This window comes from Natator depressus, chromosome 5 (assembly GCF_965152275.1).
Source record: "Natator depressus isolate rNatDep1 chromosome 5, rNatDep2.hap1, whole genome shotgun sequence".
Classification (NCBI taxonomy): Eukaryota; Metazoa; Chordata; order Testudines; family Cheloniidae; genus Natator; species Natator depressus.
Window position 1 is genome coordinate 118921836 of NC_134238.1, and position 265746 is coordinate 119187581.

Genomic DNA, 265746 nt, shown 5'->3' on the forward strand with positions numbered 1-265746 from the left:
CCCCGTGCATCTAGACCCCGTCATGCCCAGATCCTCCCACAGAGCCTCATCCCACATGCACTTAGAACCCACCCTCATGAGCCCCACTTCCTCTGCACCTGGACCCCCCACTGAACCCCCCATACCCAGACCCCTGCCAAGCTTTATCCCCCCATACCCAGACATTCCCCCCGCTGAGCCCCAACCACTTTCATATTGATCCCCCTGCAGAGTCCCATTACCATTGCACCCAGAACACCCCAACAAGCCTCTGCACATCCAGATCTCCCCCACACCTGGATCCTCCACTGAGCTGCCCGCACCCAGCTTGCCCCACACAGAACCCCTCCACACTAGGATCCTGTCTTGCTGAGCCTGCCTGCTCACACCTGGTGCATGTGGCATGGAGGGGCAGGGCCCTGGGGTGTTTCTGGGGCAGGCCTGATCTTTGTGCTGTGTCAGGATTGGGTGCTGAGTCCATGTCCTGGGGTCGGGAACTGCATAGTGATCTCCCATCTTTGTGCAGCCAGTGGCCTGTGCTCCCCAATGCCATGCTGGAGCCTCCACATTTATTTGACAAATAAAATTTGCAGAATTTTAAAATATTTTGCCCAGAATTTTTAATTTTTTGGCGCAGAATGCCCACAGGAGTAGAAAATGCACCACTATCCACAAGCTGAGAATAAAAAGGTTCCCATGTCATTTTCAATTGCAGTTTGCCTCAGCCAGTAGCAACAGACTCCTGAAGTCTGTAATACTTTACATTTTAAAATAACCTCTTTTAGTGCTAAAAAACAGCACAACCAAAATTGGAGATAGTGTGACTAAACATAAAACAAGCTGCAAAGAGAGGCCAGAAACATATGAAAACAAACAAAAAGATTAATGTACACCCTGATACAGAGTACGGAAGCAAACATCAACCAAAAACAATCATAACTTGGAAAAACAAGACAACACAGGGCTAAAAACCAAGATCTTTTTATTTTACTAGTTAGCATGATTTTGCTATCATTCTGGAGTGACTACTGAACAGGAACTGAAGTAAAATCAAAAGTACTTGAAACTTTCTTATACAGGAAAAATTCACTAATCCTGAACGCATCACAGCAAATTGGCTAATTTTATCCATACCAGGTTATATTAACCAGATGTTACATTAAACAACATGTGATCTTCATGATTCTCCACAACTGTAAATTATGACAGAAGTATAGACATGAAATAAATTATAGCTGAAGACATGTAGCTCCTTATTTAAAAAAACCCCACAAACCATTAATGCTGCCCAGTTGATTAGCACACTGCACTTATGTCAATGTTTTATAGGTGCAATGTAGTATTTTGTAGGTTATTTGCAGTCATCCATAATACCTCCTGAACACATCTGTTTGGTAACACACATTTAAGTGCAATTATTCAACTCTAGAACACTTTAAAACTTTTTACTGAAGCTAAACTTACTTTTAATTGATTGAGCTTTCTATTTGGTCATGCAACAGCTGCTTTTTGGTTTTATCTTGTGGGGGATGGGGCTAGTGTTCTCTCACATTCTAAAACAGATTATGGACCTAATTCATTTTCAAATACCAATTTGCTCCTTGAGTAATCCCCCTGAAATCAATGGGACCATTCGTGGAGTAAAGTTTACTCATTGGAAGGGTATCAGAACACTGTCTGGCCTTAAAAGAATTTTGTTCTTTCATTTGAACTATATATTACTAATTACAACAACATACTCCAAGACCGCTGTTATACCAGGTACCCACATTTCTAGGAGGGTTAAAAGCCTTTGGCCTGTACCTAGAGGCTTGGAAATGTCCTTGTGTGTTTTTTCTGACATACACACCTTGGTGAAAGTCCTAAACTGCGCTAAAAGTAATGAAGAAAATCAAGGAATGTCTGAGCGTCTCACTTTCCACTTCAAACGCCAACTGTTCACGTAGTCGTTGGTGTAGGGTGTGCAGATACAGTAAATGGCAGCGCAGTATTGATGTAACAAACAGATTCTAGATTCTCTCTCCTTCTGTCTTCCAGGCAAATGGGGGATGACTGCATTACAGAAGAGAGACACTTTCAATCGCTAGGAAAGATGATGCAATCCCCACTCCGGCAGCATCCATGGTAGTCTCATAGGATACTCCTTTGGCCAGTGCAGCTGGAGGTACATGAACTGTGCCGTGGAGATAAGAACTGGTGAGGGAGAAAGGAAAAAAAAAATCTAGGTAAAGAAATATGCAAATAAGAATTCAAGCACAGAACTTACAGGAGAACTAGTTTCTATTTAGAAGATAAACAGGCAAGAAGGTTTCTATACAGCTCTGAAGATGGGAGGCACTATATAAATGCTAAACTTTCCTACTATTGTATAGTATTAGAAGGAGCGTACTCTAAGAGTGGAAATGTCCTGTAAAGAGTACGGCCCTAGTTTAGCCTTGGCACCGACAGAGCTCAGGTACAAACCCAGCTTACAGGAGTGCTGCAGTCTTGACACTGAACGTCTATGTCCATATGGGAAGCCCAATGTCAGGAGTGAGTAACAGATGGAGGTGAGGGAAGTACAGGAAATTCTATTAAGCAAATTTGGGCGAATGCATATTTTAAAGTTATTTTTGAAAAAATAAGGTATATATTCTCCATGGCTGTAAAACACCTCAGAGTTCAAGGTCTCTTCCTGAGCCAGATTCGGAAAGCACTTACTGCCACGGGTGAGAAGTTATTCAGATGAACAGCCCCAGTGAAGTCAATAAGCAGCTTTCAATATGAATTCAAAACCTGGTCCGCTGTCATTCGGTCATTCAGACACGCAAGCCACTCAGCACTTACATGATGATGCTGGCCTACATTAAAAGGGAGCTCTCTCTGGTGTTAGAAGCCACAGAAATAATAACCCAACTGGTGGGATTCCCTCTGACACCATTTCCAGAACCCCTTGTCCAGTTCTGGGAGAACACTTCAGTTCCACTCTGGATTTAGTCACTCAGGTTCCTTTATTTGGCATACAGCAAAGCTATGCTGAGTTGATCAGACTCAAGCATAGGGGATAGGTATACGGGGTACCACACATCCAAATTTACACAAACTCTTCCTTTATGTATATTTACACATCAAATTGCATTTGCAATTCTTTACACCTCACACATTTTTGGCTTGGCTTGGTTACTTGCAGCCTGTACAGCATGCTCTGTCCATGTGCTGTTCACATGTTACATTCTGTGTTTATCTTGCCCACAGTCCCTAGCATCCAGGTGTTGCTGCTTATTTTAGCTAGCACAGACATCCTCACTCCAGCATATTGTTTGTCAAGCCCCTGTTTACAACTTAACCTTCCATTCACCTTCTCAATTACGCCCACTAAGAAACGACGCGAGTTACTTATGTCAAGCCAGGCCTACACCAACACCAAATGAAGGCTAGCGACAGAAAAAAAATCACACAAAAGCTCATTTGCTATATGGAATTAGCCAGCCCTGGTATGCTTTCACTGCTTCTATTGCTGCACGGACAGCAAAATACAAGGGTTACAGCTGTGGCAGACTCTCTCTGCCTCAAGCTGACCTGCTAAGTCTTAGCAGAGAGGAAGGACCAAGCATTCGACGGCAATTGTTGAAAAAACGATTACCTGCCTTTCGTAACTGTTGCTCTTCGAGATGTGTTGCTCGTGTCCATTCCATTCTAGGTGTGTGCGCGGCCGTCGGAGATTTTTGCCTTAGTGGTCCCCGTAGGGCCAGCTGTGGTGCCCTCTAGCCTGCTGCATTCACACCGCGGTTTATCAGGCACCGCCGTCCCACGCCCTCTCAGTTCTTTCTTGCCGACAACTCCAAGACAGGGGCAGGAGGGTGGGTAATGGAATGGAGATGAGCCACACATCGTGAAGAACAGTTATGAAAGGTAGGTAACCGTTTTTCCTTCTTTGAGTGCTTGCTCATGTCGATTCCATTCGAGGTGGTTCGCCAGCCGTATCAATGGAGGCGGCCTCGGAGTTCACCGTCACACAGCTTGCAGCACAGCTCTGCCAAAGCCAGCGTCGTCTCCCGCCCGCTGGGTCGGCGCGTAGGGCGACGCGAACGTATGGACAGAGGACTAGGTGGCGGCCCGACAGATCTCTTGGATCGGCGCCTGCGCTAGGAAGGCCGCAGCCGCCGCCCGCGCTCTAGTGCAATGAGCCGTCATGATCACTGGCGGGGGCACTGTTGCCAGCTCGTAGCAGTGGCAGATGCACGCCGTGAGTCAAGACGAAATTCTCTGGGCAGACACCGCGCAGCCCTTCATCCTGTCCACGACAGCAACGAACGATTGCGTTGACTTACAGACGGCCATATTCTATCGACGTAGAAGGCCAGCGCCCGTCTGACGTCCAGCATATGCAGCCTGCACTCCTCATCTGATGCGTGAGGCTTTGGACAGAGGACCAGTAAGTAAATGTCCTGGTCCATGTGGAACTGGGAAACAACCTTGGGCAGAAAAGCCGGATGTGGGTGCATCTGGACCTTGTCCTTGTAGAAGACCATATAGGGTGGCTCTGACGTGAGTGCCCTGATCTCGGACACCTACTGGGCCGACGTTATAGCGACCGAGGAGGACACCTTCCAGGAAAGGAGCAGGAGGGAGCAGGAAGCTAGGGGTTCAAAAGGAGGGCCCATGAGCTTTGACAGCACCAGATTCAGGCCCTACGGGGGAACTGGGTCTCGGGTTGAGGCGCTCTAGCCTGTTCAGGAACCACACTGTCCTGGGATGGGCAAAGACTGACTTGCCCTGAAACGGAGGGTGGAACACAGAAATGGCAGCCAGGTGTACCTTGACTGAAGACAGCGACAAGCCCTGGAGCTTTAGATGCAGCAAATAGTCCAGGATGTCCTGCAGTGAGGCCTCCTCAGGAAGAACGCTCTTGTCCAAGGTCCAACATGCGAAGCGCTTCCACTTTGCCACCTAGGTGGCCCTGGTGGAAAACTTCCTGCTGCCCAGCAGGACCTGTTGGACTGCCGCGGAGCACTCCCGCTCATCCGTGCTTAGCCACGGAGCACCCACGCCGTCAGGTGCAGCAGATTGCTGTGGTTCTGGGATAGCAGATCCGGTCAGAGAGGTAACTGCAGTGGGTCGGCCACTGAAAGACTCAGCAGCATGCCGAACCAGTGCTGGCAAGGCCGCACCGGGGCTATGAAAATGACCAATGCTTTGTCCTGCTTCACCATTAGCAGGACTCTGTGGATAAGCGGCACCGGCGGGAAGGCGAACAGCAGCGTTCCCGACCACAGGATCAGGAAGTCGTCTGACAGGGAACCCTTGTCCCTGCTGTATGGGGAACAGAACATGCCTGGATGCAAACAGGTCCACCTGGGGGCCAGGCGCATCGCCTTGAGCTCTCTGACATTGATCTGAAGAGTTATGTCTTGCTGCATTCAATGACCTGGGGGGCTGAGCTCGCCCAGGTGGGCTCCCCAGCCCAGGTCAGACGCGTCCGAGACCAGGGTGAGCAACGGTGATGGGGACACAAAGGGAACTCCCCGCAGCACTGACTTGGGGTCTAGCCACCAGTTCAAGGATGAGAGGACGCGGTCCGGCACCGTGACCGTTCGGTTCAGGGGGTGCCTGCTGGGAAGGTAGACTGTTGCCAGAGACATTTGCAGGGGTCACAGATGAAGCCAGGCATGCCTGACCATGTATGTGCATGCTGCCATGTGGCCCATCAGGCGCAGGCAAGTGTGGGCTGTGGTGATTGGATGTCTCTTCATGTGAGCTCACATGGAATCAAGAACCACGCCAATAAACTCTATGCACTGGACCGGCGTTAACGTGGACTTTTCTGTGTTTATTAACAGGCCCAGATCATGCAGGTGCAGCGTACCAGATTGAGACTTCTCTGCACCTGTCCCAGAGACCTGCCCTTGATGAACCAGTCGTCGAGATATGGAAAGTTCTGGACCCCCGTGACATCTGAGGTAAGCAGCTACTGGCGCCACATATTCCGTGAACATCCTGGGGGCCGAGGACAGGCCAAAAGGTAGCGCCGTGAACTGGAAGCGGTGCCCTGCCACGATGAAACACAGGAACCGTCTGTGTCCTGGGAATATGTATACATGGAAGTAAGCATCCTTTAAGTCGAGAGCCGCGTACCAGTCCCCCGGATCCAGAGAGGGGATAATGGAGGCCGGGGAGGTCATTCGGAACTTCAACTTCTTGAGACACCTGTTGAGGCCACACAGGTCCAGGATGGATCTGAGGCCCCCCTTGGCCTTGGGGATTAGGAAGTATTGGGAGTAGAATCCTCTGCCTTTCATGTCCCGAGGAACTGCCTCTACAGCCCCCAACTGCAGGAGTTTGTCGACCTCCTGGACCAGGAGTTGCTCGTGAGAAGTGTCCCTGAAAAGGGACGGGGAAGCAGGGGGGCGGGAATGAGGGGTATCCAAAAACTGCAGTGTTTCGCCCCAAGCTACTATGTCCAGGACCCAGCGGTCCGAGGTAAGCCGCGACCAGGCTGAGCGGTACAGAGAAAAGGTGGTTGAGGAAAGGATGGGCAGGATCTGTCCGGATGACTGGGGCGTCGCTCTCGAACGCACCCTCAAAACAATCGCTTTTAGCCCCCAAGGTTCTTAGCAGGTCCGGGCTGGGCTGGCGAGTGAGAGGAGGAAGGGCGGCGATGGCTAAACCCAGCAGCGTCCCTTCTCCTTGCAGATCCCTGCTGGGCTTGCCAAGGCCGCGATGGGGGCGGAGGCCAGAATGGTTTTCTGGCAGACTGCAGGGTGTGCATGCCCAACAAGCGAAGGGTAGCCTGAATGTGCATCTCCTGGAAGAGGCCTGCTGTTTGGAGCCAAGAGCTGCATCACATAACCACTGCCGATGCGACCACCCTTGCTGCCGAGTCTGCCACATCCCATGCCATTTGCAGGGAGCATCTGGCTACAGCTGTACCTTCCTCTACCAGAGTGCCAAACCCCTGAGCCTGACCCTGAGGAAGGGAGTCCTGGACCTTCTGGATGCTCTCCCAGAGGTTAAAATTATAGCAGCCCAGCAGGGACTGATGGTTCGCCACCCGGAATTGTAAACTGGCTGTTGAATACATTTTTCTGCCAAATAAATCAAGTTTTTTGGCTTCTTTGTTCTTGGGGCAGAGGCGGTGGGGACCCGCTTGTCCTAATCGTTGGCCGCCAACACCACCAGCAAGCCTGGGGGAGAGTGGGTATACAGGTACTCAAAACCTCTGGCCGGCACAAAGTTTTCTCAGCCCATTTCAGGGTGGGCGGGATAGAGGATGGGGTCTGCCACAGATCCTTAGCAATCTTAAGGACCCCGTCATGTACAGATAGGGCAATCCGGGCAGGTGTGGAAGCAGAGACGACATTGAAAAGGGTGTCCTCCTGCTCCGCCATCTCCTGTACTTTCAGGCCCAAGTTCTCGGCCACCCGCCTGAGAAGGGCTTGATGTTCCTTAAAGTTACCCAGGGGGCTGGCCCTGGAAGGTCCTGCAACCGACTCGTCCAGGGAAGAGGCCGTGGCTGCTGGTGGAGGTACTGAGGGCTTGGCAGCCGCTGGAGAGGGAGGTTTGGGTGTGGGCACCGGATCCTCCACCCTGACCTCAGAGCGAGCTTCCAGTACTGGGCCCGCGGGGCCGTCGATCTCTGCTCCAATATGGCTACTGAAGCATGCTGCGAAGGGGGCATTGCCATCACCAGAATGCCCCATGCTCCCCAATACAGCCTCTGTGTTGGCCACTGGCCTTGCTGCCACTGCGGTACTGTGGACGGCAGAGAAGTTTCTGGTGCCCAATCCCGTTGTGGAGACTGAGGCGATGGGCTGAACTGGGCCTCCATGCCAGAGGAACCACCCTCCAGCAACCAGGCAGGAGCCGTCAACGTCTGGGTTTGCTTGCTGGTTGTGGCTACTGGCGAGCGCCAGGAAGTAAGTGGCCAGGAGTACGTGACCAGTGGCTATACTGAGGAGAATGTTCCCAGTGCCGGGGAGATCGGCGTCAGGGGGAATGATGCCACGGAGACCGGTAACACAAGGGGGAGGAGTCCCACAGCGCCGGCAACCCAGACTGACATCTAGACGCAGATCGGGAAGAGGGCGAATGATGTCAGTCATAATATGGGAAGCGTTGACCCCGCACTGGGGAATAACGTCTCAGTGGCTGGGGGAAGAGTTTGGGCAACTGATGACATGGTTGTGACCTGCCACAGGATTGCTTGTCCAGTGACTGACGGCTCTCCCCTGCCCCCGCAGGGATCTTAACGGCTGGCTTGCCCTCTCGGGGAGCCTTAGCCTGGTCCTGTGCACCGGAGACATCACTGGAGCAGGTGGAGACCTGTGCTCTCTCTGCGCCTGGGCTTGGGATGACGACGGTGTAGGCAGGATCGTGGGTCCCATACCGCTCACCAGAGCCAGTGACAGACCTTTAAGAGGGCTAATAGCCCCAGTTGCAGAGGCACGCTCGCGCTGCTCCAGAGAAAGCTGGCAGGCAGGCCCGGGTCCTCTACCAGATGACCCCTGGGCCTTCTTGCTCAGTGCCAGCGAGCGCTTCTTCACCTCCGGCGACAGGCTACGCACGGAGGCCAAAGTACTTGGTGCGGCCTGCGTAGAGGGCTCGGAAGCCGGGCACAGAGTGGACTACAACAGGAGGACCCTGAGGCGAATGTCCGTCTCCTTCTGGGTGCGAGGCCAAAAGTTCTTACAGATCCGGCAATGCGCCTTGATGTGTGACTCCCTCAAGCACTTAAGGCAGCTGTCGTGGGGGTCACTCACAGGCATAGGCCTGCCACAGACAGAGCAGGGCTTAAACCTGGGAGCTCGGGGCATGCCTCATTTGTGGCAAAGTCCTTGCTGGGACCTTAGCTATCAGTCAACTAGCATTTAACAACTACTTAACACTAACAACAATCAAACAGAGGCCCGAAGGCCCGAAGTCCAATGGAAGAAACCGCTAGCTCTTGCCAAGCAAGAGAGGCACTCTGACTGACCACCACAGGGGTAAGAAGGAACTGAGAGGGCATGTGCCGGCGGCATCTGATATACCGTGGCGTGAGCATGGCAGGCTGGAGGGCGCCACAGCTGGCCCTACGGGTACCTCTAAGGCAAAAATCTCTGACAGCCGCACACGTGGGCGCGCGCCCACCTAGAATGGAATCGACATGAGCAAGCACTCAAAGTAGAAACCTCGTTACTGTGCCCATTCCTCGTGTTTGATTTTCTTCCAGGAGATAGACAATGTAGTAGACAGATACTTAAAAAAGTAGGGATACTTGGTACCCATGAACATGGGGACTGTTATACCCAGAGATGGGGAGGGTATCCAGGACAGAGGGGATATGGGGTTTCCACTCTCTGTCCCTCTCAGACATTCCTTTGGGAAAGGGCCAGCCTCAACCTCTGCCAGGGGCCTCACGAAAACAGGCTGCTCAGGGAATGTCAGGGGATTCTCCAGCTCCCTTGACCTACTCTGGTCCACTGCCCCGGTGGAGAGACAACTGCTGACTCCTCGTTCTGCCACAACACTGCTTGGGTTGACTTTCTGCTGCAAGTGGCCCCGCTGTCAGAAGGCAGCACAGATCCTGGAAATGATTCTAGCCCAGTTTACCTGGAAGATTGGTTTAGGCCCAACACCCTTTTCCAAAAACATTAAAAAACCTGCAGTGAGGTTCATCATAATGCTTTGCTGCCAAGGGAACGTGGCTATCGCTTTCCTCCTGAAATACTGCCAAGAGCACAGCCAGGCTTTGGAACCTTTGCTGTGGAATTTAGATCACAAGAATCTAATTAAAACATAGCCAACCCCAAATAATCCCTCTCCCTTCTGCTCCCCATCTCTTTATGAAATGAAACTCTCTCTCATGCCATTCTATTTCTGAATGCCAAATAAGCAGCTTAATTGATCAGAGCGCTGTATCTCACCACACAGAAATCGCCGGCAACTGGCCTCTCATGTGATACATAAGTGAGAAGAATGGCAAATTCCAGAGAGAAAAAGGTTTGGGCAAAGACATATTTAGAGCTACAATTAAATTTTTATTAAGGAGCATTTTATCCATAAACCTCCCCCCGCACCATAGGATTACAGAACAAAATAATGTGTTTTGCCTTGGAAGAAGGGCAGTTTTAAAGCTACTGTACCTGCATGAAAGCCCATCTCCAGCCCATGTTCCAAGCAACCACTTTAACAATCTCCCCAAGATTTTACCATAATTTTTGTTCAACCTTTCATTACAGGCCCACCTCTAATAAGCAACTGAGTTTTACTATTCCTTTGGATGGTTCCTTACAACAAAATTAGGATGTTTTTAATGGTGACGGCCGTAGGTGTACCAATAGGTCATAGGTATGGAAAGGGCAGCGGAGTTTCCATGAAGCATGGCTACTTCATTCTCAGAACAGCACCATTTATCTATCCGCCATTCAGCTGACACCACTCTGATCTGAATCTTTGATCAGAACTGCTTTCCCATTCCCTCTTCTAGTTAGATGAACCCCCATTTTTGCTGATGCTCCCTGCAAAACTTTGAGGATAAACGGGCTTGGGCTTGTACTTTATCAGCTAGTCAGTTCAATGAAAGGATCTCTCACAGCACAGGGAAGGTGGGGAACTCCTCATGTAGCTTCTCACCCCCTGATAAGCCCTAAACAAAGGAGGCTGGTTGAGAAAGACTGGTTGATAAACAAAACATGTAACCCCTCCCTGCCAAGAGAGCTACAAATTTAAGTTAATAGTTAATGTAACATACCGTGCTGCCAAGAAGGACAAGAACAGTATAAAGCAGATAGCAGTGACTGACCCTAATCCAGCAAGAGTCATATGTTGCAGAGTGGATGATAAATCTGAAAAGAAAACATCAAACAGTTCAAGAAAACAAATACCAAAAATGTTACCATGGTGCAGCAGTGTCTTGTGATTCACTACCTAAATCAAAGTTAAACTCTTACTCTGGATTTATTGCTCCATCAAGCAGTAATTGAGCTGAACATCCAATGGCCAGCAGCCAACTGAAGAAATTAGATTAATGGTATATTTCTCAAAAGAGATTACATTTTCCTGTCTATTACTTTCCTGCTCTCCACCTCCCCCTTTTTTAAAGCTTTTGACAGTCAAAGTAAATCAAGATCCTTTTCCTCTAACATCATCATCTGTTTCAGTCAAAGTCATAAGACTAGGGTGGCTCCGGTGCTAATAACCAATCCGTCATCAAATGGCTCAACTCCTCTCTTCCAAATTCTTGCAATCTGGGTACTATTTCCTTTTTTAGGATGGTAACTACAGCAATATGAACACCTCGGAATCACACCTGGGGAGAACAGACTGCTGCAGCATATGAAGAAATCCCTCAAATATTTGTGTTCCTGAGAACTGGGAGAGGAGGGTAAACTAAAAATGGCATGTGTCTGAGGAGAAGAGGAATGAATAATCTGCATATAAATATATAAATGACTGGCCTGCAAAGTTTTCAGTCAGGATAAGAGTAAGCCATTTCCCCATCATGGTATTTCAGAAGAAAGAAGTGTGAAGGAGTGGTCATTTGTTACCAAACTTTTCAGGAGTCAACTCTATCCAAATGATGCAAATAACTCTTTGCTCTGACTGCATGAGCCACTTCTTATTTTCTAGACATGCATAAGAAACAACAATATGCACCTCATGAATTATGGCCCTGATGCTGAAAACACTTAAGTGTAGGAGTAATTTTATGCACGTGCGCAGTTCCATTTACTCACATGTGTGACTGCAAGGTCAGGGTCTGCAGTCATAGTGTTTACTTGTAGTCATGGAAAATAACTACCAGTGATAATTTCAGAATCAGGGTTTTAAGATCTTATGTGCAGTATTTGATCAGCCTCCATACATGTTCAATTTTGGTCAGAACTTAAGAAAATACATAAACCTTTACTTCATCACAAACCAGTTTTCATATATAAAAATCAAAAATCCATGGAACAGACTAACACGACAAAAAAAAAAATCTTTTCACCCCTTTGTATTACTATATTTTAGTTAAAATCACTACATTCTGATTTGATTCAGACCACTCTTAATTATAAGGCTGGAAGCCTATTTCCATCACTACTATAGCACTCTTTATTACAGCAATTTATCGGATGATAATCAAAGCCTCACTAGAAGGCCTCTGCCAGAGAGAAATCTGGTCTAAATAGCCGTGGTTTTATTGAATGTCTAGATCTTCCTCTGTTTTGCAAATGGAATGAAGAAGCACTCCTTAAAGAACTCAGCTTCTCAAAAATTCTCACAGCCTTTCAAGTTGTACAAGATCCAGTAAGGCCATGGAAGACTGACCTATCTAGGGGGAAGTGGAGTCAGAGTGGAAAGACAAGCCCCATTCCCACACCCATCTTCCAATTCTCCTTTGCCCCCTCCCAAAGAGAAAAATCTGCACGCCAGAGGGTTGTAGCAGTATTCTAGGCGTGGACAGAAGACAGAGATATGAGAAAGGGGTAGTTTTCTGTGGTTGCATAGGCATTTTTTAAGTATTTAGCAGGAACCAGATTTCCATGTCATGGGAAATTCCACAATTTCAAAAAACTGTCCCCATTGTGAAATAGGAGAAAACGAAGCCAGTTTGAAATTTCCCATGAAACAAAATTAAAAAAAAAAAAAAGTTTTGGTAGCAGCATTTTGTTTTGATCTTAACCTTTTAAAAACCAATACTTTAATGTAAAAATCTATTAATTTAATTTCAAAAAGTTTGTTTAGAAACAAAAAAATAGAAACATTCCAGTCAAAAACGGGACGTTTCAATGTTGCTGAAATGCTTCATTTTAGGTTTTTTCCCCTAAACAAAATGTTATCAAAACCAGATAGGTTTTTCTACACATTTTGATTAACACAGAATTTTTCATCAAAAAACCTTTTTGGTGCAAAAGTTTCTGCTACCTCTAGTTATTTTGCAGCTCTTACCAACAGGAAAAATACTCTTTAGAAAAACAGGCAGCCGCCACAGCTGCCATATCCCTGAAGCTGGCTGAGTTTCTGAGAGCCAGAGCTGCAGAGGCTATTGCTGGCCTGCAGAGGATCTTAAGTGTGGCAAGAAAGAATTCCTTCAAGAAGAGAAGGGAGAAAAGGTAAAAGTGTCCAAGACAAAAAACAAACAAACATGTGATGCCCCTGAAAATACAGTATTTTCAGAAATAGAATCATTGTGAAGGGGCCTGACTAAAAGGAAGAAAATGGAAATTTTATCCTGTCTAAAAATTGGGTTTTAGCAATGTCACTCCAGCAATGAGAGAAGAGCTCTGTGTAAGTTCAAAAGCTTGTCTCTCTCACCAGCAGAAGTCCAATAAAAGATATTACCTCACCCACTTTGTCTCTCTAATATCCGGGGACCAACATGGCTACAACAACTCTGCATTCTCCAGCAATAATTCTGTCTTAATAGGTACTGACAGACCAAAACCACCAGTCAGAATTTTTGGGATATTTCTGCCTCTTAGATTCTACTCTACACCAGGCATAAAAGCTTTCATACTTCACAAAATATAGTTTTCCCTGGACAAAGTACACCAGAGAAGAATGAGAATTCCAGAGCTTTAGCAACTCATTTAGTTAAATAATTTGTCTGCATTAAAATTCCTGATTAATCTTCTACCAAGAAGGCAAGTGAGGAACTCAAATTCTCCTCCCTCAATTTCAGAGCGAGAGAAGGAAGAAACAAGTTTGCTTTGCTTTTCTGAATTCCTTTTACCCAAAGAGATTTCTCGTTTGGAGAATCCAGAGACAAGTAAGTATTCTTTTATTTTCTTTGCTTTTCTCCTTATCAACACTGGCTGCTTGAGACGCAACAGACAAGAAACAGCCATATCATCAATTAGCTGGAGGAGGAGGCCTGAATCTCCTCAGGGCAGAGACTGCTTTTACAGGCACTCAAATAACAGGTGATGCCAGTCACCATCTCTCCGTAGCACTTGCTACTAGCCTGCCCTTTCATTCCTGGGAGATAGGACTATGAGGATAATTTCCTTGTTTCATACTTTAATGTAAACTGGAGAAACAGGCCAGTTCACCAGTAACTGTACTGGAGAAACATTAATTGAAGGGTTCAGACATTTTGAAGAGCAGAAAATACGCTATTTTATGTTTCTTGTTTGGTGTTTTCATTTTCACCAGTTTGTTCAATGCACCAATGTTGTCCAACATAGCCCACCTGTACAGCTGCTGAGAATTCCAGCAATGTTCTCCCCATCTATTGGCCTCAGTAGGAGGTCAGCAGGTTGGAGGAGTACAGCAGCTGGAGCAGGCCCATTTGTAAAATGTTTGTGGCCTGTCGCGACCCAGTAAATAGTCTGAGGGTGAAGGTCCTGGGGTGGTTTTGGTTGGGCCCAAGCTGGCTGGGCTTGGCTCTCTGCTTCAGGCGTTGCAGCCTCCGGATTGCAGTGCCACGCAGATTTGGCCCCGTCCCCCTGACTGGACCAAATTTGTGTGAGTGGAGTTGTGACCTGGCTCATGGGGTTGCATTGCCACTCACTCAAATTTGGCCTACCTGGACTCCCATCATCATCATGATGGCTGGGCCAAACCTGAGTGGTGCTAGGACCCCAGAGTTTGCAGTGCCTGGAGAAGGGAGGTGAGCCCAGCCAGCCCTGTGGGACAGGAGCTGCCACACGACCCTTTGAAACATTCTGGCAACCCAGTTTTGGGTCCTGACCCAGAAGTTGAGAAACCCTGATCTAACCTTTGTAATGCTCCACTGGACTTCATTGCTAGCAGGGAATTAAACAAAAGCCACAGAAATTGTTAGTTTTATGCCAAGATATAGCCAGGCAATGCAACGACAACTTCTGTTTTCTCATTAGATGAAAAACTGCCTTACCTTCAATTTGTGCCCAAACTGCACAAGATTGTGTCCTCACCTGGAAGGGAAAACATAACCAATGTCACTATTTTCCCAGGAGATGTATTTAATCAACAAGCCTACACCATCAGCAAAGGCATTCAGACAAGAAACATTTAAATGCATTACAGTGGGAATGGATTCCTATGGTTTTGCTAGATCACCAAGCTTTCCTGAGAAGGCTCCAGGCTATAAAGATAAGATTTAAGAGAAAGGTTTGAGGAAAGTCTAGCTCTCATCTTTTGGACAGAAAAGAATGGATACCTAAAAACCTTACAGGGCGAGGGCTATAAAGTTGCATGGTTAAGCTTTCAAAAAGTTGGGAAATATCAAAGTTAACGTTGCATGTGCAGTCTTAACTCTGCCCCTATTCGCATATACAGATTTCTATACAGTGTTTAATTACATGGTCACTCACTGTGTCTCGAATAATATAGTACACAGTGTTTTCTCCACCCTTGAATACACATTTAGCACCTTATAATTTTTAAAGAAACTTTAATACAGTACTTACACTAGTTTAATTTTCACAATGATCCAAACTATCATTATGGACAGACTTTCTATAAATTCTTGTTTAATCAGTTTTCCTCTCTTTTTTGATGTGTTCTCGTTTCTGTTTTCTTTTTCTGCATTTCACACCCTCAAACATACATATACATTTTAAGTATAGTACTGCTCTATGGTGTATACTTAATATGAAGTATGTTATACTGGCATGGTTTAACATGTACTTTACATATAAATGACTTACATGGACTTTGGTATTTACATATATTTTATTGAAGGTTTTAGACAAAAAAGTATACTATTGCAGTGGATAAATGGTATGTTATCATGTAATCAAAGACTAAGTCATGATGCATCTGCACAAAGGGACAATCTTCATTTAGGGCTTTATTTTGAGCTTCTATACAACCTCAATGATACTTAATATAGTCTTTGCTATGGGATTTTCTAGCTGTTTAAAAGGATAAAAGATAGGGTAAAGAATGAACAAAAACAGACCTGCAGGACTTCACTCTGTATGAGGCAACCTCCCCTAATATCATGCACCTAACAAGGTCCCCTGGGATTGAGCCAAGAGATCCTAATGGAGTCCTTGCTTCAGCCTACATACTGCCCTTTTCACTAGGTAGATAAGTTAGTCATGCACACATAGACAGTATAGCCTTCCACAGCTGTGCACTTTCCATGTTTAGGAGAGAAAACATAAGCAATGTACTGCACATGCGTGCACACCATGAATTTTTCAAGACCAGTTGTCAGAACAGTTAAAGGCATTTTCCCCTCAATTAGGGTTCCTTATATTCCAAATTTCAACTTTGTACCCCTAGCCATTTTGATGCCTGTACTACATACTACAAAATACTCTAACTGGAATACCAAATTTACCTCCCTCCCTCGCAGACTTACTGTGGCTTTATTACATATTCACTCCACAAATGCTGAATGATGAAAGTGGGGTTGTAGAAGGCTTTATTTATGCTAAAGAAATGAACCCCACATCATTTTAAGCTCCAAGCACTATTATTTTCGAAGTATCTTTCATTTTGGGCCTTGGCAGGTTGAGAGGTATGGAATCCATAAAGCAATCAGTGGAGACTGAAACAGGCACCAGATGGGTTGGAGCTAATTAAATAACACCACTCTCTCATTGAGGAGACATCCAGGGATGGACAATTTGTTCTGCTTAATGGAGGTTTTCATGATAGTGCCAGGCAATCTGCAGCTATTTCCCAAGACCCCTCTCTCTCCAGAATTCCCACTTCTCACCTGCCAAATTTATCATTAGGAAAAATGGTACTCATCCATTATCTCAGCTTTCCTAGCTCCTTCCCTGATGCTCTCCCAGCATTCCCTGTTGCGGATCAGGCGGCATGACATTTGGCTAGTGTAAGTGGATGTCTCTCACAGTTCCCTCAGTCTTTCGCATTTCACTCAGCTTGGACAGGTGCATACATTGCAATTTTATTAAAAGCCATTTTCATTTTTTGGTTCTCATTTGTACAATGCTATGGGGCTTGGGTTTCCAAAACTGTAGGAGAATATTTAAAGGTGACCTGCAAAAGGAAAAGAATGGGATTGTACCCTTTTTGGTTACTTTATGATGTATAAAGATGACGTGAAAGTTCTGTTTTGTGAAACTTCAGGTCATGTATTACCCGGAATACTCTATGGCCTGGTCTACACTAAAAAAATTACCCATTGCTGACATCCGTTGTCAGGAACGAGTAATTTGTCTAGTGTAGACCAGGTGTATGATGCTGAAATGATGACTCCACAAGAACAATAATGTGGAAGTTGAGCAATTTAGGAATTTAGTCACATTATTTAAAATTCTTTGGTCTGGTGTTTGCTAATAACTATTTAATATAAAGTGAGCGCTGTACTCTTTGTATTCTGTGTTGTAACTGAAATCAATATATTTGAAAATGTAGAAAAACATCCACAAATATTCATAATAAATGTCAATTGGTATTTTATTATTAACATTGCGATTAAAACTGCGATTAATCACAAATAATTTTTTTAATCTTGTGATTAATTTTTTAAATCGCTTGACAGCCCTATTTAACTACAATGACTAATAAATAAAGGCTTCCTTCTCCTCAAATGTTGAAAATTCAACAATCCTGCCCCTTCAATAAAGGTATGAGTGTCAATATACACCCTCTCAACAAGTCTTCCCGCAAAACCAGGGGTGCCCAGAGTTGACATCCCGTTATTTATAAGGCTAAAATGCAAGTAAAACAAAAAACTCCATTAAAGAAGGTCTGGTTATCTTGTAGTGTCACTTGGAAGAACAGAATACCTTAGAGTAAAAGCACTTGACTCAAAAGAAAGAATCATATGTTGATGTTGAGTGACTTTCAGATACTAACACTCCCTATGGCTAAATTATGGCCTCTGTAAATTATAGGCACCTGTAATTACCTATGAATCAGTGGGGTTTGTTCACCCATCCCTGAAGGCAGAAGTTGGCACTAAATCCCTAATCCTTTCCTTTGTTTATATTTCAGCATCCAGAATCGCTTCTGCATTACAATTACTGCAAGCAATTAAAATGTCTACTTCAGGACCTTTCAATTTATATCATCAACTTCTTGTCTCTGACAATATCATCAAAACAGAACAAAAAGCTAAAAATTTTCCCTGGTTTTCCAATCGAAACTTCTTTCATTCAACAAAGACTCAGAGAAAAGGTTTTTTTTTTTAAAAAAATACCCATTACCTTATTCCATTGGCTTATAATTCTCAGTACCACACAGTAATCTTTCCCCTGCTTTAAGGGAGCATTATAGAATGCCCCATAGTAATGTCGGTCTCCAAGAGAGATCAGCATGTTGTCAGCAACATCCTTGGCCAGGAATTCAGCTGCCACATAACCCTCAGTGGCATTGCTAAAGAAAGTCACAGCAGCCAGGGAATCACAAGTAAATGTGCTTTGCAAGGCCAAAGGAAGCACAATCACTTGATAAAAACTAGAATGAAACAGAAAAGCAACCATCAGCATTCATTTCCATGCACTAAACACCAGAGATAAATCATATTTGCATTTAGTTCTTTATATATTTTGGCCCTTTGTTCAATAGTTTTCAAATCATTAACATCCCGGGTGAACTCTTGCCATGTGTGGGTGAAATATTTCCCTTTATATATGTGCTATTTATTGCCCTCTGTATAAAACAGACTATATATGCCTATTATAAGGCTGATTTTCCAAATTGCGCACACAGATTTAACATGATTGGGCATGCTAATTTAGTATTTTCATATGAGAATTGCCAACTATGAATCTCTACAAACTGCCTGTTTGCTCAATTCATCCAACGCACAACTTTCTCCTTGAAGCCAAAGTGGAGCTGAAAGATATTATCAACCTATTAAAAACTATTTGTTCCTGATTTCCCAGAAAGATGCTGTTTCCAGTATCAAGAAAGTGATGAGAGCTCCCATCTATTGGACTTTAATTGGAAACTTGTCCCTTGAGTTCACTAAAAGTTCAGAGTGCGATGTCCTCCCATAAAAAAGAGCAACTCTCAGAGTACATGTACTGTACTGTTGTTACACTATCCTTTGGGTCCTGCACTAGGTTTTCGCTTCCAAATATTTCCTGCTTTACTGTAACGTGAGTTCCAGTAATTCGTCTCTCTCATTTCCCAGGCACTTACCACCAGACGTCAGCAGAGTTAAAACTCACTACTCCAAAGAGTATTTATCATTTTTGGTACCCATAAATTAATATGGTGTTGCTATTTATCAGGATTTGAAGAAAAGACCTTTTTCAACTTCCTCTTGGCTACTAGAGAATTTCCTGCTAGCTGTATAATGTGGTCTGCACATAAAAATTATAAACTGCTCTTAGTTACACCAATGAATATCTGGGGTAGCTCCACTGAGCCAATGAAGTTACACCAGCATAAATTCAGAGTAATTGAGGACAGAATTGTGGTCCAAAAAGGAGAGATTAAACTGAAGCAAAACTCCAGATCTGAACAATCACACACTACAGTGAAGATGGGACCTGGATTCAAACATTCTAGTTTGGTCCCAACTCTAATAAAATTATCTAATTGAATACAGTCTAAAATAAACAAACATCTAAATGATCAGTACTTTAAAAATATATTTTGAGAGAATCGGGAGCATGTCAGGAAGGAAAGAAAAAAAAAGAAAAAAAACAGACCTGATAGGTCCATTTCTATCTTCTGCTTTCCGTAGGCTGAGCGCTGGCACAGGACCGTGTACTGTTACAAACTCTATTTCTGGGAATGGAGGATCTAAAATGTAAACAGTATCAGTACTTTAGAAAAGTTTGAGGAATAATCCAAGTCTGAGGGTAGTAAGCGTTTTCTCACACAGCACAGTAACTAAAATGCTAACCCTAAAAGCTAGAGCTGTGCTTTAGATTCAAATCTGAACACAAGATACCTTAAAATGTACAGACGACGTTTTTGGTTAACAAATATTGGAGATGATTTTTATTTCGATCGAACTGCATATCAGCAGGCTCAACCTGAGAAAGCCAATATGTGCGATCTAAACCTTACTTTTTGTAGACCTTGAATACCTCCGTCAAATATTTTAAAGCTGTCATCGGAGACTTTCAGCAAGTGCTTCCCTGAACTTTCAAGAGCCCCCTCGACTCCTGGAGAACTCAGAGGGAGGAAAATAAATGCTGTTGCAGTGGCTTTCTTTGATTCCTATTTTGTACCCTCACCTTCCTCTGACATTCAGCACAGTCAAGAGAAGCTTTAATTCAGTTTTCTGCCTGGAGAAAATATTAAGGATTTTTCTATTTTTTTAATCCTAGTCAGAATGCACAAGGCCTAAAATGTCTAACCAATCTGTGCTTTGTATTAAATTTCAGATGGGCAGTGTAAAGGGAAAAACAGCTTTAGGGAACTTACCAGTACCTGCCAGGCCTAGCATGTGGCTTGAAGAGTTGCAAATCTGCAAGCCACAAGTGCCTTTAAAGTTGGCGTCTTTGCCACATTGGGCAACTGGTCAGACTGCCCTAATAAGACGTAAAGCCGCAACAATCCAAAAGTTAAAATTAGTTTCATTCTCACCCCAGGAAACAGGAGGACTTTATGATGAAGTTCTTCCATATGCAGTATTTGGCAGTCAGGACATTAAGAAAAATGCACGTTGCCAGAACATTAATGCGTGCCAAAAATAAGTCAACTACCATGCCTGCAGATCATCAAAATTTAACAATCCCTGTGGGAAAAATAAAGCCTTCAGACCACCTTCATAAAGTCGGCAACAATAGCAGCACCTAATGCAGGGCAGCCATTGTGTGGGAAAATTCCTGATCAAGAGTGAAAAGCTGCCGCCCCAAATTCAGCGGTTTGCCATTAACATCTATCCCTCTTGGTCTTCAGGTAAATTACTATAAAAACAAACATTCTCCCAGGATTACAGGCCACCAGTTTGAAGCAGTATCCTTCAAACTTCACAATGACACAAACCTAAAAGTGCCAGTATCTACCCCTGTCTTCAACTAAACCCCGCTCCAAATACCCCTCTCAGAATCAGTGCTGGGTAGGCCAGGAATTTGGCACTTTACCATGGGTTTCATTTTTATGGCAAGAATATTTGAGCTGGGTCACAGTGCTAGCTGGAAGGCAAAATATAGCAGACAGAACATTAATAGCATTGCAAGTGAAATAGGAAAACAGCACAGATGTTGAGGCTATACCTCCTGGAAATGACAAGATGGGACACTTGTTCACATCACGTTCAATGGTTTTGGAAGACTCCGCATTCGCACTGTGGCAAATCCTTGATTCCCCTTTTATGCATCAGGTGCACACATCTTCCATGTAATGTCCTAATATGGTTGATGGTCATCCACTGTCTTCGGCAGAGCAAGAAACCAGGTCGTTCAACGGTGCGATCATCTACAAGGTGCTTGTTGTTTATGTCAGAGCCTGACCATTGTATCCACCAGGGGTTTTCTGAGTTGAAGCTGGGTGACAGAAGAGCTTCTCCAATCACCCAGAACGGCCAGCAGGATTTAAGGTTTCAGAGTAACAGCCGTGTTAGTCTGTATTCGCAAAAAGAAAAGGAGTACTTTGTGTGTATAAAAAGATCTTCTACACTTTCCACAGTATGCATCCGATGAAGTGAGCTGTAGCTCACGAAAGCTTATGCTCAAATAAATTGGTTAGTCTCTAAGGCGCCACAAGTACTCCTTTTCTTTTTTCAGGATTTAAGGCAAGCGCAAGATGGGTGAACAAAGCTATCATGGAGTGGGAGTTTTGGATTAGCAAGAACTGTCTTGTACTAGTGCAACATAGCCATCTCTCAGCAGATAGTTGGAGAAAGTATGTTTGCGAGGACTGGAATCCAAGGCAGCGGCGTGGCCTTCAGGGTGCCACTTACAAGTCTCAGAGCCATATTTAGTTGGATGTCGTTGAGGTCTGTGTGCGAGCTTCTTCCCCAAACCGGTGCATAGCACTCGGCCATGGAATAAACTAAAGCCAGCGTTGCTGTCCATACCATTTGAGCACCACGGCCCCAGCTCAAACTTGCTAGCTTTTGGATGATATTGATGCGACTCACCTGTTTGTTCTCAAGCAGATATTTCACACAGGAATGGCCCGATTTTTTAAAAAACATTAAGATTCCTAATTTACTTGTCCCTGGTTTAAATCTCAGAGACCTCTGACTTTTTACAGACGCAGTTTACAACTGAAGCCTTAGGACTGCACAGACTAATCACTACACATGTGATGAACAGTGTCACTTTCAGTAGGAATCCTTAAGGTCTTTCTGATTAGCTGATCTTTTGCACTCCACCAATACTATATGACTAGGACAGCACTGTAATTTACTTTACTATACACACTACAGTCATAATGAGTCCATTTAAAAAGATATTATTTTCTTTGTGCCTCTTCTTAAATATGCCTCTATTTAAAATGAACATATGCATATGGCTAGTCAATCATTTAGCTTACCACCCCTTTAGAAATCCTTCATTTGGCGCACTAGAGCAGCCCTGTTTGAGTTTCTCTGCTTTTCTAGATGCCATTCTCTGCTGATGATAATGCTTTAAAAATAGTGATGCCCCTGAGCCACAAGGTTTGCATCCAGATGGTATCTTCCCTCAAGTTCAGGGAAGTCAAATCAAGAGTTCCAGTTCAGACAATTCTCTGCTGAAATAATGCCATTTTCCTAACTGACATCTCTTGCAAACACATTGTTCCAAGGATTTTACGGTTGTTTGGGGATTTTTATTCAAATAAAAAGCGTTTATTACATTTTCACATTTAAAATAAAGAAATGGAATAAGTACAAATGGTGTGAGCGAGGGACACGTAGCAGTGCCGATTAAATCGCACTGGTTATGAGGAGAGACTATAAGTACAACATATGTAACAACAGGCATGTTATGCTGAAGGGAAAAAAGTGGTTTTCTTCAGGTTAAAATTTACCACAGAATCTTCTGAGGAGATGACAAAAAAAGCCCACTGGAAGAGAGAAAAAATGAACTTAGAAAGGTCACTTAAGACAAATACATTGATTTTTAATAACAATATAATGGGGGGAGGACCCTTATCTGTGTTTTAAACACCACCTTGTGGAATGTTAATCTTTTTTGCGGGGTGAGGGGAGCGGTGTCATTAACTATATTCTGTTTGTTTCCTTTTTGCATTTCACTCAGTTGCATCAGGTTCCACTTTATTGTTATTACTTATTTGTATTGTAGCAGAGACCAGAGGCCAGGCCTCCATTGTTATGTCTGTACAATACCTGCCACACTGGCCCAAAGACCTTACAGTCTATACACGTGAAACAAGAGAGAAAAGGTGGATAGAGAGAGAGAGACAGATGAGGGAGCAGAAGTAACTGATGAGACATTACTGGTCAGCATGAAAAGCAGTGATCTCAGAGCACTAGCTGCCTAACCATTTACTTGTAGGCATCATGACAGGGAAGAGTTTAAATAGGGATTTGAAGGAGAACAACAAGGTGGCTTTGCAAATGTTTATCACAGAATCATAGAATATTAGGGTTGGAAGAGACCTCAGAATGTTAACTAGTCCAACCCCCTGCTCAAAGCAAGACCAACACCAACTAAATTATCCCAGCCAGGGCTTTGTCAAGCAGGCCTTAAAAACCTCTAAGGATGGAGATTCCACCACCTCCCTAGGTAACCCATTCCAGTGTTTCACCACCCTCCTAGGGAAATAGTGTTTCCTAATATCCAACCTAGACCTCCCCCGTTGCAACTTGAGACCATAGCTTCTTGAAACCATTGCCACCCCTTCAGGAGTTGAAGGCTGCTATCAAATCCCCCCTCACTCTTCTCTTCTGCAGACTAAACAAGCCAAGTTCCCTCAGCCTTTCCTCATAAGTCACGTGCCTCAGCCCCCTAATCGTTTTTGCTGCCCTCCTCTGGACTCTCTCCACTTTGTCCACAGCCGTTCTCTAGTTGAGGGACCAAAACTGGACACAATACTCCAGGTGTGGCCTCACCAGTGCTGAATAGAGGGGAATAATCACCTCCCTCGATCTGCTGGCAACATTCCTACTAATACAGTCCAATATGCCATTGGCCTTCTTGGCAACAAGGTCACACTGCTGACTCATACCCAGCTTCTTGTTCACTGTAATCCCCAGGTCCATTTCTGCAGAACTGCTGCTTAGCCAGTCAGTCCCCAGCCTGTAGTGGTGCATGGGATTCTTCCTTCCTAAGTGCAGGACTCTGCACTTGTCCTTGTTGAACCTCATCATATTTCTTTTGGCCCAATCCTCCTATTTGTTTAGGTCACTCTGGACCCTATCCCTACCCTCCAGCGTATCTACCTCTCCCCGCATCTTAGTGTCACCCGCAAACTTGCTGAGGGTGCAATCCATCCCATCATCCAGATCATTAATAAAGATGTTGTACAAAACCAGCCCCAGGACCGATCCCTGGGGTACTCCGCTTGATACCAGCTGCCAACTAGACATCGAGATGTTGATCACTACCTGTTGAGCCCGACAATCTAGCCAGCTTTCTATCCACCTTATAGTCCATTCAACCAATCCATACTTCTTTAACTTGCTAGCAAGAATACCGTGGGAGACTTTATCAACAGCTTTGCTAAAGTTAAGAAATATCACATCCACCGCTTTTCCCATATCCACAGAGCCAATTATCTCATCACAGAAGACAATCAGGTTGGTTAGACGTGACTTGTCCTTGGTGAATCCATGTTGACTGTTCCTGATCACCTTCCTCTCCTCCAAGTGTTTCAAAATGGAGAGCTTCTCCCACAAGTGAGGGGAAAAATCACAGAGGTTTGTTGCAAATTTTTTTAAAAATTGAAAATAAAGACCGGAAAATCATTTGCATAACAAATGCAGGGGTCCCATGCGTGAAACGCTGGGTAAGGCGGGGTTAGGCTGTGGAGGCCTTAAAAGTGAAGACAAGTAGTTTGCGTCTGATGCAGACAAGAGGTGAAGCCGGTGGAGAGGTGCAAAGAGGGAAGAGATGTAATCAAAGTCACAAGTCAGGAAAATGCTCCAGGCAGCAGAATTTGTCAAGGCCAGAGAGACCATTGAAGCAGTTGAGACATGAAAGATAAGGGCCTGGATGAGAGTTTTAGTTGTGCGGACAGAGAGGAAAGGTCATATCTTAAGAGATGTTATGCAGGAAGAAATGCAAAGATTTAGATGTGGCCTGGAAGTGGAGATCTAGAGAGGGCCAAGTCAAAGAAAATGCCCAGGCTATGGGCCCAGGCAAAAGGGAGGATGGTGATGGTGTCCTGGAGGACTGGAGAGAATGATTAAGAGTTCTGCTTTGGCCAGGTTGTGTTTAAGATGAAGGCTGGACATCCATGGGATGTCAGAAAAATAAACTGAGATTTTGGTTCGGCCAGGGGGAGACAGGTCAGGCGTGCAGAAGTAAATCTTCAAGTTATCAGCGTAATGGTGGCAGCTGGAGTTGTATTTGTGAATGTGACTGCCCAGAGACAGGATACAAAAGGAGAAATGGAAGGGGCCAAAACAGAGACCTGTAGAAACCCCAAAATGCACTGGAAGGAGATTAAGTTTATATATCGAGGAAGGATTTCACCTACAACCTCTCATAGACAATTGCATTGGGCTAGTTTATGGCGCCGATCCTGTCAACAGTTACCCTTGTGCTTAAATTTTATTCATGCAAGCAGTCCCATTATCTTCAAAGGGCTACTCACATATATAAAGTTAAATACATCACACATAAATATTTGCAAGATTGGAGACTAAATCCCTGTCACATAAAAACATACATTTATATTACCGGTTGTCATCAATCCCCCTGCCTGCTTCACTGAAACAGAAAATCATTTCTCTGTAATTCTTGTTGTAACTCATCACCCCCTGGGGGTCTGTCAGGATAGCAGAAATATCAGGGAATATCCACAGTAAATCCACATGTCTCCTACAGTCCCTTCCTCCCTCAGTGGAAGGCGGAAATTTTTAACATTTGAAAAAAGAAAAAGAAATGAAAGATCCCCCAACCACGAGGGGAGTTAGGTGAGTTAGCCTAACTTTATTCCTACTTGCACATGAACGGAACAATGGTAAGCTGTTTTATTTTCCCCTAAGGTTACGGAATTCCATTTGGGATGCAATATGTGGCAAAAACCCAGAATGAGAGGGGCAGCACAAAACTATTCATGGAGGAAACATAATGCTGTGGAATTCATTCCTTTAGGGCAAATAACTCTTTCTAGACCTTCAGTTTCATGATTATTCATTTCTGATGTAAATAATTTTTAATAAGAAGAGTGAGGGGTCACTACCTTTGTGCGCCAGAGGGACATCTGAGAGGTCTGAGGACTCAAAAACTCCTAACAATAAGCACAGTGTAAAGAAGGAACATACCTTGACTCACTGCCATTTTCTATTTTTTTTTAAAAGAGTTGCGAGGGGGGTGGGGGGGGGGAATATGGGAAGCAGATACAGAACCCAATATGCACGTTTTTATTGGAGGGGAAGTTAAATGTTCCCCTGTAGTAAGTCAGACACAATAACTCCACTTTCCTGTGACCAGGGATCTTCCTAACAAGCATTGTGTTCCAACACAGAGCGGTCCATTCCAAACCTTAGGAAATTGGCCAGAGTGTTAAACAACTGGTGGTTAGCTAGTGGCTTAAGTGTTAAAATTTCCTTTTTTAAATTGATCTCTTTCTGAAGAGTCTATCATTTCCTTCCCCCAAACAAGGGCTGCAGGAGGACTAACATCTCACCACTGTTCTTGGGTGACCCACCAGCCAGAGGTGCTGGGTTTCTTCATGATGACAGAAGCACACATACATATCATATTATCCCTGCACTCTGCCTTTTTGTTCCTCTTTAATGAACGGACAGGGTACTCAATTATACAAAAATCCTACTCGCTGAAGCCAAAACAACGGAGCAGACATGACATGTACACTCCTGCAAGTCAAAGTACAGCCAGAAGGTCTGGTTTTCAGGTCTAAAAACCTTGATGGTGCTCCTTAAAATTAACACTGGCTGCTCTCTGTTGATATGCCTGCTGTTTACCCCAACTTTACAAGAAAGATGCATTTATAAAGACATGCTTAGGACGTTACAAGAAAATAAATGTTATCCGAGAAAAACAATTTTTAAAAACAATTATAACTGAAGGTTTTGTTTATTTTGTACAGCACAAAGCCTGGGAGATAATGTGATGGCTGTAGCACAATGGGGGTGGAACAAACAATGAACACAATCATTTTCACACCTTCTTTCACACTGCTCCTACTGTATGTTGGGATTGCCTTCTTAATTACGGTCTCCAAATGTTCCCCATCTCTGTCTCTCAAATCTCTTCTCAAACACACTTGTTTTGCATAGCATTCCACTACTATTTCAAGGGCAACGCCTCCTCATTTCACCATCCTTGTGCTATTGTTGTTGCAAGAAACATACTGTCGCTCTTAAGCTTCTGTTCCAAAGTGCATTTGCCTTCTTTTTTTTTTATTATTTTCACAGAACTTACACTGTAAGCTCTGTAGGACAGGGACCATGTTAATTCTTTACATACCTGTACAGCTGTGGCACTTTAGAAAAATAAACATTACGTGAGATCACGCGCCGAGATTTCAAAAAGTAACTAGTGATATGGCGTGTCCAGTTTGAGACTAGTGAGGCTTGATTTTCAAACAGTGTACCTGAAAATCAGGTCTCTTTAACGTGTGTCAAGTTGAGCATCCAAAAACTGACATACTCAAAATCACTAAGTGCTTTTGAAAATTTTGGCCATGACTTCTAAGTGTAGCTATTCTGCAGGTACGGTACATTTTTTTAATCAGCCTGGCATGGAGAACGTTACAAAATATATTGATTTCCAAGTATCTTCTCTCCCTTCCTTATGCTTTTTCATGAGGCTCACAGACACAGATGTTTTACTGCATCTGCATTTTAAAATGTACTTTTCTAGATGGCAGGAACCTGTTGCATGTTCAGATTAATAATGTTTTTACAGGGCGGTTTGCACCGTCTTTATCAGAAGGAAGCATCTATTCACTCAGCCCAAACTCCCACCAACACTGTTCCCATGAGACGCAATACAGCAGGGCACAGACAATCCAGGAAGTTTTTGGAGAGTGTTGGGGACAACTTCCTGGTGCAAGTGCTGGAGGAACCAGCTAGGGTCCGTGCTCCTCTTGACTTGCTGCTCACAAACAGGGAAGAATTGGTAGGGGAAGTAAAAGTGGGTGGCAACTTGGACAACAGTGACCATGAGATGGTCGAGTTCGGGATGCTGGCAAAAGGAAGAAAGAATGCAGACCCAGCACTTCAGAAAAGCAGACTTTGACTCCCTCAGGGAATTGATGGGCAGGATCCCCTGGGAGGCTAATTGAGGGGGAAAGGAGTCCAGGAAAGGTAGCTGTATTTTAAAGAAGCCTTATTGAGGGCACAGGAACAAACCATCCTGATGTGCAGAAAGAATAGCAAATATGGCAGGCGACCAGCTTGGCTTAACAGAGAAATCTTTGGTGAGATTAAACACAAAAAGGAAGCTTACAAGAAGTGGAAACTTGGACAGATGACTAGGGAGGAGTATAAAAATATTGCTCGAGCATGCAGGGGTGTAATCAGAAAGGCCAAAGCACAACTGGAGTTGCAGCTACCAAGGGATGTGAAGGGTAATGAGAAGGGTTTCTACAGGTATGTTAGCAACAAGAAGGTGGTCAGGGAAAGTGTGGGACCCTTACTGAATGGGGGAGGCAACCTAGTGACAGATGGAAAAAGCTGAAGTATTCAATGCTTTTTTTGCCTCGGTCTTCACAGACAAGGTCAGCTCCCAGACTGCTGCGCTGGGCAGCACAATATGGGGGGAGGTGAGCAGCCCTCAGTGGTGAAAGAACAGGTTTAGGACTATTTAGAAAAGCTGGACATGCACAAGTCCATGGGGCCAGATGCAATGCATCCTAGGGTGCTAAGGGAGTTGGCTGATGTGATTGCAGAGCCATGGGGCTTATTTAGTCTGCAGAAGAGAAGAGTGTGGGGGGGGGGGGGATTTGATAGCAGCCTTCAATTACCTGAAGGGGGGTTCCAAAGAGGATGGAACTCGGCTGTTCTCAGTGGTGGCAGATGATAGAACAAGGAGCAGTGGTCTCAAGTTGCAATGGGGGAGGTCTCGGTTGGATATTAGGAAAAACTATTTCCCTAGGAGGGTGGGTAACCTGGAATGGGTTACCTAGGGAGGTGGTGGAATCTCCATCATTAGAGGTTTTTAAGGCCCGTTTTGACAAAGCCTGGGATGATTTAGTTGGAGTTAGTTCTGCTTTGAGCCGGGGTTGGACTAGATGACCTCCTGAGGTCTCTTCCAACCCTAATCTTCTATGATTCTGTGATGCATATCCTTGCTGTGGCTTATTCATTTAAGACTAGTATTTCTTAAATTCTTCCTAGCCATTTCTCAAATGCCAGTGAGTGTTTATTAAAAAAAAAAAAAAAAAAAAGAGACATTTCTTAAATTCAGAAATAGTCAGCGACAATGTTTTACCTAGGATATCTTCTTCACGAATGATCTATAAAAGAGAAGAACACATTTGGGACTACACACAATCAGTAACTCTGACAGAGAAATAAGAGACAGTACAACCTTAATAGCCCTTTTTGGGGAGGGGTAATGGAGGGGAGCAGGAGAAACAGTCACAAACTGTCCTTCTTGCCAAAACACAGAAAGCTCACATCACCAATCTTTTAATATTGATTGGGCAATGACTGCTCAACCATTTCTCATGACTCAAGCTCCTATCTTATGTGAGCACATGGTAAGAACTCTTATGCAAGCCGGGAGGGCAGAAAAGGCAGCCTAAGGAGGACACTGCTGGGAATATGAAAGGAACAGAATTTCAATGCTCTATGAACCACTCAATAGAGCATCTTTACTGGCCAGGAGACAAGAACAATCACATGCTCATCACAGAGTTATTTAAAAAGGAATCTGCTTGCCAGGCTGACTGTGGTAAGGAAAGTAGCAAGCTGCTGAATTCCAATTTTTGTGTAAACACACATCCCATTATGGGCATAATGAATCATCTCATTCAGGATATCTGAAGCCAGGGTAGGTTTCCTGACAGACATTTATCAACGCTGTAGATTCTCTCTCTTTTTTCTGTCTGAGCACAAAGCAACCTTTCATTAATAGGGAACTATACGGCACAGGTTCACACTAAATACGCTCTCTACCCTTATTAATTTCCTCCATAGAGGAACATGGTCACCATGGAATGATGTGCCTCTATAAGAGGGCATCTAGCATTACAGAATCTATGGGCCGGGTCCTCAACTGCAGTAAACTGGAGTAGCTCTATTGAAGTTAATGAGGTATGGGAATTTATACCAGCTGAAGTTGTGATCCTATGTTCTGAAATGTAAATCCATGACTCACCAGGAACATTTGTTAACTGTGGGTAAATTGAGGGCCATACCTTCTTAGCCCTGGTCTACACTAGGTCTTTAGGTCGAATTTAGCAGCGTTAAATCGATGTAAACCTGCACCCGTCCACACGATGAAGCCCTTTATTTCGACTTAAAGGGCTCTTAAAATCGATTTCCTTACTCCACCCCTGACAAGTGGATTAGCGCTTAAATCGGCCTTGCCGGGTCGAATTTGGGGTACTGTGGACACAATTCGACGGTATTGGCCTCTGAGAGCTATCCCAGAGTGCTCCATTGTGACCGTTCTGGACAGCACTCTCAACTCAGATGCCCTGGCCAGGTAGACAGGAAAAGAACTGCGAACTTTTGAATCTCATTTCCTGTTTGGCCAGCGTGGCAAGCTGCAAGTGACCATGCAGAGCTCATCAGCAGAGGTGACCATGATGGAGTCCCAGAATCGCAAAAGAGCTCCAGCATGGACTGAACGGGAGGTACGGGATCTGATCGCTGTATGGGGAGAGGAATCCGTGCTATCAGAACTCCGTTCCAGTTTTCGAAATGCCAAAAACTTTGTCAAAATCTCCCAGGGCATGAAGGACAGAGGCCATAACAGGGACCCGAAGCAGTGCCGCGTGAAACTTAAGGAGCTGAGGCAAGCCTACCAGAAAACCAGAGAGGCGAATGGCCGCTCCGGGTCAGAGCCCCAAACATGCCGCTTCTATGATGAGCTGCATGCCATTTTAGGGGGTTCAGCCACCACTACCCCAGCCATGTTGTTTGACTCCTTCAATGGAGATGGAGGCAACATGGAAGCAGGTTTTGGGGATGAAGAAGATGATGATGATGATGATGATGAGGTGGTTGTAGATAGCTCACAGCAAGCAAGCGGAGAAACTGCTTTTCCCGACAGCCAGGAACTGTTTCTCACCCTGGACCTGGAGGCAGTACCCCCCGAACCCACCCAAGGCTGCCTCCTGGATGCGGCAGGCGGAGAAGGGACCTCCGGTGAGTGTACCTTTTAAAATACTATACATGGTTTAAAAGAAGCATGTGAAAGGATTACTTTGCCCTGGCATTCGCGGCTCTCCTGGATGTACTCCCAAAGCCTTTGCAAAAGGTTTCTGGGGAGGGCAGCCTTATTGCGTCCTTCATGGTAGGACACTTTACCACTCCAGGCCAGTAACACGTACTCGGGAATCATTGTACAACAACGCATGGCAGTGTATGTTTGCTGGCGTTCAAACAACATCCGTTCTTTATCTCTCTGTGTTATCCTCAGGAGAGAGAGATATCATTCATGGTCACCTGGTTGAAATAGGGTGCTTTTCTTCAGGGGACACTCAGAGGAGCCCGTTCCCGCTGGGCTGTTTGCCTGTGGCTGAACAGAAATGTTCCCCGCTGTTAGCCACGGGGAGGGGGGAGGGTTGAGGGGGTAGCCATGCGGTGGGGGAGGCAAAATGCGACCTTGTAACGAAAGCACATGTGCTATGTATGTAATGTTAACAGCAAGGTTTACCCTGAAAGAGTGTAGCCACTGTTTTATAAAATGTGTCTTTTTAAATACCGCTGTCCCTTTTTTTTTCTCCACCAGCTGTATGTGTTTCAATGGTCACAGAATCTTCTCCTTCCCAGAGGCTAGTGAAGATTAGGAAGAAAAAAAAACGCACTCGTGATGAAATGTTCTCTGAGCTCATGCTGTCCTCCCACACTGGACAGAGCACAGACGAATGCATGGAGGCAAATAATGTCAGAGTGCAGGAAAGCACAAAATGACCGGGAGGAGAGGTGGCGGGCTGAAGAGAGTAAGTGGCGGGCTGAAGACAGGGCTGAAGCTCAAATGTGGCAGCAGCGTGATGAGAGGAGGCAGGATTCAATGCTGAGGCTGCTGGAGGACCAAACCAGTATGCTCCAGTGTATGGTTGAGCTGCAGCAAAGGCAGCTGGAGCACAGACTGTCGCTACAGCCCCTGTGTAACCAACCGCCCTCCTCCCCAAGTTCCATAGCCTCCACACCCAGACGCCCAAGAACGCGGTGGGGAGGCCACCGGCCAACCAGCCACTCCGCCACAGAGGATTGCCCAAAAAAAAGAAGGCTGTCATTCAATAAATTTTAAAGTTGTAAACTTTTAAAGTGCTGTGTGGCATTTTCCTTCCCTCCTCCACCACCCCTCCTGGGCTACCTTGGTAGTCATCCCCCTATTTGTGTGATGAATGAATAAAGAATGCATGAATGTGAAACAACAATGACTTTATTGCCTCTACAAGCAATGATCGAAGGGAGGAGGGGAGGCTGGTTAGCTTACAGGGAAGTAGAGTGAACCAAGGGGCGGGGGGTTTCATCAAGGAGAAACAAAGAGAACTTTCACACCGTAGCCTGGCCAGTCATGAAACTGGCTTTTCTCTGATGCGTACCGCGCCCTCCTGTGCTCTTCTAACCGCCCTGGTGTCTGGCTGCGCGTAACCAGCAGCCAGGCGATTTGCCTCAACCTCCCACCCCGCCATAAATGTCTCCCCCTTACTCTCACAGATATTGTGGAGCACACAGCAAGCAGTAATAACAGTGGGAATATTGGTTTCGCTTAGGTCTAAGCGAGTCAGTAAACTGCGCCAGCGCGCCTTTAAACGTCCAAATGCACATTCTACCACCATTCTGCACTTGCTCAGCCTGTAGTTGAACAGCTCCTGACTACTGTCCAGGCTGCCTGTGTACGGCTTCATGAGCCATGGCATTAAGGGGTAGGCTGGGTCCCCAAGGATACATATAGGCATTTCAACATCCCCAACAGTTATTTTCTGGTTTGGGAATAAAGTCCCTTCCTGCAGCTTTTGAAACAGACCAGAGTTCCTGAAGATGCGAGCGTCATGTACCTTTCCCGGCCATCCCACGTTGATGTTGGTGAAACGTCCCTTGTGATCCACCAGAGCTTGCAGCACTATTGAAAAGTACCCCTTGCGGTTTATGTACTCGCCGGCTTGGTGCTCCAGTGCCAAGATAGGGATATGGGTTCCGTCTATGGCCCCACCACAGTTAGGGAATCCCATTGCAACAAAGCCATCCACTATGACCTGCACATTTCCCAGGGTCACTACCCTTGATATCAGCAGATCTTTGATTGCGTGGGCTACTTGCATCACAGCAGCCCCCACAGTAGATTTGCCCACTCCAAATTGATTCCCAACTGACCGGTAGCTGTCTGGCGTTGCAAGCTTCCACAGGGCTATTGCCACTCGCTTCTCAACTGCGAGGGCTGCTCTCATCTTGGTATTCATGCGCTTCAGGGCAGGGGAAAGCAAATCACAAAGTTCCATGAAAGTGCCCTTACGCATGCAAAAGTTTCGCAGCCACTGAGAATCGTCCCAGACCTGCAACACTATGCGGTCCCACCAGTCTGTGCTTGTTTCCCGAGCCCAGAATTGGCGCTCCACAGCATGAACCTGCCCCATTAGCACCATGATGCATGCATTGGCAGGGCCCATGCTTTCAGAGAAATCTGTGTCCATGTCCTGATCACTCACGTGACCGCACTGATGTCGCCTCCTCGCCCGGTATCGCTCTGCCAGGTTCTGGTGCAGCATATACTGCTGGATAATGCGTATGGTGTTTAATGTGCTCCTAATTGCCAAAGTGAGCTGAGCGGCCTCCATGCTTGCCTTGGTATGGCGTCCGCACAGAAAAAAGGCGCGGAACGATTGTCTGCCGTTGCTCTGACGGAGGGAGGGGCAACTGACAACACGGCTTACAGGGTTGGCTTCAGGGAGCTAAAATCAACAAAGGGGGTGGCTTTACATCAAGGAGTATTTCAGGCAGGACTTCACGGAGGGTTCCAAAAAGAAATGGTGCACCTAAGTTATTGTTCTTATTGGAACAAGAAGGTTAGTCTGGCCTCTGATTGATACATGGCTAGATTTACCTCGCTGCACCTTCTCTGTGAGTGACTGCAGTGTGACCTAGAGGAATGAGTCCCCTAGACGGGGGACGGGGGGAAGCAAATGAGTACAAAACAAATCTGGTCTATTTCTTGTTTTGATCCACTCCATCTATCTTTTACATCTTTGGCTGGCAGCAGACGGTACAGAAGGACTGCATGCCATCCACATCTCATGGTTGCCCGGCAGAAGATGATGCAATAGGACTGCTAGCAATCCGTGTCGCCTGCCTGCTCACCATAAGACGGTTCAATAGGACTGACTGCAGGACTAAAGAGAATGACCTGGTCAAGTTTCAGAGTAACAGCTGTGTTAGTCTGTATTCGCAAAAAGAAAAGGAGTACTTGTGGCACCTTAGAGACTAATCAATTTATTTGAGCATAAGCTTTCGTGAGCTACAGCTCACTTCATCGGATGCATTGGGATCTCCACACAGAATTCCAATGGGCAGCACTTGGAAAGAATGTTAAAAATTCTGTGCGGATACAAATTTATATCTGCAACCACAGATATCCATTTGTATCCACGCAGGGCTCTACAGATACCTCACCCAGGACTATGCTGGTGCATTTATTCAGTACTAACTCAGCTCAAAGAGAAGCATGCCAGGTACCAAATCATCAACACCACCTCATGCAGCACCTGCTAGAAAGTATTCTGTACAGGTCTTCTGAACAAGTAATGAACTGCTCCACTCTTGCACAGCTTGTGAACTCTTACAGGGTGACAACGTAAAGTGGAATGCCTACAGGTTATAACTGTGGGTATTCAAAAGCATCTCAATCAATCAAATTCCAGGATATGCTTTGTTTTAACAAGACACATGAACAGATACAACAATTCACTACTTTTGAATGACAGCTAGGCAATTTCCAAGCAAAAAATGATCCAATAATTTCTGTACTTTGCTAAAGTGATTCAGAACACTGTGTGCCTTACACAAGAACTTTCGCACTCAAGGAAGAGATTTTTCCCCCCTTCTATGACGTCTTAAAAGCTAAGATTTACTACTAATAAAGTACTGATGTATTCATGATTTGGAAAATACCACATAAACAACTCCCTAGTTCTTCATTGGGCATCCAGCAGATAAACAGCTGCACCTAGTGGCTGAACATAGTTACAAAATTCAAAGAGCTTGCTAGGTTTCATCTGTCTTATCTGTCTGCTGCCAACACCAAAGCTAGTGTTTCACCGTGTTGTTGTTTTTCTTAATTCTAACCCAGAAGCTTTTCAGTATAGGAACAGTACAAAAATGTCCTAATTTAAACCAGTTTAACTGGAATCAAAATGAGCTCAAAAGCTGAACATTTTTATTAGTGCAGTTTTCTTTATGGAACACAAATTCTGGAAGCAAATGACAATTAAAATAAAAGCATAACATGCTCTTTCTCCTCCTCTGCCAACCAGGCCTTTTTTCTGGAATACCTTTTAATGTCACCATTGGTAGCACTAACTGTCTATGGTACTCATAGGGCCCCTGTTACCATAGTATGAATACCTCACAATCTTTCAACCCCTGTGAGGCAAGGCAGTGCCATTATCCCCATTGTACAGATAGGGAAGTGAGGCACACAGAGACTAAGTGACTTGCCCAAGGTCATACAGGAAGTCTATGGCAGAGCAGGGGATTGAACTAGGTCTCCAGAGTTCCAGGCTAGAGTCCCAATCACTGGCCCATCCTTCCTCTCCAGTTACCCTGTGATGCTGAAGTGACATTTAAAAACACGACAGCCATTATCCCCATGCTTTGGGATTTGCTGACTCAACAAGAAACAGCATGAAATCTGTAACAATTAGATTACAGTTTTTGAGCACAAGGCAGGAGTTTTTCAACAATCCACACTGAGACACTAAGTTCAAATCAGTTGTCAATATTGCCATTTAGGCGAAGCACTCACACTCAAGTGGTCATCTTGTTAAAAAAAAAACAAAACAGCAGGACGTACCAATAATTGGAGTTGTCATGGAAACTATCACAGAAAGATCCAAAGCTGCCATGGAAATATTCACAGTGTAATTGGTGCCTGGGTGCAAATCAAGACACACCTCTGGAGTCTGTCCGTAAATGGTGAGGTTAAAGGCCCTTTCATGAAAGAACTCCTTCTGATACCAACGTCGACCTTGTATGTGAAACTGTAATGAAACAATCACAGTGCTGAAAATGGAAGGCTTTGACACTTTGCATGGGTTCAATTTGTGGGATACTCTAACTAAACCATTTATCATAAACTTTATGAAGCAGTAATTGACCATATCCTTGTTGAAAATCTACATGTGCATACAAACATACTGTATTAAATCTGTTGAGCGTTACTATAATCAAAACATTTCCAGGTCTTATGAAGACACATCATGCTTGTGGCTAAACTTTAACAACGCTATAACAAAGCTAGTTCTTGCACTTCGTTTCTCTCCCCCCTCGTCCTCTTTTTTTTTTTTTTTTTTTTGGTAAAGGAAGCCCAGCCCCAAACCGGTTGTTTGCCAGCTAACAGAAACCAGCAGCCTACTCATGTATCTTCATTGCAGAAACAGAACATTTACAAAAGCGAACCCACGTGCATGCTGTGCAGTTATCACTTGATCCTGAAAGGTGTTCATTACTATCAAATCCTACTGAAGTCAACATAAGAACAGCCGTACTGGGTCAGACCAATGGTCCATCTAGCCCACTACCCTGTCTTCTGACAGTGGCCACTGCCAGGTGCTTCAGAGGGAATGAACAGAACAGGGCAATCATTGCGTGATCCATCCCATCATCCCCTCCCAGCTTCTGACAGTCAGAGGCTAGGGACACTCAGATCATGTGGTTGAACCGCTGACCACCTTGGCTAATAGCCATTGATTGACCTACCCTTGAAGAACTAATCTAATTTTCTTTTGAACTCTGTGCCTTCACAACATCCCCTGGCAACAAGTTCCACAGGGTGACTGTGCATTGCGAGAAGAAGTATTTCCTTTTGTTTGTTTTAAACCTGTTGCCTGTTAGTTTCATTGGACGACCCCTGGTTCTTGTGTTATGAGAAGGAGTAAATAACACTTCCTTATTCACTTTCTCAATACCAGTCAAGATTTTATAGATCTCTATGATATCCTAAGTGGAAAAGTCCCCCAGTCTTTTTAATCTCTCCTCATACGGAAGCTGTTCCATACCCTTAATCATTTTTCAGAGTAGCAGCCGTGTTAGTCTGTATTTGCAAAAAGAAAAGGAGTCCTTGTGGCACCTTAGAGACTAACCAATTTATTTGAGCATAAGCTTTCGTGAGCTACAGCTCACTTCATCGGATGCATAAAGTGGAATGTGTGTATATATAAAATCTGCTCACTGTACTTTCCACTTTATGCATCCAATGAAGTGAGCTGTAGCTCACGAAAGCTTATGCTCAAATAAATTGGTTAGTCTCTAAGGTGCCACAAGTACTCCTTTTCTTTTTTAATAATTTTTGTTGCCCTTCTCTGTACTTTTTCCAGTTCTAATATATCCTTTTTTAGATGGGGTGATCAGAACTCCATGCAGTATTCAAGGTATGGGTGAACCTGGATTTAAATAGAAGCATTATGACATTTTCTGTTTTATTATCTATCCCTTTCCTAATGGTTCCTAAAATGGTTAGCTTTTTTGACTGCTGGTGCACATTGAGAGGATTTTTTCAAAGAACTATCCACGATTGCAAGATCTCTTTCCTGAGTGGTAATAGCCAATTTGAACCCTCTTTTTTTGGATGCGTAGTTGGAATTATGTTTTCTAATTGGCACAACTCTGCATTTATCAACATTGAATTTCATCTGCAATTTTGTTGCCCAGTCACCCAGTTTTGCGAGATCCCTTTGTAATTCTTCGCAGTCTGCTTTGGACTGAACTATATTGAGTAATTTTGTATCGTCTGCAAATTTTGCCACTTCTCTCTTTTTCCAGATCATTTATGAATATGTTGAATAGCACTGGTCCCAGTACAGACCCCTGGGGGGACACCACTATTTACCTCTCTCTCCCCTGAAAATTGGCCATTTATTCCTACCCTTTGTTTCCTGTCTTTTAACCAGTTACTGATCCATGACAGGATCTTCCCCTTTTCCTTTGCGTGCTTAGTTTGCTTAAGAGCCATTGGTGAGGGACCTTGCCAAAGGCTCTCTGAAAGTCCAAGTATGCTACATCCACATGAAATGAGAATGCCCAGTCCCTCACAGAACCAAGTTATAGACAGCTGGGCTTGTATGTATGCTTGTAGTCATGCGTATTTTCCACTGCTCTGGTCTCAAATAGTCGTAATGTTAATAACTCCAAACAAACAATTTCACACCTATCAATTCTCAGTTATTTGAGTAAGAAAAAAACAGACTGCATGCTCTGTTTAAATCTCACAGGCCGTCCCTCAGCTAGAGGGATGCAATAAACTCTGGATAATCTCTAACTGCGGGAAACTTCAGATAAGAGCAGCCAGTCCCGGGCCCACCACAGACAGCTTCAGTGGAGGCTCCACAGAGGGGTGAGGGGATCATTGAGACTACATGGCAAGGAATATTGGCCTGTTTGAGTTTGTGTAAAGAATGAGGAATTGCTGAAGGTTGGAGAGGAACAGAGCAGTAGAAAGGAAGAAACAAACAACAAGCACGAAGCAGAGGTGAGCAAGAAACAACAAAAAGCATGGTTGTGTGTATTCTTTTTCAAACAATGATCCACTGGCCCTTTTAGTTTTCTTATGATGCTGCATGCTAGGTTCCCCTGTTACTGTGACTCAATGCCATGCAAGAAGAGTGGAGACCCGAAAAGCAACAATGCATGAAGACTCTGGTTTGCCAATATTTGATGGGTTTTAATTTTGTTTTTAAATAAAACATTCAAAATATGTATCACTTACTGAATAGATTTCTTTCCTATCAGCGCTCCTTATGCTTCGCCTCCATGTCAAACAGGTGTCGTTAAGTATCCGCATATTACTGAAGGCTTCCTTTACTGCAGAGAGAGTGAGACAGGGGGAAGCCTCATAACTAAAAACATTTTAAAAAATCTTCCTGTAACATTATTGATCATGACTGGTTTTAAATGATATGGTCTGAGTCTGTTTTTACTTTAGAGGATCCAGTGTTATTAGGAGGGAATGGAACCTCATTCCTTTTTGAGTGCCCAAATATTGTAAATCAAGTATAAAATTTTTAAATGAAATTACGGTTTTAAAAAACCAAACATAGTATTAAAGGGAATTTTAAAGCCTCCCCACAAATTAAGGTAAACTTCAGATGCCTAAGGTCCAGGAGAGGATGTGGTTTTAGAAGGGCGACTTGGCTCTCTCCTTTTACAATCAAAATAATAGCGGTAAGCAACAGCTTTGGGAAAACAGCGTTTTCCACTCGTCAAATATTTCTGTTTTAAAACCTGCTCCCTGCTACGTACAGGCCAAAAAGACACAGACAATAGGAGCAGTTCTCATCAAACCAGTAGGAGGGAAGGATGGGCACCTGGCTTCTTGTCAAATTACACCAGGGCTTTTGTGGCACTTCCAAAAGGAATCGCTATTGAGAGTGGTAAATTCTGTGTGTGTTACTGCAGAGCTGAAAGTGCCCATTGGCTGTTGCTGTGGTACCAGTGCATTGGTTGCTGGAGATACCTTCCCAGAGGAGCAATGCGGTAGGTACTGGAGTGCAATGGGTATTTTGCTTTCAGCTCATCTCAACTCTTTGCACCGCTAATGCAGATGACAAACATTATGAGCCAGATTTTCAAGACTGCTCATCACCCACAAGTGGGGTCATGTTTTCAAAAGTGCTCAGTACCCAGCTATGCCCAGTATTCCCACATCTTAAAAACCTGGCCACTTGTGCAAGTGCCTAAGTGAGAGCTGATGGGTGATGAGCAATTTTGAAAATCTGGCTTTACCCCCGTTTTTCATAAAATGTGGAGTTGGGGGCAGAGATTCCTCAAACTACTTATATTCCAAAAAAGCCTCTTCCTTTCCGTGAATAAACAAAATATTAAACATCAAACGTTTCAGGCTTTGATGAGCCAAAAACAACATACACAAGTTTTGTTTAGGAACTAAGACCTACCTTTCCACTGAAAGAACAGTACTATTCATATATGTTACATTCCTCAAAAACAGTATCTCAAGAACACTTAGCACATGGAGTATCAGCTTATCAGGAAGGTATTTTAAAATATTCATTACTTCACGGTCACACTCAAAAACACTTAGATTTCTGAGGGTACCATTTGGACAAACAAGGGCAAAGAAATTCCGATACAGTATCCTTAGTGTATACAGTTATGCTTAGCCATTGCAGCACATCCACAATGAAAAAAAATGGTGCACCGTTGCAATTCTTAAGCATAAAGATGTGCGTAAAGGGAACAACGCCAGTCGCAGTAGAACCTCAGAGTTACGAACACCTGGGGAATGTAGGTGGTTTGTAACTCTGAACAAAACGTTCTGGGGGTTCTTTCAAAAGTTTACAACTGAACATTGACTTAATACAGCTTTGAAATTTTACTATTGTGACACGGTCGGGCCGGATGGCTACAGGAGAGTGATAGAAGGCTGATATATTAGCCCCAGGTTAAGTAGGTCCCTGTTCCCTGGGTAAGGTAACAGTGAAGGTTCCAGAACAATCGGGAACTTTCTGGAAACAATTAAGACAGACAGGCTGATTAGAACACCTGCAGCCAATCAAGAAGCTGCTAGAATCAATTAAGGCAGGCTAATCAGGGCACCGGGGTTTAAAAAGGAGCTCACTTCAGTTTGAGGTGCGCGTGTGAGGAGCTGGGAGCAAGAGGCTCTAGGAGCTGAGAGTGAGAACGTGGACTGTTGGAGGACTGAGGAGTACAAGCATTATCAGACACCAGGAGGAAGGTCCTGTGGTGAGGGTAAAGAAGGTGTTGGGAGGAGGCCATGGGGAAGTAGCCCAGGGAGTTGTAGCTGTCGCACAGTTGTTCCAGGAGGCACTCTAGACAGCTGCATTCCACAGGGCCCTGGGCTGGAACACGGAGTAGAGGGCGGGCCCGGGTTCCCCCCAAACCTCCCAACTCCTGATCAGACACAGGAGGAGTCAACCTGGACTGTGAATTCAGAAAAACGGCCAAGCTGAGGGCTGCCGTGAATCTCCAAGGCAAGCAAACCCGCCAATAAGCGCAAGACCCACCAAGGTAGAGGAGGAACGTTGTCACACTATGCAGAAGAAAATAGCTGCTTTTAACCATTTTAATATAAATGAAACAAGCACAGAACCAGTTTCCTTACCTTGTCAAAAAAATTTTAAAACGTTCCCTTTATATTTTTGGTAGTCTATGCTTAACACAGTACTGTACTGTGTTTGCTTTTTTTCCCCCTTCTGCTGCTGCCTGATTGCAAACCTGCGGTTCCAAATGAGATGTGTGGTTGACTGGTCAGTTCATAACTCTGGTGTTCATAACTCTGAGGTCCTACTGTACCTCCCTTTTGATTACTTATGCCAGGCAGCTTAAAAATATGGCAACAATGTGTGGGTGTACACAAATTTATTGATGTTCAAGTACCACACAAGGTATTTTTGGCCATTCCTGCTACACCCTCAGAAGCTTCTGTTACATCTTTCAGCACACAGGTTAGCTGAATGGGACAAAGAACAATCTAATTCCACAGTGTCCCCAACTGCTGATAGAGAGAAGCCGTTGCATAACCACCTGTCCCAGACCTGAGAAAATGTGCAGGAGGGAAAACACATGAGGCTCTTCCCTCCACCCGGCTGCTAAAGATGGCTGAGTGTAACCTCCCTAGAAATAGAGCAGCAGACAAGCTAAATGTTTAATGAGGCCAAAGCATCACAAATTGGTTATCTGGCTTTAGAACACCACTCCCCCTCCACCCCATGACTGATGAACAGCTGCCAGAGAACAACTCATCCCTCATTAAATATAAGGATATTATCAGCAATGCTCATCTCACTACAGGACTGCATATGGTTGAGCAGCAAAGAGCACTTCCACAAGCAGGCAGATAATCAGTGCAGGGCATGGAAACCAATGAGCTCTCAGCCACAAATTGAAATTATATTAATTAAATCCCTATACCAGTCCTGCCTAAATCAGAGCCCAAACCTGAGGGGAAGCAGGTTTGCTGAGTCTTTCAGAAAGGCACTGGCACTTGCCACAGCTGTCAGTACACTCCTGAGTCCACCAAGGGCAGGTGAGAGCACAAGAGAACGTGCTCTCAGGAAAAAAGGGTGTCTTTTCCGAGTTCAGCATTACTCATAGGATGCTATATCTCAGGGGTGGCCAACCTGTGGCTCCGGAGCCACATGCGGCTCTTCAGAAGTTTATATGCGGCTCCTTGTATAGGCACCGACTATACCCTTCCCCTTCCCCCCCCCCCAGAGCCTCCTGCCACGAAACAGCTGATTGGGAGGTGCGGGGAGGGTGGGGGAGGCGCTGATTGGCGGGGCTGCAGGTGGCTGGGAGGCGGTGGGGGTGGGGAGCTGATGGGGGGCTGCTGACGTATTACTGTGGCTCTTTGGCAATGTACATTGGTAAATTCTGGCTCCTTCACAGGCTCAGGTTGGCCACCCCTGCTGTATCTGATAATTTCAAGGGGAAGGGGTCCTATTCTGACTAATTATTCCAAATAATTAACTCTTCTAGTTCTCTTGGAAATGCTAACGGATTTAACACAACCAGAAGACAAGTATACATATGTGGGCTTTCTAGGTGATTTTAGGTCTTACAAAAGTTGTAGGAGTTACTTGCAGGCCACATACCTCAAAACATGGTGCTAAAAAGCTAAAATCCAGTAGGAATTAGTCACTGTTCATTTTGTCAGTTCTCTCCTTTTCCAGACCAACCTCCCTACTAGAAACCATCACCCTAAAAGCCCCAGGGGGAAGGTCAGGTTATACAGTACCTCTCAGACTCAAACAGATAATCAGGAGAGAAAGGACAAAGGACTGAGTAGACATGGATTCTCTATTCCCAGCTTTGCCATTGTCTTGAGTCATTTATTTGCTCAGTGCCTCAGTTTCCCCCTCTGAAATTGAAAATAATGCTGCTCACCTTGCAGGCATTGTATTAGTTGGTTAATGTCTGCAAAGCACTTTGAGCTCCTCAGATGGAAAGCGCTATAAAACTCTTATCTAACGGATCCTGAATGTTATGAGAAGGTTCTGCCGCTCACCTAAAAGTGACAGCAAAGCAGTTTTCTGCCTGCCCCCACTGTATCCCAAGGGATTTGAGATGCTTGGCTTCTCCTTTGAGCCTGTATGGTATTAGGATATGGCCATACTCAAGGTTCACATGTAGCCTTTGAAACTTTCAGATTTGTGGGCAGGGTAATGGCTTATGATTAGGCTTTCTGCTGGGGGATGCGTCCCCATAGCTGAGTTCATGTGCCCACACCACCACATTTATACTGGGGCAGCCTTGACTTTTGGGAACTCATTTTTGTATCTGTACAACAGGACTTTCACCTTGGCATTTCAGGGCTAACTCTTCCCAGATGTCCAGTTGTACATGGATGCTTCTGGAGGCCTAGATTTCAGCACATATTTCATCAGTGTCTGGAACACTCAAGGGATGGCTTGTGCTCTGGATTGCACAGGGCTTCATTCAATGTATTATTTTTCTGGAATATTTTTCCCATTCCAGTGTCCATTTAATTATTTTTCCCCTTGAGACTGGAGGGGAGGAAATACCCAGGAGACTAAAAGGACGGTCTTTTAGAGGGCTAGACTATCATCCATACCATCAACCATGGAACAGCTCCCCCTACAGCATGATAAAGGTTTCATGGTCAAAAAGCCAATTAAGGGTATGTACACCCAGCACTCAGGAATGAACATCACCCTCTGCTTTTCACGCACTAGCCAGTATCATGGCTGCCTTTTACAAGGTAACAGGGTAATAAACTCTGCCACCAAGGACCTTCTTGGCTGCATGGATTCCTTTGCATCCTGCAGAGTTAGATAACTGTCCGCTGGGCCAACTCCCCACTTGCTTGTTGCCCTTGAAAGACCTCAGCCCCTGCCTAATGGTTTCCATTTGTACCTTTGTTTTTCAAAAACACGTCAGTGCATTCTGGGATCCCCTGGCATAAGGTGTCCAGTAACACATTCTGTCCAATTACTACTTTCAAAGATTACCACCCACAGTTCCCCTCAAGTGAAGGGTCTCTTGCCTCTCCATGTGGACACAACTCGAGTCACTCAATACCAGCACCTGGCTTTACTGTGCACTTCAGGATTAAATATTTCCATATTGGCGAGCTAAGTCTTCTACTCTTACTAGACTCCTGGATAGCAAGCTTCAGGCCTTGAGAAGATGGCAGCTTGCTTACTTTCAGATCCATGTTAAGCTTGAAAGGAAATCTGTGCTCCAATGCCCAATGCAAGCTTGTGTCCCCTCCTTACTGAGTTTTGCTTTAAATGCTCTTGTGTTTGCCTTCATCTCTCTTGTTCTTCCCCAACAATATGGTTCACAGGTATTTCAGTATCATCTGCACCCTTATATCTGGCTATATGGTTCCGGCACCATAACATTGCGCATACAAATATGCAGTTGGAAAAACCCATGGTTTTCAATTCCAACTACCATGGAACAAGACATGGCTCAACTGATCTAGGCATGAAAGATGATCATCTCATGTTCCTTGCTCACAGGCTTCACAGTCATTATGGTACATTTTGATATAAACATTGTGAAGATTGCAATCTGATCAGACACTGCAGCTGGACTGATCTGGTGAAAGGCAACTGGTCTGAATTCAGGCATTTATTCCTGCCATCAGGCTCATCTGGCCAACAGTGAGGATAAAGTTCAGGGCCATCACACATGGGTTTCTTGGCTTGTTGCATCCCAAAGGTTTGCACCTCTTGGACCTATTGACTGGGCTGGGATCTACTGGGTAGGAGTACCAGTTAAGCACAAAGTTAGTGGTATCTGTGGTGGTTGATCCTGGCTGCAGGATGAAGTACTTCCTTCCCATGCCGCTAAAAAGGTTTTTAATCAGTTGGAGAAGCAAGGCTGGGAACTTGTGGGTGTGACCCCATCTCATAGACCTGGCACCAATCCACCATCCCCATGCTGATAGGGGTCAGCCTATGGGAATCCCCATTCCCTCAGGGTGAGATAGGGCTACAGCTTTGCTTAGCAGCCTGTTGGGAGTGAAGGCCTGATCAGGAGATCCTATATGTGACTGGAATATTCATTATTGTGAACACAGAAATTCAGGGGAGGCCAGTAACCGCATTAAAGTATCTCTCCAAAAACAAGACTGGGGGTGGCGGCCTGATAACAGTCTTCCAATATGTTAAGGGCTGTTATAAAAAGAACTGTGATCAATTGTTCTCCATGACCAATGAATGTAGGGCACGAAGTAATGGGCTTATTCTTCAGCAAGGGAGACTTAAAAAGTTTTTCCTAATGTCTAACCTAACTATAAGGGTAGTTAAGCACTGGATAGGTTACCGAGGGAGGCTGTGGAATCCCCATCATTGGAGGTGTTTAGGAACAAGTTGGACAAACACCTGTTAGGGGACAGTCTAGGTATACTTGGTCCTGCCTCAGTGCAGTGGGCTGGATTTGATCACCTCATGGTCTCTTCCAGCCCTACATTTCTAGATTCCATGATTCCCCCACTTCCCTTTCAAGACAGATGCCTTGTACACCTTTCCTTTGGGGATTTATTTCATTTCATTTCATTGATGAAATTAAGGCCTTTTTCACCAATTTAAACACTAACACTCAAGTCTGTCCTCACGGACATCGGTCTCCAGCAGCAAGACAAAACATGATGTTCAAACAGCTATTTTTTAAAAGGCTTCAGCTCTCTCCAGAGCAGCTTCAAAAGGACTGCTGATGGGGAGAGAGTAAGATGTGAAATTCAGCTTAGAATAACAAAAAATGTTCAACATTTTACCCTGACTTCTTTTTTTGCACTCTTATTGGTATAGTCATATGATGGAGGCAGACATGGCAAACAAGTTCCAAGCTCTGAGCTACAAGGTCATGGCCAGAAAATTTTGGTACATCTACACAGGGATAAAAGACCCGTGGCACGGCCACAGCTGGCCCAGGTCAGCTGACTCAGGCTCATGAGCTCAGGTGGTGGGTCTAAAAATTGCTGTGTGGATATTCGGGCTTGGGATGGACCCTAAGCTTTGGGACCCTCCATCCTCACAACCCTAAGTCAGCTGACCCAGGCCAGCCATGGGGTTTTTATTGCATGGCCTTTTGCCGTGTAGGCATGGCCAGTTGGCAGGTTTCAATCTTTCCACCTTATTTTCTCTTTTCTAAAGATCAAGTGGGGGCACAAGGTATGTTTCTTTATGGGCTTGTCTATGTTGTGCATTAGACCACACCAGAGAGGTATAAATTCTCGTATGCACTAGCATATTCTGCACTAACTGGCCTGTGTATTTGTGCACACTAAAAAGTTCCCGAGTGTGCACTGATCTAGTCTGTAGAGAACTCTTAGTGCACACCAGCAGGGTCCACATGGGCCAGTTAGTGTGCAGCACATTGTGTGTGCTAGAATTTACTCTCCTCTGGTGTGGGTTATTGCATCATATAGACAAGCCCCACATCTGCAGAAAGTCTTGGAAGCTTACAAATACTAAAGCCTTCTGAGTTTGCACTGTCCCTCCCGCCACGACACAAATATTTCTCCAAGAGTTAGGTGTGTTAATGCAACAGGCTAAACTTTCCTGTTTCAGTCTCTTGGTGAAAAGGAATGATCCTGTGATTAAAACACAGAGCAAGGAGTAAGGAGATCTCTTCATTATTTTCCAAGTGTTTTGATGCCCCTGATTACACAGTGTTTTATAAGTGCCATGTATGTTCAATAGTAATTATTTACATCAGAAGCACAAGGTTGTAAAGAGTGTGATTTTTGTTCATGGATTTAATCTCATTTAATTTTAAGCTTCCTGGACCATTCACATTTCATTTTAATTTTAGTCTTTGTCCAACATTTGCACCTCACATTTGGGCCTCAAGAGGTTGAGAGGTACAACGTATGAGAAAGCAAGAGAAAATGTTTTCTGATCCACCTAGGCTCCAAAAAATGAAATGAGACTCGCACACTGACTTACTTCTATGAGTTATAAAGGTTCCAAAGCATCATACCTACCTTCTGTCTTAATTGCTATAGTAATTAGGGCTGAGGTCCCCTTAGAGGATGCTGTAGTAATGTTCACCATGTAGTTAGCACCGGAGTTCAGCTCTAAACACACCTCTGGAGTCTCTTCACCTGTTGTGAAGTTAAATATCATTTCACGAGAGAATTCCTTCTGGTACCATCTTCGTCCCAATATACGAAACTGTTGTGGGATTTTTTTAAAAAAATGAGATGATTAAATTAGCAGTGGAATTCCAAAATTTAGAATGCTGGTTCACTAAAGTCACGGCAGCCTACTTATCTCTGCTTTAATGGGACAGAAGTATGTGCTGAAGAGCTTTGCTGAACACAGATGGTTGACTCAGAGCCTTAATTTGTTCCCACCTACTGAAACGATTATTAAAATAATTAGCACTTGTCCTAGGCACTACCACAATACAAATCAGAATAAGCCACTCTCCACCAATGCTAACGCTACTATATCTGCTGTTAATTTTCCTGTACTTTTGCATATTTTTCTCTGTGGTCCACAAAAGCATCAACAGTTGGTGAACAACAGTGAACTGGAAGCTTCCATCTCATCTGACCTGGCTGGTGCAGTGAAATGAATGACCAGGGTTTGTTTGAGATTAGGGCATGGATGAGGGTGATCTGATGGAGACTCAACATAGACAAGACTGCAGACCCTGTTACACTTAACTATGCCTTTGTCACCTCCAGACTAAACTACTAAGAAGTGCTCTAAATGAAGCTGTTTGGAAGCTGAATTTAGTGCAAAATGGAACTGCTCAGTTACGTGCAGGAAGCACATTATCCCAGTGGTCTTTAGTTTGCACTCACTGCCTATTACCTGTTCAGTACAGGTTCAAGGAATTGGTTTGGACCTGTAAAACCCTGATTTCAGGCAAGACTACTTTGTACACTGCCTCTTCCCCACCTCAGCTGTGAGCAACAAATGCACTCAAGCTAATGGTTCTTGTGGTGTATAAGAGAGGAGGATAGTGGCAGGTCATTTTCCAGGAATGGTCCCCAACTTTGGGATTTATTCCCAGTCTGGTCTGCTAGAGCTGGGAATTTTTAACCACCTGAACATGCTGTAAAAGTCAACTTTTTCTCTGGGCTTTTCACTGGGATATCACCATTGCCTGAATGTGGGAATTATCAGCATCGAATTATTAGTTTAAATTATCCAGGTTGGGCAATTCATTTCTATGCCTTTATATTTCACATTTTATTCTTATTTTTGCATATTTAAATATTTACAGAAGTACCTAGAGCTAAAGACAGGCCCTTTCAAAAAGTCACATAAATAAAATGAATCACACTAAAACAAGTTCTTTAGATTAATCTAATGAACTGGATGAGAGGTTTCAGTATATTCCTTCATTGCTCAAAACAAAAGTTCCCAACATCCATGTGGGGCAGGAAATATGAGCTGGTGCTCAGAGCCATGGACTGGGAATTAGAAGACATGGGTTCTGTTCCTGGCTCTGCCACAAATTTGTTGTGTGACCTTAGACAAGCCACTTTGCCTCTCGGTGACTTCAATGGGACTTAAGCATGTGTCTACGTGCTCTGCTGAATATGGATAGTTTCATGAACCAGAGCCTTAATTTCTTCCCACTTACTAAAATGATTATAATTATTGTCATATGTTTGTACAGCTCCTAGCACAATGGGGCCCTGGTCCATGACTGGGTCCCCTAGGCACTTCTGCAACACAAAATATATAACAAACGACTCTCTCCCAACACTGTAGTATCTAACGGTACTATACCTGCTGTTAATTTCCCTGTAGCTTTTCATATTTCAACAGAGGTGTGCTCAAGCATTAGGGCCTCAGTCAAAGTCTGGTGAACCCTTTACCCAACCTGATGACGGGGATGTATTTTTTCCCCTCAATCATTTACCTAGCCTCACTGAAAGTGCTATATGGTTCTTACTAGAATGAAAGAGCAATTTACCCTTTATTCAACACTATAGCAGATCCAGCTAAACAAATCTTCAAAACTGTTCAGCTACCCAGATTAGTTCCAAAATTCCCCCTCACATGCACACACAGAAATTGTGTCTCACTTACTGTGTATGTTTCCTTTGTCCCAGCTCTTGTGACTTTTCTCTGCCACTTCACGCAGGTTTCATTAAATATGGACACATTGCTGAGCAATTCCTCTTCTGCATGCAGAAAAAGAAACACCGAAGGGAAATTTCTGCTGTTATCTTTACAATAAGCTCTAAGTACTATTCATCTCACCCTCTCTAATGTGCTCTGTGATGTGCCTCTTACAAGGGATAAAATAGGGCATGCAAAAATAGAAGGGATGTTTTAATTCCACTCTGTAGACTCCTGAAGTTATGAATATGAGATCAAAGTGAAGGAGCAAGTACAGCTCTAGAGATTATTTTGCTGAGTACCAATCTGGCACAGAATGCCATGAATAATGAAAACAAAAACAAAGCTAGTTAGGTTTTGGTTTTTAGTGTATGACAGTTTCACTTCCACTGGCTGGAAAGTCCTGAAAAAGGACATGAAAGTCTATTCGTATCACAAGAAGAAGACACTACTTCTATCTAGGCATTTACACCATGCTCATCTAAATGGTATCTTGTTTTACGATTCTCCATTCACACTTGATCCTTCTTATATTGGCGGCCATCCCAGTATGAACAGGCTTTGGGAAGCAGTCTAGTTCTGCCTTGAGCACTCCGGCTAGTGCAGTATGTATGCCATTTGCATACTATGCTGGAATGAGCAAGTGTTTCTATATTCAGGGTAATGCACTTCACTAATGTGTGGGTGTACATGTAACAACACTGTCCTCTAGAAGCTGGAAAGCAAGAACAAACGTGTCTGATCTATAACTACTGACACCCACCAGAGAGATGCTCTCTGAGCTCAAGCTGCAGAGTGACTATTTTTGGATCTCACAAGACTGACTGGTTCATAGATCTTTAAATTGGTGTATGAAGCAGCTCTACAATATGAGGACTGCATCAGTTAACACAAATTATATGGCAATAAAAAAGGGAAACTGGATTAGGAAATGGTGCATTCCCAACGAACATTTGCAAAAAGGGAAAAAAGAGGCCTATGAAACTTTAAAGAAAACAACTTTTACGAAATCTTTTACTTTAGGAAGGTTCACAGGATGATGTCTAGACTTGAAACAGTGCTTGCGGTCTGGGTTCATTCATTCTTTCATTCTTGTTTGTTTTTTAAAGCATCCTTTTTATCTTTCTTCCCACAAGGCTATATACTTAGTGATGCATTGTTATTAACAGTCACACTTCCACAGCATTGTAAATTCACAGGATATTTTGCATATCATGTAAAAAGATGTTTTATACCCCAAAGAAAATGCAAATCAAAAAGAACAAATCTTCCACGGCTGTCAATGGGCATTTTGCCAGAATACAGACCGTACGGTATTTATCCCTAATTTAGACAAGACAATTAGATATCCTCTTAATGCCCCTGCACATCTTCCAGTAACTCTGATGGGTTTGAGAAGGAGCAATAAGAGAGGAACTTACTCCCTTAATGTGAATATTTAAGACTGATTGCCTCGTAGATTTGCTCCTCTACGTGTCTTCTTCAAACCTCAAATGTCTCTCATTGGAATAGTCAGAATTCAAACCAAGTAAGCCTGTTATTATACACAGTCACGGCTCTAGAAACTTAACCTACTACTCTTATTATTATAATTTATTTGTATGATTATGGCACCTAGGAGCCCCAGGACCAGGACTCCATTGTGATCGGTGCTGTACAAACACAGAACAAAAGTCAGTCTCTGCCCCCAAAGAGTTTACAACTCAAGTAAAAGACAAGAAACACCTGATGCATACCCGACAGACGGAAGAGTACAAGGAAACGATGAGACAATGTTCAGGAGAACAGCACTTACCAGTTGCTGGGAGCATTATGGGGATTTGTAACACAAGCTTGGTAGATGCCTCAGTGATAGTCAGAGTATAGTTTACACCCAGGTGCAGAGGCAGGCACACCTCTGGGTTCTCTTCCTCTGTGGTGAAGTTAATCATCATTTCATGGGAGGACTTCAACAAGTATCCCTGTTGTTCCTGTATGTGAAACTATCACAGAAATAAACCAAACAAACTTTTAATAAGATCTTCAGAAAAACTCAGACCTTCACACAGCTGTTTAAAAATCAGGTCAAATTACTAACTTTTTTCACAGCAATTTTTTTTTTTTTTTTTTAGGATTATTAAAACTTCCACTAAAATCTTTCAGCCCAAACCTTACTTTTCTTTCCAGCTATTAATAAAAATTACATGTCTCACTCACGAGGTAGGTTTCCTTCACCCCAATTCTTCCAGAACGTCTCCTCCATTTCAAACAGGTATCGTTAAACACTGAAACATTGCCGAATCCTTCCTCTTCTACAGAACAGAAGAAAAGAAAAAGTCATAGGCTCTCAAAAAACATTGCCCTTACACCGAGGTACAATTCCTCCTTATTGCATTTAAAAGCTAAACTGATGTTCTTGTTGTTTATAATTGATTATTTGCAGTAGCAGTTAGAAGCTCCTCTGTGCTGTGCACGGTACTAACACACTATAGGAGGGCGCTCCTGCACTGAAGAGATGAGAATCCAAACACACAAGACAGATGAAGGGCCGGAGGGGAAAGTGAGGCACTAAGCAGCAAAGTAACAAGGTCACACAGCAGGTCAATGGCAGGGCTGGGTCCCAGACCTGTGCTCTCTCCAGTGGGTCACGTTGCCTCTATAGTGTCTAAATGTTCCCCTCAGACCTGTATGGTGGATTTCAACTCGGATACTCTGCTCTGGTTTTATGCACTTATGTCTCACTATTAACAATAGGAGAGCCAAGCACACACAGAGAGAACAATGTTGGACCCAAACTACACCTTGCTATTCTAAGTAATTTTTTTTCCCTTAAATGAATTGTATTTTATCTTGTTTTTTAAAATCTTTTTTAAAATATATGTTTACACCAGAAAATATTTTCCAGTAGTATCATCTTCTGCATTCGTATTTACATTCAATGTACAGTTACCAATACAAAAACACGGCAAGTTTCATTTAGGCAATAAAACACACCACAGACAATGTATTTCTGTACACCTCGGATGATGCCCAACAGTGGAAAACTGAAGTTCTGACCATATACCTCTTGGTCCCTCCCACACAGCTTCCCTCCAGCAACTAACTGGCCTGACCATATCTCATGGTCCTTCCTTTCAAGGCCTACTTGGCCTGACCATACTTTATAGTCCTTCTCTCCAGCAACCATGTCATCTAGATTCATCTAGAGCTTTGAATCCAGTAAATGCATTACTCCCCACATTGGCAATCCCTCACCCACTTGACTACAGCCAGAATGAATCAGCCACATGAGCATATTTACTTTGAGCTGCCTTCCCTTAATGCTAACAGCTAGGTAAATCAAACAGCATGCCACTTACCAACTGTCTTGATTGTTACAGAGACTGGTCTTGAGGGCTCAGGAGACACTACAGTGATGGTCACAGTGTAGTTCATGCCTGCCTGTAGGTCTAGACACAGCTCTGGAGTCTCTTCCTCTGCTGTGAAGTTAAACACTGCTTCATGAAAAAATGCCTCCTGATGCCGTCTTCGCCCTTGTATGTGAAACTTTTGAAGGAAAAGAAAGCCAAAATTTCAGTTCTATAGCACTTGTTGTGTATTTTATGAATGAGAGTATTGCAGTCAGCATGTGTGTTTTCAGTAACGCCATGCAACCACCAGCATATTCTCTCATTTTAGCATCTCTCGCCATCCTATCACCTTACCCTACGCAATGCAAATCTCTACTCCACCAGCAAGTCCCCTACTCTACTCATGGATTCGATTCTGTATTTGCAACTATATTCGTCTTGGCGTATTGATTGCTTTTTTACTATGTTAATCCATTTGTTCCTTATATTCTGCTGCATTAACCATTGTGCAACCCTGTTAACAGATTCTCTGCTATTGTCATTAAGTTGTTGCTCTATTCTCCATCATTTTCACACTGACGTGAACCTGCTGGCCTGTTACCAGACACTGTGTTGACACGCAGGGCAACATTCAGCCAGCAGGACTCTGGAGAAAGGGAGCCAGAGTCCATCTGGGAGCAAGAGCTAGAGGCAACAGCCTGGAGCTGACCGTGGAGAGAAGGCCAAGCAGTTTAGGGACTGGCGGGTTGACAGCTGATCTCAGAAGCAGCCTATCACTGGTAAGGGGGCCACCAGTGGTAGCCGTGGATGGTGGATAACCAGGAGTGGGCTGTGGGGATGGACCTGAGCAAGATTACAGGAGCTGGATAAAAGGACTGAACTCTGGCTGGGGGGGATCTGCAGGCTAGTGCATGATTATCTCTGGCACAGGGGCGACCTGGGGGGAGATTTCCTGAACTAGGCTTGAGGAGCACCAACTTGATGCTCCTGTGCTGCACTGCCCTTAGGGGCTTGACTGGGACCTGTTGTGTGTTACAAATAAAAAATGACAAATGTATCTTAAAGCCAGGAGTAACTGCACTGTTTATTTATGGCAAAAAAAATAAATAATAATAATAAAAAGCACATATAAGGCAAAAAATAAAGTCTGCAAGTGTTTACTGAAACCCACCAAAGGCTAATACCTGAAGCACTTGGCGCACCTATGGCTCTTGCACTGAGTGTGTGGTATACCCAGAACACTACCAAACACCTCAGGGACTGGTGTGTCGCAGCACTCAAAATGACTCCCTATGTTGGGGTCCATTACAGTGTGTTTGTTGCCATATTAATTCATTGGCTTCTGCTTCACAGGAGTCCTCCTGCTGCAAACATTTCAGTAAATTCACCAAATAATTACTGCCAGAACTCCCATCAAATAATTACGGACTTTGAAGGCCACACTTTCAAGGGGCCCTCTAACACTGGAGCCACTCGTTCTCTGCCTGTGGAGTTTCCGCCCATCTGATCTCCTTTCATCACTGCACTCAAAAGGACATTTTTTGGAAGGAGGAAATAGCGCAAACTGGGGACTACGTGGGAGGAAGTCAACAGAATGCAGTGTGGAAAATACCATTTTCAGCCAAACTGCCAATGTACCAAGGGACAGTCCTGTAATGGAGAAATCCCGATCATCCTGTCTTGCTTACCAAATATACTGTCTTCAAGTTGGTTTCTCTAGTGCTCCTTCTCCACTTCACACAGGTTTGATTAAATATAGACACATTCCCAATGGCTGCCTTCACTGTAGGGGGAAGAGGGAAAATGAAAGTCATGCTAGATAAACTGAAAAGATACAGAAATAACAAATAAGCAAAGTTAATATACACTACATTTGGAACCTCACCACATTAATTACCAGTGGTGTGTACTGAGGACATGGGAAACTAGCTCAGAAATACAAGCATTTGGGTAAAGAAAATCTCATCATCACAGGGAAAAAAGGCAGGTTAGAAAAAGATAAGTGAAATCAGTCTATAATAATCTACGTAGAGAACCAAGGTATAAAAAGAACCATTAATGCAATTCACATTAAACATGTATTTAGGGGTAATATGTTCTCCCATCCCTAGTGATGCATAGCCCTGAAACTGAGAGTTTAGGATGGGACCTTTTTCCTCCCTTAAATTCAGATTAGATCTTTGCATGGGGATGCTGTGAAGGCCAAAACTAGAACTGGGTTTAAAAAAAAAAAAAAAGTTCATGGAGACTGGATCACTCAAATTGCCCTGTTCTGTTCATTCTCTCTGAAACATCTGGAATCAGCCACTGTCGGAAGACAGGTCTCAGAGTAGCAGCCGTGTTAGTCTGTATCCGCAAAAAGAAAAGGAGGACTTGTGGCACCTTAGAGACTAACAAATAAATTTGTTAGTCTCTAAGGTGCCACAAGTCCTCCTTTTCTTTTTGTCAAAAGACAGGATACTGAGCTAGACAGACCACTGGTCTGACCCAGTATGGTCATTCTTATGTTATCATTGAGCCACACTTCGCTTAGATCATCCAGCACTGAGTTCCACAGGTTAGTTATTCACCGTGTAGTAAAGTGTTTCCTTTTAATTGTTTGCTGTCATTTCACAAAGAATAATTAATTATTCTATTTAAAAAACTGAAATTCCCTGTATTTTAAAGATGCTGGGATGACAGCCCAGGAAATAGTAGTCCTCTCTTTAAGCCACAGACTGGCCTGAGCATAGGACAGCATGAGCAGCAGTAATGCAAGTTTCCCCACCAGTATACTCTTCCCCCCCAATAACTCTATAACTAAGGGTATGTCTACACTACAAAATTAGGTCAATTTTATAGAAGTCGATTTATAGAATTTGATTTTACACAGTTGATTGCGTATGTCCACACTAAGAGCATTAAGTCAGTGGCGTGCATCCTCACTACTGTGGCTAGCATTGACTTACGGAGCGGTGCACTGTGGGTAGCTATCCCACAGTGCACAGTCCCGCAGTCTCCGCTGGCCATTGGAATTCTGGGTTAAGCTCCCAATGCCTGATGGGGAAAAACCCTTGTCGCGGGTGGTTTTGGGTACATGTCGTCAGTCACCCCTCCCTCCATGAAAACAATGGCAAACAATCATTTCGTGCCTTTTTTCCTGGGTTACCCATGCAGACACCATACCATGGCAAGCATAGAGCCCGCTCAGCTCACCGTCACCGCTGCTGTTGCAGCAGACAGTGCAATAGGACTGGTAGCCGTCCTCATCGGACATGTAGCTTGGCCGGGGTACTGGGAACATCTTCTCTGCCCAGCTCCTAGCAACTTCCAGGGCATGGTGTACGGCTCCACCACTTCTGCTGCAACTCTGCTCTCCTGCGAGCTGGAGGCTTCTGCCTCAGGCTGCTCTCCCAGCCAGCAGCACCGCGCGATCGCACCTACCCCTTGCTCCCATGGCTCATGAAGCCTGGACTGTTCAAGTATAGGCTGAGCAAGTGCAGAATGGTGGTAGAATGTGCATTTGGACATTTAAAAGCACGCTGGCGCTGTTAGTCAGACCTCAGTGCAACCAACATTCCCATTGTTATTGCTGCTTGCTGTGTGCTCCATAATATCTGTGAGAGTAAGGGGGAAAACGTTTATAGCGGGGTGGGAGGTTGAGACAAATCGCCTGGCATCCGATTTTGAGCAGCCAGACACCAGGGCAATTAGAAGAGCACAGCAAGGCCCGCTGCGCATCAGAGAGGCTTTGAAAACCAGTTTCATGACTGGCCAGGCTTCGGTGTGACAGTTGTTTGTATTTCTCCTTGATGCAAACCCGCCCCCTTTGTTGATTTTAATTCCCTGTAAGTCAACCACCCTCCCCCCCCTTCGAAATAAAGTAACTATTGTTTTGAACCCATGCATTCTTTCTTTATTAATTAAAAAAAATGAGATAACTGACAAGGTAGCCCGGGTGGGGTGGGGGAGGAGGGAAGGACAAGGCCACATTGCTTATTGTAGCCACACTAAAAATCAAACTGTTTGAGTGACAGCCTTCTGTTGCTTGGGCCATCCTCTGGAGTGGAGTGGCTGGGTGCCCGGAGCCCTCCCCACCCCACGTTCTTGGGCGTCTGGGTGAGGAGGCTATGGAACATGGGGAGGAGGGTTGGCGGTTATACAGGGGTCTGTGCTCTTGTTGGCTTTCCTACAGCTCCAACAGAACCTTCATCATGTCCATTTGCTCCCCCAACAGACACTTCATCATGTCCGTTTGCTACCCATTAGCCTCAGCATCACGTCCTGCCTCTGCTCTTCGTGCTCACTTAATTATTTCCTGGCCTCTGCCACTGAATGCCTCCATGCATTAAGCTGTGCCCTATCAGTGCGAGAGGACTGCATGAGCTCAGAAGACACGTCATCGCGAGTGCGTTTTTTTCGCCTTCTAATCTGCAATAACCTCAGGGACGGAGATGATAGGGGGAGCGCAGAAATATTCTACGCGCTACGATTCTGGGGGGACTGCATGGTCCACCTGTGCTGCTGAGTTTGCCACGCTGACCAAACAGGAAATTAAATTTGAAAGTTTCCGGGCTTTTCCTGTGTACCTGGCTCTGAACTCTGAACCATCAGAGTTCAAAGTGCTGTCCAGAGCAGTCACAATGGAGCACTCTGGGATAGCTCCCGGAGGCCAATACCGTCGATTTGCATCCACACTACCCCAAATTTGACCCAGCAAGGTCGATTTTAGCGCTACTCCGCTCGTCGGGCAGGAGTACAGAAGTCAATTTTAAGAACCATTTAGGTCGACAGAACGGGGTTGGTTGCGTGGACACAGTCATTTTTAAATCTACCTAACGTGGCTAAATTCGACCTAACCCCGTAGTGTAGACCAGGGCTAAGATGGAACAGCAATTTAGTCTCCATGCCTATTCAAGCTTTGGCCTCTTTGCTAAATTGCAGACAAATTTTTCATTCCATGCATTGCAAGGAGGATATCAATCCAAGCAGCAAATTTTGGTCACTACCAACCTCAGCCAGGCTCAAACCAGTGATTTAGAGCTGAAAGATTCTGCATCCCATTACTACAGATGGTCCAGAATTGGACCCACTTATCCGAACGTCCGTTGCCCAACTCCTAGCCCCAGATTTAGAGGTTCAGATAGACGGGTACTGAGATCCTAAGTCCATACCTGGTTTTTGTTTTGACCAAGTAGTTCCCTGAGCCGTGCAGTCCCCCCAATACATTATTTTATAATTTTGTACATCCCCTTGTTTCTCTCTTATGCAAGAGCTTAAACACAAGTGTCTGAATAGCCTTCATTATACCAATTTGTTATTTTTATATTCCTCTACTAAATCTCCTCATCCATTTCTTCTTTTCAGATTAAATAATCCCTTCTTTTAAAATCTCTCCTTGTATAGAAGTTACTGCTTTTGTCTGCTCTGAAAACACCCAACCCATTAGCCACGGTCATTTCCCTTTATTGAGCGTTTTCTATTTGTGATGTCTTTTTTAGATAAGGTGACTGAAATTCTCTGAAAAACTAACCAAACATTAGGCAGGAAACCTTTTTATGCAGCTGTATTCAAGTATAATTTTATCCAAAAGATCATAACAATCCATAGAAAATCCAAGCCCTATTCTAATTCAGCAATAAATAACCAAATTGTATATGCTTTCAAAAGACAGTATTTTTCATCTCTTTCTCTTGTATACTGCAGGTGCTCTCTTAATGGCCATCTTGTTTCTGTGCAACTATACAAGAACTGAGGTTTAATCAGTGTAAGAAATATACTATCCAGTACCATGCGATACTAAGACATCTACTCTCTTGTCTAATGTATACTATGTATGTACTGTGATTAATAAACATACCAGGCTGTAGCATGTAAGTAAGGACTGAACATGCTTAATATCCACTTCAACTCAAGACTTCCATATGAAATAGGAGAAGTTGAAAGGAATTATTTCCTTTAGTTTAAGAAAAGGAACTTGAACTTGTCCTTAATGTAGAAGGCCACTGGATGACACTGTTGTTCCATAAAATGCAAGTTCAAAAGCAAAGCTGGTACTGTAAACCTCTTAATATCTACTGCATCCAGCCCAACATCCACCTCAAGTGGAAGATTTCGGAAAACAGGAGGTAAAGGGATGGGGACACTGGAGGGAAGTGCTGGAGGAGTCAGCGGTCATGAGAGAATACAGGAAGAGGGAAAAGAGGGGAAGTGTCACAAAGGCTGGTAAAAGCCAGGGAAGGGAGCTGGTGGGAAGAGATAAGAGGGAGAAAAACAAAAGGAAAGAGAAAAATGACCTGAAGATGAAATTGGGAGCTGGAAGAAAAGAAATGGGGTGAGAACAAGAGAAACAAAGAAGGAAATGACTCTAAGGCTAGGATCTTATCTATTCATTTTCCAGCACTTTTTAAATTCTCTGGCAGAAAGCAGAGAGCTCACTTTAAACCAGCGCACAGGGAGGAACTTTCATACCAAATATGGTCAACCCAGGCATAGGTGCTGGAACTAGGAGTGCTGCCACACCCATGGGTGGTGGGTGGAGCTTCCAGCTCCGCCACTTTCACCCATGCCCTCCTCATGGCCGGAGCCACGAGACCCCCTGCCTCCCCTCTCACGGCCAGACCCCAAGCCTCCTGCCCCCACCGCCCAGAGGAGCCCCAGGCTAGACCAGCCGAAGCCCGAGCCGCCCCTGCCCGGAGAAGCCCGGGGCTGGCTGCAGCCGTGCCATGCCTCCCCTCCCTGGACCCAACCCACCCACTGTCCAGGGGAAAAGCATCTGTAGAAGACGTTTTGATATGCCCCAGGCAGGTTCTGGGATGGCTGAGGAGGCGGCATGTGCTACTCAGCCATCCTGGAACTTGCATGGGACATAATAAAGTAAAAACTTCACCGCCAAACCCCACAACTGGACCCAAACCCCGCTGAGCCTCCTCTGGCCTATTATACCTGCCACCCATGGCCGCATCCTCTGGCTTGAAGTGGTTTCCATCATACACAGGGTTTACAGTTTGGTTCAATGGCTCTCAGCACCCCCACTATACGAACTGTTCCAGCACCCCTGAACGCAGTGGAAAGGCTGAGTCTTCAGACAGATAAACGTCCACCCTGGGCACATCAGCATTCTCTCCACTCGCCTACTTTCAACTCAAACACTGCCTGCACCTACAGGGCAAGTATAGTGCCAGTGTAACCACCTCAGCTGCCACGCTCTAAGACAGGGGTTCTCAAACTGTGGGTCGGGACCCCAAAGTGGGTTGCAACCCCACCAGGGCTGGTGTTAGCCCTGGGCCCCAGGAAGTCTGAAGCCCATGCCCAAACCGTACCACCCACGGCTCCGGCCCCACAGCCTGGGGTGGCAGGGCTCAGGGGGGCTCAGTCTCAGTCCCCACTCCTGGAGTTGTGTAGTAATTTTTGTAGTCAGAAGGGGGTCATGGTGCAATGAAGTTTGAGAACCACTGCTCTAAGGGGACCACTTTTATAGCTGAGGGTAGTTCGGTTTCCCTGATCAATGCAATCCTTGAGTTCTCTGCCTGCTAAGACCATCAATGACACTGCCAACTAGTGCCATTTGTAGTGACTGATGGTTTTGTGATGCAGAGAACAGTCTACCAGGAACGTACCTAAGACCACCAGCTCCTTTCATATGTGTCACCAACTAGCCCTCAGATGGTAGCGACTTAGGGCCATGACTGACCTGAGCCAGATCAGAATCTGTGGCTTATCGGTAAAAGATTCTGTAGCCCACTGCAGTCAGAAACACCTGCACAAAACAAACTCCACTTCCATTACATTCCTTTCTAAAAAATAGCTAAAAGAACATCCATACACTCAATTCACGCATAAAGACAGCTTTCCCTCAGCCACTTCCACACATTCACAGGATTTAGGACAGAGAGGAAAAACAAATACTTTCTTCTCCTTTTCTTCTGTTTTGCTTTTTTCATTGCAGCAACATACGCAAATGATACACAACAGATGCTATCTGCTACTACCTTGTAGAACACACGTTCAGGGAAGATAATCAGAATTACAGAAAACAGTGTTTCAGTGATAGCATCTATCCAAGCTTTTCTAGTGCACCTATTACCATAGAACCTAGACACTTTCTTCTCCATAGTTCTCTCCTCTTTTATGGAGTGGGCGGTGTTTATGGACAGTATTTATTTGACAAGGATACAGCCTATATATTCTCCATAACTTTTTACAGTATATTATGAGAAGTGTTTATGAGCATTTTCATGTTTAATTAACTATTGCTTATAAAGTTTCAACAGAACCCTAACTATGAAGTTGCAAGGAGACTTCCACAATTCAGCTTAACTTCTCCCTCCACAAACTAAATGTGCAGATAGCTCACAGACAAATTGCAAAGTTATAGGCAGTCATGTAGGAAGGAACAGAGGGAGAGCTAATGATTTACTACTTCCTTCAGTCTAAAAACGTTACCAGAATACAACATGGGCAAAGTAATTCATAGGTTGGAGCAAAGTGACCAAAAACAGGAGTAGGAGATGCAATTGTGATCATGTTCACAATGGAAAGATATATTAATTATACAAAAAGTAATGGCGTCAGAATGGACTGGATTAGGTGGGCTGGAACTGCATGGCCTACCATGCCTGGCCTCCCCCCACCTGAAAGAGATTTCTGACATTAAGAATTGATATCTGCAGTCAGAAATTCTGTAATTATTAACTTGGTTTCAAATATAAAAAGCTAAAGTAGCCTGCTGAACAAAAAGATAAGACTGTTTTGTTTTTTGTTATAGCTGGATCCTATCTCTTTGATCTAAGAAACAATGGCTCCCATAAATGCAGATTCCACCTGTGATTTTTCCAGGCCACTAAAGGAGTTATCAGATTATCAACTGTCTGGATTTAATGTTTCACATTAGCCCTTTATGAGAACTTGGACCAATGAGATCCTTTTAATCTCTCACTATTATTATTCTAAGTGTTTGACAGGGGTCGGACTCCCAGAAAGCTGGGCGTGTCGAATCAGTGCCCTCAGGTCTGAGCGACACCTTTTCTAATTAGATTCCGTACTGATGAGGATGAATTATTTATACACAGCTGGGACTAAAAATTAGGTGTGCAGCAAGAGGCTCACAGAAGCATCTGAATAGGAATATGGAAAACTAACCCCTTCGTTGTGGGTTAGAAACCGCTGACAACAGCCTTGCGAAATTGTCATGAAAATAGACCACGTTTACACACCAGCCCTTTGCTATAATGATAGAGGCAAACATACAACTAGTGATATTTTACTCAGTCTTTAAAAGGTAACTCACCCTGTGACCAGGAATAGACATAGCAGATGTTTAAGGATTCTAGCAGTCAGGCAAACCCGCAGGTGAGAATGGGGAGAGTAGCTGGGCTGTTAGGGTGCAGCGGGGAGGCCGGGGGAGAGAACACCTACCTGCAGTTTAAGAGGGTGTAGGCTTACAGCTAGGACCAAAGACTTTGCCTGGCTACCAGGGAGCATGTGAGGCCATCAAAAGTGGGTACACAGGAGGAAACTGTCAGGGAAGGAAAGCCTGGTTCAGGGATCAAAGAGGATTCTGATGGCGTCCTATTGCGGGAAGTGACACAGTTAGTGAAGCTGTCTCTGTTGGAAGGGAAAATCCAAGGTAAAATGCTGATTATGTTTGACAGATTCCAAAATGGATGACTCACAGGTGATACACAGGAATGGCCACACCAACAGGACAATGCGCTTTTGTCAAATCATAGCAGCCCCTTGTTCTGGCAGGGACAAAGGTTTTTATTTAAGAAACAACCCATACAAATGAAATGCTTTGTCTCTCTGTTTGAATTCTCACTATTGATAACGCCGGTTAAAGTTTTCCCATTAAAAAAGAGGGTTTAGTAAAAATGTTCACAGGGAAATGTCATTTTTGTCAACATGTTTCAACTTCACATTGTGAAATTTCATAACAAAACAAAAATTTCTGTTCACTTTGAAATTTTTGTTTTAGTTTTCAAAAACTAAAACATTTTTGAAATTTCAAACATTTGTTTTTTCCCTTTCTCCCCCTTTTTTGCCACTGAATAGACTAGAAGGAATTATGTCTAGGATTGATTTTTATATGAACCTTTTCCTTTTATATCCTTTTCCCTTTTCTTACTTTGTAACTTTTCTAAACTTCCTCAAATCTGATCATGCTTTCTGCCCTCTACGTGAATACGAGTGTTTTTTCCCCGTGGCAATGTGTCCGTTCCCTTCCGGCACAGTGTTTTATCCTACGTACAATACAGATAGCATGAAGTATCTTTCCCTGAAAGGATCCATCAGACAACTACCCTCTCTCCTGCAAATCCTTCAAACATATTTTTGTTTCAATGCCTACAAGAAATGGCATTATTATGTGGCATTTGGTTGCAGCTCATATTTATTTATGTAATAAAAACACTTTAAAAAAGAAAAAATGTATTTGTTCATAATAATCCCTATATTCTGAGAAATATGCCCTTCTACTCCTCCCTTTGTATGTTGGCTTAGATTGCAAGTTCTCTGTGGCAAGGCCCAATTTCATCTCTGTGTTTGTGCAGTGCCTTGCACAACAGTCCTGAGGCAGGAGTGATATAGGTGATATATATATAGGGGTGATATACCAATATATATTTATCTCTCGTGTATCTGTTTAACTCCCATTCCTGTAATATCTGAGCTCCTCATAAGCTTTAGTGTATTCATCATCACTGCTTCCCTGTAAGGTAAGGAAGTGCTATGATCCCATTTTACAGATTGGAAACTGAGGCACAGAGAGGCTAAGTAATATGTCCAAGATCACAAAGGGAGTCTCTGGCCAAGCAAGGAATTGACCTCAGGTCTCTAAAGTTCCAGGCTAACACCCTAACCATTGGGCCATCCTTTATTTCAACATTCCAGACACAAAGGGCCTGTGCCCCGCTTACGGTCCTACGAGACTATGCCACTATTTTGAAAAGTTTTGTCACAAAGTTGCAGTGAAACAATCTGAGGTGCGCCTTAAAAGAGACCGTTAAAAGGACAGTCAGCTCAAAACTCACATCACTATTCTTACCATCAACATCCTAGAGCTCTAAAAATCACAAGAGCAAAGAACAAACTGTATTTCCTCTAGTTTTTCAGTTCACTGTCTGCACTCCGCAGCGCTTTGCATATGGCGATTTTCTCCTCTGTGTTACTAGTCAGATTTACTTCCTAGTAGCAGGACCTCAGCTTTTTTATGCACTGCTCTGGGAGCCCACACGCACACTTTCCCCTGTACAGGAACAATGAATGTAACAGTGCAGCCAGTGATTCATAGATTTTCATAGATTCTGTCTCAGAGGTTGCTTGCTTTACTGCCAACCAATTACTTCTCATTTTATATACAACTGTTTAATTTATGAATTTCTAAGTAATATAATATTAATCGTTGTAAAATGAAACGTCTAGCGTTTTGAGATCTACTGATGAAAAGCACCTATGTAAGGGCTATCAATCATCATTATTATTAAAATTCTGATAAGATCTTATTTTTAGTGGACACTTCACTTAGATTTTGTTTTCTCTGGATAAAGACAAGTAAATTGATTAAGATGGGAGGAATCCATAATTTTTGGATTTATCCAAATATCAAATAGTAATGATCAGTACCAATCTAAGTCCCCCCTAAGCTGCACCGCCGCAAAGCACACTATCAAGGGCCACACAGGCAGGGAGAGGCATCCCTCCCCTGGCCCAGCCCAGCCCAAACTGCCACAGCTGGGCAGAGGCACCCCTCCCTCGACCCGGCACAGCCCAGCCCTGCCACAGCTGTGGAGAGGTGGCCCTCCCCCAAGCTGCTGCGGCGAGAGAGAGCTGGAGGGAATCCACTCTCCCCACAGCAATGCTGGGGCAGCCTGCACCCCAAACCCCTCATCAGTACGTTCAGATGCACACGCACTTCAGTGCTTGTGTGCAGACCTGTTTTTTTATTGTGTGTATCTTCTAGACTAATACACAGCCTTACTTCAAAGGCAGCTTTGCATATACACAGACTAATGTATTACTGTCATACATGTATCTCATGTAACGTATTGTATTTTCCTAATAAAACAAGTTATATTTTTATATATTTGAATGATACCAAAATAGAGTGAAAATCAGAAAAAATAATATTTTTTGTAAAACCCGGGAATTTTTTGGTAAAAACGGTTTAAACTGAAAACAAAGGGGCTTATACATTTCATAGTGTCAATAACACTACTTGACATGCATTATTATACTGTACCATTTTCTTGTATGGTTCAAAGTAATGCATTTGAGATATGCAAGTATGGATCAATACACTTTCTGTCCTACCTTATAGCAGCTAGAGTGCAACAAAAGAATCTGTGGAACCCTCTCAACAAGAGGGAAACAGATTGGTGAGGGTGTTATTTCACTCTTTTCCACCTTATTAAAAATAAACCTTTGTAAGTCTTTCCAAACTACTGTGTGTCATATTCTGGGCCCACAAACAATAATTTAGATCTGATGAAGGGCAGAAGAGAGATTTTCACAGAATAAAGCTCAGGTTTGATACTTTCTTCTCCTTATTCTGCTACTAAATAAAAATAAAGTTTTGGTTCTTAGAGTAGCTCACACTCTACCTGTGCATGTTAAAGTGCTTTTTACCCAAACACCTTCTTCTGTGCAAACTGAAATATTGTTTCCACCAGCATATTCAAATCCCTTCTGACATGAATATTGCACCGCACTCCCAGGACTCGAACTGGGATTCGACATTAGCTCAGCATGTTGTATTGGTGGAGGAATGCCACAGTCTACTTCTGCAATGAAAAACAACAGGAAGTTAACATATTCATATTCCTTGGGAAAGAACCCATTTTCAAATAAGTCACTCTACACTAACTTGTGACAAATTTACATTTAATTAAGGGTGATGCTCTTTTCAAAAAGGAGACATAAGGTCCAAGCGCAACTGTATGCCTACATTTGCATATGTGGCGTGACATAATGCACATGCAAATGGCTGATTTGTCATCTGCTCTCTGTCAGTGGATTTGTGCATGTAGATAGAAGGACCAGAATGGGATGACTACACCCAGTGAAAAAGGAGACGGGCCAAAGGATCACACCTTTAGAGTCAACGTAAAGCCAGCTATCGGCAGAAGCTTATCGCTCTGGCCTAATTCTGAGAGATGCTCAGCACCAATGGCTCCCAATAATGTCAATTATAATTATTTTAACAGAGTTTTTGTATTTAATTACCTCTCTCATTCAATTTAAAAAAATTTGGTAACAGGGATTTCAACAGACTGACAATGCAAGTAAAGGAAGTGTCACTGCAATTGCAACAAGAAAAATGGGGGAAAGTGGTTATTTATCAAAGAGCATAGTCTCAAAGGGTATTTCTTAACCTCCCTCTCAGTTCTAATTAGGTTATTCATTCCATGAAGTCCACTTCCCCTTAAGGCAGTTGAAAATGGAAAGAAATAATAGAAATTTTGTAGCTGTGCATGGATTTTTCCTCATTTTAATGGGAATTATTAATTACATGGAACCTTAAGATCATATTCATCTGAAAGGCATCATTACTGAAACAGACATTTCATTTCCTCTGAAAGTCATCAGTAACCTCAAATGAGTGTTAAAATGCGTTTGTGAAATATCTTTAAGCTTTGCATTGTTTCTTTTTTTCTAGCTCAGCCAATGCTATCAGAGCTGTTTCTTTAAAAATTCCCCATTATTCTAATTATCCTTGTGCATTCCAGAGAAAGGCTTTTTTATTTTAAACTCTCTGGAACAACTACTAGGGTTAAATTCTCCCCTTTTGCCTCCCATTGAAAACTCCCACTGGCCAGCTTGCCTGAGGGTGGACTACAGATTCAGGTCCCTTCGCTGTGGATGATCACAGGTAAGATCTTGATCCTGCAAAGATGTATACACCTCATTAACTTTACACACCGTGAGTAGTTGTATTGACGTCAGTGCAACTACCCAAAGCGTGTGAAATTAAGCAAGTATGTACCTCTCTGCAGGATGGAGGCCTGTGAAGCTGTAGCAGTTCCAGGCACATTTCCAGTCTTTAGGGAAACCATGCTGACATTATAAGGTAGAAGAACATCATCATCTGCGACAGACAGTAAATAATGGTGCACAATCTTAGAGATGCTTTGTGACACCTCTTTCCCAATGGCACAAAAGAGTGCGATGTTCAATACAAAAGCTGAAGTCTAAAACATCTGTTAATCTTGCATTATATTACTACAAAGGTAGTCTCTCAATCTAGATGATGATGCTGATTATAAGCATCTCTTTTTGAGGCAATTCTTTGATAGAGAAAATCCCTCCAGGCTGGCACAAAGGGTCTAGAAGTCTGTTGTGGCTTTTAGTTACAAGTGTACAACACAGGTTGTGATTCTACTGCCCTTATTCTTCTGGGAGTAAAGGTGGCAGGATCAGGCCCATTCAAAAGGTTTCTTTCTGATCTTCTATATGCTAAAAAAAATTCCTTGGCTTTTAAAATTAAATTTTGCAGGTCATAAATTCATTGGGCAGACTCGGTAGTTTTGCCAATTTCTTTTTAAAATGAAAAATGAAACTAACACGAAGGTAAAAGAAGAATGTGGCCAAGACACCTTGCTGCAAGTTAGCCTGGTGCTTTACATTTTTTAGAACTGCCGTGTGTGCATCATGTAAGCCTGACATCCCAACCTGTGGTGGATTAACACCTACAAAGTAAACTAAAACAGGCTTTTTTTTGGCCTTCTACCTATCCTAGTTTCAGGACACAAGTTTTACTCCTGAGGGCATTCTGCACAAAAAAAAAAATTAAAATTCTGTGCACAATATTTTTAAATTCTGCAAAATGCTGCGAATTTTATTGGTCAAATAAATGTGGAGGCTCCAGCATGGCATTGGGGAGCACAGGCCACTGGCTACACAGAGGAGGGAGATCACTATGCAGCTCCCGTCCCCCCGCACCACAAGGCACGGATTCAGTGGTGAGGCTGAACCCAACCCTGACACAGTACAAGGACCGCGCCTGCCCCCAAAACACCCCAGAGCCATGCCACTCCATACTAGATGCACCAGGTATGGGCAGGCAGGCTCAGCAAGGCAGGATCCAAGTGTAGAGGGGATCCAGGTGTGGGTTACTTCTCTGTCGGCTGCCCTGGGCACTTGAAATATACTGCTGGGGGGAGAGTCACATGACCGCTCTTGTGGCTTCCCTTTGCTTCCCCGTCAGAAAGTCATTTTTCTGTAGTGAAGCAAAGAAATCTGCGGGGTACATAAATTCTGCGCAGGCACAGTGGTGCAGAATTCCCCCAGGAGTAAAGTTTGAAGCTGAATTTAAAACACATCTACAAATAAAAGGCAGAGGTTTTCATTACACTCCTACCTTTACATATTATAGCTGGAATTTCCCAGGATCCATTATAAATACAACGTGACGTATTCCTCCCATTTATGCTGCGGAATCCCTTCTTACATTGGTAGTGCACTGAACTCCCCAGCTTGGAAATGTTGTTCCAAATCATGTCTGTGTTGGGGATTGAAGGAGGTCTGCCACAGTCCGTTACTGAAAAAGATCAAAAACAATTTTCATGAAAAAATGTTTGCTAGTCAGTGTTAAGAAATTAGTTAATGTAGTCACTGAAAGTGAACCCTTAGGAGAATGTGAAATATAAAATCCATTAGGAAAGACAAAACCATACTGTAAAAATGACATTATGGGATTCTTCTCAATGACTCCTTTTAATCAAAAAACATCTTTTTACTTCTAAACCAAGCAACTGCTAGCCTTGCACATTCAACATTGGATCTGAAAGTCAACCTGGGTTCTTTCCTTCTAGTTCATAACCACAAACAGTACAGATTCTGCACGTCGCCTTCTGCCTTTGCAACAGGACCCTGCCATTGAAACCGCATGAACAAGTCTGTTGATATGTGAGCCAAAAAAGAATCCAGTTCCTTGTCCCACAGCTGTTTAGGTTCTGAAGTCATACTCAGATCAAAAAGTAGTAAAACAAAATCTTATTTTAGCTGTAATGTCAGCAGATACGGACTTGAGGATATTCAGGAGAAAGATCTATTTCGGAATAAAATTCAATTATTAGTAGGGTTGGAAGGATTAGATTTGTACTGGTATATGTCAGTAAACGTCAATTTCACTGTACACCCACAAACCAAAGAAAAATATTTCCATCAATAATAATTGACATTCAAAGATAGAAAAAGTAAGAAAAATGCCACTTGAGAACTTAGTAGAGTCAAAATCCAGGGATTCAGACTTTTGAATTAGGTTTACAAACAGACTAGAGCAGTGACTCTCAACCTCTCCAGATTACTGTACCCCTTTCAGGAGCCTAATCTGTCTTGTGTACCCCAAGTTTCACCTCACTTAAAAACTACTTGCTTACAAAATCAGATATAGAAATACAAAAAAGTGTTCACAGCACACTATTACTGAAAAATTGCTTACTTTCTCATTTTTATCATGTGAATTACAAAATAAATCAACTGGAATGTAAATATTGCACTTATTAGATCAGTACAAAGAAGTCACTGTCTGTATGAAATTTTAGTTTATACTGACTTTGCTAGTGCTTTTTATGTAGCCTGTTGTAAAACTAGGCAAATATCTAGATGAGTTGATGTACCCCTGGAAGACCTCTGCATACCCCCAGGGATACATGTACCACTAATTGAGAACCATTGGACTAGAGAATGAATAGTAAAAACAGGTATGATTTGTTGATTTGAGGATATTTACTTTGTATACTTTGACATGTGATATTAATAATTTGTGTTTTAACAGTGTACAAATCTTTAACTTTTTGAATCTCAACATCTGTCATTAAATAATTGTCTGGCCCTCCCATAACTTCCCAGAGTCATGAACATTTAAATCAATAAAAATCTAAAAAAAACCCAAAAACACTTAAAAAAAAAAAATCAACGTTGACATTATTGTCAAGATTAACTGAATTCTGCCAAGCCTAATTATTAGTCACTTTTCAGAATAAAATCATACTTTAAGAAACTCTTGTTTGAATTTGAGATGAAGGGTCTTTAAATCTGATGGAAAAGAACATAAACCTGCACTGAAACATATTTACCTTCACATGCACCAGTGATATTTTCCCATTTCTGAATTATTGTGCATTGTGAAAAATTCTTCTCTCCACTAAAATGAAACCCTTCATTACATTTATAGTACACCATGCTTCCTAGAGTTGTGGAGTTGTCCCAGATCATTTCTGCGTGTGGAATCCACAAAGGTCTGCCACAGTCTATTTCTGAGGGAAAAAAATAGAGAAGTAAAATTGACAATGGAAACAAGCCAAGACTAGTCACAGGGTTTAAAGAAGAGATACTTATTGTTATCATTATTATTAGGGCTATTGATTAATCGCAGTTAACTCACACGATCAACTCAAAAAAATTAATCACAGTTAATCACACTGTTAAACAATAGAATATCAGCTGAAACTTATTAAATATTTTTGGATGTTTTTCTACATTTTCAAATATATTGATTTCTTTTATAACACAGAATACAAAGTGTACAGTGCTGACTTTATATTATTTTTTTTTTACAAATATTTGCACTGTAAAAATTATAAACAAAAGAAATACCTTATACAAGTACTGTAGTGCAATCTCTTTATCTATTTAGATTTTTTTTTTATTACATAACTGCACTCAAAAACAAACCAATGTAAAACTTTAGAGCCTACAAGTCCATTCAGTCCCACTTCTTGTTCAGCCAATCGCTAAGACAAACAAGTTTGTTTACATTTATGAGAGATAATGCTGCCTGCTTCTTATTTACAACATCACCTGAAAGTGAGAAGAGACATTCATTCGCATGGCACTTTTGAAGCCAGCGTTGCAAGATATTTACGTACCAGATATGCTAAACATACATATGCCGTTTCATGCTTTGGCCACCATTCCAGAGGACATGCTTCCATGCTGATGATGCTCATTAAAAAAAGAACGTGTTAATTAAATTTGTGACTGAACTCCTTGGGAGAGAATTGTATGTCCCCTGCTCTGTTTTACCTGCATTTCATGTTATAGCAGTCGCAGATGATGACCCAGCACATGTTCGTTTTAAGAACATTTTCACAGCAGATTTGACAAAATGCAAAGAAGGTACCGATGTGAGATTACTAAAAATAGCTACAGCATTCAACCCAAGGTTTAAGAATCTGCAGTGTCGTCCAAAATCCGAGAGGGATGAGGCGTGGAGCGTGCTTTCAGAAGTCTTAAAAGAGCAACACTCAGATGCAAAAACTACAGAACCCAAACCACCAAAAAAGAAAATCAACCTTCTGCTCAGCGGTTTGAGCATTGGCCTGCTAAACCCAGGGTTGTGAATTCAATCCTTGAGGGGGCCATTTAGGAATCTAGGGCAAAAATTGGGGATTGGTCCTGCTTTGAGCAGGGGTTGGACTAGATGACCTTCTGAGGTCCCTTCCAACTCTGATATTCTATATTCTATGATTCTGTTGGTGACATCTGACTCAGATAATGAAAATGAACATGCGTCGGTCCACACTGCTTTGGATCGTTATTGCGCAGAACCAGTCATTGACATGAATGCATGTCCTTTGGAATGGTGGCTGAAGCATGAAGGGACATATGAATCTTTAGCGCATCTGGCACATAAATATCTTCCGACGGCGGCTACAACAATGCCATGTGAACGTCTGTTCTCGCTTTCAGGTGACATTGTAAACAAGAAGCGGGCAGCATTATCTCCTGCAAATTGTAACCAAAATTGTTTGTCTGAGTGACTGGCTGAACAAGAAGTAGGAATGAGTGGACTTGTAGGCTCTAGAGTTTTCCATTGTTTTATTTTTGCATGAAGTTATTTTTTGTACATAATTCTACATTTATATGTTCATCTTTCATGATAAAGAGATTATACTACAGTATTTGTATGAGGTGAACTAAAAATACTATTTCTTTTGTTTTTTTACAGTGCAAATATTTGTAATAAAAATAAATATAAAATGGACACTGTACACTTTGTATACTGTGTTGCAATTGAAATCAATATATTTGAAAATGTAGAAAACATCCAAAACATTTAAATAAATGGTATTCTATTTTTGTTTAACAGCGCAATTAACAGCAATTAATATTTTTAATCACTTGACAGCCCTAATTATCATTATTTCTTTGTATTACCACAGTGCTTAAGAGCCCCAGGACCAGGACCTCTCTGTGCTTGGTGCTGTACAGATACAGACAAACAACAGCATCAACATTTGGGATGCAGGAATGTAGTTTGTACAGTTCCCAGCACACTGGGCCCTGAGCCTCGATTAGGGCTCCTAGGTGCTACTGCAATACACATAATAAGTAGCAATACAGTACTCCACAGTGGACTAGAAATGACAGGACATAGGTGTTGTAATGATGCTCATTTTGTAAAATAACACCTGGTTAAAGAGAGAGAGCTGATGACTCTATTCCTGTATAATGTCTCTCTAAAGAAAAGCTCACTGTTGTAATCATGATTGTTTTGTTTCTGATATTTACCAAGGATTTGTAAACCTGTTGATTACTCTCTATTTATTTAGGAGGTAAGAAAAAAAAACCTATCCCATGATGGAATAACAGGGGAAGGTAAGTAGAACTGCTTTAGACCAGGACAAGAAGAAATCACGTAGGAAAATTTCTATGGGTTATTCAAGTCTCTATGGAGATGATTAGAAAATAAATGTGGTAATAACTTGAAATTGGTTCACTTACTCAGCAATTTTGTGGAGTTTCATAATAAAATTATGGAATTAAAATAATAAAAGAGAAAAGATCAAGTTAATGGAAGAATATAATTTGAAGCTAAAGTACAATGTGAAATCCAGAGTGAATCCAACACTACTATTCAGGATTACGCCTTTGTTAAAAAATGAACAATGGGACGCTATATCAAGAATTAAACCATATTTTTCCTAGGGCTCACAGATGGAGGCAAGGAGAAAGCTTGAATTATTAGTTGAAAAGTGGGCTTAAAGTAATTTTGAAGTTGTAGCCAGAAACAGATAAATAGAAAAATTTGACAAAGTTGAACAACTTACAGCATAAAACCTTTAAGTGAAAATTTTAAAAGAAATATGTAGCAATGGAAAACAATCCCACTGGGATAGTTATCTTTCTGCCTCTACCTTGGAAAGCATGTATATGCTGTGAAACGTTAGAATAAGCTTCTCTTCCAGAACTACTGAATTATAAGCAAATATTCAACATCAGAGCCTTCAGTTTGAGACTACCTTATTGAAGCAGAGTGATATGTGACACGGATTTTTTTTTAGAAGACTAAGTGAGGATTTGGACAGGAGGAACTATAAGCAAGCCTTCCCTCAAGCCATCCCCCCCCACTGTTATCCGCCATACCCAGCAAGACTGAAATGTAGAAGTGAGAGAGTGGTGTTTTCTGTCTATGTAATCAATCAAATGCTTTTTAGGCATCTGAACCCTGAATTAAAACAAAGATATTGGGGCAGATTCCAAAAATAGAGGCACTTTTAGACAGTAAGACTGAAATACTGGCTAAGCACATTCTATTTAGGCATAGACTAAACTTGATACCAAAGAACAGAAGAATTAGCCATGCAGAATCAGTTCCACAAGACATTAATCATGCAACTGTGCCAAGTTAAAGATGGAGTAAAGATGATAATTAAGCATAAGGGAATATCAGTTAATAAGAATTAATAAAGACCCTCTGAGTGGCTCTATACTGGAATTCTGTCAGATAACTTCTTTTTTGTTTACTCTTGTTTTTCACCTTAATATGAACTTGACAGGCCACATCCCTCCATTCATAAAAAACAAAGGGCTTTATGGTTTATGTCAAATAATGAATAATAAAATGCTCAAGTAGTTACTGTTAGCAGCTGACAACAGTCTAGACCTGTGACTTTTAAAAGGATCATAAGTGATAGTAATGCTTAAATTTCTAAACAGTATCAGCATCAGTGTCAGACTGGGCCAGAAGAGTGAGCAATAACCCCAGACTGGAGCTGCAACGCCTTCCAGGTGGCAGCCTACTTAGGAGGGCTGCTGTTGGTCAATCTTAGAGCCTCAAAGGATGTGTCTACGCAGCAATTAAACACCCACAGCTGGCCAGGATCAGCTGACTTGGGCTCCCTGGCCACAGGGCTGTAAAACTGCTGCATATACATGAGAGGAGGGCCCCGGAGCCCAGACTCTGGCCCAAGCCTGTACGTCTACATAGCAATTTTTAGCCTTTTATTCCAGTGCAGATGTACCCTAAGGCGACATCTTAAATGGCAAAGAGGTGTATTCTTACATTGAAGGACTCGTCTCAATGTAAAATTCTAGTGGTGACAAAGCAGAGTTTTATCTTGATGCAGCTACTCAAGTTCATGACCTCAGTTAGCTACATCAAGGTAAAACTATGTGCCTTGTCTACCTCCAGTAGGGTTTGACATTGAGATAGCTACTGAAAGGGGGGAGGGGGTGAGGGAAGAGGAGTTAACAGTGAAGACATAGTGGAAGAGGTGCCAGGATTGGCTAGAGAGAGGCAGGGCGCTGCCCATTAACAGAGTGATGGGTGGAGGTGATAGGATATCAAAGTAATTCCTGGTTTACAACCAGATCTTGCAAACGCTTAGGCATGAGCATAGCTTCACTCACATTGACAAACCTATGTAAGTCAATGGGACTACTCACGTGAGTAACTTTACTCACATACATAAGCAGTTACAAGATCTGGCTCTAAGCCACATCAGACCCTTAGTTTGTATTAAACCAGAGAAATATTTTCCTGCATCTTCCATTAAAACAGGGTTTATTTTAAATATTTAACTTCAGCAAATCCAAACAAAAACAACAACGTTTAGGTGCCAAAGAATCAAAAAGTGAAATAGACTAGCCTAGTTTCATTATCAAGCCGAACAAAATACAAAAAAAGGAAACAAAAAACAGCAGCAAAAGCAGATTTAGGCCCAGATTTTAATGGTATTTAGGCACTGCTGTGCTCAGCTTTGCAAAACTTAACTCATTTGGGAGCCTATATCTCATTTTCAAAAAGGACCTAGGCACTTAGGAATCTAAATTCCATTGATAGTAGGATTTAGACCCTTAAGTACCTAAATCCTTTTGATAATGAAATGTAGGCTCCTAATTCCATTAGCAGTTGTGACACTGAGCGCAGCGACACCTAAATAACTTTAAAAAAACTGGGCCGTAGTGCCAGATCCTAAAATGGTGTAAATCAGTGTAGATTTCTGGAGCTACAGAGATTTACACCAGTTGAGATATTGACACTTAGTTTTTAAAGTCGTTTAGTTTTTATATTTTATGGTCTTATAAACAACACATACAAGAAAACTATTTAACTTATGTCTTTTATGTTGTGAGTGTCCTGTAAATGCTGCTAGAGTCTACAGGTGGAATTCTCAACCAGGCAATGGGGAATTCTCATTGATCGTCTCTAAGGGTATGTCTTCACTACCCGCCCGATCGGGCGGGCAGCGATCGATCCAGCGGGGATCGATTTATCGCATCTAATCTAGACGCAATAAATCGATCCCCGAGCGCTCTCCCGTCGACTCCTGTACTCCAGCTCTGCGAGAGCTGCAGGCGGAGTCGACAAGGGAGCGGCAACTGTCAACTCCCCGCGGTGAAGACACCACGGTAAGTCAATCTAAGTATGTCGACTTCAGCCTTGTTATTCACACAGCTGAAGTTGCGTAACTCAGATCGATCCCCCCACTAGTGTAGACCAGGGCTTAGGTGGTGACTGCTACTGCTGGTTATTTCTGAAATAATTTCTATCCTCCAGAAATCTGTATGTATATTTTCTTTACCTTTGCACACCAGATCAGCACCTTCCCATTGTCCTTTGGCATTACAAACTGCAGTCTGGTTACCACTTTCCATAACATAACCATGTAGGCAAATATAAGCAACTTCACTTCCATAGGTGGTCCTCCTTAGAGGAGCTGAATGTGCATTCAAGACAGAAGGTGGGACCCCACAATCCACAGCTACAAGCAAAGATGGAAGGGGGGGGGGAGAAAAACCACATGAGGTCATTAGAAATGCGAGAACATAAGAGGTTCATGGCTACAGCATGAGGACTTTCCATTTAAAACAAGAATCTAAATGAGTTCACATTTATAGAAACATGCTCTGCTACACATTGTTTGAAGTGTAAAACAACTCCATTGTACTGAATCTGCATTACACAAAGGCATAAAATACAGCAGAAGATGGCACAGACGAGTCCATCTCTTTGATCCAATGCCCAGCACTTATTTGTTTTTAGTGTAAGCCTTAAAAAAAAAAAGGGGGGTGGGGTGGGGGGAGGGAAGGAGACCACCATATTTAGGTTTCCATCTATTAGAGAGTCCTCATTTCTTCCTAGACACTACCACCATGCACAAAAATGCCCCCTACCCTCACAGAACTATGCTGTAATTTGAAATCAATTCTGATCATTAACTCCAAAAGGAAGTTACAAGCTTCCAAGACAAATTACATCCTCATCCACATGTTTAAATCAGAAAAGAACAAAGGACCTGTGCCATTTAAAATATCCTGATGTGAAACTTGGTTCTGTGTTTGTACAGCACCTTGCACAATGGAGTATTGGTCTATTACTAGGGCTCCTAGACATTCCAGTAATACAAATAATTAGTAATACAATAATAGCAGAAGCAGCATGAGATCACGGCCCGGTGTGAGAACTGGCAAAGTTGAACTAACACGCACTGTAAAGTCGTCATATGAAAATACCGGTACTTTGAAATCTAGTTTTAGAATAAAATGTGTGTATTCTTGGTCTTCCTGAGCAGGAACAGACTGCAAACACTTGGGGAAATATTTCATACCTGAGATGGTAAGACCGTCACCTGTGGAGTTTTAAGAGCCTAAAGAATATTTTAAATGGCTCCATTACTAATAAGGAAGAAGCCAGGACTGCTATTCACAGACTTGCTGATTTGTCTAACAAAAAATTCTTCCTGGCAGTTCAGGAAGGGACAATTGCAATAAAAAAGGTGAAATAGTTCATCTTTTCAGATTTTGAACAGTTATGTCAGGAGAAGGCAGCTCTTGCTAGTGAAACTAGCTTTTATCAAGAAATGGACACCACACATTTGTATTCCATGGATAGTCTAAATGGAAAACAATTTATTTTGGGGAGGGCAGGAGACATGTCAGAAATGTACTGGATAAAATCATCTTCTGAGGAAGCGGGAAGGAGCTCAGCTGGGATATGTTAATAGGGGTAATAAGTACATTTTGCACAGAGTTACATGCCATTTATTGCTTTAGGCTCCAACCTGGCAATGAGCACTTTGTGGGTGGCAGGAGAACACCAGCACAGAGCTTCATTTCAGAATCAGGGCCTTAAAATGTATCCTGAAGATATTCAACTTTCTCTCTTATTCAGGTTCTCAGTGATTAGCTCTCAGTTGTTGTAATGCTAATCTTATTTCAATTGATCGTTAGGCATTAACCCCACCCTGAGCTGGTATTCTGCTAGACTCAAGAAACTGACAAAAAAAAGACTTGAGACTGAAAGCAAGATACAAGATGGGTCAAAAACGCAGTTCAACGGTGTTAAAAAAGCCAAATGCACTGGCATTTCACTAGAGCTGCCTCCACAAATGGGGATTTCTTTGAGTAGATTGTAATACAGGACCAGCGAATGCCATTTTCTTCTTTTTTGTTGAAGCTCACTCTTTACTTTGCTTTGAAAAAAAAATTCTGACCGTGATTAAAGATTTCCCATGTGATACCATTGCTCACTTTTTGTTACTTATAACAATCAAGACCAATTTTATCTTTAATTTCCTGTAGTTCTTTTTCCGTCCTATGAATTACCTTCAGTGTTTATACCTAACCTTTTCCAGCCACATTACTGTTAACATCTTTATTCTTAAGACGCCAACAAGTTGCCCCAGAAAACAAAACGCAGATCAGAAATTGAAACCTGCTCTTTTGAGGTAAAAATCTCACCTACATTAACTGACTTCTTAGAAACTGAGCCTTCTGCTTCCTCCTAGCCGCTGCCAATAAGCACTTCAAGTTTTACATACTCAATGAAAGGATGCCCAAGTTATCCCAGGAAATACAGAATTCTGCATTAGTAAGTAATGATATTTTAGTGTGAAATCTGATGGAGCTGGTTATTCTGTCACCAATGCCAAGTGGAAAAGTTACTGAGTTACATGAGATGCCATTTGTTAGCAGGATCTGATGACAGTCCAGTCCCAACAGAAATCTTTTGTAGGAGGTTGCTCATAGTCTTTTTCCATCCTGGAGATAGTGGAGCTATTGGGGGAGATCACAGATGGCCTGACACTCTATTAAGAGCTGCAGGGATGCTTAGAAGAAGCCCCCACATAGCTTAAGAAAAACTGATGGCTTTCCATTAAGTCAATGACACTTTCTCATTTGATAGGCTTTTCCACAGACAAGAACATTTGTGACGCATGTGTGCAAAATGCCACAGAAATCTTGAATACTTTCTGAGCTATAGACCACAGAAGCAGTTATATAGTCAATTAATTTATTTAAGTTATTCAGACAGGGTGCCAGTGAAGTCAATGAGATATGCACCTCTGAAAATTAGGTGACTTATTGAGGTGCCTAACTTGAAAAACTCAAGTAGGAAATTTTAGCCTACAAGTGTACACTTAACTGCCAAAGTGTTGCAATACTATGTAAATGAGAGCACTATGTAGTGGCAAGTTAGTTCTGTAATCACTAGCTGTTCACTTCACCTTGGATACATGTGTGCATGACAGTTATATTGAGGACTGCTAGTGTTGTGTGTGTCTCAGATATGGAGCTGCAATTTTAATTGATACTGGAGAAAAGAAGAAGAGGGAAGACAAAGTGGTATTTATTTCAAGTTCAGATTAATTTCTGTTTATGGCCAAAAAAACCTAAATAAACCCAGAGTAGTTTATTCTTGCATACAGCACAGTATGTTATCAAATGGCTAATTTATTATTTTATTCCTCTTTCCTAGGCTTATTTTATTCACTTGATCTTATTCACCAGCTATTAATCCAGCTCTTCCTTTCCCCTTGAGGCAATCTGACTATGCAAATAGGATGTGGCAAATTTCTTCTTTACTCAGAAACGAACTATGTCACCTTCCTGGCATTTCACTTCACTGACCTTGCACACTCAACCCACTGCTGAGAGCCTATAGTGATCTATAGCCATTGTCAACCTTATCATCCAAGCATTAATGAGACATGTTAAATTTGCAAAAACAAAAAGATAACACCTAGAGAAGGCTAAAACCCGGGAAACTCAGAACTGTAGGTCAGTGCAGGTACCATGATATGGCGATAGATCTGATTGTATCTGTTAGCATGAATAACATTCATAGGCTCTCACCTTTGCACAAAACAGTGTTCCCAGCTGGATGAAAAAATTCTGTTCCATTTTCTGGTCTATATCCTTCCATACAGTAGCAGCTGTAGCTTCCGATAGTGTTCACACATCGTCCCCCGACACCACACAGACCTGACACCTGGCACTCATCTATATCTAGAAACCCAGATCAAACAGTACAATCTTTTTAAGTGCTTTTATTTTTAGGGCCCAATCCTGCAATGTACCAAGTGTATCCTAGAAGATGTAAAACGCCCTCAACTCCTGCTAGCCTCACTGGGAGATGCAGGGGCTCATCAACTTCCAGGACATGCTCAGCACCATAGAAGACTGGGCCCTTACACACAAAAATCTATAACTTTACTATCAGTTTTAGTTACTACATGGCAAACAGACATTATCGTCTCCAGTCTATTTCATACTACTGACCAGGAAATACCCAGCAGTATCTGTATTTTTGATCAATTAAAACTGAACAGTCATTGTGCCATGGAAGTCCACACTTCAGCTGAAGGAGAATATTCCACAGTAAACAAAAAAATAATAAACTGACATGCAAGGAAAAATAGGGAAGCAGAAAGAAGGAATATCATCCTATTGTCTTAATTTCTGGTTTCATTTTGCCAGCAAGGCTTTTGTACAAACCAAGCTTTATATCAATAATTCATATTAACAGAACAAGAATGAGTGTAAGACAGCAGACCACGTAATGGGACTAACTCGCAATAATGAGAGCAAGATATGGTTGCAAGTGTTTGCAAGTTTGGGATGTACATTAGGTGCAGGTGTCCAATAACTGCTTTTATGTACTTTCAAAAATAAAATCTTAATGTGATTGCAAAGAAACAGCCATGTCTGTCACAGAAAATAGATTATGAAGTCCCAGATCCCTAGCATGTGAGCCTAGTTGTTGTATTTACCTGTACAATATGTGCCATCATTGGGAATAAATATCTTGTTGTTGTTAGAGGGATGGTATCCTTCAAGACAAATGCAGTAAAAACTTCCATGTGTATTGTGACATGATGTATGCTCGCCACAGATCTTGCTAGCTCCAATCTGGCATTCATCTTTATCTGTAGGTATATTCAAAACACGTCAGAGATTAAAAATCAAATCAAACCTGTCATTGTCAAGCAGTCAGACTTCTCCTTATGAGGTTTTTTTCTAATTTGTTAGCTCTGTAAATAATCACCCGTCAGCTACAGTACTTTGCAACTGTTGTTCTAATACAGGGTATTGTCATGGTCACTGGACGTCACCGGTTCACTTACTGCTCCATCCATGTGTGATGCACAATATTAAAAGGGAGCCAACGTGGGCGAGGTAATATCTTTTATTGGCCCAACTTCTGTTGTGGAGAGACACAAGCTTTCCAGCGGCACAGAGCTCTTCTTCAGGTCTGTACAGCTCAAAAGTTTGTCTCCTTCACCAACAGAAGTTGGTCCGATAAAAGATGGTATCCTACCAACCTTGTCTCTCTAATATCCAGGGACCAACACGGCTACAACAACCCTGCAAGTATTAAAGAGACTGTGCCAACTTAATAATTATATATTGGAAACAAACAACATATGTTATGAACACTACCTATGAATATGAGAACTGGAAGAATTTTAAAAATCATCATCCAAGATGAGAGAACTGGAAAAATCAGTAAAATCCAACTCAATTTTGTTTATAGTCAGTTTCATTTTCTGGTTCTCAGTAATGATTGGGATGCTAATGCTGAATGGGAGTATTTGTTTTTAAATTTCCACTGGAATTATTTTTTTTAAAAACAATCACGTAAACATTTATAATGTTTAAGGTTTTGTGGGGAAAAAAATTTTTTTTTTTTTCCAAAACAGATTTTGGATCAAGTTTAAGTGGACTGTCTCTGAGTCAAACGTCTTAGAATTTGAAAAAAACCCGAGGTAAACGCACTATCACCAGTATTTGTTTGGATAGTTTACCAGCTACAAATCATCACTTATTTGAAATGCAATTGATGAAATCCAGCCCAACATTCCCCACCCCTGCCACTGTTAACAGTTTTGAAAAAAGCATCTGTTGGCATTCTTGGTTTTGGAGCGACTGTGAGGTATGAACATAGGTCTCAGACTAAGAACTTTGTGCCATCATCCAAGACCAAATATTTTGGTAAGGGCTTGTCTGCACTGTTTGTTCATGTTTGGCAACCCAGAGTTTAAACCTACAGCGCTTTAGCCTGCTGCACATTCCCTGGCCTTGTCGACCATGCTGCCACACCCAGAAAGTTCCCCAGTGCACTTTGACTGCAGTGCCAAAGTGCACTGCAGAACATTTAGTGCCTTGTAGCAGAGTCCACCCAGGCACTCGGTGGGCGGCCGGCCAGAGCGTTGAAGATTCATACATCTGGCTTGCTGCGCAGCAACAGACCATATAGACAAGCCCTAAGATTGTTAGCAGTTGCACACATTCACAAATCATAGCCTACCTTGACAATGAGTCCTCCCATTACCCACAAATCCATAGTTACAGATGCAGACGTTTTTGCCTTCTTTTTGCTGACACGTGGCGTTAGCATGGCAAGTGGCACAGACATCTGGGACTGAACTATTTGTTGCAGCTTAAAGAAAATAAAGATAGTTTCAAAAAAATGCCAAAAATTTAGTTTGTGGATCAGCTCAGTGCACAGGGAAGGCAGCATTTAGAGTTTAATAAATAGATGAAACTTTAGATTGAATCCTTTGAATTGAAATCAAGTCCCATATCATACCCTGGTTTGAAGCAAAACTTTAGCCCATTATAAACAGCCCAGACTAAGGAAACTGGGAGAAATGAAAATGAACTGAACATCACAGCACAAGGAACATGGCATTATGTAGTCATTGCTAAATGAGACTAGTTAGCACAATCCAGTTAATAATGTTTATGAGTTTCAAATTTAAACCAAGTTGTGCAAACCAGTCGTGTTACACAATTAATCCACAGAGCTGTATTACTTTTTGTTTCAGAAGGTGGAAAAGTTAACCAGGGGCACAGTCATTTTAGACTTGATTCTGACTAACAAGGAAGGATTGGTTACCAATCTGAAGATTGACGGCAATTTGGGTGAAAGTGATAATAAAACGACAGATTTCATGAACTAAGGAAAGAAAGGAGTGAGAGCAGCAAAATAAGAACAAAGGACTTCAAAAAAACTGACTTTAATAAACTCAGAGAACTGGTAGGTAAGGTAGAAGTTCAAGAGAGCTGGCAGATCTCAGAGACAATATTAAAGGCACAACAGCAAACTATCCCGATGGGAAGGAAAGATAGTAAGAGGGCAATACGGATTCACCGGCAGCTCCTTAATAACCTGAAAAATCAAAAAGAAATCCTAAAAAAAAGTGCAAACAGAGAAATAGCTAAGGAGTGCAAAAAAATATTTCAAGCCTATAGGAACAAAATCAGAAAGACTAAGGTACAAAATGAGTTACGCCTAGTTGGGAACATAAAAGGCAATGAGAAGAGGTTTTATAAACAGATTAGGAGAAAGAGAAAGACAAAGGAAAATGCAAGTCGGTCTTTTACTTAGTCGGGAAGGAGAACTAATAATGGATGAACCCGAAGGCTAAGTTGTTTAACACCTATTTTACTTCCATCTTCACTAAAAAAGTAAATTGTGACCAGATACTTAACACAATATTAACAATAAGGGGGAAGAAATATACGCCAAAATAGGGAAAGAGCAGGTTAAAGAATATTTAAGTAAATTAGATGTATATAAGTCAGCAGGGTCCGATGAAATTTACCACAGGATACGTAAGAAAATAGCTGAAGCAATCTCGGAACGATTACATACCACCCACCATACTGGGTCAGACCAAAGGTCCTTCTAGCCCAGTATCCTGTCTTCCGACAGTGGCCACTGACAGGTGCCCCAGAGGGAATGAACAGAACAGGTAATCATCGAGTGATCTATCCCCTGTCGCCCATTCCCAGCTTCTGGCAAACAGAGACCAGGGACACCATCCCTGCCCTTCCTGGCTAATAGCCATTGATGGACCTGTCCTCCATGAATTTATCTAGTTCTTTTTTGAACCCTGTTATAGTCTTGGCCTTCACAATATCCTTTGGCAATAAGTTCCACAGGTTGACTGTGCATTGTGTGAAGAAATACTTCCTTTTGTTTGTTTTAAACCTGCTGCCTACTAATTTCATTTGGTGACCCCTCGTTCTTGTAGACCATGCGGTAAATAACACTTCCTTATTTATTTTCTCCACACCAGTCATCATTTTATAGACCTCAATCACATCCCCCCTTAGTCGTCTCTTTTCCAAGCTGAAAAGTCCCAGTCTTATTAATCTCTCCTCATATAGAAGCTGTTCCACACCCCTAATCATTTTTGTTTCCCTTTACTGAACCTTTCCCAATTCCAATAAATCTTTTTTGAGATGGGGTGACCACAGTGCACGCAATAGTCAAGATGTGGACACACCATGGATTTACAGAAAGGCAATATGATATTTTCTGTCTTATTATCTATCCCTTTCATAATGATTCCCAACATTCTGTTCGCTTTTTCGACTGCCGCTGCATACTGAGTGGATGTTTTCAGAGAACTATTCACAATTACTCCAAGATCTCTCTCTGTTGAGTGGTAACAGCCAATTTAGACCCCATCATTTTATATGTATAGTTGGGATTATGTTTTCCAATATGCATTACTTTGCATTTATCAACACTGAATTTCATCTGCCATTTAGTTGTCCGGTCACCTAGCTTGAGAGTTCCCTTTGTAGCTCTTCACAGTCTGATTTGGACTTCACTAACCTTTAACAGCTATTATCTTTGAGGATTCATGGAGGATGGGTGAGGTCCCAGAGAACTGGAGGAGGGCAAAAAAGGGAACAAAGCGGTCCTGGGGAATTACAGACCAGTCAGCCTAATTTCAGTGTCTGGAAAAAGGAGGTTACTTACCTGCACTGTAACTGATGTTCTTTGAGATGTGTACTCTCTATACATATTCCACAGTGCACATGCGAGAGAGAACTTTCTAGTCAGCTGTATTCCTCAGGGTGGCCCATTTGTCTCTTCCTCCCTCGCATAACCACGGAACCGCCCTGACGCACCTAGTTCCTTCACTACCACTCGTGACATCCAGACTCCGAAGTGGCAGGGATGGTGGGTGGATCTGACAGAAGCAGAGCCTTTCGGGCAGGGTAACAGAAGCAAATGCTGCCATGATACGCAGAGTGTTGAAGAGAGCCCTGAAGGGCAACACCTGGCATCAGTAGCGGCTGTGGTCTAACAGAATCCTCCAAAAGTGCCTGTGTACCAGGTGAATATCAGTGTGGAAGTACATATCCTTGGAGGTCAAGAGCAGCATACCAGGCTTTCTGATCCAAGGAGGGAAATGATGGACCCAAGGGAAACCGACTTGAACTTGAGCTTCTTGACAGATGTTCAGTCCTCAGAGGGGTCCAGTACTGGTTAAAGCCTCCTCCCGCACCCTCAAGCCAGTTTACTTAGGGCTAAGAAAGTAATGTGAATAGAACCCTCTTCACCTCTATGGAGAGGGAATGTTCTCTATAGCACTGAAAGTGAGGATGGTCTGCACCTCCTGTCAAAGCAAATTCTTGGGAAAAGTCCCTGAAGGGGATGTGGAGGAGGGATAGTTAGGGGGAAGGAAGAGAAACACAATGGTGTAAACTCTCTGGGCCACCTCCAGGGCCCAGTGGTCTGAGGTGAAACTAGACCAGGCCTGTTGGAAGGCGCCAGATGGTTGCTAAATAGAGGGGAGGTCTGGAATTGCAGGCACAGTGGTGTGCTGTCCACAGACACAATGTCAAACCTGCTGCCCGGTCAGCACCAATGCAGAGTGGTGCGACTGGGAAGTAGATCCTGTGGCGGGATTCCTCCCTGAGGTTCTCTGCCTGCAGCTGCATGGCTCAGGCTGTGTGAAATGTGAGAACGGCTGTTGGTGCTGCTGCTAAGAGTGGAACCTGAAGTGTGGCAAACATCCCCAATGATCTGAGGGTGGATGAAGAGTCTTGCAGGGACTTCATTACCTCACATCTCCTCTCGTGAAAGAGTGAGTAGCCCTCAACGGATAAGTCTTCAGTTGTTGCCTGCAGTTCTCTAGTGATGGCTGCTTGGTGATTGCTGTTGCCATTGCCCCGGAAGCCATATCTGTGGCATCCAGTGCTGCTGGTAGCACTGTTCTAGCTACCACGTGCCCCTCCACAAGAATCGTCTGCAACTGGAACTTGTCCCTGCAGTCCTGTGGTATCTTGTCAATAAATTATTACAACACATTTCAGTTGATGTAATCATAGTTTACTAGGACTGCCTGATAACTGGAGAGCCTTATCTGAAGGCTTACCGTAGAGTATGCCTTTTCGCTGAGCAAGACAAGGCATTTAATCTCCTTGCCCTTTGAAGTCAATTTCTGGTGGCCCTGGCGAGTTCTCTTGTTAGCCACCACCACCACCAGGGACCCCAGTGCTGGGTGGGAATAGAACTGTTCAGATCCAATCACTGGGATCTGGTCCCTCCTATCTGCTCATTTCAGTGTTGTTGCCACTGACGCTGAAGCCTGCTAGAGGACCCTTTTAGATTCCAAAAGGCCCTCACTGACTGAGATTGCAACATGCCCTGAAACTGACAAGAGTAAAGTGTCCAGGCATTTGTGCGGCATGTTTTGCAGCTCCTCTGTGGATATCTCCAAGGCTCCTGCCACCCACCTCATGAGGTCACGGAAAATCTTATAGTCCTTGGGTGTAGTAGTCGACCGGTCCGGTGCCAAGCTATTGGCCAGGACTTTGTCATCTCCGGACAGGATCACACTCTGGTCATCTTGAGTCAGCACAGTAGCTGCTGTCTCCTGGCTGCATGCACAAGTCCACAGCAGAGATGAATCCAGTGCCTGGTGCAGGGGCGACATTCTGCGCCTTGTGGGCTGGGCCAGGATAAAATTGCAGCCCCCATAGGGGCCACGTGCGCCACATGCTATAATCACAGGGTGCAGGGGTCCACAGCAATTGGAATCACTGGTATTAGCACTGGGTCAAATCTGTGCCATCCTGCATCCTCAGTCACGGGTAGGTACTCCAAGTCCCCTTTGGAGACCCTGAGAATGCCGAGTCCTGGGACCTGCCTGGGAAAGACTGACCGCTGCCCTGGAAAACGGATGATGAGAAGGCAGAGTTTTCTGATGGGGTGGTTCTCACTCAGTAAGTGTACAGAGGGCTTGATCAGAGAGCAGGAAGGAAGCCTCAGAGTGACGAAGGCTCTCACAGCCAAAAGAGTGCCAGTACTATGATCCAAAGAGGGGGAGCACATACCAGGTGATGCCACAGGGACTGTCTGGGCACTGGAGTCGGAGGTAATCAGGCAGCCAGTCCTGGAGTGAGGCTCCCACTGGTACCACTGTTATACCAATAAATTAAAAACCAGCAGGATCTTATTAAAGGGAAAAAGGCAAAATACCACATTTATTGTGAATACAGAAAGAATCATAGTAAGCAGTTAGTTATAGCTATAACATTCCATTCAATCTCATATTTCTTCACACATTCATTCATATACACACACACACACACACACAGGTTCTGCAAGGTTGTTATCATAGTTACCAGCCTTAGAGTTGCTCATGCCAAGCCACTGGCCAGGTGGCCTGGACATGAGGAGGGAGCAGGGCCTTGTCAGATGCTCATCTGATGCTCCTGGAAGTTGGTTTGCAGAATCAGACCCCAAAGTTCTCACTTTTTAAGAGTCTATTTTTATAGGAATTTCTTCCTATGCCAGTCTATGGGAATTGCTTCATCATGCTGTTGCTGAATCAATCAGCAGATAGCACATTCCTGACGGCTCCGTGCTGCTAGATGTTATCTTGTTCTTTGGTTCTCCCATTCTTGAGGCTGTTGGGTGGATTCCAGTCTGCCCTCCGGGGTCCTCTGGTTATTTCCACTTGACGCCTTCTTCAGCCGATGGACACTGGATTCTTAGGCTGGCACCTCCCTGATCATTCAGTTCTTATCCACACCAAGCATCCATCCACATCCATCCTCTATCTCTATTTTAATCACAGTTGTTAATACAACAAAAGGGCGGGGAGTCTCTGGGTGCTGTGTCTGTTGTTAGAGTATTGCTTTGAGTCTCTCTCTGTGAATTGCTTTGAGAACAGACTCTGTCTTAGAATGTACTAACGCAATTAGCAGCTTGCAAGTTTCACATACAGAGGGAGAGAAACAGTACCAAAAACCAAGAGACCTCTTAATTAGTAATACCCTGGAATTTAAACTATGGGGAATCAAACTCATTTGTGATTTTAATACAGAACTTCTTTAATATGATCCAACACCACCTCAGACAGTGACTGCTCCCTGCCACAATACCAAAAGGCTAACTTGGACACTGCTCTGATGTATGTGACCTCCCTTACGGTGGGGTCTGCTAGCCTGGTACCAGCTTCAGTGCTCAGGGAGCTTCTCTGAAGCTTTGGGGGCACCTTTAACGTTCAACAGGCTGGTAGTCCTCTGAAGCCTTGCAGCCAGGTCCCAGGAGGATTAGCTTCACCTCTTCTCTTTGGAGGCGCTGCACTCAGAGTCCAACTTGTCTTTATGCTTCCCAGAAAAGGAAGCTACTGGCATAAGCGACCGCTTAGCCACTGCAGACACCAGGGCTGTCCTTGATTGCTAGTGGTCTCCCAAGGGCCCTCACTCTTGGAAAGGGGGGTCAGAGTCCAGCCTCATGCCTGCTCCACCAGGAGTTCCAATAGTTCATGGGTTAGGGACCCAATCTTATGGGGTCCAGGGGCTTCTGTATAGATTATTTAGGTTAATCTTTCTATCTACCCAATGGGACTCAGTGCTCAGTCTAGAAGGTACCATCAGAGATGCTTAGTTTTGCAGTTCTCAAACTGTGGATTTGTGTCTCCAGAGATAACATGCTTGTTAGCAGCAAAAATGTTTTTAAATAAATAAATAATAAATATATAGAGGTGAGAAATAACAGACCTCAACCCTATTGTCCCTCTGCAAATTTGTGTGTACACAGAGCCAATCCCTTACCTCTCTCTAAAAGTGCAAAGTTTCAAAAAGTTCAATGACTAGAAGATTGTTGGGGCGGAATAGATCTGGCCAAGGAGAAGAAGTCTGGAGATAAATGTGATGTTTAAGAAAAGTTTTGTAAATGTCTGCCACTGGATGTTCACTAAACCTGTCATGTCACTATAGCAAGCTTCTCATGTCCACTACCTCCTAGTTAGCGGAGTTCATTTGCCTGAACATACAGACACTTCTTTGACCATAAATAGGGAAAAATATGAACTCAGAAAAATACTCCAAATAGTCCCTCTTAGCCCTCTCTAGCTGCATGGTGGCTTAAGCGTCTTCTGAAGATCCAGAGTGTTTTATTCATCTGTTATGTGTTGTGTGTATTACAGAAGCACCTCATAATATTACTGTTTAGACTGTCTGGTGTAAGTGGCTCGTATTCGAAAATTCTACGGGGCTACTTGCCCAGGACAAGTCATTTTCTTTTGACAGGTCAATAAACTATTTTCCCCCCACTATCATCATGGTACAGAACAGAGGTTAGTCAATTTCTGTTTCAGTTTTGCAAGGGTGAGCTAAATCATGGCATTTGTATTCTGTGTGATGTTCTGAACAATACCATAATGAAGACTTTTATACAGCTTCAGCATGAGTTTGACTTGCCTGAACATCAGACTGACAAAAGCTCCTTTACTACAGTAAAACAAAAATGTAAAACAGCTCCTGAAGATCATCCAGTCTGTTCTATACTAAATCAATTAGGCAAGATTCTTCATGAGACCTCTAATACCTCTATGGCATCACACAACTCCCAACACAGAACGCAACACAAGCCTGAAGGATCTTTCTGACAGTGATTCAGTATATCATATGCAGATGGGTAATTTTAAAAATACATTTTCTATGATATCTTGATGGACCTTCATTCCAGGGGACGGAAGTTTAATAGTATCCACCATATACACTGGGATCTGACTGAGTCTCCTGTACATGCTTTCATGAAAACCTACTCCACAGAATTAGCAGGGAAGCTCAAAGGAATTATATTTGCTCGCAACTGTGACAAACCCCTTTGAATTCTAGTTGTGTTCTAATCTAGGCAATACCGCCCAACTTTCTGGGCTTCCCATTACGGCCCTTCGATGGTCACTTAGTGCTATTCTGATGGGCAACAGACTATACTGACTACATGAAAGGCCTAGATCATATCAAGTACTGATTCCCTTATAGAGTTAGCAACATTTGCAAAATATACCTGTGACAGGTTTGGTCACAGAGACCCCCTTGGGACTGTGACCTGATGTGCTGAAATTACCTCGGAGCCTGTTTTCCCTGCCAGCTTAGGACTCCAGAACCCTGCCTTGTTGAGCCAGACGCTAGCCTGCTGCAACACAGACTCAGGGTCTGGGTAATACAAGTTTATATCTTATTCTCCTAACTCCAGACATAGAAATAATACATGCAAACAAATAGGATGAACACACTCAGTAGATTATAAGCTTTGTAATGATACCTTACAAGAAACCTTTTGCATAAAGCATATTCCAGTAAAACCTTTTGCATAAAGCATATTCTACATTTATAAGCATATTTTCATAAAGCATATGGAGTGCAATGTCACAATACCTTTTTGAGAGCCAGTAAACTGCAGGTCTAAGTGTAGATCTAATGGCCCATATATGCAGACCAAAAGCGGAAAACTTTCCACCTGGTTAACCATCACCTTTACACTGAATAGGTTATACCAGCCATTAGTATGTCAGCAGCTCGCATATAAACCTGCAGTACTTTGTGTTGCTGACCAACTCTGAATGGACTAGTACATTAGCTCTATCTCATAGTATTTCCTTTTTGTGATTATTTTCTTACCTCCTTTCCTACATTCTGCCTATTTATTTTTTGTTTCTCAGGAATGCCTATACATACCTTCAAAAGGGTGTTCTAACAACATAACATATACGTTGTAATATTCTTAAATCTTCATTTGAATGTAGATGGCTGGAATGTTTGTTAAACTATATATATTTCTGTATACTGAATATGTAAATATTTATTATAAATGTTGTTCATAAAAATAACTTTAAGAATACTGCCCTTAGGAAAATGGCTTGTAATAAAACCATTCCAGAAATGTGGTCATAACTTCTGAATCATCTAGATGGCTCAGAGCTACAGGACATATACTATTTATCATAATTCAATATGAACTTTATATATATTAGAACCTAGAATTGTGTAATTCGTTCCCATACCTTTTCTTTTATTCATAACAATTTTGCTTTGTGTTTCTCTTTTTTGCATGACTTGTTCAATATATTTTGCATGACTTGTTCAAAATTGAATTGGTTTTCTATTTGATTAAAATCATAACAAACAGGTTGTACAGACACATATAGTTCATGTATACACACGTTTAACATTTTTAAAATAACTCCTGAGGAGTGTAGAAGTTGACATTTTCTCAAGATACTGTTAATACACTGAAAGCTTAATTATATTTACTTATTAGATACATGAGATTAACTTTGCTGTTAGGGGTGGTATAGTTCTTATGAAAGGATGAACTGAATGTGTAGTTAAGTAATTTCAAACATCTTTTATTAAGTTTTCTGTGTATTTCTGAGTACAGTTTCTAAACATATAAAGATAGCTACAAGGGGAAGGCAGATGTAAAAATGTAACCATTTTTTCAAGTGTTTTCTACACTGCAATATCATGCCATACAAAAAGTGCCTCTTAGTTGCAGTGTTTTATTTTTTTACCCAGTGCATTTCAAGAACATTTTAAATTCTTTTGAAATACCACAAAATTCCTACTTCTAAGATGCTGCCTTTATTTAAAAAAAAAAACTTAACTAAATAATTTAACTAAATGAGCGTGGGAAGCAAAAACATATTAATGTGCATTAGAAAACTAAATTAAGTTAGAAACAGCTATAGCAAAACCTAACCCATAATATCTCAATCTGCTGATAAGAAACAGGGAGTTTTTTCCTCTGTTTGCTGTCACAGTAGATAAAACTGCTTATTTTCTCATTCTCTGTATCAGATAATAAAGTTTTATCCCTTGCTCACCCCTTACAATGTCCATATACACTCTCAGAAAAAAAAAATCACCTTTCCACTTCAATCTAGTCAATGACGTCTATTGAAAGCCGCTAGATACAGAACTTAATTCAGTCCCCACTGAAGTCAATAAGAAGATTCCCATTGGCTTCAGCGGGAGCTAGATCAGGACCATAAAGATCTGGAACACAATCATATCAACAAAATATATTTGAACATCATTAGGAAACCACCTCCCACGAACATATACAATTAGCTGTCCTAAGGTGAAACATATACAGTTCACTATATATATTTAAAAAAAAAAAAAAATCAAGGAAGTGCTGCTATGAAACACATTACAAACTAAAACACATGTCTATTGATGTTCATTTATTGCCCATCTCTGAAAAGAGGCGTACTTCACCACATGGAATGAAGAACCTCACAAGGACTGGGAACATGGTTTTAAAGTAACACAGCTCTCTTCACACTTTAAAAACTACGGAGGCTTTTCAATGGTCTGTACTGAAACCCCGGAGTCCAGTCTGTTCAAAAGTCATAGATCAGGCAAGCTGAAAAACTGGAACAGCCACTACACCCAGAAAAATGTAAAGATGGGCCAAGTATAAACCAGGTGTAAGGACATGCCCTTGATGGAATTAGGACTATTTACACCAGGCCTGATTTTGGCCCTGTGTTGTAATACATGATTACACATAGCAGATGGCCTCTATATGTATTTTCATTGTTTTGAAATAAATCCTTTATTGTCAATGTCCCAAGTCCTCCAATTCAAATATCCATCCCTGGGTTAATTTATCTAAGACCATTTTCTTCTGGAAGGGGAAATCTGGCCACCCCACTTCACCTTTCTCAACTGTCTGTATCACGTGAACAGCGTAGTACAGGTTTTTTTGTTTTATCTTCAGTAGAACTATCATTCCATTAAAAGCTTTGTATTAGCATTGCAGTCAATGCTGAGAAATTACTCATGTAAATATCATAACATTTGTGTTTTAGCTGCAGGAATCCTAGTAACCTCAGCTGTCCTCCATGCAGGAGTAAGTTCCGAAAGGAACTGTGGGTTACCAAAAACATCCTTGATACAAATAGAAAAATTTCAATGCCGAAAAATGTTAGCACATAGCTATTATTTTTCTTCTAAAACAAAGAAAAAGACAATGGAATCAGAAGTATGTAGTGCCAGCACAACCAATTCAAAATTATAACCGTGAAATCAGAAAGTAACCCACATGCTTTCATGGCTGAGAGTGAAAGTCCTACTAAAGGAGCCCACAGAAAGACAATGAGTTGGAAACAATGAGTGAAGGAGAAAAATTAGGTCTCTTTCCCCTAAATAAATATCTGTAACTGAGTTTTAAAAAACAACATCCTTTTACTTGTCGTGAAACCACCTGAAAACTGTTGCCTGCAGCTTTTTCTGGAAGTGGGGAGATAATATTAATAGGTCCTGCCATACTAGATCAAAGCAGTGGTCCAACTCATCTAGCATCCCGTCTCCAGCAGTGCTCAGTACCAGATGCTTCAGAAAAAGATGTAAGAAACGATAAAGTGAGCAATTATAGAATTCTTTCGGGTGGAGCGGGGGGGAGGGGAGGAATTTCTTCCTAACTTCCTTGGCTAGAAGGTGTCTTAGGCCATGAAGCATGAAGGTTTATATCCCTGTCAAACTTTGGGGGTTACTTATTTTGATAACCCTATTTAACATATATGCAGAGGTGCTCATTACCCATATAAATATACATGGGTTTTTTTTTTTTAATATTGCTAAGCTATTTCAGAAGATTCCTTCATCCCCCTCTCTCTCCCAAAAAGTAATTAAAAGTGAGTTATGGTATTTTTTTAAACATGCAACTGAAATGAAGATTTGCCTGACACTGAAAAAATATTTTTGTACAAAAACAGAATTACACTTATCCTGATTATGACTGTTGTCTATTACCCAAGTAAGGGGCTAAGTGCATTAAGATCTATGGTTGAAGAAAGCAGCTGAGCATTGTTATTACAATACCACCAGCCTGTGTCTTCACTAGCTTGGTGGGGATTCTATTATTTGACCTCATCCTCTCCACCACATAAACTCTCACAAACAACCACGGCAAGCTGAACAAGCAATGTGCATGTTAGAAATGCTCTGGGGGCAGAGGAATAATTATAGTTAAGAGTTTCAGAGTAGAAGCCGTGTAAGTCTGTATTTGCAAAAAGAAAAGGAGTACTTGTGGCACCTTAGAGACTAACCAATTTATTTGAGCATAAGCTTTTGTGAGCTGTAGTTAAGAGTTGTGATCGAAAGTTTGGAAGTAGTTTCATTTCTTATGACCACAACTTTGTGTATGAATGCCTGACAAATACGGGAGGGAGAGTCTCTTTTTATACTTAACTTATACAAACGTTAGTAATCATGACCATATAGAGTATTAGGCAAATTAAACTGAGTCGTGCGGTGTGTATACAAGTGTATAGTAGTTTGGTTTACAAAGAGCATGAATAACAAGCATATATATCTGGAGCATGTATACCACGACCTATGCAGTGCGTAAGAAGATTGGGGGTGGGGGGGACGACTGAATAGAGATGTCTATGAGGTTGTATATCAAGGGAGGTGGTGTACCAATGAGGTTTCTACAGGGTTGAGTAGGGGCTATGTATAGGGTGTGTGGAAGGATTTTTATTGAGGGGAAAGGGTCTATGGTTGAGTAGGAGGTATATATCAGAGGGGCTGGAAGAGTGTGTATATTGAGGGAAGAATCTATAGGGTAGGTATGAAATGGGTGTGTACAGAGGATCCCAAAAGGGCAGGGAAAGAGAGAGGTGGGTGTGCATTGGAGAGTTCAGAGGGGCCCAGAGGACATGGGTATCAGCAGGGGTAGGTGTGCACGGGGGAGCCCATAGGGGGCGGGCCCAGGACGGGGGGCGCGCACGGGGGAGCCCCGTAGGGGGCGGGCCCAGGACGGGGGGCGCGCACGGGGGAGCCCAGAGCCCCCTCCCCGGCTCCCCGCCCCACTTACCCCGCTGCCCCTGCGCAGGGCGGGCGGCCTGCAGCCAGAGCAGCAGGAGCAGCCGCCGCAGGGGGAGCTGGAGGCGCCGCGGCCGCCGGGCTGCGAGGCCGCCGCCCGCTGCGGTGCCCGGCGGGCTCATGTCCCTCCCGGCCGCTCCCCGCACGGCCCGCGGGCGGCGGGAGTCCTGCTGCGCCCGGCCGCGCTCTCCCGGGCGTGCGCTACACCGGCCCATATAAGGCGGCCCCGCCCACACCCCGACCCGCCTGCCCCACCTCAGCCGGCCCCGCAGCTTCTGTGCCCGACCGCCAGCCCTCACCCCGCCTCCCGCCTCAGCGGGCTCCTCGGCCCCGCCCGCCAGCCCTCACCCCCCACCGCCCTACGGCTCCTCTGCCTCCCCCTCTCCGACCCCCAGCCCTCACGTCTGCAGCTCGAGGGCTGCTGTGCCATCCCCCCTCAACCCCCACCACCCCATGGCTCCTCTGCCTCCCCACCCCAGCCCTCACAGCTGCACCTCTAGGGCTGCTGTGCCATCCCCCCCACCCCAGCCCTCACCGCCCCATGGCTCCTCGGCTTCCCCACCACAGCCCTCACATCTGCCCGCCCAGGGCTGCTCTGCCCACCCCAGCCCTCACATCCCCAGGTGTAGGGCTCCTCTGCTCCCCCAGCCATCCACACCTTCACCTCTAGGGCTCCTCTGCCCCCCAACACACTTTTCCTTTCCACCTCCTCTCCAGCCCCCCATAGGCCTCTTTCCTCCCTGACCCCGCCCGCCCCAGCACCCAAATACAGCAGCTCCCACAACACTCACCGTCCTGGCTTCCCTCCACCACTTTCCCTGCTGCATGGCCTGTGTCCCACTGTGGAACAAATGGCCCAGCTGATAAGGGCTATATTTGGCCTGACTGTTGTAGTTTCAAAGGGATTATTTGTTACTGTCATAGGCAGGGGGGTTGAGAATAATGCTTGTTTTATGTACGATTGTAGACAGCAGGTCATTGCACCAGTTAGACTGTCTGGCTTTGGCTTCTGTCACCCCTTCCGCAGATGATGCTGGAAACCGCATACATCGTCACCGACACAGTGGAGCTACATAATGCAAAAGGCCCCAGAACGTTCCAGAGAGAGGGCTAGCACAGAGTGACTGTTACAGGAATGGTAGGTCTCATATTTTAGGCCCCAATTCAGCAAAGCACTGAAGCCTATGTTTAGTGTTTTGAGACTTATGTGCATGCTACTTCAGTTGAGCTTAAGCACACACTTAACTCCAGGCATTTGCCTTGGTGAAATGAGGTCTTACTTTGTAAAACATTCAGTGTCAGTCAGTCTTATTAAGTGGATCACTCACAATTTATTACTTTAAAAATACTTATAATAAACTTACTTTTCTGGGTTCTTTCAGCTCAAAACACAACCTCTGTATTAAATTAGCTGATACCCACGAAATTCACTAATTGGTGGAATTGTCAGAGACAAAAGTCACACTTCCTCCTTCTCAAGCTCCTTTAGACCCTCTTGTTCAGCATGAATCCATAGGTCTTAAGGACACTTTCTAAAAATTTCCCACTGGTGCTAATATAATTGTGGGAATTTTTTAGTACCCTTCCCTGTTTTATAGTCCATTGGCCTAAAACATACCTAAAACTTGTTTTGCACCTCTACAAGATACTGGCTTTCCAATGCTACCTACCATCAGCAATGCTGAAGAAAGGGCAGCCTGAGTTGGGAAGTTATATAACAGATGTAGGAACTCTGATTTTTGTCCACTAACTTTCTTAAAGGAGTTGCTCAAATTCTAAACACTTTACTATTAAAGCATCTGAACAAAGCCAATGTCATCAAATCTACCATTACTTTTCAGTTCAAGTGACATAACCAGCTCCAGTCTCCGCTCTGCTCTCACAACCAAATATTTTTGTAATAGTGAAGACTGCATTTCAATTGAACCCAAATTATTCGAAGAAAATCCAGTTTTCCAAAACAAACAGGCTGTTTATTGGTTTGATTTACTGCTGAATGTCTGTAAATATAGCAAAAAGAAAAGGAGTACTTGTGGCACCTTAGAGACTAACCAATTTATTTGAGCATAAGCTTTCGTGAGCTACAGCTCACTTCATCGGATGCATACTGTGGAAAATACAGAAGATGTTTGTTTTTATACACACAAATCATGAAAAAATGGGTGTTTATCACTACAAAAGGTTTTCTCTCCCCCCACCCCACTCTCCTGCTGGTAATAGCTATGTAAAGTGATCACTCTCCTTACAATGTGTATGATAATCAAGGTGGGCCATTTCCAGCACAAATACAGGTTTTCTCCCCTCCCCCCCCCCCACACAAACCCACTCTCCTGTTGGTAATAGCTTATCTAAAGTGATCACTCTCCTTACACTGTGTATGATAATCAAGGTGGGCCATTTCCAGCATTTTAACAGAACTGTTCTGCCTAATTAGATTAAAGTGTTAGTTGCAAGTTGTTCCCCCCCCCTTGTATTTATGCAGGATGCAAGCCTCTCTCTTGCACCAATAACAGTCTTCACCTTTTCCTTCTTAAAAATGGCTAGATCTATTGAGAGAGTGAAATTAGAAACAGTCTAGCAAACGGGAAAATACTGTTCGCCAGGAAATCAGCACAACTATAAGCCTATTTGCTGTCATCACACATTTTCCTCTTTACTTTCTGCGAATAGTCTCTAAAGAAATTCAATGAAACATTATTTTAGTAAACAGCCAAGCCAGGAATAAGGCTCAGTGGGGATTGAATAGGTGGTAGGATGTAATTTGCTTGAGGATAGTGAAACTAGGTGGGGGGCACCTACTTTAGATTAGATCTGTGATCCAACCATGGGCAAACTCTAAGCAGAAATGCACAGGTAATTCATACAGACTAGGTTTACTTGGTCCTGGCTCAGTGCAGAGGGCTGGACTAGATGGCTTCTCAAGGTCCCTTCCAGCCTTACATTTCTGTGTTCTTTGTCTCAGGACTCTTACCTTGCTCCCACTCCTAGCTGGGGGAACCTCAAAGTTCAGGTTGATTCAGGTCCTGTATAGCTTAAAATCCATCTCTACAGCTCTTGAACAACAGTTCAGAAAAACATCTGCATGGATTTTCTGATCTGGAAAGGATAAGAATTTTATTTTTTCACTATCATATTTAAAAGGATCCAATTTGTAAATACATTTCCGTTTATTCCTAATAGCATTAAATCCCACTACACAGACGGCATCTGCACCTCTTCCCTGTGATCAGAAAACAGTCATGATGGTCAGAGTAATTAAATTCATTCTGAGACACTCTTGGAACTTCTCCATTCAGCCTCTTTGCAGCTTTCCGAATGGAGTCTAACTGAAACTCAAAAAGGCACGCAGGAGTAAACACATCCTAAGCAGTTTATGTTCACTCTTCATTTCCTTCCCAGAGAGAAATTGTCACTTAATGTATAAATCAGATTCTTTCTGTAAGAGTGCCTTGCAGTGATTATTCTATCTATTTTGACATTTGAAGACCTAAAATATTAAATGGATTCTGATGATTGCAGCAAATTTTTTGTAATCCATGGCAAATATTTGAACAAATGTAATTCACCATTGAGAATGGATCATTCACCCATTCATGATGCCTTTTATACTTCCTGCTGTCAAATCATTGCTTTCCGAGTGGCTGAGAAGAACTATAACCCGATGGCTGGCACGCTGCACATCTGACATGGAGACCAAATGGTGCCTTTCTGCTCTATTCAAAATCAGCTTAATTAAGAATTGGCTTCTGGCTTGCCCTTTAGTTACCAGGATAAGCAATAACGCTTGTTGAACCGAAGTAACAACTCAAAAACGGTTGGCCCCCTTCAGTGTCTAATCAAAATGCTTCAGTGATTATTGTGAAGTGGAAAGTGGTTTTCTTGTGTCAGAACTTTCACTCCAGAGGAAATATCACCACTTACGTTTGCCGTGTTTCTGTTCCATGCTCTGAGATGCAGTTTTCTGTAGTTGTCTGCATTCCCCCTGCCTGTCAGCTACTGACAAATGAAGTCATGATGGAAAAAAATGAAACACCTCTGCAGAGAGAGTAGGAATGAATTAGAAATTTATAAATCTGATTAACCCCCTTCGCTTCTCAATGCTTCTGCAACATATTCCTACAGATAAAGAGGACATTAGAATATGCCTGGAACATACATCCTACCCTATAAGCATTCTGGGTGATCATGCTTGGTAACGGTTGCTGTTTATCAGAGGGAAATGTTCCACAAAGCAGGAAAGAACTGCTATCTACTGGTTGTAACACAGGATGAGGTGGCCGAACGCCTGCTCTGCCAATGAGCTACTGCAACCTTAGATAAGATAACCTCTCTGTGCCTCAGTTTACCCATTTGTGAAATGAGGATCATTTATAGTTCTCATATGGGTGTTTTCATGCCTCGTGTTTGCAGAATAATGCAGCATGATCAAAACAAAATATTTTAAATAAGGTTCAAGTGTCAGTGTAAAAATGCGACTTAGGGAAGTCCCTTTCTTAAACGGTGTAAGTGAAGGGCATAAGTCTTGACATCAATTGTTTCTGTGTGGGCAGCACCCAGAAATGGTCAGGTCTGAGCATAGTTTAAGAGAACAGCTTCAACACTGTCACTTTTGACTGTTTCTTGTGGTTATTCCCAATTTATGTAAATATTCTTAATGCTACACTGCTGTCTCGTCACACGGTGCTGTTAGGGCCATTGCACGTCTATAACGAGGACAAAAATGAGCGTGCTGGACCTTTGCAAACTCTGACCGTGACTGCCATGCCAGAGTCCTACTTTCCTGAACACCAGCCTTCATGCCAGTCCATAAGGCCACTAACCACTTCTTCCCAAGCCTGGCTATACCATGATGCCCACAAAAAATTGCCAACTAATAGCAGCCAGGACAAGGGCCAGTTGGTGATAATTTGATACCTATGGGGTTGGAGGGAACGTCCATTGCATCTCTTATCCCTCTCCTACTTTTTTATTCTCGTTTTCTTTAGGAGTTACTCATAGACATTAAGGTCAGAAGGGACCGTTATGATCAACTAGTCCGACCTCCTGCACAACGCAAGCCACCGAATCTCACCCACCCACTCCTGCGATAAACCTCTCACCTATGTCTCAGCTATTGAAGTCCTCAAATTGTGATTTAAAGACTTCAAGGTGCAGAGAATCCTCCAGCAAGTAACCCGTGCCCCAAGCTGCAGAGGAAGGCGAAAAAACCCCAGGGCCTCTTCCAATCTGCCCTGGAGGAAAATTCCTTTCTGACCCCAAATATGGCGATCAGCTGAACCCTGAGCATGTGGGCAAGATTCACCAGCCAGATACCCAGGAAAGAATTCTCTGTAGTAACTCAGATCCCACGCCATCTAACATCCCATCACAGGCCATTGGGCCTATTTACCATGAATAGTTAAAGATCAATGAATTGCCAAAATCATGTTATCTCACCATACCAGTTCTTTGGGGTGGGGCCTTTACCGATGTGTGGAGAGTCCTGGCACATCTAGGCACCCCTTGGCAGGTGATAAAATCATTAAAAAGAGAGGAAGACACTATTCCTGTGTCACAGGAGCTCCACAACCACGTTGCCTGTGCGGATCCATAGCTGCACAGACAATTAAAAGCAAAATCATCAATATCAAGACTGAACAGCTTTTACCTGTATCTTGGGCTGTTTAGCTAACAAAGAGCCCTTTCCCCATCCTGTTCCCTTCCCTACGGGACAGTGAGGTTTTCATCACTGGGGTAACTCTCATATTTGCTTTACGTTTTAAAAAAAACAACAAAACTGTGATAGAACCCCAATCTCTAGTTCCTGTTCAGTTCTGAAACACAACATAAAGAAAAGTAACAGTGGTTATGAGAGGAAGAGGGAACCAGCAGAGGACTTGAGTGTCCTGGACTCATTTCCCTGCTCTGCCACAAACTTCCTGTGTGATCTTGGTCAAGTCACTTAGCTTCTTTGTGGCTCAGTTCCCCGTGTGGAACATGGGGTTAATAGCAATTTCCTATCTCACAGGGGTGTTGTGAAGATAAATACATTAAAAGATTGTGGACTCCTTTGAGATCTACTGAAGAAAAGCACTGTATAGGCAATGGGTATTATTATTAGGGGAGGAACCCCCCACTGACTTTCTGGGAAAGGGGGAGAAGAGAAGACAGACAGATAAGGGAGGGAGGGAAAGTATTTTACATTAACTCTGTAATACTCATATCCTGAAATGATAAAACTCTTTGACCTTTGGTGGCAGAGTTTGTGCGCTGCGTAAACAGCTCAGCTTTCACCCTCAGTTTATTCAGCCCAGGATACAGTTATTACCTCTCAAAGAGAAAAGCACCCCTCTACTTGTTATTCTGTTAGACTGATCCTGCACATAGTGTTAGCCAGAAGGCTGAGCAGAGGGCTCAGCTTCCTAAGATCACGCATTTATTTTTTGTAGCGAGACAGCTGCCTTTGTTTGGCTGGATGATTACAAATAAAGCACAAGCTCTGTGGAGTGTGCGCTTTGGTCTTTTCAAATTCAATTACATATAACTATATTATTTATACATTTACTGGTAATCAGAAGAGGAGATCGTGGGTGATGACATTCATACCCAATAAGAAGTTACAAGACGCAAGACTGATGTTTCCAGCTAAAGAAAAGGTCACCCGGTCTTCTTTTGATATTAATTGCAATGCTGACAACACTGCTTATCTTCAGATAGTTTACAGCATTCCCACAAGACTCTTCACTTCTATCAACAGTGGGTTTATCTATAATGGCAGGAAGAGAAAAAGCAGAGTGGTAATGTGAGAGAGTTTTCCACACATTAGAAACTGAAAGGTTTTCTAGTATTGAACAGTTGCTTTCTCACTGAGCAGATGCATAGAATCATAGAAGATTAGGGTTGGAAGAGACCTCAGGAGGTCATCTAGCCCAACCCCTGCTCAAAGCAGGACCAACCCCAACTAAATCATCCCAGCCAGGGTTTTGTCAAGACAAGCCTTAAAAACCTCTAATAATGGAGATTCCACCACCTCCCTAGTGCTTCCATTCCAGTGCTTCAGCACCCTCCCAGGGAAACAGTTTTTCCTAATATCCAACCGAGACCTCCCCCATTGCAACTTGAGATCATTACTCCTTGTTCTGTCATCTGCCACCACTGAGAACAGCCGAGTTCCATCCTCTTTGGAACCTCCCTTCAGGTAGTTGAAGGCTGCTATCAAATCCCCCCCCACTCTTCTCTTCTACAGACTAAATAAGCCCAGTTCCCTCACCTCTCCTCTTAAGTCATTTGCCCCAGCCCCCTAACCGTTTTCGCTGCCCTCCGCTGGATTCTGTCCAGTTTGTCCACATCCGTTCTGTAGTGGGGGGCCCAAAACTGGATGCAATACTCCAGATGTGGCCTCACTAGTGCTGAATAGAGGGGAATAATGACTTCCCTTGATCTGCTGGCAATGTTCCTACTAATGCAGCCCAATATTCAATTAGCCTTCTTGGTAACAAGGGCACACTGTTGACTCATATCCAGCTTCTTGTCCACTAATCCCCAGGTCCTTTTCTGCAGAACTGCTGCTTAGCCAGTCGGTCCCCAGCCTGTAGCAGTGCACGGGATTCTTCGTTCCTCAGTGCAGGACTCTGCATTTGTCCTTGTTGAACCTCATCAGATTTCTTTTGGCCCAATCCTCCAATTTGTCAAGGTCACTCTGGACCCTATCCCTATCCTCCAGCGTATCTACCTCTCCCCCCAGCTTAGTGTCATCCGCAAACTTGCTGAGGGTGCAATCCATCCCATCATCCAGATCATTAATGAAGATGTTGAACAAAATTGGCCCCAAGGCCGACCCCTGGGGCATTCTGCTTGATACCGGCTGCCAACTAGACATTGAGCCATTGATCACCACCCATTGAGCCTGACGATCTAGGCAGCTTTCTATCCACCTTATGGTCCATTCATCCAATCCATACTACTTTAACTTGCTGGCAAGAATACTGTGGGAGACTGTATCAAAAGCTTTGCTAAAGTCAAGGTATATCATGTTCACTGCTTTCCCCATATCCACAGAGCCAGTTATCTCATCATATAAGTAATCAGGCTGGTCAGGCATGACTTGCCCTTGGTGAATCCATGTTCACTGTTCCTGATCACCTTCCTCTCCTCCAAGTGCTTAAAAATGGATTCCTTGAGGACTTGCTCCATGATTTTTCCAGGAACAGAGTTGAGGCTGATTGGTCTGTAGTTCCCCAGATTCTCCTTCTTTCCTTTTTTAAAGATGGGCACTATATTTGCCTTTTGCCAATAATCCGGGACCTCCCCCAGTCACCTTGAGTTTTCAAAGATAATGGCCAATGGCTCTGCAATCACATCAGCCAACTCCCTCAGCACCCTCGGATGCGTTGCCTCCGGCTCCATGGACTTGTGCATGTCCAACTCTTCTAAATAGTCCTTAACCTGTTTTTTCAGCACTGAGGGCTGCTCACCTCCTCCACATATTGTGCTGCCCAGTGCAGCAGTCTGGGAGCTGACCTTGTCTGTGAAGATCGAGGCAAAAAAAGCATTGAGTACTTCAGCTTTTTCCACATCATCTGTCACTAGGTTGCCTCCCCCATTCAGTAAGGGTCCCACACTTTCCGCGACTACCTTCTTGTTGCTAACATACCTGTAGAAACCCTTCTTATTGCCCTTCACATCCCTAGCTAGCTGCAACTCCAATTGTGCTTTGGCCTTCCTGATTACACCCCTGCATGCGAACAATATTTTTATACTCCTCCCCAGTCATCTGTCCAAGTTTGCATTTCTTGTAAGCTTCCTTTTTGGGTTTAAACTCAATGAAGATTTCTCTGTTAAGCCAAGCTGGTCACCTGCCATATTTGCTGTTTTCTGCACATCAGGATGGTTTGTTCTTGTGCCCTCAATAAAGCTTCTCTAAAATACACAATTGTTTAATGGCAGAATCATTGGCCTTTGCAGATTCACATATATAAATATTTTTCCAGTACTTGCCTCCTCCCACCAGGTGAATATGGTCTAGGCTGAAAGGTAGGGACCAAACAAAATGGTCCCAGGAGAGGGCCAAAAGGGAAAGCTATCAGTATTAATGGGCAAAATGTGTAGTGCTTTGCTCAAAAACGTGGGGCTCATTTGACATTTGAGGTCTAGATCAGCCAATTCAGGCTGAACTCACTGTTTTCACCATGCTCAGAATGAATGCAAAATAGATTAAATTTAGAATTTATTAGATTTATAATACATATGATCAAACATTTCAGTGTAGAAATATATATAAATATATCCATTATACATAGATCATGGCATACTTTGCAACACATGCATGGTGTATCCTGGTAAAAATGGTTAGTTTTTTTGTATCTGTGCACCTAGGGGCTCTGATATTTGCAGTAAGATGTTTTAGAGAATGGTTTAAAATATGAAATATTAAAGAAAAAGACTTCAGAAATATTTTAAAGTTTTCCAGCCTAGCTTTGATTTGCGACTGTACAGGCAGAAAAGTTACACTGTGTTTTTTATTTGCTTCCATAATAGGCATCAAGAGGAAGCTTCTCTTTTATTATATGCAGTGTTGGTGTAACCGTTCTGGTCCTAGGATATTAGAGAGACAAGGTGGGTGAGGTAATATCTTTTATTGGACCAACTTCTGTTGGTGAGAGACAAGCATTCGAGCTTACATGGAGCTCTTCAAGAGTTTCCCAGATCTGAAGGAGAGCTCCATATAAGCTTGAAAGCATGTCTCTCTCACCAATAGAAGTTGGTCCAATAAAAGATATCTCACCCACCTTTATTAGGCATGTTCTATACATAGGTTCAGTTATAGACACAGCCACAAAAGTGGGACCCTCCCTCCAATTGTGGAATTTCACTTGTCAAGGTAACTTTCTATTTGGTTCTGAAAAAGTTGAAGAAGAACCAGCAGAAACCCTGGAAAACTGCCACTCTCTGGCACCTTCCAACAAGATGAACATTCTAGAAAATATGCTAAAGACAGTCTCATAGCACTGCTCGTTCCTTATGGGCCCTGCCTTTGGGGAAAGGTGCTACCACACTCCCAGGGCGGGTGATGTGGTTGGGTGCAAGAAAGAAGAATGATGTGAAAATGATTTTGCTGTGACTGACAGTCCATAGCGAAACAACTGATTCAGAGACAAACGTTGTGGGGGAGAAAAAAAGTTTAGAGTTGGCTAACTACTAGATGTATGGAAGGATTTCCAGCCAATATTAACTTCATCATATGACCAAGGAGAATTACATATGTTCTTGGATGCATAAGAGGTGGAGCTGAGGCATTGATTCCTACCCTCCTTGTGCAACTACTTGATGAATGCCATTCTTTAAAAACATACATTTTCAGAGAGAGGGAGAAAAATAGGACAGATTAGTTTTGCTTTTTCTGAAGATCTTTGAATTACACATTGACTTGAACCAAAACTATAGATCAGAATCTCTCCCAAACTTCAAGGCTTGGAAGCTCAGGCCTACTGTTACTTACATGGGCCTGGTTCTCATTTGTACGAACACTGTTTTACTGACCACCCTCACATCACTATACAAACATGAATGAATCCTCAAAACTCCGGAAAAGGTATTAGAAGGGGACATTGAGAGATTAAGCACCTTGTGCAAGAAAATAGGCTTTAGGCCAGAAAAAAGGCCAGGCTAATTAAGAAAAGTAGAGACCCATCTTGGTGAGGTAGGGCCAGCCAGGTAGCTAAATTTGTGAAGGTCAATGGATCAAATGATGGACAAGTGAAGCCTAGATGCTTTAACCAGTCATTAATCAAAGATGTAACTAGATTGAACAATGCAAGCCATAGTAGTACTAGACAGCAGCAGCAAACAATAAGCATCTACTATCCAACCCTTTACGTCTTTGAGCTGCCTCATTAAGAAGACCTGTATCTAAGCCGTGCACAATCACTCTGCATTGCTGCCAAATGGACATGTACTATTTGATAACCTTGTGATCTTCTTGAAACAAGGACAGCGGTCCTCACTTTCATTATGCCAACTCATGCTTTCATGGTTTCCTTCTGCTTTTGTCACCTTTCAAATAAGATTCGCTTTGTATAGGCCAGATCCACTGCTGGTGTAAATGGGTTCAAGTCCATTGAGCCAATGGATCTGCTCCCACTTTCACCAATGGTGGATCTGGGATACCCCTTCACTCCTTGCTAAATCCTGCTGCATGTCATATTGTCACAATGGCGGTTTCTTTTTGATAGTATATTTTAAGTGGTACTTCAGTCACAGTTAAGACTCTTTTAAAGTGATGAGCTTTTTGCAATCTGATGTGGCTGTACAAGATATATTAGATAACACACCCAATTTCTTTTTAAGGAGAAACTAGAAAAATCTGTAAAGCAAAATTAGGCTGAAGGGAAACATGCCATGTGCTGGACATGGAGTCATTTAAACAGGGATCTAGGTACATTTAGGTTTAGCAATACAGTTATCCAGACTGGGGGCCGAGATCCTGCAAGGTGCTCCCATCTAACTCAATGGGAGTCAACATTATTCAGAACCAGGCCCATTACTTCTAGAGTATTCAACAAATTTCATACAAACCTATTAGCTATTTTTCAGTTTGTCTATAAAGGAAGTTAAGTGGTTGAAATATCCCAGGGCAGAACAGGATGTTCATTGCTAAATACCTGATGCTGGTGCCAAACTTTTCAGAAATAATTTACTGTGTAGTCATTGTTGCATCATATTGAAAACATAGGTGGAGGGCCTTTTACACGGTTTGTTTTGTTCTCTCTCTCTCTAATTCCACCACTATCAGAGCTGTATTTAATAATTGTGCAAGAAACATTAACAATTAATAAAGGTGAGAAGGTGTAATCCTGGTTGATACTTAAAAAATAGAATAAATGCATAAAGGAACTTTTGTTTGTATATGTTTTCTCCCTAATGCTTTTACCCCAAGAATAAATGTTTTGTGAAGGCTGGTTGCACCCCTGGAGGAAGATTAACCAGAGGTGCTGAACCCTGGTCAGACCTGCTGGGGAAATCACAGGTGCAGAGGGACTACAAGTCTAAACCCTGGTCTGGAGGGAAACACACACGTCTCTCCTTTGAGAGTGCTGATGACTGGGAGCCTGAAATCTTAAGCGGATGCCCTTGAGGAAGACAATGGGTAGGGGTCAAAAGAGTAGTTAATCCTGAAACTGAGAATGTGCAAAGTCGCCGTCTGTATTTTGTTTGCTAAACGAGAAATGAAGTGCAGCAGCTTCTCCTTCCTAGAATTTCTCCCTTTGTCTATTTTTATCCTTTTAGACTGATCTGAGAGGTGGGCACTGAACACTCAAGACTGAGACAGGAGCTTGGGTGAATTTGCAGGAACTGGGAGATAAGTCAGAGCAGCTCTGGACATGGAAGGGAAGATTTCTGATGCACAAATGGGAATTAGGTGCCCAGCTGCTCTTCGTTCTTTTTACAGTCTTTCAGGAGGTTGGGCGGGAACCCAAGACTTCAGTGCAAATGGACTGTCACAGAAGATGCATTAAAACCACCTACTCACATTGAGAAAACGCAAATAGAGGGAACATTTCCCCACAGATGTATAATGCCACCAGGCTTTGACCACAAGGATGCCAATTTCCATTACTTCCTTAATATTCCTGCCTTAATACATCAGTAAGATAACTGGCATACTGGGATAAGAACTTCAAGGGAGAGTATTTTAGAATCCGCTGCACACTCAAACAGCAGAGCTACTTTCATAGTTTACAAGTTAAATTAGGAACCTTAATTGCATCATTTAGAAAGTGTTTCGAAAGGAGACGATTACAGGGGAAGCAGCTGTGTACAACTTTGCATAGATGGGATGACATTTTGCTAGAGACTCCGTTGTGGCCTCCGATACTCAAACTCCTGTTAAGGGCTTGACCGTAGACAGGAGTTTGCTGATAAAAGGAAAGCTAGTTAGAAATGCTGAGAACCAGCAAGTGATGTAAATATGGGTTCTTTGATAAGTTCCTATCTTCCCCACTTAGGGCTTGTGGTTACCATTTCCCCCTACACACCCTAAACTGATCCTTAAGTAAAAAATGTTTTACCAAAAGGTTCCCAGTGACCATGCTTAAGGTGGCTAAAAAAAAAGTTTAGGGAGATTCTTATCTACAGGCTAACTGTGGAGTAATGTGCTCTACAGAGGTGTGATTTCGAAAGCGCACACCTGTGTTGCACATTGTTGTGTGTAGATCCTACCGGTGTGCACTAAAGGTTCCCAAGTGTGCTTTAACACAGTGCTTTTTTAAACAGCACCAGCACAGTCTACACCGACCAATTAATGTACAGAACATTAGTGCACTTTAGAAATACCCACCCCCATAGAGCACATTACCCCACTGTTTAGACAAGCCTCACATTAGATGCTGTAGCATTGCTTTTCGCATATCTTGCAGGTGGTATTTACAGCTCTTGCTAGAGGGAAATGTTTAAAAAAAACAACTACTCTAGGTTAGTTCCAAGACAACTCTAAGAAATTACACTTTACTGTGGCCAGAGAATTCCTATTTAAAAATAAATCTCCATTCCTCTACCTTTAAAAAGGGGACAATAATACTTGTCTACTAAACTAGTGTTTGTGAAGTGCTATAAATGCAGTATGTTAAGACTGACAATAGCAAGGCACTCAAGAATGCCTGGCTCCAAGATCTGGGTGCTTAATCCACTAAATCATGTTTTAAAGGGCACCACCACCAAGTAGTCCTCTTCTTTCAAAATTTATAAGCATGAATCTGAGTAAAAATGGCTTTTTGGGGTGATGTGATTACCGAGATACTGACAAATATTTCACAGGCGATCTCAGCAAAAAAAGTTTTAAAACTGTTCCTGTGTCATGGAAGTTTTGTGCACACCCAAGAAGATAAATGTACTTACCCATAAGTGGAGTTCTCCAAATATATTGCTTCTACGGAGACACACTGTAGGAGAGATGCACCTTGCTTTCTAAGCTGTATCACTTTTTAAATAGCAAATTCATTGGGGAACACCACACATGCTACTCTTACTAGAAGCTGGAATATAAGACTTTTGTCTAAATGTTCCTCAGTTCCTCTTCCTCACAAGTGAGGTAAGATGGGCAGAAGATAAAAATAGCAGTTGGGAGGGTTAGTTTGGAACTGTAGACAACATATTTGGAAAATTCTTTTTACTGGTAAATAAACCTTTGAAATGACCTCTGCAGATCCCTAGTAACAAGCAGGGTCTATCCGCAACAGGGGAGCAGAGGAAGACTAATTCAAGAGACTGAAGCACTGTTCTCGCGTTCAGAGTCCTTTCAGAATTAAGAGATTAATACTTCATAAAAGTGTGAATTGAATTCCAAGTGGTAAGTTTTCAGATTTCAGCCAGAAACACGATGAAGGCAGGCCATGCACTGAAGCTGCAATTCACCCTTCTGGTACTGAAACCCTGGCTAAATCCCGTTAGTCTGCTGAAATGGCATTCTACTCCCTCAGAGCTACCTGGGAACATATTGGTTCTATTATCCTCAGATGATGGACCATGAAAAGGGAGGTTCTTCCCATTAGCTAACTCTTCTACTGTCTAGACACCAGAAGAATCTATTCTGTACCACAGCAAGCCCAAGCCCAATATACATAGAATATAATCAACTTAGGCATGCTTTACCACAAAGTGCAGACCTAGCGAGGTTACCATCATAAGGCTTAGGGAGCTTTGAACCTGTGGAACCCTAATAGATAAGGCGTTACTCATCAAGCATGTCTACATTTTCAAATAAAAAAAACACATACATTTGACCAGAACTGGCTTCATCAGACTAAACTCTTTGTGTATAGCTACACTGCAAATGAAGGTGTGATGTAGCATCGGTAGGAAAACCCATACGAGCTTTAATTGACCTAGCATGGCTAACAGTAGCAGTGAAGTCATGGTGGCACAAGCTAGCAACCAGAGTACAAGCCTGCTGAGATTCCTGGGTGCATACTCAGTTTGTTAGCCTGTGCTGAAGCCCATGCCACCATGTCTACACTAGCATTCCCACATGTGCTAGCCACATTAAAGCGAGCACAAATACGCCTGTTTGCACTAGCTAGACTAAAGGTAGTCTTGGAAGGATTAGATTTTTATTGGTAAATGTTGGTAAACATCCATTTCACTATACACGCACAAAACAGATTAAAAATATTTCCATCAATGACGACAGAAATTTAGACAGGCAAAGAAAACGTACAAGTTGATTTAAGGATATTGACTGTGTATATCTTGACACGGGATGTTGACAATTTGTATTTTAATGGTGATAAAGCTTTAACTTTCAGAATCTCAACATTTCATGGTCATTAAATAATTGACACTCCCATAATTTTACCCAGTTGTGAAATTTAAACAGATAAAATACAAAACATGCTTCAAAGCAAACACTGATCGCTGTCAAAATTATTTTAAAAAATCATCAAATTCTGCCAAGCCTAACTAAACCAGCTCGGGTTTGCCTACTCATGCTATCATCACACCTTCACTTGCAGTGTAGACACGCTCCTAAGGGCAGGGATTTTTTTGTGCGTGCACGCAGGCGCAGTGGAGCCTCAATCTTGATTGGGGACTGTGGATGTTGCATTATGTATCATAAAGTACTTCCAATCTTTACTTCCCCAGTTCTTGTAGATAATTCAGGGTTTAATGAGAAACAGAAGCTATTTTACAATTCACTTTCGCCATCAAACTCAATTCAGTGGCTCTAATAAATGTACACGTACAACAATGGAGCAAGGTATTGTCTCAGACACCGGTTTTTAACTTGTCTGATCATAGAACAGGTCAGAAGCAAAGGGCGGCACATTCATTACCACACATGCCTTACAAACCAGTAACAATGGGGAAAGAAATACAGAAAACCATTGCCCAATTATGACAGTGCCCACTGAAGACAGATCTCCCTCCTAGGATGGGGTGGGTCCCTTAGTATTCTAATTTCCTTTTAGAAACCCTTACTTTACATTTACTGCCCTCCTTGGCCCAATTCAGCCAGTGCTGCCTTTCACCAATGAAAGCTTTGTAATGGAAGGAAACCATTACAATACTAAGAGAAACAAGGATTTATTTATTTGGTCCCACAGCAGCTATATAAGCAGGGCCTGTATCCATGAATTTAACACTGACTATTAAATCCTTAAACCAATTGCCCCACCAAATATTCTGCTGCATGGGCAATACCCCTCCCCACTCTGTGTCCTGTCCCAATTCCAACTCAGGTAAATTACAATCTGCTGACCTAAATTCCTCCCTCAATTTCAGCAGGATATAGTATTCAATTCCTGTCCTCTGTCCTAACCAGGTCCATAACATTGCTCTGCACTGTTAAATTGGCCTGGTGCAGTTGTGGTGGACGAGTGCTTTAAGCTGGGGCTGGGGAACGTAACAATTGTTTTGTAGGATGTTGAAGAGGCTGGCTCTTATGCAAAGCTCTCAAATACTAACAGAATAAACCACAAATTAGTCTAATGATTAGGAGCTGACATAGGGGCTGTGAAAGTCTTGCTAATGTGGTGCAGGCTACACTGTCCTCATTGGAAGATCTTGATTTGATTGGGAAGAATGGACTTCAGCAAGTTTACCCACCCCACTGCATTGTACTGCACACTCTCAAAACTCCATCCACTGCAGTAGCTCCTACAGCATATAGTTATCTGAAACATTCCGATAAATAACTCTGATAAAGGTCTTCAGCGATGAGGCGCTCAGGGCTTGAAGGCACATCAGGAGAACGGTCCAAAAGCCCTAGCTACAACTAATGAATTTGTACGCAAAAGATCCTTCCAACACTTGAGTAGCTGCAAATGTTCACAATAGTTTAATAGTCATACACTATTTATGTTTGAAAGTAAAGATGAGTTATATGTTATAATAAGAAGAGTTACATGAGATTAGTTAAGTCTACCTGCTGGTGAAGAAGCATTTCACTCCAGGGAAGTGCAATACACCCCTAGAAACTTCTAGGTGAAAATCTGGACATTTCTCAGAGGGAGTTGCTAGGTAATGGTTTTAACGAGAGCTGTGGAGGTGTGCACAGGATGTCTGGCAGCTTGGGGAAGGGACAGAAAAGAGGCTGCTCACTCCTCTTGTTTACTTTAGCCTTCTCTCTCTCCTTCCACGCTGCTCTCACTCCCACTCTTTTCCACACTTGTTTATTCCATTACATAAACTTTCAGGCCTTGATTCCCCATCCCAGTGCTCACCTCTGGTGTGTAGAAAGTGGCTTGTCCCCACACTTCTGGTGCTCAGCCTGGGTCAGTAGCTGCCTGTATATGGTGGTGCAATTGAGCTACCGGTAGGCTTGCCACATGGAGCACAGTTCAGTCTCCAACTCCTTGTAGATCTGTGTTGGAGAGGGGTGACTAAGGGTGGTGCTCGCCGGGGAACTTTGTGGAGAGCAGTGCGGTAACGTTACATTATGACAATCCTGGGGGTGGTCCCTGAGGCACACATGTTCACACACCAGTTGGTAAGTGTACAAGCCGTGACTGCCCAGTTTACTGTTATTTACAAAACCCACTGAAAATCACAGTGATACCAAGGACAGGCTTCCTTGTTTATCAGCAGGGATATTCCTAATTTTCAGGAACACATGGCTACCCTATAACTTAGGGAAAGAAAGTGTACTATTCCTTTCTGTGACTATATTGTGGGAAGTGCAATCATGATGGGAGTGCTATCTTGGTGGACAAGGATCAAGGGTTTTTGAGGGGGGAGTAGGAATGGTAGCAGAATGTCTTGCAGCCCTAGTAAAAAATGTGAAGGCTGGCTGCTAGTCCTCCAGAATCAGTACTTTTTCCAAAGGTCTCATGACTGTAGCATCTAAGGGCTGCATACAAAATTAAGAGTTACATGAGATTCGTTAAGTCTACCCACTGGTCAAGAAGCATTTTACTCTAGAAATGCAACACACCTCGAGCTGAATTAGTTAGATTGTCACCCTGGGGGACAGCATACAATGTATCAGGAATCACTGTTAGTGAGCTAATAGAAAAAAGAAAAGGAGTACTTGGCACCTTAGAGACTAACCAGTTTATTTGAGCATGAGCTTTCGTGAGCTACAGCTCACTTCATCGGATGCATAGCATATCGTGGAAACTGCAGAAACCTGTTAGTGAGCTGTAGCTCATGAAAGCTTATGCTCAAATAAATTTGTTAGTCTCTAAGGTGCCACAAGTCCTCCTTTTCTGTTAGCATTACTTACATTAGACATCACTACTACTGCCATATGTCCTCTTAGCACTAGATGTCTGATATTTGTAGTGGTATTTTAGTGACATTTTATAATTGATTTAAAATTAGACGACTACACTTGCTTGCTTAGACTCAGTGGTTAAAATAGACAAACAGGCTGAGCACTCACCAGACTAGACAAGTATTTCTTTTAGTACAGAAAAGGGAAATGCACTCCCCTAGACTTCCCCTTACTTTGGTGTCTACTTAAACTCATGCCCAATTACCAATGTGTAATTTAGGGCTTGTCCACATAGGGAAAAAGTCCAGAATAACTAGCTTGGAATAGCAATTGCTGAATAGCTATTTTGCACTAATACCCTGTTTAGACACTTATTCTGCACTAAGAGTGGTTTTTTTAATGGTTAAGGATTAACAAACTGCACAAAGCCCCTTTTAGTGTGTAATAAGAGTGTCCATGTGGGACGTTATTTCACAATAGCTTTTGTGCTTTGAGTTCACACCCTACCTCTTTTACACTAACTTCCCTGTGTAGACAAACCCTTACACTCATCTCAGCCTGTGTCAGAGTGAGTCTAATCCAAGCATAACACAGACTGAGGGGCCAGCAGGGAGGAGCACAGTGAGAAAAGGGACTAACAAGAGGATTTAGAAAGGAATAAGTTAAAGCAGGCCACCTAATACGATACCTAAAGTTACACAATTTGGAACCTTGCCATGTAAGTTACACCAACATGGTCACTCTTATCACTAAGTGCGTGAAAGTAGGTATAAGGGAGTCCAAGGCCTGGTCTACCCTTAACAGTTAGGTCGGCATAGCTACAGCCCCTAAGGGTGTAAAAAATTCACACCCCTGAGAGCTGTTGCTATGCTGACCTAACCCCAGGTGAAGATATGGCTAGGTCAATGGAAGAATGCTTCCACTGATGCGGCTACCACCACTGGCAGATGTCGAGATCAACGACAAAAAAACCCCTTCTGTTGGTGTAGGAAACATCTACACTATGATGCTACAGCAGCATATGGCACCGTACCTTTGCCACTTCGTGCCTGTTGCTTACACATGGCCCAAGACACCACCAAGCATTTCCCTCAAGGTGCCCTTAGGGTTGATTTTCTCTCTCTCTCTCTCATATAATGAAGCAGCACCCATTCTCAGTTACAACGTGCTTTTCCAGGCTATTGGAAACAGGGTGCTTTTCACCCCTCTTCTGTGTAAATGTCATAATGTTCCTATAGAATAAGTATGCTCTCTTTGAAAACACGCACTGATCCCATTAAATACTTTTTAAATAAACAGGTTAAGTTTAGATGGCCAAAATAGGCTATGGAAAAAAAGAAAAAAAAATGAAAATAAGACATTAGCTTTACAATTAAAAGACAAGGGGAAATCCAAAGCAATAGACAAGAACGCAGAAAAATTGAAGAGAGCACAGATGTAATGACATTTATTAAAAGGCATGCTACAACAACTAGAGTTGTTAGGAAAAGAGTTAAGTATAGATACTCACGTAATAATCAGCAAATACACAAACGTAAAAGAAATGGAATATACTGTATGTACACAAGTGCAAATTAACCATGCACTACGCAGTTAGAAAATAGGTTTTTTAATATTTCATCTTCTTTGCATTTATAACATAAGTCATCTCAACAGACATGGAATCCTCTCCCTCCAATGCCACAAGCTGCTTTACAAATGAAAGCTGGTACTGTTGCATATCAAAATATACAAGACAATTGATGTTTATATAAAAACCATTTTATACTTTAACTTGTTCCCAAAAACCTTTTTTGCCAGGTAAAAAAAGTTGTTACAAATATTTACAGCATTTTCTTGTGTTAGATGAACATTCTTACAAGCTGAAAAAGGGACCTTTTTGAACAGATTGTGTAAAATGAGCAAATGTCAGTGACTCCGAGCTATTTTTTCTTGAATACAGTACTAAAAATAGTCCATTAACCACTTGCCTTATCCCACACCATTTGGTTCACATTAAAATCCCATTTTCCACTAAGTGGTTCATTCACCAATAGTAGATTCAAATAAAAGGTCACTTTGCACTGGGTCTTGTTTCAGAGAGGAGCTTGAGAGAAAAGATAAGTTTTCACAAAATGTCTCAGTAAAACCAGAACAGACAGTCTTTGGTCAGAGCAATGAGGTGACATTCTGATGCAAGAATTTGCTTGGTCAGCAACTTTTATGACTTGTGCTGCTGTGGGTCTGGGATGAACTTCTGCAGAAACTGAGTAACATGCCAAAAAGAATTTGAATGTGGTTAAAAAGACTAATCATAAATATGTAGGTGATTAGACTTCCACTAGTACCACACCGTGCAGAGATCCAAGAACTGAAAAACTGTTTGCGGTGCTGATATTAGCTTGCTAAGGTACAAACTTTCCTTCACCTATGCTATTATCAAGGGCTTTCAGCTACACAAGCATCCCCATTTCTCAGGGACTTCCCCAGGTACAAGCTGTCATCACCACCACAAGCAGATTTTTGGATTCCTGCATACTGCAGTACAATAAATATTGCAATGGTAAAGGCAGAGGGATAACTGAAACCTTATTGAAACAGTTGCAATTAATTGCATGTATGGACGATCGGTTGGACAACATTCATTTTTAACTACATAAATACACATTTACCTGAAAACAAGAGTATTGATTCCACTTAAGACTGAAATAAGAAAAAAAAACTTCAATTAAGACTACTGAAGGCACATAAACTTTGGTCCCATTTTGGTTTTTTCCTCCGTAAAACCTGAAATTAAGAATTTTGGAAATTTTCAATTATTCTGAAATAATTCACAATTCCTAATGGTTACAATTTGCTCTGAAAAAAGATTGAGAACAGTCTTGTATATAACACACAGATCTTTAAACTACAATAGGAGTTAAAGTTCATTTAAAGAAAAAGCCCTGTGCAATCTCAAATGCTTTGTTTCAGCACAATAGTAAAATATTTTAAGTCTGGCAGTTTTGCTCTCGTTAACAACAGACCAAGACAAAAAGGTAAAGGCAAACAAAAATGGCTTTAAATGCAGTTGCACTTTCTTTTTTTCTAGTTTAAAAAAATAGCAGTACATGTTAGTAGGAATACTAGAAGATAAAACAGCAAGTCTCAGAGACTCTTAGAAGAAAGGTCCACACTTCCTTCTGCCTAATTAAATGTGTAGCAGAGGGAATGGACTTACTGATCATACAAACTCCAAAGTGGTATACCTTTTCCAGCTGCAGCAAGTATTTACTTCTGCACACAAACAGATGTTTTCAATCTGAAGAATAGGAAATGCCAGGTAGGAAACTCTTCTTAGAAGGTGACCTTTTTCAACATGTAGGCAAAGAATGGGTCTCAGTGTAACAGTGCACAAGGAATAGTGCTACTGAGGGGGCAAACGTACAAGATAAAGTCAAATTAAGAAAAAGCATAAAAATTTAAAAACTTTAAAAGTTTCAGAAGTTTCTGTGAGGTTCAGCTAATTTACAAAATATGTGGACTGGCAGAAAACATGCTCTCAGCACTCGGAGCCTAACACCACTGGCGGAGAAGTTCTGTTCTGGTTAGTCCCTGCAGTATGGCCTTCACTTATTAAAATTTCTTTGTGCTTAAGCCAAAATGGAAAAACAAAATTTTGCATCTGAATGTTTTTGGTACTTGTATTCAGGATCTGACCAATAAAAATAAATTCGAATAGTCTGCATTACAATTTTGGGATTTAAATTAACTTGTAATGAAGAGTCTATATTTTAAAGATCACAATCTCTCATAAGCCTTGATCATGCAAGGAACTCTGCATCTATGCAAGCGGTCTGCCTACACAGAGCTACTTAGGGTGCCAACCTTTCAGGATTGTCCTGGAGTCTCCAGGAATTCAAGATTAATCTTTAATTAAAAAGTATATCATGTGATGAAACCTCCAGGAATACGTCCAACCAAAATTGGCAACCTTCAAGCTGCTCCTTGTCAAATTAAGGATTTAGCTGTGTAGGTAAATTTCTCCATTTTGGCCTGATCTCTCCCTAAAGAAATATCTTACTAAGTGAGGGACTATTTTTGTTTGTTTTGAAATATACAAGGAAACAAACTGTATTTGACAGAGCTTTAACCAGAACTCTCAATTTAAAAGCAAACAAATTAAAATGTACTGCTATTTTTGAAATCTGTGATATGTCTGCACCTCATGTAAAAGAGTCCTCCCACAGAGACATAATCCTTAACAAGTACACAAACCTAAAAATAAGTTGATAGGGATAACACACTACAGATCAATAGCAAAAATGAACTACTGAAAATACAGGATAAATGTATGACAAAACAAAAGCACACAGAAGATTAGAAATATCCACCCCCCCCCAGATTTTTTCTTTTAAACAAACAAAACATCAGAAATCTGTGCCAACATATAAGCTGTAGGCCTCTACAATTCAAACCGCAAATAGTCCAGAACTGACTTTAGCCATATACTAAGCATAGCTACATTTTTAAAAAGTTAACAAATCAAACATGTTCTTCCATTTTTAATACCACACCAAAAATCCCTCATCTTTTCAGATTAGTTCAAGCATTCCCACCTTCTGTTATAGGGTCAATAAATTAAAATGCATGTCATGTGCGTATTTGTACACACACATAGCATATTATACACACAGTACACTCACGCACGCCACTCAATATTATACATGCCAATACTAATACTCAAACTTAAAAGGTTGCTTTTCCTGGCTGCAATTACATTCATCTCCAGTATAATTCCTTTCCCTTGTAGCAGCAATTCTTTATAAAAAACAAAAACAAAAAGACCCCCAGTGTTGGCCAAGTTACATGGGCAATGTTTTAATAAATTATGCAGATGTCATCAACAAATGCAGTAAGGAGGCATATTCATTATGGCCCCAAATCAGCAAGGTGCACATGCCTGAAAGCCCTATGAATAGTCCCACTGACATCAGTGAAACTACTTGTGATGTAAGATATGTTAAATACCTTGCTGAAGAAGGGCCTATCGGCAAATGAAGGGTGCTAGATTCTACTAGAAAAATCAACCTAATGAAGTGTTTTATTTTAAGATAATGTTGTGGAACAAAGGAATCCCACACATTTTTGTGAATTATGAAGAAACTGGCTTGAAGTTTTCCCACGTGGGATCAACTACTTGAAGGTGGCAAGAGATGATCACAAATGCCAAAAATTACCCTTCATACTTCTCCCTCGTCTCTTTAAATCTTTCAGTAATAAATATATTTGACGATATTTACTCATATTGTGCACACCTCCTACGCAATATACACATCTATCTAGATAGACATACCTGCTGTCAAAGAATGTTTATATATTACAATAAAATGTATAGAGTTTTGCCAACTTCATCATTCTGATCAGTCTACTGTACTACATAAAAAGCTATATAACTTAGGAAGCCAAGTCAATATCCTGTTCCTTATCCTATCATTCAACAGAAATTTTTGAAACATAATGTATCTAACTTCTGTGTCAGGATGGTTACTCAGTTTTTGCTATGGAGACCACCCCCGTCCTATAAGTGTGGATCTATAAATTTTCAGAATTGTCCCTGTCTGACAATCCTCAACTGGGTTAGGGAAAGAAAATATAGATTTAATGAAAAACCAAGATGAATGAGTGCCACAGACCATTACAGCAGAAAAACTTTACATCTTTTCTACTTTCATAGCAGTTACAAAAGCAGAAATAAACAACCATTTATGTTTGAGAGAAATCTCTCTTTAAAAACTCGATCAAATTTCTGCGGACATAAATATCCTTTTTAGAAGTTCTTTTTATAAAAAACTTAACATTGTGTAATACAATCACAGAAATAACTTTAAAATTTATACCTACATTCAACAAAAATAATAAGAATTGCATCTCAACTTGCTCTCCAAACAGAAGTGGACATTCAGTATTGAAGTAATGATATTTATGAAGGAAAGCAAGTCAACCTTTTAGTACTGTAAACTCAGTACTGAGGGGGAAAAAAGGAATCCTGAGACGAAATATTATGAAACATTAGATAAGATCCAGAAACTGGAATTAATTTTTTACAGCCAAATATTGGTGTCAGCCAACTGTAACCAGGTAAATTTGAAGAGGCCTACAGGATGTGCACTGAGTGATCCTCCTTCCCACCTCCCCATCTCTACGCCAAAGCACCAAAAATTTGAATTCAGACTATTACTTATTGAAAAAACATTTTAAAAATCACAATGAAAACACTTAAAAACTAATAGACCAAGAAAAAAAATCTCTCACCAAGCCCACAATACAGTTTTCAAGATACTTTAGATAAAACTCTAAGCTATTGTATCATAAGCACATAATAAGGCACGTAATAAGAAATTAAGTAAATACACAGTAATTCTGATTTAAGTATTAGCGATTATAGTGGTACAAAAAACCCTTGAGGTTAATTTATTTTATTTTCTAAAGACGACCTTACCAAAAATAACTCTTTAAAAATTTGTCAAACCATATGATAGACCTGAATATTTTCCTTAAGACTGTAAACATTTTTTTCTGAAAAGAAATGTTAAAAACTGTGTGAAATCAGGACTATTTTCTCCTTTCAATTGCTCCAAAGTCATATTACACATCATTTCGTAGTAAAAAATCCCAAAATCTGAAGCTTTCATTCCATAATTCTATTCCTAGCTACAAGTGTCAATGATACCACATTTCAAAAGATCTCACTTATTCTGATTTTACTTTACTCCAGGGAGAGACAAGGCACTGCCTTTCCTCCAATAATTTCACCCCCACAAACAATCGCAGATTTTAAAAAAATGCATAAGCTATTCAGAAATATCAGCCAAAATATGGATATACCATTCAATAAAAAAAAATATTGTTCAATAGATATTCATTGTATAAGCTTGCTTTTCAATGAGAAACTCAAGCACTCTCTCTCATTCAAATTAGTGTTTAATCCATAGAGGTGTAGATTTAGTATTTAATCTGAAGCATTTTTTGAATGGTATATTTTAAAGAGGTTTGGAAATGTTGTGTAAGGCTAATTTGGAACAAAAACTAAAAGGGTGTTCCTGAAATATAATTCAAAAGGAGGGAATTTGACTATAAATATTGTTGTTAAAGATTAATTCCATAGAAGAAACTGTTTCTGGAGGAATATTAAACCTATGACCACATTACTGGCAGAAAACAAATGGAAAGATCATCCCTTGATTCTTTACTGTGTACACGAATACACATGAACATCAAACTCAGCATGAGTTTCATTTTTTAAGAGGCAAGAGTTGGTCTTAGCTGTTTCAGTCTCTGTCTGAAGGTTTTACTGAAATTGCAGTGCAGTCTTAATAGGAAAGTTCACAGAAAAGTCAGATTGTAGATTTGGAGAAAGAAACTCTGAGGTGATGGTTTTCCCCAAGGTCATGATTATGAAGCTCAATGAGAGCCTGGATTGCTTCTTCCACCGTGCCCAACTGGATGAGAGCCATTTTGCGATCTTTCCTGAAGTTCAACAGAAGAACAAAATTAATTCTAACCAATTCCCGATTACACCAATACCTCCCAAAAATTATGACAGAGTTTTTCAGCCACTGTATTATCTGCTGAGATTTTTGTATAATAAAAGAATCAGAACAAGAGATGTATCTACTAAAACAAAAATAGAAGCAGACAGAAATATATAAATCTTCAAGCAGATGGCCTGCTGTGGTCTCACTTCGTTCCAGGATCCTGTTGCATATCAAAAGCTAAAAAGAATAAATATATATGGCTGGAAGGCCTCTAAGGAGAGTTTAAGTGTTGGCCATTCAAAAGGAATCATTCTTGCCTATGACTCGGTATTCAACCAATGCCCAAAAACAGTGCTACTGGACACTGTACTGCTGCAACTGACATCTTTCAGATGAGATTTTAGACCCCATAGCTCTTTAAAATGAGCAAGAGAGTTATTTCTAGTGCTCTGTTTAAATTTCAATTTGGGCATCTACATCCTGTCATGAAAAAGTCCCATGCAATACTAATTGGATACTATATTATACTTCGTTTCCTGTCAGTACTGTACAGTGTTAGTATCCACAGTTTAACAAAGCCTGGCTGGGATGATTTAGCTGGGGTTGGTCCTGCTTTGAGCAAGGGGTTGGACTAGATGACCTCCTGAGGTCTCTTCCAACCCTAATCATCTATGATTTAACAGTTTGCTAAAACTCCCTGCAAAGGTAGTTATATCTTTGTCCATAAAATTTCTTTATGTATAGAAACTGTATGTGAAAACAGTTCACTATCCTTCAGGATTAAAGTTTCTATAATAAAATTATTACATGCTCTAATCTGTTCTGAGAACTTACTGGAAGAATTTGAAGGCTTTCACAGTACATCCAGTATCTGCAAAAAGGTTCTTCAGGTCATCAACAGTAACTGAAGGTCTAAAACAAAAAAATGCTCAAATTAATTATAATCCTGTTATAGATTTTATACTCTCTGTTCTTTTGAACTTTAATTTCAGGCTTCCTATGTAAAGTCTGAGGTCCAAATTTTACTTTGATCAACTTAAGTCAGTACAACTCTGTCCCCATGTATCTAGACTTTTATATTGTGACTTAACATTTCAGTATTCTACAAATTCCCAAGACAACACTCAGGCTTTCCCCACTCATTACTGCATGGAATTCATTCAGAACTAATTTCTAATCCAAGAAAAATCTATTTTAGAATTATACTTAAGCTGATTTGGACATTTTTACTTTTCAAAGTACGTTGTTTTATTTAAAATGTGGTCCTGTGAATATAGTTTTGGTAAGGCTTCTCCCACCCACCTTTTTGAAACAAACAATGTTCCTTTAAGTTATTGTTATATACAACCATAGCTGCAGTGTTAAGGAAACTTGTCTGAGAATGATGGTATTTTATTTTTGCCATTTCATCTTGGACAGTAAAATTAACTAGCTCAGTTTTTCTTTTTCTTGCTCACTTTCTGGTCTGATGTTCTAACACAACGCTACAATATTAGAGGTTGCTAATTCTCCAGAAAGATAATAAGGTAGTTTGGATTCCATCTCCTAATGTTAAATCTAAATTCTGTCAGATTCCCTTTAAAATGGTAGAGAGAGAGAGAACGAAACGAAACAGTGGCTTAAAAAAAATTATGTGTATTACACTATTCCTACACGCACAGTCATTATACACAGAAATAATGTTCATTGTACAATATGACTGTAGTATTCTATTTAGCAAAGTCTAGTAACAGGTGTTCGAGAACTTTGCCTTCAGCAAAGATCTACAATGTTGGATACCGTGTGCAAAAATTAACAGAGAAAACACATAGCTATTGCTCAGTGTATATAAGGACTCGATCTTCTTAAAACTGAATTTGTCCCTTTCAGGAGTAACAGAACTAACTGTCACAGGACTTGGTCACTGTTAAAGCTATATTTGGAAATGAATGCACTGAAAATTCTTTGGTTAAAAAGCAATACAGACACTGCAACCCATTCTTATGATTTTTGAACATGCGGCAAAGAATCACTAAATCTTAGCAAACAGAAAAAGGCAAAGGGAAAATATTCAGACCTGTGCCAAGCTACAGACGTTTAAAAAAAATCTCATTTTTTAATAGAGAAGTTTCTTTCCCAATTGAGCTGTGCATGTTTGGATACTTACGGAATGTTGGAGAGATGCAGAGTAGCAGATGGAGGGAAGATATTTAGGAAGTTCTTAGATCCAGGCTTTTTAAAGCGATGTAAAGGGCTATTGCTATAGTCCTTAGTCAGACCTTGGTCCTCTTGTCCCTCACGAGGAAGCTGAACAGTCTGATGCTTTGAAAGAGTTGCACGGAGCACCTTTCCATAAAGTCTCTGCCCATTTAAGTGGCTCATGGCTAGAACATAAATGTTGATAGTGATATCTGAATAGGAAAACAGACTAAGAAAAAATCCCCACACTGTTTGAATGACTAAAATTTCAAGCTTATTCCATGGTGCAATTTACAGCTGGACATCAGCTTCTCAAGTTTAATAGCAACTACTAACATTAAATAAAGCAAAAAATTCTAAAGACAACCATAATGGATGTAATACAACCTCTAATCTTAATTTAATGATAATACAAAAAATCTTCTAATCCAATTTTTCAGTTATTTTTGATTGAACATTTGAATATTTAAAATAAAGAAAAAATACTTTCAAAATCTTTAACTTATTTTGGCACAATATTCCTAGTATCACACGAAAGTAGCTTTTCCTCCGAGTATTACAGCAGAGACTCACTTCTTATTACTTTAGAACAAACAGTTTAATAACATGTTATATCAGGTATTTTGATATTCCTGTGCCAGTCATTGTGACAGTGCATGCACTAAAATTACTAATGTCTACAACTTAATATTGTCAACAGAAATTCAAATGTACTCATCCCATTATTAAGCTATACTGTAGATAACTCTGCATTCTTATCGCTTTGGCAAAATCCTGAGCAAACAAATGAGTTTTAAACTCATTTTTGTACTGATGGGAGGCTGGATTTTGCTAGTGGGTTTTACTACTGTTTTGGTTTGTTTAAGTTATGTCAGAAGTGCCTGAAGTAACAGAACATTTTATTGAAAAAAGTTATGATCTGTAGCCATTTAGTATGTCTAAGCCAGTAACTGAACAGTAATTCTGAATAGCAAATTGTGGAGTGGCAGACACCTAGAGCTCTTCTGAAACTCCAAATCAGCTGTTAACAAAATTAACTGCTGTAATGGAAACTGCAGATATCAGTACAACAAACACGCCAATGAAAATCTGTTTATCAATACCTAGTTGAGCCTGGGTTGCATCTGCCATCTGAACCAAAGCATTTTCTTTTTTGTTAAACATGATCTTCACTCGATGTACATCACCATAGACACCTGTGGAAATGCAAAGGAGGTGCTTTCAATGTATTAACTTGTCTGGAGCATCTGGTTATCTATAGTGAAAAACACTCAAGTATCAAGTTTATATCACTGAAGTTCATCAGCAAAAATGGAGAATAATCAATCAATCAATTTAAAACAGTTGGGCAAGGATCTTTGTATGAAGAGCTTTCAAGGTTATGTCTCTGTCTGCATTTTTCTGAAGAAGCGAGGAATTGTGAATAAATGTGGCATCTCTTTCAGTGCTAATGTAACACCGACAGACCCCGGATCGTCCGCAGGCAGGATCGAACCTGGGACTTCTGGAGCTAAATGCATGAGCCTCTACTGAATGAGCTAAAAGACACATGACCCTTAGCTAAAGCTGTAGCAGGCTCATTAATATCTAAGTGGTTTTGGTGCCACTAGAGGGGACAGAACTCCACAACCAGGAGATGTGTGGGTTACACTACCACCATAGACAGTTATTTTTAACGGCTAAATTTAACAATATAAAAGACAGGATCTTATCATTCAAAATACCAACAAAACATGAACAAAGAATCTGTGCATGTATGAAGCCCTCACTTTATTTCCTCTGGCGTTGTCTCCCCACCCAGCTCTGGTGACACAAAGGACGGGGAGGCAAACATGAAAGGGAGCACATACTCAATCTACTAAGGCATCGTATCTAGGTTGGTTCTCCCAGGCCAATCCACCATTTTGTATTTTTTCTGCTTTGAAATTTTTTTTCCCCCTCTTGTTCTCCTGTGACTACTGATCCAAGTTATTGTCATATTAAACCCAGCATGTTCTCTTGGGGTTTCCTTGGGATTGAAAACATGCAAGCCTGCCTTGTATGTAAGTGATTTGACAGGATGGGGTAACTATGTTTTTCTGGATAAGGAATAAAAATGAAATTTTAATTAAATCAGTTTATCAGATGAACAATAATGCTGATCCTGAGATTTCTCACAGTACATTTCAAATAATGTTCTGTAATAGTAGAGGCAATAAAAACCTTACCAAATAGGATAAAGAGCCCATGAGGTGTGATAGCCTGTATAAATGACAAGACAAAAATTTTAACACCATTTGAATATATAAAAGGAATCCATGCCAGAAGTAATTACAGCCAACTATTTTGGTTACTAAGTACTACTGCAAACTGGTAAAAACATTATGCTTTGGTTTTTTGGTTTTTTTTTTAAGACTAATTCTTTTCATATTTTCCCCAATAATTTCATCCGCTTGCACCAATGGATGCAGCATAATGTCTGTTTTAACACGCAAAATGTTTTCAATAGGCAGTTATAAAATTTGCAATAGTTCAGAACCCTATATGCTCCATTCTTCATCTTTTGCAATAGTAAGAACTTGCCTACTATAGAGCAGTGGTTCTCAAACTGTAGGTCATGACCCCAAAGTGGTTAATGGGGTTGCCAGGGCTGGTGTTAGACTTGCTAAGGCCCGGGGCCAAAGCCCAAGCCCCACCGCCTGGGACCAAAGCTCAAGGGCTTCAGCCCTGCATGGCAGGATTCACACTTCGGCTTCAGCTCTGGGAAGCGGGGCTCAGATTATAGGCCCTTTCCCTGGGCGGAAGACCTTGGGGTTCAGCTTTGGCCCCCTGGCTCGGGGCATCCAGCTTGGGCAGGTTCAGGCTTCGGTCCCCTCTTTCTGGGGTCTCGTAGTAATTTTTGTTATCAGAAGGGGGTCACGGTGCAGTGAAGTTTGAGAATCCCTGCTATAGAGTATGCAATTACTTTAAACTCAGTGTAAGTAGCTGCTAAATGAAAATCTGCATGAACCAATTCTTGTTTTCAAACAAGTTCTCATTCACTAAAGCACTCAAGCTTATGCTTTAATGTAAAGCACATGCTTCAGTGTTTTATGAACAGGGGTGGTCTGTTGAATCAGAATCTACAGGAACATAAAAACAAGGAGTCTGGTAGCACCTTAAAGACTAACAGACTTATTTGGGCAGTAGGTTTTTTACCCATGAAAGCTTATGCCCAAATAAATCTGTTAGTCTTTAAGGTGCCACCAGACTCCTCATTGTTTTTGTGGATACAGACTAACATGGCTACCCCTTGATAGAGGAACATAAAGCATAAGGGAGATAATTATGGGCATTATTTCCTACAGACCAGAAAAATAACTGTAAAATTACAAATGGCCATTTGGGGTTCAGATTTGCTTTCTCTCAACCATTCCCCATCTCAGCCTAATGCTATCCTCAAAAAAGTGATGCCTGTTCTAGTGAGGTATTTATACGAAGAGTATACAAAGTCCATGCAGGACCAAATATCCAGTAAGTTACGTGCCCACTATTAGACTTATAAAATGATTAGTGTTAATTTATAAATGGTGCCTGATCATAAAAATAAGGCTCATGTACAACATTGGGGGTAACTGTTTTTTCTTCAAGTGCTTGCTCATATCGATTCCAATTAGATGACTCAAACAGGAACTCGAAGGCGGGGTCGGAGCTCTTGGATTCACTAATTGAAGCACTGCTCTGCCGAAGGCTGCATCATCTCTAGTCTGCTGAGGAAATATGAGGTAAGGGTGTGGATTGAGGACCATGTTGCAGCCCTGCAAATTTCCTGGGTTGGAACCTGGGCCAGGAATGCCGCTGAAGATGCCTGTGCCCTCATGAAGGGCGCAGTCAGCATGGGGGCAGGTACTTTCGCCAGATCGTAGCACACCCGGATTCATGATGTAATCTATGATGAAATCCTTTAAGAAGAATTGGAAGCCCTTTCATTCTGTCTGCTACTGCGATGAATAGTTGAGTGGATTTTCGAAACAGCTTCATCCATTTGATACAGAAGGCTAATGCCTAGCAAACATCCAAAGAGTAGAGTTTTTGTGCCAGGCTGTTTGCATGCGGCTTGGGATAAAAAACTGGGAGAAAAATGTCCTGATTAACATGAAACTGGGAGATGACCTTCGGGAGGAAGGCTGGGTGCAGTCGAAGCTGAACCTTGTCCTTACGGCTCAGACATTAGGGCCTTCAACTTAGATACCCTCTTGGCAGATTATTATTGCCACTAGGAACGCTACCTTACATGAGAGAGAGAGCAAAGAGCATGTCGTGAGTGGTTCAAAGGGGGGGGGGGGCATTAATTTGGAAAGAACCAGGTTAAGGTGCCAGGCTTGTATCTGCTGCCGTGCTTGAGGCTATAGCCTGTCAAGTCCTTTAAGAAAGCATCCAACTATTGGGTTGGTGAAGACCGATTGGCCCGCCACGTCTGGGTGAAAGCCAGAAATGGCAACCAAGTGAACATGTATTGACGACATAGAAAGGCCCTGCTGCTTCGGGTGCAAAAGGTAGTCCAAGATAAAAGGTACTGTCGAGTGCATAGGAGGGATAAAGGCGGAACACTCTGCCCTCGAGTCTTCTGGCAGAAGCTCCGTGAATTTTGACATAGCCCCACAGAAACTGAAGCTATATCTGCTAAAGATCACCTGGCGGTTGGAAATCTGAAGCTGAAGCCCCCTGGTAGAATACACTTTCCTCCTGAAAAGATCCAGCTTCTTCACATCTCAGGCTTTAGGTGATGGACCTTGATGCCCTTGACGTTCCTGTTCATTTGCCGCCGCCATCACTAAGGAGTCTGGTGGTGGGTGTGAATAAAAGTGTTCCAACGCTTTAGAGGGGAAACAAAATACTTCCTCTCTGTCCTTTTCACCACTGGTGGGAGGGAGGCGGCATTTTCGTGGTATCTGGTATGATTTTAATGAGTGCTGGGGCAACTCGGAGCAAGAGTCAACGGTGACAGGCTAGGCAATGCCAGGCTTATGTGACCCACCGTGGATCTCACTGCACCTGAGTCCTTCTGCCCTGGTCTCGGTGTGGGTGAGTGCCCCATCTGGCTTCTTGAGGGACACCAGGGACTGGGAACAGTGCCGCCCGCTGCTCTGTGCGGAGTCCCTGTGCAGGGAGCTCTGCTGGTGCCGAGTGTCTCTATCAGAGTCCTTTTTTGGTGCCAAAGTTTCCCGCATCGACGCCAGAGCACTGTGCACCAATGCTGAGGCGCTAGGTGTTGGTTTAGCCGAACCCGGCTCCGAGTGAGGACGGAGGACGGCCTCCCTCAGAAGGCTCGTCAACCGTTGGCACTTCTCTTTTTGAGTCCTGGGACAGAATCACCTACTGATCTTGCGACGATCCTTCTGGTGCAATTCCCCCAAACACTTCAAGCAGGAAGTATGAGGGTCGATCCTGGGCATAGGCTTATTACAAGCTGTGCAGTGTTTAAACTCCGGGGACTGAGGCATGCCCCAGTATTGGGGGGGGAGAGAGGGGAAAAATGGGGGGTACCCCTAGAACAATTCCCTACCATAATTCTAACTATATAATGACTAAACTAAGTACAACTACTAACTACTGATCTAACTGAACAAGCATTCTGGCTAACCGGCACAGGAGGTAAGAAGGAACTGAAGTGGCAGCAGGTCAGCAGAGTCCTATATACGGCGCCATGGAGGCACGACTCCAGGGGGCGCCTAAGCTGAACCAACGGGTAGGGGAAAAACCTTCCGGCTACTGTGTACACAGCATGCAAACACCAAATTGGAATTGAGCAAGCACTTGAACAATGGTTCCTCTAATTTTTAAAAGAATAAACCTCTTTTTAAACCAGAAAACACATTTAATATTCCAAATACGTGAGTTTTAGAAACAATGAACAGTAACAACAGACTGCCTTAGGAAATGAAATTCTTTTCCTTAAAAATATCTGGAAGCCAGCTCCAAGTTCAGCTACACCAGCTTACCATTTGTGAGTAAAAAATAAATACACATTTAGTGGGAGAGGGCAAGGTGAGCATCCTAAATTCAGGCATCATGCAGGAGTTGCTTCTGTTGCTGGAGCTCCTGCTGCAGGGTCAACAGCATAGCTAGGGGCTACATGCAGGAAGGGGATGAAGTTGTATCGTATGCATGCAGCTAGGAGAAGAATTTGTCCCAAACATAGTAACTATTGAAGCACAAACGGTACCCTTACAACAAAGTCACCAACAGGGGTACTCTCCACGTAGCACATGTCCAGCGTTCTGAGTTTTAGATTACCTTTTCAAAAGGTTTGGAATTATCTGGTTAGCTTACACTGTAGAATGCATTCAAAGTTCTTTGCATTGCCTTTTTAGAATTGCAATGAATAGTAAACAAAACAGCAGTGCTACGAATAGCTTTGATCGATGTTTCACAGGTGCATATGGTTTAGCAGTATATGCTCACTTAGAAATGAGAGTCATCATCATCTTTAAAAAGAAAAGGAGTACTTGTGGCACCTTAGAGACTAACCAATTTATTTGAGCATAAACTTTCGTGAGCTACAGCTCACTTCATCGGATGCATACTGTGGAAAGTGTAGAAGATCTTTTTAAACACAGAAAGCATGAAAAAATACCTCCTCCCACCCCACTCTCCTGCTGGTAATAGCTTATCTAAAGTGATCACTCTCCTTACAATGTGTATGATAATCAAGTTGGGCCATTTCCAGCACAAACCTGGATTTAGAGGGGAAATGGCCCAACTTGATTTGAAATGGCCCAAACCCATTTCAAACTTGATTTGAAATGGCCCAAACCTGGATTTGTGCTGGAAATTGCCCAACTTGATCATCATACACATTGTAAGGCGAGTGATCACTTTAGATAAGTTATTACCAGCAGGAGAGTGGGGTGGGAGGAGGTATTTTTTCATGCTTTGTGTGTATATAAAAAGATCTTCTACACTTTCCACAGTATGCATCCGATGAAGTGAGCTATAGCTCACGAAAGCTTATGCTCAAATAAATTGGTTAGTCTCTAAGGTGCCACAAGTACTCCTTTTCTTTTTGCGAATACAGACTAACACGGCTGTTACTCTGAAACTTATCATCATCTTTGGTTGTCAACAGCAGGAGGCACTCCCAGCCTTCTACTACAGTAATCAGGGTACAACCCAACATTTGTTTTAAAATGTTATGTCTTAGGTTATCCTATCTCCTTTCTTTCCTGTTCTCAATCAGTGGGGTTGTGTACAATGGATGTAGTAACTTCTGTGGTTTCCACATGCAAGGAGAATTAGTGTAGGACTAAACCATGCAGAAAGTTTAAATGTGTGAGAAAAGAAAGCTCATTTTCATAACCTTGCCCCTTCCCTACCCAACGAACTCTGCAAGCTCCTCTGTGGAAATCCTGGTAGGGGGAATTTTGTTTGGCCGTGTTTAAACAGACTGATTTTTTCCAAGAATAAGATTATCCACTTTGAAGCCAGTATTTGTAGCCAGCCAGGCCTTGGCCAGCCCACAAAGGCTTGTGTATAAATTTATTCTCAATACACTACAGCACAAAATAAAAAAAACATACCTCAGTTTGAATTTTTAACTACTGCAACATTGCTCACAGTCTGTTTCCCCCAATGCTTTGCACTAAGACAAAGCAACTAGCTGGATATTATGATGAGAATATATACTGGTTTTTCTTTGCTTTGTCACATTTGCAGCAGTGTGTCATTTTAGGTACTTAAAAGGCATGTGTACAATCAGAATTTTGCCAATAAAGATTTTTAAATATTGGTAATGTGAAGAAGAGTGCTTCTATTTCAGTGACATCTATCAGAGAATTCTGGAGATACAAGTTAGGTGAACCTGAAAGAACTGTATGAAATAGCAAGCAGCTATTTTACATTTCTATGATACAATTAGTCTATGAACAGACAAATGTACTGTATATAAAAACTAAGACTCAACGAAGAAACTTGTAAATAAGATCTGACTCATCTTTTTAATACATATTTTACACTTTTTATATTTATGCTAAGTTTCCAAAGAACTGGGGATAAGTTAATGAGAAACTCTGCCTATGCCACCTTCAGGTAAAACAAATACTGAAATACTATAGCTATATAATATTTTGGTCAGATAATTTTACTGCAAATTTATAAAACTAAACAATAATCATAAGGTAGGTATATTTAAAAATACACAACAAATCTACATGTTCCCATTTATCAACTGGTTTCAAAAAAGTGGTTTCTGGAAATGTCAGTATGTCAAAGGACACTCACAAGCCTGTATGTTACTTTTGGACTCTAAACCACCTATGATTTTTTTCCAGGAAAAATGGCAAAGCTTGAAAAGAACCCATAAGAGTTTAGAAGGGCACTCATGGTGCACTCACCCTTCTATCTCATCCTTAACTACCTGCTCCCACCCATCTCTTCTTTGTGCAGAATACTCTGCCCCCTGTAAGGGTGAGAGTGGCACAAGGAGGATCCTCATTCCCTAAAGGGACCATACCTGTTTTACAAAAAGGAAAGGAGTACTTGTGGCACCTTAGAGACTATCAAATTTATTCGAGCATAAGCTTTTGTGAACTACAGTCCACAGTTATTCAACAGCTGCCTGCCTTTTAAAATGTTTTGCTTTGTGTTTCAGTGTATTTGATCACGTATAGATGTGTATTCTCCTCACTTTAAAGGTCTACTGACTGCAAGAGCTGCAGACTCTCAATAGACTGCTTCTTCCAATTAGTATGTCCATTGTTATACCCCCATGTTATATTTGTTTCTAATAAGGATGTCCATGTTCCTCTGAGATTCTATGAAGCTAGCGTATGGTTCTAACCTTTGCCAATATTTCAAATTCCTTAAAGCAAGTGATCTGGCTGCGGTGCCATTTCTGACATGAACAAAGTAAAAAAATATTTGTTATCCTCCTTTGTCTGATTTCCAATTTAGATTTTAGGACAAATATTTTAACAAATATTCTATACCAATATCAAACTACCAACCACTTGCATTGTTTGATTCCACCTATTCAAGCTTACATCAGGATTGAGGTTGCTGACAAGCAAAACAGAATTTCCTGGAACACCAGCAACTCCAGGGATAGCCATCCGTCCAGTCACTGCAGAGGTGGTGATTGCGAGAGGACCAAGTGCTCCAGGAAGAGATGGGACTGAAAGACCTGAAAAATGATACTCAATTTATGGAGCAAAGGAAGTGGGAAAACTATTTCAGAAGACTAAAAAAAATTTCAAATTATGTGACAATTGATTTATTTAAAAATAAATTCAACACCCAATAATAAAAGGCTCCAAAAGCATATTTTAGTTGGTTCTCCCAAAAGATTATCTACGATATAGACCAGTGGTTTCCAGCTCTTTTCCTGTGACAAAAGCTCCAAGCCCAACAAAAATCCATCCACACGTTCTTGGCTCAGTCCCTTCTGTCATACAATTATGTCTGGCAAAAACAGACACAGAGATATCTGGGTTGGAGGTGAGGGGGACATCCATGGGCAGGTGGGCTATTTTGGGAGTTGAATGAGTACTACTGGAGCTTGCTTTTTAATTGTAGGTTTTGGGGTCTTGCACTTCTCATGATGGTCACTCCAAAATACAAACCCACTACCTCAAAATAAAACAACAGTGACATTGCAAGGAGATCTTGAGTAATAAAGTAGTAAGGGTGGGAGGGATAGCTCAGTGGTTTGAGCATAGGCCTGCTAAACCCGGGGTTGTGAGTTCAATCCTTGAGGGGGGCCATTTAGGGATCTGGGGCAAAAACTGGGGATTGGGCCTGCTTTGAGCAGGGGGTTGGACTAGATGACCTCCTGAGGTCCCTTCCAACCCTGATATTCTATGATAAGCATGTATATAAAAAAGCCATAGTAATCTATCATTTTTAGAATTACAGATTTCTAGTTTTATCACTTTCAAGTAGCCCTTTTTACTGTGTGTAATTTCTTAGTAGAATCAGAAGCCAGAGCACAAATGACAGAGTGTAGATCATGACTAAGGTTAAGATTTTGTCACGGATATTTTTAGTAAGTCACATGACCTGTCCCTGACTCTTACTAAAAACATCCCACAAAATGGGGAGCTCAGCTTCAGGGTCCCCACACTGCCTGCAGAAGTTGGGCAGCTCTGGGGGCTGCTCCCAGCTTTGGGGCCCCCCACCGCCTGTGAGGGCTCGGAGCTCCAGGGTCCCCTGGCATGGAGCTGTGGGGGAGCCCTCACTGCCCGAGGCGGCTGGGAGCTGTAGCCTCGGGCAGCTCTGGGTTCCCCGGTGCCTGCGTCCGCTGGGAGCTACGGCCCCACCACCCGGAAACTCGGAGGCGGGGGGGAGGAGGAGGAGACGGGACCCCACAGCTCCCGGCCGACAGGGCTGAATTCACGGAGGTTGTGGAAGTCACAGAATCTGTAACTTCCGCAGCCTCCGTGAAAAAAATCATAGCCTTAATCATAACAACCAACAGTACATGTAATTCCTACAGTTTATTTAAATAGTAATACTTTCGGTAGTATGCTATGCAAATAGAGGTAGACTGACTGCTTTTTATGAATATTTATAGATCTTGATATTGCTACATTATCATTCTGTTTAACTATATGGATTTCAACAATTTAAGGCAGTCTTCAAATTTACCAAACCAAAAAATAAAGACTTACCTGCCGCTTGATGAAAACCAATGGCTGGGGCAAATCCAGCAGCCCCAGCATATGGTGAAGAGATTATTCCTGGGGTGCCTAGAATTCAGACACATATAATTAAAATCTGTTCCAACATATTTAGCAAATAGAAAGATTGCCAGTATAGAGACACATTTCCTATCACTGAAATTTCAGAATAACACTCTTCCAAAAGTTTTACTGTATTTTGTGTTTTCTGTGGAATATTAGTGGTGGCCCTTCCAATCACTATAATTTTCAACAAGTTTTCTAAATACTATCAAAAGCAAAAGGATATTGACGTAGACCAGTCCAACAGTGATCACAAAGAAAAATGTAATGAGCTACCTTATTTTAACATTAGGGATATTTATGCAAAAAGGATGAACTCCTTCATTTCTAGCCTTTCTTCAGTAGGGATTATAGCTAGCAATCAAGATTCAACAGACGCCTCCAGCATCCAAGATATTGAGGATGTTTATAACACAACATCTGTAGAGAATGGTACTGGAAAATGAGTTGAATCACTTTCTCTTTCCTTTATTTCTGTTTTCAGATATTTGGTTAATGCAGATTTATAAACTCCAGTGAATTTAAGAGCACTTAATTCTCAGGGTACTTAACTGTCAGCCATACTTGGACATTCTTTGCTCTCATGTTGTCACACAAGCTTTATTGTTTAGATGAGGCTTAAAAATATACCTCATATGGCAATTTAGTTTTCACATGACTAGTTCTATGCATTTTAGGAGTGTGGGGTGGAAAAAGCTGAAAAATGGTATAAATTAAATGCAAGTCTAATGTTTGTTCCTGCAGCTGTCTGATTTATACAGAATGTGTTTTTGTAATATATTGCTATTTAGGTAACTGCAGATTGCTAATATGTGGGAAATATAGCACAATTAAGTGAAGTTTCTACATGCAAGTATACTTGCAAAAAAAAAAAGCCATTAAAATACACGTAAAAACTACATTCACTAAGTAGACATGGAGATTAGGAACCTAATATGCTTCCTGAGTCAGGATGGGAAATTCACTGGGGGGGAGGGATAGCTCAGTGGTTTTGAGTATTGGCCTGCTAAACCCAGGGTTGTGAGTTCAATCCTTGAGGGGGCCATTGGGGATTGGTCCTGCTTTGAGCAGGGGGTTGGACTAGATGTCCTCCTGAGGTCCCTTCCAACCCTGGTATTCTAGGATTATAGAACTCAGGTTCAACAACCAAAGTTGATGTCTGAAAAAAATTATTTACAAGGTTAGAAGATACAATCAGAATTTTCACTCCTTTGTCTGCAATAAAAATCTGAAGATGTGAACACTAAATATCAAAAGAGATAAAATGCTAGCATAGTGAAACAAAGTAAATAGTGAATGGATTCTACCCTCCCACACCAACCCCCATTCAATACACTTACATTTGGATTAAATCTCTAGTTGGAGTTTCTTTAGTTACCTTTAAAATTTAGAATTTATTTTATTTTAAATAATTTTTTCTGCATCAGCTTTGATGTCTCCTCCTAAATTAGGTTGGGACAAAGGCTACTCTGCTGGCAAGATACGGCAGCAAAAAGCAGACTGGTAGACCATTGTCCAGCTAAGTTCAGACACTGTACCAGGTCAAAAGTTTCTCCTCTGTGTTTAAGAATTCAACTGGAGGGGAGGGGGCATAAGGTTAAGAAGAGAAGTCTGAGCCACGCTAACTTGAGTGCTTTTGCAGAGAGAGAGGCTGTGGACAGGGGATTTTGAATCCTATGTGATACCAGGTATCAACAAGATTTGCCAGGAGCTGGCTCCTTCCTCTGACTGTGTCAAAATGCTTTCCTATTCTCCATAAGCACATGTGACAGATGTCCCCATCAATGCCCTCACATATTCTGATAAATTGAAGGTTACAGGCTACTATGAGGATGTTAATATGTACAGCCTCAGACAGCTATTTGAGAAAGGAGAAATAAGAAATGTGGTAATTGTTCACTTATTTGTGAAGGTTGTAAACACTTAGGAAGGAAAGGAATGTATGTTAACAAAAGGGGATATAACTATAAATAACCAAATAAAATTAAAAGGTTAAGATTTAAGATGAACATGTGAAAATTCCTGGCAGCAAAGTACAGTATTAAACCACAGAATGCTGTCCCCAAGGAAAGCAATGAATGCCCAGTCATGAAACATACAAGATTAGAAAACCTCACAAAACAAATGTGAAGGCAAATAGATGGACTAGATATTTTATTGGATCTTTTTAATTTCTAACGTCTAATGACACGTCTACGTGAACCTTTAGTTTATGGCAAGCTGCGGTGTAAATCTACCCTGCACTAGCTTACTGCAGACTAAGTGTTCTTGTGGACTCCGTTAATGTCCTCTTTGAAACAGGACTAGATCAAAGCACATTAACAAACTGTTTAAATGCATCAGCAGGGCTCACAAGGTCAGTTAGTCTACAGCAGGCTAGTGTGGGGTAGAGTCACACCCCACCTTGCCACAAACAAAATGTTCGCATAGACAGCCCTTAAGATTCTGATTAAACACTTATGGGAACAATCTGGATATGTTCAAAAGTAGGCTTCAAGGACAGGATCTCAAACATTGCCCTCACATATGACCACTTGAAGTCACATTTTGGGAAGACTTCAGGGAACAAAGAATTAAGAAATAAAATCAAGATGACAGTACAGTCACCTCTGTCTATTCAATTCAATAGCTCTGCTATTCAATTGAATTCATTTTACACACTTCCCAAATTTTTAGTTTTCAATATGCCACCCATCTTTTACTTACAAAATGTAACTGTATTCTAGAAGTTTTCAGGGGGAAACATTAATTAACAAACTGATACAGCCTGAAACAATATACAACAAAATGAGTTTAGAAGAACTATCTAGCAAATGCGCTTATTCTACAATCACAAACAGGCTTTCCCAAGTGCTCAAATCCCCACCCGCAAAGCTTCTCTTTGCAAAGATGAAGGCCACAAACTGGGAATCAGGAAACATGTGGAGCCCTAAATACAACAAAGATTGCTTTCTTAACTGCTTTCATTTTAAGTGAGTTTTAAAATCACTCAATTACCCTGAGCAGCACATAGGTTGGTGTTGTGTACATACACACACAACCACTCCTCCCTTTCAAAATGAAATGTTAAGCAAACAAAAGAATCTGTTTACACACACAACTACATTTTAGTCCCCCACTTCTGAGAAATGCATTCTACACATAGGGCCCTTCGTTTTCAGTTTTTATCAGTGTTTATTACTACAACTACAACAAAAAAAACCTGGTGAAAATCGGTTAATATTAATATTTTTCTGGGTAAATATTAGGGTTTATTTTGGTGGACAGAAGAAAAAAGTATTCAGTAGAGTAATGCTTTGATGAATGGAATTCAATGTGGTATGATACAGAACTAAAACAGAACTCAAAACAAATGCTACCTCTGAGTTTAACAATATATCTCTAATCCCCAAATAAAACTTTTCATTTGAACCAACAGCTTACTGTTGTAGACTTAGAACTATTAGCCTATAAATATTTACATTTAATAATTGGGCCACACCATTTGCACTGCATACACTCAACTTCATCCTTTTCTCCTGTTTTTGTTTTTTTAACACGTTGAAATACCTCCTTGTGTTGTGAAATGTATTGTGATACAGATTTTTGTATTCTTTCCATTTTAGAGTGTCAGATCTTTAAATTATCTGTTAACAGCTTGAAATATGTATGTGATGGACGTGAGATTCATTAGTACGTTCTGAAGTGCATGCACTTCAGAACTTGTGCGTGTGCCTGTTTATTGTGTGTATCTTCTATACGAATACACAGCCTCACTTCAACAGGCAGCTTTGCATATACAGACTAGTGTATTATAGTAATACATATATCTCATGCAACATATTGTATTTCCTTAATAAAACAAGTTATTTTTATATATTTGAATGATACAAAAGTAGGGTGAAAATTCGGGAAAAAATGAATACTTTTTGTAAAACCCACGATTTTTTCAGTAAAACTCACTAACTGAAAACAAAGGGGGTCATCTACACATAATGTAAATAAGTAACACGATCATGGTATGTTCATTTTTTGACTATTTAAGTCCCAAAGGCAGAAATGATAAACTGAATTAGATACATTTCCTAAAATAACATGGATATTAGTGGGTATAGTGCAATACTGTAGAAATGACCACATTAACAAGTGAAGCAGACACCTAAGCTCTGACAAATTATTTTGGCAGCCTACTACCCCTCTTATCTGTAGTCACAAAGTGTCCCTTATACAAACAATGCAAAGCATTAATCACATCACATTTTATGCTTGTAATACATGCACTGGTGCATTATACTGACAAGTTTTGGGAATATGGGTACTAATCATTCATTCACAGTCCTGGTTTCCATGATCATTTATTACTGAAGAAGCAATGACAAAGGGCTTTTATTCTGCCAGATGGGACCTGTATGTTGGACACCGATACCAAACAGACACGTAAGAACAGAATACAGCTAAAATAGGAAGATCAGGAATTCTAGCATATGTACAAAATCCTCTGCTATCTAGTTGACTGCAGATTTTAAGCAAACGCTCAGAAAATCTATTATGCCTTATTGGGAAAAAAGCTTTTTCAAATCAAATTTATTCCAAAATGCATCAGAAGTTTAACATGAGATATCTACAAAAATGTTTAACATTCAAATGATTTTAAATACAGCAGTGTTTTTTAGTAATTACTTAAAAAAACTGCAATATCCAAATCCTAAAATAAGGGCTAAAATCGCTAAACATACATATTGATAATTATCCACCACTGTTGCTTGCTTTATCTGAATTCTCTATCATTGCAGCCTCCACTTGCTATAACAAAGAAGCAGCCCAGGGTTCCAGCTTCTTCACTATCAGGACATTTTATCTTCAGACACTTGATCCCTGTCTGTACTACCACTTTCACTCATGCTACCACTGCTGGAAAATCTGGATCCCTATTTCTCCAGACAGGAACACCTTACCTCTTACACTTCATATGTGCAACTATCTAATTCTCACCATTCTTTTCAAATAAAGGTCTCTGTGCCAGATGCTAGAAATCTGATATTTTTAATCTTTTACTGCCCGCAGTGTTAAGTCTTCTTGTGATTGTAGACATCTTAAACCCTTAGGGTTAGATGACAGTGGTAAAGATGCCTGAATGCTATCTATACCAGCAGTTCCACACTTTTTGGTGCAGCTGCACTGGTGGAGAATTGAGTTATTTGTTAAAGTAGAAAGGACCTGGTGGAGTAGGTAGGTGGGGCTTGTACCAGTCTCAGCACACAAATGTGTAATGTAAACCCTGCATCATATCCAAGTCTTTTCTTAATCTATGGTACCATAATCACTCTTCCCCTCTCGCTGAAGTTTCAGGCAAATTAGTTAAGCGTGATTCAACAGAACTTACCAGGTTTGTAACCGACACAATCTTAAGCATAGAGAGACCCCAATGCTTCCATGATACCGTACTGATGACTTACAATAATTTTGTTTTTAAATAAAAATAGTTCTTATTTTATTACGCAGAAATATTCAATGGCTTCATTTTTGTTTACTTTTAAAACAGTGCGACTGCCAAACAAGCACAGCTAACTTCATTAGTGGTGGTTGGGGACTCTCTCCTCAGGGGGACTGAGTCATCTATCTGCCGCCCCCATCGGGAAAACCGAGAAGTCTGCTGCTTGCCAGGAGCTAGGATTCACGATGTGACAGAGAGACTGCTGAGACTCATCAAGCCCTCGGATCGCTACCCCTTCCTGCTTCTCCACGTGGGCACCAATTATACCGCCAAGAATGACCTTGAGCGGATCACTGCGGACTACGTGGCTCTGGGAAGAAGGATAAAGGAGTTTGAGACGCAAGTGGTCTTCTCGTCCATCCTCCCCGTGGAAGGAAAAGGCCTGGGTAGAGACCGTCGAATCGTGGAAGTCAATGAATGGCTATGCAGGTGGCGTTGGAGAGAAGGCTTTGGATTCTTTGACCATGGGATGGTGTTCCAAGAAGGAGGAGTGCTAGGCAGAGACGGGCTCCACCTAACAAAGAGAGGGAAGAGCATCTTCGCAAGCAGTCTGGCTAACCTAGTGAGGAGGGCTTTAAACTAGGTTCACCGGGGGAAGGAGACCAAAGCCCTGAGGTAAGTGGGATACCGGGAGGAAGCACAAGCCGGAGCGCGCTAGAGGGCAGGGGTCCTGCCTCATACTGAGAAAGAGGAACTATCAGCGAGTTATCTCATGTGCCTATATACAAATGCAAGAAGCCTGAGAAACAAGCAGGGAGAACCGGAAGTCCTGGCACAGTCAAGGAATTATGATGTGATTGGAATAACAGAGACTTGGTGGGATAACTCACATGACTGGATTACTGTCATGGATGGATATGAACTGTTCAGGAAGGACAAGCAGGGCAGAAAAGGTGGGGAAGTTGCACTGTATGTAAGGGAGCAGTATGACTGCTCAGAGCTCAAGTATGAAACTGCAGAAAAACCTGAGTGTCTCTGGATTAAGTTTAGAAGTGTGAGCAACAAGGGTGATGTCGTGGTGGGAGTCTGCTACAGACCACCGGACCAGGGGGATGAGGTGGACGAGGCTTTCTTCCGGCAACTCACGGAAGTTACTAGATCGCAGACCCTGGTTCTCATGGGAGACTTCAATCACCCTGATATCTGCTGGGAGAGCAATACAGCGGTGCACAGACAATCCAGGAAGTTTTTGGAAAGGGTAGGGGACAATTTCCTGGTGCAAGTGCTGGAGGAACCAACTAGGGGCAGAGCTCTTCTTGACCTGCTGCTCACAAACCGGGAAGAATTAGTAGGGGAAGCTAAAGTGGATGGGAACATGGGAGGCAGTGACCACGAAATAATTGAGTTCAGGATCCTGACACAGGAAAGAAAGGAGAGCAGCAGAATACGGACCCTGGACTTCAGAAAAGCAGACTTTGACTCCCTCACGGAACTGATGGGCAGGATCCCCTGGGAGAACATCATGAGGGGGAAAGGAGTCCAGGAGAGCTGGCTGTATTTTAAAGAATCCTTATTGAGATTACAGGGACAAACCATCCCGATGTGTAGAAAGAATAGTAAATATGGCAGGCGACCAGCTTGGCTTAACAGTGAAATCCTTGCTGATCTTGAACACAAAAAAGAAGCTTACAAGTGGAAGTTTGGACAAATGACCAGGGAGGAGTATAAAAATATTGCTCGGGGATGCAGGAGTGAAATCAGGAAGGCCAAATCACACCTGGAGTTGCAGCTTGCAAGAGATGTTAAAAGTAACAAGAAGGGTTTCTTCAAGTATGTTAGCAACAAGAAGAAAGTCAAGGAAAGTGTGGGCCCCTTACTGAATGAGGGAGGCAACCTAGTGACAGAGGATGTGGAAAAAGCTAACGTACTCAATGCTTTTTTTGCCTCTGTCTTCACAAACAAGGTCAGCTCCCAAACTACTGCACTGGGTAGCACAGCATGGGGAGGAGGTGACCAGCCCTTTGTGGAGAGAGAAGTGGTTCAGGACTGTTTAGAAAACCTGGACGAGCACAAGTCCATGGGGCCGGATGCGCTGCATCCGAGAGTGCTAAAGGAGTTGGCGGAGTGATTGCAGAGCCATTGGCCATTATCTTTGAAAACTCATGGCGATCGGGGGAAGTCCCAGATGACTGGAAAAAGGCTAATGTAGTGCCCATCTTTAAAAAGGGAAGAAGGGGGATCCTAGGAACTACAGGCCAGTCAGCCTCACCTCAGTCCCTGGAAAAATCATGGAGCAGGTCCTCAAGGAATCAATTCTGAAGCACTTAGAGGAGAGGAAAGTGATCAGGAACAGTCAGCATGGATTCACCAAGGGCAAGTCATGCCTGACTAATCTAATTGCCTTCTATGACGAGATAACTGGCTCTGTGGATGAGGGGAAAGCAGTGGACGTGTTGTTCCTTGACTTTAGCAAAGCTTTTGACACTGTCTCCCACAGTATTCTTGCCAGCAAGTTAAAGAAGTATGGGCTGGATAAATGGACTATAAAGGTGCATAGAAAGTTGGCTATATTGTCGGGCTCAACGGGTAGTGATCAATGGCTCCATGTCTAGTTGGCAGCCGGTATCAAGTGGAGTGCCCCCAGGGTCGGTCCTGGGGCCGGTTTTGTTCAATATCTTCATAAATGATCTGGGAGGATGGTGTGGATTGCACCCTCAGCAAGTTTGCAGATGACACTAAGCTGGGAGGAGAGGTAGATACGCTGGAGGGCAGGGATAGGATACAGAGGGACCTAGACAAATTGGAGGATTGGGCCAAAAGAAATCTGATGACGTTTAACAAGGACAAGTGCAGAGTCCTGCACTTAGGACGGAAGAACCCCATGCATCGCTACAGACTAGGGACCGAATGGCTCGGCAGCAGTTCTGCAGAAAAGGACCTAGGGTTACAGTGGACGAGAAGCTGGATAGGAGTCAACAGTGTGCCCTTGTTGCCAAGAAGGCCAATGGCATTTTGGGATGTATATGTAGGGGCATTGCCAGCAGGTCGAGGGACGTGATCGTTCCCCTTTATTCGACATTGGTGAGGCCTCATCTGGAGTACTGTGTCCAGTTTTGGGCCCCACACTACAAGAAGGATGTGGAAAAATTGGAAAGAGTCCAGAGGAGGGCAACAAAAATGATTAGGGGACTGGAGCACATGAGTTATGAGGAGAGGCTGAGGGAACTGGGATTGTTTAGTCTGCGGAAGAGAAGAATGAGGGGGGATTTGATAGCTGCTTTCAACTACCTGAAAGGGGGTTCCAAAGAGGATGGCTCTACACTGTTCTCAGTGGTAGCTGATGACAGAACAAGGAGTAATGGTCTCAAGTTGCAGTGGGGGAGGTTTAGGTTGGATATTAGGAAAAACTTTTTCACTAGGAGAGTGGTGGAACACTGGAATACGTTACCTAGGGAGGTGGTGGAATCTCCTTCCTTAGGAGTTTTTAAGGTCAGGCTTGACAAAGCCCTGGCTGGGATGATTTAGTTGGGGATTGGTCCTGCTTTGAGCAGGGGGTTGGACTAGATGACCTCCTGAGGTCCCTTCCAACCCTGATATTCTATGAGTCTATGATTATGTGCATACTTCCTAACAAAACCCCTACAAGCAAACAGCAAAGCGCGTCATCTCTCAGGACTACATCGAAAAGTTATACTGTGCTAGAGGAAAATAACATTTTCTTACCCATGTTTGTAGCACTTTGACCAGTTGGACTGCACTATAGAAATATATTTTATTTTTGTACACAACAAGGGAAGCATTTGGCCCTTAATGAAGACCCATCCAACAGCCAAGAGCTAGAAATCTCACTTGTCAGCTGTAGTTGCTGTCTGCCAAGAAAGCTGGAAATAGTTGTCAAAATAGCACAGATGGCTACATCTCCTTCAGCTAGTCAAATGCCTCTTTTTCCTAATTTCCATTACCATTAAGGTTGTTTAAATAAAATTGCCAAAGCCACAATACCAACATGACAGCCAATATATTGGAATTTTTGGTCTCTTCTGCTGTCATAACTGCAGTGCATTAACTGTTAAGCAGCCTTGTGGAATACAAGTGTATATGGCTACAACACGTCTCAAATATGGTCAATGCATCTCCCTTTAAATCCTTAGTATCGCTCAATTAGTACCTTTACCCACAATAAATTGTTAAAACTACTTATAATACATCTCCAGTTTTTAAATTTTACAAAAGCTGATCAGTAAGCAAAGCAGCTCATATTCCAATATTTCACTTAAACTAGTCTTCCACAAACACAATCCCTCCCTCAAAATCATACCTACTTAGAAATTTTTACTTCCATACCTCATTCCTGAGGGAACGTTCAATGAAATTAAAAGATGGCAAATTTAAAACCAACAAAAGGAAATACTTTTTCACACAATGCATAGTTAAACTGTGGAACTCATTGCCACCAGAAGTTGTTGAGGCTGAGAACATACCAAGTTCCAAACACTACCACATTTATAGATACCAAAAATATCGATTTAAAATTTAAAAATTTTAAAAATTAATGATAAATGTAGGAGGAATATTAAACCTCATGCTCTCAAGGCAATCTTTAACTAAGAGATCAGGATAAGTTCTTGTGGGGGGGGGGGGGGGGGCAGAAAATACCACATATACCTAACATGGGGTTCTTACACCTCCCTCTACAGCATCCGGCACTGACCACAGTTGGAGAGAAGATAATGAGTGGATGAATTTTTAGTCTGATTCACTATGGCAATTTCTACATTCCCAAAACCAACAAAAGAAATTCTACTAAGGAGAGATGCAAACCCCCTACTTAGTGATAAAAAGCAAAAAACTTTTTAAAAAGCCAAAAACCATGAAGAAGAAGTGAAGTTCAATTACAAACACACAGTATAGTATAGATTGGGGTGGGCAAATTACGGCCCTCATCTCCAGCCCCACCCCAGAGCCCGCACCCCCAGCTGGAGCCCTCACTCCCCCTGCCCTCCAACCCCCCACCCCAGTCCGGAGCCCACTCCCACACCCTGAACTCCTCATTTCTGGCCCAACCCCAGAGTCCTCACCCCCTCCTGCACTCCAACCCCCAATTTTGTGAGCATTCATGGCCAGCCATACAATTTCCATACCCAGATGTGACCCTCAGGCCAAAAAGTTTGCCCACCCCTGGTGTAGATACACAAGGAACAGTGAGAAGCAAGACTACACTTAATTTGTGGTAAAGGGGCATCATAACTATATTCCTGAGGGAATTTTGAACCAAAAAATTAAAAATTCTGAGCACAATATTTTAAAATTCTGCAAATTTTATTTCTCAAATAAATGTGGAGGCTCCAGCACGGTACTGGAGAGCACAGGCCACTGGCTGTACTGAGGTGGGAGATCACTGTGCAGCTCCCACCACCCCTGACACAGACTCAGCAGTGAAGCTGCACCCAACCCTGACACAGCACAAGGACTTGGCCTGCCCCAGAAGCACCCACCCTCCATGCCAGGCGCACCAGGTGCGGGCAGGCAGGCTCCTGCGGCTCAGCAAGGCAGGATGCAAGTATGAAGGGGCTTAGAGTGGGGGGATCCAGGTGTGGGTTGAGAGGGCTCTGTGTGGGACAATCTGGGTGCAGGCGGCTCAGTGGGGGATCTGGGTGCGGGAGGGATGTGGATGCACAGGAGCTTGTTGGGGGGTTCTGGGTGCAACGGTAATGGGACTCTGCAGGAGGGTCCAGGTGATGGTAGTTGGGGCTCAGCGGGGGGGTCTGGATGTCAGGGGGGACAGAGTTTGGCAGGGGGGTCTGGGTGTCGGAGGCACAGTGGAGGGTCCAGACGTGGGAGGGGGGGAGAATAGTTCGGAATACTACTAAGGAAATTTTGCCCGGTGGTGAGTAAATAATGTTCACAGAATGCTTTTGGCATTAAAAGTCTGAAGAATGGTTGGGTAAATTCAGTTAAAGATATTCACTTATTTTCCAGGAGTAGATTTTTTTCTTTAACACTTTATTGGCATCGTGTACTTTAGATTCACTAGTGTCACTCTCCTTTAGGAACCTTGGAAAATGAGAGTGGAAATTCCTAAAGGGCAATACAACATAAAAAGCAGAGAGGTACTTCCTCCATTATATTTACTTGGGGGGGGGGGGGGGGTTCCTTACCAAAAGTGGCAGCCATGTTGGGGTCAAGGGAGGGCTGGCCATCGCCAGAAGGAAGGTCAAGGCGAGTGAAGTCTCTGCTTTTGTCGTTGTTGTATTTTACATTAAGGCTTGTTAACTTGGAGAAATCAATACGCAGAGTGCAGCATGCATTGTAGATATTCTGGCCATCCAGAGCCTACAGAAAAAAGTGGTTGTAAAGTTTAAAAAGGCAAAACATGTTTACCATTCACATATCTATCTATATTTACTCAAATTCAAATCCACACTAACAGCAACCTTTAAGAAGTTGTTGGACCATTCCAGACTAGCCATTGCACCACCTTCAGCCACAGATCCTTACTTTCTAGAATATTAGTGTAACCTACTGGGTCAGTATCTGTTACGTATCTCTCTCTCTCTCTGCCAATCCACAGCGAATGGGGCCTTGTATGGCCCCCAGCTACAGAGCCTGGTCTCCTTATATGATGCTACAGATTCATGCTTTTAAGCCTTAGACATCTTCCACATTTAAACTGCACTATAAAATAGTGGCAGTGATATTCGTTTGGGGGGTTTTTGGAACAACAGACCACTGGAATTTGTGGATGTTGGCTCAAGAGCAGTAAATTAGAGTTACTCTTTATAGAACTACCCTCACACCACTAGGAAAGGATAAATTAACTGAATGTGTCTTGATTATGCTCTTTTGAAGCATCAAAATCTTTTCTGCACAAGCACACTTGAGTACTCTCCTAGGACCTCATCATAAAAAACAAAGGAAAAAAAATCAGAGGCTACATGTTTTCCACAGATTACCAGTTATGATTTCAGATTCTGTTATATTGAAATAAAAATAATGATCCACAAATCCCTAGAAAAATTGAATTAAACGTCTTTACCAGTCAGCCACCTTAACTCCAAATGAAACATTCTCTTGGTATTGAAAACTTCTTTTACTCAATAGCTTACAACTTATATGAAGACCGCAGAAAGGCCACCACAAAATGGCTACCAGGCTAGAACATGGAATGATCAGGTGATCATTAATCCCTTTGGTAGGATTCTCATTTAAAGTGTGGCCATTTGGCACTGCCAAAGCAACGTAAAGAGGTCTTACAGTGAGTGTAAGGTCCCTTTATGCTGGCAGAGCAGTGCAAAGTGGCCTTAACGTAAGTAAATATCAGACTTAGTACAGAATGTGAAGCTTTATCACATTACCGAAAAATAAAATGCATGTGCAATGCCTGAACTCTGGTCTCAAAATAAACATAAGAACATGATTCAGTTTGTTTGTGAGTTTGCCTGAAAATAAGTCTACACATTTAGTTGTTCATTTCGGACTTTCTCCTCTTTCAGCTATGCAATTACCTGAAAAAATTAACATGAACAACCACAAAAGTAATATGCTCTGCATAAGGAAAGCTACAATAACAAAAATTTTGTATCAAGAGTCATCTCTCACCTATATCAATGCTCATATTCTAAGAAACCAAAGAAAGATATGCGGAAGTGGCATGCCTGAGGTCCATTTTCAAGAATCCGTTACCTGATACATAGTAAGGCCTGGGCCACAAAAATTTTGTAATGGTATAACATCTGGTTAAGAGTGTGAATTTCTTTTTATTTAAAGTCATACAAGTACAATGCATTGCTTATACACCAGTACAGCTTATTCCTTGTCCAGTACAGCACAAGGAGAGTTGTATCGCCTAACTAGTATGACTTGTAGTATACTGATATATTAAAGCTGTACAATTTTTGTATGTACACATGGGCTTAGCGTAAATGAGCCAGGCCGACAAAAGAAAAAAAAAGACAATTGTTGAAAGTAAAAGATAAACTATCCAAAAACTTCAAAATTGTTATTTACAGATAAGCGATACATGTTATGCAATATTGTTAGCCCAAAGTCAAAACAAGTAAAATATTATTTTTAAAAGCTTTTTAAAAGAGTGACTATATCATGAAGATTTTTTATCTAAGAACAGTTAAACTAAACAAACTTTGTAGGGTATAGGCTACTATGCAATTTTAATAAATTAAGTTCACCACTAGTGAGTAATAAATTCAAGGTAGGTTTCTCAGCCATTTTATTGAAAAGGTAGGGGCTTCTCAGCAGACAGTTCCTAATCTATGGAACTGCAAACCAGAAGGAGATCCAAGATGAGTCTTTCCAGCATTAGGGCATTCTGCAAACCTCACCTTGTCCAGGAAAAACGCATATCAACACAAAACAGAAAGACTCCAAAAAAGGGAAAGAGTGGATCTTACTCCTACTTTGAACAGAACTTCCTGTTGGAACTACAAAATTAATATACCATAGTAATGGTCACTTTAGAAAAACATATGAGACTGTCTTCATGATTCTGAATTTACTACATTAGTTAATTAAAATATTTCAAATTTGTGCCTCCTGTCTCTGTGCAATCCATATTATCCAGCTACTTGATTTTGCAGTGAAGTCATAATTCTGGTTTGACAGTTTCTTAGACTAGTGTCAGCAGCACAGAAATATAAATTCACTGCAGGATCAGAGAGAAACCGAGTTGAGAGAGAGACAATTTCTGTTAATTTTAATTTCTTCATGTCACTCTAATATTAGCCCAGATAACATAGGCAGCTCCTTTTGACAGCAGGAGGAGACAGAAAATAAAGCAAAACTCAAGATGTCACTTCCCTATTCTAGTCAAGGTCTTATTCAGCCCTCATCACCCTAGCACAAGGGCACCTTCTAGAAGTGCATTTAAGCAACATAACTTGCATCTCTCATGTAGTTCTTGCTCCCTTTCTCCCGCCACCCGGGGTAAACTGGATGGAACTTTGAAAACTTTAAATATAATATAAGTATGCTGAGCTGTATGTTTATATTAGCAAAGGGTAAGGTTGAAGATCTGTGCCTTGCACTTGGAACGAAAGTTCTCTGGTGGTTCTTAATTCCTGTGGAAGTTTGTTCTGGTCTTGAGCCAGCATGGACAAAGCTCTACCACAAGTGTAAAGCTCATCAGTGTTGGAGGCAGACAGTTCCATTGTGCCTGAGGAGCAGAGTTACTGACTGAAGTCCTGATCTCACAGCTTTAGGTACTCTTTTAGGTATCATGGGTCCAGACCACTAAGTGTCCTAAAGGTAAGGAACAAGGCCTTGAATTTGACATGGTGTTCTATATGAAGCCACCACAGGGACCAGAGGGTAGGTTTGATGTGCTTGCAGTAAACTGTGCTGCTGAGGAGATGTGCTGCTGCATGCTGGGTGTAATGGAGATGGACTGGCTGACACAGCTCAGCTACAGTTCCTAAGCACCAACAGTTCTATTTATTCTAAGAGCTGCATAGAAAATAGTCCAGAAAAACATAGCCCTAGTTCCACTCCCACAAAACCAAAAAACAAAAAAAATAAACAAAAAACAAAAACCAAACAAAAAAAACCCAGGTGAGCCATCTATGATAGACTCTGGAAAAACCAATTAACAGAAAAGTTACTATTCTACAATGTCCCAAAGAGTGAGTCTTATGGAAACAGAACAAGGTAAAATACTTCCTGAGTAAGTAGAACATAAGAGGAAAAAGAATAGGAGTACCTGTGGCACCTTAGAGACTAACCAGTTTATTTGAGCATAAGCTTTCGTGAGCTACAGCTCACTTCATCGGATGCATACTGTGGAAAATACAGAAGATGTTTGTTTTTATACACACAAATCATGAAAAAATGGGTGTTTATCACTACAAAAGGTTTTCTCTCCCCCCATGGCTGTTACTCTGACCAGCAGGAGAGTGGGGTGGGGGGAGAGAAAACCTTTTGTAGTGATAAACACCCATTTTTTTCATGATTTGTGTGTATAAAAACAAACATCTTCTGTATTTTCCACAGTATGCATCCGATGAAGTGAGCTGTAGCTCACGAAAGCTTATGCTCAAATAAACTGGTTAGTCTCTAAGGTGCCACAAGTACTCCTTTTCTTTTTGCCAATACAGACTAACACGGCTGTTACTCTGAAACCAGGAAAAAGAATGAGAATTTTCTCCTGAGTAACACACAGGTAGGGATCCCTGCTTTAAAGAGCATGAAGTTCTCTGTCTTTCCTTGCTTAGATAGCCCCAAAGACAATTTTAAGGGTAAGGACTAAGGTTTTTCTTAGGTGTTAAGAGATACCGGAAAGTGCATTTAACCTAAGATCTCACATAATTAAAGGAGTGCATAAAAACTTGTCAGCACCTCTGAACAAAGATCCCACCACATCCAGAGAGGAGTCCACATAGCTGTGTGTTGGCAGAGAAATGGAGAAGGCGGCCTATAGAGGTGGAAAAGAACTCACATCTAAAAATGTTCTGCTCTTTTAATCTTTATCACTATGACTATGAGGTTGCAGACCCTCAGGACTTTATCAAGCCCATTCTGAAAGAAGGCAAAAAACTTAGAAAATATATCTAAAATTATTTAAATTTCTGTATTTGCTTCAGGAAAAAACAGCTACCTACCTTTCGTAACTGTTGTTCTTTGAGATGTGTTGCTCATGTCCATTACATTCTAGGTGTCTGCATGCACATGTGCACGGTTGTCGGAGACTTTTGGCTTAGCGGTATCTGTAGGGCTGGCTGTGACCCCCTCTGGAATGGCACTCTCATGTGGTGGTATATCAGGTGCCAGCAACCCTACGCCCTCTCAGTTCCTTCTTGCCAGCAACTCCAACAGAGGGACAGGAGGGCAGGTAATGGAATGGACATGAGCAACACATCTTGAAGACAGTTATGAAAGGTAGGTAACCATTTGCTCGTGTGGATTCCAGTCTAGGTGAATCACAAGCAGTATCTATGGAGGTGGGCTCGCAGTTCACAGCTTGGAGGCTTACAGTACTGCTCTATGGAAGCCCGCATCATCCCAGGCCTGCTGCACAACCACATGGTGGGATGTGAGGGTATGCACTGACAACCAGGTGGCCGCCTACAGATGTCCTGGATAGGCACTTGGGCCAAAAAGTCTGCCGAAGAGGCCTGCGCCCTGGTCAAGTGGGTGGTGATGATCGGCGGGGGCAGCACCTTTGCTTGATCATAACAAAAGCGAATGCAGGCCATGATCCAGGAGGAAATCCTCTGTACAGAAACAGGATGACCTTTCAGCCTGTCGGCCACAGCAACAAATAATTGCGTTGTCTTGTGAAAAGGCTTGCTCCTTTCAATGTAGAAGGCCAGAGCCCTCCTGACGTCCAGGGTATGTAGCCTGCACTCCTCCTCCAACTTATGCGGCTTTGGAAAGAAGACCAGTAAGTAAATATCTTGGTTCAATTGAAACTGAGAGACCACCTTAGGAAGGAAGGCCGAGTGCAGTCTTAGCTGGACTTTGTCCTCGTAGAAGACAGCGTCAGGGGGCTATGAGGTAAATGCCCGAATTTCAGATACCAGGCGGGCCGACATGACTGCGACCAGAAACGCAACCTTCCAGGAGAGAAGCAGCAGCAAACAGGAAGCCAAAGGCTTGAAGGGGGGGACCCATGAGCCGTGACAACACCAGTTTCAAGTCCCACAGAGAAACAGGATCCCTGACGTGTGGGTAGAGGCACTCCTGGCCTTTGAGGAATCTGACTGATGTCTTGAGAGAAAACTGACCTGCCTTCAATCGGTGGGTGGAAGGCAAAGACGGCCGCTACATGGACCTTGATGGAGGAGAGTGAAAAGCCCTGAAGCTTGAGGTGAAGGAGGTAGTCTACAATGATCTACAATGGAGCTTGCTCAGGACAAGCCCCCTTATACACCATCCAGCAGGTGAATCACTTCCATTTGGCCAAGTAGGTGGCCCTGGTGGAGGGCTTTCTATTGCCCAACAGGACTCGCTGGATCTCAGATGAGCAGTGCTGTTCCTGCGCATTTAGCCACGCAGCAGCCAAGCCATCAGATGAAGTGCCACCAGGTTCGGGTGCAGGAGACTGATGTGGTTCTGGGACAAAAGGTCCGCCCTGAGCGGCATCCGGAACAGGGTCGCCACCAAGACATCCAGCAGCGTGCTGAACCAGTGTTGGCGTGGGCAAGCCAGCACTATGAGGATGACCTTCACCCTGTCCTGCTTGATCTTCCATGAGGACCTTGGGCTGCAACGACACTGGAGGGAAGGCATACATCAGAGCCCCCGATCACGGGAGCAGAAAGGTGGCCAACAGGGATCCCTTGTCCCTGCCTTGGAACGAGCAGAAATCGTGGCATTTACTGTTCTGTCTGGATGCAAATAGGTCCCCCTGGGGAGTTCCCCACCTGCGGAACACAGAACTGACCACCTCCGGGTAAAGAGACCACTCATGGCAAGACAAGAATGTCCTCCTGAGGTGATCTGCCCAAGTGTTCCTGGCCCCTGGGATGGCCACAAGGTGGATATTGTTCTGCAGGCAGAAATCCCAGAGCTGGAGCTATTCCTAACATAGGGCAGACAACCTGGCTCCCCCCGCTTGTTGATACAGAAGACCGTGGCCATGTTGTCTGTGAGGACCTGAACCATCTTGCCTTGTATGTGAGGCCAAAAGGCTTGGCAGGCTAGGTGAACCGCCCTAAGCTCCCTGACATTGATGTGCAGTGACTGATTGTGACTGGACCAACAGCCTTGAGTACCGAGATTGCTCAGGTGGCCTCCCCAACCCAGGTCTGAAGCATCGGAAACCAGAATCACCAACGAAACCGGGGTTGCGAAAGGGACTCCCTCCTGCACCGATGCGGGATCTTGCCACCAGCTAAGGAATGACAGTACGCTGTCTGGAACCCTGATCACCCAGTCCATACTGTGCTGGTTGAGGACAGACCAATGCCAGCCATGTGGAGTTGCGCGTGCCTAACTACGTAAGTACATGCTGCCATGTGACCCAACAGTCTCAGGAATGTGTGGGTGGTGGTGGTGGTGGTGGTGAGTGGCTGGCACGCAGAGATGAGATGAGATGAGGTCCACCATGGTTTTGGAACAGAGTCTCGGGGAGGAAGGCTCTGGCTTGAGTGGAGTCGAGTACTGCCCCACTTGAGTGGAGTCGAGTACTGTCGAGTACATTGTAGTGGGGTGAAGGTTGACTTTTTGTCAACCTGATCCGAGGACCGGCCCCTTATCCACCAGTTGTCGAGGTATGGGTAGATCTGGACTCCCCGACATCTCAGGTAAGCAGCCACTGGTGCTATACACTTTGTGAACACTCTCGGGGCCGACAAGAGACCAAAGGGCATTGCCATAAACTGGAAATGGCGCTGGCCCAACATGAAAAGGAGGAAACGCCAGTGCCCCGGGAATGTGGAAATACAGAAGTACGTGTCCTTTAGATCGGGAGCGGTGTATCAGTCTCCTGGATCCATGGAGACCATGTGAAATTTCAACTTTTTGAGAGACCTGTTGAGGCGGCACAGGTGTAGGATAAGTCTGAAGCCCCCTTTTGCCTTCAGAATGAGGAAGTAACAGGGGTAAAACCCTTTTCCTTCCATGTTTTGTGGAACCTCTTCCACCGTCCCTAAGCTCATGAGGTTTTCGACTTCCTGAGTGAGGAGTTGTTCATGAGAAGAGTCCCTGAAGAGGGACGGGGAAGGGAGATGGAAGGGTTAGTCGGCTACAAACTGCAGGGTATAGCCCAATGAGACTGTGTTGAGCACCAGCAGTCCGAAGTGATATGGGACCAGGCTGGCTGGAAAGGGTGGAGGTGGTTGAGGAAGACGGGGAGTGGATCCAGTGCAGTGACTGGGGCATCGTCCTTGAGCGCACCCTCAAAATGATTGTTTCTGGCTGCCTTGATCACTGAAAGGACCGGGCTGAGCAGGTGGATGAGACGATGACTGGTGGAGTTGCTTAAAACCCATCTTTTTGTAGGAGCCAGAACGAGGGGTTCCCTAAAACCTCGATGATGGTGGAGGTGCAACAGTTTCCTGGCTTGCTGAGGATTATGAAGGCCTAAGGAACAGAGGGTGGCACGGGAGTCTTTAAGGCCATGGATCCTAGCATTAGTTAGTTCCCCCAAACTGGAGGTCCTGAAGGGTGAATCGTATCTCCTGGGACAGCCCAGAGGTCTGTAACCAGGAGCTATGCCTCATGGCTATGGCAGAGGTAAGCACCCTGGACGCCGAGTCTGTGGTGTCCCAGCCCATCTGGAGGACACCCCGGGCTACTGCCATGCCCTCATCTATGAGAGTGGCGAACTCCTGCGCCCGATCCTGTGGGAGGCTCTCTTTCAACTTGCCGACGGATTTCCACACATTGAAATTGTACCTGCCAAGTAGGGCCTGATGGTTAGAGACCCTAAACTGGAGGCTCGCTGTGGAATAAATCTTTCTGCCAAACAAGTCTAGTCTCTTGGAGTCTATATTTTTTGGGGGTGCCACTTGCCTGGCCCTGCCTGGCCCTTTCGTTGACAGCAGATATGACCAAGGACCCTGTATAAGGGTACGTGTAAAGGTATTAAAGTACTTCTTTTCCGACTTCTTGGATGTGGGCGGAATGGAAGAGGAGGTCTGCCACATCGACTTGGCGATCTTCAGGACCCCTGGGTGAATGAGCAATGCAACCCACGCTGGGGCAGAGGAGGGAATGGCATTGAAGAAGTCATCAGGTTCCTCAGCTAGCTCCTCGACCTCCAAGTTCAGGTTGGCCACCACCCTTTTAAGGAGGGCTTGGTGCTCTCGAAGTTGGGGGGGGGGGGGGGGAGAAATTGACAGATTTTGGAATCAGCTGGCAGTATATGGACTGGGGACTAGTTATAAAAAAATTTAAAATATTCAAGTAATTGTAAATTATTTCTTTTTGTATCAAAAAAATGAATGCAGGTCTTTGGCACTCATTGTTAGGTTGCAGGTGCCTGTCAAACTGATGAAATATTGGGGAAGGCAATCCACAAGTTCTTCACCTAGGATGCCAGATTATTAATTAATTTATTATTATTATTAAAGCATCATCACAGGCCCCCCCAAAAAACCTGTGCTTGAACCACATGCAGTTTATTAGCTGGTCATTTTTGCCTGTATTATATTCTACTAAAAGGAATTAGGAGCCAGATTTACAGGTCTTTGAGCCAACATTTGTAAGGAACACAAAATTTCACTGAAATTATTTATTTTTGCAGAAGAGCAGTACTGATTTGTAATTACAAGAACGATGGGTTTTAAAGGTTTTTGGAAAAAAATATATACCTACAGTACACAGATATTTGTCTTCCTTTTTGAACCTGAGATAGCAAGTGAAAAGTTTAAATTCCCCCATCACCAGCACCTCTTTCCTAGAAGGAAATACTAGCAGTGTACTAGCCTTAACCTGTGACCAGGTACACAGGTGGACTTATTCAAGACCACTAATGCATAATTAGTAGTAAAAGTACTAAAGTTCAGCAAATCATTCTCTATAACGTAATTACAAAACCCCAAAGCTACTTTGAGCAGCAAGAGAATTTAAATATTACTAGAGTGTCAAGAAACCCTAACACTAGTGCAGCTCATAGCAAAACCATGTACATGTAAAGAATGTTTTTGTAATTTATTTTATGTTTACTAAATAGGTCAGATGTATATCTTTATGCTTACCATTTTGGCATAATGTGCATTCATTGGATCAGCATACTGAAGCAAGGCCTGAAACTGATTGTTCTTTGTGAAGGTGATAATCTTCAAGACAGTTCCAAACTTGGAGAAAATCTAAAAAATAAATCAAGAAATAAATAATTTGGACTTTTAAAACTGTATCTGTATACTTTTAAAGCTACAGTACACAATTTTAGCTCTTGAGATACTGTTTTTCAGGAATAATTTTATATTAGAAATGAACAAAATAATTCTCAGTTCTATCAGAATCCATGTTTTGGAGGCAAGTTCATAATATTTTCTTTCTACTAGCCACTAACTTCCTCCACGTCCAGCAAAAAAAATAAAAAAAATAAAAAGGTAATTCTCTGCAAGAGCAAGAGTCACTGTCTCTCAAGTTACATGCCACAGAACTTGCTCAGAACTGGCATAAAAAGAGAGGGCCTTTGTTCTAGACCTCCAGAGATGCTGGAATACATTGGAGTATTGGTTTGAGAAGTGGGGTTTCACAAAGCAGTTGAGAGCAGGGATTCACAAGCTGTCTTTGAGGATGATGGAATGGACTGCACCCTCAGCAAGTTCGCATATCACACTAAGTTGGGGGGAGAGGCAGATACGCTGGAGGGTAGGGATAGGGTCCAGAGTGACCTAGACAAATTGGAGGATTGGGCCAAAAGAAATTTGATGAGGTTCAACAAGGACAAGTGCAGAGTTCTGCACTTAGGAAGGAAGAATCCCATGCACCGCTACAGGCTGGGGACCGACTGGCTAAGCAGCAATTCTGCAGAAAACGATCTGGGGATTACAGTGGATAAGAAGCTGGATATAAGTCAGCAGTGTGCCCTTGTTGACAAGAAGGCTAATGACATATTGGACAGCATTAGTAGGAGCACTGCCAGCAGATTGAGGGAAGCTATTATTCCCCTCTATTTGGCACTAGTGAGGCCACATTTGGAGTACTGCGTCCAGTTTTGGGCCCCCCACTACAGAAAGGATGTGGACAAATTGGAGAGAGTCCAGCGGAGGCAACAAAAATAATCAGGGGGCTGGGGCACAAGACTTATGAGGAGAGGCTGAGGGAACTGGGCTTGTTTAGTCTGCAGAAGAGAAGAATGAGGGGGGATTCAACTCCTGAAGGGGGGTTCCCAAGAGGATGGAGCTAGGCTGTTCTCAGTGGTGGCAGATGACAGAACAAGGAGCAATGGTCTCAAGTTGCAGTGGGGGAGGTCTCAGTTGGATATTAGGAAACACTTTCACTAGGAGGGTGATAACGCACTGGAATGGGTTACCTAGGGAGGTGGTAGAATCTCCATCCTTAAAAACCTCTAAGGCCTGGCTTGACAAAGCCCTGGCTTGGATGATTTAGTTGCGGTTGGTCCTGCTTTGAGCATGGGGTTGGACTAGATGACCTCCCAAGGTCTCTTCCAACCCTAAATTCCTACAATTCTATGAGAGCTCGAAGTACTAGGTACAAAGCTGGATGAATCCTACGGGTTCAGTAACTGAAGATCTCTTCTAAACAGCTCATGTATCCACGTTTTATTTTTGAAACCACAAAAATCATTGTCCATGAGATTTGAAGCTCAAAATGCTATATAATTTTTTATTTGTCAAGAGTAATCACTGTGTTCAAGACGATATCCCTGCCTCTGATAGCTTACATAGAAGACATAGAAAGACAGAAGATCCACTATAAGACTCAGTAAAAGGAGAAATTGAACACAAGCTCCCCCCCCCTCCACTTCACTCTTTAATTTGTTGTCTCTTGTCTTATACTTATGTTGTAAGTTCCTTGGGACAGGGACCATCTTTTTGTTCTGTGTTTGTACAGAGCTTAGTATAATGGGGTCCTGGTTGCTGACTGGTGCTCGGTGCTACAGTAACAAAAAAAATAATAAAGGATCTGAAGAAGAAGAATGTAGGGAGCACACTGGAATTGGAGAATATCCATGCATACGACACTGAATGCGAGACAGCAGAAAGGGGAGTGGAAGAAGGAAAGGGAATGTTGTTGGAAGAACATGAACAGCAAGGAGGAATGCAACAAAACACTAGATCCAAGTGTGAGCAGAGTTATGCAGGGCCTTCATGGAATATCAGGGTTGGAAGGGACCTCAGGAGGTCATCTAGTCCAACCCCCTGACTGCCCAAGCCAGTTAGCCCCTGAGACAGCAGCAGCAGTTTGGGTGTGTGGGAGAGGCTCAGGCCAAGGGAAAGGGGGCTGTGGAGTGCTGCGGGTGCTTAACTTGGGAGGGGGGGGGGGACGACTCCCCAGCTCCCACTGGCATGGCACCCCAGCAGCTCCTAAGCAGCAGAAGGTCTCTGCGCTGCCTGCAGGCCCTGGCCCCGCAGCTCCCATTGGCTGCAGTTCCCTGCCAATGGGAGCTGCAGCAGCTGGTGCTTGTGGCAGGAGAAGTGCAGCCCCTGCCCCGGCTGCCTAGAAGCTGCAATGACACAGAACCGGGTAGGAAGCCCCTGCCAAACCCTCCCCCCGCCACTCCTCCAGTACCAGCAGGGGTCACAGGCCACCTCCTCCAGCACACACACTGCCCCTGGACACACACACACCCCCAGGCACCCACAGACCCCCGGCCAAGTTTTAGTCAGGGTGGGTATTTTTAGTACAAGTCATGGACAGGTCACAGGCTGTGAATTTTTGTTTAGAGCCCATGACCTGGCCGTGACTTTTACTAAAAATACTTGTGACTAACATGTAGCCTTATCTATGACTGATAACCCTAACTACTTGCCTAGTTTTTAGGCATCCCAAGCTTATGGTTCCTACACTACAGTGATCATCTTTCTGGTAAAGGACAGAACAGCAATCTCTATTACAGTCTTTTCATCATGCATCTTAAAATTTATCAGGGGGTTGCTGGTGATAAAGCACTTCCCCTTGCCCAGGAGCTAAGTATACAGTCTCTAGAACACACACTTCCTTCAAATCCATATAAATTAGGTTATTTATAGGTAAATATTACAACTAAAATAAAATTATGTCAGTCTGACCGTCCAAAAAATGATAATGAAACAGAATATTTACATAACAAATTCTTAGGAGCAACTGTATGCCCAGGAATGAGCTACCAAAAAAAATTGTCAGAAAAGGTAACAATAAAGCATGACAGTTTTGATGTTTCTTCCTCAACATGCTGTTTAAAAGTCCTTACTCAAAGAAGCAGGAGGATCAAAAGAAGGCATGGAAGAGTGAGTGTCACTAGTAAGAACAAAGAATACATTTGTCATTTTGAATTAAATCCACTCAAACATGGTACTATAATAATTGACTACAGTTCATCCTGAAGTGGCAATCCTCACACACGTTGAACATCCGAAGTACAATTTCTAGACAAAGAGGTACTGGATTTACATTAGCATTATAGATAGTATTTAATAATCATTTGCTTCCTCTCCCCACACCTCGTTACCTGATACAGCACTTCCAAAGTGACAGGGTAGAAAAGGTTTTCAACAATAATTCGGAGAACAGAACTTTGACCTGGAAGGAGTCCACCCTCAGTAGCAGGAGCGCCTGTAAGAGCTAGGGCTCCAGACTGCACAGCATTCACTGCTTGCAATGCAGCTTGGGTTCTCTGAGAAAGAGGAGGAAGACAAGAGTTAACTTACATAAACAATTATCATGCAAATAAAATATGTAAAAATGTTGTTTATCAGTTTAAGTTATACAGACTTATATTGTACTTATATTTAGAAAATATTCACACAAGACTCCAATGGCTAACTTTAGGTAAGGAGTACAGTCAAGTTATTTGGAGGAAGAATTCCATACAGTACTTGCACACATAATATGTAGCAACAAAAAAAATGGCAGACTACCTTCAATATTCATCGTGTTCCTCACTTTATTTATGACGATGCGTTGGACTAATAAAGCCTCATTTTTACAACTCTATTTTTAAATGAGCTGAAAGCCCCAAAGACCTAGGATGAGACTTTCAACACACAACAGAAGCCAAGCTGTGTCGGTCCTGTTCCAACAAGCAAATAGTGCACTGGACTGGGACTCACTGCACTGCCACCAACCTGCTGTATCACCAACTCATTTCACCCCTCTGCCTTAGTTCCGCTATCTGTAAAATGGTAATAAGGATACCTACCTTCCTTTGTAAAGCTATTTGAGATCTATGGATGAGAAGCATTATATAAAAGTATCATATATTATTATGATACTACTGTGTTACCACTACCATGTAGACCCAATAAAGGATAGAACTGGTCTACTGTTGAGCAGTGGGACTCCCCTGGTCCATTTTACTATAATGGTGTATTTTGCAAAAATCATGCATCACACAAACACACATCTAAAACTGTATAAGATTATGCATTTTGATTGTTAATTAAAATGCTTACTTGATGTGGTGTTTGCTTTTCCCTTTATTAACTTCACACATATGGAGAGGAAGTCAGTCTTCTGAAGACAGAACTGTTAGCCAGATTGCTGTAGGTTTGATTAGGAACATGAGTTCCATTTATCCACAATCACGTGTACTTTGGATATACCTGGCCTCAGCCTGCTATTCTGTACCCTTTCACATTCCTGAGGTATGCTGCAACTCACTCTCCGAAGCAACTTTAAGTAGACTGCAAGGCAGTGGACCAACTCACCAGCCAGTGCATCAAAACCATTTCCAACAGAGTCAGGATTTCAATCCCTATTCTTCAGGAATCGAGTTTTATTTTTCAAAAAGTTCAAACTATAAATCATGCCCTTTCTCCTGACCTGGGGTCTCCTACAGGAGTGTATCTACTCCCTCTTGGCTCCCCAGGTCACCTGCTTTTTTACTCCCTTTTGCTGAAGCCTTCCTCCACCATACTGACTTCCAGCCTTCTCAGCCTGCTCCCTGCAGGGTTGCATACTCAGGCTGTCTGCCTGGAAGCTAAGGAGAGCCCCACTGCTTCCTAATCTCATTTTGCCCTTTATATCCAACCAGGCCTCCTCTCAGCTTTCTACCATGTGACTTCTAGCACTTATTCCTCTCACCTGGAAAGGTGAGCTAATCCCAGCACAGGGTGAAGCTGAGCCCCAATTCCCCCAAAAGACTCATCCTGGGACACTGATACTATGAACTGTGAATGCAGGCATAAGCGGAACTAGTTACTCCAAACCCCTCTACCAGATCCTCTACATTGAAATTCAAAGGCAAGAGATAAGAAACATGAGTTCAGGAAAATTAAATGGCAAAAAGGTTCATTAATGCAGAGTTAAAGATGCCCAGTGATAGTGTGGGCCCTTCCAGAACAGCAAGTTTGGCAAAATTCAAACTTCTGAAAACCAGGAAATACAGAATTACGGTAAATGTCCACACAATTTTAATAATCTTAAAAGCTGGAAACAGCTACTGGAAATTATCTGCATGTACTCCAGTTGCATTCTCGGTGTTAGGTGAGCATATTAAATGGTGGAGGAATAAGCTGGAACAGCTTGGAAGAGCTGTGATTGTGATATGAAGAGATATGGGAATTTGTCTAAAGCACATTACAGAGCTGTGATTGTGCTATGAAGAAATCTGGGTCTGAGTCCCCCCATGTTGGTTGTCAAAGGAAAGAGGTGCATCTGTACCTACAGGTGCATTTCAACACAGAACTGGGTATGTTGTGTCACAGTAGGACACTGGGGTCTTCTTGCCATGGGTACTGTCAGTACTGAGGTGGGATATGAAAGCAGTCTGTGGATTTAATAGTGATATGGGAAAGGAGAGGTTACCTACGTCATACAGTAATTGGAGTTCAAGATGTTTGTCCCTGTGGGCACTTCACTTCAGGTGCACATGTACCCCATGCACCTTTGACTGCAGAATTTTGGCAGCAGTGCCTGTATGGCCAGTGCACATGTTCTAGGCATCCTCATACCGAGAAGATATAGAGCCATGTGGATGAACCACCCCTCAGTTCCTTCTCCTCCACAAACTCTCACAAGACAAGACTCCGAAGCAGTGGGGATGGAGGTTAGATAGTGGAGCAGCACCCATAGGGTCAAACATCTCAAAGAACTCCCGTTACTGTACAAGATAAGCAACCTCTCCTTTTTCACACAACATCCCTTTGGGTGTGCCACTTCAGGTGACTCCCAAGCAGTATTTCCTGAAGAAAGCAGAAGCTTTGGAGAAGATTCTAAGACTGATGTCAGAACTCTAGTGCTGTGAAGCACATCTGCTCTAGAGGCATACACTGAAGTATAATGTTTGGAGACAGTATGAATGGAAGCCTAAACAGCAGCTCTGCAAATTTCTGCAACTGGTACATGTTTTTAAACAGTGCCATGAAAGTAGCTTGAGATCTGAAAGAATCTGAAGTTGGGGCTGTTCCAGATCCTCGACCGAAAACATCAAAATTGATGATCAGTAAAGGAAGGCTGGGTAGTAGCGATCAATACAGAAGATGGATTACTTTTCTGATACCTAGATCTCTTCTTGGGTGGCTCAGTAGACCAATGGAAGGTACGAAACTAGACTGGGCAGGATCTTTGAGCCATCTGTGACCCGCTAAACTCTTTTGCGCACGTGTGCAGATCCCAAGTGAGCAGTTTGAACCTTGAACCCCTGAGGGTGTGGCAAGGACTAATCAGTAGACTCACTGAAGAGCTTACGTATGTCAAAAGGAAGGTCCTCTACAGTGGTTTGAACACCCCCCCCATGGGGGGGGGAGAAGGAGGAGGGGAAGAGGAGAGGGAACCCTCACATTTGTAGCCACAACCCTTGATGCATGACAATCACTGTAGAAACAGAGCAGACTGCAATATCAGCCGCATCCAGTGAGGCCTGTAACAAGGTCCTTGTTGGGAGCTGAACCTTAGTGATGATCGCCTTCCACTGGTCGGTTCTTGATGTTCCAAGTGGAGAGAGAGAGTCAATAAATTACATTTGCTGTAGTTGATGTGATTACACTTCACCATTAAAGCTTGGCCTGGAAAGTGGAAAATCCCCAAATAGGGGAACAAAGAAGCGAGGTGTTAATATTGAGTCTTAAAAGCCACAGATCTTGAGAGGGTCAGGGAGAACTCAAAATTTAACAGCCACTTTTACTGCTCCCACACACAAGCTTGGGCAGAAGAGAGAGAGGGGCATGCTTTCATAGAAAAGGGTCTTTTGAACTGCAGGACCAGCTGAGAAACTAACTAAAGTAAAGTGTAATTGGTCTGTGTGTCCCTGAAGAAGTGAACTGCAAACCCAGAGCTCTCAAAAGGTCTGAATGTTGGGAAAGGGTGTGCTTAAAGTACTGGGGGGTCTCCACTAATTCTGGTATGCCTAGAGAGCAGCTGTCTGTCAGGTCCCATTTCTGTGAAGGATAACAAGAAAGCCTGTGCCTAGAAAGCACGCCAAGGAAAGAGAGAGTACTGCAACCGACTCAGACCAAAGGAAGCTTAAGAGCACACAGTTTAAAGTGCCCCAGTGTGGTGGTCACAAACACAGCAGCCTGGTGACTCTCCAGCAGAGGGAGCTTTACCAAGGCTATATGACAGTTACAGGCAGTGAAGAGAGAGAATCTGAACTAAAATGCCTAGACCTACATCCCTGAACAGGTTAAAAACCAATACAAATGCAAAATGAGATGGTATTGACAAGAGGTGAGAAGAAGAGAATAAACTAAGTGTCTTATCCACCACACTGAAGTGAGTTCATTTTCATCTCATCTCCTAATTCTGTTGTAAATATTACCATCATCTGACCAGGCATTATATATTTGCCACAGAAAAGGGGTGGAATTGGGACAGAGAGACTCTGTCCATAAAACAAAACGTGGTCCATAAAAGAGTGTGCCAAAGAAGCAATCCCCAGTATGACAATGAGAGAACCACTGTTGTAAATGAAAATTTTTAATTCTGATACTGAACTGTAAGTGACAGGTTTCAGAGTGGTAGCCGTGTTAGTCTGCATCAGCAAAAACAATGAGGAGTCCTTGTGGCATCTTAGAGACTAACAAATTTATTTGGGCATAAGCTTTCGTGGGCTAAAACCCACTTCATCAGATGCATGGAGTAGAAAATACAGAAAACAGTATAAATATTACAGCACATGAAAAGATGGGAGTTGCCTTACCAAGTAGGGGTCAGTGCTAATGAGGCTAACTCAATTAAGGTGGAAGTGGCCTATTCTCAACAGTTCACAAGAAGGGAGGAGGAGGAAAATTACTTTTGTAGTGCTAATGAGGCCAATGCAATCAAGGTGGATGCCAATTTCCAACAGTTGACAAGAAGGTGTGAGTATCAGCAGAAGGGAAAATTACTTTTTGTAGTGACCCGTCCACTCCCAGTCTTTATTCAGGCCTAATTTGATGGTGTCCAGTTTGCAAATTAATTCCAGTTCTGCAGTTTCTCATTGGAGTCTGTTTTTGAAGTTTTTTTTGTTGAAGAATCGCCACTTTTATGTCTGTTATTGAGTGTCCAGGGAGATTGAAGTGTTCTCCTACTGGTTTTTGAATGTTACAATTCTTGATGTCTGATTTGTGTCCATTTATTCTTTTGCATAGAGACTGTCTGATTTGGCCAATGTACATGGCAGAGGGGTATGGCCAATGTGATATGTGCCAGCAATGCCCCTCTTGCAGAATTGTATTTCATGCTGTAAATTGCTAGACAACCCCAATATACTAGACAGGCAAATGATCTCACGGCATGCCTTGGCGATTAAGGGAGCTGGAGGACACAGGCAAAGGTGGAACCTTCTCCCTTTGTGAGGTTTAATGTGTGCGAGAGCATCAGTCCCTGAAAGTCTCCAGAACGCTTCTCTGCCACCATATGAGCACAAAGGTCCCAGAAATAAAGATATTAATCCCTAATACTGATCTGAAAGTCCATCATGGAGGTGATTAAGCTGGTAGTCAGAGGGAGGCTCAGAGAGACGATGAGTCTCCTAACTGGCCTATCCCTTACCATGTTCCAGAGCAGAAATCTGTTCTCCAGTCACATTGCCAAACATCTAATGAAGTCTCTAGAAACCTCCCTCCTGGAGAAATATTTTGTCCTCCTTTCCCCCCAAAAGCTGCTGTATCACAGGTTCTTCCAAAATGAACATGAGAAAATTAGAGTGGAGTTTTTATCTAGTCATCTTTCCAGGTTTTTAAACAGAGTTGCTACCTGATCTACAGATACCAGTTTGGTGGTGAAGTTCATGGCACACATTAACGTATCAAATACAGAAAGCTGCATGGGAGCATTTACATGGGATTGATTTGACCCCTTCGTTCTAAACTGACTCACTATGATAGCCTATCCAGGCAAGTAGAAAGAGGAGACAGGTATCTGAAAGGCCATACTACATTCTTTCAAAGAGCAGCCAGAGTTTATCTGGTCTTTATGTAAAAAGATAAGTTCAAGGTGAATGAATGTCTTGGCAAGAGACTCTATTCCTATCTCTACACTGGGGAGCTTCATGAGATCCTTTGAAAAAATGCTAGAGTTAAAGAATTGTTCACTGAGGAGCTGTAAAAGAAGAGAACAGAAGCAGCCTGCCCTGAAATATTTCAAGGGTTCCCACGTACAGTTTACTCCTCCTTTTCTCAGACTGGGAAAAACTAGCACACAATTAGCTGATAGAGCTAGTCATCGCCTTTTCTGCTGGCTCCTCTATATAAGCAGGGTAAACTGCTGTTACAGCAGCCTCTTACACTATCCAACTCAGAATGAGAAACCACTGCAGAATTTGTCAGCCCCATAGTAAACCATTAACCTACCTTCTAACAGTGGCCAGTGTCAGATGTTTAAGAGAGAATGAACTGAACAGGGAAATTTCAAGTGATCCAGCCATTGATGAACCTATCTTCCAGGAACTTATCTAATTCTTTTTTGAACCCAGTTCTACTTTTTGCCTTCACAACATCCCATGACAACGAATTCCACAGGTTGACTGTGTGTTGTGTGAAGTACTTCCTTTTGTTTGTTTTAAACCTGCTGCCTATTAATTTCATCAAGTGACCCCTAGTTCTTGTGTTACATGAAGGGGGTAAATAAAATTTCCCTATTCACTTTCTCCATCCCATCCATGATTTTATAGACCTCTATCATATCTTCCCTTAGTCGTCTCTTTTCTAAGCTGAATAAACCCAGTCTTTTTAATCTTTCCTCATATGGAAGCTGTTCTATACCCTAATAATTTTTGTTGGCCTTCTCTGTACCTTTTCTAATTCTAATAAACCTTTTTTGAGATGGGGTGACCAGAACTCCATACCGTCTTCAAGGTGTGGGAACATCACGGATTTATATAGTAGCATTATATTTTCTATTTTATTATCTCTTTCCTAATGGTTCCTAACTTTATCATCTTTTTTTTTTTGACTACTGCTGCACGCTGAGTGGATGTTTTCAGGGAACTATCCACAAAGACTCCAAGCAGCTCATTTAGACCCCATAATTTTGTATATATAGTTGGGATCACTTTTTCCAATGTACACTCCTTTGCACTTAACACTGAATTTCATCTGCCATTTTGTTGCCAGTCATCCAGTTTAATTAGATCCCGTTGTAACTTTTCAAAGTCAGCTCTGGACTTAATGTTTGAGTAATTTTGTATCATCTGCAAATTTTGCCACCTCACTGAACATCTCTTTTTCCAAATAATTTATGAATATGATGAACAGCACTGGTCTCAGTACAGATCCTTGGGGGACCCTGTTACTTAACTCTCTTGATTGTGAACACTGACCATTTATTCCTATGTTTTGTTTCCTATCTTTTACACAGTTACTGATCCAGGAGAGGACCTTCCTTCTTATCCCATGATTGCTTAGTTTGCTTAAAAGCCTTTGGTGAGGGACCCTGTCAAAGGATTTCTGAACGTCCAAGTTCACTATACCCATTAGATTACTCTTGTTACTCCTGAAAGAATTCTGCACCCCTGCAGGGAAGCAGAATTCATATGGCCTGCATATTTGTGTGCCCCCCACACAGAAAAAAAACAAAAGAAATCTGCGTGGAGGGACATGCGTCTCTTCCCTGGCAGCACGTCTGTTCCAGCCTGTCTGGAGCAGCCTCAAAGACGCAAATCACTGGGTGTGCGCGTTTGGGGGGGGCGGGGGGAGGGGGGGATGGGGACTGGGCCTGAGTGCCTGCGGGGGAGACGTCAGGGCGTGGGGCTGGCCAACAAGCGAGAGAGAATCCTTCCCTCTCGCTTCACAGCTTGAGGGATGTGAAGGAGTGTAGGTCTTTTTGCAGGAGGAAGGCTCTGTCCCTGAGGCAGAAATGTAACAGCCTGCCTGCCTAGTAAAATGTCTGTAACTTCCTGATAATTGAAAAAAACAGTTAATTAAATTAGTATCATGTTACTGAAAATTGTTTTTAAGTTAACTAAAATAATGGGTTTTTTTTGTTTGTTTTTTTTTGTTTTGTTTTTTTTACAAAAGCTAAGTAAATGTTGCTGGTTAATTGATCTCACTCTCTGGAGACAGAAATGTAGCAGCTTGTCTGCATAGTAACATTGTTAATGATCCTATTGCTAGTTAACTACTCCCATTCTCAGTCAATTGCCCAGGAACATAAAAGCTGTAAAGTTTTAAGGCCCCTACATTGCCGGAGTGATGTAAAGCCTTATAAATGACAGTAATGGAATCCACTAGGAAGATCTATGTGCTCTCTCACTTTATCCCTGTGCCAAAGTTGCACAATGGGGTTAGATTTTTACTTATCCATTAAAAAAAAAAAGAAAAAAAAAAGGCTTTGTTGGCAAATAAAACAAACAATTATCAAGCAGTCAATAAAATGTCAGGACAATCAGAACCAAGCACTTATCAAAGTACCCAGCCAGGTCTAGGACAATGATTAGCAAAACTCTATGACTTTTATGTGTGAAATTCCATTTTTTTTAAAAAAAAATTTGGTGCTGTTTGGTGTTCTGTAATGTAATTTAAATGAAAATATAGAATTGTAACTGGAATGCAGGGTTTTAGTTACCAAGTATTTGTAACTTAACTTTCATGTGTTTAGGAAATGCTGAATAGTTATTGTAACTTTCTTTTGTATTGCAGTTTAAAATAACTTACCAAAACAATCGAAACTGGTGTGATTATAATGCATTATTTTGAGACACACTATTTGCAGAATTTTTAAAATTTTGGCGCAGAATTTTTAACTGTTTGGCACAGAATCCCCCCCAGGAGTATCTTGTCCACATACTTCTTGTTCTTTACTACAGTTTCACCCATTTTGCTTGGTCCTGAAGTTCAGCTCTCTGACCTGTAATTGCCTTTTTTATATAAAGAGCTTTTAATGTGCAACAGCAATTTACAGACATGGAAGATGACAAGTCCCTGCCTAAGAGAGCTTACAATCTAATTTATGATTGAATGGAGCAATATTCTGTCAAAGCTGACTACTCATTTTACATCAACAGATAGCAGTTCATTAATTTAATGTTCACTAATGTACAACTGTATTCATTTTTTAAAATACATGTATTATACTTACAGCCTGATTTGGCAGATTGTCAGTCTTTAGTTCTCTGTGATTGGAATACTGAATATAAACAGGCTGACTGCGGAGGTGAGGCGTAACAGGAGTGTAGTAGTTCACCATAGTAACGGCAGCTTCTTCGGAAGCCATTTCCAAGAAAGCCTAAAAATCAACAGAAATATTGCAATTTTCAATGTTTTTTTGTTTGCATAACATACTGAAGAATCATTTATCCACCAAATCCACCTCATCTGAAAAACTCGTGTGAACTAAAAGTACACATGTGATTTGCTCAGTATTTAGAAACAAAATACTATTTATGATTATATTTTTCAAAATACTTTTGAGACTTGCAATTACTTTAGAGTTAACCTGCAAATCCTTTTAAAATTTCTATTACGGTAAAAGAGCCCACAACCAGATCAGGTTTCCACAGAGGCACTAAACATATGATGTATGGAATACTCTCAACACCCAATGGAAGACGTAAAGTTTCCTCTATCGCTTTTTCGGTCCCAAATTCAGAACTGCTACTCATTTCACATTAACGGGTTGTTTTTTTTTACATAATGCTCAATGTTTACTATGTGATGTCATCATACCAACCACAGAACTTCATTAGGGCCTGCAGAATGCCAAAAGGCACAAGGACAAGTAAATTTTTGTATCACTATTTTGCAAGAATTTGTTATTTTGTATATAATATTAAACTTTGCAAAATCAAGCATGTTGAAAAAACAGTCTTACTTTACTCCACATCATGGTGGTTGTGACATAAAATGAATGCATCACATCAACCAAAAGAGTAATATACTGATGGTTGGGGACACTTATATTCCCACTGTCTTGCAGGCACAAACATGTGGCAGGGATAGTTATACTGAACTTTAGTGACTACAGCACCCTGGTAATGAGTTTGATTCCTTCCTGGAACCGTGCTGTCCCCAACTACCCAATCATCCAAACATGAGAATATATGTACTCAGTTAAGCAGTATGATGGAGCACAAACTGGAAGCTGGTTAGTGTCCAATGACATCACCAAAAGAAATGCCTAAAACACTAGGCTTTATTTAAAAAATAAAGATTTCACTGTTTATTCAGGGTAAAGCTTATGTTTATTTAGTTAAGCAAAAAACAGTTATGTTTTTCTTTAAATAAAAAATAAAATGTAGGTAACCATAGTTCTCTATCCTCAGCAGGAAGTTTGAGAACAGCTGTCAGCAACTATGTAGTTCTTTACCTCTGTACAAGTACTTTTGTACAAGACAGACAATAAAAAGCATTACTCAGCAGGCTGAACATCAAGTAACAGGACTATTCTATTTCATCTCTTCCAATAATATAAAGAATGGCATTTTATTATGTTGGGCATTTACACAGATTTTATGACCAATATCACATCATTTAAAAATGTTTTAAAACTGATGTGCTAAAGTCCTGAATAATCTATAAAATAATAATTGGCCCTACAAAATTTCAGCCAAATGCAATATCAAAGAGGTTAACTTGAATATAAGTAGCATTCTCTTGTATTTTACTCATGCAAATAACTACATACCTGGCTTTTTCCTTTCAACATCAAGAGATTGGTTACTTTGCCAAAAGGGAGACCTAATGAAATGACCTCTGCTTCAGTGACATCATTTGGAATTTTACGAAGATGAAGGACACGAGAAGGGGAGCAGGGAGATCTATCTCCTTTAAATTTCTTATTGTCATTCCCATTAGCTAGAATATCAGAGAAAGAACAATTACTACAAAATGTATAATTCTGAAAAAGTAGTCGGATTATTTCCTTTACTAGTATTAAAGGTGATCACTATCTGTAGTTATCAATATTAAAAGAGAGAGACAATCTATAATCTACTCAATTAAGACCATCAAAAGTAGTTTAAAAAAATACAACATCTGCTCACGATTTCCTCTGCAAACCTGTGTGGTTTTAGAGCCACCAGGCCGTGACCCTCTCCTCCAAGCCCCTCTTCAAGGTCCATGTGTACCATGTCATGTACAAGAAGTTAACCAACTAATCATACATTGAAAGGCAGTTGGAGATAGGTGATAAAATAAAAATGTACTCTGTCTTCTATTCTTCTCCATCACCCTTTTTCTGTTGCTCATATTCCTTGATTGTAAAATCATTATGGTAGGGAGGGTCCAGTGTGACTAAAGCAACTAGTTAAACTGTGGGTACGAATATAAATAAACTTTTAAAAAATTCTCCCCCATATTCATGAGTTAAAAAAACAGGAAACTGACTATACAGAAAGTGTGGTCAAATGCACCTATAAATGAGAAACATTTTATTCTCAAATCTTGTGTTACAACTAGATAAAATTTCAGAAGAGTAATTTTTAAGTTAACAGTTTCCATCTAAGTGACACATAGGTTAGAAAGTTCTTATCAGAAACCTCCGGATGTCTTATGAATAGCAGGCAAAGTATATTTTTTGTGCTTTTTAATTATATCCTGTTGCATAATAAGGAACCAGACTCTACCACATTGTAATCTGAAGGAAGAAGCTGTAACTACAAAACTTTTTTCCCATATTGTCACTCACAGTTGAGGGCAACTGTACCTATATTCCCCCTCCATGGTCTAACAAAGGCACCTACTTTTAGGTTTCTGGTTCCCAGCTGTCCCCTCTCTTGAGCAGAGATTCTCCAGACAAATCACTTGACACAGGTTGTCCCAAAAATTCATTCTTGTTTGGCACATTGCTCAAATCAGTCCCTCTGAAGTTCATAACAATTCCCAGGGTTCACATCATATATCCTCCCTAGAGAGGTTACATTCAATCACAGCCCACAGTAATACATAACCTTAGCATTTAGTACAACGGACTCCAAAAATATTTAAATTTCATTCAATAAAGTTTTTCAAGGTTACAGTAACTGCAGTTCAAGATGTTTTGTCCACAAGGATCCCACTGCACGTGTGCACAAGCCTGAAATATTTTAGCCACCAGTATCTGCTGGGGCTGTGTATGCACCTTGCACATCTCCGCTCCCTCCCCCTCATCAAGGGTATTAAGGGCGAAGCAAACACCATTCAGTGATCTTCCAGAAAACACCATCCTAGCCACCATGGATGTAGAGGCTCTCTACACAAACATCCCACACACAGATGGAATACAAGCTGTCAGGAACAGTATCCCTGATGACGCCACAGCACAACTGGTTGGTGAGTTCTGTGACTTTATCCTCACGCACAATTATTTCAAATTTGGTGACAATATATACCTCCAGACCAGTTGCACCGCTATGGGCACTCGCATGGCCCCACAATATGCTAACATTTTTATGGCTGACCTGGAACAACTCTTCCTAAGCTCTTGTCTACTCATGCCCCTTCTCTACCTACACTACATTGATGGCATCTTCATCATCTGGACCCATGGGAAGGAAACCCTGGAAGAATTCCACCACAATTTCAATGGCTTCCACCCAACCATCAACCTAAGCCTGGACCAATCTACATGGGAGGTCCACTTCCTAGACACCACGGTGCAAATAAGTGACCGTCACATTACCACCACCCTATACCGAAAACCCACCAACCGCTATGCCTACTTTCATGCCTCCAGCTTCCATCGCAGACACACCACACAATCCATTGTCTACAGCCAAGCGCTGAGGTACAACAGCATTTTCTCCAACCCCTCAGACAGAGACCAACACCTACAAGATCTTCACCAAGCATTCTCACAACTATGATACCCACATGAGGAAATAAGGAAACAGATCAACAGAGCCAGACGTGTACCCAGAAGCCTCCTGCTGCAAAACAAGCCCAAGAAAGAAACCAACAGAACTCCACTGGCCATCACATACAGTCCTCAGCTAAAACCTCTCCAACGCAACATCAGTGATCTACAACCTATCCTGGACAACGATCCCTCACTTTCACAGGCCTTGGGAGGCAGGCCAGTCCTCACCTACAGACAACCTGCCAACCTGAAGCATACTCTCACCAGCAACTACACACCGCACCATAGTAACTCTAACTCAGGAACCAATCCATGCAACAAACCTCAATGCCAACTCTGCCCACATATCTACACCAGCGACACCATCACAGGACCTAACCAGATCAGCCACACCATCACCGCTTCATTCACCTGCACGTCCACCAATGTAATATATGCCATCATGTGCCAGCAATGCCCCTCTGCTATGTACATCGGCTAAATTGGACAGTCCCTAGGTAAAAGGATAAATGAACACAAATCAGATATTAGGAATGCAGGAGAACACTTCAACCTCACTGGACAGCAGATCTAAAAGGTAGCCATCCTGCAGCAAAACAACTTCAGGACCAGACTTCAAAGAGAAACTGCTGAGCTTCCGTTCATTTGCAAATTTGACACCATCAGCTCAGGATTAAACAAAGACTGTGAATGGCTAGCCAACTACAAAAAGCAGTTTCTCCTCCTTTGGTGTTCACACCTCAACTGCTAGAAGAGGGCCTCATCCTCCCTGATTGAACTAACCTCATTATCCCTAGCCTGATTCTTGCTTGCATATTTATACCTGCCTCTGGAAATTTCCACTCCATGCATCTGACGAAGTGGGTATTCACCCTCGAAAGCTTATGCTCCAGTACGTCTGTTAGTCTATAAGGTGCCACAGCACTCTTTACCATTCAGTTCTTTCACCAAAACAGAAATCCAGGTAAGAACTCCATATCAATGAAGAAGAAAGGAGAGTTATGGGATCCACATGAACAAAGGCATCAAGAAAAACTGGTTACTGTAAATGAGGAGTCATCCACAGGGATCACATTGTAGGTGTGTAACTAGCAATTACCTCTCAAGTAGGTGGGTGATAGGATTCTTATCTAAATAACTACTGTAGGACAGTCGTTCCAAACTGGGATTCTGACCTAGAAACTGACACAATGGAGTAGTGACTGGTAAATATACGACCTAAACTTCAAGTGGCCATACTACAGAACTCAGAAATAGGGATTTCCCCCAAAAGCAAGCTACAGATGTCAGAGCCCTAGCAGAGCATACCCTAACTTGAGGGGGGAAGAGTTATTTAATGAGCAAGATATCTTAATGTAGTTTAACTCATTTAGAGTCTGAGGAAACAGCCTGCTCCTTAGACTTATCCAAAGCCACAAAGTTTGGATGATTGGTTAAATGGCTTTGCTCTATCAAGATAAAAGGACATAGCCTTAAGAAAGTCTAGAGTGTGGAGTTTAGCCTCCACAGGAGATTTAAAAGCTTTGGGGGGGGATGGGACAGTAAGTATATAAATTGATTGATGTGAAAATACGAAACCATTTTTGGTAAAAATTTTGGATGTGGCTTGAATGCAACCCTGTCCTTCTGAAAAATATAATACAGAAGGCTTGCCATCAAAGCCTGAATTTCGCTAATCCTGTGAGCCAAGGTAATAGCTACCAAAAGTGCTATTTTAACAAAGGGGTGATATAGTGAACATATCATGGGTTCAAACAGAGGGTCCATTAAAGATAGGAGTACAGCAATCAAGTCCCAGGCAGAGAATGGCTCTAAATAGTGGAAATGTATGAATCATGGCCCTTTAAAAATCTAAATACTGTTGTGTGGAAAAATATAGATGACCTCAGGATCAACTGAGGCAAAGCATTCTCACCTCTACTCACTCCATACAATGTAAAGGGGCAATATTGGACTCCATATACTACAAGAAAAATTCTCAGCAATTTCTCACATGTAAACTCATCCAAAAATCTAACCGAGAGTTTGGCTCAGTACATTGGGCAGCTTGTAGTTACAGGACATATGCAAGATTACATCTGTCTCCTTTAGGGCAGGTAGGTTTATCAACCAAATATAGTCTGAACATACTGGTAGAAGTTCTTCAGAGAATGCTGTTCTCTCCGCTTTGGTGTACAGACCCTCAGAATGGGGTCCACCACCACCTGGCCGTCTATAGCCACTACCTTAAATTCACTTTTGGTCTCCTGCAGAAGCTTGTCCCATTGCAAGCCAACAAGGATTGACAGACGGCAATATGAATCTGCAAACGAGCAGAGGAGTAAACTTTCCTTCATAGAAGATCTACCTTCTTCGACTCCTTATGCATGGGTGTAGATTCAGGGAGTGTGGCATCTTAGACTTCGTGAGTTGCAGTCACAATCAAAAGATCTAAAGACCGGGTGGGTTAAAAAAAAAAAAAAAGTACTCAACCTCTTGGGGTTGAGTGGAGGGTTACTCAGTACCTGCAATTTGCCCACATAGATGTTGGAGACAGATGCAGTGGTCTGCCACAGGACCACGACAGGCTCAAGAATGCCCTCAACAGGCATGGATAAATGAACCTAGCTCATACAAATGAGTGGCAACAGTTCCAGCACCGTCACTGGCAGCAAGAAGGAATGGGGGGGGAGGGGGAAAGAGGAGGGGGAACCAGTGGCGCCCTATATACCACAGTATGTGCGCGCCCCTCAAGTGGGTGCTGGAGCCAGTCCCCTACGGATACTGCTGATGGAAAAACTTCCAGCACCAGTGCATGTGGTGAGCAAACACACCTCGAGTTGAATGGACATGAGCAAGCAATCGAAGAAAAACTACTAGTTCTAACATCTTGAAGGAGAGTGACGAGAAACAATCAGTTCACTAACTATAGATAATACTTCATCAACTGTATTATGACCAATGGTACCAGTTATCCAATATGTTAGGTTTAATACACACCACACCAATAGGCATTATGTGCATAATAAGCGTTGGGAAGTTATGTTCACTGAATGTATTATGCCTGTCCCACAATTCTGTTTATCCACGTCAAGTGTCCCACAACACTTTGCAAAGATGAAGTCAGCTTTAGCATTAGAAAATAGGAAATTTGCCAAAGCAAAGACTCATGAAAACATTGTACAAAGTACAGTTAGGGAGTACTTTCATGGGTCATCAGCACTTCAAATGCAGTACTCAGAACAAGATATGGGAAAGAACAGGACAAAGCCAGGACTAAACTGGTGCAAACTAGTGGGTTAAGCCGTTTTGTAACTTGTACAAATCATACTATAAATACTACTGGGTGAAATGCATACCTTCTGTGAAAGGAGAACACACTGCAAGAATTCCCTTCACTGAAGATGGTTATGTATGTCTCCTTTTCATATTGTACTGATTTGTCTTTAGCCAATATATTAGGTTAAGTCTGGTTATTTGATCTCTTGAACATTTTTAAGAACGAGTGTCAAATGGAGTCAAACAATTGGCGTTGGTATATTAACTAAAAGTCTTAGAGGTCTTATCAGGGTGCAGTACTGATGAATCTCTGGTATATGGCACTCATGCTAATTGTGCAGATGAAGTGATGTTGGTTACCAAAGACAGAGGATGCAGCACTGCGGCTGAAGAATGTGATTCTGGAGTCTATCAAGACTCCCGGTACTAATGTGATTTCAAAGGAGCCTGCTTAGACAAGTCAGCACTTTTAGCCTTCTCAGGTGATTATGAGCAATGGTAGCCAGTGCTAAGCCCCATCTGCAGATCTTTGCTCCTTCCTGCCTCGGGCAGCAGGAGCCAGACTGACTGACTGACCGACCTAAGGAAGACTGATGGAAAGCTCAGAGTGCTTGCTAGAAGCATGCGATCACAGAGTCAGACAATCTCTTAGAGCCCCAGAGTGATGTGTCTAATAGCTGGAGCAATGGAATTAGTTTTGAAGCAGGAATAGACTGCTTCTGAGGGGGATTCTCAGATTCAGAGACAATATGCATTGTCTTTTACATCAAATATTACTTCAAAGGGACATCACGAGCCCTGTGTGTGCACTGTGCTTACAAAAAGAATCACAAATGGCACTTAGCAGGTATATGAGACTTCCCTAAACAAAATAAACATTTTGTATGTGCAACATTGGCAGGCAGAGCTATCTCTTCGAAAAGGGCAGATTTTAAAGCTCGGAGACCTGCTCAGCACCTCTGGACCTCATTCCTTGGTACTGAGGAAAGACCCAAAGAAAGAAAAGACTTTTTGATTTTGATTTTTTTTTTAAATAAAGGGAACAGATTTAAGTAAAACTTCAAAAACTACACTATAAACTAACAAACTAACAAAAAACAAACTATAAACTCTAAGTAATAACTATGGGGAATCAGGGGAGATGGTGTGCTCTTATTTGCTACCACAGGTAATGAGAAGGAACTGAGTGGCAGATGGGACTGCTCTGTGTCCTCACTGTAGGAAGTGACCTTGAGCAGGTCACTGCAGACTATGTGGCTCTGGGAAGAGGGATAAAGGAGTTTGAGGCGCAAGTTGTGTCTCGTCCATCCTCCCTGTTGAAGGAAAAGGCCCAGGTATGGTCCATCGAATTGTGGAAGTAAATGCGGGGTTGTGCTGGTGGTGTCAGAGAGAGCTTTGGAGTCTTTGACCATGGGATGTTGTTCCAGGAAGAAGGATTGGTAGGAGCAGATGGGATCCACCTAACAAAGAGAGGGAAGAGCATCTATAATAAATTGGGGGGGGGGAGGGGGAGGAGAAGAGCTCCCTTTTATGGACACCCAGCCAGCCAGTAGCTATAAAATCCCTGTTAGGAGCTGTTCTCTACATGCTTTATCTGTAAAGAGTTAAAAAAGCCCATAGGTAAAAGAAAGGGAGTGGGAACCTGACCAAAAGAGCCAATGGGAGGGCTAGAACTTTTTAAAACTGGGAAAATACTTTCCTTTTCTCTGTCTGTTGTTGTTCTCCAGAGAGGAGACACAGAGCAGCAGTGCTGTAACAAGCTTTAAAAAACAGGTATGAAAAATCATCAAATCATACCTCGAACCTATTTGTCTGGAACCCCAGATACGTAAATAGTTCAGGGAATGTCTAGAAAGATGCGTTTAGGTTTATTTCTTTTATTTCTGTAAGGCTTGCAGACTCCTCTGTGCTAACCCCAAATGCTTTTGTTTGTAACCTTTAAACCGAACCTCGAGAAAACCACTCTTGATGCTTAATTATTATATTTGCTCTTTTTAAATCTAGCAATAGCCTAAGTTCCAGAAGTATTTACTCTTTGTTTTTAATACAGTTTACCTTTTTTAAGAACAGGATTGGGTTTTTTGTGTCCTAAGAAGTTTGTGCACATGTTGTTTAATTAGCTGGTGGAAACAGCTGATTTCCCTTTTTTCCTTTCTCAGCTCTTCCCCAGAGTGGGGGTGAAAGGGCCTGAGGGTACCCCACATGGAGGAATTCCCAAGTGCGCCTTCCTGGATAAAAAGGGTTTTTTTGCATTTGGGTGGTGGCAGCATCTACCCATCCAAGGTCAGAGAAAAGCTGTAACCTTGGGAGTTTAGTACCAGCCTGGAGTGGCCAGTATTAATTTTTAGAATCCTTGCGGGCCCCCACCTTTTGCACTTAAAGTGCCAGAGTGGGAAATCAGCCTTGACAGTGCCTTTGCAGGCAGGCTTGCTAACCTAGTGAGGACGGCTTTAAACTAGTTTCGCCGGGGGATGGAGACCTAAGCCCTGAGATAAATGGGGAAGTGGGCTACTGGGAGAAAACACAAGGAGGAGGGTGCAACAGGGGAGGCCTCCTGATTCATAGTGAGAAAGTAGGGCAAAGGGCTAGTTATCTTAGGTGTCTGTACAACTACGCAAGAAACCTGTGAAACAAGCCGGAAGAACTGGAAGTCCTGGCACAGTCAAGGAACTATATGTGATTGGAATAATAGAGACTTGGTGGAGTAACTCACATGACTGGAGCACCGTCATGGACGGGTATAAACTGTTCAGGAAGGACAGGCTGGGGAGAAAAGGTGGAGTAGTTGCACTGTATGTAAGAGAGCGGTATGATTGCTCAGAGCTCCAATATGAAACTGGAGAAAAGCCTGTTGAGAGTCTTTGCATTACGTTTAGAGGTGAGAGCAACAAGGGTGATGTGGTGGGCATCTGTTATAGACCACCAGACCAGGAGGTGGAGGTAGACTAAGCTTTCTTTGGATAACAGCAGTTTCCACATCACAGGCCCTGGTTCTCATGGGGAATTCAATCACCCTGACATCTGCTGGGAGAGCAATACAGCAGGGCACAGACAATCCCAGAAGTTTCTGGAGAGTGTTGGGGACAACTTACTGGGGCAAGTGCTGGAAGAACCAACTAGGGGCCATGCTCCTCTTGAACTACTGCTCACAAACAGGGAAGAATTGGTAGGGGAAGTAGAAGTGGGTGGCAACCTGAGCAGCAGTGACCATGAGATGGTGGAGTTCAGGATCCTGACAAAAGGAAGAAAGGAGAGCAGCAGAATACGGACCCTGGACTTCAGAAAAGGAGACTGACTCCCTCAGGGAAAAGATGGGCAGGATTCCCTGGGAGGCTAATATGAGGGGGAAAGGAGTCCAGGAGAACTGGCCGTTATTTTAAAGAAGCCTTATTGAGGGCACAGGAACAAACCATCCCAATGTGCAGAAAGAATAGCAAATATGGCAGGCAACCAGCTTGGCTTAAGAGAAAAATCTTTAATGAGCTTAAAAACACAAAAAGGAAGCTTACAAGAAGCGGAAACTTGGAATGATGACTAGGGAGAAGAATAAAAATATTGCTTGAGCATACAGGGATGTAAACAGGAAGGCCAAAGCACAACTGGAGTTGCAAGTAGCAAGGGATGTGAAGGGTAACAAGAAAGGTTTCTACAGATACGTTAGCAACAAGAAGATGGTCAGGGAAAGTGTGGGACCCTTACTGAATGTGGGAGGCAACCTAGTGACAGATGATGTGGAAAAAGCTGAAGTACTCAATGCTTTTTGGCCTTGGTCTTCACAGACAAGGTGAGCTCCCAGAGTGCTGCACTGGACAGCACAGTATGGGGAGGATATGAGCAGCCCTCAGTGGTGAAGGAACAGGTTAAGAATTATTTATAAAAGCTGGATATGCACAAGTCCATGGGGCCGGACGCAACGCATCCGAGGGTGCTGAGGGAGTTGGCTGACGTGATTGCAGAGCCATTGGCCATTATCTTTGAAAACTCATGGTGATTGGGGGAGGTCCCGGAGGACTGTAAAAAGACAAATATAGTGCCCATCTTTTAAAAAGGGAAGAAGGAGAATCGGGGGAACTACAGACCAATCAGCCTCATCTCAGTCCCTGGAAAAATCATGGAGCAGGTCCTCAAGGAATCCATTTTGAAACACTTGGAGGAGAGGAAGGTGATCATGATTTCACCAAGAGCTAGTCATGCCTGACCAACCTGATTGCCTTCTATCCTTCTGTGGATATGGGGAAAGCGGTGGACATGATATACCTTGACTTTAGCAAAGCTTTTGATACTGTCTCCCACAGTATTCTTTTCAGCAAGTTAAAGTAGTATGAATTGGATGAATGGACTATAAGATGGACAGAAAGCTGGATACGACGTCAGGCTCAATGGGTAGCGATCAACAGCTCAATGTCTAGTCTAGACTGCTGGCAGTCTAGTATCAAGCGGAGTGCCCCAGGGTTGGTCCTGGGGCTGCTTTTGTTCAACATCTTCATTAATAATCTGGATGATGGGATGGACTGCACCCTCAGCAAGTTTGCGGATGACACTAAGACGGAGAGAGAGGCAGATACACTGGATGGTCGGGATACGGTCCAGAGTGACCTAAACAAATTGGAGGATTGGGCCAAAAGAAATCTGATGAGATTCAACAAGGACAAGTGCAGAGTCCTGCACTTAGGATGGACGAATCCCATGCACTGCTACAAGCTGGGCACCGACTGGATAAGCGTCAGTTCTGCAGAAAAGGACCTGGGGATTCCAAGGGATGAGAAGCGGGATATGAGTCAACAGTGTGCCCTTGTCACCAAGAAGGCTAATGGCATATTGGGCTGCATTAATAGGACCATTACCACTAGATCGAGGGAAGCTATTATTTCCCTCTATTCGGCACTAGTGAGGCCACATTTGGAGTACTGCGTCCAGTTTTGGGTCCCCCACTACAGAAAGGATCTGGACAAACTGGAGAGAGTCCAGCGGAGGGTAATGAAAATGGTTAGGGGGCTGGAGCACAGGACTTATGAAAAGAGGCTGAGGGAACTGCGCTTATTTAGTCTACAGAAGAAAAGAGTGAGGGGGGATTTGATAGCAGCCTTCAATTACCTGAAGGGGGGTTCCCAAAAGGATGAGGCTAGGCTGTTCTCAGTGGTGGCAGATGACAGAACAAGGAGCAATGGTCTTAAGTTGCAATGGGGGAGGTCTAGATTGGATATCAGGAAAAACTATTTCACTAGGAGGGTGGTGGAGCACTGGAATGGGTTACCTAGGAAGGTGGTGGAATCTCTAGCCGTAGAGGTTTTTAAGACCTGACTTGACAAAGCCCTGGCTGGGATGAGTTAGTTGGGGTTGGTCCTGCTTTGAGCAGGGGGTTGGACGAGATGACCTCCTGAGGTCTCTTCTGATTCTAATCTTCTATGATTCTATGAAGTACAAGGATGTACAAGGTACATACACAGCCTCAGACACTGCTGAGTAAAAGATTTTGGGCATACGTGCACAAAATGCATACATCTACAGCTTAATCTGTGTAGACAAAGACTCAAAGAAAAGTCTTTACCAAATAAAACTATTAGAAAACATTCATTCAGGGTAAAATTGTGACTAAAATGGCTAAATTATCTTTTCTTTCCTGCTTAAAGAGATTACGTATCTAAACACAGACCTCAAATTGATCTAAAAGCTAATGTACTGTTTAACTATTATTTTCCTCCTAAAGTTAAGAGCTGAGTTTTGCAGTACTTCAGATTAAAAAGTCAGAGTCAACCACAGAAGTATTAAACCACAAAATTATCACCTATTCCATCATTAATACGAAGATCTAAGTTACCGGAAATTGTCACTTTTTCCAGCTATTAAGTCTGAGAAGTATCTTGACATGGTGAGCTAGCTATGCCTTATTGTAGAATCTACATATCTACATACAGTTTTGGGACAACTGCACCTCTAACCATCTCTGTGGCCTGCTCAAGGAACACTCCTCTTAAGTCTCAGACCTCTGTCACCGGTCTGGGCATAGACTCATGTCCTCCTTCCTCCAGACCGGTATTTCAGTCTTGCAGCACCCCTGCAATTTTCTGTGAGTACCCTAGCAGGTCTGAGTTAGTTCAGCACCCACAGTTTTACTTGTTTCCCACAGGGTCTAAGACAGTGGTTTACAAGTGATTAGACAGCTTTCACAAAGTAAAGTTCACTTATTTTAAGGTAAAAGCCATACAGAGAAAATAATAAAAGGCCTACATGCATACGAAATGTAGCAGAAGTCACCCTCCTGCCACATATAGAATGTGGTAGGTCAAAATCTTTCCAGCCCTTGAGCAGGGATTGCTCCCCTTGGTCAAAGGGTCATGTCCATTTATTGGATCAAAAAATGAAGGCCCTACAGTCATACACAGACTTTTATATCACACAAATCTTTTTGTTCTCTTGGGCTTCTGGGATGTGGTCTGAACCAGTTTATGCAATTCTCCATAGGAGTAGAACTTTTCTGGAGTTGTTTACCTGTCCCAGAATTGCCCCCACTGGTTTAGTTCCTGGAGGAAAGGAGATAACCCTCCCTCACAGAGTAGAATATACCTAAGTTCACAAAGATACATATAACATGTATAGATACCATTTATAAAGGGGAGTTAATAGCATCAAAATACAGATAACATTCATAAAGTTAATACAATGGTCCCTAAATATATTGCAACTGCATGCAGTATATTTGTCACAATACAATCTTGCCCACTTTTATCCCCAGACTTCCTTTCTTCACAGTTACCACTGTAATCCCCTTATCTCTGCCAAAGTAAAGCTTTATCCCTAGCACAGTCTCCCCAAAAAGACCGGAACCAATGCAGGAGTTCACTGCTTCATGACCAAAAGAAATCAAACCCATCTTTTCTTCTGTTTTGGTCCTTTTCCCTATTCTTACTCCTGTAAGTACACCTTGTCATTCCTAAAAAGAAAAGGAGTACTTGTGGCACCTTAGAGACTAACCAATTTATTTGAGCATAAACTTTCGTGAGCTACAGCTCACTTCATCGGATGCATACTGTGGAAACTGCAGAAGACATTATATACACAGAGACCATGAAACAATACCTCCTCCCACCCCACTCTCCTGCTGGTAATAGCTTATCTAAAGTGATCATCAAGTTGGGCCATTTCCAGCACAAATCCAGGTTCTCTCACCCCCCCACCCCCATACACACACAAACTCACTCTCCTGCTGGTAATAGCTCATCCAAAGTGACCACTCTCCCTACAATGTGCATGATAATCAAGGTGGGCCATTTCCAGCACAAATCCAAGTTTAACCAGAACGTCGGGGGGGTGGGGGGGAGGAAAAAACAAGGGGAAATAGCCACTCCCAGTCTCTATTTAAGCCTAAATTAATAGTATCCAATTTGCAAATGAATTCCAATTCAGCAGTTTCTCGCTGGAGTCTGAATTTGAAGTTTTTTTGTTGTAAGATAGCGACCTTCATGTCTGTGATTGCGTGACCAGAGAGACTGAAGTGTTCTCCGACTGGTTTATGAATGTTATAATTCTTGACATCTGATTTGTGTCCATTTATTCTTTTACGTAGAGACTGTCCAGTTTGACCAATGTACATGGCAGAGGGGCATTGCTGGCACATGATGGCATACATCACACTGGTGGATGTGCAGGTGAACGAGCCTCTGATAGTGTGGCTGATGTTATTAGGCCCTGTGATGGTGTCCCCTGAATAGATATGTGGGCACAGTTGGCAACGGGCTTTGTTGCAAGGATAGGTTCCTGGGTTAGGTTCCCAGGAACCTATCCTTGCAACAAAGCCCGTTGCCAACTGTGCCCACATATCTATTCAGGGGACACCATCACAGGGCCTAATAACATCAGCCACACTAGCCAGCAGGAGAGTGAGTTTGTGTGTGTGTGGGGGGGGGAGGTGGAAGGGGGTGAGAAAACCTGGATTTGTGCTGGAAATGGCCCACCTTGATTATCATGCACATTGTAGGGAGAGTGGTCACTTTGGATGAGCTATTACCAGCAGGAGAGTGAGTTTGTGTGTGTGGTTTTTGGAGGGGGGTGGGGGGGGTGAGAAAACCTGGATTTGTGCTGGAAATGGCCCACCTTGATTATCATACACACTGTAAAGAGAGTGGTCACTTTGGATGGGCTATTACCAGCAGGAGAGTGAGTTTGTGTGTAGGGGGGTGGAGGGTGAGAAAACCTGGATTTGTGCTGGAAATGGCCCAACTTGATGATCACTTTAGATAAGCTATTACCAGCAGGAGAGTGGGTTGGGAGGAGGTATTGTTTCATGGTCTCTGTGTATATAATGTCTTCTGCAGTTTCCACAGTATGCATCCGATGAAGTGAGCTGTAGCTCACGAAAGCTCATGCTCAAATAAACTGGTTAGTCTCTAAGGTGCCACAAGTACTCCTTTTCTTTTTGCGAATACAGACTAACATGGCTGTTACTCTGAAACTTGTCATTCCTCTCACCCTTCTACCTCGAACCCCTCCACTAAACAGAAAATACCCACTTGTTGCTAAGCTCAGGTTTTTCAGATGTGTATGTCAATGAGCCCGTACAACCATATTTTGAAGCAAAAGGTGAAGAGATGAATGCACAGTGAAGCAGGTGGTCTCAAAAGAACAAGGCCTCGGCGGCTAGCATTGCCTCATCAGAATTGTTCTGGTTTTCATCTCTCTCAATCTTCTGAATCTCTTTTAACAATGGAATGGGAGGAAAGCATAAAGAAGGGGCCCCTGAGAATTTCTACAGAGATTACTGGTTTGATCATGCCTCCTCAGAGGAGGTAATCCATGGTCCATTATATCAAAGAAATTGAGTGACTTCACCAGTACTGAACAAAACAATTTCTCGTGTTTTTAAATTTAGTTCTGTATCTTTTTTTTTATTTGTAGGTCCCACTGCTCTGTAGTTAATCTTTGTCCAGGTTTCAATGAAGCAGGAAAGATGTCCACCAATCAGAATGGGTTCCTCAGGTTCTAATGGGGGCGGGGGGTATGTAGATTAGTTCTAGAATCATTAAACTGCCAGAAGGGTCCACTACAGAGTGAAACTAGGCACTTTTGCTCCCAAAGGGCCTGAATTTGCTGTCTCTGCAAAAGTCAAAGACTCTGGGGGGCTGCTCATAAAAAGGTTACACGAGAGTATGAAGGAAAAAGAGAAAATCAGATTTCCTGAAACTGTGCTAACATTGATAAGCTGTAAAACCATGGTAAACTTTACAATTATTTTCTTAAATATACCTGTAGCTGGAGTAGAATTGCTCATGGTAAAAGGCCCGTTAGTGATACCAGAAGAAAGAAGCTCGTCAGATCCACGCTGAAAGATAAAAATGCAAGATCATCAGCAAAGGCACTTCTGGGCAACAGCCCATGTTTTAACAGAACTAATGAATGACTTTAATCACTGACTTTGATTTTTACATTTCACAATTGTTTTTAAACACTGCCCACCACACATTTTTGTGAGATATTGAAGAACGTGCACTAACATTTCAACAACGAAGAGAACAAATGCAAATATTGTCAGCCAGCCACGTCACTCGAGTTGGCCATTATATTTCAAGGTGTTAAAGTTTCCTGAAAATGAGCTTAGCTATATTAAACTAAACACTGACTAATCTATTGCTTATTCTACTATAATACAGTTTATATTTAATATCTCAAGATAAGCAGCATTTAACCATATGCAGATTTGTTTGATCAGACCTACCATAAAAACAAGTCTAGAGATATCCAAGGACTCAACTAAATATCAATTTAAGCAACACAAAAATGAACAATTTTGAAATGATACAATATTTAGTTGTAAACATGTCACTAGTCACACAAGTCATCACGTCTGTTATACATTACAACAGCAATATAGTATGTGAAAAAGTTCATTATGAAAAATGTTACTCTATTTCCAATAGTCACTTTAAAAAGTTGACTCAAACTGTTAATATTAGCGGATGACATATCTGGGTTTAGTCCATTTTCGGACAAAGACATGCAAAAGTTGTTTGTTTTTTTAAAGATTTTTTTGGAGGGAAACCCCACACTAAACTGGAAAGGTTAATGAGGCCAACAAGGGGCCAATTAAGCGGACAAGTCATAGCTGATGAGAAGTAGGTAGCCGAGGGGTCGGCAACCTATGGCACACGAGCCAATTTTTAAATGGCACGCTGCTGTCTGCCGGGAACATTAAAAATCCTGCCTGGCCTGGCCTTCTCTGCCCGCCCACCCCCCACTCTCTCCTCGCAGGGCAGGCAAGCTTCCCCCTCCCCCAGCCTCTTCCCCCAGCATGCTAGGTTCCTGCCCCTCCTTCTCTCTCTCCCTGCAGCCGATCAGCTGGCAGCTCTTGCTACGGAGGGGGAGAGGGAAAAGAGGAGCCGCAGCATGCTTGCGCTCTCTGCTCCGGGGACCTTGGGGAAGGGGGTGGTGGAATCAGGGCATATACCCTCCAGCCCCCTGCCATGAGCTGCTCAGGGTAGGGGGCTGGGAGCACCCCCACACCCCCAGCCCTCTGCCCTAACTCCTGCACTCCCCCACACCCCTCTGCCCTGACCCCTGAACCCTCCTCACACACACCCAGCCCTCTGCCCTCACCCCTGCACCCCCCACACACCCTAGCCCCATGCCCTGACCCCTGCAACCCCCCACAACCCCAGCCCTGACTCCGGCACCCCACACACATCGGCACCCCCCGCCCTGACTCCTGCATTCTCCTCACACACACCCAGCCCCCTGCCCTGAGTCCTGCACCCCCACACACATACCCAGCCCCCCCACATCCCATGCCCTGACTCTTGCACCCCCCACATCCCCACCCCCACCCTGAGCACCAAACGGGAGCTCCTGCACATATACACACCCCCACATTCCCACCTGCACCCCTTGCACCAAATGGGAGCTGCCCAGGTAAGCGCTCCACACCCAAACCTCCTGCCCCAACCCTGAGCCCCCTCCCTCATTCTAGCTCCTGGCCAGACCCTGCACCCCAACCCCCAGCCTGCTCCTTCACCCCCAGCCCTGTTCTCAGCGCACTCCCACCCTCATCTCAGTGCAGAGAGAGGAAGAGAATGGCTAGAACCAGGGAGAAGGTAGGTACCTACTCTATGTGGACAGGGCCATGACCCCAGACTGGCAGTGGGGCTGAGCAGGGCCAGCAGCTGGGACTCTGGCTGGCAGGAGCCGGCGGATGGACCCCATGACCAGCAGCGGGCTGAGACACTCAGCGCACTGCCAGTCTAGGGTCCCGGCCGCTGGCCCCACTCAGCCCACTGCCGGTCTGGGGTTCTGGCTGCTGGCCCCTTCTTGCCAGCCGTGGTCCCGGCCGCAGGCCCCGCTCAGTCCGTTGCTGGCCTAGGTGAATGGAACGCCAGGCCGGCAGCGGGCTGAGCGGGCCAGCGGTGTAAGATCAGCATTTTAATTTAATTTTAAATGAAGCTTCTTAAACATTTTGAAAACCTTGTTCACATACGACAATAGTTTAGTTATATAATATATAGACTTATAGAGAGAGACCTTCTAAAAAATGTTAAAATGTATTGTTGGCACGCAAAACCTTAAATTAAAAAGTGAATAAATGAAGACTCGGCACACCACTTCTGAAAGGCTACCTCAGGGGTTGGCAGCCTAAGTAACCACAGACTGATGAAGGAGCCCAGCTGAGAAGGAACAGGCAGGGCTAGTATAAAGCCAGGAGGTTGGCAGCAGAAAAGGAGTGCAGGGAGGGAGCCTGTAGCCACACTCCTGCTTTAAGAAAAGGAATACTTGTGGCACCTTAGAGACTAACAGATTTATTTGAGCATAAGCTCCTTTTCTTTTTGCAGATTCAGACTAACACAGCTGCTACTCTGACTCCTGCTTTAGAGAGGGCAGGAAGGAAACCCAGGTGGTGAGCAGAACCCTAGGGACTCCTGAAAGAAGGGTTTAAAGAGTGGAAGCCTAAGATTGGTGGAGCAGCAAAAGTCTCAGGGAAAGGGCAGCAAAGTGGGACCTCACAGACCTTGACTGCGGATTAGAAGGTCCCTGAGCTGGAATCCGGAGTAGAGGGCAGGCCCAGGTTTCCCAACCAGCCATTGGGGAAGTGGCAGAGTCAGGGCAGAGAGGGAGAAAATGGCCATTTTGGATAGAGAGACTTTGATAACTCCCGGAAGGGGGAAAAGCACAGTGATCTGGCCGGAGGGCAAAGCCACGAAGAGAGCACCTTGAGTCACAGAGGGAGAGGTGGCCAGGTGCGAATGAGCAACAGAAGGGGGGCGTCAGACTGGGAAGGAGCTAATCCACATAACAGTGAGGTGGCGCCTTAGCAGGGAGAGAATTCAGTTATAGGAAGAATATAGACCAAGGAATGCTTTAGTTGAAAATTTAAATCCAAAGTCAGCCAAGACACTTTTTAAAAAGGATGCTTCTAAATCAGAGTTTAAGGCCAAAGAGACATCAAATCATCTTGTCTGACCTCCTGTATGTCACCAGACACCAACACTTTCTGAGCACTTGCACACTAAATCCAACAACTGAAAACAGACCAAAGTATTACAGTCCACAGGAGACTAAACTATTATGTTCCACATGCAGAGAATAGGAGGGACCGATGGGGCACTGTTGCCCAAGGCTTCTGCAATGGCAGGGGAATGATTACATAAGATATACCCAGATAATACTGACAAGTGACCTGCACCCACACCTGCAAAAAAATGTAAACATTCCCTCTCTCCCCCTCCAGTTCACTGCCAATCTGATCTGAGGAAAATTTCTTCCCAACCCTACATATGGTGATCAATTAGACCTTGAGTATATGAGCAAAAACCAACCAGCCAAGCACTTCGGAGCGAGAATGTTTGATGCTACCCAGAGCCCCATCCCTCTCCGTCCGAAGTCCTATCTCCAGTTGTGGCCATCCCTGATGATTCAGAAGATGATTAAAAAAAACAAACAAACAAAAAAAACAGAATACACTTAGGGGCGAGAGGGAGAATACCCTCCTGGCCCCTACAGGTGGCCAGCTGAAATCCTGAAATATGAGCTTTTAAGGTCATAAGACAAATAGGAAGTGAGCACCAAGGCAGATGAACCCTGTCCCTTACCCTCACAAGCAAACCCATCATACAATCACATTCCTCAATTTGTCCAGTTATTAGAACTAATTAAGTTGCTATTAACTAACTCCCATTGGGAGGCTGTTAAAGAAATTAACCCCGATGGTCAGAACCCTTTTAATTTCCAGCCTGAATTTGTTCATTGCCAGTTTATATCCATTTTTTTTGGTGCCAATATTGCCATTTATCTTAAAAGATATTCACCTTTCCCAGTATCTACCCCCCAAAATATTTATAATATTTATAAATATATTAAATACAATAGCCACCTTAAAAGGTACTTTTTTCAGTTTATAAATTGAAATGATTTTGCAATGGCATTTTTGAAAAAGAGGTAATTTCTCAAAAAAAGTTTCACATTATAAAACTTCTTCCTCTAAGAAATGTTTAAGAAAAGAGATGGGTCAGCAGATGGACCCTGGGCATCTGATTCAGTAAAGCACTTAAGTACCTATTTCACTTTAAGCACACATTTAAATTCCATTCAAGTCAACGGGACTTAAACGCATTATTCTTCACATTTTCGGAATCAATTCCTGCTCCGCAAAGCTTCCAGAATCTTATGGAGAACAGTGTCTCTGAATTAGGATGAACCTTTAAACACATAATTAATATTACGTATATCTCGCTGAACTAAGGTCTGGAACATTATGGGAAATGCGTTTAACTCATCAAAAGTGCTCTGCCACAAACCCTCTGATATTTAAGTGTAGGCCAGAATATCATTTTATTCATCCCAGCTGATCTCAGTTGCTGCCATAGAATATGCTAGAAAAGGCAGTCTCCCAACTAGCCAAGAAAAAGCCATGTAGATCAAAGACGACACTTTGAACTATGTCTGAAAGAGAAAAATAGGCCAGTGCAGTTTCTAAAGGGCAGGTAAAGGATTTCATAAAACAAATACTGTTCAACAGGCTAAATCATTCTGAACCAGTTGAACCTTCTTTCTCAACCCGGGGTCTGCAGCCCCCTTGGGATCTGTGAGCAGGTTTCAGGGGGTCCTCCACGCAGGGCCAGCATTAGACTTGGTGGGGCCCAGGGTAGAAAGCCAAAGATCCACCACACTGAAGCCCAAGGCCCTGAGACCCACCACCTGGGGCCGAAGCCAAAGCCTGAGCAATGTAACTTTGAGGGGGCTCCTGTGGCCTGGGGCCCCAGGCAATTACCCTACTTGCTCCCCTAACACCAGCCCTGGCTTTTGTATGCAGAAAACCAGTTACTGCAGCACAGGTAGGCCATGAAGTTTTTATAACATATTGCGGGGGGCTCAGAAAGAAAAGGTTGAGAACCCCTGGTACAGAAGACACAAAGGTATGGATTACTATGGAGACAGAGTCAGTTCCAAAAGAAAAGGTTACCATCACCCAGCCAGATATAAATGAGTCAAGGTGGGTAACCACTGTCACCTGAGACTAGGGTGATCAGACAGCAAATGTGAAAAATTGGGACAGGGGATGGAGCGTAATAGGAGCCTATATGAGAAAGGCCCAAAAAATCGGGACTGTCCCTATAAAATCGGGACATCTGATCACCCTATCTGAGACTTTTAAGGGCAAATACAAATACATGGAAATGCCCCAAACTGCAAACCTTTGGGTGATATGAATAAGTCTCCTTATGGCAAAAGCCATTTCTACCTTACCCCCCAGAATTCCTCCTCCCTCCCTATCAACTCTGTCTCAACCAGAATGAGTATCAGCCAGTTCACTGTCACCCTAGTCCCATTCTTGGCTAGGCACTGGGAATAGTACAGACACTGTGTCCTCTGGGCCTGATAGTGCTGTATGTCGTTTGAATACCAGTACCACAGACTAAACTGTCTCATCTCCCTAGAGGCTAACACACAATGAATAGGAAGGATATAAAACAAAGCTTTGCACAAGCTTACAACAGATCTCTCCAAGCAGAAGAACTGCTCCTAGCAAAGAACTGATATGACAAGGTTCAAAGGTAAGTTTCAATGTTGTCTCATCTATAACCAATTGAGAGGTCACCATTACAATAAGGGAACATTACTCAAATACATTTTATACCAACTGAAAAACTGGCTGTTCTTTAAAAATAGATTAAGGCCAGCTACTCAGGAGAGAGACCAGTAGTGACAGTTTTGCTAACATATGTATCTGCAGCTTCATTAGGAGGTTATGAAAACTTGTACTAGCAGGATCTTGAAAATTCACATAAGATGTTGTTCTGGTGTAAATCTTGACATGAAAAAACTAAATGTCTGCATTAATGAATTATTCACGTACACGTCATGGCAGAACATTGTTGCCTGATTTTAAGGGGATTAATATTGTTTATATAATAAAAGTTATAGGCTAGCCAATTGATCTGATCAGAAGATAATAAGGTTCTTGTCCCAGAATCAGGCTACACAGAGTCTTGCAAGGTCCCTGGGGATGTACAAGGACACATGCTGAGAGCAAAATACAGCCTTAAAGACTTTTATTGATATAAATGGAATAGTAATCAAATGAAAAAGTAATCCACCAGAACTAAAAAGGAAATAGTACTATTCTAGAGGTTCACGTGGTATCATTTGCTATAAAACTTCCTAGATAAACATACTCTCACTTTTCCTTGAGAACCTGGTGGTAAGGGACAAAGGACCAGCCTCATCTCTGGCATGCCAAACAAGAGTCTGATGGTTCCTCACTACTCGAATGGAAGATGAAAATTTAGGAGAAGCTAGCAAGGCCAGAAACAAAGCCAAGACAGACCCCCCCCCGCCCCAAAATAACTAAACTAATAAAAATTGGTGGTTGCCCCTCTTCTAGAGCCTGAACACCACATTCCCAACCTTCCATGTCCAAATTTAATTTAATCACTGACATAATATCAGGGTATGCTTACTCTATAGGCTGGCATATTACTCCTGGTGGAATTCTGCGCCACTGCACATGTGCAAGATTTACGTCCCCACAAATTTCTTTGCTTCCCCGCAAAAAAATGACTGACAGCAAAGCAAAGGGAAGCCTCAAGAGCAGTCATGTGACCCTCCCCAGCAGTGTTTCGGGTGCCCAGGGTAGCTGGCAGAGACGTAAATTACTGTGGAGCAGGGGGCGGGACTGGGGGAGGCCAGACTTCCTACCGTGCGCTGAACTCAGCTGCTTGTCCTGGCTAGGCTGGGGAGGACAGGACTTCCTCTTCCCCTGCACGGCATCCAAGGCTGGGTCAAATCCACGCCCAGATTTCTCCCCCAGCTGCAGGAAGCTGTGCAAACTCCTTCCACCACCACTGACCCCGCTTCCTGAGCCCATCACTCTTCAGCTGCAGGGGGAGGGGTCCCTGTACAGGGAGCTGCTCCCACATCCACCCAACCCCCATGCATCCAGACCCCCTCATTCCCAGACCCTCCCACCAAACCTCACTAATCTGCACTCAGACCTCCCCACTCCGATGAGCCCCACTCCTGTGCACCTGGACCACCCCGATGAGCCACACACACCCAGATCCCACCCCACCAAGCCCCAGTCAGCTGCACCCGGATCCCCACTGAGCCTCACTTGTCCAACATCTGGATTCCCACACCTAGACGCCCCTGCCAAGCTCTATCCCCCCCATATCCAGACCCCACAGAGCCCAAACCACCTTCACCTGGATCCCCCTGCAGCGTCCCATTACCGTTGCACCCAGAGCCCCCCAACAAGCCCGTGTGTATCCAGATCCCTCCTGCACCTGGATCCCCCACTGAACCACCCGCACCCAGATTGCCCCACACAGAGCCCTCTCAACCCACACCTGGCTCTCCCTACACTAGGCCCCTTCACACTTGGATCCTACCTTGCTGAGCCTGCCTGCCTGCCCACACCTGCTGCACCTGACACGGGGGGGGGGGGGGGTGCTTCTGGGGCAGGCCAAGTCCTTGCGCCACGTCAGGGTTCAGTGCAGCCTCACCACTGAGTCCGTGTCTGGAGTGGAGGGAGCTGCACAGTGATCTCCCACCTCTGTGCAGCCAGTGGCCTGTACTCCCCAGTGCCATGCTGGAGCCTCCACATTTATTTGACTGACAAATTTTGCAGAATTCTGCAGAATTTTAAAATATTGTATGTAGAACTTTTAATTTTTTGGAGCAGAATGCCGCCAGGAATAAAGACATTATCTGATATAAGAACGTATTGCATAAATAAAAACATTAAGAACATCTGCAAAACCTAAATTCTTCTTAATACTTCAGAAGTCAGACTGCAGTACATTTTAATAGCTATACCACGACACAGACAATACTAAAATTCAGTCAGTAAACATGAACAGATGACTTAGTTGCCAACTCAGAGGGCCAAGATATTCTTAATGTCATACTGACAAAGTATTACTTTTCAAGATTAGTGGGAAAAAAGTGTAATTTTACAGCACTCAGAAGCATGCTAGACATCTCACAGAACTGAAATTGTACATAAGCCCCACCCTGAAGAGCTCTCAATTTATTGTCATTCCCCAAAACTGCCATTATAGAACTAGATATCAATATCTGTATTAAGAAAAGGAGTACTTGTGGCACCTTAGAGAGTAACAAATTTGAGCATAAGCTTTCGTGAGCTACAGCTCTGATGAAGTGAGCTGTAGCTCACGAAAGCTTATGCTCAAATAAATTTGTTAGTCTCTAAGGTACCACAAGTAATTCTTTTCTTTTTGCAGATACAGACTAACACAGCTGCTACTCTGAAAAATATCTGTACTTTCAGGGGAAATAATTTCTGGAAAGTTACTTTCCAAAAGAATGAGTCACAAGCCAATGCCTGGACATTTGGACTGCTCTCTCCACATCTTTAGTGCTCTTTCAGCTTTCACGCTGAGGCCTGGACTCTACCACAAAACTAGATCGACATAAGTCACCTTACGTTTACCTATTTGTGCATGCATCCACACTCAAATGTGTGTCTGGTTATCAGGAGTGCCCTGTTAAGGTGACACACTAAAACCACTTCTCCGAATAGCGTTGATCCATGGTTGACATACCAAGGTTGACGTGGTGCAAGTGTAGACCTATGTCGATCCTAGCAATCCCCCAGCAGCTCTCTCATAATGCCTTATTCCCTCTGGTCACAATAGTAAACTCCACTGCCCAGGGTAATGGAAACCAGAAGCCACCCGCCTTTTAAAAACCTACTGTGTATTTTTGAAATGCTTTTCTCTCCCCCCCCTCCCCCCGATTACCCATCCTGGAGAGCACACCCAGGAGTGGCAACAGGACAATGTTACACTCTCACAGAGATGTAGGTCTAATAGTCGAAGGGAAGGATCAAGCCCTTCATAAATTGTACAGAAGCTGGGTGAGTAAAGATAGAACATCTTTCTACTAGACGGAGGAAGGTACTAGTCGCTGTTAAGTGTACCCATAGCAAACTGAGGACCAGAAGCTTTAAGGAGAGAAAATAGTTTAGGATAACTGGAATGCTCTAGTGAATGTCAGTGGAGACATGCCCAGATCAAAAAAGAACCTCCATTTAGCTAGGTAGCAGGCTCTAGCAGAATCCTTTCTACTTTGGTTAAGGACCTCCTGAACAGGGGCAGAGCACAAGCGCTCTATTTCCAATGCCCATATAAACACTATACTGTGAGATGGAGTGAGCCCGGGTTGGGGTGCTTGATTTTCCTCCGGTCCTGGATTAGGAGATCCGGAAATGGGCCGGTCCTGAATAATGGGTGTATGGACATCATTAAAAGTTCCATGAGCCAGAACTGGCTGGGCACTGGTAGAGTGCTAGGAGGAGGATGGTGGCTCTGTTGTGACAGATCTTCCCTATAACTTTTGGTAGTAGGGAGGAAAGGTGTATCTGATGTTATATATCAAGGACAACAGGAGAGCATCACCCTGGGAATCGTGACCCATGGCTCCCCTGGAACAATACAGGGGACGTTTTCTGTTCACTTGGGATGTAAAGAGGTCCCATAACAGAGTACCTCATGCAAAAATATCTTGGTTAGGATTATGTCGTGAATCTCCCATTTATGGTCTGCAGAAAAGCTTCTGCTTAATTTGTTTGCCAGGGAAGTACAAGTCATGCAGTCCCTGTTTGGCCAGTAAGTTGAGTGGAACCAAGCTTGCAGATACTGCAAGTGGACTCTGGTGAATGGCACCACACAGGTGCTTATGGCCATGTGGCCTAACAGCGAGACACACTGGTGCACCATAGTTTGCGATTTGCAGGTGATGCAGAAGAAGTTATTCACTCTGCACAGTAACGCTGGTTCTTTGAGATGTGTCCCCCAATGTGTGTGCCACTGTACGTGTGCCTGCGCTGCTGATCAGAGGACTTTCGTAGCAGTGTCCATGACCACGCATGGGTGGTCTCTCCTCATGCTGCACCATGAGGCTAGTCAGCGTGCACAGACTAACCCCCAGAGTTCCTTCTCTACCACAGAGTCATAGACAAGAACTCCAAAGTAGAGGGGGCATTGTGGGGCACCCATAGGGAGTCACGTCTCAAAGAACCATTGTTATTGCACAAGGTAAGTAGCTTCTTCCTAGAGTAGTGTCCCTATGAGTGCACCACTGCAGGTGACTCCTGAGTAGTACCCCTTCTGGAGGGCTGGGACATTGAAGATGGGTCAGTTACAGAAGACAGCACTGTGGAGCCGAATATGGCATTGGAGGAAGAGTCCCCAGCGACCACAGTGTGTTCTGTGAAAGTGGCAGGACACCTTCTATTGCAGCTGCCACCCCCAACCCCCCTCAATGTAAAAAAGATTCCACTTCTTGTTGAAGCATCAGTTGGTGGGAGTGGTTCCTGAAGAGGGATTGGGAAGGGAATTTGTGAGGAGGGAAGGACAGAAACTCTATGGAGTATTCCTGATTGATAATCTCCAGGACCCAACTGTCCATCTTCATGTTATTCCAGCTGTGGGCAAAGAAAGTAAGACGGCTTCCAAAGGTAACAGGAGAAGCAGCGGGTGGCATCAGTGGTGGTACACAGGTCTCAACCTGTATGTCAAAAAACAGCCTTTGGGCTGCTGTTGGGAATAAGTGGAGGCTGTGGTAGTAGAGGGAGCTGTGAATCAGAACTTCTGAATCCTCAGGCTTCTGCACAGAGACTCCCTGGATGCTGGTAACAGGGAGCATGTGGAGGGGGTGGTCTTGGTCTGGTGTTTGCTTCTGGGGGCTGGAGTATAAATTCCCGAGGACTGCAGAGTAGATCTCGAGGCTTTTAGTGAATGAAGGAGGACACAATTACAACTCTGGCCACGAGGCGGTAAGAAGGAACTGGAGAGGTGTCGACCCGCACTGCTTTTTATGCCCTGGGTTGGGAGCAGGAGGGGAGCTACAGGTCAACAAAACACAGCTTTGAAGAATTTCTGGACTTGGGCTCGTGGCACGCATGCATACCCAGGTGTGGAATACACACAGGGACCATCACTGAAAGAACCACCACAGCTTCACATACTAAATTAGCAGGGCTGTCAAGTGATTAAAAAAATTAATTGTGATTAATTGCAATGTTAAGTAATAATAGAATGCCATTTATTTAAATATTTTGGATATTTTCTACATTTTCAAAGATACTGATTTCAAATACAACACAGAATACAAAGTGTACAGTGCTCGCTTTATATTTATTTTTGATTACAAGTATTTGCACTGTAAAAAACAAAAGAAATAGTATTTTTCAGTTCACCTAATACAAGTACTGTAGTGCAATCATGAAAGTTGAACTTACAAATGTAGAATTATGTACAAAAACCTGCATTCAAGAACAAAACAAATGTAAAATTTTAGAGCCTGCAAGTCCACTAAGTCCTACATCTTGTTCAGCCAATCACTCAAACAAGTTTGTTTACATTTGCAAGAGATAATGCTGCCGGCTTCTTGTTTACAATGTCACCTGAAAGTAAGAACAGGTGTTCTCATGGCACTGGTGCAGCTGCAGTCGCAGATTTTACGTGCCAGATGCGCTAAAGATTCATATGTCCCTTCATGTTTCAACCACCAGCCCAGAGGACATTCGTCCATGCTGATGACGGGTTCTGCTCGATAACTTTCCAAAGCAGTGCAGACCGACGCATGTTCATTTTCGTTATCTGAGTCAGATGCCACCAGCAGAAGGTTAATTTTCTTTTTTGGTGGTTCGGGTTCTGTAGTTTCCGCATCAGAGTGTTGCTCTTTTAAGAATCCTGAAAGCATGCTCTACGCCTCGTCCCTCTCAGATTTTGGAAGGCACTTCAGATTCTTACATCTTGGATCGAGTGCTGTAACTATCTTTAGAAAGCTCACATTGGTACCTTCTCTACGTTTTGTCAAATCTGCTGTGAAAGTATTCTTAAAATGAACATGTGATGGGTCATCATCTGAAACTGCTATAACGTGAAATATATGGCAGAATGTGGGTAAAACAGAGCAAGGGACATACAATTCTCCCCCAGGGAGTTCAGTCACAAATTTAATTAACACTTTTTTTTTTTTAAATGAGCGCCAATCAGCATGGACGCATGTCTTCTGGAATGGTGGGGCATACGAATGTTTAGCATATCTGGCACATGAATACCTTGTAATGGTAGCTACAAAAGTGCCATGCAAATGCCTGTTCTCACTTTCTGGGGACATTGTAAATAAGAAGAGGGCAGCATTATCTCCTGTAAATGTAAACAAACTTGTTTGTCTTAGCTATTGGCTGTATTTGAAGTAGGACTGAGTGGACTTGTAAGCTCTGAAGTTTTACATTGTTTTGTTTTTGAGTGCAGTTATGTAACAAAAAAAAATCTACATTTGTAAATTGCACTTTCACGACAAAGCGATTGCACTACAGTACTTGTATAAGGTGAACTGAAAAATACTATTTCTTTGTTTATCATTTTTACAGTGCAAATATTTATAATAAAACTATATGCTTTGATTTCAATTACAACACAAAATGTTATATATATGAATGTAGAAAACATCCAAAATATTTAGTAAATTTCAATTGGTATTCTATTGCTTAACAGTGCAATTGAAACTGCACTGTTTTGTGATTGTGAAAATTGTGATTGATCGTGATTAATTTTTTTAATCAATTGATTTTTTTTGAGTTAACCGAGTAAGTTAACTGCGATTAATCAACAGCCCTATAAATTAGTGATGCTCATCACTTTGTACTGCTTCAAATCAAAAGCCTAACGTAGAATGAAACCCGAAGTACACAGTGTAGAAGTTTTGCCTTATCTTCAGAAAGCTACATATCCACTGGCCCGCAAATCAGGCTTCCTTTGAGACAATATTTCTCCCTGAAACATCCAGAGCAAGAACATTTTGCAGAAGGCACTTAATGCCAAATAATATTTCAGCCAAAAAATATTTAAGAAAGGAGTAGCTCCCAACAAGTGTGGTCCCAAATCTTAAAAACTAAATAGGCCAGCCAAGAACTTGCATATCAAGAGTGCTGAGCAGTCTCTTATTGGTAAGGCTACAATTTCATTCACAGTAATCGTAAATTTGAATAAGGTTAATTATCCCACAACAATGGCTCTTGTCCCATGGGCCTTGGCCTGGCTCCTCACTCCATGTGTTGTGACCTGGGCCCACTTGGTCACGCATCTGCTCAGGTTTGGTGCACCTGCTGCTCCATAGATGGAGACAGATTTCAAAAATATGAGCCAATCATAACTGAAGCAGTGCTGTTTTAATGAGTCCGAAGACAGCTTGAAATGGAAACCACCTAAATCTTCTCAATGAGGTTGACTAAAAAATCAAGATATAAGCAAGACAGCTAAACAGATCCCCAAGAAAATCCTGTTTATAAAACTGTTTTTAGTGATCGTTCCCAAAATGTAATCCTGGAATGTGAAGAAAGTTATACAAAAGCACCCAGAACTTTCCCTGAGAATGAGTGCAGTCCTTTGTGCCAGATTTCCTAGTGTTATAATACAGATGTATTGAGGAGTCTCTACATACACCAAGAGAGGAGAATCTCTTGCTTTACACCATAATATATTGAACATAAATATGATGCCCGTAACAGAATTACAGAATTTGCAATGAAAAAAATTGAAAGTTGAGTGCCTGAAACATAAGTGATAAACAGAGGAAGGACTCAACTCACAGGAACATGAAGTAGGAAGAACAGAACTGCCCCATTGCAAAGGGGTTGAACTTCCTCAAATATTAAAAGGAGATGGAGGAGGAACAAACTTTTTGTTCTAGGATGCTACTGGAATCAAGCCAACTTACCACCCTCGATACAAACATGATCAAGCAATGGAACTCCAGGAACAAAAAAAGAGGAAACTAAAATAGTACAAATTAGATATGCACAATTAAGTTCCTTCAAAAATACCAGCATATCCTCCTGTCCTTTAGGAATAGCCTGCAAATTCTTCCATTGCTGAGCCATCTACAATACTTGGAGAAGAAACTAGGCATCTAAAAGCTATATAGATAAATAGGAAGTAAGAGTTTTTAAAATGGAAACCAGGAGACTGTTCTCTCAGGGTTAACATTCTTCAGAAGTTAAACAGCAAAGAAAAAATTGTAACATTTTTGTTTTCAATAGTGAGTATAATTAAAAAATGGCCTGGTTTTGAGGAAGGGAAGTTCCCTCCTTTTATAAAGTGTTTCTTTCCCAGGTAGTTCATCTAAATTTTGGATAATTGTTCTATAAGGTTTTTATCCAAAAATATAACTACTGTACCAAAAAGTACATTGTTTACAATTTTTTTTTCCTTTTAAGGAATACTGAAAACATTACTATTAAATATTCACAAAATACAAACTGGGAAAAAAAGACAGACTCAGTAATTCTCAGTATTTCACTCAGGAAATAAGAATGGGAACAGAGTAGAAGGTGAGGAGTCAGCCTGTTAGCATACTTTTCTTCTCTGAAACAACTAACACTAAATACCTGTTACACTTTACTCTCTTCTGCAGCAAGCACATCTACAAATGCGGAGATGCAAATCCTATTTCCATAAATGAGAATTATATACATAATAGAGAATGAGCCATTTAGAACAAAATGAAAGAAATCTTCAAAAAGGCTGGAGGTAAAACAGACAAGATGAATCCATAAAAGTCTGGCATTGTAGATAAACAAAATTAACCTTACACAAAGAAGGCTGTCATGTCAACATGCTACCAAACCACCCAAATGAATTGGAGGCAAGCATCATAAACAAGCAAAGAAAACACACACAGCAGCTTAACAGGTTGATCAGCAATCTCCCTAGAAACACGCCTGTTGGTTTAACAGAGAGCAGCTGTCCAGTAAGCCTGCTTGCTCATTGGTTCAGTTCGCAGGCAGGCAGCTCTATTGTCTCATGTATCAATTATTGAAGCTCTCTGCTAGATCAGTAACAAGATACTGTAGGCCTAACAAAAGCCACACAACACTGTAATTAAAGAACCATAGAAAAGGGAAGGGAAGGGATTTTTATATTGAAATTTTTTTTTTTAAATTTAGCATCTATGCAAAAATTAGAAACAAATGGAACTGACGAGCTTAAAACCCTCAGCCACATTACATCAGACTTTTTCAAGACAATGCCTTTAAACAGCATCTTTTCATTAAGTTGAAGAAAAGATACCTGTACATGCATTACGGCATCTTTTCACTCTCATTCAGGGGGAAAGGAATGGACTGTTCTCAAAAATAAAGCCTCTGTAAATCCGAAAGAACTTTAAATATGTTTTGTAACTGTGTACAGTTCCATACTGAAACAAGAAATATGAATTGCTTGATAGGGGCTCTAAAAACCAGCATCAGTCTGAAATCCAGTCAATTTCAATGAGTTCAAAGTAGTTTCAGATACTCCCCTTACTCAGTCCCCTCTGTCAATTTATTTGGTTTTACAATTTTTTAATTGATACATTCTCACTTTTTTCTATGTAATAAGGGAAAAGGTAAAACTGACTATCTAGAGTATTATCCAAGGCACAAGGTAAAAAACAAAATAGGAAAACATTTTCCCCAACATTGTTGAAACTGAAATAGTATTAGGTGTAACCTGTAAAAGTAAGAAGTTTACACTTCTGTCTGAATTTGTATTTCCCCTGCTGCCCTAAATTAACTATATCCATCTTAAAGGAGTAATCATATAGTCCAAGAGCCATTCTTACAATGTCACATATTACTCACATTGGGCCAAACTGTTGCCCAGCTAGTGTCACAGAGACGTAAGGAGACACAAAGTGCCCCCTTTAGCCCATCCTTTGCTGCCCATTTCATGAGTAGGGAGGGAAGGTACCAGCTCTGCAAAGTACATGAGTAGATGTGGAGGGAAGGTAACAGCTCTGCAAAGCCCATGTTTCCCCCTCACTCGCATGGATAGAAGAGGACAAACAGGACAGGGACTGTACAGAGAAATGGCACTCAGTGCAGATATGCAAGGGAAAATATGCTACATTGGATGTAGACTTGATACTGTTTACTTCCTCTGCAGAGTAGTGGGGGATTCACAGGTTCTCCGATGCTACTCCCAGGGCAGCACAGCAACAGTGTGCCTTTACTTTAGACTCATGGCAAAGCTTTAATTTAGCCCACTATTGGAAATAATTAGGAGAATATGCTGTTTTTAAAAGAAAAACTTTGCCTTCCATAAAATATTTACAGTAATGATCGTAAACTTATGACATTGCTAACGGGGGAGATCAAGAATGTAAGTTTTGTTTCCAGGCATTAAATAAGCTTGATTTTTACTGCAATCGTTTTGCTTTCTAGTGGTTGGAAGCTTGGAAAAGGGAGTGATTCCTTATGGTAAACACATGCCTAACTTTAAGTGCATGAGTAGTGCTGAATTGCGGCCTTATGGTTAGGGAGGCCAGAATTTAAATGAGGTGGAAGTCGTCAACTTTTAAAAGAGTAAAAACCCTTTTGACAGATGCATAACTCCTCATTACCTAATTTAGAAGATTTTGGAGAAAAGTTCTCTTTTCCCTATGGATGCTGTTACTGCAAGCATTTATTATAATAGAAGCAAAAAAACTATTTAGCCTTAAGTCAAACTATAAAATACTTTAGATTTAAAACTAACACTGTATATATAAATTAAAGAAGAAAAAAAAACTTAAGTTTACAAAGTCAATCACTTAAATTAGGAAATGCCAGAATTAAGATTTCCAGTGCTGCCTTAGTTCAGCCCATGTGCATATACATTATGATACAGTTGACGGATAGGATAGCTTTTTTTTCCCCACAGGACCCCAGAATCTGATTTCCAACACTAGTTCTTCCTGACACTACTGAGCTCAAATACTGATCTTCTTAGCTATGTCAAACAATGTTTAGGACTCAGAGCACCAAGACTGAATGAGGCAATCAACAGTGGGATGCTGTAAATCATCTTCTCTTCGGGAAATTACTGGGCAGAAACAGGTTGGCTGCTACATTTTCTGGGACACTGGACAAAAAGATTTTCGCTATTTGATATGTTGGATGACTTTTCTGAATTAATCCATTTCATTCTTATATTTTATCAGTAGTAATTGCTTTGAAATTAGGATGTATTGTGGAAACCAGTGCCATCGTGTTATCAGGCATGCCAGGAGTAAGTTTAGTCCTCCACCTCCTATTACCGGGTCCTCAAGGAAAGGTTGCGTATGTTAGGTTAGAATAGATATGTTACCAGCAGGAGTTCTGGAATTCTTTTACTGTTTTGCAGTTATAAATTTCATGGCATTTATTATTCTTTTGTTAATCTCAATAAAGTTTTTATCAATTTGGTATTGTCCTCAGTGTAAGTGTTTTTGTCAAGCACCGCGAGAGTCCTCTCCCAATATAGAACTCTGAGTTCTTGGACCCTGTAGTCTGAATTGGACAAGAACCTGTAAATCTTCTGGTCAGATGCGATCAGTGGCAAGCCATAACTAACCCATCAAATTCAGGTCAACGATGTGGAGAGAACCCAAACAGTTTCAGCACCAGAAACAAGAGTTGGTTCACACAAATAGCATACGTATAGCTGAAGTAACTGTAGTGATAGATTGGAAGACGATGAGACCATGGTGTCTGACGTGGGCTCCTACTACCAAGCATATCTTGATAAAGACTGAGGGCGGTCGCTATTCCGAAAGGGAATACTCAATATTGAAAACGGTCAGAGCCCACCATGAATCTGAAGAAGTGTCTGTGGGAGGGATGAATGCCTTTGTGTAAGTAGGCGTCCTTCATGTCATGAGTAATAAAGCATGTGTCCTTTTCTAAAGCTGGGATTATTGCTGCCAATGCAACCATGAGAAATCTGAGCTTGCTAATGAAGCAGTTGAGATGGTTCAGGTTGAAAACTGGTCTCCAACCACCCTTCTTTTTGGGTACCAGGAAGTAAGTTGAGTAAAACCCTCTTCCCCTTTGTATGGTTGGAAGGATATGTTCTATCGCTGCAGTACGGAGTTCACCTCATATCTGAGAATGCTCTCTTGACAGTGGCCCCTGAAGGACGGCAGGGAGGAGGGGTTCTGGAGAATGTAGGGTTGCAAACTATCATATAGCCAGAGTGGATGACATTCAGAACCCACTTGTTTGTTGTTAGGCGACCCCCAAATGGCATGTGGGGGTTGGCAGGCATTGGGCAGAGTGTTTTGTGGTTCTCAAGCTCCCATCAAAAATAACGCTGAAAAAAAATAGAGGCTGAAACTGGGATGCAGAGCCTGTTGCAGAGGGTGTGGGGAAGTGGGAGTTTTCAACCCTGTCTCTTACGTGGTGGTTCATAGGGCCCATAATGAAAAAAAAAACAAAAAACTGCTGAGCCATTTGTCTAGATCTGACCAATGGGCAGTGAAACTTCCTTTTAGGAGCAGATGTGTATGTCCCCAACAAGCAGAGGATAGCCCTGGAGTTCTTCTGAGTGTGGAGGGACTCGTGTCTTCTGGTTGAAGAGTCTGATTCATCGAAGGGGAGGTCCTCAGTGGTATTCTCGACTTCCCTAGGGATTTTGTACAAATGCCATTGAAATCAAGAAACTAAAAAGATTGCTGTACTTTGAATTAAGCTTATATATCTTAATATATTTGTTTAAATGATGTCCCTTCCATTTGGGACTATAAAAAAAATAAGCAGAATTAAAATGTAGAACACTTTTGCAGTCATCAACAAGCAGTTCCTTGCTTGAATAGTCTTAAGTATAAAGTGACTGTAAATGTACATCTTAAAACTATTCAGGAGAGAGGAAAACTAATCCTTTTCTCAGATGAAGCAGGTACCCTGCAACATGATTTCACCTGGTAGCCAGCTTTTACTTTCTTCTAATCTGCTTTGCATGTTTTATTATACAACAAGGAATTCCCAGATTTTTTTAAAACTGAAGCCTTAAACCAGATTTGATATTTACAAAAAAAAAAGTTAAAGAGATTGATGTAGCAAAACATTTTTCTGAAATGCTACAAATCCATCTATATATTAGATTATTGCCAACTCAATTTACATCACAAGTCTCTTGATGTTTGGTTTTTTATTTTGGTGAGCTAGCTAATTTATGATTTTTCATAGCTTGGGGTTGGCTATACTGCACCTACCTACAACTTTCAAACCACTACATTACTCAGACCCAGATCTTGGATACACTTGTTTATTTACTTATACAGGTCATAAACAGGTTTCAGCAACAGACTGCAACAACACTCCACTTTTCTCCTTTTCATTTAAAGACAGCATTTCCATCCGTTTTGGCAGCAGAGATATATAACTTTAAAACAGTGAAGCAAGTATAAACAGATGCAGTAATGCCCAGATGAAATCTGTACGACAGCCTGAAAACAATAAATCTAAAAGGTATGAACCGCAACATTCTTCTCTATCAAGGTCCTGTGGGACTCTGCAATTCAGCAATTATGCAATTTGGCATTTTTCACACAACTTCATGAAATGGAGAATTTTTGCCATGGAGATCCTCTTTCAGTTCTAATCTCTTTGTAGCTCTATGAGTTTTATTATAACTGAGAAGGAAACCATTCTTCCATGTATAACCACCACCCCATTCCAATTTTGCCAAACTGCCTGACATTTCACTTATGTGCTCTTGTACCCAAGTAGGAATTTTCTACAAAGTTTCCTTGTTGGCTTCATGTAATATATGAAATTTGCATGCCCATTAGGGGAGGAATTGCAAGGGTAAAATAATAAGCAGCCAAATGGCAAGACAGGTCTACTGGGGGAGGAGAGAGAAGGAATAGCACAGAGCTATTTGGGTATGGGAAGTTTCTCCGGAGATGAAGCAAGCTACATGATAAAAGGTATGCCAAGGCAGAAAGAAGCCTCTCCAGTAGTTCAGGAACTGTTCCCTCAACACTTTACAGGAATCCATTCTAGTAGGAAAGCAAGGAGGCAGATGGCAAGTGGCAATCTAGGAAATGGGGAGGAAGTCACAAGGTGAGAACATTAGGAACAAGGAGTATTATTCTTACATCACTTGCGCTCTGCAAGCTCCACAAGTACTCCTTTCCCAGAACAATTCTTAAAAAAAATGTTCCTTCTAGCAAAAACTGTACATAACTATGATTTCAAAATGTGGTTTTACTCTGAAAAATATATAAATATATATATATATATATATACACACACACACACACACCCACCAGATCTTTTCCACATGTGTATCCCAGGTCATACATACTGATTTTAGTAGATGTTTTTCTGCCTTTTTCTTTTAATTCCTATGGCCTCTTCAGAGCCAACACATGTAAGAGGGAACTGGATTCTGATCGTTCTTGTGCAAACTTGATTACTAAATTCTGAACAGATCCACCTGTACAACTCCACTGAGTAAAGGTTTAATTGATCTGAAGAAACTTTGTGCATCACTACTAAGGCTAAGATTTTTTTCACAGATATTTTTAGTAAAGGTCACAGACAGATTACAGGCAATAAAGAAAAATTCACGGAAGCCCATGACCTGTCCCTGACTTTTATTAAAAATATCCATCACAAAATGGAGAGCTGCTAGGGAGCTGGGGGGGGTGTGGGGGGGGAAGATATCTGGGATCTCCAGGGGCCCCACCACCCATGAGGGCTCAGAGCCCCATGGTCTCCTTCTGCCCCCCTCCTCCCCCCAGCTCTGAGCTGTGGGGTCCCCCACTGCCAGAAGCCAGGAGCTGCAGGGACTGGCTAGGAGCTGTGGGGTCCCCCTGCTGCCCACAACGGCCAGTAGCTGCGGGGTACCCCTGCTGCTTCAGAGCTTAGAGACCCTGCAGCTCCTGGCCGCCCCAAACAGCAGCAGGACCCTGCAGCTCCCAGTCACCTGCAGGCTAGGGTCACGGAGGTCTTCAGAAGTCATGGATTCCGCGGCCGCCATGATAAAATTGTAGCCTTAATCACTACTAGTACAGAAGAAAGCAATCACTTTGATTTTCAAATCTCATGCCTAGCTTGCAGGACTGGCAATTGAGAAAAAATATTTTCCTCAAACTGCTGACATTTGTGTCAAGGATTTCTATATCAAATGTGTTTCCACAATATCCTCATCGGTTGAGATAACGGTTAGTGTTTTACACTAATCAAAACGTTACAGTTCCCTCAAACATCTGAAGGCCTAAAATTGCAAAAGTTAAGGTTACATTTGAGAAAAACACACAAATGCACACTTAAGGTTGTCGACAGTTAACTCTACTGTTGTATCATTTTTACAGAATTGAATAGCAGGAGACAATCCTAATTTCAAACATCCACATATCTTCATCATATCAGTGACTGAAAAATAAGTGATCTAGAGCTCCTTTATTTCTTTTAGATTACAATACTCTAACATTTAAATTTAAGCAAACCTGTCTTCAGAAGACTACAGCAATACACCTCAGATCCAATAAAATAGCGTGGATTCTGTTGTCCTTTAATGTAAGTTATATATTAGTAAAATAGGTGGAACTAGCAGCACCACCTAATATATTAAGGTTGGCCAACACTTCCTATTATAAGACTGTTTTCAGTTGCTTATAACTTTGCCAAACTTAACTGTCTGGGGTGAGATTTCCCATGCCATTTGTCTGTCTCATCCTGTTTTGTTTTGAAAGTTTCAGCTTCTGAAAGTGAGGATACAGAGAGAGCATAAATAAAGTTTTGCCACTTACAAATTTTCGGGTGACTTTTTGTTTGTTTGAGAAGCTCTAGCACCACAATGCTTTACCGTGAGGAATTGAAATTTGGCAGGGGTTGGCCTTTGTTAAGGATGTGCCTTTTTGTTGTTCCCGTGAAAATATGTCCAAGTTATAAACCTTTAAAAAAAAATCTTGTTTCTCCATGCTCAGTAGAGACTTCTTAAAGTTTAGCAGCTAATATCTCTAAAGATTCTGTCATTACTGACCACGTTCTAGCAACTCACACCTCCTACGTGTAACCAGATTCTGCATGCGCCACTCCACAAAACAGATGAGCATACTCCATCCCAGAGGCAAAATTGGACTTTCCCTGTGACGCCTGCTCCCAGCTGTTCTGGAGTGGGGTGGAACAGAGCTCAGCACCATAACTGAGAACAGGATGCCTGACAACCCCCCATCAGCACCCAGGCAGTGCTGAAGGATAATGCTGCCTGACAAAGACAGAAGGGAAAAGAGCTGGACCGGGGGCAGGGAAGGGGAATTGGGACAAGGAGCTGTGACAGACAGAGGAGAAACTGACTGGGAGCCAATAAGGGAGGCACTGGGGGCAGGGGGAGATCTGACAAGGAGCTTGGTGGGGGAGAACTGGGACATGAAGCCAGGGTGGAAAGGGGAAGAGACACATTGGATGAGCAGCTCAGGGCGGGAGGAACTGGGACTGGCTAGGCAAGCAGACTGGGATCAAATAGGCTGGTGGTGGAGTGGGACTGGGATTCAGATGGGGAGCCCCAAAAGGACCCGTGACCTCCGTGACAAACTCGCAGCCTTAACTATGAGACTGGCTTTGTCTTCCTGTTATCCCCTGCCTTATTCACTACACACCTTCCAACTTCTACAAAAAATGACACTGGGGTCTTACAGACCAGGGGTTCTCAACCTTTTTCTTTCTAAGCCCCTCTTCCCCACAACAGGCTATAAAAACTCTGTGGCCCACTTGTGCCACAACAGCAGCTTTTTCTGCATATAAAAGCAGAGCTGACATTGGGGGTAGCAAGCAGGACAATTGCCCAGGGGGCCCCATGAAGCTAAGTTGCTCAGGCTTCAGCTTCAGCCCCGGGTGAGAGGGCTCGGGGCTCTGGGCTTCAGCCCCATCTGCGGAGGGGAGAGGGCTTTAGCTTTCTGCCCTGGCCCTGCTTGACAGACCCCCTGAAACCTACTGACAGACCCCAGGGGACCCCGAACCCCAGGTTCAGAACCACCGTTACAGACAACAGCCTCTTTCACTACACAATCTGATCCATCCCCAGAGCATCCTGTGCACTAAATGAGGCAGTGGTCCTATGGAACAAAGTAGTATGTGATCATACAATAAAAAGACAAACACAATGCATATACAACAAGGGGGCCGAATTAAAGTTGCATGGCAATCTTAATTCAGGCATTTCCTAACTTTTGAGGATTTGATTTTCTAATCTTATTCTTTTAATGGCATTGTGTGTGTAATATGTTTGTAAATAACTTGAGCAGTTAACAGATCATAACTATAGTTTACGTCCTCAGTTAGATTTATTCATTCAGATTATGCTTCACAAGCTCACTTGTCCTCTGGACAATTTAATATCAACTAAAACAACCAATAAACTGGAAACTTCATAAACTTATTCTTTTTCATTAACAATGGTCTGGAGAGACATTTGTATAAAATGTGGGAGAGGTGGGTATATTAACTAGGTTCAGGCCTTATTATATTTGTAATTTCTACAGATCTCACTGCAATCACATTTTATTCTTCTAATTTATCTTCTTATATCCGTTATCATCGCTTCTTACTATCTTTTAGCAGTGCATTAAGTAATGTAATTAACAGTCAAGTATGTTTCATTAACTCCTTCATCCCCTGCCCAGGAGAATTGTGCATGCATTGCGGCATCTTTTGGAAGGGTTTTGTTTTTGTTTTAAAATGTACACATTGTTACCTGTTTATATTTGAGATAACATGCTGAAGCAGCATGCCTTGGACTTGGAGCAGAAGATAGTGAGGTTTGTGAAGGTCCTTAGTTCCCATAGAATTCATTCCAGTCTCTCTGGCCAGCCTCCAAGGAAACTCTGTCTACTGCACAGATGAACTCAAACTTAAGACATATGCTCATGAAGCACTAAGCAAGAGAAGAGGGCACGCTGCACCAACATCTTTTCTGAATTGGAAAATAAAGTGATCTAATGTGAATTCTGCATTTTCTTTTGTTGCTGGAATGACTGTATAAAAAGGTGTATATGGCTGATAAATGAAAGACAGAATGAAGAATTTCTGATTGGTGATTTGAATCAATGACTAAATGTAAGAACTCTGGAAGAAGATGGGATTTTTCATAGATCATGCTAAATGGTCTAAATCAGAGCCTGACTCTATAGAAATATTTTATGTTGAACTCACTGTAGCTGTGCAGAATCAAGCCGTAAGCTTTTTAGTATTTCTATCACTCATCTTCAGACTGCCCCATACACATGGAAAAATGTCCAATAGAATTTTAAAATCACCATCTCCTTTAGAATCTTCTTTAATACTCACCTCTGCTGTAATGCCTACAGAACATTACTTCTGATAACAGTTATGTAAGTGCGGAGTTGTAACTGATTCTACTAATTGTCTTATCACATCCAAGAAACCTTCAGTCATTCCACACTAAATCAAGTTTGCTGCTTTACCCTTCTCCCCCACTACTTGCTGGTTTGACATGGTTCAGCTGGTCTTGTAAACTAGGCTGTTAGGGGACAGGGACTGTGATCATGTGTGCGTGCAGCATCCAACATAATGGAGTCCAGATCTGTTTACAGCCTCAAGGCACTACTACAATACAAATGCCACCTTTTAAGATTTTAGACATAGATAAAACATAAGGGGGTACCCTAACTGTCCACACTGGACTCAGCAACGTTGAAGTCAATCAAATATGGTTAACAGTCTGTCTTCCACTCAACTACTTTTTCATCCCTATGAAGCTCTGGATGCACTTCCAGACAGGATAAACCGTAATCCCACTTCATCAACATTCTTAAATGGTCAACATATAGGTGCTTCTCTCTCTTACAGGAAATTATTTTCTACTTTATTCCTGTGCCTCATACTCAACAGCCTAGAAAGGAATGGATATTCCTTCAAACCTGTTTGTGAATAAAAGCAGTCACTTACCCCAAGATTTTCAGACCACTGGTTTAAGAACAGCTTTTCAAACACAAAGCTACAGGTGAACACTTCTTTCAACACTTTTTAAAAGCATACAGAAATTTCCCCTATTTTAGCAACCACATAGGAAGAAAGACTACTACGAGTCAAGCCTAAACCAAAAGGGCTTTATGTCCAAGCCTAAAAATCATCAGGTCTAAATAGCACAGATTTACCTACATAACAGAATCAGAAAACCCAAGCGCTATAATATTCTGTATGTCTGGCTTGAATGTGGCTCCTAGCAAGATCAACGCTATTCTTTCCTAACAAACTTTCCTCGAGAGTTAATCACACGAACCAAAAATGAAAATAAATCAGAGCATGCATTGGTGAACCAGTAGCTACATCCAATTATCCAACACCAAAGAGAACCTGAAGGGGCAAGAAGGTGGAGAAGAGGACTGGCTGCTATTCTGACTAATTTCACAAGATCTTAAGTACCTACTCATTCTAAGACTACTTGATTACCCTGAAAATAGATGAGGATTACAAGAAGACTTAAAAGTAGCATGAAACATTTTCAAAATGACAACATTCATTCCAATAAACCTCTCTCCATAATTACCTATCAAAGTAGGTCTTGATATTCCAATTTTAAATTGTGGGGAAAATATATTTAAGGATTGCGCACCTAGCAGGACTTGAAAAATACCACGACACACAATTTAATCAATGCAGTGTATTTGATTTGCCATAGAATGTCCTATTAATAAGATCAGAAAAGCAAAAACACTTAAGACTGGGCTGTGTTTTATTTCTTTAGATTAAGGAAATAAAAAGCAATTATAAAGGGATATCAAATTGATCATCACAAATGCCTGAAACCTGGTGAAGTGGTGAGTGGTGATGTGACTCGCCCAAGGTCACCTAACAGGCCAGTAAAAAGAGATGGGACTAGAACCAGATCTACTGAAAAAAATTCTTCATGTATTTGACAGCACTTTGTGTATAGTCACTTTAGTTGTTTCCCCTGAAGCAACTTCTTCCCGGTGAACAGATCCTTTTACCCACACAGAAGAGTATTTTTCTTTAAAAAATTCAGAGCATACTATTAGAAGGATTCCCTATAAAAGTAATTTAAGTTACTCAGTTTTTAAAAATCCAAGTTGACAATGCCACTTTACATTCAGGGTAATCACCAACTACTACAAGAGAAAATTGAAGGGATCTTCTGGAAGAGATCTGTTTCATGTTTAAAATGTAATCTGAACATTCCTTCCCCATTCTGGAAAGAGATTTTCATTTTAATACACAAATGTGATGCATTCATTTTACGACATAGAGAAAAAGGCAATTAGACGTATACCAATCAAAAGCTAGTAGCAGTTCTGAATAAGCAAGCAGCTAAAGAATGGTGCAAATGTCATTTCTCCTGCTAACTGAATACTTTACCATCACAAAAGCTCTAACCAGCATTATCCTAGGAACCAACGAAATAAGAGTAAGGCCATATCTACACTACTAACTTTGGTTGAAGCAAGTTATGGCAGAGTACAGCCATACTTTGTAAGTCGCCCAGGCGCATGCATACTTAGCTGCTTGCGTTGGAACTGCAGGTACTCACCAGGAGTGCCTCTGTTGATGCAAAGTGCAGTGCACCACGAGTAGGTATTCCAGTGTGCCATGCACTTCTGTCCAGTGCAATGACTTTTCAGGCATTTTGGCAACGTGTTGTGGGGTAGAAATTACTTGTGCAGCAACCTCTGGGAGCTAGGGGTCAACTTCACAGCATGCAGCTTTCTCCATCCCATAATGCCATCCATATCCCATAAATTTTCACATTTTTTAAAATCCCACAAACCCACATGGCACATTATGGTCTCCACTCTCTGACATCCGATGAAGTGAGCTGTAGCTCACGAAAGCTCATGCTCAAATAAATTGGTTAGTCTCTAAGGTGCCACAAGTCCTCCTTTTCTTTTTGCGAATACAGACTAACACGGCTGTTACTCTGAAACTCTCTGACAGAAGCACAGACCCCCACAGACCTCTGTGCTAGTCCGATGAAAGTTGCAAATACAGAACATGATTCTCCTGTATTAAAAGGCCCACCAAAGTACAGCAACAATAGGGGACATTAGGATTTCTTTAAGGATAGTTTACTTTAAAATATATACCTATATCTATCTATATATAGATAGATAGATAGATATAGTGAAAAAACAATTCAAGGTTGTTGGTGGCATTCATAAAGCAGTAGCAGTTGATGGAGAGCCCCTTCTGGGCCAAAGAAATGAGTACTGACTGGTGGGACTGCATCGTAATACAGCTGTGGGATGATTAGCAGTGGCTGCAGAACTTGCATAAGTGAAAGGCCACATTCCTGGATGTGTGTGCTGGGCTCACCCCAGCCCTCCAGCGCAGGGACATCAGAATGGAAGCTGCACTGAAGCAGAGAAACAATCACACTCTGGAAACTTGCAACACAAAAATGGCACTGGCTAATGGGAAATCACTTTGGAATTGGAAAATCCACAGTGGGAGCCAGTGTCATACAAGTATGTATGGCCACTAATTTTCTCCTCCTACCCAGGACTAACTCTCAGCAATGTGCAGGACACAGTGGATGGATTTGCAGCAATGGGGTTCCTAAACTGTGGTGGGGTGATACAGGCCACACATATTCTTATCTTGGCACAAGCATGCCTTGCCAGAGATTACATCAACAGAAAGGGCTACTTTTCTACAGTTATGAAGCACTGGTGGAACATGGGGGATGCTTCACTGATATCCATGTGGGTTACTGAGAGAAAGTGCAGGACGTTCACATCTTTAAGAACATAAGACTGCTTAAAAAGCTGCAATCGGGGACATTCTTTCCTGACCAGCAGATTACCATTGGTGATACTGAAATGTCAAAAGTGATTCTGGGGACCCAGCCTACCACTTGCTTTCCTGGCTCATGAAGCCATACACTGGCCACCTACAAATCACTAAGGTAAGAGTCAACTACCAGCTCAGCAGATATAGAACTACTGTTGAATATGCGTTTGGTAGACTGAAGGGATGCTGGCGAGTTTACTCACTAGATTGGAGCTCAATGAGAAAAATATCCCAGTGGTTACAGCTGTCTGTTGTGTCCTGCATATCATCTGTGAGGCAAAGGGGGCAAAACTGCTGTCAGGGTGGAGGGAGGAGGAGCAGCTGTTTGCTATGAACAGCCAAACACAAAAGCTATTACAAGAGTCCAATGTAGAGCTAGGAGGGAGGGAGACTTTGAAAAAGCCCTTAATGTATAGGCTCAGCAGTGTTCTGTGCTTCCTGTCATGTCTTTCCCCCACCCCCAACGTTCATTCTCTGCAATGTTCATGGCAGGGATCTCTGTTTCAGGCTCGTCCAAGGTATTCAGGGTGATTTGTGGGGATCAGAGGGGGCCTTCGCCAAGTATGGCATGCAGCTCTGTGTAAAAGCAGCAGGCATGTGGCTCAACACCAGATTGATTGTTGGTGCCTCTGGCCTAATGATATGCCTGGCGAAGTTCCTTGGCTTTCACATGGCACTGTTGCTGATCCTTTTTATACCCCTTTGCTTGCATCCCCAATGCAATCTGCCCATAGATGTCCAAGGTTCTACAGCTGTGCTTGCACAGCCTCTTCTCCCCACAGGCCCAGGAGATCCAATACCTAGTGTCTCCTCCAGGCAGGAGTTCATCCAGTGTGTGGAGCCAGCATGGATATCTGGGCAGCTGCACAAAAGGGCTAGCTCCTAAGCGTGGAACAGACATTTAAAAAACACAGAGGGACTGAAAGGGGAGACTGGCTTCTGGTCTGTGACCCCTGGGGAGTGGGATTTAAAGCATTCTAGAGCAGCTGCTGGAGTCAATACAGGTCACACAGTAGCTACACATATATTACATTTACCCTAGCAGGTCAACCATGGCTCCACGCCATTCAATGAGATGGTTTTACTATGTTGCCATAGGGCGCTTACGTTAACCAGATACATATTTGAGCGTGGACACATGAATGAACAGGTTGATGCAGAGTGATTTACAAAGGCCTAACTTTGTAGTGTAGACCAGGCCTAAGTTAGAAACTATATTCTTATTTATAACCAACTTGTGTGCACAACAATATCAGTTTACAATATATTCATATGGGTTCTCCATTTCATGTTTCTGTTAAAATGTACCAGTACGCTGCCTCCTTTTATGTTTGGGGTCCCCAAGTAGGAATATGGAATAAAACAGACTCAATAGCTGGTAATTCTTTAAGGAGTCCTTTCCCCCATCCAGTGACAACATAGTAGTCTGATAAAAACTGCACTGAAAGAGATGCTTTTTTAAAAGTATGAGAATATGCAATCTGGTTGAGTAAACAATCATAGAATCATAGACTTTAAGATCAGAAGGTACCATTATGATCATCTAGTCTGACCTCCTGCACAACGCAGGCCACATAATCTCTCCCACCCACTCCTGTAACAAACCCCTAACTTATGTCTGAGCTATTGAAGTCCTCAAATCGTGGTTTAAAGACTTCAAGGTGCAGAGAATCCTCCAGCAAGTGACAAGTGCCCCACGCTGCAGAGGAAGGCAAAAACCCCCAGGGCCTCAGCCAATCTGCCCTGGAGGAAAATTCCTTCCTGACCCCAAATATGGCGATTAGCTAAACCCTGAGCATGTGGGCAAGACTCACCAGCCAGACACCCAGGAAAGAATTATCTGTAGTAACTCAGATCCCACCCCATCTAACATCCCATCACAGGCCATTGGGCATATCTACCGCTAATAGTCAAAGATCAATTAATTGCCAAAATTAGGCCATCCCATCATATCTCCTCCATAAACTTATCAAACTTAGTCTTGAAGCCAGATATGTCTTTTGCCCCCACTGCTTCACTTGGAAGGCTGTTCCAGAACTTCACTCCTCTGATGGTTAGACACCTTCGTCTAATTTCAACTCTAATCTTTCTGATGGCCAGTTTATATCCATTTGTTCTTCTGTCCACATTGGTACTGAGCTTAAATAATTCTTCTCCCTCCATGGTATTTATCCCTCTGATACATTCATACAGAGCAATCATATCTCCCCTCAGCCTTCTTTTGGTTAGGCTAAACAAGCCAAGCTGTTTGAGTCTCCTTTCATAAGACAGGTTTTCCATTCCTCAGATCATCCTAGTAGCCCTTCGCTGTACCTGTTCCAGTTTGAATTCATCCTTCTTAAACATGGATATTCCAGATGAGGTCTCACCAGTGCCTTGTATAATGGTACTAACACCTCCTTATCTCTACTGGAAATACCTCGCTTGATGCATTCCCAAGACCGCATTAGCTTTTTTCACAGCCATATCACATTGGCGCCTCATAGTCATCCTGTGATCAAGCAATACTCAGAGGTCCTTCTCCTCCTCTGTTATAAACTGGGGATGCATCACTTGGATGTAACAGAAATTCTTGTTATTAATCCCTAAATGCACGACCTTGCACTTTTCACTATTAAATTTCATCCTATTACTATTACTCCAGTTTACAAGGTCATCCAGATCTTCCTGTATGATATCCTGGTCCTTCTCTGTATTGGCAATACCTCCCAGCTTTGTGTCATCTGAAAACTTTATTAGCACATTCCTGCTTTTTGTGCCAAGGTCAGTAATAGAAAGATTAAATAAGATTGGTCCCAAAACCGATCCTTGACGAACTCCACTAATAACCTCCTTCCAGCCTGACAGTTCACCTTTCAGTGTGACCTGCTGTAGTCTCCCCTTTGACTAGTTCCTTATCCACCTTTCAATTTTCATATTGATCCCCATCTCTTCCAATTTAGCTAATTCTCCTCTATGTGGAACCGTATCAAATGCCTTACTGAAATCGAGGTAAATTAGATCCACTGCGTTCCCTTTGTGTAAAGGTGCTTTAACACATTTCCAATATGTACCATCTCTACCAGTTGCTGGGTAGGTCAATAGGCATTGTAAAGGAGAACCAGTTTCCAATAAGCCTTAATACAGTTTAATTATCTGAAAGAGATTCAATATTTTAAAAAAAGTTTTTAAATAAAAGCCATTTCACAATTTAATCCATTGGGTCAGACTCAAAATATGTAGTTAAGTAAAATTATCTTTATATATTATTTGCACTTTTTAAATATGGTGAGATGTATTGTTATGTACACAAAGAAAGCAAATATCAAGCTTCTTTAACTTTTCTTAAAGGTGCGTGGTTGAAGTTGGTCAAAGCACCCAGAGCGCCAACCACAAGTTGATACTTGATTCTATGGCATAACAAAAATGGAGAGCACTAAGAATGACTGACAAGGGCCAGAGCATAACTATGGCAGTGGCTTTCAACCTGGAGTCCGGGGCCCCAAGCAGGTTTCAGGGGCTCCGCCAAGCACGGCCAGCGTTCGACTCGCTGGGCTCAGGGCAGAAAGCCAAAGCCCCATCACATGGGGTTGGAGCCCAGGGCCCTGAGCCCTGCCACACAGGACTGAAGCCAAAGCCTGAGCAATGTAGCTTCATGGGGGCCCCTGTGGCATGGGGCAATTGCCCTGCTTGCTATTCCTTAATGACAGCCCTGGCTTTTATATGCAGAAAACCAGTAGTTGTGGCACTGGTGGGCCATGGAGGTTTTATAGCATATTGAGATGGGCCTCAGCAAGAAATAGGTTGAAAACCCCTGAACTAGGGGAAGCACATGATAGTGTTTTTGCTTGATTTTGTATGTTTGATGCGATCAACTCTGAAAGTTCTAATCTAATGCAAATTCATTTTTAAATTCTTTACTGAAAAGGCTCTATTTTGTTCAAATTTTCCAGCTGCAATGGCCTTAATTGTTCTATAGCCACTCACTTGTTTAATACTGTCAATTTAAAAATTAGTATTATAGACCACACAAGTGAGACAAGTGTTCAACAAGTTGCATGATAACTTTTGTTCATGGATGAAATGTACTAAGTTGTAACAGGTAAAAAACATGCTGCTTAAATATAGCAAAATTTCTTTTACCAAACCAAGGAAAAAAATTTGGAGCGGAAGAAATTAGAACTAGTTTGAACAGTTGTCATTTGCACTATAAACTTGCATTTATTTGCAACTCTGATTTTTTTTTTTTTTAAACCTGGGAAAAATCAGTGACAAATTGATTATACTGAAAAGGTTAATAGGGACACAATTTCTAACTCAAAGAAAATAAAGTTTTACTTTAATATCTTTGCAATGTACCTAATAATCCTGTGACAAAGCGCAGCCCTCTCCTCCTATCGTCTTGTACAAATGCCTCTAACAAGACCAGTTTGTAGACACAAACACATAGTTAATTTGTGACCAATGTATAGTTTACTTGTGTTATCTCAACCATCACCCCTTTCCAGTACTGTGGAGAAACTCCACTGACAGTGATATATAAACATCATCCCCTTTTGCCAGAGGGAAGAGATCTCTCCACACAGATCTCCCTTTATCCCAGTGGTTTTCAAACTGCGGGTTGCGACCCAGTACTGGATTGCGGAATGTAAGGCACTGGGTCGCGACAGCTCTGGTCAGCACCACAGACTGGGCCGTTAAAAGTCCCATCGGTGGTGCTGCCCGGCTAAGGCAGGCTAATCCCTACCCGTTCTGACACCACGCTGTGCCCCAGAAGTGTCCAGCAACAGGTCCGGCTCCTAGTCAGGAGGGCCATGGGGCTCCACACGCTGCCCCTGCCCTGAGCATTGGCTCCGCACTCCCATTGGCCAGGAACCGACCAATGGGAGCTGTGGGGTTGGCAGGGGGGAGCGGTGCCTCCAAGTGAGAGAGACACAGAGCCACTTGTGTGCCTCCGCCTAGGAGCCGGACCTACTGCTGGCCACTTCCGGGGCACAGCGCAGTCCACGGTGCCAGGACAGGCAGGAAGCCTGCCTTAGCACCCTAGCCGCACCACTGACCGGGAGCCACTTGAGGTAAGCCCGCCCCAACCCCTTGCCCCAATCCCCTGTCCGAGCCCTCAGCCCCCACCAACCCACAGCCCCTTCCTGCACCCCAAACCCCTCATCCCCAGCCCAGAGCCTGAACCCCCAGCCCAGAGCCCTGACTCCCTCCCGCACCCCAACCCCCTGTCCCAGCACAGAGCCCCCTCCCTGAACCCCTCATTCCTGGCCACACCCCATAGCCTCATCCCAACCCTCTGCTTCAGCCCTGAACCCCTCCCACACCCCAAACCGCTCATCCCCAGCTCCGCTGGGTGAAAGGCATCAATAATTTTCCTCAACTGGGTCGCCAGAAAAAAAAAAGTTTGAAAACCACTGCTTCATCGTGTCTAGCCACTCCCTCTCTCTCATTGTCCCTTATGCACTCCCTTCCTCTGCACCTTTCTACTCTTTCGGTTAATGGGTTAACTAGCTCATTAGCTCACCCAGCTCACACTGATCTAGTAATTAGCCTCACCCTCCCTCAATCAGGTCCTTCTCCAGAAATTAACTGGACTTACAGTGAGCAGAGTGCTGGTTCTCAGCACTCTGTCATAGATCCTTACACGTATCACTACGTACTGTAGTTCTGACAAAGTTTCAATACATTTTAAGATGACGTTTATAAATTATATCATTTTAATATAGATCAAGCTCAAATATGATCCTACTCCCCAAAAACTTTTATACAATTTAATAGATTCTTACAAATTAATTTTAAATAAACTTTTGCTTCTGAAGTCACCAAATCTCAGAATTTTAATCTTTTCAGTTGAGTAAGGAAAATAGTTTCTCTGATTCTGCAATGACAGTAAGAATAATAAAATGAACTCAATTAGCTAGAAATATTAATTGCATTTATCAGAAGTTGGGTTGCTGCATCACTGATAGAGGGCTGCATGGACTCCCCCTTCTGTCATATACATTTAGGAAGTTTAGAAGTGTGAGCAACAAGGGTGATGTCGTGGTGGGAGTCTGCTATAGACCACCGGACCAGGGGGATGAAGTGGACGAGGCTTTCTTCCAGCAACTCATGGAAGTTACTAGATCGCAGGCCCTGGTTCTCACGGGAGACTTCAATCACCCTGATATCTGCTGGGAGAGCAATACAGCGGTGCACAGACAATCCAGGAAGTTTTTGGAAAGGGTAGGGGACAATTTCCTGGTGCAAGTGCTGGAGGAACCAACTAGGGGCAGAGCTCTTCTTGACCTGCTGCTCACAAACCGGGAAGAATTAGTAGGAAAAGCTAAAGTGGATGGGAACCTGGGAGGTAGTGACCATGAGATGGTTAAGTTCAGGATCCTGATACAGGGAAGAAAGGAGAGCAGCAGAATACGGACCCTGGACTTCAGAAAAACAGACTTTGACTCCCTCACGGAACTGATGGGCAGGATCCCCTGGGAGAACATCATGAGGGGGAAAGGAGTCCAGGAGAGCTGGCTGTATTTTAAAGAATCCTTATTGAGATTACAGGGACAAACCATCCCGATGTGTAGAAAGAATAGTAAATATGGCAGGCGACCAGCTTGGCTTAACAGTGAAATCCTTGCTGATCTTGAACACAAAAAAGAAGCTTACAAGAAGAGGAAGATTAGACAAATGACCAGGGAGGAGTATAAAAATATTGCTCGGGGATGCAGGAGTGAAATCAGGAAGGCCAAATCACACCTGGAGTTGCAGCTAGCAAGAGATGTTAAGAGTAACAAGAAGGGTTTCTTCAGGTATGTTAGCAACAAGAAGAAAGTCAAGGAAAGTGTGAGCCCCTTACTGAATGAGGGAGGCAACCTAGTGACAGAGGATGTGGAGAAAGCTAATGTACTCAATGCTTTTTTTTGCCTCTATCTTCACAAACAAGGTCAACTCCCAGACTACTGCACTGGGAAGCACAGCATGGGGAGGAGGTGACCAGCCCTCTGTGGAGAAAGAAGTAGTTCAGGACTATTTAGAAAAGCTGGACGAGCACAAGTTCATGGGGCCGGATGCGTTGCATCCAAGAGTGCTAAAGGAGTTGGCGGATGTGATTGCAGAGCCATTGACCATTATCTTTGAAAACTCATGGCGATCCGGGGAAGTCCCGGATGACTGGAGAAAGGCTAATGTAGTGCCCATCTTTAAAAAAGGGAAGGAGGAGGATCCTGAGAACTACAGGCCAGTCAGCCTCACCTCAGTCCCTGGAAAAATCATGGAGCACGTCCTCAAGGAATCAATTCTGAAGCACTTAGAGGAGAGGAAAGTGATCAGGAACAGTCAGCATGGATTCACCAAGGGCAAGTCATGCCTGACTAATCTAATTGCCTTCTATGACGAGATAACTGGCTCTGTGGATGAGGGGAAAGCAGTGGACGTGTTGTTCCTTGACTTTAGCAAAGCTTTTGACACTGTCTCCCACAGTATTCTTGCCAGCAAGTTAAAGACGTATGGGCTGGATGAATGGACTATAAGGTGCATAGAAAGTTGGCTAGATTGTCGGGCTCAATAGGTAGTGATCAATGGCTCCATGTCTAGTTGGCAGCTGGTATCAAGTGGAGTGCCCCAAGGGTTGCTCCTCGGGCCGGTTTTGTTCAATATCTTCATAAATGATCTGGAGGATGGTGTGGATTGCACCTTCAGCAAGTTTGAAGATGACACTAAGCTGGGAGGAGAGGTAGATACGCTGGAGGGTAGGGATAGGATACAGAGGGACCTAGACAAATTGGAGGATTGGGCCAAAAGAAATCTGATGACGTTTAACAAGGACAAGTGCAGAGTCCTGCACTTAGGACGGAAGAATCCCACGCACCGCTACAGACTAGGGACCGAATGGCTCGGCAGCAGTTCTGCAGAAAAGGACCTAGGGGTTACAGTGGACGAGAAGCTGGATAGGAGTTAACAGTGTGCCCTTGTTGCCAAGAAAGCCAATGGCATTTTGGGATGTATATGCAGGGGAATTGCCAGCAGATCGAGGGACGTGATTGTTCCCCTTTATTCAACATTGGTGAGGCCTCATCTGGAGTACTGTGTCCAGTTTTGGGCCCCACACTACAAGAAGGACGTGGAAAAATTGGAACGAGTCCAGCGGAGGGCAACAAAAATGATTAGGGGACTGGAACACATGACTTATGAGGAGAGGCTGAGGGAATTGGGATTGTTTAGTCTGCAGAAGAGAAGAATGACGGGGGATTTGATAGCTGCTTTCAACTACCTGAAAGGGGGTTCCAAAGAGGATGGATCTAGACTGGTCTCAGTGGTAGCTGATGACAGAACAAGGAGTAATGGTCTCAAGTTGCAGTGGGGAAGGTTTAGGTTGGATATTAGGAAAAACTTTTTCACTAGGAGGGTGGTGAAACTCTGGAATGCGTTACCTACGGAGGTGGTGGAATCTCCTTCCTTAGATATTTTTAAGGTCAGGCTTGACAAAGCCCTGGCTGGGATGATTTAGTTGGGGATCGGTCCTGCTTTGAGCAGGGGGTTGGACTAGATGACCTCCTGAGGTCCCTTCCAACCCTGATATTCTATGAGTCTATGAATGCAAAACCTCATTTGATGGTTCACCAGATGACAAACTGTGATACTCCCTATTACAAGCCCTAATTTATACACTACTATTCTGCTCTACTGCTGAGAAACATATTAAACAAACGATAGTGTTTTTTTAAAAAAAAGACATGGCAATTTCTGAATTGTGTGGATCATGCTGACCTTTGTCACTTTTCTTTTGGAATATTTGACACACTTGCTACACACACTTAAGATATAACGACATTTCTGGAAAGAAACAGAAAATTTCTACTGAGCCAGGAAAAGCCATTCAAAATGTTAGTCTATGCAATGAGCTGTCTGGAATTCTACTGTTAATTATATACAAACCAGCCATTAAAAAGAAGTCATGCTCATCCATGGCAAATACAATGTTGTCCAATACAAGTTGAATCATCTCCATCAGCTTGTACAGAATCTCAAATTTCACGTACAGAAACGGTCGAGTTTCAAGCCCTCATGGTTGCGAAAACCTTAAAAAAATGTGTACCACGTATAACTGATACTGCATCTGCCAGGCAGTGCAAACTGCTGATTTATTAATTAAGAAAACAGAGAACAGCTTCTGCTATTGCACTGCTTGGACTGTAGACTTTACAACTGTTCATCCACGTGCTCTGCTGTTCAGCTGGGATGAGCCTTTCCCCACACTCGTACATTCCCCACAATCCTAGTTCTTTCATACTTCCCCTCTCCTAGGCCAGGGCTATTCTAGCCTCACCTTTCTGCTAGCTGAGATTAATAAATCTAAGGGACTCCTCCCATTCTGTTGCCTTGCAGCATTTATCCCACAACTGACCCTAGTTTCTAATTCCCTATGCCTCTGGAGGCAGACTTAAGACTCAGGCTATGTCTACACTACTACTTATACTGATCTAACTTATGTTGCTCAACGGTCTGAATAAGCCACCCCCCTGAGCGACATAAGAGCCACTGACCTAAGAGCCAGTGTGGACAGCATTATGTTGGTGGGAGAGTTTCTCCCATCAGCTTAACTACCACTGACCGTTGGAGGTGGATTAATTACATCGATGGGAGAGCTCTCTTCTGTCGTCTTAGATTGGCTACACTAGAGAGCTTACAGCAGTGCAGCTGTAAGCTCTCTAGTGTAGCTATAGCCTTAGGGCATGGCTACACTTGCAGATGTAGAGCGCTTTGAGTTAAACCAGCCTTCGTAGAGCACAGTAAGGAAACCGCTGCAGTCTGTCCACACTGACAGCTTCAAGTGCACTGGCGTGGCCACATTTGCGGCACTTGCAGCGGCACTGGGAGTTGTGCATTATGGGCAGCTATCCCAGCATGCAAGTGGCTGCAACATGCTTTTCAAATGGGTGGGGTGGGGTGTGATGGAGTCTGTTGTGTATATGTCGGGGGAGAGAGAGTGGGTTTTGGGGGGGCTGAGAGCATGTCAGCATGCTGTCTTGTAAGTTCAGACAGCAACAGACCCGCCCCCGTCGCCTCTCTCTCTCTCTCACTCTCACACAGCATTCCACACTAATGGTTGCTTTGTCTCGGAGCAGATAAGCAGCCGGCTGTCAGAAATGGAGCTTTCAAAGGGCATTTCCGCATTCCTACAGCCGATTCCAAACAATGACAAGAGTGGCCACTTGACTTAAGGGGATTATGGGACGTTTCCAGAGGCTGATCAGAGTGCAGTAAAGCAACACCTCGTTTACACTAGCGCTGCGGTGCTCCAGCGAGGGCGCAGCAAACATTATTCCACTTGCTGAGGTGGAGTACCAACAGCGCTGTAGCCGTCGAGTCAGAGCGCTCTACGTGTCTTGCCAGTGTGGACAGGTAGTGAGCCCGGGGCTCCTTTATTGCGCTGTATCTTGCAAGTGTAGCCAAGCCCTTAGTTCCCCATCCAGGGAAGGGTCAAAGAGCCCAAAAGCTCTAGTGTCCTTCTCCATAAACATGCAGGGAATAAGGCAGAACCCTCAGTCTCTCTGGAGGGTGCAGAGTATGATTCTAAAAGGGAGCATTCAAGAAGCTAGGTCAGGCACCTGGCAATAGGGGAACAGATGAGTGACTGTGGTTTTGAAGTGCTTCTGCCGAGATGTAATGGATTTGGTGGGAAAGGGAAGATAACTGATGTCTCAGACATGAAAGGTGAGTGAGTAAATGGATGGAGTATCTGTATCAACAATACAAATGGGGCTTGTCAGAGTGTGACTTACTTGATCAGAGTGAAGAGGATAAGAAATAGGCATATAGTGTGTGTCCGGATGAATATTTGCACACTTAATAGGTGCATGATTTTATTGAGTAGGGATTGTCATTCTCATATGCAAATAAAGGTGAATTAGATTTCTCCCCATGCTGATATGCTCTTTTGACAGTTTTGCAAGATTGATGGAGGTATTATACAATTTTAAAGGGGAAAAACACTAGATATTTCTTATATTTTATTATGGTGAATCAAAATATTGATTTTGGTTCACTGCATTTATTTGGTTGGTTTTGGTTCCAAAAACCATGGAAACCTACATTTCAGCAGTTAGTTCCTCTCTCTCCACAAACTAAATAGATTTTCTGGATATTTTGCAAATTTCCAATTGTTTGCCAATCTCCAGTGCTGGGAGTACAAGAGTTATCTTCTGTATCTAGTTCTTTGGAGATGTCAAAGATGCTTCCCACTTTGGGGAGATTAACCTCCAATAACGTCGGCCTGTAAAGAGCTAGTTGAAAACTGATGGACTATTCTCCCAAATTGGACAGCATATCTAGTTGCCAAGTCTAGAGAATAATGCTGCATAAATGCTCAAACTGACTCCAAGTTGCAACCTTGCATACCTCTGAGATAGACACATTCCTCAAACATATTGTTTTTGGCCTGATGGAACAAGTTTCAGGACTATGAGATAAGAGACACCCACAAGGTCATAATGTTTGTATATAAGGTTGTATCCACTTACACAAGATGAGCAGAATTTATCTGAACTTATTTTTATGAACTTATTTTTATAAACTACAGTCTAGAGGCAGGTTTCAGAGTGGTAGCCGTGTTAGTCTGTATCAGGAAAAAGAATGAGGAGTACTTGTGGCACCTTAGAGACTAAAATTTGAGCATAAGCTTTCGTGGGCTAAAATCCACTTCACTGGATGCATGCAGTGGCAAATACAGTAGGAAAATACACACACACACACACAGAACATGAAAATATGAGTGTTGCTATACACACTATAACGAGAGGCAGTAATTAAGAGTCCTCAATCCACACAACCTAGCTTCCCACGGTAGGAAATCTGGCTTAGGAGAAAAGTAGCCAACAGGGCCTGAATCTTTAGTTCTTCATATTCAAAATGATGACCAACAATACATTTTTAAGAGATAGTATTTAAGAAGCTGGAGTTACAGTGATCATTCTCTTAAAGGCTCAAATGATACCTAAGTCCACAATCCTATGGTGATTCATTAATAGATTGGTAAGACATTACATAATTCATTTAAGAATCTTGACAAGTTATTCAAACTACCTCTACTTGAAAATAGGAAGCCAATATCAAACAATACAAAAACAGAAAATATTCTGAGCAGCTAATCTGAACAAAAACAAGAGAAACCTGCATAGCTAGGAAAAAATGGAACTTGAACAAAGTCTGTGTCAGAACTTACTGGTTGGCAGACGGTGGGATGCCACCAACAGAAAAACAAGTCAAAGGCAAAGAACCAGACCTTTTCTTATTTCACTATCATGATAGCTGTTATATTTATTGGAAAGTGGCTGTTTGGCCTCCTGAACCTGCAGATGTTATGTTGAGTAATACTCTTTCCTATATGTTGAAGAGGTTGGGTTTGTAAGTAGACCTGAGCTCTAGTGGTGAGGCTCAGTGGTTTGCTCATCCAGCAGCCTGTTTCAGGCTGCATGCCTTCATTAGGTCTTGGTATACCATTCACAGATTGTAATTACAAATAAATGAAGGTCCATAACTCCCTGCAGTTAATTAAAGTGAACTAAACTCTTTTTCCACACATCCTCCTTCCAGGCAAAATACTAGATAGGATTCCTATTACGTGACTACAAAGCACTTTTGAAACTAAATTTTTTTACACTGGTTAAATCATTGAACATAAACCTGATATGTATTTTTTAGCTTCCAAATGAATCAGACCAAAAAAAACTGTTCTCCATGTCCACTGAAGGTAGATTGTGCACACACGCGCACACTCACTCCACTGTAGGTGACGTCAGCAGCTCATTTACAGGTGGGGAGACTTCAGATCATCTGAGGAGAGACCGCCACACTGACTTGCCAAAGCTGGCATCATCAAGAGAGGACTGAGTGATGGTATAATGAACAGAAAGGTATACACAGATGATTCTGTTGCTCCCTTGCACATATCCACTATTGGAACATTGCTCAGGAAAGCTGAAGTGGTGCACTAAGTTCTGATGGAGTGAGCTGTTTTTCTTGATGGAGGAGACACTTCAGCAAGCTCATACCAGAATTTGACAGAGTCAGAAGCCCAGCGAGATTTGCCGAGATGACACTGGTTGATCCTTAGCTCTTTCAGCATAAGCCACAAGGTCTGAGGAAAGATCTAAAGGGTCTTGTATGGTCCAAGTAAAACACCAGGGCTCTACGAACATCCAAGATATGGAGGTGCTTCTTTAGCCTTACACAAATGGGGCTTTGGGGGGAAACACCAGAAAGTTAATGGTTTGGTTTAGAAGAAAGGCTGACACTACTTTAGGCATAAACTTAGGATGTTGCCTAGGGCAGTGCTTCTCAACCAGGGATACGCTTACCCAGAGGTCTTCCAAGTGGTACATCAACTCTTCTAGATATTTGCTTAGTTTTATAACAGGCCACATAAAAAGCAGTAGTGAAGTCAGTACAAATTAAAATGACACACAATGACTTATTTATACTGCTTTATATAGTATACACTGAATTGTTTTTTATTTTATAATTGATTTATTTTATAATTATATGGTAAAAATGAGAAAGTAAGCAATTTTTCAGTAATAGTATGCTATAACACGCTATTGTATTTTTGTGTCTGATTTTGTAAGTAAGCAGTTTTTAAGTGAGGAGAAACTTGGGGTATGCAAGACAAATCAGACTCCTGAGAGGGATACAGTCGTCTGGAAGGGTTGAGAGCCACTGGCCTAGGGAACACCCTGTCCTTATGAAAGGCCATGAAAGGGTAGGAGAGCCTGAAGTTCTGAAACCCTCCTTGCGTAAGTAATTGCCACCAAAAACACCATCTTGGACCTGGCCAAGAAGTTAACAAAATTATATTTAGATAAAAGAACCTGATAATTGGAAACTCTCATTTTAAGTGTGACAGTGGAATAAGCCTTACAACCATACAGATAGTCTCTTTAATTACTTATCCTTGGGGTGGTCTTAGATTGGGACTGGCAAAATCATTTGTTAGTGGTTGCAACCACCAAGGATTCAAGAGCTGGGAGAGCAAAGAAATAACCAAAGTCTTGTTGAAGGACTTGGTATCTTCTGTCTACCCTAGCCATAGGAGGTAGAGAGGCCGAAGTCTGCCAGAGCCTTCACCAGTACTAGTAAAGCTTTGCTGATAGGAAGGGCAACCCCTTCCTGGAACAGGTATCTGTAAGATGTCCAGGAAAGCGTGCAGGTTCTCCTGCACAATCTCCACCTAGACACCTAAAAAGAGATAACCACCCTCTTCATGGGGACCTGAAAAAACTCTGTAGTCCTCTGGGAGGCAGCCTACTCTGGAGTTACCACTTTGTCCAGCAAAGTGGAAGAGATGTGAGAAGGAACGTCCTTCCTCCATGGAATCCATGACATCAGGTTGCAGGATAGCAGGAAGATGCTGAGAAACTTCTGTAGTTCAGGACTTAAGTCTAGAATCTCTCGGGGCAGCCCAAGACCAATAAGGCCATTGAGGAAAAAAGACAATCTGAGACATCAATGGTGGGCGACGCAAGTTGCAAGTGCCTGCAGGGAACCCAATCTTGGTCTTTAGGTTTGGTATTTGAAGAAGCCCTGTACAGTGATCTAAAGGATCTGGAAGGAGAAACAGGCTCCCCCCCCAAGAAAAAAAAAAAAAACATCCTCAGAATAGAGAAGAGCAGTTCCCACTGGGGTTCAAGGATGTTTGCACAAGAGACATGGACAAGGTTCAAAGCAGGCAATGGTTGGGACGGTCAAAAGGCGGACAAAAATCATCAGCACTAGTGGTGTGAGTAAACCCACAAACTGTATCAACAGCGCCATATGCATTGTTGGTGCTGGAAGAGTCAGGATAGCTGCAGAGCATGTGAAAAGTGCTGGCCTCAGGTTAATTCTAGCATAATCGGTGAGTGTGTTGGCAGAGCTGGCAGTGCTGGTATTACTACAGAGTGTATTGATGGAGCCACAACGGCCACAGAGTGTCAATGGGACTGCTTGTGTTGATGGGGCAAGCAGAGGAGTCAACTACACCAGGGAAAGTCAGGTAAGGAAAACAAAGGAGATTCCTTTTAACAAAAAAGCCTGCACAGCCGAAGCCTCTCAGCTAAGAGTATCTGTGCCAACAGTGCCAAAACAGATCGAGGAGAGGAAGAAGGATCCAGCACAGATAAAGATAGTGGTTTTGACAGCCCCGACAGAGCCTCTGATGGAGACTGAGTTTATGGTGCCACCTCAGACGATACCACAGAACAATTAGATTTGTGTGGTCTGGAACCAGTACCAGAGGACTTAAAAAAAAAAAAAAAAAAAAACCAAAGTCACAGTGTCTGGAATGCTTTGAATTTGATGATGATGATGATGTAGTGTGATATTTCTCGCTTGACTTGTGCTTTGGGTGAGAAGTGGCTGGAGAAGGTCTACAGAATGAATCAGAGTCCATGTGTCATTGTCACAGCCCAGTTCAGATGCGGGCTGCATTGCCTCTTTCATGAGGTGAATCTTCAAATGACTGTCTCTGTTTTTTCAGTTCTGGTGGGGAAGGAGGTGGAAATGGAACAAATCTGTCCCTCAAACAGGTCAGACAATTTTTCCAAGACAGGGAAAAGAGCTCTGCATTTTCCACAGAGTTTAAATCCCAGGGACTTTTTAATAAATCTCCCAGGAATTAGTAAAATGACTAATTAAAACTATTAACCATTAGCTAGCTACATGCACAACTATGAAAGCTCGCTAACTGAAGAAAAGCAACAGGGAACTCCAACTGTTGCCAGGCAGTTAGAAGGAACTGAGGGGGAGGCGGTCATGTTCATTTTCCCTGCTGACCCAAGAACACAAGGGGAGAAGGGACATGTGCTTCTGAGTGGTACTGCTGGTAAAAGTCTCCAACTTGCATGCAGTGGGCATACATACAACACCTACACTGGAATGTATGTGCGTACAATCACTTGAAGAATAGTGCTTTTACCATTAGAACATGCTTCCTCCCAACTTCAAAAACAGAAGTTGTCATTAATGGATTTAAGGGGCACAAAAATAGTAAGACAATGTTGAAAACCTCACCTATATGATCACACTAATCTGTGCAAGCAAGAACACCACAAGCTAGATATAGCTGGTAGAACTAATTTTGTGAACAATTTTCAAAAATTTCTAGAGTAATTTAGTCATATCCTTTGCTCGCAGTTATATGACTCTTACATAGTAAATTTAACACATTTAAGATTTTTTCTATTGTGTTCACTGTTCCTCAAAGTGCTTAAGATGGTAAGTACAAACCATGAATATGAAATAAGCAAGATACAAGACTGTATCTTTCAATTTTGTACAGCAACTAATGCTCTGTAGGTATTACAATATAAGAAACTCTACATAGTCCAGCAAAACTCTGCTTTGTGGTTCTCTGCCTATGTGTAGCTATATTACAGAATCAAGATATATACAATTAATGTGGATAACTGAGACTGCAAGTATTATACATGCACCCAAGGCATGATACTAAAAAAAAGTTACTTTTAATTTTTAAATAATGAAAAGATAATCATAGCCTATTGTGTTTGGCTTTAAAGGCTGAAACACTTATCTATATGGATTCCCCCTACAGCTCCTGAAACTAGGAAGATGTCAAGACCTATAGGCAAGGATTCTATTTGAAGCTCGATCTCAAAAGGATAAAAATATGGTGATAGTTTCTCTTTATAATGTTCTCTGAATTTATGCTGTGTTCAATGAGCCTGTTGCATCATGGTTATGATTTTTTTTTTTAACATAAAAAGATGAATTATACCTCTAGTTTAACCCATCAAATCTGCTTACTAAAAATCAAATTCAGTCTTTTCCTCATGCTTTTACTGGGGGGGAAATACTTTAGAAGGAAGAAAGTCGACTAGAATATACTCCTGAGAAAGAGTCCCCCTTCTGTCCATAGAACATTGATCTCAATGCTCAAGAGCGTTTTCTCCCAAAACTCTAGGGGAGATATTATCTAATCTAATTTATTTCCCCACCCACCCATCTAGTTTTTAGTCATGGGATTTCATTCTAGAGCTGATCAACCAGAATGGTACTCACCCTCACCAAACTTAAAAATTTTATCTAATTACCAGATTCCTATCCCACCTCCCTCACTTTTTTGTGTGATCTGATGGTATGGTACTGCACGCCTAATCTTGGAAAATCATTGTGCATAAGCCTAAAAATACTTACATGCCAAAATGTCAAGTCCTACGTACACAAATATGACTTTAAATGTTTAGAGTCTGTGAGGCAATCTTAATTTTAATCACAAATCTGTCTACCTATGAATTAGGGCTGTCAAGCAATTAAAAAAATTTATCTCGATTAATCGCACTGTTAAACAATAATAGAATACCATTTATTTAAATATTTTGGATGTTTTCTACATTTTCAAATATATTGATTTCAATTACAACACAGGATACAAAGTGTACAGTGCTCACTATATATTTATTTTGATTACAAATATTTGCACCTTTTAAAAACAAAAGAAACAGCATTTTTCAATTCACCTAATACAAGTACTGTAGTACAATCTCTATCATGAAAGTTGAACTTACAAATGTAGAATTATGTAAAAAAAAATAACTGCATTCAAAAATGAAATGTAAAACTTCAGAGCCTAAAAGCTCACTCAATCCTACTTCAACCAATCGCTCAGACAAACAAGTGTTGTTAAAATTTGCAGAAGATAATTCTGCCCGCTCTCGTTTACAATGTCACCTGAAAGTGAGAACAGGCACTCGCATGGCAACAGTGTAGCCAGCATTGCAAGATATTTACATGCCACATGCGCTGAAGATTCATATGTGCCTTCATGCTTCAACCACCATTCCAGAGAACATGGGTCCATGCTGATGATGGGTTTTGCTCGATAAAGATCCAAAGCAGAGCAGACTGACACATGCTCATATTCATCATCTGAGTCAGATGCCACCAGCAGAAGGTTGATTTTTTTTTTTTTGGATCGTTCGCATTCTGCAGTTTCTGCATCTGAGTGTTACTCTTAAGACTTCTGAAAACCATGCTCCACACTTCGTCCCTCAAGATTTTGGAAGGCACTTCAGATTCTTGAACCTTGGACTGAGTGCTGTAGCTATTTTTAGAAATCTCACATTGGTACCTTCTTTGTGTTTTGTCAATTCTGCTGTGAAAGTGTTCTTAAAAGGAACACGTGCTGGGTCATCATCCGAGACTGCTATAACATGAAATATATGGCAGAACGCAGGTAAAACAGACATACAATTCTCCCCCAAGGAGTTTAGTCACCAATTTAATTAATGCATTTTTTTTTCTAAATGAACATCAGCAGCACGGAAGCATGTCTTCTGGAACGGCGGCTGAAAAATGAAGGGGCACACGAATGTTTAGCATATCTATAAATACCCTGCAACGCCGGCTACAAAAGTGCCATGCAAACGCCTGTTCTTACGTTCAGGTGACATTGTAAATAAAAAGCAGGCAGCATTATCTTAAATGTAAACAAACTTAAATGTAAACAAACTTGTCTGTCTTCGTGACTGGCTGAACAAGAAATAAGACTGAGTGGACCTGTAGGCTCTACAGTTTTACACTGTTTTCTTTTTGAGTGCAGTTATGCAACAACAAAAAAACCCTACATTTGGAAGTTACACTTTCACGACAAAGAGATTGCACTATAGTACTTGTATGAGGTGAATTGAAAAATACTATTTCTTTTGTTTATCTTTTTACAGTGCAAATATTTGTAATTTGGCATTTTTAAACACAATTGTAAGACTCCAGTTTCTTAACACATCATGCACAAAATCTGAATGTAAAGTGGGCTTGAGAACTAGAGTCTCAGACAGAAAACATACGTAATGGGCCTTAAACAGAAGCAAAAAAAACCTGACACCAAATGTCCCTGTCCCAGTTTTCTATGTCCCTGGTCCTGAGTGCAGAATACAAGCTATTACTGCTCTTCATAAACAATATCTATTTGTAACACTAAATTCAATTTCCAGTGAATAAACATTTTAAAGTTTGGTCAGAAAAACTCATATGGACTCATGAAGGACAGGAGATTGACTGCTGAATGCTCAGTTTTTTAAAAAATGTTGAAGGCTGAAATAAAGGTACAGGAACATTGCTAAGACATAAATAGCACAATAATACATGATTGATATGAACATCAATATGGTATCAACAAGAAACAGAAGTGCTATAAATAAAGAGGGTAACAAGTGCATATGGAAGGACAGAAAAAGATTCCTACCTTTAAACCGACTGCTATAAGATCTGTAACAACACTGTATGAAAAAAATGAAGAGAGAAAATGGAAAAAGTTAGAGAGCAAGTTATTGCAAAGTCAGTGATAAATAAGGTTAAAGAAAGAAAGAAAAACATTGTTATAAATTATAAAGGAAAGAATGTGATGAGTTGTGGAATTTTTTTGTTTGTTTTATTTTGTTTTTCACAAAGGAAACTGGATAATCTAGTAATGCACGGTATGAAATAAAGCAAAGTTTTAGCTGGTGGGAGCAACAACAAGTGATAGCAATTCCGCTCAGTCACTGTAAAAAGGGCATATACAATTATGTAATTTTTCATTTTGACATAATTCCTCCACACACACCCCCCAAAAAAAAGTAAAAGTAAAAGGAACACTGGACTGCAACATTTATTTCTCCCCTGCCCCTGGAATTACAAGTATGTATCAAGTCTATTTTTGTAGCCCAAATTTCCACTGTTCTTCAAAACTGAGCTTGTATGTATGGATTTTACAGAAGTGAGAAAGTTACATTTTAAAAAATCATTTCCTCCCGCAGATCAGGAAAATGTCATGAAAATATGTCAATCAAGAGGATCTCAATTAAATCTGTCCTTTCCTACCCTCAACTGCTTCACCAGAAACTAAGTTAGGGGTATCAAACTCATTCTGTAGAAAGAATTCAACTTTTTAAACTATGGGGTTGGCAATGCTGAAACTAAGTGGCCAAAAATGTTAAATCAGGCCCACAGAATCACGAAGATTAAAAAAAAAAAAAAAAGGGGGGGGGGGAGGTTTTTGCCTTCTGTTTTTGCCTAGTATTTGATTTTGAGTCTTTAGAAATTTAGACATTTTTAAGCTTTTCTCTGCAACCATGAGGGCCAGGAATGAACTTTTATAAATGAAAGCTGAGATTCTCACCTAACCACATGACTCCAGAACCTGAGGCTTTTATGAATACACCAAATGTGGCAAGAGTGGCAATAAAATCATGAGAGTTCACAACACTGGACTGGGGTATAAATTTAGGACTACGTGCTATTCTCAGTCCCACTAATGTCAATGAAAAATTTGCATAAAGATGGATGGTAGAATATATGACCTTTATATATTAGCTAAAAGTTCAGTTACTATTTCTTCAGAGCTATCTGATATCCAGCTTCACTCAGTGGGGAAAATATGCTTACATTTATGACACCCACTATTCTTGTCTTGTCTTCCCTTTCTATTCTCCTTTCTCCATTTTTCAACCACTTCCCTGACTGTCCCTCTGTTCTTTCTCCTGCATTTCCTTCCCTGCAGCAACGTCCAATTCCCATTCCCAGTGGGAAACACTTCCATACCCTACCCCATACCATCCATTTAACTGAACAGCAATAAAATACAGTACTTATGGATATGTCTACACTACAGCGGCTCAGCAACACCACTGCAGCTTTCCTACTGTAACACTGTAGGGTAAATTTTTTACCCCCTGTGCTATGTAGGTCGGTCAACCTATGTTTTAGATGTAAGCCAGGCCTTAATACTGGTATTAGTACCATCTCTAAGCTTTAGAGTTCTCAACACCCCAATGAAATGAATGAAGGGCAAAGGGCAAACCTCTAAAATTCATTGTTTCAAGCTACTTGGCGTCTCAGGAAGACAATAGTGAATCATACTCTGTTTATATTTGAGAAGTTTTCTAATGTGGATCTCTCAAATCTCTCTTGTTGAAGCTGTTCCAGTTTGTATAAATAATTATATCATTGAATTGTGCCAGAGAAAGAGACTGACTCTTTAGTTCCATGGGCAGGGCAGACACACCTCAGGTGAGAAATACATGTCCAAATATCAGGGAGAAGAGTGAACTGAACCAAGATCTCCCACATCCGGGGTGGTGCTAAGGGTTTAGAGGGAAACTCTGCCCCAGATCCTTATGAAAAGCAGAAGAACAGCTCTGTATAGCTCTCTCCTGCAGCCTATGGGGAAGAGCTGTATTTCATGACCCGCACAAGATCATCCTGCAAGTGACCACCAACGATATGCACATTTGCCATATAAAGACAACGAAGGGGTTACCAATCAATGATCCCTTAGAAAGGATCCTGCTTTGGGAATAGACCAGAAAGTCCAACAACTTTGCTGCTCCTATCTGAATGTTATACTAGTTTTGGATCATCACTCTTGTGACTGTGTACACTGCACATATAAAAAAGTTAGTAATGCTTTGGTTAAATTGTGAGGTCCTAGTGAACACTTTTTTTTTTTTTTAAATACACTAAAGCTGTGTTCTTTTGATCCAGTTGCTCCTAGAATTTGCTACTGAGCCATGATGATCTGTGTCCTCCCTAACCGGTTTAAATTCCATTGTGCATGCATCATGTCTTTTAATGAATAAGCATGGCAGAAAGTTGAACTGACTTTAAGTGCTATGACTAAGAAAATTCATCTCAGAGCAGTCAGATCAGTGGTTACACCACTGACTTATGGATGAATGTTCATTCACCAGCTTTTGGGACAGAGGTTTGGGGAAAACTGGATTAACAGTAGAAACCAAGGAAAGTGTTCTTTTCCCCTTCATCCTGCTCTCCTGGTTACTATACCACTTCTGTTGAAAATAGTTTTATTTGCACGCTCATTAAAACACAGACTCTTATTTTCACACGTTCAAGATTTTAAAAAATAACCATTTTCTTCAGGTGTTGTGAAAAATTAAGCTTGTGGAACACAAGACTACCCAAAACAGAATAATGAACATTTAAGCAAAGTTTTATTAGTTCTCAACGGCTCATGCTCTAAAACATTTAGATGTGATGTGTGTCAGAGGGGACCTTTCAGAGCGTGAGGAAAGAATCTTGAGGGATACTTCTGCATCTACAGCCACACCTTTTAAGATTGAAAGAGACCATTATGAACATTATATCGTACAGAATCAATTTCCTGAGCTATATTTTTCAAATACTCAAGAGTTAAGCTATTAGCTTCTTTCCTCCTCAGTACAAGCTGAAAGCTCTAGGAGACTATTCACCTGCAATTAACAAGCTATCCCTTAAAAGTTTTAAATTCCAGTACACTCGATCATGCACCAACAACTGTGTTCAAATGCCTGATCTCTTGTCATGAATTTACGAGAAAAAATTATCAATGTTTCACTTCAGTCACAGACAAAACGACATCAAGGATACAGATATTGTGCAATTGTTGAATCATCCAGAGTACACTAAGAAAATTACAAGTACTGTGCTCTAACCATATTTTCATTACACAATTAAATCCAACTCTATCATTTCCTGATGTAATTATGGCATAGATTTGCTTTTAAAAAAAACGAACACACAGAAGACCACTACATTATTTTATATGGTTATCATAATTTGTGATCACAGGAGGTGCCTGAGCTACAGCTCAAACGGTGTAAGAGATCGAGAGAGACTGTTAGCAGAGCAATGTGTTAGGGTCCATCCCACACAGGTTCATAACAGCCAGAGTTTGTTAACCTTTAGGGAATGTTCTGTGGCCCATCAGGAGCTGGAATATGGCTGAGGAAATACTGGTGGTGGTTTATTAATTTTTTGTTGTATGCATGTTGTTGCTGGTGTGTTGTTAGTAAGTGACAAACTTCATGTATTAAAAATATTTAAGTTTGTCAAGAACATCCAGAGCTTGGGATAGGTGCTCTTTTTACATAGTAGGTCTTGTTTACACATTGTTTTTGCACTATTTAAGTATACTGGTTTAGAAACACAGTTAAATTGGTGCAAAAAGTGTTTAAATAAAGCTGAAGTGCATTATAAATCTAAACAAAAGTTGTGGCCTATGAAGCCTTAAGAATTATAGTGAGCAAGAAATTACTGCAGCTTTAAGGCTAGAACATTGTGTGTGGAATTCCTTGTCAGCTGGAAGCAGTTGCAGCTAGAGACTGAACCCAGTAACAAACTGGCTGGATGTATCTTGTAAATGAATACCTAATAACTGTGCTTACTCAATTCATTTTTATTGTTCCAGTATTTCTTGTTCCAGTATTGTTCCAACATTTTTAAATAAGCTCAGTTACTTTAGTTGCAACAATTGTTGCAACTAAAGTACCTGAGCTTATTTGAAAATACATATTTTCCTTTTGTTTTTGGTAGACCCGACCCCCTCCCCAAAATCACAATCACAGACGAAGTGATTTATACTTTTCCTTTAATCTTGCTACTGGATCTAAAGTAATTAAAATGCAATTTCCCCTTTACTACATTCCACTGGGACAATGAAAGAGGGAATCTGTTCCTCCTTCTGGTTGTCATGCATTAGAACAATGTTGCAAAGATCAAGTTCCAAACTTCATAGAGGAACACATGAATCCTCCCTGATTTAGTATAATCTTGCATTCTAAGCATTGATTTTAGGTATAAATTAACCTTAGTGTGCCATAAAAATGAAGTTCCTCCTGTATGTATAGTTTACATAACAGCTTCAATACATAAAATGCAACTTCTTTCTGAACAAACAGTGCTATAAAATATTTTAATCGTTTTGAAGATTTATATAATTAAGATTTTCTGTTATGAAATAAGTTCTTAAGAATTTAAGAATAAAACCAGGTTAAACTGAATCCAATCCTAAATTTTAAGTTATTATGCCTTTCTTGAAGGCTTAAGTTTTCAAAAGTGACTACCAATTTTGGCGTTTCAATCTGAGAAATCCACAAGGGGCCCAAGAGTGTTTAGGTGCCTTCAGAGTGTTTGTAGGTGCCCACTAAATATAAAACTTCCTTCAAGTCTCAAATGGGCACCAAAAACTGGAAACAAGGTCATCTCAGTTTTGAACATCTAAGCAGATATCAACAACCCTAAGATCCTTTACCAAAGGCAAATGAGGTTGTCAAAAGCAGGAATTGGATGTGCAAAAAAAGTAATTCACCTTTAACTAGCCCAGCTGTACTTAGCTACTGAAACTATGTTGTGCGTCACACACTATTCTAAAGGCTGTAATAAAAGACTATCATCTGCAAAACAAAATCTGTCCACTTTATTAGAGGCTTCACATACAGCTACATAAATACAATTAAAACTTATTCAAACCTATACAATTTGTATACTGTTCACTATTTATACACAGAAAAGGATGCTGTTCAACTTGAAATCTAGTCACTTAAAAATTGAATTAAAAGTATTTTCAGGTATTATACATCTACCACCTAGTACCACTTCCATTTCCCCATCCTGCTTCCTGTTGCAGCCTTAAAATCTACATTAACAGGAAGAAATGATTAAATAGAGAAAGAAACTAACTATACAAAGTGGAAAAGACAGAAAATGCCTAGACCTAGGAGGAACCCAGAATTTTTGTTTAATATGAAATTCTGTGATGGGGGGACGGGGGGAGCAGCGGAAATCTGTTTTGGAACAGAACCAAAAAAAACCGCACAACCTTAAGTTTCCTTTTAAAACAAAATCCATTAGAAAAAAAATCATTCTGATCAGAACAAAATATTTGTTTTACTTTTCAAATTTTTATAATAATATTAGAGAATATAAATTTGTTTCAATTTTTAAAATTTGTTTTTTCAAAAAAGAAAATCATAACTTCCGTACCAATAAGGTCAAAACCTTCAGTTCCATTTAACAATATGTTGTCAAAACCCACACATTCTGCAAAACATGTAGCTTTAGATGAATCAGCATTTTCCAAAAGAACATTATGTTGGAAGACTGCCAACTTTATTATTAACATTTATGTAGCACTAGAAGACTATGATCAATTTGGGCTTCATTGTGTTAGGTGCTGTACAAATATAGAATTTCCATAATTTGTTTCAGTATTCTTAGGTGTTACCTGTAAGTACTCTAAGTAAAAAAAATAATAAAATAAATAAATAAATCAGATGTGATTTTAAATTAACAGAGAAATGGGACTGGCTTTGAAGTATCACCATGTACTAAAAGTCAGACATCCACAGCACTTTTCTTCCTACTGTTGTTACAACATATATATGATTACGGAAACTCAGTGTAATCATACAAAATATTTCTCCAGTTTGTCATCATATTTTCTTTTTTGTTTAAAAACCAATATTGTCAAGGAAACTCACAAGTAATTTTAATTTTATTTTTTAAACCAACTAGGTTTTGAATTAATAGCCTCCCCTTTAAAATTTGTTGTAAAAGTGTACAGATTAATACTCCAATTCTGTAAACATATATGCATGTGCTTAACTAGACAGGTGAGTAGTCCAACTGAAGTCAAAAGGACTACTCACTGCATAAAGTGTTAAGTATTTGCAGGAGCAAGGCCTTAAAGTTATCTTATAAAATGGTATTTAAAGTATATAACTAAAGATACAAATTGCTGTCTAACCTTATGTAATAATATGGTGAAGCAGTTATGCTTCATTCAAACACAGAACTCTGTTTCCACATCAATACTCCTATTGTGCTCCAGTAATATAGTGATTGTAGTTCAACATACCAGAACCCAGAAGTTTCATGCTTCATACAAAAAACATAGCTAACGTGAAGGTATGGACTTAAATTGCAGCTTTGAATTACAGTCTTCAAAAATATTAAATTGTCACTTTACAATTCAGAATTGTGAATTCAAAACAGCATGTGTCTGTTTAATTATGTTTACCCTAAAGTGGCAAGAAGGTACTTAGAAGTGTATCTCTGTGATACACCTAGCAAGAGTCCAGGTTAATTGTTGAGAATATGTAAAACATTCACATAATCTACCATGAAATCTTATTTGACATTATATGAAGTCACTCCGCTCACCACTGCAAAACAGGAGTAACTATGTTCAAGTCAATGGAAGTACACCAGCATACAATCAAGACTTTGGCTTTGACAGATTTAGGTATCCCCAACCGTTGTTTACATCAATATAACGTGCAGTCTCCTCCAACAGAGAAAACTCGACATCACAAACAGTCCCCTACAAATCAGAGTATTGCTGTAGTATATCCAACCCTTTCACCTAAGGCCACGCAGGGACGCTGCCTGATCCAAGTACTCCGTGAAACGATCATGTGCTCCGACCACAACCCGCAGCCTGGGAGGCTCCGCTCCTTGATGTTAGCAGGTCCGCACACCGCCCCTCCCTCCCAGCAGCCGGTCGAGCCTGTCCCTGGCTTCTCCAGCACGGCGCACGCTGCCTTCCAGTCCGCCTTGTTTTTCGCCCCTCTGCTGACCGAGGGGGACCAACAACCAAACCGCGCCAGAGCTTCCCGGGCGCGGCTCCTGCACGGCACTTCCCCTTGCCGACGACAGCAGCGGCAGCTCCCGCTGCAAACCGAAACCTCCCCCCCCGCCGCCGCCGCCGCCCCCCCCCCCGGACCCGCAGCCCGGGGCAGGAGGGGCCGCGGCGGCCGGGTGACACGGCCGCGCAGCAGCGTTATCTAAGAGGGAGGCACCGGGGCGAGCGGCCGCTCTGGCAGGGGCCTCGCGGCTCACAGCGGCGTCGCCCTCGCCCCGGCCCCGCACCAAGTTTGAGCCTCACCCGCTGGCAGCAAACAGAAAAGTTGAACCCCCCCTCCCCCCCCGGCCCCGCTCGAGGGCCTTGTTCGCCCCCCCCGGACCCTCCTCAGACAGCGGGAGCGGCCCCACCGGCCCGAGGGAGGCCAGTCACCTCAGACACAGGATCAGCCCCGCCCCTACGGGAACCCTCCGCTACCCGGCCACATCCCCCCCAGCTCCACGGGCAGAAAGCGGCCGCCAGGACCGAGTGGGCGCAGGGAGGAGCGGGGCGCGCCCCCGGGGGCCCAGGCGCGTACTCACCCATCCATGGCACAGACAGGAAGAAGCGGCGAGGGACCGGGGGAGGGGGAGAGAGCGGCGCGGCGGCGGGTGCCACAGAAGGGGAACGCGAGAAGGATGGGAGAGGAGCCGGGGTAGGGAGGGACGGAGTGAGAGCTGAAGGCGGGGCTGCCCCTTCTGCGCATGCGCCGCGGTGAGACCGGGGGGGAGCCCCCCCCTCCGCAGACGACACACCCAGGCCCAACCTCACGGCGAGGTAGCGCGCGCGCGTCGGGACCAAGCGCCCGACGTCGCCGGCGGAAGGCGGGCGCCCAGGCGCGCGCCTGCCTCGCCCCGCCCCGCCCCGCCCCGCCGTTTCGAGCGGGGCCGTTCAGCGCGCGCCACACACACACACACACACACACACACTCTGGTAACCCTCCGCGTAAGTGTGGGCCAAGCCGCCCCCTCCTTGCCCTTTCCTCGCCCCCAGGCTCCTCGCGCGGGGCGCGCTCCCGGTGGCTGGGGCGCGCTCTGCTCCCGTCGCGGCCGGCGGCTCGTTTCTGTCCCGGGCTGGCGCGTAGCTGACCCGGGCCTGGGGAACAGCCTCATGCAGAGCGAGGGGCCAGGCACCTGGCCCGGGAAAGAGGGTGTGACACCCCCCCCCACCTCCGTGAGGGGTCGCGGGGCCCTGGAGACGGGCTGGGGGGGCCCTAGGGCTGGGGGTGTCACCGCCTGGCTGCCAGGCCCCTGTGGAGAAATCGAAATCTCCCGCCCATTTTACTTTACTTACACAGGCCACCTTTTGGTGGCGCCCCCTGAGCTCCAGGCCTGCAATTCCCCCCCACCCCCCCGAGCCCTGTCTGTAGCTCTCTGGGGCATCATGCACCCAGCTCCGCTCTGGGCCAGGCAGGGTGATTCCCCTGCGTTTCAGGGGCAGAGAGACGGGGTGGGGGGGTCCTCACCCCGCCCAGGACCGGGCTCTGCCTTTGTTGCTTGCAGAGGTGCCCTGCGGTGAAGCTGCCACCTGTTCTGCGATGCATGCCTGAGCCCTTGTGCCGTGGCTGCATCAGATTCAGATGAGCTGGGGGGATTTCTCTGCCTCCTTGGGTATGGCCAGGTGTGTTACTGGCCCCACCGCTGTCATGGATCGCACTGTGGGTTGGCTCAAGTGAAAAGTTTATAAATAAGAAAAGTAACAAAATACCAGCGTGAACTGTAGCTATATAAAGGTGTATTTCAGTGTTTCCTTCTGTCTCACTCCTCTTAAGAATCATAGACACCAATCCCTTACACCTATGAGAATCCTACGGCATCACCGCTCTGGGGCAAAGAGCTGTCCATGTGGATTCAGCTGCAGATTGGGGGTCTCAGAACATAAGTTCTTGGCATAAAGGACAATGGCCCCATCTGTATTTGTAGAACATGTAGCGTAGTGGCACCCCAACCCTGATTGAGTCATCTGGGAGCTACCACAGTACAAATAATAATGGTGGCTATTGCAGAGGACAGCTGGAGTCACTATACCACATGCTGACTCAAAGGGTGATGGTACCTTCTCAAGCCTTTTAAAGTCAGTCTGCATTCCCAAACTTGTGCTGAGTTAAGGTCTCACATGAAAAACATGTGAAAGTCTGTGGTTTCAGATGGTTTCCACCCTAGACCAGGTTATGGTTAGATGCTTCAGAATGAAAGCAAAATTAAGGGTGGGTAAAGCATACAATGGAACAAAAAGACATTAGGTTGAATCCCATGCAAACCAAAACCAACAAGCTTCCCAGTACTCTGATCTCGCCCTGCTGTCTAGACTCTAAACAGAAGACATGATAACATTTTTACTGTAGGAAGATTAAAATGAGCTGAGATCAGAATTACAAATACTTCCTGTAACTTCAGGTTTTTTTTAATTCATGTATTCTAAAGTAGTTGGAAGTGAAATGACAGCAGGTTCGTGCAGATCAGAGAAAAATATGGGTTTAAAATATGAGGGTCACCCTTCAAAATGAAGAAGACAGGTGAGGGCTCAATTTGTAAGATTAATTTTATATTCTTCCCCCCAAATACAGAAGCAAAACAAACTTACCTGATCAAAAAGCCACATTATGGGCCATTGAAGTAGAATCCACAGATACTTGGCAGAAAACATGAATTTGAAAGTGCATCTCCTCCTGAACCTTAATCAGGTCCTCTCACTCAAAATTTGTGATAATGAAAACACCATCACTAGAGAGAGGGAAATATTAATAACTCATTTTAGAGTCCTTAAAAAAAGTCTTTTCCTTAGAGGTTATGCTAAGAAAAAAGCCCCACTGTTTTTATGGCAGAATACAGATGTTTCTTATTACAAGCTAAATTTGAGTCTGATTTTAAAATACTGCGGAGGATATTCTTATAATTGGTACAAAAATAGAAAATGGTCAGTCTCATCAACAATATTCTAGACTTCACTACCATACAAAAATCCTAAATTCACTTCCATTCGCTGTTGGTACCCAAGGCCAGTAGAGATTTGGAACAAACATTAATTACCTTGTTTTATTGCTGCAATGGAAGAGGAAAGCTAACTTATTGTGATAGGTCTGGTGACCCTGCCTATTACATCGATGGAGAATAGTAGAAAGAAGACACAGTTTAGGAGAAGGCTCTCTCAGGGTTAGAAGAATTAAAAGAGAGAAGAGGGAAGGTATTTTTATTTTCCCTCTCTCCTTAATTTTGATAGGAAGCAAACTTGTGCTTTTAGAGTAGATTTCCCAATCTCTATGCCATGTTTTCATTGTTTCTCTTTCAGTAGCTGCTTATCTTCTCTATTTTTCTCTCTTTCTCTGGTTGGTTGCCTCTTTTGACCTTTGTCCGCCCTTCCAACTCCAACAAGGCAAATTCTGTAGAAGGCAACAAGGCATTTCTGTAGAAGTTGGGTGGCATGTTAATCCCTGGTGTAACTCCTTTGAGGTCAGTGAGGTATAAATTTTACATATATATATATATATATATATATAGTATTCCACTCAACTCTTTTAGAAAGTTATTGGAAGATTATATGGTTGTTTAAAAGTGGTATATGTTATATACTTAAATGGGGCTTCCAGGAAGCCCAAAGGTCTTTGTGCACAGATCTAATTACATGATCATGTGTATAATAATTAGCCTATTCAACAAGCAAAGGATGGTTAAACAATCATGATTAGTCAACATGCTCTGTTATAGACAAACTATTGTTTCCTTGTTTCAGAAGTCCAATATTTTCTTTGTAATTTAGTTATGAGAAAGGAGAAGTTTACAGTAAAGGACTTTTGTTTAGCTTACTTACATTGTTTAAATGAACAATTCAAATATTCTCATCAGATATATAGTCCATATGCTAGTAGTCTATACACTAATATACTCCTTTACACTATAAATATCTGTCCTATCTTATTTTGCTTTTGATCCCACCATATTCACCTGCCACACATAGGGATAAGGTCATTAAAGAACCTGTAGCAGTCGTGTTTTCACAAAGTTCTTTCCAGTTTCTCATCACCGTAAAGCTGTCCTCTTTTCGTAAGCAAACAGTTGTCATGTTATGTTGCAGACTGTATGGATATTAAAATTTTTTTAAAAGAATAATCTAGCATTGTTCTGATTAAAGTCCGTATGGATCATCCATAATGTTTGGGATTTTTAAAATCTGTTCTTCAACAATTTCAAGATATACATTTTAGAAAATGAGTTGTGTATTTGTTTGACATGTAATTAATATGTTCTTTTCAAGTCAAATTGTAGTCACAAATAATTCCCAAGAAAATAACATTCTGTGTAGATTTAGAAAGGCAACAGAGTCCATTGGTTGCGTATAGAGCTGGGACTCAGGAATCCTCGTATTCCTAATCTGGCTGTTTTAATTGACTCAAAGTGGCCTTGTAGAAATGACTAATCTCTCTAGGGTGTTGCAATGCTTAATGTTGCAACACCTAACTTTTAGGCACCTAGAAAATGACAGGAACAACACTGTGATCCACAAAGCTTGAGTTGGGAATCCCCTCTCCTGGAGTCCAGTGGTTTAGGCGCCTAAGTTGTTTCTTATGAGAAGTAATTAGGCTCCTGCCTCACTGCACAAAATGGCCAGAGGATTATCTTATTGTATAACTTTTAGCCCACTGGTTAAAGCACTCATCTGGGTTGTGGGAGACCCAGGTTCAACTGACCCATCAGGCCGAGAAAGGATTTGAACAGGGATCTCCAGGAGAGAGCTTTAACCACTGAGCTACAGGATCATCTGCTCTAGGGGTCCCTCAGTTTCTCCTGTTGAAGCTTTTCCACTGTGTATAAATACTTAAAAGAGTCACTGGGCTAGAGAGAGAGAGAGAAACTTATTGTATAGCCTTGTGGGTAGGGTACCCACCTGGGAGGTGGGAGACTCAGGGTTCCATCCCCCTGCTCCAATGACTAAATATTTATATACAGAGGAACAGGTTCAACAGGAGAGACTGAGGAAACCCCAATCAGAATATTTTATAGCTCAGTAGTTAGAGCACCCGTGAGAGGTGGGAGATGCTTGTTAAAGTCCTTTCTTCCCCTCTGCTTGAAGGAAGTTGAACCTGCATCTCCCACATTCCAGGTGAGTACAAATCACTTGGCTAAAAGTTATGAAGTTGAATGGGGCCCAAGCTGATATGTGGCCTCTAAGCACATCTACCACATCTGGCCCCACACATGAGATAGGCGGACAAATGCCTGTCTTCCCTCTATTTGTGGATCTCTCTGGGGCTTAGGTAGGAGATAGGTGTCTGGACGCCCAGCATGCGTACTCAGAGGGAGAAACTTAGTTGCTGAGGGAACTTTTAACCTGAAAATTTAGGTGCTAAGTGAGTTTAGGCATCTACAGGATTCAATGGGAGTTTTGTAGACCACAGTGGAGCCTAGAACTGGGACATAGACTTAGACCCAAACTAAACCCCGCAATTAAACCCCTAAGTTCCTTTGTGGATCTGGGCCTCGGTGTTTTAGTTTGCCAATCTGTAAAATGGAGATGATATTCCTTATTCAATTCACATGGGTGTTGTGAGGATTTCTTTTAAGATGAAAGAAGTTATTTAATCTCTTCCATCAATATTCAATTTAACATCATCTTTGTTCTTTTCTAGTCATTTTTATCTAATGAGATCTGAAGAGTTGGCAAGGTAATGAAGTGTTCATTCGGCATTAAAGAGTCCAGTTCAAACTGCCTAATTACTGTCAAGTCCCAGATTTCAACTCCTCATCCAAATTACACTGACAACCTAGTGAATGATTAAGAGCTGTAGATATGATGCATTTGTTTCTCGCTCTTGGTGACTAGATGATGTGCAGGATTGGCATATCATATGTAATTACAGAGTCACTGTCAATTTAAGGCCAGAAGGGACCACCAGATCACCTAGTCCAGTGGTTCTATGCGACCCACAATGTGTTACCTGGGCCGCAGGTTGAGAACCACAGTGCCCTGCCCCCACCCACCCTCTCAACCCCTATACGCAGCGCCTTCCACCCAGAGACCCCTCCACAAAGTGGGGCCAGAAGTGGAGCCCTGGGGGGGGGGGGGCTGGTGGCAGTCCCAACACTGGACCCGGCCACTCAGGCTGGGTGGCAGGGTAGCCAGGCAGCAGCCCTGAACCCAACCCCGGGGCCGTCTCACAGCCCTGATACCAATCCCAGACCCTCTGCGTGGCCGGCCAGGCTGGCAGCCCAAGAACCCACCGGAATCTGTGGAGCTGGCAAGGCTGGCAGCCCTGGACCCCACCATGCGGAGCTAGCCGGGCAGCAGTGCCGGACCCCACCATGCGTGGCCAGCCGTGGACCCTGATCTTACTGTGCCATGCCACACCCTGCCCAGCCGGGCAGCCCGGACCCTGAGACGCTGGGTGGCCAGGCAGCCAGTAACCTGGACCCCCCGGGGCCCGCGGCCTTTAGCACACAGCTGGGCTGCAGCTGTGTGCTAATTGGGCTGCATGCAGCCCATGGGCCACAGGTTGAGAACCGCTGTTCTAGTCTGATCTCCTATATAGCAAAGGCCACCAACATCTCCCAGCAACTGCACACTAAACCCAACAACCAAACTAAGACCAAAGTATTGCAGCCAACAGGAGAGTAGACTATTATTTGCTACAGGCAGAGAATAGGAGGGACTGAAATCCCTTTAATGGCAGGGAAATGATTAAGTGAGAGATACCCAGATAATCCTGCTAAGTGACCCGCATCCCATGCTGCAGAGGAAGTCAAGAAATCCCCAAGGTTACTTCCAATCTGACCTGGGGGAAAATTCCTGCTGGACCCCACAGATGGTGATCAGTTAGACTCATAAGCATGTAAGCAAGAACCAGCCAGCCAAGCTCTTGAGAGACAAAATGATTGGTGCCACCTCAGAGCCCTGGTGCACTCCATCCAGTGTCCCATCTCCAGCTGTTGACATCCCTAATCCTTCAGAGGAAGAAGATTTAAAAACAAGAAACCCACACAATACATAGGGGAGAGGGTAAGCGGAGAGAGGAATCACTTCCTGACTGCTGCAGATGGCCAGCTAAAATCCTGAAGCATGACCTTCAGGAACAAAAGACATACACTGAAACTGAACCCAGGGCTGCTGATCCCAACCCCCCACCATCATAAGCAATCCTGTCATGCAATCCCGTCATGCAATCCCATTCATAAATTTGTCCCGCTCTCTTAAGTTGTCTGGCCCCACAAAACTCCTATTTGAAGGCTATTCCAGAACCTCATCCTTCTGATGGTTAGAACTCATCTTCTAATTTCCAGTCTGAATTTATTTATGGTCAGTTTACCAGATCACCTCTCCGCCTTCTTTTTGTGATATTAAACTAGCCAAGCTCTTCCAGGCTCCTCTCATAAGACAAGTCCTCCATTCCTCTGATCAGCCTAGTAGCTCTTCTCTGTACCTATTCCAGTCTGAATTCATCTTTTTTGAGCATAGGTGACAAGAATTGTACCCAGTATTTCAAATGGGGTCTTACTAGTGCCATGTACAATGGCATTAATTCTTCAATATCTCTATGGGAAATGCCTCTCCTGATATATCCTAGGGTCACATTTGTTTTTATCACATCTGTGATTGGCCCATACACCTAGCTCTCTCTCCTCCTCTATCACTTCCAACTGATGAGCTCCAAGCTGGTAGTAGAAATTCTTATTGTTAGACCACAAGTTGGAGACCTTGCACTTTGTGCTATTGAATTTCATCCCATTTCTGTCTCCAGTCTTCAAGGTCATCCAGATGTTCCTGTGTAACGTTCCAATTCTCATCTTTATTGACTATGCTTCCTAACTTTGTATCATCAGCAAATTTCATTGTCACACTCCTACTTTTTGTGCCAAGATCATTATTGAAAATATTGAATAAGATTGGTCCCGAGACCAGTCCTTGAGGAACGCCACTAGTAACCTCCACAGTGCCTCCCATTTATTTTAAGGCTCCTTCTCTGCATTTTCTAAATGACTAGATTTTAAAAATGTAAAAATCATTGCTTCAAATCCAGTACGGCTTGGTGCTAAGTAAAAATTGTTACCGTCTAGTAATTGTTGGCAGCCAAAGGTCCATCAAAGTTGCTTTCCATTTAATGGGAATAACTTCTGTTCGCTGTATGTCATTTTACTTAATTCCAGAAAATGTGATATACTGTTATCTTTTATATGGCTGAATAAGTAACACCACATCTTATCTAAATCTGTCCCAGAAGGTTAAACTCTCCGATTGAATTTTTCAGTCCTCTTAAGAACATTATTGTTAAAATTAAGGCAATTAATCCATAACCAAATATCACAAATTGTTGGATATTTATTACCAAATAGAGATGGTTTGGTAATCCTCTTGGGATTTCTTACTGGAAACGGTCACCCAAAAAGAAAAGAATTAATCTCTTGTCTGCTGGTAGCTGCTTGGCTAGTGGTAACCTAACATTGGAAGGAAGAAAGAAAAAAAGCCCAACCATTGAGGAACGGTACAAAAAATATGGGAGATTGTCATTATGGAAAAATGAATACACCAATTATATACCCAGGAAAATAGAAAGAGGACAGATGGATAGTTAGATATTTGGTTACCTTTTATTCAGTAGTCAAAATACATTCACCTGTAAAAACAAACAAAAAACAGCACACCTGTCCAATGTTTTTGAATATTAACATTTGATAGACATACCTGGTCTGTTAAATATGTGCATAGAGCATTTACTCAGTTTAATAAAATCACTAGAAATGACACAGGTGTTGTAGTGATGCTGACTCTGTAATATGGTAATATGTAATATTTAACCCTGTTAATGTGTAATATGTAATATTTAACCCTGTTAAATAGAAAGCTCTGATTACTACCTTCCTGAATAATGTCTCTTTAAACAAAACCTAACTGTAGTAATGATTGTTTTGTTTATGATATTTACCTGGCAAGGATTTGTAAAATTGTTAAAATTTCCTAAATAAATAGTTAAAAAAATTAAGTCAATTATTCATACCATTTTCTTCAGGAATATTCATGTAACCTTTGCATTTATAATTCCTGGAGATAATTTTTTCATCTGTTCAGTTGAAAATTGGCAAGTGATTAGAGCATAAGACATGAGTTGCAGTGTGACCTTGGGACAGTCACTTAGCATCAGACTTTCAGATATGCTGTACACCTAGAATTCTCATTGCCTTCAGTTTTGGGTACTCAGTAGAGCCCTGCAAACCTGCGGATATCTGCTTTATATCCGTGGACTATGTTTGTGGATCACGGATTGGAGGCGAATACAAATTTTGTATCCGTGCAGAGCTCTGGTGCTCAGCACTTCTTGCAAACTTTACTTCTCTAGCCTTGTTTACAGTAGGGAAATGTTTGAAAAGTTCCCTACCATTGTAAATATTAGTTCAGCTAAACTGATGTTAGCAATGTTGGGAGCCAGTGACTTCCTCTGGCCTGTCCTGATTGTGGGCTTCCATGACCGCTTGTGTAGGGGTAGCATAGACACACTTTCTGCAGTTTGTAGGAAGTGCACTGGCATCCCAGTAGATAAAGCACTGGTGTGTGACTCGATAGACTTACATTCTGTTCCCAGCTCTGCCACTGGCCTGCTATGTGACCTTGGGCAAGTCACTTCCTTCTCTGTGCCCCAGTTTCTCCATTTGTAAAGTGGGGATAATGATACTTGTGTTTCAGAGTAACAGCCGTGTTAGTCTGTATTCGCAAAAAGAAAAGGAGTACTTGTGGCACCTTAGAGACTAACCAATTTATTTGAGCATGAGCTTTCGTGAGCTACAGCTCACTTCATCAAGTGTTTTGAACTCTAGGGATGAAAAACACTACGTATGTATTATTACTATTATTATCCCTGCATGGCACTTCCCCTGCAGTTCCTCTACACAGCTCCATATGGGGTTTCAGTGGGCCTTGCACTGGAACAGGGGAAAATTTCAGCCTAAGTGAAGAAAAGGAGGAAGAAGTTTGTATGTAACCTCCATGTGTTTGTTGGACTGTTAAAAGCCCTGTTCATTATATTGATGAGATTAGATCAGGCTGATTGGATCAATTTACGTGATGATGACTCTGGCTCCAAAGTTTCTCAAGGCTTGAGCACAACCTTTGCCGACATCACCGTAGCCTGCCACAACGACCACTTTCCCAGCAATCATGATATCCGTGCTTGACCACAGTCCAAAAGCAATTTTTGCATATACATTTTAAAAAACTTTGGTTCAGACGTTTGTATGTGGAGAATATAAGTAAAAATATATTCGCGCGCACAGCAGTTACCTCTACATGTGCCCTGAAGAGTTAGGTGGCAGAAATCTGTACTAACTGTAGTATCTGAGTGGTCATCCTATGAGAGAAATGCCCTTGTAGTTAAAACACTGGACTGGCATTCAGTCTGGGTTCAAATCCTGACTGCCACAGTTGTCTTGTGAAGGTCGTGCCCCATTCGTACAATGAGGATACAGTAGAACCTCAGAGTTACGAACACTTTGGGAATGGAAGTTGTTCGTAACTCTGAACAAAACCTTATGGTTGTTCTTTCAAAGGTTTACAACTGAACCTTGACTTAATACAGCTTTGAAACTTTACTATGTAGAAGAAAAATGCTGCTTTTAACCATCTTAATTTAAATAAAACAAGCACAGAAACAGTTTCCTAACCTTGTCAAATCTTTTTTTTTAAACTTTCCCTTTATTATTTGTAGTAGTTTACATTTAACACAGTACTGTATTGTATTTGATTTTTTATTTTTTGTCTTTTCCTTTTTTTTTTTTTTTTTTTGTCTCTGCTGCTGTCTGATTGCATACTTCCGGTTCCAAATAAGGTATGTGGCTTACCAGTCAGTTTGGAACTCTGGTGTCCATAACTCTGAGGTTCTGCTGCAATGGTATAATACTGCTCTACCTCACAGGGTTGTTGTAAGAGTAAATTCATTAATGTTTGTGAGGCACTCAGATACTATGGTGATGGAATAATATAACTAGACAGGTTTCAGAGTAACAGCCGTGTTAATCTGTATTCGCAAAAAGAAAAGGAGGACTTGTGGCACCTTAGAGACTAACCAATTTATTTGAGCATGAGCTTTCGTAAGCTACAGCATCCGATGAAGTGAGCTGTAGCTCACGAAAGCTCATGCTTAAATAAATTGGTTAGTCTCTAAGGTGCCACAAGTACTCCTTTTCTTATAACTAGACAGTTAGCTGTGAAATAGAAAGCATTACAATATCTTTATGCTGGGCTGACAAAGATATTTATACCTGTTCAGAGATTTGTATCAGAGAGGAAAGTTGCATTGTCCTGGCCAGGCAAAGATGGTAAATTTCTATCTCCAGTGTTCCAGGAGAGTCCAAATGTAATAATTTTTAGAGTACAGTGCAAGCTATTTGTTTACTCTCTCATTCTTAATTTGGAACCACAGCCAGACAGTATTTATCCCATCAGTGGTTGAGGCTGACAGAGGCAGGGATGACTTTGATTTGTGCCTACTGTTGGCAACATTTAATTTTAATCTCCAAGGTCAAAATTTATAAACCTCCAATTTATATTGGATACCTAAAATTAGGTTTCTAATTCGTATTTATGCATTTAAATAGGTGTGGCCTGATAATCAGCGGTGCTGAGCAACCCCATCTCCCACTGAAGTCAAAATTATTTCTTTTTATAAAAAAAAGGACCATTGAGCCCACTGGATGGATCAGCAGATACTCATGGAATATAGGTCAAAATCCAACTTTATTCATACAGGTAGTCTTAGTGAATCACAAGGCTGAGAGACAGGAGATCTGGTTCTATTTTCAGTTCACAAATTCATTGTGTGAGCAGTCACTTTCCCCATCTGTAAAATAGAGTCAAATACTCCCCTATCTCACATGAGTGTTGTGAAGGTCTGTTCAGCAATATATGTACAGTACATCATTTTGAAATCATTGAATGGAAGGCACTCTGTAAACATAAAATATGACTTTATTGGGATTAATCACATGAGTATGCAAGCAAGATTTGACCTGTGATGTCTTCCTCCTCTGAATCACGTGGCTTGAATCTGGCAGGTCAATAATGGAAATCATTATTATCTGATGGCTATTTGGTGGTATCTTTGAAATTCCTGAATGGTCTCAGTCCCATTTGTAATAGATCTTTCTCATATCAAGTTTTCCATAAACTTGTTGTGCTGGAAGGTATTAATGGCTACTATCAAATGACTGATCTGTAGATCAATCATAGAGCTAGATAAAGTTGATGGACCTGCTAATCACCAATCATTCAGGATAAATAGAAGAAGCAATTAAACTGCTTTATGGAGTAAGATAGCTGGCAACAATGAAAGTCACCACCCAAGGCAGTAGGTTCCGTACAAGGCCGATCAGAAGCTGAGCTGTGTGGGCTGATAGGTTTTTCTGGGATTGATTGCCAATGAAGAGGTGGGGGCTTGATTGCTTGCAGCTGTGTGGGTACGCACGTTTCAGAGGCAGAAAGGGAACAGAAAGCAGGAAAACCAAGAGAAGCAGTTGTAAGCATGGCCCTGGCTGGGAGCTGAGAATCAGAGCTCCTTTTGGGCAGAGGGTACTTACTGGAAAGGCAAACTTAGATTTCTGAATAAGGAAACTCCCTGCTGGTGTTTGTTTCTATTGTGTTTATGGAATGAGGACTTTGTGTATATTCCTTGTAAATAAATGGGATTGTATCAAAGAAATACCTGACTGGTGTCCTTAATTTCTCCTAACAGAAACAACTCAGGAAGCCCTCAGTATTGGCTAACCTTTGGGCCTAAAAGGGGCAGCAATACTTAATCTACATTTTTCCCGATATAACTTAACTCCATAACTTCATTTTTTATCCTGATTGACTGATGAAAAATACTTCCTTTGTCTTTCTTATTATTTATACTGTAAGTTCTAACGGGCAGGGACTGACTCTTACTATATGTAGCACAATGGGTCCTTGATCTCCATTAGAACCTCTACATGAGTAAGACAAATCATAAAACTGTCTCTTCTTCATGTAATCCATTTACCAATCTGAAGACAGTTAGCATTTTCCCCTGAGTCTTTTCTTTGGAATGAACATCCCCATTTCTTTCAACCTTTCCTCATATGTCTAATTTTCCAGGTCTTTCATTTTGCCATTTTATGCAGTCTCTCCATTTTTTCTTTTCTTCGTAAATATGGTGCAAAGAACTGAACTTTCTCTTTTTTTGGTTTGTTTTGCTAAGCTGTTTTTTAGTATTGTTATTTGTATTTATTAAATAAATATACCTGTTGCTATGTGTTTATTATTAGAGAAGGCAAGGTCAAAGAAATGTGCCTTGCACTTGGAGTGAAAGGTGGTGAGGTTTGTGATGGTTCTTTGTTCATGGAGGGGTCCGCCCCACTGTTTCCAACCACCCCCAGAAAAAGTTCTGCCTCCCGCACAAATGTGCTTTACTCTTATCTGTTGTGCCAAAGGAGCATAGTTGTTGACCGTGGTCTCACCCTGGAGCTTTAGACAGTCTTTCCGGTATTCTGCACACAAGCAATGGAGTACTTAGAAAATAAGGACTTCTCCAGCAGAGGCCTAGCCAGTGCTGAGTAACATGGAATAATTATCTCACTTGTTTTTCTTTTGCAACAGTGCCTCATTGTTATCAGTTTGTTATCCACTACAACCCTTCCGATGTACCTTATATTTATTTCTATTACAGTTTGAAATTATAGTACCATCTAGTGGTCATTTCTGGATTTTTATATGGATGGGAGTATGAGAGAAGGAGTAGAATTTTCAAGATGGCCACTTAGTTAGGCAACAGTTCGTTGTATTGAAATATACTGCTGAACTTATTTCCTGATTCTTGTCCGTTTCGTACTCTGCCAGTCTACACCATTGCAGTTCTGTGGGACTGCTGCTTAGCTGGAGTTCCCTTATTTTATAGGTTTCAGAGTATCAGCTGTGTTAGTCTGTATTCGCAAAAAGAAAAGGAGTACTTGTGGCACCTTAGAGACTAACCAATTTATTTGAGCATAAGATTTCGTGAGCTACAGCTCACTTGATGAAGTGAGCTGTAGCTCACGAAATCTTATGCTCAAATAAATTGGTTAGTCTCTAAGGTGCCACAAGTACTCCTTCCCTTATTTTATATTTCTACATTTAATCATTCTTTCTTTCTTGAACTACTTTACATTTTTCTTAATTGATTTTAATTTAATTTCAGACCATTTTTGTCATTTATCAAGCTCATGTTGTGTTTTATTTCTATCCTCAATAATATTTCTGCATAGCCTCTTATAGTCCGTAAATTTGATTAGTATACTCTAAGCATAGCTCCAGTGTTGAATAATATTGCACCCAGACCATAATTTAGTAGTGGGCCAGCTTTCCCTCTGGTATTTTCTTATCCTTCTGATTAAATTTAAACTAATCTTTCTTATCTACACTTTAGATAACATTAACTAATTTTGCTTGTTATGTTACCTAACTTTTTCTTTTCACTGTGTGTATGTATATAATATATAATACACATACACACACACACACACACACTCAACTTACCTTCCATGTCACCATTCCCCTTATAAAGTTCTTTTATACCCAAAGATATTTGATTAACCCTGTGTGATGTTATATTGACTTTTTGTCCTTGTATTTTTCTTTTTCAATTTAATTTGTCTGTTGTCTCTAAATTATGGTGTCTTTCAGGATACTCCAGCTTTTTGCCCATACTCATGGATTGTAATGCTTTCTCCCATTGCTGCTCCATACACACTAATATTCCTAATTTCTCAAACTTTATTTTCCTGTAACCTAATGTGATTATACTGCAGTGTCTTCAGTCCTTAGTCTGGTGAAGATTCAAGTACTTCATAATTAGTAGCACCAGATCTGGTATAGATTACTTATAAAATGTCTCCTGAGGGGGAAAAACTGATAGTCCTTAAAACACATTCAGAAACATTATATGAAGTGATATTTTAAAGTAATATCTAGCAACATCCTCCTCAATGTCTCAGTAGTCTTAGTGGCAGAAGCTTTTGTCATATGTCATTTCTGGATGCCTGGAATAAGTATCACCAAGAGTACATTTGCTTTTTATTATCTGAAAGATCTGTGTGTCATCTTTGACAACACTTAACAGCACAATCTACGGATATCTGGAAGCAATCTGTGGACAGTTTGGTGACTATTGCGGAGTTCTCATTGATTAACTTAGACCAAGATGTAGAAAGACCAAGTCTAGTCCATTTTCACTGTACTTTATGTTCATCTTGTTCAACCAGCAGCAAGCCCAGTAAGTTTTTCGTTAGGACTACCATTATACCCCATACTTAAAACATTGCTCTCTACTGTTAACTACGTATGTCTAGAAAAATGAAGAAGATGTGTCATCTTTCATGTGATTGGCTGTCCAGATAGTTTTAAATCACATTACTTTAACCAAATGATTTAGCTGGGGTTGGTCCTGCTTTGAGCAGGGAGTTGGACTAGATGACCTCCTGAGGTCTCTTCCAACCCTGATATTCTATGATTCTAAATCAGGATCCTGCAGGTCATTGCCTCATTCCATGTGCACCTTAGAAGATACGTGTATTCACTGTACATCTAAATGAAAAACACATACATGTACAATGGAGCCTTCCTTCATTTAAAATCTTGGTAAAGTAACTAAGGCCTCAGTCCAGCAAAGCACTTAAGCACATGGTTAAAGTGAAGCATATGTATAGTCCCGTTGGCTTCAGGGAGATGAGCATTGGTGTCAGTGGGATATTCGCATGCTTAAAATTGCGCATATGTGATAGTGCTTTGCTGGATCAGTGCCTAAATCAATCAGGGATTCCCAAAGTGCTCTGCACGCGCAAGCTGTGATTTTTCTAAACCCTAACAATTCCACAAAAACGGAATTAAATTTCCACTGAAATGCTTAAAAGCCCTCCCCCTTAGTGAAGGCTATTTCCCTGTCAAATTTCAACTTTCTAAATACAGACAAGGTGGGTGAGGTGATATTTTTTATTGGACCAACTTCTGTTGGTGAGGGAGGTATGCTTTCTGTGTGGCTCAAAAGCCTCTCTCTCTCTCTCTCTCTCACCAAAAGAAGTTGGTCCAGTAAAAGATATTACCTCACCCACCTTGCCTGTCTAATAGACTGGGACCAACCCGGCTACAACAACACTGCCACAACTTTCTAAACGCAGTCAATTTAGTCCTAGTGATGCTCCAAACCAGTATATATAATAATGAAAGTGTTCCCCACCCTCACTTTCCTTATTCTCTGAAATGACTGAATCATTTTTTGTTTCCTAAATATAAAAACTATTGGGCAGACGCCAGGACTGGAAAATGTAAGCCTAATAGGTGAAAAAAATCCAGAAAATTATGTGAGACTGTAAACAAGGGGTTATAATGGAAATGCTTATTCAGTCTTAACTAAGCTGTTGCTAGCAGCTTAGCCACACTTCACGGGAATTCCAATTTATTTTTTAAAATCACCAATTAGAGCCAAACTCCATACACAACTTCTGTTGACTTCATGGACCTGCGAGTTTTGTAAGGTGAGCAGGATTTTGCCGATAGTATCCAGAGTGCTACCGACAATAGCCTATTTCGCTTATTAAATAGGGTGTGCTGGATACCATTAACATTTTTAGGAGCACAACTTGATGGTAATAACAGATGTTGCTGGATGTGGTGGTCCTAGACATATCTTCCCATACTATAGAAGTGTGTAATAGTGTACTCTTATTGGCAAGCAGGCCCACTGAGAGAAAATTGGGGCCCCAGTACATCTTGTTCACTCCGGACCCATCCCTCCCATTTCATTTTATTTACACAGACATTACAGACATTTGAGGGGGTCCTGAGCTTGGGGCCCCAGTACTGTTGTCCTACTGCCCCCTCCCCCCCTCACGTCAGCCCTGTTGACAATATTTGGCAGATCTGAACCAAAAAACAAAAACAAATCACGGCTATGAATTTTACCACTGCTACCTGGACAGTTTCTTCTGGCTAAGGAGCTCTTTGTTCCCTTATCTAGCATGCAGAAATGATACGACTATGAACAGGCTAAGTCCTCCCATTGCTCTAGCACAGAACCCACACACACTGGTTTAGTGCTCAAATTAATCTTTCCTCCCGGAGTGCTGCTTTTATAGCCAGTTAACAGCTTAGGCTGAGCGAGGGTTGCCAACTTTCTACTCGCACAAAACTGAACCTTTGCCCTGCCCCTCCTCCGGGGCCCTGCCCCTGCCCCACCCCTTCTCTGAGGCCCCGCCCATGCTCACTCCATCACTCACTCTCCCCACCCTCACTCACTCATTTTCACCGGGCTGGGTCAGGGGGCTGGGGTACGGACAGGGGTGAGGGCTCCGGCTGGGGGTGTGGGTTCCAGAGTGGGGCCAGAAAAGGGGGGTTCAGGGTGCGTGGAAGGGGCTCTGGGCTGGGGCAGGAGGTTGGGGTGCAGTGGGGGGTGAGGGCTCTGGCTGGGGATACGGGCTCTGGGGTAGGGCTAGGGATGAGGGATTTAGAGTGAAGGAGGGTGCTCCAGGCTGGGACTGAGGGGTTCAGAGGGCTGGAGGGGGATCAGGGCTGGGGCAGGGGGTTGGGGACTAGGAGGGGGTCAGGGATGCAGGCTCTGGGCGGCGCTTACTTCAAGCAGCTCCCGGAAGCAGCCAGCATGTCCCCCCTCCGGTTCCTATGCGGTGGCGCAGCCAGGTGGCTCTGCATGCTGCCCCGTCCACAGGCACCGCCACCGCAACTCCCATTGGCTGCGGTTTCTGGCCAATGGGAGCTGTGGGGGCAGCATGTGGAGTCCACTGACTGCCCTTACGTAGGAGCCGGAGGCGGGACATGCTGGCTGCTTCCTGGGAGCTGTGCCGTGCGAAGGCTAGCAAGGAGCCTGCCAGCCCTGCTGCACGGCACCGCCAACTGGACAGTAAACGGCCCTATCAGCGGTGCTGACTGGAGCCACCAGGATCCCTTTTCGACCGGGTGTTCAAAAACCGGACACCTGGTCACTCTAGGCTGAGCTTTAGGGTATGTTTTCTTCCCCCTAAGCGAGGATGTTTTTAGAGTTTTTCCAAAGGATGTCCTCTTGTCCTAGACCAGTGGTCACCAACCAGTAGATCGCGATTGACTGGTCTATCCTAGAGATCTCCCAGTCGATCGTGATCTCCGGCGGTGCACTGTGGCTGCCAGTAAGGCAGACTCCCTGCCTACCCTGGCCCCACGCTGTTCCTGGAAGTGGCCAGCATGGTCCCGGGGGTCGGGGGACTCCCTCTGCGCACTGCTCCTGCCTGCAAGCACCGCCCCCACAGCTCCCATTGGCTGGGAGAGGTGCAGGGGAGGTGCTTGCAGAGAGGGGCAGTATGTGGAGCCACGTGCCCCTCACCCCTCCGCAGGGCACGTTGACCCCTTCCGGGAGTGGTGTGGGGCTGGGGTAGGCAGGGAGCTTGCTTAGCCTCGCTGCATCCGCCGCCGACCAGGAGCCGCCGGAGGTAAGTGCTGCCTGGTGGGAGGCTGCCCCCCAGCCCCAACCCCCCTCCCAGAGCCAGCGCCCCATACCCCCTTCTGCACCCTGAATCCCACCCTGAGCCCTCACCCAGAGCCAGCACCCCAAACCCCCTCCTGCACCCCAAACCGCACCCTGAGCCCCCTCCCAGAGCCAGCGCCCCATACCCCCTCCTGCACTCCAAACCCCACCTTGAGCCCCCTCCCAGAGCCAGCACCCCAAACCCCCTTCTGCACCCTGAACCCCACCTTGAGCCCTCACCTAGAGCCAGCACCCCAAACCCCCTTCTGCACCCTGAACTCGCTCCTGCAACCCAAGCCCCAGTGCTGCCCCCCCTCCCAGAGCCAGCACCTCATACCCCGTCCTGCACCCCAACACTCTGCCCCAGCCCGGAGCCCCCTCCTACTCCCAAACTCCCTCCTAGAGCTTGCACCCCTCACCCCCTCCTGCACCCAAACCCCCTGCTCCAGGCTCAGCCCAGAGCCACCTCCCACACTGCAAACCCCTTGGCCCCAGCCCAGATACTGCACCCCCTCCTGAACCCTGACCCCCTACCCCAGCCTGGTGAAAGTGAGTGAAGGTGGGGGAGAGTGAGCAACGGGGGGGTGGAGTGGGCGGGGCTTTGGGGGAGGGGCGGGGTAGATCCTGGGTTGCCCTTAGATTCAAAAAGTGATCTTGGGTGTAAAAAGGTTGGAGAGCACTGTCCTAGACCCTTTTCCCTTCTGCCCAGAAAGTCACAACCACCTCACTCATACCCAGGCTGGAGTTAACAAACCACATCGGCCACAGCAAGAAGCAGTATGTCCATGCAGGGCTCTATAAAACATTTTTTAAAACTACAAACAAAACAATTGTGAAACTTAAAAGACATTTGTAAACCATTGCATTGTTCCTCACTTATAAGTTCTATCTTTTCTCCCCCATTCTCCCCATCCCTTTGTTTGTCTTGTCTATTTAGATTGTAAGCTGTTCAGGGCAGAGTCGGTCACTCTGTGTTTGTACAGTGCCTGGCACAGTGGGACCAGTGAGTGACTCTTGGTTGGGAGTCTGTAAGCACTAGGATAATGCAAATTGATAATAACAACAAAACCTAATAAGATGAGTCAAGAGAAGATCCTGTCATTGTACAAAGATTTATATTTATGCTTAGTCCAGAGGATTGGCTGAAGATGTTGAAACACTGATTCAAAGTCTCGTAGTGAGAGACTGACCATAGGTTGCAATTTATGAAAAAAAGATATAATGTCTGAGACACAGATTTCACAGGACCGACGCGTCCTTTGTTAGTTATCTGAAAGAGGAAAATGTATAGAATAAAAGCAGTGACTTGATATATTTTGCTATACATATAATTGGAGTTCATTTCAAACTGTGTGTGTTCAGTAGCAGTCTTTTTAAATGGAGAGTTGCAGTCATCAGCCTCTGTTCTCCTCAGTTATCAGTCTTTTTTCCTCTGTTAAAGGGTGTATATAGGATTGTGTTTGATTTCTTTTGAGGGAGTCTACCTACTGCTGACATTTGTCTGTACTTCCTGTGCAGTGGAATGCTCTCTGACTTCATCAAACCTAAAGACTTACTATTATGGTAACATGCCAGTGTAATTGTAACTGCAAGTTCCAACAGTGCAGTGTGCCCACAATATGCAGTCTGTTTTGGGTGCACACAGTGCATTGTGTTCTCACACACAACTCTTTGAAAGAGTTTCAGGGCCTGTGATTGTGCACCTCTCTTAAAATCCCCAGAGCTGGTGCATAATGTCTATGCTCTATAAAATCTATTTGCACTCGTGCATTCTTTTTGGGTTCGTTCCATTGCCTTTGAATGGTTCTCAGCATTGCCAACTTTTGCGATTTTATAATAAGTCCCGTGGTATTTGGTTGGGGGTTTGCAAAGGCCCAGCTCCTAAAGGCATATGATTAGGTGAGAATCTCAGCTTTCATTTATAAGGAAATTAACTTTCTAATCCCCATGGTTACAGAGGAAGGTTTGAAAACATGACACAAGTGCACCCTAAAGGTTCAGAAACCAGAAAGCAAATCTAAAGCATCTAAAATTTATTAGTTTTTTAAAAAATCTTATTTTCTGAGGCCTCACTTAGGAGTTCTGAACTCTTGAGGCTAGAAATAACGAGCTTTGTTGTTCTGCTCCCTCACTTGCCCATTATAGATGCCAGGCCAGAGCGCCATCAGCACAGACTGGAGTAGATGCAGGAGCTGCTGACCAAAGAGTGGCGATTCCTCAGGGCTCCCTCATCCCCATCTTATCTGTCCTCCACTCCATAGGCGCCGACTCCGTGGGTGCTCCAAGACTCGAGCACCCCCAGGGAAAAATGTGTGGGTGCTCTGCACCCACTGGGAGCTAAGCTCCCCGCCCCCCCCCCCCCACCTCCAGCTGTAGCAAGCTCTGGGAGGGAGGGGGAGAAGTGGGAGCATGGCACACTCAGGGGAGGAGGCAGGGAAGAGGTGGGGCCAGGGCAGGGATTTGGGGAAGGAGTCGAATAGGGGCAGGGAGGGGGCAGAGTTGGGGTGTGGACTTTGGGGAAGGGGTTGGAATGGGGGCGGGGCACGGGTGGAGTCGGGGCGGGGCCGGGGGCAGAGGTGGGCCGAGCACCCACCGGCGCCAGAAGAAGTCGGCGCCTATGCTCCACTCCCCTACCTACTGCAGTGCAGCTCCTCTGGGGTGTCATGTGTCAATGCTGGAGGGGCACTGAACAACTGCTGGTGATGGAGGTACGTGGATTTTGGTGGGAGAATGTGTAACTTTGAACTAACGTCCCTTTCTCCATGTTCTCTTTTTCAGGCCTCAGGAGTGTAAGAAATGCTGTGGAGGCAATCTCAGCAGAGTACGGAACATATGCTCTGTGTGCGTGCGTGCCTGCAGGCCACTGACTAAAAAGTCTTGTTTTGGTTTTTTTCTTTTTTGAATGAGAAACCTCCTGGGAATAAATAAAGAAAATAGCTCCCTGTTTTATAAATATGAACCAAGCTGTATTTTAGGTCTTCTACTTGTGCCCTTCCTTTCCTGGGGGCTGGGGAGAGCTGAGGAATGCTCATTATTGTCAGAGCCATCACTGAAGAAGGGTGCAGAGATGCATTCCGGGATTGCACTGGGCAGGCCAGTTGTACTGGTGTTGTGACTATGCTGAACCCCGACCTGGGCTTTTCTATCTGCTACCCAAGATCCATAAACCTGGAAATCATGGACGCCCCATCATCACAGGCATTGGCACCCTGACAGCAGGATTGTCTGGCTATGTAGACTCCCTCCTCAGGCCCTACGCTACCAGCACTCCCAGCTACCTTCGAGACACCACTGACTTCCTGAGGAAACTACAATCCATCGATGATCTTCCTGAAAACACCATCCTGGCCACTATGGATGTAGAAGCCCTCTACACCAACATTCCACACAAAGATGGACTACAGGCCATCAGGAACAGTATCCCCGATAATGTCACGGCAAACCTGGTGGCTGAACTGTGTGACTTTGTCCTCACCCATAACTATTTCACATTTGGGGATAATGTATACCTTCAAATCAGCGGCACTGCTATGAGTACCTGCATGGCCCCACAGTATGCCAACATTTTTCTGGCTGACTTAGAACAACACTTCCTCAGCTCTCCTCCCCTAATGCCCCTACTCTACTTGCACTATATTGATAACATCTTCATCATCTGGACCCATGGAAAAGAAGCCCTTGAGGAATTCCACCATGATTTCAACAATTTCCATCCCACCATCAACCTCAGCCTGGACCAGTCCACACAAGAGATCCACTTCCTGGACACTACGGTGCTAATAAGTGATGGTCACATAAACACCACCCTATACCAGAGCCCTACTGACCGCTATTCCTACCTACATGCCTCCAGCTTTCATCCAGACCACACCACACGATCCATTGTCTACAGCCAAGCTCTACGATACAACCGCATTTGCTCCAACCCCTCAGACAGAGACAAACACCTACAAGATCTCTATCAAGCATTCTTACAACTACAAGACCCACCTGCTGAAGTGAAGAAACAGATTGACAGAGCCAAAAGAGTACCCAGAAGTCACCTACTACAGGATAGGCCCAACAAAGAAAATAACAGAACACCACTAGCCATCACCTTCAGCCCCCAACTAAAATCTCTCCAATGCATCATCAAGGATCTACAACCTATCCTGAAGGACGACCCATCACTCTCACAGATCTTGGGAGACAGGCCAGTCCTTGCCTACAGACAGCCCCCCAGCGTGAAGCAAATACTCACCAGCAACCACACACCACACAACAGAACCACTAACCCAGGAACCTATCCTTGCAACAAAGCCCGTTGCCAACTGTGTCCACATATCTATTCAGGGGACACCATCACAGGGCCTAATCACATCAGCCACACTATCAGAGGCTCGTTCACCTGCACATCTACCAATGTGATATATGCCATCATGTGCCAGCAATGCCCCTCTGCCATGCACATTGGTCAAACTGGACAGTCTCTACGTAAAAGAATAAATGGACACAAATCAGATGTCAAGAATTATAACATTCAAAAACCAGTCGGAGAACACTTCAATCTCTCTGGTCACTTGATTACAGACCTAAAAGTGGTGATACTTCAACAAAAAAACTTCAAAAACAGACTCCAATGAGAGATGTCTGAATTGGAATTAATTTGCCAACTGGATACAATTAACTTAGGCTTGAATAGAGACTGGGAGTGGATGGGTCATTACACAAAGTAAAACTATTTCCCCATGTTTATTCCCCCCCCTCCCCACTGTTCCTCAGAGGTCCCACTGTTCCTCAGAGGTTCTTGTCAACTGCTGGAAATGGCCCACCTTGATTATCACTACAAAAGGTCCGGTTCCCCCCCACCCCACCCCCGCTCTCCTGCTGGTAATAGCTCACCTTAAGTGATCACTCTCGTTACAGTGTGTATGGTAACACCCATTGTTTCATGTTCTCTGTGTATATAAATCTCCCCACTGTATTTTCCACTGAATGCGTCCGATGAAGTGAGCTGTAGCTCACAAAAGCTTATGCTCAAATAAATGTGTTAGGCTCTAAGGTGCCACAAGTCCTCCTTTTCTTTTTGTCATCAGTACTGGCAGCGCACCGGCAAAAATGAATACAGATTCATGCAGCAATAGATCCTCTGACCCCATCCTTTATATGCTCATGCATAGAGAACCTCTGCAAAGCCAGTGGTTGTAAAGCAGCCCCCCAAATCCAGCCCAATCACATTGCACAGTGGAACTGCACCAGGTTCTTTTGCCAGGGACACTGCTGCAGAGGCTGGTTTTGCCTCAAGAGTGTTTTATTTCACAGAGGAAAAAGATCACTATAGCAGAGCTTCACTATAACAAGAGATGGCCTACCCGGAAAATTGTCTGCTCCTCATCCACTGTTAACTGCAGCTGGTGTCTTTTTTGTTTGTTTTTGGGACAGTGGGAATGGGGAGGGTAATGAGTCTGGAGAGCCAGACATTGCCTCCAAGCCTGGAGCTATTACTGCCGGACTGGGAGCCAAGGATTTTTCCTTAATTTTGTGGCAATAGCATCTTCTATTTTCTTTACTCCCATCTCCTCTGCAAAGCTAGAGAATAGGAGGGGGAGATAATTGGCTTGGAATGCAGCACTTAACCCCTCCGAAAAGTGATAATTGCTGCATTCCAAAGGGATTAGCATAGTGGGATCCACTTAAACCTTCTCTGCACAAGGGGAAATTTGCAGAGGTTTCCCGCAGTTGCTAAGAGACCAGCTCAATTCCACCAGCATTAGCAACAGTGTGTGCCCTAGACTTTTTCCATTGGAGCATATGAACTGGAACCATAAACTCACTGAACATTAAATCCCACCAAATGAGGGTAGATCCATCCTCATCATCGTATCCGCTCATTATACTCCACACCTGAACATAGCCATCATATGAACAACATACCCCCATAGCTCAATGTCTGTACTTTGACCCGTTAAACTTTTACCCCCAATCGGGGAGATTGCAGATTATGTATTCCTTACGCCACCAGCTGCTAAACCGAATTTCGCACCCCTTGATAATCTGTACCTTATTCCCTGATAACCAGAAACTTCTATGCCTAAACTCTGTACCGTTTTCTTTTTATTTCAACATTATCTTAATAAAATTATTATTCCAGCCACTGGAGTTTTATGCACCAGGTCCCCAGCCATGTGAGCTCTCTGTAGAGCCCCATTGATTTCAGTCCTTCGGTGCTGGAGTCTACCTACATTGCAGGATTGGGGACTGTGTCATCTAGGAGCCCTTCTCAGGGCAGGTCTAAATGACACTGTGCATGACCATCCTACATTAGGACTCCCAACACTGCAACAGTGAACATTGTCTAATGTAGACAAGGCTTAAGTGGATTTTCATGATAACCAACTCCACTGTAAGGGAATTGCCCTGTATTTGATTATTGTAAATGTGACCAGGAAATGTTTGGCATGTTTTGAAAACATCTGTAAACAAAAGAGCCCCGTGATTGTATTCGTGAAGGGGAGATGGATATGACAGATGGGCTACCTTAATTTTTAGTGTGCAGGAAAGGGAACATATGGCAGACATTTGATATTATTTCAGCTGGTTACCCAAGTATCTGATCTTTTACTGTCAATATGAACAGTACTTCTGTGATTTATCTGCTACATACCTAATGCTGTAAAATCTGAATGAAGAGGGAAAAAAGCCCAGACCCTACCAATAATCATTTTATCAAAAGTGTTTTTCTCCACCATACTGACTGTACCAGTTTCAGCAGAATAAGTCCTGCTAATATGCCTTTTAGATTGCAGGGAAAACAAATCTTATACCAGGTTTCAGAGTAACAGCCGTGTTAGTCTGTATTCGCAAAAAGAAAAGGAGTACTTGTGGCACCTTAGAGACTAACCAATTTATTTGAGCATAAGCTTTCGTGAGCTACAGTATGCATCCGATGAAGTGAGCTGTAGCTCACAAAAGCTCATGCTCAAATAAATTGGTTAGTCTCTAAGGTGCCACAAGTACTCCAAATCTTATACCATTCTCACTCTGATAGTGCTACACAGGATTATAGTATTTGATTAGATCCATCTGCTATGATGAAGGCTAATTTGTATCTGTTTTAATAATTTGAAACTGACATAAAAATGCCAGTTTTCAAAAGGATAATGTGAAGAAAAGCCTTTGAAGAATGCCTACCAGAAGTAGTTGGGTGGAACTATAGCAGCCTGTCAGAAATGGAAATAATCGGTTTTGAAGTAGATTATTAACTATAAATGAATGTTTTTGAAAGAATCCCTGCTGGCACCTCCCTCGTTCTGCTATCTCCTAGGACTGTTTTCTGATGTTACAATTCAGTAAATCACATACTCAGAAATAGGAGAATGGAGGGGGAAATAGTAAAAGGAATTTACAAGCAGAGCAACGGTTTCTACAGCAGATCTTCTGTTTAGCCAGAGTCTGAGGCTATGGCTACACTACAGCTTAAATCGACCTAAATTATGTTGCTCAGGGGTATGAATTAGCCCCCCTCCCCCGAGTGACATAATTTATGCTGATTTAAGCGCCGGTATGGATAGCGCTATGTCGGCGGGAGAAGCTCTACCACCACTCACAGGGTGGATATCTACCACCACTCACAGGGGCTGGAGTAATTAAGCCGACGGGAAAGCTCTTTCCCGTTGGCTTAGAGTGGCTACATTAGAAAGAAAAGGAGGACTTGTGGCACCTTAGAGACTAACAAATTTATTTGAGCATAAGCTTTCGTGAGCTACAGCTCACTTCATTGGATGCATACTGTGGTGCCACAAGTCCTCCTTTTCTTTTTGCGAATACAGACTAACACGGCTGCTACTCTGAAAGCGTACATTAGAAAGCTTACAGCAGTGCAGCTGTATTGATGCAGGTACGCTTCTGTAAGCTCTCTAGTGTAGCCATAGCCTGAGTCACTTATTTCCTGCTATCCCTCAGGCCTCAAATGCACATCTCTCCCATACAGAATACATATTTTAGAGTCTGTTTTGTTTTTCACAGTATTTTCTTGGGACTGAACCATGCTTTTTTTTACTCACACTGAGACCACTCATAGAAGTTAGGTGAGTAGGATTTGGCCTTTGGTTGTCCCTTTACGGAGACACCTATAATAATTACTGATGACCATCTGATCCCTAAATGCCGATTTCACGAAACCAATGAAAAAATATTTCCATCAATGATAATCGAAATATACAGCTAGGCAAAGTAAGAAAAATGCTTCTTGAGAACTCATTTGATTGAAGGATATTTACTTTGGATATTTGACATGTGATGCTGGCAATTTGTGTTTTAACCATTATAAAGATGTAACTTTTTCAATCGTAGCATCTACTATAATTAAATAATTGTGTGACCCCCCACGATTTAAATAGGAAAAAAATTAAAAATGCTTAAAAATATCAACATTATCCATCTAAATTATATATATATATAAATTGAATTCTGCCAAGCCTAAGTATCGTAAAGTTAATGGGAGCTATGCCAACCCAGAGAAACAAGGATAGAACCCACAGAGTTCAGCTATTTCCATGAGCAACCCTAAAGATCTAACAGCATGTTGCTCATGTCAGCAGTTACTTGGAGGGTGTGAATTGGGCCACTAGAACTAAAACGTGCCTCCCTGTGTTCTGTCTTTAACACTGGATTGCATACTACTGTACGGTGCCAGGCAGAACACCAATCCTACCAATTTAGCTCTGCAGCTAGAATTAACTAGGGGATAAGGGAATGGAAGATTGAAAAGGGTGGAGTGGGGGAGATCTCCATCCCCCATGAGCCCAGCTGCTCTTTAGGCAGTAGTATATAGCCTTATGGCCAGTCCCACTCACTTTCTAAATTCTAACATACAAATGAAGACCTCAGTCCTGCAAACACCTGCCTGGAGTCACTTTTACTACAAATTGATTATATACAGTGTGGGTGTAAGGGTCTGCCCAGATGGATGGATCCCTTTGCAGAATCAAGACCTAAACTGGGTTCCTAACTGATTTTTTTTTTTTGAAGTACAAAAGAAGAACTAAAAGTAGATGTTGGAACAAAAGCTGTTGCTGAAAGTGCTGAGGAGCTTATGGAAGGAGGAAGGGTCTGAATAGATCAGGCAATGTAAAGAAAGTGTTTGATATTATTTAACAACAAAAGTTTTTCTTCATAGTGGAGAAAGGGGCATGTACTTAATATCAGGCACTATACTTTATGGTGGAAGGGTATGTTATAAAAACTCCCTTTTCCCCCTTAATAAATCTGTGAATTATAAAAAGGTTATTGAGAATGAAAGAATGTGCCTTTGTCTTGTAGCAGTAAGTCCCAGCAGGGGATGTATTGTTAGACTGCAGGAGCACTTCTCAGAGGGTTGAAGACCTATTCAGTCAGTCTCCAGCCTGCTTCCTAACAATGCACCTGAGGTGTGCACCAGAAGCCATCTAATGCATATCCTGCTGGGGCTTACTGCTGTAATCAATTGTATGTAGCAGCAGGTATGAGAAAGTAATGGCATCCTTGCTGGCGTTTATTCAGTATTTTTCTAAATTATGCATTTTAGTTTGAAGTTACACACCTTCTTTTAAAGCGTGTAGAAGTACGATTACTAGTTTTCCTAAATTTCCTGTTACTCAAAACAGCATCAAACTGTCCTTTATCTAGTACACGAATATCTGTTCTATTCTCCAAACTTAGGCCCTGATCCTGTAAACGCCTAAACAGGTGTGTATTATTATTTTATTATTAAAAAGAAAAGGAGTAATTGTGGCACCTTAGAGACTAACCAATTTATTACACAATAGGCCCCAACTAAGATCGGGGCCCCATTGCGCTAGTCACTGTTTACGAACACATTGGAGAAAGTCTCTGTCCTAAAGAGTTTACACTCTAAGTAAGCAAGGCAGAAAAAAGGACGGAGGGGAAACAAGCACAGAGGTAAAGTGAGTTGCCCACGGTCCCACAGCAGGTCAGCCAGTGAGCTGGGGCTTGAACCCTCCTGAGTCCCAGTCTAATGCCCTTCCACTAGACTACACTGCCTCCTTAACTTTACCCACATGAGGAAGTCCCATTGAATGTAAGTAAAGTTACAAACATGCTGAAGTGTTTGCAGGGTTGTGTGTCCCTTTGACATGTTATTAATCAAAATGGTAATGCGTGTGATGTCTTTGCCCATCTTCTGCCCAGAACTGAGAGGCTTAACAGACACTGTCACTGTTGCCTGTGCAATTTTTTCACTCTTTCTGAAAATGCCTTCTATGTCTAATTCCTCACCCAGTATGTAACAAATAGCCACCATGGTTAATAGTACAGCCCGTGTATGAAATTTTAAAATCTGCTTCTATGTATCTCTCTGGTAAATCATTCCAACTGCAAAATGTGCATTATACATACCCCTTGTCTGTCAGCCTTCTGAAGGATAGAGTGGTATTAAGACTGAAAACGAGGGGGAAATACAAGATGTTTTAAACAATGTATGTTTAATTTACTTGACATAAATAAAGCCACCTGTAATTTCATTTTCCAGATTTCGCATTTCTGCTTTACATAATTTTTAATAAGAACGTGAGAAGCCCAGTGTTGTGAACAGCAAATTTGGGTTTAAAGTGAGGTCTGTTATCTTGGGAGAAATGGTCTCGACTATCTGTAGTTAGCTTTATCACATCAAATGAGTAAAGAATGCAGCAACAGGAGTTTTTTTAATTAGTCTACGTGTTTACATTGGTGATCTGGTTCTTTGTTTGTGTGTGGGAAGGAGAGGGGGGCTGCC

The 265746-nt window shown here is 42.6% G+C and overlaps 3 protein-coding genes across 5 annotated transcripts; 1 reads left to right on the forward strand and 2 right to left on the reverse strand.

The window, feature by feature from the left end:
- Positions 1–964: 964 nt before the first annotated feature.
- Positions 965–80024, reverse strand: SUSD1 (sushi domain containing 1). Of its 2 annotated transcripts, XM_074953516.1 has the most exons (19): positions 79895–80024; positions 78978–79130; positions 75425–75604; positions 69692–69871; positions 67972–68151; positions 65216–65395; positions 54326–54420; positions 52647–52833; positions 51505–51599; positions 51104–51290; positions 49276–49370; positions 47208–47397; positions 38979–39073; positions 36069–36255; positions 19494–19587; positions 18039–18288; positions 14783–14822; positions 10691–10784; positions 965–2172 (listed from the first exon to the last, which is right to left on the reverse strand). In XM_074953516.1, the coding sequence occupies exons 2-19, from the start codon at positions 79045–79047 to the stop codon at positions 2037–2039; spliced, it is 2535 nt and encodes an 844-aa protein (XP_074809617.1). In that variant the 5' UTR covers positions 79048–79130; positions 79895–80024; the 3' UTR covers positions 965–2036. The 2 variants fall into 2 exon arrangements, with proteins under 2 accessions (XP_074809617.1, XP_074809618.1); XM_074953517.1 differs by lacking the exon at positions 75425–75604.
- Positions 13599–32734, forward strand: LOC141987777 (uncharacterized). The gene is made up of 4 exons (XM_074953518.1): positions 13599–13693; positions 17827–18009; positions 30586–31198; positions 31785–32734. Exons 3-4 carry the CDS (start codon positions 30607–30609, stop codon positions 31964–31966), a joined length of 774 nt encoding a protein of 257 aa, XP_074809619.1. The 5' UTR covers positions 13599–13693; positions 17827–18009; positions 30586–30606; the 3' UTR covers positions 31967–32734.
- A 33696-nt stretch (positions 80025–113720) lies between the features above and the next one.
- On the reverse strand, positions 113721–237227 carry PTBP3 (polypyrimidine tract binding protein 3). Of its 2 annotated transcripts, XM_074953519.1 has the most exons (15): positions 237064–237227; positions 229328–229361; positions 182295–182370; positions 167646–167815; positions 166101–166247; positions 157114–157278; positions 153689–153799; positions 144194–144368; positions 132551–132628; positions 130925–131064; positions 124133–124166; positions 123029–123121; positions 121894–122110; positions 120582–120659; positions 113721–119739 (listed from the first exon to the last, which is right to left on the reverse strand). In XM_074953519.1, exons 1-15 carry the CDS (start codon positions 237225–237227, stop codon positions 119607–119609), a joined length of 1815 nt encoding a protein of 604 aa, XP_074809620.1. In that variant the 3' UTR covers positions 113721–119606. The 2 variants fall into 2 exon arrangements, with proteins under 2 accessions (XP_074809620.1, XP_074809622.1); XM_074953521.1 differs by lacking the exon at positions 229328–229361 and having other exon boundaries at positions 113723–119739; positions 237064–237187.
- Positions 237228–265746: the final 28519 nt, after the last annotated feature.

Excerpts from the sequence above, each read along its gene's own strand:
- LOC141987777 (XM_074953518.1), top strand. The coding sequence starts at position 30,607 with ATGCAGAGCTCATCAGCAGAGGTGACCATGATGGAGTCCCAGAATCGC. Across the intron at positions 31,199-31,784 it reads AGGCGGAGAAGGGACCTCCG|CTGTATGTGTTTCAATGGTC; the intron begins GTGAGTGTACCT and ends TTTCTCCACCAG.
- SUSD1 (XM_074953516.1), bottom strand. The coding sequence starts at position 79,047 with ATGGAAGGATATAGACCAGAAAATGGAACAGAATTTTTTCATCCAGCT. Across the intron at positions 36,256-38,978 it reads ATAGGAAAGAAATCTATTCA|TTTCACATACAAGGTCGACG; the intron begins GTAAGTGATACA and ends GTTTCATTACAG. Across the intron at positions 18,289-19,493 it reads GATAGAAATGGACCTATCAG|TTTTTATCAAGTGATTGTGC; the intron begins GTCTGTTTTTTT and ends GTTTCATTCTAG.
- PTBP3 (XM_074953519.1), bottom strand. The coding sequence starts at position 237,227 with ATGCGCAGAAGGGGCAGCCCCGCCTTCAGCTCTCACTCCGTCCCTCCC. Across the intron at positions 229,362-237,063 it reads CCTGTCTGTGCCATGGATGG|TGTTGTTACAGATCTTATAG; the intron begins GTGAGTACGCGC and ends TTTTTCATACAG. Across the intron at positions 123,122-124,132 it reads TGGGCTCTTTATCCTATTTG|GTGTCTATGGTGATGTACAT; the intron begins GTAAGGTTTTTA and ends GCATTTCCACAG.